General features: G+C 38.9%; 6 protein-coding genes across 9 annotated transcripts; 2 read left to right on the top strand and 4 right to left on the bottom strand.

The window, feature by feature from the left end:
* Positions 1-19,514: 19,514 nt before the first annotated feature.
* Positions 19,515-25,125, top strand: LOC127429075 (protein phosphatase 1 regulatory subunit 14B-like). Of its 2 annotated transcripts, XM_051677859.1 has the most exons (5): positions 19,515-19,702; positions 19,850-20,046; positions 22,197-22,280; positions 22,629-22,661; positions 24,091-25,125. In XM_051677859.1, the coding sequence occupies exons 2-5, from the start codon at positions 19,855-19,857 to the stop codon at positions 24,172-24,174; spliced, it is 393 nt and encodes a 130-aa protein (XP_051533819.1). In that variant the 5' UTR covers positions 19,515-19,702; positions 19,850-19,854; the 3' UTR covers positions 24,175-25,125. The 2 variants fall into 2 exon arrangements, with proteins under 2 accessions (XP_051533819.1, XP_051533818.1); XM_051677858.1 differs by having other exon boundaries at positions 19,516-20,046.
* Positions 24,963-29,336, bottom strand: LOC127429074 (peptidyl-prolyl cis-trans isomerase FKBP2-like). The gene is made up of 6 exons (XM_051677857.1): positions 29,183-29,336; positions 28,430-28,590; positions 27,990-28,102; positions 27,642-27,688; positions 27,446-27,481; positions 24,963-25,403 (listed from the first exon to the last, which is right to left on the bottom strand). Exons 2-6 carry the CDS (start codon positions 28,586-28,588, stop codon positions 25,342-25,344), a joined length of 417 nt encoding a protein of 138 aa, XP_051533817.1. The 5' UTR covers positions 28,589-28,590; positions 29,183-29,336; the 3' UTR covers positions 24,963-25,341.
* Positions 29,337-45,950: 16,614 nt separating this feature from the next.
* LOC127429062 (pyruvate carboxylase, mitochondrial) lies at positions 45,951-231,544 on the bottom strand. The gene is made up of 21 exons (XM_051677822.1): positions 231,204-231,544; positions 220,649-220,790; positions 215,060-215,244; positions 211,357-211,522; positions 210,817-210,962; positions 208,182-208,299; positions 207,649-207,800; positions 197,444-197,562; positions 173,103-173,265; positions 136,926-137,108; positions 96,172-96,316; positions 95,344-95,433; positions 94,209-94,430; positions 92,085-92,241; positions 91,118-91,358; positions 89,074-89,323; positions 73,435-73,679; positions 56,699-56,878; positions 50,594-50,842; positions 50,270-50,410; positions 45,951-48,349 (listed from the first exon to the last, which is right to left on the bottom strand). The coding sequence occupies exons 2-21, from the start codon at positions 220,788-220,790 to the stop codon at positions 48,098-48,100; spliced, it is 3,546 nt and encodes a 1,181-aa protein (XP_051533782.1). The 5' UTR covers positions 231,204-231,544; the 3' UTR covers positions 45,951-48,097.
* Positions 103,870-114,398, top strand: LOC127429064 (leucine-rich repeat and fibronectin type-III domain-containing protein 4-like). 2 transcript variants are annotated; one of them, XM_051677827.1, is made up of 4 exons: positions 103,870-104,261; positions 104,877-105,319; positions 107,354-109,010; positions 112,342-114,398. In XM_051677827.1, exons 3-4 carry the CDS (start codon positions 107,377-107,379, stop codon positions 113,369-113,371), a joined length of 2,664 nt encoding a protein of 887 aa, XP_051533787.1. In that variant the 5' UTR covers positions 103,870-104,261; positions 104,877-105,319; positions 107,354-107,376; the 3' UTR covers positions 113,372-114,398. The 2 variants fall into 2 exon arrangements, with proteins under 2 accessions (XP_051533787.1, XP_051533786.1); XM_051677826.1 differs by lacking the exon at positions 104,877-105,319.
* Positions 231,545-233,443: 1,899 nt separating the features above from the next.
* Positions 233,444-239,787, bottom strand: LOC127429073 (calmodulin-1). The gene is made up of 6 exons (XM_051677856.1): positions 239,624-239,787; positions 236,023-236,053; positions 235,783-235,926; positions 235,579-235,685; positions 235,309-235,444; positions 233,444-235,051 (listed from the first exon to the last, which is right to left on the bottom strand). The coding sequence occupies exons 1-6, from the start codon at positions 239,624-239,626 to the stop codon at positions 235,023-235,025; spliced, it is 450 nt and encodes a 149-aa protein (XP_051533816.1). The 5' UTR covers positions 239,627-239,787; the 3' UTR covers positions 233,444-235,022.
* Positions 239,788-244,930: 5,143 nt separating this feature from the next.
* LOC127429067 (4F2 cell-surface antigen heavy chain-like) lies at positions 244,931-249,897 on the bottom strand. Of its 2 annotated transcripts, none has more exons than XM_051677844.1 (9): positions 249,754-249,897; positions 248,816-249,059; positions 247,752-247,942; positions 247,101-247,274; positions 246,714-246,808; positions 246,440-246,579; positions 245,896-246,205; positions 245,738-245,800; positions 244,931-245,614 (listed from the first exon to the last, which is right to left on the bottom strand). In XM_051677844.1, exons 2-9 carry the CDS (start codon positions 249,028-249,030, stop codon positions 245,267-245,269), a joined length of 1,536 nt encoding a protein of 511 aa, XP_051533804.1. In that variant the 5' UTR covers positions 249,031-249,059; positions 249,754-249,897; the 3' UTR covers positions 244,931-245,266. The 2 variants fall into 2 exon arrangements, with proteins under 2 accessions (XP_051533804.1, XP_051533803.1); XM_051677843.1 differs by having other exon boundaries at positions 249,749-249,820.
* Positions 249,898-278,398: the final 28,501 nt, after the last annotated feature.

The following is a 278,398-nucleotide window of genomic DNA, read 5'->3' as shown; positions in this document are numbered from 1 at the left end:
TGTTCTTACATGCAAATGAAAACGACACACCTCGGTTAATCTACTGTCCATTGTTCCTACACTGACTTTTCTTAAGATTTATATTTAACCCCTTAATTCATGTTCAGGTTAATAAATTATATAATCTATCATGTAACTTCAATGTAAAGTGGAAATGTCAGCATTTTTAGTGCAGCATACCTTTGATAAAAAAACAAAGATCTTGATGCTTTAAAAGTGGTGCACTAATTTCCCAAAGTTTGTGAGGAGTAATCCACATTTAATGAAACAGAATTTTTGCATGATGAGAATTTATATTTGTTGCATTCTCCAGTATGTTTGACAGATGGCTCCTGACTTTGTCCCATCCCCCTGCAGACCGATGAACTGCACAGTAGTACAAAACAGTCATTAGAGGAAAAGAAAAGGAGGAAAACAGAGGAGAGGAAATGCTCTGGAGAGTAGAATATAAATTCTAAGAACAGAACATCATTACAGAAACCCTCATAGGACAAGAACAGAATGACAAAGAAGCTTTTAAAAACAGCCTGTTAATGAGCTACAAACACCTCAGCAAGTATGTTAAAGTAAAAATATGAGATGTAGAACCAATGTAACATGCTCTCATTCATTATTGCTTAGGAACTAGATGAAAGAAACATGTTGATAAGCATCTGTGGAGGCTGGGCCAATGTAGTATCACCGTTTCCTCTAAAACTTGATCACGAGCATAAAAAAAAGGTGTTTAATTTCCTACATGGTGGTCGTTATGATGCCAATTTGTAATAAACTTCAACTGCAAAAAGAGCACAGCAGACTACCTGCCATCAGGAAAATGAATAATGTTTCCCAGTGATCTCTTGTATTATGCAACATAACAGATACAATTTTCAGATTCCTCCATTATATTTCATTCATGTTAACATGTCTCTTCCATTATATGAAAATGGGTATTTGACATGAAATACTTTCAGAAAGTTAACATGTCCTGTTGTGACATGCAATACTCTATCTTAAACTATTTCAAACAGCATTTTGCAAATTCTTTTAGAATTGTTATGTATGCAGATTTGACCTCATTTTGATTCTGAGACTGCATTTAATATTTGTACAGTACTATTGAAAATTAATTTGTCACACAGCAAGGTCATAAAAATGGACAAGAGAAGGCAAAATAGTGTTTAAAATGGTGAAGCTTTTAAACTGCAGCACGGTGGCTCAGTGGGTAGCACTGTAGCCTCACAGCAGATCCTCGGTTTGAGTCCCGGCTCAACCTGGGTCTTTCTATGCAGAGTTTGCATGTTCTCCCTGTGTTTGCGTGGGTTCCCTCCAGGTGCTCTGGTTTCCCCCACAGTCTTCAGTGAATTAAAATTGCCCATTGGTGTGAGTGAGAATGTGAATGTGTTTGTTTGTGTGTGTTCGCCCTGTGATGGACCGGCCACCTGTCCAGGGTGTTCACCTGCCTTCGGCCCGAGACAGCTGGGATGTGCTACAGCGCTACCTGCGATCCTACCTAGGACAAGCGGCTATAGAAGATGGATGATGGATGGATGGAAGCTTTAAACTTAAAACTGTGTGCAGTCACTGGACCAAAAATATACATTTTCCATTTACGCTGATATAACTTTTAACCTAAAAATACTATATACCTATTTGCATTCTCTGCTGTCTGACTTACTCTGGCCTGTCATTTACACTGCAAAATATCCACATATATTCCCTTAGTCTTTTGATGTCAAATGTGTACTTAAAATTATTTTGTGGTGAAATAAATATAGCACAAAAGATTAAGTACTTCCTACACTGAATGAGTTAAAGCGTGAACTTGAAAATATTAAGTTAATTCTACATTCAAATTTGTAAAACTTAATGCTCTAGCTTATAAGTAAATATTATTTATTATTGTTTGCTACTTTTACGGTGTCATCATGTATTAATCCTGAAGTAGAAAACCTTGTCATATTATTAATTGCTAATTTGCGTAAAAATAAGCTTACTTAAAATGGTACTTAAAATAAGTACATTTTACTTAGGTGTTCCCAGCATGCACTGGGCTTGAATAATTAATGAGCTTGCATGGTTTCACTGTTTGCAAGTTTATTTACACTTTTATTGTTTATTTTGCTGTTATGTTTGGTAACTTCTTGTTTTGTGCAGTCTTAAGTTCATTTTCTATTTAAAATTACCTGTTCATGATCAAAAAAAAAAAATTATCTGTTGATTTTCACCATCATGGTATTTTGTGAACCAAGTGTTGAGCTCTGTGTATGCAGCTTTATATCTCATTTTTATCATGGGTAATGCAGGGTGGTGATGTTTCATAGACATACTTAGCATGTATTAAAAAGGAAAATAAAAAATGTGACGTTCTAATAAGATGTTCATTTAAATTTTACTAAGGTTATTTAAGTAACATGTATATCATATTTGTAAGTAAAGGTTACTGTATTTACTCTAATTTTTAAGTTAAATTTACTCTAATCAATATTACATAACAAAATTAAGTAGATTTTAAGATTAAAATTTACTTAGAAAAATGGTATGCAAAAGCTTGCAAAATACAAATTAAATCTTACTAGTCCATTTATTTCAGTATGGATCAGTCAACATTTTGAACAACATTTATTTATTTATTTTTTGTGAGACTTTTGGAAACCAGAAATAGAGAGTGAAAGGCCATGTTCAATAATGCACTGAACTGGAGCACATTTCCATCATAACAATGCCATTGCTCTGCACTAGATCCTGGACCTGCTCTGAACTCAAGCACTTTTTGACTGTCAAATGAGAAGCTTGTTTTCTTTTTACTTTCTCCATCCAGCTTAGATTTACTGTACCTCTTGGAGCATCATGCGTTCTATTTCAAGTCCAACATGGTCACATGAGAAGTTGACATGTTGTTACCGAATATTCAAGTAACCTGATATCAATCCCATTCTGCTGAATTAATGACAAGCACCATATACCATCTGACATTTTTGTATCAGATCCAGCATCCACCCCCTGTGGCACAATAGATAGTGCGTTGTGTCGGCAGTGCTGGAGACTGGGTTATCATCCTGTGTTGAAACCAGGAATTAATCGCTTTTGCATAATCATTGATAACTGCAATTCTGAGGTTCCATTTTCTCTCTAAATCCCTTCCATTATCTCTCTATAAGTATACTTAGGTCAGAAAGCAGGGTGCATGACGCAAATTTCATCATCAGCAGCGTGCACGTGGAATTATTTGCACTAATTAGTGGCTCCACAAGGTGGCAACACTCACATTTGAGCCTTTGCTGTCAAGCAGAAGTGCTAGAAAATGTAATTGGCGTTAAACAACAGGAGGCGAATGTGGATGTGCTTGTCAATAGTGCTTGTGTGAGGAGGTCAGGAGATACCTGCATTTGTACAACTGGAGTCTGAACAATATAAAGATGTGTCTAAACTCTTGAAGATAAATAGTCCAGTATCTTATAGCACTCATAGCGCACATGCGCCAACCACCTGTGTATGCGCGCACGGTCAAATGAAGTATACTTTGAAAAGCTCTCGTTCGACTGTACACAGATGGCAATCATTCGCGTCAAAACTGAATTATACTCTGGGTTTAAGATTACATTTTTACTCCACTTACGATTAGATTTAGGGTTGGCGTTTGGGTTTGTGGGTAGAGTTAATAAAATATGCATTACTCCTTACTGTATTACATAATAATACATAACATAAGCTAAAAACAATGCACTTTTGGGGCACCTCTGTGGATATTTCACCCAGAAACTGGATCTCACATGAGCCCTTTTGTTCAAAAACACTTTCTGCAGAGGTCACGTGACGCCATGCAAGGAGCAGACGTGTGAGCGACGAGCTCTGCACACTTTGCTGAATTTTCGCACATTATAATCTAAATTATAATTGAATTATTTTCATATTATAATCTGGTGAAATTTGATACACCCAGTTACACATTTGCCCTTTGTTGCAAAATATGGCAAAGAAGTCAAAATCCTCAAACTCTGGAGACATTAAAAGACACTTACGTGTTCAGAATGAAAGCCCCAACAGGCCTACAGACCGGGGACTCGATTTGGATGGCGCGGCAGGAGAAGGAATCCAGCGTCAGTTGTCCAACATGTCGGTGATGTTGACGAAGATTCTTGCTGACTTGGAGGATCTCGCTGTAATACGTCGATCGATCACGGTGATGGAAATACAATTCTCCGAGTTAGGTACAAGAGTGACTGATGTTGAAAAACTAATCGATTTTTTGGAATCTTCGGAGAGGGAATTAACCGCTAATCCGCCCGCGACCAAAGTTGATCTGGAACATCTCCTTGAAAAGCTTGAAGATCTTGAGAATAGAAGCCACAGGAATAACGTTCGAATTGTTGGAATTCCTGAGCATGAGGAGGGCAGAGATATGGTGAAATTCCTAGACGAATTTTTCCCGAGTGTGCTCGACATAACAGGCCACAAGCTGGAAATTGAGCGAGCTCACAGAGTGCCGGCTTGGAGATCTGCTGAGGGAGATAGGCACAGATCGATTCTGGCCAGATTTCTGAGATCATCCGATAAAGATCTTGTGTTGCGCCAGGCGAGGAGCAAAGGGAAGCTCTCTTAGAAGAACCATAATATTTTCTTGTTCCCGGACTTTGCGAGTTCGACAAGAGAGAAACGCGAATGATTCAAGGAATGTAAGAAACTCTTACATCAGAAAAAGATCTTGTTTGCTCTAATGTTTCCTGCCAAACTGGGAATAGAAACGAAGGTCGGTCGCAAAGTATTTACATGTCCAAATCAAGCAATGTCTTTTATTGAATCAGTGGATGAGTAAACCATTGGATGTTTCTCATGTGAGTGGGCCTGACTCACTGTACTTACTCTTGAGGAAGCTGGGTGACATTTTGGGTTTTTTGCGTTGGCTCCGCCGAGCGGCAGGAGCTTGTTTTGTGAATAACGCTTTCCTTAAAGAAACTTTTGCATTGAAGTTCCCAGACAGATTGAGAGTAGACACTACAGATGACCGCAAAATATCTACATGCTGCTCACACAAAGGATGTCTTTTATAAAGTTGACGGATTGTGTAAGTCATGGTATATACTTTTATGTGGCCTCCGAGTGAATTGACTCGATCATCCGGAGAACCGGGATGCCGGTTTTGTTTCTTTTTGTATTGGTTCCACCTAGCGGCAGGAGCTTGTTCTATTGAATAACACTCCTTTGGAACAGCTGTGGATTAATCTTATTCCTCCTGCTGGCTGTAGTTTGTTTTGTTGAGTTTTTTTTCACAAGACATTGGAATGATTACGTCATCCGCTGAACTCATAACAGCTGGCTCACTGAACACTCAACCTTTGAGACAGTTCTGTAAATGAATCTACACATTCTTTGTGTTCATTCTTCCTACTGGCTGGGTTTATTTTACAAAGTATTTTCTGTTATGTAATTTTGCCTCACAAATTTGTGAGGCAAAATTGAGCAATCCGATGGTAAATTTGTCGTGGGGGCTTGAGGGCGTTCATGGACCTTTTGAGTTTAGAGGGATTGTCGCCGGTTGGTGCTGTCGTGCGCGGGTTAATGCGCATGTTTTTCTTTTTCTGTTTGTTTTGTTCGGGGGGATGTTCAGGGGTTGATTGTTTCACTAATGGGGAATGTGGTCTGTATAATTTTATTTTTGACACACAATTTATTTTTTCTACTATATCAAAATGTCAAATGTTAATACGAGTGTACTATCTCTCTCCACATGGAATGTAAATGGGTTGGGGCACCCCATAAAAAGAAGGTAGGTTATTTCTTTTCTTAAACGTAAGAAATATGATATAGTGTTTCTTCAAGAAACACATCTCTCCCCGCAGGAAGCTGAAAAATGTGGGAAGATTTGGGGTGGACATGTTTTTTTTTAGTACTGGCTCAAGTAAGAGCAAGGGAGTCATTATATTGATTAATAAACATTTGCAATTCAAATGTCTCAAACAGATTAAAGATAAATTAGGAAGAGTAATTATTGTGTTCGTTGAAATTCAAGGGCAAAGGTTGATTTTGGCTAATATTTACGCACCTAACGCTGATGATCAGGGCTTTTTTATAGATCTTGAATGGATGTTGCAAGCCGCTGGCACCTCTCATGATATAATATTGGGAGGAGACTTTAATCTTTTGATGGACTCAGTCCTTGATCATAGTGAAGCAAAAGTGTGCAAGCCCCCTAGAGCAAAATTGATGCTTCACAGGATGTGTAAAAATCTTGGTCTTATAGATATTTGGAGACTTTTGAACCCATCTGGTAGAGACTATACATTTTTTTCATCAGTCCATAAGATTTATTCTAGAATAGATTTTTTTTTTTTATATCCAGATCCCTCATTTCATCTGTTGTTGATTGCTCAATTGGAAATATCTTAGTCTCAGATCATGCTCTGGTGAGTTTAGAGGTGATGCCACATATAGAGAAAAATAAATCTTATAGTTGGTGCCTTAATGTGTCCCTTTTGCAAAATCCTGATTTCCAACAAATGTTAAAGACTGAAATCAGTGTTTATATGGAGACCAACTGGTCCTCAGTATCCTCTGTGGGCGTGGCTTGGGAGGCACTTAAGGCGGTTCTTAGGGGTCGGATCATACAGTACACCTCATTCATCAAAAAATCCAAAGCACAAGAACTCGTGGAGTTGGAAGGAAATATTAAAAGTGCCGAGGCAGAGCTGAAGCGCCGTATGTCATCTGATGGTCTCAGAGAATTGACCCGATTGAAATATAGATATAATACTATTTTGTCACGGAAAGTGGAGTTTTGGTTATTCAGGGCAAGACAGTCATACTTTGAGTCAGGTGATAAAGCAGGAAAACTTTTGGCTAGATATATAAAGCAGAGAGAGTCTTTTTCTACCATTCCCTCAGTGAAATCTGCTGGGGGTGAAATAATTACCTCGGCTATTGATATTAATAATGCCTTTAAAGAGTTCTATCTTGATCTCTATGGTTCCACGTCTTCATCCACTGATGAAGATATTAGGAACTTTGTGGAACCATTAGATCTCCTAAACTGACGACTGAGCAAAAAAATTCTCTTGATTCTGAGATAACCTTGGAGGAGCTTGTTGAGGTAATTAAAGCCTTGCCTACAGGCAAGGCTCCGGGGCCTGACGGCTTTGCTGCTGAGTTTTTCAAATCTTATGCTACAGAATTGGCTCCACTTTTGTTAGAAGTTTATACCGATTCATTAAAGAATGGAAAGCTTCCACCAACTATGACACAAGCCCGGATCAGTCTGATTCTAAAAAAGGACAAAGAGCCAAGCGAGTGTAAAAGTTACCACCCAATTTCCCAGATCCAGTTAGATGTAAAAATGTTGTCCAAAATTCTGGCTAATCGATTAAGTGAAGTTATGACATCACTTATACATATAGATCAGGTAGGGTTTATTCGTGGCCGTAATTCTTCTGATAATATTAGGCGTCTCATCAATATCATGTGGTCAATAGCGAATGATCAATCTCCGGTCGCTGCCATCTCTCTTGACGCCGAAAAGGCGTTTGATATGGCAGAATGGGATTATCTTTTTAAGATTTTGGAAAGGTATGGGTTTGGGAATACATTTATTGGTTGGATTAAGTTACTTTATAGACACCCTGTAGCAGCGGTGCAAACAAATGGGTTCATTTCAGATTATTTTACTCTGGATAGGGGCACCCAGCAGGGTTGCCCTCTTTCCCCATTATTGTTCTGTCTTGCCCTGGAACCATTAGCAGCCGCGATAAGAAAGGAGGATGATTTTCCAGGGGTGACGGCGGGAGGTGTAGCGCATAAGATTCTGCTTTACGCAGATGATATTTTATTATTCGTCTCCGACCCCACTAGATCTATGCCTTGCCTCTACAGAATTATTAACTCCTTTTCCAAATTTTCAGGATACAAAGTCAGTTGGTCTAAATCCAAAGCTTTGGCTTTGACAGCGTACTGTCCAGTAACAGCCTTCCAGCCGGGTGCCTTCCAGTGGCCCAAACAGGGAATTAAGTATTTGGGAATTTTATTCCCAGCAAATTTGTCTGATTTAGTCAGAGTTAATTTTGATCTCTTAATAAAAAGGTTTTCGAATGATGTGGACAGGTGGGCTTCATTACACTTATCGATGATTGGGAATGTTAATGTTATTAAAATTAATTGCATTCCAGAATTTAACTACCTGCTACAATCTCTCCCTGTAGATATCCCTTTCTCTTATTTCAAGCAATTTGATAGCATAGTGAAGTCCTTCATTTGGAATGGTAAACGTCCCAGGTTAAATTTCAGTAAGTTACATAGGCCGATTGACAAAGGTGGGTTAGGCCTACCCAAGATTTTATTTTATTATTATGCATTCAGTCTTAGACATTTGGTTCATTGGTCGCTTCCACCTGAGAGAGCTCCTCCCTGGTTTTGTCTTGAAAAGGAAGTTCTTGCCCCTATCTCGCCACTGCAAAGCCTTTCGATTAAACTAGCCGGAGAGGTTAAGTCGCACGCCGTTATTTTGCATTTGCACTCGATATGGACAAAAGTGTCCAGAGTGTTTAATTCTGATATTTATTTAAACGTAGCCTCGAGCATATGGCTGAACCCTAAACTATGTATTAATAAATCCCCTTTCTGTTGGTCAGATTGGATTGTGAGGGAGGTTAATACACTTGGTGACCTGTATGAGGGTGGAGTATTGAGATCTTTTGAAAATTTGATTCAACATTTTGGGATTTCCAGATCTAAATTTTATAAGTATTTACAGCTGTGCCATCTGCTCTGCTCTGTTTTTGGGAGTAGCATACACCCCCCTAGAGCGGCAGATACTCTGGAAGTGGTGATTGCTGCTTTTGGGAAGGGTCATGAGGCATCAGTGTATTACTCCTTGTTAATTCAGAGTCTGGGGGACGGAGCTTTAAATTCTCTTAAAAGATTATGAGAGAAAGATTTAAACTTGGTATTGGAGGAGGGAGTGTGGGCAAGGATTCTAAAAAACATAAAGTCTGCATCTAGAGATGCAAGGGTTCGCCTTATGCAATTTAATATTTTACATAGATTTTATTGGACCCCCTCTAGATTGTATAGGCTTGGTCTTAAGGACACACCCATCTGTTGGCGATGCCATACTGAAGATGGAGACACCATCCATGTTTTTTGGGGGTGCCTTAAGATCCAAGAATTTTGGTTGAAGATGCAAAGTTTTGTGTGTGATGTGTTGGGCACTCAGGTCTCGTTCTGCCCCAGACTCTGTATTTTGGGAGATAGGGAGGTCATGGATTTGGTAGATAAGTACATGAAGGACTGGGTTTTGACCAGTGTGATGATTGGTAGGCAGGTTATTTTGAGGAGTTGGAAGTTGGATGGAGCACCCTCGTTCCCGGAGTGGTGCGTGGAGATGGGGAGGGTAGCTGCCTTCGAGGAGGGGTCGACCATTAGGATGGGGGTTAGGGAAACTTACAATAAGAAATAGGGCAATTATTTAGCATTTTTGAGGGAATCTCGAGGTGGGGCAGTAGAGGGAGTAATTTAAATTTTATTTTTTATTTTATTATTTTTTTTAAATTATTATTATTATACTTGATTATTGTATGTTATTTTATGTTGTTGTTTTAGTTTTCTGTGTGTGTGTCTATATTCTGTTGACAACAGGGGTGTTCGTGGGGGGGGGGTCAGGGTGGGTTGAGAGTTTGGTAGGGGGAGGGGATATCAGTGGGGGTTTCATGTTTAAAGTTTTTTGATTCATTATATAGATGTTGTTGTATTTATTTGTGTTAATTTATGAATCAATACAAATTTTAATAACAAAAACACTTTCCACTTCAGCCAGTGGGGGCAGTTGTTTCAATTTCGGTAAGCACAAACCAAGTTCATCTCAAGAACAGTCAAACTACTGTTGCTGAATTCACAGTGAGATCAGTCTGCAACCGTCTTTAAAAATCACATGAAATTGCTTCACAAGCGCAGTTTTCTTTCCTGTGCTGACATATTTCCTATTGAGACAGGAAGTTTGATGAACAGTGATTTGCTACTTGCTAGTTGGTTGCGGGGTATAAGGATGAAGGTATTCTCATTCTAGAGAGCATTTGATTGGACAAAATAGCACGTAGTTCATCAATATTTTTGGCATACTTTCATAGTGAGAAAAACACTGTAAATTGGTTAGTTTGATTTCATAGTTTCTTTAAAAGAATTCTTCAAGTTGTCTTTGGGAGTCAGAGACAGAGTCCATCTTAGCAGTCCACAGCTCTATTTTCAGATCACTGGGGAGATAAATAAAAAAATAAAAAAGACAGCTGCAGTGACAAACATTACAGTGGCAATTTAGTGTCATCAATCACCGCAACCCTGGCGAGAGACAGGGATGAAACTGGGGTCAGCACACATCATGGTTCAGAACTCATCCACAGTTGTTATTGGAAATGGATTCCACTCTGTTCAATTCTAGCCGTCATGTTACATATCTCACAGCCAAATGATGCCTGTTTGACTTACTTGGTCTTTGGCTAGCCCAGCGGCTTTGCTGGCTGTGATGTTTTCAATAATGCAACAGGTAAGTAAAAAAAAATTTTTTATAACTGAGCAACAATGCTATCCTTTCTTGTAACCCTCATGAGACCCCAAGGCCATTTTAATAGCATTAAACATATATTTAAAGTATCAGGTTGACTTTTCTTTTATGAAAACCGAAAATAAACTAAAAATAAAGTTGACAAGCTTCAACCATCCTGTTACTTTACTTATGTTTGGGAACTTTGACACCCCAGATATAATGGTGCAGCCACGTCATATCAAAATTACTGTAATTTTGAGTTTCTGACTTGTAAAAACTGTTCAAGTCTTTGTAGAACTTGTAATTACAAGTTGTAAACTGCAGAATTCTATGAAAGCTCTAACTTGACAATCATGACGTCATGTAAAAAGAGCCAAAATGGCATCAGCCTTTACACAGTCAAAGGTAGTGAAAACATATTTCCTTTTGATATGCCATTTTATTGTGCCATTGTTACCTGGAGCATTGTTATGTTCTTATTTTGCAAGAACATACAGAGTTGAATTACTAAAGTGATAAATAATTTGCTGTCATAAAAAACAAAGCTGTTTTAGTGTTATGAATTTTACCATAGAAACAAATAACTTTGAAGGTCTGAGGAAGTGAACATCTCCCTGTAGAATCTCTGAGTTGCCATCTTGTAACTAATTCCGACACGACGTGTATGCAGCATAAAACACAAATGATAACATTCTCTGATTGGTGTACACACTGTAGAGATAAGCTCCTGCCAGTTTATTGTGATTTCTTTCATTGTATTTATCTGTAATGTGTCTTTGCCAGGATCAAATCGAGCCTAAACAGAAATAGTTACTAGAATGCATACACATATTTCACATTTCTGAAAAGTGCGTTCCTACTCTGTGATGAAACAGAGCGAAACAGCTTCAACAATATCTGCCAACTGGGTTTTGATTAGATCAGAGTGACTTGTTATTAGAATCCGATAGGAAAATAAAAGGTTAGTTTTAAAATTAATATTTTTACACATACAGTTCATCATTGACTCTGGGACCCCAAACATAAAAACAGTAAAGTCTGTCCCAATAGAACAACAGCAATAAAGGCACAGGAGCTGTTAATGGAGAGCTTACAGTTGACATTAATCCTAATGTATTTGGACATATGCCTAAATTAACCATTAGCTGGGTGAGAGACCTTGACATCTAACCATCAGTTTAACAATTTCACTTATTTAGCTAAACCCAGTGTGCTTTGCAGAAAATAGAAAATACCCTTTGATATAATCTAGTTTTCGTATTATTAGTAATTTAGTAATAAAAACACCATATGCCCTATTCAAAGCAGGCAATTATATGTGCAATGCTTTCTTTATGTCTGCCAGGTTGCAAAGTGTCAAAGTTATAGGGACAGAAGTGGTTTGAATTAAAACGATGTAGAAAATAAAACCGTGGTGGGAGGAGAGAAAGAGAAGGGGTGTATGTTTCATGAATCACTTGCTCCAGCAAGTTAGTCATCACGTAGTGTCACTTCAGGGTGAGGATGATTCCCTTGTAGTGCAAACAAACACCAAAGTGTTGCTTAAACGTTCGCCTAGATCACTAATATCAGGATACAGTGAGAAGCGGGGCATCAACACTTTCCCTGCTGTTCATCATGTTGGCTGTTTCATCTCATTGGAAACAATTCGGTCTCTTTGAAAATATATTTATGTCTGTTGGAGTGTTTAAGCATCAGACAATTTTCCACTGTCAGCGCTTCTGATTGTCTTGAACCCCACACTTGAGAGAGACTAGATTAAGATTAAAAGCAGTGTTGGGTAAGTTGCTAAAAAAAAAAAAAAAAGCAATCATCTACAGACAGGAGGTCAGGAATAGAGTGCAACATTGCCCGCCCACTTTTTCAGCCATCTGTGTTCCAGAAGTATTCACCCCCCACCAACCGCCCCTTTTTTTCATAGGCTTTCCATAAAATTCTTCATAAAAGAGTTCTAAACCCTGAACCAAACCAAGTGTTTATAAGTTATTGTTGAAAATCAATTCTTCTATAGAACAAACTTATGGATTTTTACTTCAAGAACCAGACTGTTGCACTCTATTGGCTGCTTAGCATGTCCCTGTTAGCCCTTGCTGGTAGATGCTGTAACTACTTCCTGTGATGACAAAAAACATGTTTCTTCATTGACAGCAATTTAAAAGTAGCCATGTTTTCTTGTGAATTTTTTGTTTTTTTTCCAAGAAAGCTTTCCATCGCAATTATGTCAACATTATAGAGCATCTTTTTCAGTTGGCAGATTTTTTTTGAAGGACTCTTATAAACGTGAAATATACTTATATTTTTCCCTATGTGTTGCCATGAGTGCTTTTGAACAAAGATGTCAGCCTCCAGATCACGTAATTCTGGGGAACCCTGCGCTAGCCAAGCAGATGTCATTAAAATGAGTGGGAATTCTAAGGGATAGCTTTCTTTAGGTACACTGCTCAAAAACATTAAGGGAACACGTTATCATCACAGTATAACACCAAGTCAGTTAAACTTCAGGGATATCAATCTGTCCAGTTAGGAAACCTAAGCAATTGTGAATCAATGTCACCTGTTTTGGTGCAAATGAAAGTGACAACAGGTGCACTGGAGAGGCAAAAGCAAGACAACCCCCAAAAAGGGAATGGTTTTGCAGGTGGTGGCCACAGACAATTGATCTCTCCTTATCCTTTCTGACTGATTCTTCTCTAGTTTTGCATTTTGCTAGTGTCCTTGTCGCTACTGGTAGCATGAGGCGGTACCTGCAGCCCATTCAGGTTGCACAGGTAGTCCAGCTCCTCCAGGATGGCACATCCATATGTGCCGTCGCAAGAAGGTTTGCTGTGTCTCCCAGTACAGTCTCAAGAGCATGGAGGAGATACCAAGAGATGGGCCGTTACACGAGGAGAGCTGGACAGGGCCGTAGAAGGGCATCAACCCAGCAGCAGGACCGGTATTTGCTCCTTTGTGTGAGGAGGAACAGGAGGAGCACTGCCAGAGCCCTACAAAATGACCTCCAGCGGGCCCGACATCCTCTAATGGGACCTGTGCTCACAGCCCAGCACCGTGCAGCTCAGCTGGCATTCACCAGAGAACACCAGAATTGGCAGATCCGCCATTGGCACCCCATTCTCTTCACAGATGAGAACAGGTTCACACTGAGCACATGTGACAGATGTAAAAGAGTCTTGATGAATGAATTCACGCCATGGTGAATGTTATGCTGCATGCGACATCATCCAGCATGACCGGTTTGGCGGTGGGTCAGTGATGGTCTGGGGAGTCATATCCTTGGAGGGTCACAAAGACCTCCATGTGCTAGCCAATGGTACCCTGACTGCTGTTAGGTACCGGGATGAAATCCTCAGACCCATCGTTAGATCTTACGCTGGTGCAGTGGGCCCTGGGTTCCTCCTGGTGCAGGACAATGCCCGGCCTCATGTGGCCAGAGTGTGTAGGCAGTTCCTAGATGACGAAGGCATTGATGCCATTGACTGGCCCTCACGTTCCCCAGACCTGAATCCAATTGAGAACATTTGGGACGTTATGTATTGGTGCATCTGACGCCGCCAAGTAGCGCCACAGACTGTCCAGGAGCTCACTGATGCCCTGATCCAGGTCTGGGAGGAGATCCCCCAGGACACCATCCGCCGTCTCATCAGGAGCATGCCCAGACGTTGTCGGGGGTGCATACAGGCATGTTGGGGCCATACACACTACTGGGTCACATTATGAGTTGCCGTGATGAAATTCACGCAAGTTGGAACAGCCTGCGATTTCAATTGTTTACTTTTATTTTCGGTGTGAGTTTGAATCCAGCCCTCAATCGGTTGGTGATTTTGGTTTCCATTGACTATTGTTACGTCATTTTGTTCTCAACAAATTACACAATGTACCGTAAAGATTTTGATCTTCAATATATTTCGTTCATCGAGCTCTTTTGATGACTAATTACAAAGTACATTTCAATTTAGTTAACTTTTAGGTTACCTTATAAACACCAACTAACACTTCACAAACTAGTTTTTGTTTTTCCACTATTCCAAATTCAAAATATTTGTATTTTCTTCCTCATCCATTGTCGCCAGCAAGCCATAAGCTGTGCCTGAATTTGTGTACTGTAAGAGTATGTACTGTATTTGAAAATGAACATACTTCTCAGCTGTTAATTAACAGCCGACAACTGACTTCTCGTCAGTTCTTTAGTTATGGAGGTGAGTAGTATGAAAGACATACTTCATTCAGAAACTTGCACATTGTCCTGTGGCCCGAATGTATGGCCACAAATATAATTTAATTTGGTTTTGTTAAACAAATACAGTCTTAACCAGGTTTTTTCTACTTTTAATTTAATATTTTAAATTTGATGTCTCCTCAGCTCCTGTGGCCTCACGATGCGCACTTGAAAATCTCTGTAGATACAGTAGTTGGTCATCCAGGTATTTCTCACCAACTGTTTTCTGAATACCAAGAATTAGGCATAATAGGCATATGCGGACACAGGGATACACTAGATACACTCAACACCATAAATGACTCGTCGTTAGAGAGCTGACACAGAAATGTAAACAGACGTACCTGTACGTATGAACCTAAATCAAGTTTTAAATACTTTGTAATCACAATACACCCAACACTGGCTAAAAGGCACATTGTGCTGGAAGATTTCCTACCATGGCCACCTCCCAGCCACTCAGTCTGACTGGCGGTGAAGATAGAGAGTGTATCTACAGAGAGCGAGAAGATTTAAACATTATCCAACACTTGAAGCCAATGAGCCAATGTTAAATGATTATGTAACGTTTCAGGGGGGATTGTATCCTATTGTATCCTATTCATACAGAATAAACACCAGCTCCTTCATCTCTAATACTGATATTAAGCACCATTAAAATCCCAAATGGTTTGGAAATGGCACCAACTACCAGTACTCTGTTCTGCCTTTTGATTGGTGTTGTTGTGACTGTAGAGTGGAGAGGAGAGGGTGCAAGGTGGCCAACAGGACCCAGAGCTCATAATCCAGCGCTGGCATGTGGCACACAGGGGCCACTGAACTAATTACACGCTGCATTAAAAAGAAGGATAACTGCCTCTTTGGCTGGGATTTCATACAGGGACTGTCCTAGACACAGCAAATCAGGAGAAACATAAAAACTGATTAGCATGACACTTTCTTAGAGCACAACAGCTACTACACACTGAATATTAGGTACTGTATGTGTTTGACAAATCACAGCTTCACTGCTATTGTATCTGTCAACACAGAGAAGTGACTCTAATTTGATTCATATGATGATTATGAATGGAAGATGCATGGAAGGTGCAGATTTGATCTTTTCTAAATCTTTTTGTATGCCTTTGTGCAAATCACATTATCATTCGTCATGCACTAGTTAACATGGATTTTTTCAAAAAAAATTCGAATGATCCAAATGCTTAAAATGAAAAACTATTTCTACTCACTCATCACACAATTTTCTTTGCACATCTTCTTGTTTGATTGATTCACATCACCCAAGTCAACCTAATGTCTTATTTGCAAATTTAGAAAACTGAACAGCAACAACTGCAAACAAAAGATCTGCATTACATAATGGTTTCTTCTCACCAGTATGGCTCACTTAACATGCTTAACAGAAATAAAGAAATCACAGTCTGCCCTCTAGTGTTACACTGGAATGTCACTGAAACACAAATTTGAAACATTTAAAAGACCCTATGAAATCAAAATTGCTGTTGTGTGGCTTTAAATCCATGTCTGTTAGGTTTAAGGCCATCTACTGTATATGTTAGTTTACTGCATAGCAGATAGCCACATTTAACATTCACAGTCTTTTGCATCTGTGAAAATGGATTAAAATATGAATGACTTTCTTGCACTGGCAGGTGTACCTAAATTTTTGTGGAGTAAAATACTCTCTAAAATAACAATGTCTCTTCCTCCTAATTACACCTACCCCTGACTAGCAATAATAGTAAATGGCAATTCATAGTTCATAGACTAAAGGCTAATGGCTCTTTAAAAAATAAAAAAAAGGTGGGTAGACGATCTCTTTGTAATGTCCAAGCCATTTCATTGGGTTTTTAAGTCCCTTAATGATGTACATGTTTCTACCTATGCATATACATTAGTTTTCGCCCTTGATGAGTTCACTGTATGAGGTTTATCATTGTGTACACTGAAAAGTATTAACCTGCAATTGCTACCTCAGTTATCTATCTCTACTTGATCTAACCCATAAAAAAATACTTTTGTTCTTGTAACTTTTATTATTAAAGGTTATTTACATTGTAATAACCTGATAATAATAAATAAGAGAAACCAGGAGCATATGAGGAAAGTCTTAATGTCTGCTCATTGTTTATTACAGTGGTTGCCTACAACAGTGAGCCTGGATTCATTTAAATGGAAACACTTTGTCTAGCCATGCATGACAATGACAGTAATAAATTAGCCATTAATTAAAGCTGCACTATGTAAGATTTTTTAGTTACAAATGAACAAATTGCCATTATTGATTGAGTACACAAACAATCAGTGTTCAAAACAATGTCCTTACCCCGATTCACTATGAATCCTAATCCTATAAAGCCTTTAAAACAAAGCCTACAAAATGATTTATATTTTGAGATGTCGGGTTCGATTTAGTGCGAAATCGCTGGCTTATGACATTCATCCTTGCATCATTATGTCATGTCCACACACACAGGAAAGAAGTGCCGGCTGTCATGTTCTGGCTGGAGAAATTAACTACGTTGTTTAACTCAGTTCAGTCACACTCGTACAGTTCAGGACAGCGTCATCTGTTATCCGTTTGGCGAAGTTGTTTACCTGCTATAATGCTTGGATATGTTTTCTGGTAGGGTTATTGAAGCTTGTATTGCTTGTCATGCTTTTCTGAATTGAACATTACTCGTGTGTCAGCCGATCACGATGTATCAACATTGTCCGGTGAAGTTACTGTGACATGTTGAATATGTATGACTTCTGAAACGGACTTCTTGTAATTGTTATCTTGCATTTTTAAGCATATTATTTTTACATTTAATAAAGTATATTTTATCCCCATCATTATTGAATCACTGTGTTATTGTGAGCATTGCATAGACATGCTATTGTAGTAACTGAGGCTGGACAATATGGTATACAAATAATAAAGTCTTCTATTGAACTCTAATCAGCCAAGGAGTTTAACCTCTTAAAATGAAAATTGTAGTACAATTCAAACATTAATAGTAGATAAAACACTTGAATAATCATATTAACATCTACTGGTGGTGGCTGGGGAGAGTCCCCTGTTCTCTATTTAAAAGTGTTTTGAGTGTAGTGTCAGAAAAGCGATTTAAGTGTAAAATTAATTCAAATATGTAAATAAGAGTGTTGTTTATTTTATAAAAGCAAGTGAAATTTCCGTTTCAAATGTTTAATCGTATAACATAATATCAACATGAAAACAGCACGTTATGACTCCGGCTCCAGTCATGATCACACACATTCGATGTCCAGGTAGGCTCAAATTGGGAGATTAATCCGCCAGAAGAGCAGTGCCAGAACACGGCTGACGTAATGTATTCTTCCGCAACTTTAAGTTTCAACCACAGATGTCGCTTGAGAGCACAAAGTTACGTAGTGCTCGAGGATCTGCGGAAAATTTTAACAAAAAATGTCTCTGTCCTACGATTTTTTTATTTATTTTTTTCTGTCTAAAAACTTTTTTCTCTCAAATGTTTTTTTTTTTTTTTTTTGCCTCTTTAAGAGAAAAAAAACATTTTTGAGGAAATAATAATAATAAAAAAAACATGTTTTTTTTAGACTTTTTTTATTTTATTTTATTTTTTTTTTGGTGAAAAAATTATTTTGAGAAATAAAAATTTCCTTGAAATATTATAAAATAAGAGAAAAATATTTGTAGGACATAGGCTCATTTATATTTTATATTTTAAGAAGGGGCCCAGATAGCAAACACATCTCTGGGATATTTTAGATATTTTTAGATACATCTGGAAAGCATCACAATCTTATTAACATCTGCTAAACATCTTAAACAAATTAGATTTACAAACATTCTAAATCATAAATGTCTCAGAGACATCTGCTTAATATCTTACTGACATCCCAGATATACTTACTGACATGCTTTATTTAGACGTGTTGCAGATGAGCAAATAACGTAAAAAAAAATATGTGTTCCAGATGTAAACACACACATCAAGTAGACTTCTGGGTGTTGTACGTGTGCTATCAGGGGGGTGCTTGCAAGGGGCCATCATATTTAAGAGTCCTTGGCAACAAAAAGTTTAAAAACCCCTTGGTTACATCAAAACCATTTAAGGGTTAGATCAGCTAAAAATAGCCCTAGGAAAATAATATTGTGTTACCACTTTTTACAGTGTAGACTCACTGTAAAGAATGTTTGTCAGGTAACCTAAAAATGTGCTTCATGCATCTAAATTAACTAGCTTTATCCAATACAAAAATGTTATTTAACCTGGCTAAATTTAGGCTACCTGACAAATTAGGTTACACCAATGAAAATATTTCAGGTAAAAGATCAGGTAAAAATAGCTCCTTAAGGTAGCAACTGCAGGTTATTTTTTTACAATGTAGCTTGTCGACATAGGGAGCATATCTAGTAGGCCAATTCAAATAATGCTAGAGCACAAGGGATGGCAAATCATTTGAGTTAAAGAGCCAATTAGGGATTAAATTAGCCAACATAATGTTGGATTTTACAAGGAAATGAGGAGACAGTCAGAGGGTCATTTGGCACAAGTGCAATACACACTGTGTGAGCCGGTATGGAGAAACACCAGGCAAAGGATATTTAATTTTGATGGAATAGTCCACACATAGAGAAAAGAGGGGTGCATGACTGATGGGGGGCATAAAATGCCAGTATAATATCTATTCTGAAAATGATAGTATTTATGCCTGATATGAGTAAGCATAATGTTAAGAGCTGATATTATCTGTTGGTCAGTGCATTTCAGCCTGTATAAAGATCAAAGGGAGGCATTGGCATGGTGGCATTTGAGCGCGGACACTTGGAGGCGCCCACAAGCTGTCCTGTGGTAATTGATGGACCGATCTGAAGAAGATGGACTTTTGATAAAGCCACTTCCCATACACTGATTAGTCTGATGAGGTTGTTTGTTTTCTAACTTACTTTTATGTCTGATCCCAACCTACGGTTACGGACTCCTTGCAATTTGAAGGTCTGTTACATTTAAGAAAGGGGGCCGGCACTTTTTGCTAAACATGCAATGGATGTGCACATGGCGGAACATTAGTAGACCAGCTCTGTCTTTGAATTGATGCTCTAATTAATTAAGACATTAAACCCACCTCAGCTTTTTTAACAGGGACAATGGCAGCGGTAACGAGTCCGGAAACGACACCTCAACCCCGGGTCTATTTTCAAACACCGCCCGGTACCGAAGAAGAAGTGCCACAGAAGCAAGGGCGCGTGACTGTCAAATATGACAGAAAAGAATTAAGGAGGCGGCTGAATTTGGAAGAGTGGATAGTTAGCCAGTTAATGAATCTATACGACTGCGAGGTAGGACAAATAACACTGTCATTGCTTTGGTCGAATGAAATCATTTGTCGCGAGGAATGACAGGTCTTTCTTTTCCATGCTCGAGCACCGGTATTCCTCTTTTGTCATGTCCTTATTGTGCCATAGTTGCTATGCCATAATAAACTGATGGTTATTCAGAGCAGCATGGCATTATTATTAGTATTATTATTATTATTAGCTATTTCTGACATGCTTTTATTATTTTAAATCGATGTTATAATTTATTGTTATGCATTCACACATGGAAGGGCGTGGCATGATAGAAGTACAGACAAAGCCTTAAAACAAAGGTGAACCTGTGCAGGTGGTAAGAGTGAAATAGCTTTAACCGCCTAATGTGTCCTTCATGCATGATGCATCCCTTCATATTTCAAAAGTAAGTGAGCTTGTGTCATAAGTTAGTCACACAAATCTAGGCTATGGGAGGATGTTGCATGAACAAAGAAATGTCACCCCAATTCCAAAATATGTCTGCAGAATGTACATAAACCAGAATAGCACTCAGTAGGATTTACAGTATGTACATGTGTATTGCACATATATAGGTGACATTGGTAGAGGATTTTTTATTTTATTATTTGGTCTCCTTTTCAGCCCTCTGGGATTGACGGAATTACCCCTCTAGCCATTGTGATGTCATCTGTTCAGACATGCAAAGCATGCTTCACTTGAAACTTGATTTAACCTCCAGGGCTAATATATCTGACCTAGATTATGTGTAGTGTAAGAATAGGAAGCTGTTTAAATTAGAGTTTTTCCCCCGAATGCTCTTTTCAGCCCAGCGGGTAGGCCTCATCCTGAGCTAAAATCTGTCTTTGAGAATCCTCACCATTTTGTCTGATTGAGGTACTAAAGAGCAGACGAATCCATTTGAATTCAATGGATGCTTACGGACTTCAGTACATTTCCCATTGACAGATGGTTTCGGATCATCAGAAAGAGTCCAACATGCATAACGGTGGTATTCTAATAACACTCTGTAAGGGAGAGTAAAGACAATACAGCCACCCTTATAATAGAACTGTGAAATTCATCCGAATCCCACAGGTTAAATTATATTAATGCGATCTGACAGGAGAACTTGCCCATTATATTGCTGCAGTCTCACAGTACACTTAAATCACAATAGCCCAAGGCAAAAACTGAAATATTCTCTGCCTAAGTGGATAACAGTGTACAGTCACAAACAACATAACCCAATTTAATTGACTTTCTATTTTTGCCCATTGGCTCAAATCACATTTTGTCACATGATTTTGTCTGTGGCTTTCAAAAGTTTTCCCTCTGAAGAATATTGTAGAGCCATTGATGGCTGTTTTACAATCAAGTGTATATTTTCTAATAAAGCTCTGTTCCTCTGTTCTTCACTTATGTTTTTAAAGTACAGTTATAGAGTGTTATGCTCGTCCCAGTCCCATTGTCTCAAGATACAATGCTGCATTGGTTTGTAAAACTGATCACCTTGTTTCCTGTGTGATTGATTAATAGACAGCATTTACCCACCCCAGGGTAAAGGCAAATCAAAGTGTCTTTATACTTGATTTATCAGTCCAGAGGAGCACCTTTGGTCATTTGTAGTGTTCTAAAGCGACTCAAATACGGGTCAGTGTCAACAGTTTCATAACAGACCTGCTTTCCCAAAGACTGCGATAGCACACATTGGAGGAAAAAGAAAAAACTTGTACAGCAAACTTCCGTCTTCCGCAGCACACATATGGGATGGATGGACAGACTTGCCTTGCCTCAGAGGGCCTCTGTGTCCCCTCTATTAATCTAAGAAGTAATCAGACAGCTTGTTTGGATAGAGAGAAAAGACACAGTGTTCTTTGCGAGCTGAGAGGAAGTGAATGGAAATTGTTATTGTCACAGACATACACATAGACACAGTCCATCCTGTTGTGTAGAGAGGATGTCATGGACAAAGACCAGATATTTCTGGGACATGCAAATAGTAGTTATGTGGTCAAACTAAGTCCCTATGGCTGCATGATCTTTTCTTAGATAAGAAGAGATGTTTGCCTGTTGTTCTAGTTTATGATCTTACCTTTGTTCTGTGGCTTGTAGATGATTCACATTTTTGCTCATTTTTCACAGGAGCCCCCATTAATGTGTCTCTCTGTATTTTACAGGAGGATGAAGTTCCTGAGCTGGAAATAGATGTGGATGAGCTGTTGGATCTTTCCAGCGATGTCGAGAGAGCCATTCGAGTGAAGGTTTAATAAAACATCTAATACGTCTGCTTGATCTTGTTTGCTTCATTACTCCCCTAAGAAGGATTTCTCTCCACTAGACTTGCTTTCTAGTATCCCTCTGACATTTCAGATGCAGGTGGTTTTACATGAATTCTTCCAGTACAGTAGTGAGCTCTTTTTGAAAGCTGAAATTTCAGGAGATGATTTGTTTTTTTTAGAAAATGGAGGGTTTTCAGTCCATTTCTCCAGCCTATTTCAGCCTTTTACATCAGATTTCTGACTTAATTGGTGCATGTAGTTAGGAGAGAGAAAAAGCAGTCAATTAGTGTGACAAACTCTGAATTAATTCTTTCCATTTTTGTTTCTCAGATGCTGCTGGTTGACTGTTACAAACCTAATGATGTAAGTCCCTTTTGAATATTAATAGCAGTAGCAATGAGCTTCATTGCAGTGTTATTTTTATTTGAGCCATTGATTCACTCAGTGTTACATTATGCTTCATTTAAAGGTGCACATTCTGTCCTCATTAAAAAAAGAATAGTACTTTTGAAAAACATTTTTAGAATCATGTACTTTAACTTACGTATGGAAAGTTATATGCAATATTACAAATTCATGATGACATAATGGCAGTAAATTATTTTATTACACTAAAATCATGGTAACACGTATAAGGGGCTGTTCACACCAAACACATTTTAGCATCCACGTCGCATCTTGCTGTGTTTTTAGCAAGTCGTGCTGTAATGCCGCATTTTTTTAGACACTGTGTCAAGTTAAAAAGAACTTCAACTTTTAAAAACACATCTAAAGACACCAGTATTCTGTTTTATTAGTTGCGCTGCGTCTTTTTTTTAGCATACTAAAGTGTTCAGTCTAAATGCCCCAATATGTTATGCTGCTGTCCGTCTTGCTTTTTTTTATTTTTTTACGTAAGAACACATTCTTCCAGTGTCAGACGTTGTCAATTTAAAAATAATTTTAACCTTTAAAAACGAGGCACCTGTGTTCTGTTATGTTCGTTATGCTGCATCTAGCTTTTTTTTTGCATAAGAACGCGTTCTGTCTGAACAGCCCTTGTGAACGTCTTGTGGCTATACTTTTGAAACAATGTATTTTAATGTTTATGAACTGACCCCATTGTAAGTGCTTCACTTATAATCAACATTATGCCACAAATGCTGTTGATTTGAGTTTATCTTGTATTGAACCCAGAACCCTAAAGCATGCACATCCACGTAAAAAAACCCAAGCGACCGTGAAAGCAAACCATATATAGGCAGATTGTTAAAGGCTGTGCATATTATCTCACTAACTCGCATGAACAGCATAACAAAACTACTGGTAATCAAAACATTCTGAAAATTTTTCAGTTATTGTAATCTAAGGCCTGGCTCACATCGCAAGTGTGGGCAGAGCATATTTTTTTTCCGCCGCCCATGTTAACGGGTAAGAGTATTCAAATTGGAAGCAGCAGCAGTGCATCAGTGTCACTGCAGCTGCAGTGCAGCAAGTGTTTCGGTACAGAGTCTTTTTTTTTTTTTTTTTTTTTTTTCGCTGAAGTGTCAGTGTACTGTTAATGGACAAATTTGATTTGGCACGAAATATAAATGTGATCTGACACAAAAAGTTAGGTGTATCGTTCTCCTGATTAACATGGAGAACAACAGGCTATCACCGACTGAAATTTTTTGCGTGGTGCATAATCCACACCACTAGGTGTCTGTAGAAGATGATACTAATGACACACATTTGCTGTTTTTCATAGCATTTCCATACATACGCCAATAAAACTACTAAGAATAATTCTTGAATTGTTCATAATCTAAAGGATTTTGTGGCGGCACTGCTGGAGAAGGTTCGAGGTATGCAGAAACTCAACACTCCCCAGAAGAAGGGTGAGCTGACGCCATGAGGTCAAACCATCTCGCCCCACCATTAAACAAACCTGTCACTCCAAACTCAGAGGAGAGATGCAGGCATACAGACCCAACCACAATACCACAGTGTCTGTCAAACAGAGATAAATGATAGGAGCCCAGCCAAGCCAATCTCAGCTGCAGGTTGACCAACCCAACTGTTTTCATTTGTTTTAGTACTGTTTCAGCATATATTACGTGTAGAGAGTGTGTGCTAGTGTCCCTTTAGCTTAAACTTCTTGTGGTGATTTAGAGAAACGAATCAAATGTTGTGGAATGGTTGATGTTACAGTTCACTAATACACTTTTCTCTGAGCCACATGGCTTGATGTATTTGTAGTTGAGTAGAAATTTAGAACAAAGCTGAATTTCCCCCACTTTTTTCAGTCTTGCTGCTGTTTTTCATGAGCAAAACTGAAAATGAAGGCGTATGTTTTAGATAGGGTCTCAGATATTAGGATGTGTTGCCAAATTAGGATGGGTGGGGGGATGGGGATGGGGGTTGGACTTGTTTTGTAAGCCATTTTTAATCTTCCATTTTTTAGGAAAACAGGTCTGTGCTTGGTACTATTGCTTTTAAGAATCATTTGACCAAGCAAGTTAACAGAATTAATTAGTTCAATGGAGTGAATTCGTCAGTTTGTTATATAAATTTTTTTACTAATATTTACGAGAAAACAAAAAAATGAAAAGTACACTGAATACTGATGAAGGCTATGAAGATACTAGAAGTGCTTGGGTTATATAGGCCAAGGTCCGTGCAAAATCAAGTTCAAAGCCTGAATCTCTTTTGTAAATAAAAAGTTTATTCAACTTCAAGTGAACAAGAAATGAGTTATGCATCTCTTACTGATCAGAACTTGTTGGAATGATATAAACTGTACTGTGCACTCTCACAACCAAATATGTGTAGTAAGACTCTCAATTAAAGAATGGTGCTACATACATGTCTGAATAGCTGTGTGTTATGTTGTTTGAAAGTGAAACAAAAAATGGAATGAAAACGGAGTGATTGCTGGAATGATTTTTGATGCTTCCGAGCCCCATTTCTTTAACAACTGATTGCAATGCAGATACGGTAGATAACAGTACAGCAGTTTAGAGTGCAGCTACAAGCTTACTGATTTTAAATGTTTAAGATGCACAGGCCCACAAATCTGTCACTATAACTCAGGTCTTCTCTCAATGCTGATCAGCTCTACTTCAAAGATGAGTGTGGCGCCACCTAGTAGAAAAACAGATTACCATGGTGAGACTGTTATATTTGTGTTCTGTCCACTTATTTAGTTACAGATTAAGAGACATCAAAGTTGAGTAAAATGGTACGGATCAAACAAATTAAGACCAGCTTTAATCTTTTATTTATTAAAGAAAAACTTTACACACTTAATTAGTGTGCAAAATATTATTGAGACCATTTTTGAATATTGTAGTACCATGGAAGGCATCAGAGTGTAATACCATGGTTCTTTCATATATACCATGGTACTGAATAATTACCATATTTATATGGGTAGTTGACAAATAAGGTTGTCCAAGATATGTGTCCATGTTGGTTTCATATATTTTTGAAAAACCTTAAAGGGATCTTTCACCCAAAAATGAAAGTTCTCTCATTTACTCATCCTCATGCCATCCCAGATGTGTTTGACTTTCTGTCTTCTGCAGAACACAATTGTTAAAAGAACATCTCAGCTCTGTAGGTCCATACAATGCAAGTGAATGGGTACCAACATTTTAAAGATCCAAAGCACATAAAGGCAGCATAAAAGTAATCTATAAGACTCCAGTGGTGAAATCCATGTCTTCAGAAGCGATATAATAGGTGTGGGTGAGAAACAGATCAATATTTAAGTCCTTTTTTACTATCAATCTCCACTTTCACATTCTTTTGTTTTTGGCGATTCACATTCTTCGTGCATATTGCCACCTACTGGGCAGAGAGGACAATTTATAGTAAAAAAGGACTTAAATATTGATCTGTTTCTCACCCACACCTATCATATCGCTTCCGAAATCATGGATTAAACCACTTAATCATATGGATTACTTTTATGTTTCCTTTATGTGATTTCGGTCACAATTTTGGTCACCATTACTTTAAAAGGACCAAAATTAAAGGACATTAAATGGACCTTCAGACCTGAAATATTCTTCTAAATATCTTTGTGTTCAGCAGAAGAAAGGAAGTCACACATCACACAACTTAATCATTAATTTCACATTTTTAGACACATTTTTCAAGGTAAAAATATCTTTTTACAAATATCAAGAACTTTTTTTAGGGCTGCTCCATTTGACCTTAATAAATGTGGCTTTTCATAATGTCAAAACATCTGACGATTTTTAAAATGTCACAGTAATGAGGGTCTAATGGGATCTTTTCTGTTTTCTGTTTTTTTTTTTTTTTTGTAACATGACAACAGAATGGATACCAAAATATTAGTTACACCACCTGACTTTGATTTGGTGGACATAAGTTTTTAAAAAATATTAATATTTTAAAACAAAATTGTTTTACTGCTTAACTTTTTAAAGAAATAATAATAAAAAAAAAATTATTCCAAACTACTATCATAAAATTTTCAAGAACTTCAGCTTTTAATAAGATTTTACCCCCACTGAATCCAGAAGGTTGCACCACTTGGACATTTTTTTACTTTAAATCCCAGAAAAAATATCAAAATGATGTTTTAACTCAGAAAGTTCAAACATGTTCATCATAGTAGAGGTGCATACAAGAAATTGATTTGTGTGAACTGCATTTTTAATGGGGGTTGTTTTTTTAATAGTAGATCCGGACAAAATAAATAAATCAGCGTTACGTCGTTGAACTATAATAATATTTACATGGTACTCTTTCATGTTACTCTTTCACAGAATACCCTTGTATTAACACAGCACTTTATCTAAAAGCTGAAGTATGTAATTTCTGCCACACCAGCGACCGAATGGAATTGCAAAAATAAACAATGTTTTCAAACAACTTTCTGAATACACCCCATCGGTCATTGGTTGAGTATTGTTGTTGGGGTGGGTCCAAGCAGGTTTCTCAAAACAAACAGGAATTTTTATAGCGCAACAGAGACATTGTTTACAGTTTGAGAATATTAACCTACGAATGCCTTACTTATAGTTGTCTCTGCATATCAAGTTGTGATAGAAGAAAGTATTTAACACTGGAAAAAGTTACATACTTAAGCTTTAAAAACTTTTTTTTGAATGGCATGTTAAAACTAAACCCGAGAGGACCGTGTTGCATCTTACCTGGAATTTTAGGAGGTGCTCCTCTGTCACCATAACCTGTAGTTTATAAGAGCAATGCTACAAGTCAAACACACTGAAGATATGATCTAAACATCATTTGACATTTCCATAGATTTTAAAACTAATAGTATTCATTACATTATAATACAGTACAATCCGAGAATGATTCTTTCCAAAATGTTCATAACATACTCACCAAGCTCAGAGGGAATGACCAGTTTCCTCTTCTCACCCTCACACATTCTAGGAGGCGAGAGAAACAGTATTACGTTATTTATTTTTGGTCTTTTTCCACTTTTCATTTTTATAAACAAATATTTGACAGGAAATCAACTCAGATCCTAACAAATGTGAGTCTATTTGCTAACCACTAGCCCATAGCTCTGACACATTCTAATATAACAGTTCAGCGCCAGCTCTTAAATCTACTCTGCTAAAGCTTACTTATTAGACTACGTAATTCTACGTTCAAATCTTTAAATCCTAATCCTGACTGATATATAAAAAATAATCTCAGATCATCTACAAATGTAATACTGCTCACCCCAGTAAACCCTGATCCCAGCCCTTGATGACCTGTCCAGTGCCAAGAGTGAAGGTGAAGGGCTGATTCCTCGGTATGCTGCTGTCAAATTCTGTCCCGTCCTCCAGTTTACCCTTCAGGGGAAAATACAGAATTAAAGGGATAGTTCATCAAAAAATAAATTCATCATAATCATTTACTCACCCTCATATTGTTCCAAACCTGTGACTTACTTTCTTCCATGGGAAAAAAAAAAGGAGATTCACTTTCAATGCATCTTTTTTTCCCATTCAGTGAAAGTGGATGGTGACTGAGGCTGTCAGTCACCTAACATTCTGCCTATCATCCCCTTTGAGTTCCATTCACAGGTTTGGAACAATATTAGCGTGAGTATATGATGACTGAGTTTTTGGGTGAAATATCCCTTTCAGACATATTTAGACATGGCTAATTTGACTTACAGTGTAGTGCATATTCAACACGTCTCCCTTTCGAGACTTGATAGGACAGTTGTCCACTCTTTTCTTGATTCCTATCTGAAGTTTCTTCTTTTCAGCCCCATGAACAACTGCCATGAGGATGGGCATCAGTGAAACAACTAATACCAAACACAGCCTCATGTCTGTGGAGAGAAGAAACGATACAGCTCAGATAAAACGCTCGTTGCACTTTTGTCAAAAATATTTTAAAAAAGAAGCAACAAAATGGCAAAAAGCTTTAATGCGTTGGTACTAATCACTTCCGCGCATGCGCGCTGTCTCTACACATTAGCACACGATATCATTGAATTGATATATAATTAGCTGTGTTAGCAAAAGCAGGACTCTGACTTAAACTAAGAGTGACCCATTAGAGGTCTTAAATGGACAAAAACAAAACGGCTATCGTTACATGCTTTGTAGCGTGCTGGATTTATTTAAAAGGAAAGTCACAACATGGCTTTCCACGACTACTTTAACATATTTTACTCTTACTGCTGTTTCCAAAACAATAGATGTATCCCTCTATTAAGGGAGACACAAGGATAGTCATTTATAAAATATCTAACAATGTCGTTTGCTTTTGCTATGGTCATAACCGGCTATACGCTACTATGATTCGTGGTATTTTCAGACAGAAATACATTGACTAACAAGATCTGGCGGGGAGCAGAAATTTCTGCTTTAAGTAATTAATTTGCATGTAAATTATTTGAGGTTCCATGTATAAATTACCTGTTTTAAGAATAATATACTCGGCAGCCCTGAATCTCAGAATGAGTATGGCATTAGGAAGTGACGTCAGATAGCCCTGGCTCGCTTCCCACCAACGTATTTTTAGTAAGTCAGTCCACCCGGCGCCATATTTGCAACGCTCCCGTCAGCTTTTTTTCTATATAAACAAGCTGCATACAAGAGCAGCTCCTATCTACTTGAATGGGGAAATACCGAAATCCCCAAAACCGTTGGTCAATATTACAATCAAAGCACATATTTAAAATCATCAGTAAATTATGACAATATCGGTATCATAAATTGTGCTTCTTTTCCTCAGATTACGCTACAAAACGCAATTTTCCCGGTTTGTATATCTAATGCGCATGCGTTTGGTCGAGTTGATTGACAAGTGATGTTTGTATCTAAAAGGTGATTGGCTCTTTTACTTTTAAAGCGGGGCTTCCTTTCTACATCCGTTGACCGTTGGGCGTCTCTGCTAACTAGCCGCTTCCTACCAGCTTTCGAAATGTCAGCAAACCATTTAAAAAGAAGAGGGTGGTTAAGAAAAACATGCTATTTTTTATGGATAGTAGATTTAAATGTATTTGTAAATTAATGTTACAAGGAAAAACCAAAGGCACCAAAATTATACGTAGTTTTGAGGAAATACTTTGGCGACAAAAGGGGACTTTTATTTAGCTAATCTCTGAGAACATCTCAGTTTGCACACATGGGGGCGCTATTTCCTCATGAAAGTCTTCTGTGTCGTTATACTGTATCAAAATGTTAAATACTTTCAAAAACATCTGTTCAGATTCAGAATGTTGTTTTATCGAAATATTTTCACTTTTTTTTTCAAACATGTAAAAACACAGTTTTACAGATTCTACATACATTCTCGTAGTAGACACTTACCCTTCCACTTATTCCATCTGAGTGCTTAGTAAAACAAGTAGCAAAAATCTTTTTCAAAACATTTTCAAACTTCATCCTTTCTGTTCAAACATCATCACTATAATCACTTTATTCTTCCCTGTCAGAAGCTTTCTCATTTCAATTCCATGAGTCACAACTGTGTGACTGTACTGTATGTGACTGCAATAAAAAATGTTTTGGTTGCTGTGGGTGACCAAAGGTGGGCAGAAAGACAGCCTTCATTCTCAGCTGTTCTCCCCAAAATGTTTTCTCTTACCCCCTCAAGTGTCTCCTACTTACCCAATAAACCTGTGGTGCACATGTTACATTTGACCTTAAATGAATAAATTATGACAGGCTTCAGCAGATGCGCAGTAATCATGCTGTGTCTACCAAATGTCACCATCACAGATTGCTGGTTAAAATTAATTGAAGACGACATGTTCCCTTGGCAATGTGTTCATCTTGTACATGAGGATTATGTACACAGTTCTCACTGACTCTTGAGATAAGAGACAAAATATGTCCTACATACAAAAGTCCTCTTTATGTTAAAAATTAAGAAATTCATAAAAATAAAAAAACTTAAAAAGTTAAATCTAAAGGAAATCTGTATATTCAGAGCATTCATTGCTTATATTTTTAAATAATTTCATTAGAATTCTTTTAAATGCATGCTCTATACTTGGAAAACATGTAATTTAACTTCCTCAGCAAGAGGTCACAGTCTCAAACTGCCAAACAAAGTGTTTAAAAATGCAACAAATTCATAAATGTACATTTAAAATGAAAGGCAAAAACCTGTGATATATCAAACAATACATAAATCTTAGATTATATTTTCCATAAAAACTGCCTATCAATGTGGTGTCTTCACTTTGCGTCAACTCCGTCAGATTTTTTAAAAATCCTGAATTAATCAGGCAATGCCATGGTCATCTATAACTTTGAGGACCCCTTTCCTACTTCCTCTTCATGGTGGATGCAACATTTTTTTATGTTTTAAACAAACAATGTTTAAGTCTCTGCAATCACAGCTTTAACATGTCAACACCGTCTTCCCACTATCATAATTTCTGTCAATAGCTGTGGGATAAATCTTGGTATCTGTGTTATGGTTATTGAGGCTGCTTCAACTGAGGAAAAAACAAAATGACTTCACTGTACAACGCATGGTTAAGATGGAAAAATATTTTATTTTGTCAGCTCCGTTAGATGTCAACTCCATCAGGTTTTATGTATGATGGAGTTGACTTGTAAGCTGATGGATTTGACAAGTGCTCACAAAAACTCTTTATATAGTGATATAATATCAAAATATTATTTCTGAATATGGGGAATTATTCTAATGATGTTTCTTGATTACATGTATATTTGGCATGATTTTTTACATTGTATACATAACAGCTTTACATCTACTCTTGGCATGCATTCACGCACACACACACACACACGTTTAATTAGCTGTCTAAATGGGGACATTGCATAGACTTCTATTGTTTTGTGTACAGCTAGTTATAAATACTGTAACCTAACCCTAACAGAAAACTTTCTGCATTTTTTACTAATATATATATATATATAAACACCTTTATTTACAAATGAGGACGTCCCCAAAAGGAGGTTTTGTCAGGTTTAGCTCACTTCTGGGTACAAATTTGTCCCCAAAATATGGTTAAGTAGGCACACACACACACACACACACACACACACACACACACACACAGGGCTGTAAGTGACCTTTTTAATAAGATTTCTGATATTTATTGATTTGGTCTGTACAATAGGCAAGCATGGCTAGAAACAAACTGTCAGTGGAGGAGCAAAGAAGGAGAAATAGGGAGTATCAAAGAAAGAGAAGAGAGAAATTAAACAGAGACCCTGAAAGCAGAAGGGAGATTCTAGAGATGGAAAGACAAAGGTGGAAGAAGAGGTTTCAAGACAAAGTGAGACAAATCGCTGAATTGGATGCTAGAGACCAGAGGTATCAGAGAAGATATTGGAAGGATGCTCAGAAAAGGTCCAGACAGCGCAGGGCAGTGCAGCAGCAAGTAGACAACCCCCCAGATAGTCCACTAGTCCAGAGTATCGAACAGCCAACTACGAGCAGACGTGAGCTTGCAAGTGAGAGGGAGAAGAGAAAAACTAGGCATTCAAGGGAAGTAAAAGCTTTGAAAGATAAAATCAGGAAGTTAAAAAAAGAACGAAATCGACTGAGAAAGCAAAAATGGCGAAGAATTTAATTTGTTGTGTCGTTAATCAGTTAATTGAAAGAAATATTTGTTAGTACTTAATCTGTTGTAACCTCGGTTCTATGTCAACTCCGTCAGATGAAGGTTTTTGTTCATTTTGAAAGAAATAATTTATTTTTTGTTCAATTTATTGTGTTAATATATTAAAACACCAACTGAACTACATGATATGATGTCTTATTTGCTTAAGAACTTTGGTTATTTATGCTTAATATTAAAAAGGAGGGTCGAGAATTAAGGAATTTAGAAATTGTATTTTTCATAATAGTGTGAAAACAGAAAAAAAAAATGTAGAGAATGTATTTTATCACTTAGCTCCTTTACTGAACACCATAATTAGATAATTGAAGACTATACACTCTTGTTGGATGGATCAAATTAAAATAGTATGCTTTTTAGTGTGTCTGACGGAGTTAACAGAAATTAAGTTATGAACTGAATAAATGTAAATTTTCAGAAAAAAAAGCTTTTTCAGAAAAACCTGTTCTCTTACATGATCCGTTAGCAAAGACCTTTGTCTACAAATATATCCATTTGTAATTAATGAAGTAATGAATAAAAAACTAACATCTAAACATGTTTTGTCCCTTATCTCAAGAATCAGTGTTTTATATAGAGGCACTTGTGTGAGTGTTTAGTATTTTAAGAGAGCTGAGAGTTATTACAGGGTTTCTCCTGAGGAAGTGAATGCCAGAGGACAAGCCCTCGTGCTTCCCCAACACAATTTTTGTTTGTTTACCAGAAAAGTTGTGTTATGTCCGCCCTGCTGAAAATAACTGATTGTCTCTTTTTTGCTCTCTCTCTCTCTCCCACCCCCTTTATCTCCCCAATTTGGAATGCCCAATTCCCAATGTGCTCTAAGTCCTTGTGGTGGCGTAGTGATTCGGCTTAATCTGGGTGGCGGAGGATGAATCTCAGTTGCCTCCATGTCTGAGACCATCAATCCGCGCATCTTATCACGTGGCTTGTTGATCGCGTTACCACGGAGACATAGTGCGTGTGGAGGCTTCAGGCCATCCACCGCGGCATCCACGCACAACTCGCCATGCGCCCCACCGAGAGCGAGAACCATATTATAGTGACCACGAGGAGGTTAACCCAACGTGACTCTACCCTCCCTAGCAACCTGGCCAATTTGGTTGCTTAAGAGACCTGGCTGGAGTCACTCAGCACCTGGATTCGAACTCACGAACTCCAGGTGTGGTAGTCAGCGTCAATACAAGCTGAGCTATCTAGGCCCCCCTTAAGCTTGTCTTTTAGTCTGGCCAAGATGGTATTCAGCTGATTTAGTGGTCAGCCAGCTGACCCTCCACCATGACCAGCTAACAAGTGCCCAAAACCCATCTAAAATCAGCAAACCATACCAGCTAAGGCTGGTTTAAGACATTTTTACCATTAGGGCTTCTATTGCAATGCATATTTTTGTGTTTATTCCTTTCTGATATTTGTAGTCGTGTCTCCATTCAGGAGCTTACTGGGCTTCAAAACAAAGAAACCTCAAGAACATAACGGCATTGATATTTTTCTGTAATACATAAAACCCCCGCTCACAGAAATGACCTTTTCAACACAAACAAATCTTTTTGCAAATAACTAATCAAGTACTGGAGTCATGAGTGATGTGTATTTGAATGAAAGGAAAATGTTTGAATGTCCTTCTCCTCCAGTCTTTGTGTCTTTGACAATTTTGTTAAACGATAGGTTTTTACACCAAATTCAAATGTAAACATACAAGTAATGCAAATATACACATCTGAAAAGTCAAGAACCACTTTGGTTGTTGTTTGTGCAGAAATGCTGTAGAATTTATGAGAAAATAGAAGTCAGAATCAATATAGACTTATAGTTTGCAGCGAGAAGGTAGATAAAAGCAACATAATATGGCAAAAGGTCATTTATGGCCGTAAATGTGTTCAGTGAATGATGGCCCTATTTCCTATTTCGTTGTCCCTGAGTTGTATGGTTCAATGATTGGGCACAGGTAACAGGGCTTCTGTAATATGGCTCACATTCCTCTCGCAGTGAACCAATACGGCCCAAAGCAGACAGTGTTTAATCAGGTAGGAATGTACATAATGATAACAGTGTAAAAAAATCACATTGTCAGAGAAAGATTGAATGTAATTGGCTGGTGCAGAAAGCACATTGGCTTCTGTGCCCTTCCTAAAAATATATATATGCTGATGATGTCCTTTCCAAGATCTTTGGAAATAATGTGGCCCAGGAAGACACTGATATGCTTCAGTGTCTCTGATGTATTCCGAGTCATCATCAGTGTTCATTCTAAGCGACTGTGTGTGTACTATATATAATGAATATATAGTTACTTATCAATAAATATACTGTATAATGCTAAAATATATCAAGATACACTCATTGAGCACTTTATTAGGAACACTATGGTCTTTCTGCTGTTGTAGCCCATCCGTCTCAAGGTTTGACATGTTGTGCATTCTGAGTTTTTATTCTGCTCACTACAATTGTACAGAGTGGTTATCTGAGTTACCTTAGCCTTTCTGTCATCTTGAACCAGTCTGGCCATTCTCTGTTGACCTCTCTCATCAACAAGACATTTCAGTCTGCAGAACTGCCGCTCACTGGATGTTTTTTTTGTTTTTGCACCATTCTCTTTACACTCTAGAGACTGTTGTGCGTAAAAATCCCAGGAGATCAGCAGTTACAGAAATACTCAAACCAGCCCGTCTGGCATCAACAATCATGCCATGGTCGAAATCACTGAGATCACATTTTTTTCTCCTTCTGATGGTTAATGTGAACATTAACTGAAGCTCCTGACCCATATCTGCATGATTTTATACATTGCATTGCTGCTGCACAATTGGCTGATTAGATAATCTCATGAAACAGTAGGTGTACAGGTGTACCTAATAAAGTGGCCAGTGAGTGTATATAATAATAATTAAATGTTTTATTATTGTTTTGTCGATTACATTTTGGTGAAAAGCCTAGGCTGTTTAATGGCAGGTTCAACTGTGACAACTTACCCCATATAGTGTGACAACATGCCCCACTTTTGGGCATGTTGTTAGGAAAGTTCAACACGTGATCAATGAACTGTATCTTTTTTTCCTGGAAAATAACGGTGGAAAAGTTCAATAGTTTTTGGTAGCCAAGACAACATGCAAAAAAAAAAAAAAAACACAAAAACAAATAAACAAAATCAAAAAACATTTCTAGAGCAAATAGTTTTCCTAAAAATTGATGTACACATATGAGGACAGCGGAACCAAGTTGTGAAATTTTAAATAATACAAAGCTATAGAAAGTCACATTTTCTTTTAAATCAAATTATTTATTATGTTTCCAGGAGTGTTGGTTATTCATGTTTTTGAGACGTTACAGACATTACTGCTTTCTGTAAAGCTGCTTTGGGAAAATGTGTACTGGGAAAAGCACAAAAAATAACTAATCAAATAAAAATTATTTGACTTTTATGTTACAATGTTTTTTCTACTTTGGCAACAAAATCTTAATGTTCTCTCTTTGCACTGTCAAACAAATAAGAGATAGCCAGTGCTGAAGCATTTTACCAATCAGAATTATCTCTGATTGAAAGTAATGGCCAGCATCATTCAATCGCTGCTAACCATATTAAAATAAAATTATACATTATAAATTCTGAATCTATGTACTGATTACCATTGTTCCATGTCTGCCAAACATGTTGAGTGGTTCAAGCATCATCTGCAGCCTGAAACTGAACTTTTGGGTGGATTTTAGGAGTGAATGCACGTGGCTGCATAGGAAAGCTATAGGATGCTCCCTTGCTCCTGATTTAGTGAATGGCTTAACATCCAGTATGAAATCTTATTTTCATTCTAACTCCATATAAAGCCTCTGAAAGCAACAATTTTCAGCTTTTGGATGAACCCTTTGATTCTCAATGTGAAAATGCACAGCAAATATAGGATTTCTAAGGGAAAAAATGCCCTAAAGTACACATTAGTGTACAATGTGTAGCAGCATGGCGTTTTGCTATAAATCGCTCAAATTTTAAAAATGGCATATTGGATGAAACTAGAGTCTCTAGTCTTTTGATGTAAACACTTAATTAGGTTTCTTAACAGATGTACTTTTGTTGGCGTTTATCCCAAAGACAAACTTCTCTGTGATCGGCACCATGTTGTTTTGTCACATGACTCCATACGTCCAAAGTTTAACCCTTTATTTACAGCACAGAGTGTCCTGAACTGTGATCAGACTGTTTAAATGAATTAAAATTATGCATTGAGTATAGCTAAGCCAAAATACAACGTCCACGCATGTGTAAGCGGGGTCGCACAAGGTTAAGGTACAGTTGAAGTCAGAAGTTTACATACACTTTAGCCAAATACATTTAAACTCAGTTTTTCACAATTCCTGACATTTAATCGTAGAAAACATTCCCTGTCAGGTCAGTTAGGATCACTATTTTAAGAATATGAAATGTCAGAATAATAGTAGAGAGAAATTATATATTTCAGCTTTTATTTCTTTCATCACATTCCCAGTGGGTCAGAAGTTTACATACACTTTGTTAGTATTTGGTAGCATTGCCTTTAAATTGTTTAACTTGGGTCAAACATTTTGGGTAGCCTTCCACAAGCTTCTCACACTAATTTGCTGGAATTTTGGCCCATTCCTCCAGACAGAACTGGTGTAACTGTGTCAGGTTTGTAGGCCTCCTTGCTCGCACATACTTTTTCAGTTCTGCCCACAAATTTTCTATCGGACTGAGGTCAGGGCTTTGTGATTGCCACTTCAATACCTTGACTTTGCTGTCCTTAAGCCATTTTGCTCCAACTTTGGAGGTATGCTTGGGGTCATTGTCCATTTGGAAGACCAATTTGTGACCCAGCTTTAACTTCCTGGCTGATGTCTTGAGATTTGCTTAAATGTATCCACATAATTTTCCTTCCTCATGATGTCATCTATTTTGTGAAGTGCACCAGTCCCTCCTGCAGCAAAGCACCCCCACAACATGATGCTGCCATCCCCTGGCTTCATTTTTGGGATAGTGTTCTTCAGCTTGCAAACCTCATCCTTTTTCCTCCAAACATAACGATGGTCATTATGTCCAAACAGTTCAATTTTTGAGCATTTCTCCAAAAAGTAAGATCTTTGTCCCCATGTGCACTTGCAAACTGTAGTCTGGCTTTTTTATGGTGGTTTTGGAGCAGTGGCTTTTTCCTTGCTGAGCAGCCTTTCAGTTTACATTTACATTTATGCATTTGGCAGACGCTTTTATCCAAAGCGACTTACAGTGCACTTATTACAGGGACAATCCCCCTGGAGCAACCTGGAGTTAAGTGCCTTGCTCAAGGACACAATGGTGGTGGCTGTGAGGATTGAACCGGCAACCTTCTAATTACCAGTTATGTGCTTTAGCACACTACACCACCACCATCTATGGTTTATGTCGATATAGGACTTGTTTTTACTATGGATATAGATACTTGTCTACCTGTTTCCTCCAGCATCTTCACAAGGTTCTTTGCTGTTGTTCTGGGATTGATTTTCACTTTTGGCACCAAACTACGTTCATCTCTAGGAGACAGAATGCGTCTCCTTCCTGAGCGGTATGATGGCTATGTGGTCCCATGGTGTTTATACTTGCGTACTATTGTTTGTACAGATGAACGTGGTACCTTCAGGCATTTGGAAATTGCTCCCAAGGATGAACCAGAGTTGTGGAGGTCCACAATTTTTTTTTCTGAGGTCTTGGCTGATTTCGTTTGATTTTCCCATGATGTCAAGCAAAGAGGCAGTGAGTTTGAAGGCAGGCCTTAAAATACATCCACAGGTACACATCCAATTCAGTACACCTCCAATCAGAAGCTAATTGTCTAAAGGCTTGACATAATTTTCTGGAATTTTCCAGTCTGCTTAAAGGCACAGTTAACTTAGTGTATGTAAACTTCTGACCCACTTGAATTGTGATATAGTCAATTAAAATTGAAACAATCTGTCTGTAAACAATTGTTGGAAAAATTACTGGTGTCATGCACAAAGTAGATGTCCTAAACGGCTTGCCAAAACTATAGTTTGCTAATATAAAATCTGTGAAGTGGTTAAAAAATGAGCTAATGACTTAAAAAATAAAAACCTACCCAGAAAAATATTCACTGTGCAACACAATTAGCCCCTATGTTGCTGCTTAGGTGTCCAAATGTTTCGCCCAATACAAATAGATTTATCATCCTGACATAAAGCTTCTGAAGGCTCTTGAACTAATCTATAACGGCAAACACAAGGAAATGGCGAGCAATCAAACACCCCTTTTTACAGAATCTCTGGCGATAACTCCCACTTGTCTCCTCAATGTCCCGCGTGAGCTAGCATTAACATGCAAGGTGTGACCTTTTCCATTCACAGTCCCGTTATACTCTCATCACGCTGAGTGCTGCTCTTTCATACAAGCAGAATACTCACTAGGAAAATTAAGCAAATGGCAGCATATTCAAGCCACACAAATGAGGCTAATTAGGCATTTGCACTTTCATTCACTGGAGGCAGTTTCTCTCTTCCTCCTGCCTCAACTCTACAGGGTATCAATGCGTCCACAGAATAATCCAACAAGAAGGCAGTCAGCTTATGTCTTGCAGTAGGCCCTACGGCCCACGGATCAAATGAAAACCAGAATAGTGCTAGTCAAGTATATAATGATGGCAAGGCACAGCTACAGATGAAGGCAAGATGTGGACTGGGGTATTAGGTGAGGAAGAGCTATGCTAAGAGTCAAGACCTGCTCTCAAACAGCTTGTTCAACTCCCAGCAGTACAAGAGCTGCCTGCATACCAGTGTGAGGATGGATGAGTAAACACTGCTGCCAGCTGCCCCCGATGATGAGAAGAAACAAACTGAATCTCACTCCAACACACACACACACACACACACACACACACACACACACAAACTCTTCCATAATCACCTTCCTCTCAGCTGTGACACACAGGCACACGCCAGTGACTCAGAGAAAGCACAGATCAGGGACAGACAGATAGACAGTGAGAAAATTTCATGTAGCTGCAAGGCGGTGTCAGATCTTCAGGAGGACAGGTGGAAGCGAAGGATTTATTACAGGCAGGCCATGGAAGGCCAAATAAAAGTATTTTAATTAATTGTAGCTTTTCTTTATAGACTCATTATTTATATACAGTGGTGTGAAAAAGTGTTTGCCCCCTTCCTGATTTCTTATTTTTTTGCATGTTTGTCACACTTAAATGTTTCAGATCATCAAACAAGTTTAAATATTAGTCAAAGATAACACAAGTAAACACAAAATGCAGTTTTTAAATGAAGGTTGTTATTATTAAGGGGAAACAAAATCCAAACCTACATGGCCCTGTGTGAAAAAGTGATTGCCCCCTAAACCTAATAACTGGTTGGGCCACCCTTAGCAGCAACAACTGCAATCAAGCATTTGCGATAACTTGCATTGAGTCTTTTACAGCGCTGTGGAGGAATTTTGGCCCACTCATCTTTGCAGAATTGTTGTAATTCAGCCACATTGGAGGGTTTTCGAGCATGAACTGCCTTTTTAAGGTCATACCACAGCACCTCAATAGGATTCAGGTCAGGACTTTGACTAGGCCACTCCAAAGTCTTCATTTTGTTTTTCTTCAGCCTTTCAGAGGTGGACTTGCTGGTGTGTTTTGGATCATTGTCCTGCTGCAGAACCCAAGTTCGCTTCAGCTTGAGGTCACGAACAGATGGCCGGACATTCTCCTTTAGGATTTTTTGGTAGACAGCAGAATTCATGGTTCCATTTATCACAGCAAGTCTTCCAGGTCCTGAAGCAGCAAAACAGCCCCAGACCATCACACTACCACCACCATATTTTACTGTTGGTATGATGTTCTTTTTCTGAAATGTGGTGTTACTTTTACGCCAGATGTAATGGGACACACGCCTTCCAAAAAGTTCAACTTTTGTCTCGTCAGTCCACAGAGTATTTTCCCAAAAGTCCTGGGGATCATCAAGATGTTTTCTGGCAAAAATGAGACGAGCCTTAATGTTCTTTTTGCTCAGCAGTGGTTTTCGTCTTGGAACTCTGCCATGCAGGCCATTTTTGCCCAGTCTCTTTCTTATGGTGGAGTCATGAACACTGACCTTAACTGAGGCAAGTGAGGCCTGCAGTTCTTTGGATGTTGTTGTGGGGTCTTTTGTGACCTCTTGGATGAGTTGTCGCTGCGTTCTTGGGGTAATTTTGGTCGGCCGGCCACTCCTGGGAAGGTTCACCACTGTTCCATGTTTTCGCCATTTGTGGATAATGGCTCTCACTGTGGTTCTCTGGAGTCCCAAAGCTTTAGAAATGGCTTTATAACCTTTTCCAGACTGATAGATCTCAATTACTTTCTTTTGGATCTCGGCATGATGTCTAGCTTTTGAAGATCTTTTGGTCTACTTCACTTTGTCAGGCAGGTCCTATTTAAGTGATTTCTTGATTGAGAACAGGTGTGGCAGTAATCAGGCCTGGGTGTGGCTAGAGAAATTGAACTCAGGTGTGATAAACCACAGTTATGTTTTAACAGGTGGGGCAAACACTTTTTCACACAGGGCCATGTAGGTTTGAATTTTGTTTTCCCTTAATAATAACAACCTTCATTTAAAACCTGCATTTTGTGTTTACTTGTGTTATCTTTGACTAATATTTAAACTTGTTTGATGATCTGAAACATTTAAGTGTGACAAACATGCAAAAAAAAAAAAAAATCAGGAAGGGGGCAAACACTTTTTCACACCACTGTGTATGTGTATGTGTATATATATATATATATATATATATATATATATAGAAGCATAGATAGACCGATAATCAGATTGAACGATGTGTTTACTGATATTCACACTTTTCCTCTTAAATCTTAATTGTGTAACTTTTTCGATGTGAAATATTTTCTTGTATCCTAGTTTAAAGGGATAGTTCACCCAAAAATGTAAATTCTCTCATCATTTACTCATCCCATCTCAGATGTGTATGACTTTCTTTTTTTCTGCAGAACACAAAGATTTCTTAAAAAATATCTCAGCTCTGTTGGTCCTTACAATGCAAGTGAATGGTGACCAAAACTCTGAAGCTCCAAAAATCACATAAAGGCAGCATAAAAGTAATCCATAAAGTTTAATCGATGTATTCTGAAGCGATCCAGTTGGTTTTGGGTGAGAACAGACTAAAATGTAACACATTTTTCACTGTACATCTTGCCATTGCAGTCTCTGAGCACGATTATGATTTCAAGATCGATTACACTTCCTAATGCATGATGTACTCACAGAGCGCTAGATGGCGCTAGGAAGTGTAATCGAGCTTGAAATCATGATTGCCATGGAGACTGCTAATGTCAAGATGTACAGTGAAAAAGGAGTAACATTTTGTTCCGTTCTCATATGGAGTCATATGGATACTTTTATGTTGCCTTTATGTGATTTTTGGAGCTTCAAAGGTCTGGTCACCATTCACTTGCATTGTATAGAACTACAGAGCTGAAATATTCTTCTAAATATCTTTGTGTTCAGCTGAGGAAGAAAAAGTCATACACATCTGGGATGGTGAGGAAATGATGAGAGAATTTTTCATTTTTGGGTAAACTATCCCTTTAATATGCAGAGACAACTATAAGTAAACCATTCGAAGGTTGATTTCCTTAAAAACTGTAAACACTGTGTCATTATAAAAATATTACTTTGAATGTCCCAACTACAGGACACAACAACATTGACTTAACCAATAGCTTAAGTTTAGAGTGGTTTGTTCGATCTAGTAGTGTAGCACATTTCATTTAATTAAATTACTTTTAATAACTTGGGTTACAGATAAATTACTTTAATTTATATACCTGTTTTGCATTTTGTGACAGCTGAAGGGTGTGCACCCCCTAATAAGTCAGTGAACATGGAGAAAATATAGTTATTATTTTGAATTCACTGAGTGGAAAAACAAGCTTTTCTGTGAAGTGTTATGGAAAGTAACTTAAAAGTATTTAGTAATGTGATTAATTTTCAATGAAGTAATCCATAAAAGTAAATTACCTAATTGTAATTTCAGAATAGAAATTAGTAATTTGTAGTGAATTACTTTTTTTTTTTTTTTTTTTAAATGGCATAACACTACTGTGCTTTCAACAGGAAATGACATTGTCAAAGTAACTCAATATTGAACTTTGTATTTAATCTTTTTTTTTATTTTATTTTTTTTTATGCAATATTAGTCTCATAAAAACTGTTCACCTTCAGAAGTTACTGATGAATGACTTGTTATTGTGCAAAAAGTAGAAATAAAACAAAAATTACGAATCAGCCCAGTATATCCCTTAATCATGAAAATAGTCTGTATTGGTCGTAAAACACAATGTTGGTCGAGCTCTTAAAAAGGAGAAAAGGCCAGAATTACAAGGCGCTCATGAAAATACCAGTCAGTGACACTGGGGTATTACAGAGTGGCAGGGCCAGACTGTGAATATTAATATCTAATTCATCAACATTCCTAAAGCCAGGTGCCAACAAGGGTTTCATACTTTCCTTGAATACACGATAACCCTCTTAAAGAGAATTTAACAGCCAGAAGGATTGTGGAATAATCTGGCAGCCTTCAGAGTGATAAAATACTGGAAAAGAGACAGAAACAAACAGGACTGTAGAAACAGTCAAGTCAAGAGAGTGTGAAGGAACGAGAGAGAGAAAAAAGGATAAAAGCGGGAGACAGCGATGAAAATAGGATTGTGTGATCGACAGGCACAGGCGAGGAACATTGATTTGAACATCTGCTGATAAAACTGTGAAAGTAACAGACTAACTGAGATGACAAGAACTAAACTCTCTGATCTTGAAGAGGAGTACAAATGCTAGTTAATCTAATAACGATGTCATCCGCTGCATTTCTACTAGGACATATGACACATTTACACATCACACCTACAGTGGGGTCACTTTATCCAAGTCTTAATTGTAAAATGCGGCTCTAAAATTAGAAGAGTTTATTTCATATTTCTGAGCCATTCTTCCTCCAATTAAACGCCCCCATTATCACCATGTTTACGAGATGAATCAAACATGGCACTGACCAACACAAAACAACCTTGCAGAGCTTCATCCACAGAGTCTCACTTATCAATCCATCATCCTTACAAATAAACTTACCCCACTTCCTGCCAGAATATAATGAGCATATGGATGCACATAGGAGCTCCATCCATCACTTCTACAATAGCCCACAATCTTATACCCCATTTTGCCAAAAGCACATCAGTGTGGACCCATCAGTCAGCAGTATCGTTGGCAGGCAGACAATTCCTAATCATAAGACTAAAAATCTAATACATTTAATTACTTGCATGATGGATATTATTCTATCACTCCTGTTATGCCGGTGTATATCTTCCAGTCACAAATTCACAGAATTCATTTGCAGTGGTTAAGAGATTTGCAAGCAGAAGATGATCAATAAGCCCCATGTACTGTATGGCAAGCCGAAATGACTTTTAATCATGTGCAGGATATGAATTATAAGTATCAACAATACATTTTCACTATAAAAGGCTACTTCTTGAATGCTAATTTTTTATGCCAAAAATGTAATTTCAACAAGTAAATTTTTTTTTTTATATCTGTAACTGCATTTTCATTTGTAGAATTTCACAGTGAAAGATTCACTCCTTTTAAAGGTATATTCCTGGTTCAATACAAGTTAAGCTCAATCGACAGCATTTGTGGCATAATGTTGATTACCACAAAAATAAATGGACTCGTCCCTCACTTTTTTACATTATTATTATAATTATTTTTTTTTTTTTTAGAAAATCTGGGTTTGTTCCAGAGGCACTTACAATGGAAGTGAATGTGGGCCAATATTTTAACATTAAAATACTATTTTCAAAAGTATAGCCAAAACATAAACAATATGCATGTTAAGATGATGTTAGTGTGATAAAATCACGTACTAACCTTTTCTGTGTAAAGTTATAGCCAATTTTCAGACTTTGTTGCCATGACGATGTAATGTCAACAAACCCTTAAATGATTGTGAAAATGCCGATTTAAACAACTTTACAGCTCAAATTATACACAAGTTGTAAAAGTGCTTTTATAAAATTATAAGCTTCACATTTCTGCCTTTAAACCCTCCAAAAATTGGCCCCATTCACTTCCATTGTAAGGCCACTGTGACTTCCATTTTTGCTTTTTTTAAAGGATGGATGAGTTGAAATTATCTTTTGTAATAATTAACATTATGCCACAAATGCTGTCGATTGAGCTTAACTTGTATTGAACCCAGAATATTCCTTTAAAAACACAATTACAGATATCTATAATTAATTTTATACTAGTTGAAATTCCAATTACACATATCAGCAATGTAATTCTTACTAGTGAAATTTATAATTTTTACATCAACAATAACATTGTTACTAGTGCAAAAATCAACAACTGCATTACATATAGTAAATATGCTAATTTTTATACCTGTTATTTGGTTTTCACTAGTGGCAATGTTAATTTCAGATATCTGGAAATGGAATTCGGATATCAATAAACTGGACAGTAATTAAAGATTTCTTAAAAGGCTTTCTTACTAGTTACAACAGGCCCGGATCTAGAATGGTTACATTATGGGTGCAATAACATATAATAGTGTATAGGGATAACTTTGCACCCCCCCGCAAAATCTGATTACAGATTGCCAAAAAAAAAAAAAAAAAAGCATTTTTTTACTAGTTTTTAATATATTTTTTACTAATTAAAATTTCACTTATTAAATTTCACGTATTTTCGGGGCCTGGGTAGCTCAGTGAGTATTGATGCTGACTACCACCCCTGGAGTCGCGAGTTCGAATCAATGCTGAGTGACTCCAGCCAGGTCTCCTAAGCAACCAAATTGGCCCGTTTGCTAGGGAGGGTAGAGTCACATGGGGTAACCTCCTCGTGGTCGCTATAATGTGGTTCGCTCTCGGTGGGGCGTGTGGCGAGTTGTACATGGATGCCACGGAGAATAGCATGAAGCCTCCACACTCGATATGTCTTCGCAGTAACGCGCTCAAGAAGCCACATGATAAGATGCGCGGATTGATGGTCTCAGATGCGGAGGCACCTGAGATTCGTCCTCCGCCAAAAAAAAAAAAAAAAAAAAAAAAGGATGCATATTTCCTCAAGTCATGTCATTTGAAGAATCAAGAATGAAAGTTTTACTAGTGCAAAATGTAATTACTGATATAAAAATATCACTTTCACTAGTATTCTTGATATTTTTCTGATAAGCATTTTACCTAGTGAAAATAAAATTGTTGATATCTTAAATGTATATTCTGCAAGTCATTAAATGTTGAAAGGGCTTGCAATATCCATGTTTATTTAAAGAATGTGATGTCATTCACATGTGAGATTACATGATCACAGCTATAAATTAGCTCCATTAGAATCTCTGCTCTGAACACATATTGACTCACAACATTTCTAGTTTTTAATTTGTACATCTAATATTCCCCTCCATATTAACTCAAATGCCCTTACTGAATCAGCTTGAGAAAATGATTAATAACAATTGCATCGCCATGTGTTTAGTTGTTGATTTATATGCACAAAAGCCCTAATGCGTGACATCACAAATGACAGAGAGGCAGACAGTCTGTTATGCTCCTTTTATTTATATATATTCATCCCCCACCCCAACATTTTTCTATGATAAAAGAACATGAGGTTATGGTGAATTAGTATTTGCATATGTTATAATTCTCATTATCAAAGCAGATGGAAAGAGATGAACTTCACAGAAAAAACACATTCAAATGGAACGATAACAAATGCTATTAAAAGGCATCATATCCAACATGTCATACAGATTAGTTCCAGTTCTCCTCAAAACATTCCCAATTTCAAATATCTTTATTTAATCTATCAAAGCAGAACTATTTTACCCTGTAAATTTCAACAGTTTGAATTAACATTGTGCCAAAGAAAAAAAAAGCAAAATCTACAGACAAGTACCTGTGCATCAGCTACATACAATGCTCAATGCTATATTAAGACCATGGATGACCCATTTAACAACAACTTTGATAAAACACTGCATTGTTGTATTGGCTGCATTAACAAAACCAGGCTTGAACCACTTCTCGGCTCAAAAACTCAGCCTGGACAAGCCAAAAGGACTGATTGCGCTGTCACAGCTGATATCATTGATGGGTTCTCCAGAGCTTTTCAGACTCCCCCGCTAGTGACCCATACAGATATTGGAAGCATATAAAGTCAAAACAAAACAAACAAAATACTTCCCCTCCCTACAAATCCCTTTGTTTTGTGCCTGTCGTGATTAAGTTTTGGCGCTGTACTTGCTACTCATGTAAACAGGATGTATTTGCTGTCAGGTGTCATCAAACACAGAGGAACAAACTTGAAAATGATGGTGGTGAATATGATATGGACTGTGTTTACTAGATCCATTCACAGGTAATAAGAGGTTGAGAAGCTTTTTCTTAACACCTTTAGCTCCATGTCAGTTTCCAGTTGAAGGGAAAACATCACATTTATGGGCATGTGTTCATGTATAATCATATACATAGATTTACTCTCCCAATGGGGATGTTATAATAAATGATGAGTGAATATCCAAATTTTAGGCTATTGGTCCTTAGTGAAGAATTGGTCTACTCAATGTCGAGAAGTTACCCAATGGACTTCTTTTGTCACAACAACATCTTGTAGATTTCAGGCTGAGTGCTTTCAATTACTTAGGCTGTTGAGTCAAACCTCTCATTATCAATTACAAATGATATCATGTCAAACGAAACATCCCTGCGGTCAGTGATGTGTTAAACAAGGCGAAAAATAGAAAGCTGGAGAATACAGGGATTTGTGCCACTATAGCAGCCAAGAGGCATCTGTTGCTTGGGGGAATGTAACAGGACAATTAATTCAATGTACATTAATGGAGGAATTGAAACGACGAGCATGAGATGAGCCCTGGGAAAATTCCAAGTGAATGTGCCCTGAAGCCGTCATGGAGTTTATAAGTGCTCTTGAATATAGAGTCATCGATCCTCATTGGCGTCTATGGAGCTCACTTCAGCCCGAATCACCTGGGTAACAACTCCACCTTAGCATGAGACGCACTCCAGTCTACGACTCGGGAGACTAAATCAAATTTTTCACCCCAACAAAGTAAACAAGTCCATTGGTCAAAACACTGGGTATATCTGTATGACAATGCAACTTGTCTTAAAAAATACAATTTTGGTCTGTAATTCAATTAAGCTACTCTGCGTTAAGATTCAAAGGAATATCTGTCTGCAATTGGTGTTCTAGTAAAGGAGGCACTGTGCATTAAATCTGATACGTTTTAATTTAAGTTAAACTAAATTGTAGTGCTTTGAGTTTATGTAAACAATTATGACCAAACATACTGAATGCAAGATTTAACATGACTAGGAATACATCTAATTTAGACTCATTCTGTCATTACTTTATTGCTTGTTCTATTTTCAGTGTGACTCTTTCAGTTGTATACTACATTTATTAATACTAATTAAACATTGATACACACTAACAAATAAGCGCATATGACACTAAAGTCAGCAAATTAAAGTGTGAAAACACATTTTCAGAAATAGACTGATTGTCTAAAAATAAGCCAATTCGTAATGTGCGCTTCCATTGAAAAGGTGTCTGTCTCCTTATATAACGGTGTTAGTTATGTGTGTGTGTGTGTGTGTTTAGCCTGTAGGGATTGGCAGCGGTGATGTGTCATTCTTCCCACTTTTGGCCTTCAAGATATCTACTCATTGATCTCCAGAATAAGATCATCTCCTTCCAGGGTGCTGTCGGCAGTCACGTACACCTTGGCTATGGTGCCAGAGAGTGGAGAGTTAACCACCGTTTCCATCTTCATGGCGCTGAGGACACAGAGTGGCTGTCCTTTCTCTACCTGCTGGCCCTTTTTCACCTTAACCTCCACCACTTTACCAGGCATAGGAGCTCCAATTTGCCCACGAACATCCTTCAGGGCTTTAGGGTGAAAATGCATCTCCTAGAAACCCAAGAAAATGAATAGAGTTTAATATAATGATCGGGGATTTAAGTGCTGATCTTTTGAAACATCTGATTTTCGTCCTCAGATTCGTACACAAGACATATCCGAAATTACTCTCAAATCAAATCATTTAATAACTAAAGTCCTTAAACAGCTCTGAAATCCATTGATTGATTAGATTTAAGAGTAAATAATGACTTTAATTTTGGTCTGTTTATCATACAAAGGGATTGTACACCTTCAAAAGACTTGAAGCACAAGTCACATGGACTACTTTTATGACAATTTTGGCTGCATTATTTATTAAAATTAGTCATTATGTACTGTCCTTGTACTGACTTCAGCCAACGGGACATTTGTTAATCGATTTACTTTGTGTTCTTGCGCAGAAGAAAGTAACGGGTTTGGAAAGACATGAAAGTGAGTAAAAGACCCACTAGGCTGTCAGTCAGCACTGTCTGGGGTTGTTGGAACTTTTTAGTAAAGTGTTTAATTTGAACATCTCTGAAAAAAACTATTTTACATATCCTTATTCTTAGAAATATCGACAAAACAACACAAGAATGCAATCAATTCTTCAAAGGAGAAGACGACTTCCTCCACGATTCACACCTAGAAATTTCAATGTATTCATTACCTGAGTGCCAATTGATGCTTTCAGACCAGAGCTAGCCTTTCACATATCTCTGACCACATTTACACGCTCATCACTGATTAACGTATTTATTGCGGATAAGCCTTAATTCCAAAAAACTTTAAAGGCTCCATAGAGTGTACATCTATTCAGTACATCTTACCATTTATTACACTAAATTAATTTCCCTGTTTCAAAATTGTATGAAATATCTCTCATTTATGTCCATCACATTATGTTAAAATATACTTCTCTTAAATATACTGCAAACTTAAATGACTTAGAGAGAGACTTATGGTGGTTTCACCATTTGCATGTTGATTTATGCTTTTTTTGTAAAAAAAAAAAAAAAAGAAAAAGAAAAAAGAAAATGTGTTCTTGCCATTTCACAAATAAGCGCATATGACACCAACGTCCGAAAATTCAAGCTCAAAAATACATACACATGTACAGATTCAGACAGATTCTCAAAAAATAAGCTCAACCGTCCATCCTCTCTTATTCGTAGTTTGTACTTCCATTGAAAGGTGTTTACCTCCATATGTAACTGCTAATTATAGTGCTTGCAATTTCACAACTGCTTGACATCTTGTAGCTCAAGAATAACTTTTAGACATGCACAGATAAAAAAAAACAATATTCAAATTGGAATTGGTAAATGCGGTATAAGGGACCGTTCACAAGAATGTGTTCTTGTTTAAAAAAAAAGCTAGAGTAACGTAAGGGGCCCTTCAGACATAATGCGTTATTGCACTACAAAAGCAAGACACAGCACAACAAAGGTGTCTCAGGAAGTTCTTTTTTACTTGACACAGCATCTGAAAAAAATGCACCGCTCCTGCGCAAGTTGCTGAACAACAGCGAGAAGTGGCGCAAAAGTCAAAAATGTCAAGCACATGTATACATAGCTGTTTATCCCATTTTTTTCCAAGGCGGTGTTAACAGCTACTAATGTAAGAAAATTCAGGTGTCAAGGTGCATTTAAAAAAAAAAGTTGAATTCTTGAAAGAGCATCTTAAAAATGTCACTCACTCACGAGATGCTGAAAAAATGAGATTCGCTGCAATGGTCGAAGACGTCTGTCTATAGTGCATGTTTACATCAAACTTCAAACAGCACAGACAGACATAATAGTTTGTCCCCAGTAAACGCCGCAAAACATTTGGGGAACGTGCAAGTTCTACTTTCTAGGAACTTGTTCAAAATACATTTTAAACCATTAAAAAAAAAATAAAAAATAAAAAATTCACAATGGAGTAAAATTAAGAAAATAAGAAACACACCTTCATGGCCACAGTGTCCTTGACAAGGACAGATCTCAGCTGACCGTTGAGTTCGAAGAACACCTCTCTCTGGCCGGCTTTATTTAGGTCTCCAAGAGCCAGAGCCTTGATGTGGAGTATCTTACCTCTCTCCAACTCCACCTGAGAAAGAGATACAACAGAAAGGGAAGAAAAAAAGTTATGATGGTAAGAATGTGGGCATGATATTGACTATCATGGATGACAGGAAGATTTATGGCAGGCTAACAGCTAATAAAATTTGAAGCAACTTCTGTTTAATAAATCAAATAGCTTTAACTATTCAAAAAAGCAACATTCTCTTACCTCAAATTCTTCAGCAATCTTGGGTCCATCCAGGAAAAGTCTGGTGTTGAGACAGTCCACCGGCCCAAAGGATTTAGTGAAATCTTTGAACTCCTGGAACACTTTAGGGTACATGGCTGCTGACATCACATCCTCTGGGGTGATTTCATCACCGTGTGACTCTCGTAGTTGCTTCTCCAAGGCCTGGAAATCAAGCGAGGGAAGGGAGGCTCCAGGACGTCCCTCCACACGAGGAAGAGACTTCAAAACCTGTGCCACAAATAAGTTATGAGAACTACAGAAAACATTGCAAGGTAACTGAATAGACATTAAATCATATATTCCCTGAAATATTACTGCTACACTGTTCAAGCTGCACTGCACATAAGCAGATGAAATAAAGCATTTGTCCCTGAGCCCCAAACTGAATTTGAGAATATTTATAACTGATAATTAGCTGAAGCAGGATTAATCTCTCCTCATTGGTTCATTTACACAAATTTAAGAAGCTAAACAGCAGAACTGCGATCCTCAATTAACAGAGACTAGCAAAGAATTTAATTTCAGATTAAATGCACAGTGGCCCAAAAAGGTATTTGGAAACTTTTGGACACTCAAGTCACACTTAAATATACACTCACCGGCCACTTTATTAGGAACACCTGTACACCTACTTATTCATGTGATTATCTAATCGGCCACACGTGTGGCAGCAGTGCAATGCATAAAATCATGCAGGTACAGGTCAGGAGCTTCAGTTACTGTTTACATCAACCATCAGAATGGGGGAAAAAAATGAGCAAGCTGGTGCCAGACGGGCTGGTTTGAGTATTTCTGTAACTGCTGATCTCTTAGGATTTTCACACACAACAGCCACTAGAGTTTACTCAGAATGGTGCCAAAACCAAAAAACATCCAGTGAGTGGCAGTTCTGTGGATGGAAATGCCTTGTTGATGAGAGAGGTCAAAGGAGAATGGCCAGATTGGTTTGAGCTGTCAAAGGCTATGGTTGGGTTGCTCCGATCCCAATATTTTGGCTTCGGTGTGATACCAGCCCTGGTACCTCGGTATTGATACGAACTCGATACTCGAACAAATAAATTAAACAAATCTGAGTTTTGATGAAATTACACAGAACATTACTTGTCCTGCATAAAGTCTTATAGATACAAATTATGCTTTACTGTTTTAATTTTTCTGGATTCCATGTTAAATGTTGTAATTAAATGTTATGATCAAATTGTGTTTAATCAAATACATAGTGTACAGCTTTAATCAAATGAAAATATGCTACTTTTCAACAATACACACACACACACACACACACACACACACACACACTTGTGCTCAAAAGTTTGCATACCCTGGCAGAACTAGTGAAATTTTGGGTCTTTTGGGTCTAGTGAGTCTTTTATTTAAGGATAGCGATCATATGAAGCCATTTATTATCACATAGTTGTTTGGCTCCTTTTTAAATCATAATGATAACAGAAATCACCCAAATGGCCCTGATCAAAAGTTTACATACCCTTGAATGTTTGGCTTTGTTACAAACACACAAGGTGACACACACAGGTTTAAATGTCAATTAAAGGTTAATTTAAATTGCAATTAGTGCCTGTGTATAAATAGTCAATGAGTTTGTTAGCTCTCACGTGGATGCACTGAGCAGGCTAGATACTGAGCCATGGGGAGCAGAAAAGAACTGTAAAAGACCTGTGTAACAAGATAATGGAACTTTATAAAGATGGAAAAGGATATAAAAAGATATCCAAAGCCTTAAAAATGCCAGTCAGTACTGTTCAATCACTTATTAAGAAGTGGAAAATCTGAGGATCTCTTGATACCAAGCCAAGGTCAGGTAGACCAAGAAAGATTTCAGCCACAACTGCCAGAAGAATTGTTCAGCATACAAAGAAAAACCCACAGGTAACCTCAGGAGAAATACGGTGTGGTTGTTTCAAGGAGCACAATACGACGATACTTGAACAAAATGAGCTGCATGGTCGAGTTCCCAGAAAGAAGCCTTTACTGTGCCAATGCCACAAAAAAGCCTGGTTACAATATGCCCGACAACACCTTGACATGCCTCACAGCTTCTGGCACACTGTAATTTGGATTGACGAGACCAAAATAGAGCTTTATGGTCATAACCATAAGCGCTATGTTTGGAGAGGGGTCAACAAGGCCTATAGTGAAAAGAATACCATCCCCACTGTGAAGCATGGTGGTGGCTCACTGATGTTTTGGGGGTGTGTGAGCTCTAAAGGCACGGGGAATCTTGTGACAATTGATGGCAAGATGAATGCAGCATGTTATCAGAAAATACTGGCAGACAATTTGTATTCTTCTGCACGAAAGCTGCACATGGGAAGCTCTTGGACTTTCCAGCATGACAATGACCCTAAGCACAAGGCCAAGTTGACCCTCCAGTGGTTACAGCAGAAGAAGGTGAAGGTTCTGGAGTGGCCATCACAGTCTCCTGACCTTAATATCATCGAACCACTCTGGGGAGATCTGAAACGTGCGGTTCATGCAAGACGACCAAAGACTTTGCATGACCTGGAGGCATTTTGCCAAGACGAATGGGCAGCTATACCACCTGCAAGAATTTGGGGCCTCATAGACAACTATTACAAAAGACTGCATGCTGTCATTGATGCTAAAGGGGGCAATACACAGTATTAAGAACTAAGGGTTTGCAGACTTTTGAACAGGGGTCATTTTTTTTCTTTGTTGCCATGTTTTGTTTTATGATTGTGCCATTCTGCTATAACATATAGTTGAATATGAATCCCATAAGAAATAAAAGAAATGTGTTTTGCCTGCTTACTCATGTTTTCTTTAAAAATGGTACATATATTACCAATTCTCCAAGGGTATGCAAACTTTTGAGCACAACTGTGTGTATAATATACATACAAACATACATACATACATCCATACATACACACACACACACTGGTGGCCAAAGATTTGGAATAATGTACAGATTTTGCTGTTTCAGAATAAAATTGTTACTTTAATTCACCAAAGTGGCATTCAGCTTATCACAAAGTATAGTCAGGACATTACTGATGTAAAAAACAGAACCATCACTATTTGAAAAAAGTCATTTTTTATCAAATCAAGACAGGCCCCATTTCCAGCAGCCATCACTCCAACACCTTATCCTTGAATAATCATGCTAAATTGCTAATTTGGTATTAGAAAAATCACTTGCCATTATATAAAACACAGTTGAAAGCTATTTGGTTCATTGAGCAGAATTGCAAAGAAAAAGCCAGAAAAGGTTAGAGTAGGCAAAGAAACAGATATTGGACAACAGATAATTGGAAAAGAATGTTATGGATCTTAACCCCATTGAGCTTTTGTGGGATCAGCTAGACTGTAAGGTGCATGAGAAGTGCCCGACAAGACAGCCACATCTATGGCAAGTGCTACAGGAAGCGTGGGGAGAAATGTCACCTGAGTATCTGGACAAAATGATCTGCCAAGGATCTGCAAAACTGTCACTGCTGTACGTAGAGGATTTTTGGATGAGAACTCTTTGAAGTAGTTTAAAAAGTAGTTGGAATGATGTACAGATTTTGCTCTTATGGAAAGAAAATAGTACTTTTATTCACCAAAGTGGCATTCAACTGATCACAATGTATAGTCAGAACATTAATAATGTGAAAAAGTACTATTACAATTTGAATTTTTTTTCCCCGAACTTCTTATTCTACTTCAAAGAGTTCTCACTGCACTCATTCTTTATAATTGTTTTTTTTTTTTTTTTACACTTTAGAATAATAGTAAAAGTCATCAAAACTATGGAATAACAAATGGAACTATGGGAATTATGTTGTGACTAAACAAAATCCAAAATAAATCAAAACTGTGTTATATTTGAGCATCTTCAAAGTAGTCACCCTTTGCCTAGAATTTGCAGACATGTACTCTTGACATTTTCTTAACCAACTTCTTGAGGTATCACCCTGGGATGCTTTTTAAACAGTACTGAAGGAGTTCCCATCTATGTTGGGCACTTATTGGCTACTTTTCTTTATTATTTGGTCCAAGTCATCAATTTCAAAAACTTTAAAAAAAAAAAAAAAAAATAATTTTATTAAGTTTTAGAATGAAATAAATGAATATGGTGGCACAATTATATTTTTGTCTACAAAACTAATTTCAAACATTTAAGCATACGCCTTCAGATCAAAAGATTTTTAAGATCATGAGAAACATTTCAGTCAAGTGTTTCAAAACTTTTGACCGGTAGTGTGTGTGTGTGTATATATATATATATATATATATATATATATATACATATATATATACACACATATATATATATATATATATATATATATATATATATATATATATATATATATATATATATATATATATATATATATATATATATATATATATATATATATATATATACACACACACATACACACACACACATATATACATACATACATACACATACACACACACACTGTACACTGCAGACCTAAATAAAACACCTTTTATACAAATGCATAATAAAGAACCATATTAATGTTATAAGACAGATGGGGAAAAATAAGGCCAATGCCATGGTACTTGAATGTAATGTTTGTTATCTTAATTATAAGCAAAACAGCTGGCCTACAAATTCTCAAAGAGTCATTCTAAATAGCTTTCATGCACAGAAACACTTTTGTGCAGGCATTGTTCTTGGTGATGTGAGACATATTTGTCAGGGAAACAACTAATCTCGCACAAGAGTGGCTGCTGAGTAATTGGGGAGTTCAAGACAATGGGAACGGCACAGTTTTCCCACACATGTATCTCTGACAAGCACAACGCAGTGTTACTGTACTCCAGAGACTGTAGAACAACCGCAAAAGATAAACTTCACACAGACTGAGATTGAATCTAACATCTTTTTAGTGAGAGGGCTGATTATTCATTTATGTGGAACACTACAAAGATCTTAATAATTTGAATTCGTATCCATGCAATACTGTACAATACAAGCTTCTCTTTTCTCTGGACCAACCCAAGCTGAGCAGAGACCCTACTCATATACCCATCTACACAAGTTCCAGGGCCCAAAACTAACACTCGGCAAACACCAAATGGGAGTTAAAATCTGGTTTTGCAGAGTAAATGCAACATTGTTACACGCCAGTTGGCCGGTGACTGTATGAACTTCAAGATGATAACATTGTTTAAATCGTATTGTAAGAATGATAGTCTAAATGGTATGTAAGTGACACGAATGATAGTCTAAACATGATAAAAGTGATGCGAATGATTCAAATCAAAGACATTTAAACTTCTGTAACACTTTATAAGGGTGCACTTGTTAATATTAGCTAACTAGATTCCTTAACATGAACTAACAATGAACAATGCTTTTGCAGCACTTATTTATCTTGGTTAATTTGAATTTGAATATGTACTAGTAAATGTTTTACATTCAAAGTTGTATATGTTAACATTGTATAAGCATTAAGAACTAATGTGAACAAACAATAAACAATTGTAAATTTATAAATTAACATAAGATAATAAATGCTGCAAAAGGTTTATCGTTAGATCAAAATATCTAATAACTAATTTTAATTAATGGCAACTAACTTATGTTAACAAATAAAATCTTCTCATAAAGTGTTACCCAAACTTCTAAAGAAAACATCATTTTCAACTCCTGCATCTTCTAACTACCTTCACCTCAGTGGAAAATTAAGCATCATGATAGGATGACTTAACTGCTTGTGGCGACACATCTGTGGAATATTCCTTGCCGTACGCAATCAAAATGGAAATATAATACACAATGTGTCTTGTTTTTCCACCAATATACAGGAAAAAAAAAAACTGTGGAATAATCAAACTGTCAAAAATTTGCCAATCAATTTTCTCAACTCACCTGCCATTAGCAGCTGTGTCATGAAGTCTATTTGTACATGTACTGAATCTGTACTTGGACTTCTCTACTTTTCTCTCTTTGAGATCAAACACTGCTTTGAATACATTTAGCCTAGGTGAACAACTACACAGCAGTTATTAATTTGTCTTGGCTGATTAGTTTTCTTCCCGCATCTTGGGAGATGCTCTATGCAGGTTAGGGGGTCGTACCTTTGACCTGAAAGGTTCCGGGAAGCCTCCATGGGGGATGCCGATGTGCCCTTGAAGGAACTCAACCACAGAGAGGGGGAAAGAGAGCTCATCTGCTCTCTCCTCCACCTCTGCCCGACTCAGAGAGTTCTGCACCATGAACTGTGCCAGATCGCCCACAATCTTAGAGGAGGGTGTAACCTGAAGGGAGGGGATGAGAGGAGAGATAAGAGAGAAAGGAAAGACATGCCTGCTTAGAGTTCCATCAATACATCTCAGCTCTTTGTCAGGCTTATACAACCTCAGGCTGCCTGGCCAATATGAACCTGGAAGAAGAGAGGAGATGCAGTACATTGCAAAAATCATTTTTCTTACCTTTAGTATTTTTGTCCTGTTCTCAGTAAAAATATCTGAACATCCAATAAGGTCTGGTGTATTCATGATTGTCTTAAGCCTCTAAGTCATCAACATGATAAATTTGCTGAAAAATATTTTATGCATACACCACATGTCTTTTGCCTCCTGAAGAAATATCCATGCTCTTCTACTTCAAGAAGTAGAAGGTCTTGTCAAATCAATTCCAAAATTGCCGTGTCCATGTTTTAATGGACGTTTTTGGCTGGAAAATCTTTGCTGATTTTGATAATGACAAGATTAACTTTTATATTGTTTCTGATATTCCAAAATGAATATTCATTGAACTGAAACAACTTATGCTCTCTCAATATTTTGCACTTTATTTTATAGAAAAATCATATTATTTGAGGTATCTCTTAAACATCATTGTATTGCATATCCTGATGTATTATGCAAACCCCAATAAAAAACACAGTTCAGTCATAACTCTCAGAATAAATTTAAGGTGTTATAATGACATATGAAGTAAGGTAATAGGGCTGCGCGATATGGAGGAAAAATGCAAAATGCGATAAGTTGTTGGAAAATGTGATATGCGATACAATGCGATATGCAATCCTATGATGACGTCATCAGAGCGCGCAGTACCCCTCCGTCCAAATAAACTGAAGTTTATTGGAACAAAAAAAAGAGCATCTATCGGAGAAATCACAAGAACAGTTGTCTTTCGTTCCAAATTGTATATAAACTGTGTACAATGTTAAGTTTTACTATTAGCTCTGTCGCAGATATTAAAATTCATCTTCAGTTATTATTTGTATTTTTTTGTGAAATGAATCTAAAAGAATCTGTTTTAAAATAATTGATTTTAACACTTTAATTCGTGCTCGTATTAATTTCAAAATTCGTTAATTCAATGTTTTATTCTACTTGACGCAGACATTGGATTTCTGCTTTGGTTTAGCGTGCTAGTTGTCAGTAGGGATGGGCGATAATATCGCCGATATTATGGTACTTTTAGGCTAATATTGCCAATATCGATATCAATAACCTCTATTAAATTGAATTTTTAAGAATTCTTTGGATAAAATTAGTAACTTTATTATTATTGAAATTTTTTATACATTTAAGGGCCTAAACAGAAAATGATTATGCTGCCCATTATAACAAGCCCATTATAATACATGTCATGTCTAGGTTTTTCATTACTTAGTGTGAATAACGTCTCTGTTATGTACATAACCTCGGTTCCCTGAGACGAAGGGAACGAGACATTGTGTAGTAACGCATATGGGAGTGCCGCCTTACACAACCTATTGAAACCTCTCTACAATAATGCCAATATTCTAATATTGGCTATGGTGTTTGAGCCCCACCTGTTTTGGTGTGAAACTGTCCACTATAAAAACAGGTGCACAAACACCATTTCCTCAGAATTTCTGACTAAGAACAAGGAGAGCATTGCTCGTGCCTCAAGAACTCTGAGTCTTATAGTGCAGCTAGCATTCGAAATGTCTCGTTCCCTTCGTCTCAAGGAACCGAGGTTACGTACGTAACCGAGAAGTTCCCTTATGACTCAGTACACTCAACATTGCGTAGTAACGCATATGAGGAACAAAATCGCATCACGCCGCACTACACAACATAACTTCCCAGAGGAAACATGGTGCTGCAGTCTTGTGGGACAGTGACCAACATGAGTATGCCACAGTGAGTGATCCTCGTGTTGGCCAGGAGGGGAGCACTCATAACGAATATATGAACTATAGTCATGTAGTATAAATTAACTCCTTATGAGCCCAGATGGGAAGGGAGTTTAATTATAATGAAAGTGCTTGTGACTTTGTTAATTATAACGGCCTAAATGCAGGCGGTTGTGTAAATGATGGGGAGCCTGTACTTAAAGGGAAGGGCATAAGTATATATATTTAGCCAATGAATAGCAAGTGCTCTAAACAGAGAGGACTTGTGAAGAAAGAGACGTTACGTCTAGGTTGTAAAACCTAGCGAATGTGTTTTGAGAGGACCATTCCTGCTGCAAAACATACTGTATGTCTTGTAAAGACACACCATTCGTCCATGCCCATGAGGAGGCCATGCCTCTAGTTGAGTGTGCTTTAACACCAATTGGGCAAGTCTTACCCTGCGACTCATAAGCCAGGGCAATTGCATCCACAATCAAGAGAGAGCGCCTTTGCTTTGACATGGACATTCCTTTTGTACGTCCTCCATAGCATATAAAGAGCTGATCAGACAGTCTGAACTGGCAAGTACGCTCAACGTATGCATGTAGTGCCCGCAAAGGGCATAACAAATGCAATGATTGTTCCTCATCCGAATTAAATGGAGGAGGGAAGAAGGCCTGAAGGTGAACCACCTGCGCTTGAAGGCCGTGGTTAGAACCTTGGGTGCATAGCCTTTGCTGGGTTTAACAGTGGCTCTTGAAAGACCGGGGCCAAACTCCAGACATGAATTTTATGAGTTTACTCCAAACTCCAGACCCGTTTTACTGAGGCCAGAGCCAGCAGTAATGCGGTCTTAACGGAGAGCATGCGCAAATCAAAAGTCCAAAGACTCGAAGGGGGGCCTTGCGAGAGATTTGAGGACTAAAGTTAAGTCCCATGTCGGGACTGTAGCCTGCTGAGGTGGGTTTAATTGCCTTGCTCCCTTAAGGAACTTTGATTAAATCATGCTTGCCTATAGAGGCACCGGCTTCATGTGCGTGATACGCAGATATAGTTGCTGCATACACTGCGTTGACGGGGTGAACCCTGCGTCTAATCACTCTTAAAGAAATATTACAATTTCATGTATGGGGCAGGTTACTGGGTCCTTGCCATGTAAGAGATACCAATCAGTGGTGACACCATGCAAGGAGCAGACGTGTAAATGAGCTCTGCGCACTTTGCTACTTTTGGGTTATATTTTGGTCATAAACCGGTGAGATTCGATACACCCTGCTACATATCAGTTCTTTGAAGTTAACATGGCAAAGAATTTGAAATCCTCGAGCTCTGGAGATATTAAAAGACACTTACGTGCTCAAGCTGAAACCTCTGCAGACCAGGGACTCAGTTTGGATGGTGCGGCTGGAGAAATCCAGTGGCAATTAGCAAGCATGTCTGTGATGCTGACGAAAGTTGTTGCAGACTTAGAGGATCTTGCTGTAATACGTCGATCAATTACGGTGATGGAAACTAAATTCTCTGAGTTGATTACAAGAATCAGGGATGTCGAGAGATGGATCGATTAGCAGGAGTCATCGGAGAGGGAATTAGCTGCTAATCTGCTAGAGACCAAAATAGATTTGGAATGCATTTTTGAAAAACTGGAGGATTTGGAGAATCGTAGCCGGCGAAATAATGTCTGAATTGTTGGAATTCCTGAGCATGAGGAGGGTTGAGATATGGTGAAATTCCTGGATGAGCTCTTCCTGAGTCTGCTCGACATAACAGGCCATAAGCTGGAAATCGAGCGAGCTCACAGAGTTCTGGCTCGGAGATCGGCTGAGGGAGACATGCCCCGATCAATTCAGGCCAAATTTCTGAGCTCTTCCGATAAAGATCTCGTATTGCACAAGGAGGAGCAAAGGAAAGCTTTCTTGGAAGAATCACAGCATTTTCTTGTTCCCAGACTTTGCGAATTCAACAAGAGAGAAACGTGATTGATTCAAGGAATGCAAGAAACTCTTACATCAACGGAAGATCGCTTTTGCACTGATTTTTCCTGCCAAACTGAGAATAGATGCCGCAAAATATTTACGTGCCCATAGCAAGTGATGTCCTTCATAAAGTCAATGGGGTGAGTAAGCCATTTGGTGTTTCTCATGTGGCCCCTGAGTGGATTGACTTGCTGGGCATACACTCGACTGTCTGTGGAGGCTGGGCGCCTTTGTTTCTTTTTGTGTTGGTTCCACCTAGCGGCTGGAGTTTGTTTTGTGGAATAATACTCCAAGAACCTTTTGCATCGACGAAGGGTCACTTTTACACTGAAGTTCCCGGCCAAATTGAGAATATATACTAAGGATGGCCACAAAATATTTACATGCCCACAACAAGTGATGTCTTTCATAAAATCAATGGACTGAGGAAGTCATGGTATGTTTCTCATGCGGCCCCTGAGTGAACTTGACTCATTGAATATACTCTTGACCGTCCGAGGAATCTGGGCGCCTTTTTTGTTTCTTTTTATGTTAGTTCCGCCTAGCGGCTGGAGTTTGTTTTGTGGAATAACACTCCTTCGGGACAGTTGTGGATGAATCTGCTCATTCTTTGTTTATGCCTCCTATAGGCTGGAGTTTGTTTCGTGGAGTATTTTTTGCAGGACACTGGAATGATTAGGTTATCTCCTGAACTCGAAACAGCTGGCACACTGAACATTCGTTTGACTGTCGTAGGAAACTGAATGGCTTTATTATTATTTTTTTACATTTGTTTTATAGATAATTTTCTGTTATGTAATTCTGTCTCACAAAATTTGTACAGGAACACTGGACTCGAGCAATCTGACGGCAAAGTTGTCGCGAAGACTCTCGTAGGCGTACATGGACCTTTTGAGTTTAGAGGGATGGACGCTGGTTGTTGCTGTCTTGCGTGGGGTTAATGCGCACGTTTTTCTTTTTTCTGTTTGTTTGGTTCGGGGGGAAGTTCAGGGTCTGACTGTGGCACTAATGTTGGAATGTGGTCTTTATAATTTTATTTTTGAAACACAATCTATTTTTTCCTAATATGTCAAAATGTCCAATGTTAATATGAGTGGATTGTCTCTCTTCACGTGGAATGTGAATGGGTTGGGGCACCCCATAAAAAGAAGGAAGGTTATTTCTTTTCTTAAATGTAAGAAATATGATATAGTGTTTCTACAAGAAACACATCTATCCCCACAGAAAGCTGAAAAATTTGGGAAGATATGGGATGGACATGTTTTCTTTAGTGCTGGCTCAAGTAGGAGCAGAGGAGTCATTATACTGATAAGTAAACATCTACAATTCAAATGTCTCAAACATATTAAAGATAAATTATGAAGAGTCATTATTGTTTTAGCTGAAATTCGGGCAAAAATTGATTGACTAATATTTACGCACCTAACGCTGATAATCAGGGCTTTTCTATAGGTCTTGAATGGATGTTGCAAGCTGCTGGCACCCCTCATGATATAATATTGGGAGGAGACTTTAATCTTTTGATGGACTCAGTCCTTGATCATAGTGAAGCAAAATTGTACAAGCCCCCTAGAACAACACTGATGCTTCACAGGATGTGTAAAAATCTTGGTCTTACAGAAATTGAGACTTTTGAACCCATCTGGTAGGGACTATAAATTTTTTTAATCAGTACATAAGATTTATTCTAGAATATAATATATATATATATATTTTATTTATTTATTTATTTATTTATTTATTTATTTATATCTAAGTCCCTCATTTCATCTGTTGTTGATTGCTCAATTGGAAACATTTTAGTCTCAGATCAGGCCCTGGTGAGTTTAAAGGTGCTGCCACATATGGAGAAAAAGAAATCATTTAGTTGGCGCATTAATGTATCCCTTTTGCAAAATCCTGATTTTCAACAAATGTTAAAAGGCTGAAATTAATGTTTATATGGAGACCAACTGGTCCAGTATCCTCTGTTGGCGTGGCTTGGGAGGCGCTTAAGGCGGTTCTTAGGGTTCGAATTATACAGTATGCCTCATTCATCAAAAAATCCAAAGCACGAGAACTCGGGAGTAGGAACGGAATATTAAAAGTGCAGAGGTAGAGCTGAAGTGCCTAATGTCGTCTGATGGCCTCAGAGAATTGACCAGATTAAAATACAGATATAATACTATTTTGTCACGGAAGGTGGAGTTTTGGCTATTCAGGGCAAGTCATACTTTGAGTCAGGGGACAAAGCAGGGAAGCATTTGGCTAGATATATAAAGCGTGTTCCTCTCGGACTTGGCATATGACAGAGTGAATCAGGCATAACGAGGGAAATGCATATTTGCGTTTTGTTGGCCATTTGTGTGCCATTGCTTCCATTCCCAACGGGGCTTGGGACTTCGAGTACCAGAGGGGACAACAGTGGTCATTCTCCACTGAGGCAAATAGATCGATTTCTGCTTTGCCGAATATTTCCCAAATCCTCAAAACAGTTCGAGGATAAAGTCTCCTGAATTCCGCCATTGTGATTTATATATGCCACAACTGTCATGTTGTCTGAGCGAACCAGGACATGACAGTTTGCTATTTCTGACTGAAAAGCCTTTAAGGCTAGAAATACAGCCGATAGCTCTAGGCGCCGTGTGACAACTTGCCCCAGCACAGCACCATGCTGGTAAAATACAGGAGCTGTCCATGGAGCTAAAGCAGGTATACAGCGGCGGGATATAGTGATGCGCATGCGCCTTTGGCGCCAAGCACGTCGTGGCACACGGTGCTTCAGCCAGCACTGAAGAGGTCTCATGTGTAAGAGACCTAATGGAATGACGCCGGATGCCGTTGCCATAAATCCCAATGCTTTGTGAAACAGCTTCAGTGGAAGTGTTCTCCCCAGTTTGAACTGAGACTGACACTGTAGAATGGCCTGTACGCGCTCTCTCATGAGGTGCACCCGCCCGCTTGTGGAGTCGAGGCGGACTCCCAAAAAGGAGATTTTTTGGCTGGGGGAAGAGCGTGCTCTTCACCCAGTTCACATTGAGGCCCAAGCGGTTTAGATGCTGAAGCAGCAAGTCTCTGTGCTGGCATAACAGGGCCTCTGATTGCACCAGTAACAGCCAATCGTCGAGGAAGTTCAAGATGCACGTGCCGTTCAGTTTCAGAGGGGCAAGAACTGCATTGATGCACTTCATGAATGTGCGAGGAGCCAGAGTCTGTCTGAAGGGCAGGACTTTGAATTGATACGCTGTTCCCTCGAACGGAATCTTAAAAACATCCTGTGATGTCGTACAATTTGGATTTGAAAGTACGCATTCCTTCAGATCTATCGATGCAAACCAATCGTGTCCGAAGTCCACCATCTTTCTTTGGAACAAGAAAATAACGGATGTAAAACCCTTTTTGTGCTTGCCAATTTGGCACAATCTCTATAGTGTTTTTCACGATGAAATTGTGTATTTCGGCTCGTAACACTGGCGCAACATTTTGAACAATATTGTTAACAACAATATTCCTTTCCCGGCAAAAAAGTAGTGGGGAGATGGGGAACAAGGTTTTGTGTCTCCAACCGCAGGCTCTGCTTTCCGCTTCAAAGGGTTGTGCCCGTCAGGAGCAGTTTTGCTGCGCATGCTGATACGCAGGTGCCAGTGAGGCAGCAGGTATGGGGCTTTCAGTTGGGCACTGGCTTGAAACACAGCAAGGGTGAACTGGCTGTGATATACTCCGTTTGGGCATAAAGTGTCTCATATCCTGTGACTGCTGCTGAATCGCGACGTAACGCTCAGCAACTTTATTCACAGAACCGCTAAAGAGGCCGGCTGGAGACACTGGAGCATCCAACAGAGTGGCTTTTTCCTTATCACTCATTTCCGTGAGAGTCAGCCATATATGTAGATCCAGAACGACCAGGTTGCCCATGGATTTGCAGACGCTTGTCGACACTGTTCGGAAGGATGTATGGGACTTGATTTCCTGTTACTCGTTGGGCAGAGGTGTGCTACTACCTCCTCCACAGGGGGTAATTGGGCATAACCGTTTTCTTCCCAGTGATCCACATTAAAGAGGATGGCGTCACTGCGTGAGCATGCCGATGATGGGTGCGCACCAGTACTTCTTTCGTTATTAACAGATTTGCGGGATGCTGCCGTCTGACGGCGCCCGGACTGCAGGAACCATTCACTGAGGCGAGACTGCTCAGGTTGCTCTGGGGGAGACCACTCAAGGTGAAGCTGTCTCAATTACTTCTGTCTTTTCATGTAATCTCAGACTGACTTGAAGTTCAGTGGTGAGCACTATGGGGGCCATGCCATCTGTTGCAGGGCTCCCCGTTCTTCTATTTTATTCTAATCTATTTGCAAAAGGAATGTTTGTCTAAAATTTATATTTCCAACTGACACACTAAAACTGAAGATATAAATAACCATCTTAAGACAAATGTTTTTGTGAAACATTTTGTGCCTAAGACTTTTGCACAGTACTGTATGTCTTGTTTTCTAGTTAAAATATCTAGAATGTTATAGAATATTAGCAATATAATGTTATCTGCTCTCTCAATGCCACGTTCCTGTTTTTCATACTGCGGAAAATCTTTTTCATAATCTGTTTGTCTTGTATTCTTTTTTTTTTTTTTTTTTTTTTTAAATAGCTAAACATCCTTAAAACAAGATAAATTTGCTTGGAGCTCAAAATATTAAAAGATATTAAAGATATACTTTATACTGTAAAGCTGGGCTATTCAACTTCATAGACAAGTGGGCCAGATGGAAAAAAATCTCTGGGGCATGCGGGCCAAGCCAGAATATTTTGTTAACGAAAACATTTTATTAGATATTGTGTGATACTAGGCCTATAATTTTTGTTCACTATATAAATAAAATGTCAAGAGAAAAACAATTCCAGCAGGAAATTCTGAAAAAACAAAACTAAACAGTGGTTTAAAATTGGTCCATAACTGAGAAAGTACATCAGATTTATAAAAATAATAATAATTTGAACAATAACAGTACATTTTGTTCTAGATGCAATGATTTAAGCTTTTGACTTTTTAAATCGAATGTTTTCTTGACCAAATTAATGAATAGATCTTTTCTGTTTCTCGGAACTCATGCTTGTCAGTTGTCCATGATTTTAGTTCTTGAATATTCCCATTTCTTCAAAATTATGGATAATGATTTTTTTGTAGCACAACCTCTGAAAGCATCTAAAAACAGAGACTGTAAAAACATTGAGACCTGGCACGACTTCCAACTAGCGCAAGTTAACACAGGAAAACAACTGAAAAACAGCGCAATCAGACACAAAACGAGTTTGATGTGAACAGCCCTTAAGACAACTGACAACATCATGCGGGCCACTGAAAATTTCTAACAGGCTGGACTTGGCCAATGGGCAGCCAGTTGAATAGGCCTGCAGTAAAGACTAAATAAGATGTGTTTTTTTCTGAGCAATCTAACAGAATTTAGTGAGGTTTATGCTTAAACAAGTAAAAAAAAATAATAAAATTAAATTAAAAAAAATAAAAACTATTTTCCAATGGTCTAAGAAAAAACATTTCCTTCCGAATTAAGTTTTGTTCTTACCCCCAGTGGCAAATAAATGTTCTTATTTTTTATTTTTTTTATTCTTGCCTGACATAAGTCAGTTAAACAGATTTACTGAACCTTTTAAGGAAAATATTTTTAAATTCTTATTAATCACACCTTTGTAAAATTATATTTTGTGTTTACATAAAATTTAATTTACTGATAAAAAATGATTCAGTTCAGTCATGAAACTACACGGCGCAAGCTGATGATGTTCTTTGACAATGCAATTTCTGACAAGCAATTGTTTTTTTTGTCTGACATTTAAGTCTTCGCAGTATTTTGCAGGTAAGCCCGTTTCACCGCAGTGCACTACAAGAGTTTTCTCTCTTAAACCCACCTCCTCCCCAGTACCACGGGTCTAGATCTGCTTCACTGAGATTATGTATGTCTACTTGTGCAGCAGCAGCATGTCTAACATGTCTAACTGCTGGAATTTTTTTCTCTTTATGTTTTATTTATATAGTGAACAAAAATGATAAGCCTACTACCACACAATATCTGATAAAATCTTTTCTTAAACAAAATATTCTGGCTTGGCCCGCATGCCCCAGAGATTTTTTTTCCATCTGGCCCACTTGTCTATGAAGTTGAATAGCCCAGCTTTACAGTATATCTTTAATATATTTTAATATATTGTGCTCCTCAAGCAAATGTATCTTATTTTAAGGATGTTTAGCTATTTAAAAAATTAAAATAAAAAATACAATAAGACAAACACAGATTATGATAAAGATTTTCTGCAGTATGGAAAACAGGAACGTGGCATTGAGAGAGCAGATAACATTCACAATAATCACCATCAAAAGGACAAAAGAAGAATGGCAGAAAAAGAGAAAGCTAGGCACTAATGAAATCTAGTGTTAACATGTTGCCTGTTAGTGCACCGCTCAGTCTCTGATACTGACAATATTAACGGAGAGGGGACTCTGAGGTATTGGCACAGAAAGCCGGCTATCTTCGATCATTTAATTAAGCCCAGGGAAATGAAAAGCAGCAAGCTGAGACCAAACGTTCACAGACGCCTTTGATTGGGGGAGATCAGACGGAGCCTCTGTGAAAAACAACAGATAAGCTTTGCTTAAAGCTCTCTGTTGATCTGTCTCTGGGCCATACGAAAGACAGGGACAGGATCATTTCTTCTCACCCTCCTTCTGCCCCCTTTTTTTACCAAGTTATTTTTATTCAATTTCATCTGGAGATTGAGACAGTTGCATTGGAGTGAGAGGGAAGAGGAGGAGGCAGAGAGAAAGAGAGAGGAGAGAGCAATTCTATCTGTGATTCAGAGAGCAGCTCTTGGGTCCACGCTGCTCATGATCTTGCTAGCGTGAGTGGATTTTGAGAGTTAGGGCGAGACCCTTCTGAGCGCAGTGGGTGATAATTAAGCTCTATTTATCCAGGAAGAGTGCAGCATATGAACAATTTAAACTGAACCGTTCATGATCATGTGACATGAACAGCAGTTTAAATTTAATTGATTGAAAAAAATAAAATTAATAGACAGCACCCAATCACACATGAATCTAAAGCTTAATGTTTGAGATATTTTGCTAATCACAAATTTCATGATTGGCTTCCAGCTTGGAATGCAATGAAGAAATTTATAATGAACTGGAATAGCAAGAATTCTAGAAATGAAACAAACTACATTTGAAAATATAAATGGAAGAACAAAGTACTGTATGAAATTGTCTTTGACAAAGTAAACAAAGCTCAACTAAATATTGGTGCACTTAGTGGTCCCAAAATGTATTTGGACATTTATATCACATATAAACGCATGAAAACATTTGCATAAAAGTCTTATCAGGCTTATACTGTAGCAAGATTATTTGCAAATGAGTTACCACATTAATTAAAAGTTAACAAGGCTAGCTTCGCTGCTTACCAGTTAACATTCACTGCAAACATTCGAGCATAACATTATCTAATTGCTGCATGCAGGAGAAACATGACCTGAGGTGCGTTCAATAGCAGTGGGGCTTGCGTTGCATTTCCAAAATATAACAGATCACGGTCAAAAACTCAGCGGCCCTGAACATAGCGCTTTCAGCTGTTAATGATTAATTTTGGGCTGGTGGTGTTTGTTTGTGGCAAAGGAAAATTAGGGGGGGGGAAAATTATTTTCCAGGACATTTGACATTTTCTTTAATTTTACAGGTTTCCCAGGACATGTGGGAACCCTGGATTAAGTGCGATTTACTGTATGTTTACAAATATTTTGGGGAGGGTTGTATGTCCACCTATAGTTGAAGTCAGAAGTTTACATACACCTTAGCCAAATACATTTAAACTCAGTTTTTCACAATTCCTGACATTTAATCGTACAAAACATTCCCTATCTTAGGTCAATTAGGATCACTATTTTAAGAATGTGAAATGTCAGAATAATAGTAGAAAGAATTATTTATTTCAGCTTTTATTTCTTTCATCACATTCCCAGTGGGTCAGAAGTTTGCATACACCAGTCCCTTCTGCAGCAAAGCACCCCCACAACATGATGCTGCCACCCCGTGCTTCACGGTTGGGATGGTGTTCTTCGGCTTGCAAGCCTCACCCTATTTCCTCCAAACATAACAATGGTCATTATGGCCAAACAGTTAAATTTTTGTTTCATCAGACCAGAGGACATTTCTCCAAAAAGTAAGATCTTTATCCCCATGTGCACTTGCAAACTGAAGTCTGGATTTTTTTATGGCGGTTTTGGAGCAGTGGCATCTTCCTTGCTGAGCAGCCTTTCAGGTTATGTCGATATAGGACTCGTTTTACTGTGGATATAGATACTTGTCTACCGGTTTCCTCCAGCATCTTCACAAGGTCCTTTGTTGTTATTCTGGGATTGATTTGCACTTTTCGCACCAAACTACATTAATCTATAAAACACAGAATGCGTCTCCTTCTGGAGTGATATGATGGCTGCGTGGTGCAATGGTGTTTATACTTGCGTACTATTGTTTGTACAGATGAACGTGGTACCTTCAGGCATTTGGAAATTGCTCCCAAGGATGAACCAGACTTGTGGAGGTCCACAATTTGTTTTCTGAGGTCTTGGCTGATTTCTTTTGATTTCCCCATGATGTCAAGCAAAGAGGCACTGACTTTGAAGGTAGGCCTTAAAATACATCCACAGGTACACCTCCAATTGACTCCAATTAGCCAATTAGACTATCAGAAGCTAATTGGCTAATTGCCTAAAGGCTTGAGATCATTTTCTGTAATTTTCCAAGCTGCTTAAAGGCACAGTTAACTTAGTGTATGTAAACTTCTGACCCACTGGAATTGTGAAAGTCCATTAAAAGTGAAACAATCTGTCTGTAAAAAATTGTTGGAAAAATTACTCATGTCATGCACAAGGTAGATGTCCTAAACGACTTGCCAAAACTATAGTTTGCTAATGTGAAATCGGTGGAGTGGTTAAAAAATTTGTTTTAATGACTTCAACCAAAGTGTATAGAAACTTCTGACTTCAACTGTACCTAATATCTAGTTGAATATTTGTGGTTGCAAATCACAATAGAAAAAGTCTCATTCTGATAACATTTTCCATAGCAGTTAATGTTCCAAAGTATTTTTTATTTTCTGATAAACACCTTTTACATTTTTATTTATTTTCCAAATAGAGCAGCACTTTATTGTCTGCTTATACCAAGCTCTCATAAATATAATGGAGATGATCTGAGATACTAAAGCTTCAGTGGATTTTATGATATTAATTACATCTTAATGGATGTGAATTGATCGAATTCTCAGAGGACTTTTTAAAATCTATTATTTAAAATCCTGTAACCATGAGGGATTGAAAGAGAGAAACTGAGAAAATGAGATCGCTACTGGGATTACCTTTTTTGTTGCAGCTCTCATCATAAGTAACATCGCTTCAAAATTGCCAAGATGCGTGTCGCCATATTTCCGTTGTAAACCTTAATAACTTTTTTTTTTATCCCCACTGAGATGCAGGAGTGCGCCGACATGACGGCTCCGTTTTTCTCTCACGAGTATGTTTGGGCCTTAAATGTGTGCGTTACGCATATAATGGGTGTCCACGAGTGTGTGTGTGTGTGTGTGTGTGTGTGCGCGTGTGAGGGGGGCACGAGGGTGTTTCCCACAGTTATTTCAGATAATATTGAAACGTTGTATTGATCAAGTGTATCTAGCTTTGATATACAGCTCAAGCCTTCGTTGCAAATTCGAAAACTTCACGTTAGAACTAGCAACAGAGAATGCACTGCTTTTCGGCATAGGAGTAAAAAGGTTGTGTGTATGTGCGAGCGTGTGTGAGAGTGCATGCATATGTATGTGTGAGATATTTTAGACATTTTGATGTTCTTAACCGATTTACTTTAACCAATGATTGTGTTTTAGTTTGTTATTTTGTTGTGGTAGCCTGTAGGGCTCTTTTAAATAATTGAAATAATTTGGCGAAGTGATATGGAACCGTTATGCGGTCAAGACCTGGAATTACTTTATAGCTGTGTGTTTCCTTGAAAAATAATTGCACACCTTAGAATGCCTGTAAACCAATCAGAATCAAGCATTCAACAGACCCATGGTATAATAAACTATATTTTTGTGGCAGATGAGTAAAGCATTGAATAGACATTTCAAAAAGTGGCTTTAGAAATCAATGTATTGTTTGTTTTATTTCTATATCATTGAACATGAGCTTTTAACTGCATGGTCTACAGTCCACAGCTATTTATTTTGCAATAGAGTGCGTCAGTCTGGTGGACTAGGGGCCATTCAAGCATCTGTTTGCATTATTTTTTAATAGAGGTTACAGTGGTTTTTACAGTGCTTTTCTGCATTAATTGGTCATAAAATGTGATCTCATCTTCAAAGCCAAAAGTATAGACAAACACAAAGTGCTTAAGCTAACAACACACAAACAATTATAATCTTTCATGTCTTTTTTGAACACATCCCATTAACCATTTCACATTGGAAAAAGTAACTGAACCCTTTTTTCATTTAATAACTGGACAATCCTCCTTTGTTAGCAATAACCTCAACCATGTGTTTCTGGTAGATGCGGATTAGACCTGCACAACGTTCAGAAGGAATTTTGACCAGTCTTCCTTACAGAACTGCTTCAGCTCTTAGGATGTCTGATGTGAACGGCCCTCTTGAGGTCATTCCACAACATCTCTATTGGGTTAAGGTCTAGGCTCTGACTGGGCCACTACAAAAGGTGGATTTTCTTTTTTTGAAGCCATTCTGTAGTGTATTTACTTCTATCTTTAGGGTCATTGTCCTGCTGCATCACCCAACTTCTACAAAGCTTCAGCTGCCGCACAGCCACCCTGACATTATCCTGTAGGATATCTTGATGAACTTGGGAATTAATTTTTCCCTCGATTATGGCAAGCGGTCCAGGCCCCGAAGCAGCCCCAAATCACGATGCTCCCTCCACTGTACTTCACTGCTGGTATGATGTTTTCATGTTGGTATGCGGTGCCCTTTTTACGCCATACATAGTGCTGTGTGTTCTTCCCAAACAATTCAATCATAGTTTCATCAGTCCACAAAACATTTTCCCAGTAGCGTTGTGGAGTGTCAAAGTGATCTTTGGCAAACTTTATGCACGCAGCAACGTTTTTGTTGGAAAGAAGCGGCTTCCTTCATGATGTCCTGCCATGGACACCATTCCTGTTTAATGTTTTCCGTATAGTAGATTTATTAAGAGATGTTAACCAGTTACAGTGATTCCTTCAAGTCTTTAGCTGTCACTCTAGGGTTCTTTTTTTACCTCATTGAGCATTCTGTGGTGTGCCCTTTGAGTCATCTTGGCTGGATGGCCACTTCTACAGAGAATAGCCACAGTGTGGACAGTTGAATATCTAAGCTCTTCAACATAACTTTGTAACCCTTTCCAACTTTATGCAAAGCAACAATTCTTGATCGCAGGTCTTTTGAGATCTCTTTTTTGCCAGCATTGTCCACGCCAGCGGATGCTTCTTGTGAATGGCAAACTTAAAATATTTGAGGGCTTTTTATAAGTCAAAGTCAAGTCAAATCATTTTTATTTGTATAGCGCCTTTCACAACACACATCGTTTCAAAGCAGCTTTACAGAAAATCATGCATTAACAGAAAATGAAACTGTAATATCTATAAGGTCTTAGAGTCATCATCGCGTAGTTTGATAAAATACGATTGTGAATTGTGTTTAAAAATAAGTAATTCAATAATAATTGTATTTAGAAACCCAGTGAGCAAGCCGAAGGCGACTGTGGCAAGGAACACAAAACTCCATAAGATGTTGGTTAATGGAGAAAAATAACCTTGGGAGAAACCAGGCTCAACCAGCCTCTGGCTAACATAATGAATATAATGCCAATATTACTTAGTTATGTATAGTGCAATTCGTGGTTTAAAATGTCTGTTTACTAATGTCTTTGAAGTTCATCCTGGATTTACTGCAGGAGTTCACATAGATGCATTGTCCTTTGTTAGTTGGCTGATGAAGGCTTTTTTTGGCAATTAATTGATGGTCTATGTATTTCATTATAAGAGTGTAGTCCATCATTAGACCAAGGTGACGCAGGCAGAGATCAGTGAGGTGCATCGCAGTTCAACCTGCCAGTAATTTCGGTGAGGTCTATCTTAAGTCCAAGGTTCAGGCAATGGCATATGTAGCTCTAACCCACACCTCCAATCTTGTTTCAATAATTGGATGGCAAGTTTGCCAACACCTGACTAATTTGCTTTTTTGACGTCATTAGCCTAGGGGCTTACATACTTTTTCCAGCCTACACTGTGAATGTTGGAATGTATTCAATATACAAGAACAATACAATAATTTGTGTGTTATTAGTTAAAACAGATTTTGTTTGTTCATAATTGTTACTTAGATGACGATCAAAACAGATTTTTAGACAAATTTATAAAAAATTAAATCAGGTAATTCCAAAGGGTTCACATACTTTTTCTTGCCACTGTATGCGTCAGACGAATATATTACCACGTTAAACTGTTTTTTCAATGTCTTGCAAATTAAAAAAAAATATATTATTAATTGTAATAAATTAACACTTTAAACTGATAGCAAAAATAATTACCCAATCTATATAAATCACAGCTCAACTCAAAGTGCATCACAAAATAACTAAATGAAAATAAGGTTGAAATATAATAAAAAATAAAAAACATTGAATGCCCCAAAATAAAGGGGTAATTGCTCACTTTGATGAGGTCACCAAGCAGCTTGTTGGCTTCTGCGTAGGCTTTCTTCACCTCCTTAAACTTATTTCCCAGCCCCATACTGTGAGCTTGGAAGTGAAGGTTGGTGTACTGGCCTCCCGGGATCTCGTTCTCATAAACATCCGCATTCCCAGACTTCATGGTGGCTGTGCAGTCAAACGGTGCATAAAGGCCTCGGGTCACCTCCCAATACTCACTGTAGTCAAAAACCTTCTCAAGAGAGATGCCTGAGAAATACATGCGAGTATAAAACAGAAAAGACAGAGATAGAGGTCATTAGTCAAAAAAAGCATTCTGAGAAAAAGTAGCACAACAAATTACTGATCTGACATTAATATTTAATCAAAAATAATGAAACTCCTCGTCTCTTTAACAGACTGTGCCAGTTAATCAGGCATTCTTCCGGAGCTTTTAATCAGTCCCCGAAAGATCAGCTCATGGGGGCCTGTATGTGGCATAAGCAGGGAATTGGTGGTGGAGCATAGATTGCTTCCTGCCACTCACAGCTTCATCATTTACCAGCAGCAGTCAGTCAATTAATCAATCAATGAGGCGCGCCACTTCCAACAGAATTTACATGCTCATTTGGCTCCCTCGTCCTCACTAATTGCCCATCGCTGTGATCACAATAGCTTTCTTGTACAAAAGATAATGCACGCATACACACACTATAAGATGTGTATGTGCCCGCCCATTATACCAAAGACCCACCACAGGAATCACAACAGCACCCTAATAAAACTCACTTGCACACATTTTTCTTCTCATGCTCACTGCCACCCTGACTACAGGCTATTAGGCACTATTGATGTTATGGTGTAAAAGCAGTCCAACTCGCCCCATGTCCAGCAATCTAACAGTCAGTCAGCCCATGCATTGATCTCTGGCAACATGGCCTTTATTATGATATACTGGCTTGAACAGAGCAAGAAAGAGACACTATGGGAGGTGAAGGGACCTGGACAGGGGAAGGAGAGATCAATTAAGAAGAACCCGGAAGGTGATAAAACGCTTATTGTTGCTAGTTTGCGGTCACACTCATTTTCCATTAAATAAACACAAATATCACTTGTATTTTGCAGTTTACTGCAGTGTTATTAGCTCCACCAGTGAGTGTATGTGTGCTGAGGGAGACAGGGATTGATATATACCTTGATATATTTATATATATTTAGACCGTATATAGACAGATATACAGTAGATATAGATAGGGGAGATTGGGGCAAGTTGTCACACTGAAAAATTGTCACAAGGGCTCATGCATCCTCCAAATTCCCGTGAAAGAAGGTCGCATTTGAAGGCTGCATTCCGAGTGTCCTACTCGCTTTTCTGAAAAGAGACGGCCTCGATGACGTATGCGGCCGACAAATGCGACCTCCAGAGGACGCATCCTTCCAAACGAGACACAGCCTTAGTCATCTATCACAATGGGTAAGACCAAAGAATAAAGATATGTGTGCTGAGGGAGACAGGGATTGATATACACCTTGATATATTTATATATATTTAGACTCGTATATAGACAGATATATGGTAGATATAGATAGGGGAGATTGGGGCTAGTTGTCACACTGAAAAATTGTCACAAGGGCTTTATCTCAGTAACCATATGATTAAGAGTCAAAAGACCAATTGCGCGCAAATGTGTTTTCTCTAGCAGAGGTTTATGTTGGTTTTAAACACCTATTTCAAAATACTCTTAAAATAGAAAATATTTTGTGAATTCTACACTTCAAAGTTAATTTTCACTTTCGTCATATTTTTGTTATACAGTGGTGGCCAAAAATATTGGCACCCTTGGTAAATATGAAAAATATGAAAAGAAGGCTGTGAAAAATATGTCTTTGTTTATCCTTTTGATCTTTCATTCAAAATATTCACAAAAATATATCCTATAATGGATATCAAACAATTCCAAACACAACACAAGTACTAATACTTATGTCAAATATATGTGTGGCACAATTATTGGCACCCCTAGAAATTCTTACGAGTAAAATATATCTGAAGTATATTCCCATTCATATTTTACATTTTTTAGTACACCTGGGTGACTAGGAACATGAAATTGTTCAGCCATGACTTCCTTTGGATGGCTGCATGCTAGGTAGGTCGCGTCCTTTGAAGGCTGCAGTATACCGAGTGTCCTCCTTTAAACAAGCCTCGTTTAAACGAGACGGCCTTCATTGGACAAACGGAAACAGAACGTAACATGGTTGCTATGACAGCACGCCACTCTTTAACAAGTGCGAGCGCTTTGAGTGAGAAGGGAACAAAGTCCCTCTGGAAGGGAATGTATGAGGTACATTTTAGGAGTTATAATAATGTAAAGAGAAAAGAAAATAGATTTTACAGGTGTACTTTTAGTCTAATGCTTTATTTTAATTATATATTAATAAAATTATACATATTATATACTCTGCACCCATCTACTGAGGTACTTCAACTTGAATTAAAATTCCTTGCATTTGAACATCATATTTATGGGCAAATTGGCGTAATTCTTTTTTAGACATTTCTGTTGAAGCAAAGAATTGTGGGTTATGAGTGCCCACGAAGGATACACCTCATGTATCCTCCAAATTTCCGTGAAAGAAGGTCGCATTCGAAGGCTGCATTCCGAGTGTCCTACTCGCTTTTCTGAGAAGAGACAGCCTCGATGACGTATGCGGCAGACAAATGCGACCTCCAGAGGACGCATCCTTCCAAATGAGACACAGCCTTAGTCATCCATCACAATGGGTAAGACCAAAGAATAAAGATATGATGTGCGGCAAAATATTGTCGAGCTTCACGAAATGGAAAATGGCTATAAGAAAATAGCTAAAGCAGTGAGAATACCAATTTCCATCATCCGGGCAATAATTAAGAAGTTCCAATCAACTGGAGATGTTAAGAATCGACCTGGAAGAGGGCGCATGCCTATATTGTCTCCAAGTACGGTGAGGAGGATGGTTTGATTGGCCAAAAATTCTTCAAGGATCACAGCTGGAGAACTGCAAAAATTTGTTGGGTCTTGGGGTCAGAAAGTCTCCAAAACTACAATCAGACATCACCAACATCACAACAAGTTGTTTGGGAGGGTTTCAAGAAAAAAAGCCTCTGCTCTCATCCAACAACAAATTCAAGCATCTTCAGTTTGCCAGACACTACTGGAACTTCAAATGGGACTGGGTTCTATGGTCAGATAAAACAAAAATAGAGCTTTGGCAGCAAACACCAGAGATGGGTTTGGTGCACAGAGAGGTAGCCATATGGAAAAGTACCTCATGGCCACGGTTAAATATGGTGGTGGATCTTTAATGTTGTCGGGCTGTTTTTGAGCCAAAGGTCCTGGACAACTTGTTTGGATACATTTCATCACGGACTCCATCAAAACCAACAGATAAAAAATAATTAAAAAAATAAAAACGTGACTGCCTCTGCCAGAAAGCTTAAAATGGGCTCTGGTTGGAGCTTCCAGCAAAACAATGATCCAAAACACACATCAAAATCAACACAAAAATGGTTCACTGACCACAAAATCAAGGTTCTGCCATGGCCATCCCAGTCCCCTGACCTGAACCCCATAGAAAACCTGTGGGGTGAACTGATGAGGAAAGTCCACCATGTGGACCTTGGAATTTGAAGGATCTGGAAAGATTCTATATGGAGGAATTGTCTCAGATCCCTTGCCATGTGTTCTCCAACCTCATTATGCATTATAGGAGAATACTCAGAGCTGTTATCTTGGCAAAGGGAGGTTGCAAAGTATTGAATAAAAGGGTGCCAATAATTATGCCACACATAATGTATATTTGACAAAAATATTAGTTTTTTGATAAAACTTGTGTTGTGTTTGCAATTATTTGATATCCATTAGAGGATATATTTTTGTGAATATTTTAAATGAAAGATCAAAATGATAAACAAAGACATTTTTCACAGCCTTCTTTGCTCATATTTACCAAGGGTGCCAATATTTCTGGCGACCACTGTAGTTCTTGGGTAAACACGTGAACAATCAAACCACACTGACATGTATTACGGCAAGGGCCAACTAAATTCTGAAGAGAGATTTTTACAGAAAGGTTTAAATGTGTTCTTAGGACACAAGGTCATTACATGCCTTTTTTATTATTGTAATATGTTCCTCGAAGTGCACATATTATATTTTCACACAAAAAGTCATACATTTATAAAACAAAACATGATCATTTTCCACCCTCTCTCTTTTGATACTGCTTCTCTTTTAAGACTTGAGAGTAAACGCCCACTGCTTTCATTGGCTCTCTGCTCTTGACTGACCTGCTCTCTACTTGCCATCTCACTGCTCACCACTAGTGGGCAGGCTATGGAAATGATTAAGGGTAAAAGTAGGCATTGATGAGTTGTTGTGAAGGTGGTCAGATGCAAATGTCTACCACAGTGTGATATCACAATGTGGAGGAAGTAGAGAATGAGTTGGTTTCAGCAAATGCTCTTTTCACAGTGAGCAGGAAGTTTTGAGTTCTGAAACTTACAGTATGTTTTTATAGCACAATGACCTCTTATATGTCAAAAGATCAAGGAAAATTTGATTCTTCAAGTTATGACTACTTGAAAGAGAGGACTAGATTTTGTTTTGGTGGTGCTGGTGAAGGGGTAACCGGGGAATGTGTCAAAAAGGGTCAATGTGTGTTCAACTGTTTCTTTTGTACTGGGCAAAAACAGTAGGTCAAGGCTTTAATGTAAGTGGCTATGCAGGAATTAACTTTAAAAAATAAACCTGCCCTGAGAAATATTCACTTGAGTAAAAAAGATTTTTATATTATATATTTGGCAGGGCAAAAATGCAATCAAATGCCAATGAAAGATATTCTTATAGACCCTTTTCACAGAATATGATGACAAATTTCTGCTTTATTTAGCAGCATAAATCTAGCAAACATTTCTATATTTTCAATTATTATTTAGTGTATATTTATAACAAAATACTTTGTTAAATTATGCTCAAATTAGTTTAAAAATACTAGTTACCACAGCTGTGATGGGTTTTCTAAAACAGTTGCATAGAGAGTTACAGTAAATTTGGCATCTTTTCTCTTCTGACTGTTGTAATCCAGCGCTCTCTATTTTTTTCCTCTTGAAGAAAGTCATGGTAACGTACTAATGGATTTTTTTTTTTTGCTGTTGGAGCAAACAGGTAAGTAAAAATAGTATTTGCTGTGGTTTCCCATTCACCACAGCCTTCTTTGCTCATATTTACCAAGGGTGCCAATATTTCTGGCGACCACTGTAGTGGTCGCTATAGACATTTACCCTGCAATATAGTGTACTTCCGCATTCCAAACCCAGAATTGAGGGTCAATTAAGGCTTGTTCTTAATTCTTAGTTAAACATTGAGTTAAGTAAAAACAAAGCTATATGAAAGTATGCTGCACCTTTTCTATTTTTCCTTTGCTTTATATTGAAAAATTAAAGTGTTATTGGCTTGCTTAGACTGAAAGTAAATACAAAAGACTGAATAACTATAGAGCATGTGTCGGGCCTGTCTCTTCCTCATCGCATCAAACACACATCAGCACCTTGTTTTTAAATGCTGTAAACAGGTGATTAATACTGAATGCTGCAGATGGTGGCAAAACTGTATGTGGAGAGACAGAGAATACAATAACATTTCCATAAGAAACCTAATAGCCTTCAAACAAATCAATTTCCTAGCAACTTCTCCAAGAACGGAAACCAAAGAAACGGGGGAATAAACAAACTGAATCAACAAAGTAGCGAACACCTCCTCATCATGTGAGCATTCTGATGCGATTCGCACTGCCAAAGTCATCCACCCACGCCATGTGGAGCTCGAGGCAAGGGGGGTTGCAGCTATACATAAAGTGTGGACTTTCTCAGAAAAAACATCCAAGGCTTTCTGGAAAGTAAGTTACCCCTGCTCAAGTCTCTGCATTTTATTAGTTTGTTGGCTTAATTTGCATGCATGGGGTATAAAACGGTGTTGTTGGCTTACATAGCCTGTACAGTGGCCACAAAAAATATTTAGACATTTAAGTCATTTAAATGTATGAAAATGTCTAAATTTCTCTGCATTATATTACTTAATTTTAAGAAAGAAATATAGCATACACACTCACAAAAAGTTTGTTAAAGCAATACATTTTTTGTTAAAAACTAGGACAAAAAGTATTTGGACACATGGTTGTGGAACATGCCCATAGGCAATGTGATGAACTACACCTGTGGTAACTCTGCTAGGACACCTGTGTGAACTTTAAAAGTGTCATGCATTGCATTTATATATATCTATATATATATAAAAAATTTTCACTGAGGTCCACTTATAATGTTAGTAAGATTTTTCATCAAAAAGTCATAATTTAGAAATAATTGTCCATTTTCTATCCTGTTTTTGGCCCTCTGATTAAAAAGCTAACTTTTTGGGTCGTGTCTCCTTTAAGACTTCAATGTAAACACCCACTGTTATGATTGGTCACATCTTTGCATATGAAATAAGTGTCAATTCCCCAGCCTTTACACATGTGGAATTGTTTTGAAAAGTTCGGATGGTTAAATATGGCAACCGGAGGAATTCAGCCATACATGTTTGAGCTAGAGTCTGATCCCGAATCTGAAGAAAATGAACCCCCTCCACAAACACCACGGATATTGCAGTCTGTGACAGCGTGGCAAGTAATCACTCTAATTTATATTTATTCCTTGTCTATTTGTGTAATAGGTATTACTTTTTATTCTCATTTAAACACTCATATAAGTGTTTATCTTGTTACATAGTTGGGGCATTTTCCAACGGTGAAACATTTCCATGTTTAACAAATGCTTTGTAACGCATGACAGGGCCAACTAAAGTTTAAATACTTGGTGCTAGCACATTTATAACTGTCAAAGGAAATACTTACAGTGCAACATGTAAACGTATACAGGATAAAACTTACCGGTGTCTGTCGCACTGTCGTTCTTCATATATTCATATTCATCGTTCATCATATATTCAGTGTAGTGACAAACTTTCATACATTATTCATTACAATGAATCAATACTCTTTAGGTGCATCTGTGGCAATCTGAAAGCAATTCAAGTAAAACAATGACAACATGCTACAGGCAATTATTATTGAAAGCTGGATGTGACAAGATACACGAAGCACGCATTAACAATAATACAAATGTTTGACTGAAATCACTAGGATCAAATCAAAAGAAAACTAAACATAAATCCAGTGAATAGTTTCTCATGAATAGTTCTAATATTAAGCTTGGAAATTTTGGTGAAAACATTCAAATACTCAGTACATATCTAACAGTCTGTAGCATATGAAGCAATACAATTAACATGGATCCTCACACTTGTCTGTTGAGACATTACTGTCAGGTGCAATATAGCTGGCACTGCATCAACTTTTAATTTAAGTCTCTCTGCAAGGCCTGTGTCGAACTTGGTCTTGTTTGAAAAAGAATCCACAGTAAAATGAAATGAAAAACAAACACTGTCTTACTGACGCAATCCGGGACTTCATTAAAAATAAACGTCAGCCACTCTTTTCTAATGTTAGGATCATTAGGAATCAAATGCAAAGATTCTATTTTTCCACAACCTGGCACTGCACAACATTTTGTAAACTTTGCAGGCATCTCGAACCTCTTATTGCTCCAATAATCCCTGTGTTTATCCCTGCCGTGCCGACACTCATCTCATCACTGCTCTAACCGCGAACCTGTGGGCAGCCCAAATAGGCGATGCTGAAGAAGTAGGCATTGATCTGTTTATGCAGAGGCAGACTTGTGCTGATGTATTCATCTCTATTATGTAATACAGACGAGGAAGTAGAAAACGAGTCGTTTTGGAATATTGGTTTCTATAAAGCATTTTTTTGGACTAACGAATAAGTTTTGAGTTCTGAAACGTACAGTATGTTTTTATAGTACTATGACCTCTTACATGTCAAAAGATCAAGGAAAACATGACCCCTTTAAGATAACTGATTTCATACATTCACTGAAGTTCACCTTGGGAGCAGCTGGTTAAAAGTCATTGCAAAAATGGTTCAGAAAGTTAGTTTTGAGAAAAGGTCTAGAATCATTTGTTTGCAGATGCCACTTAGTTTTTGTATACTTTGTATCTAATGCAATGACATTTCCAGACATTTGTAAGTGTGACTTAAGAGTCTAAAAGTGTGGGGTAGTCACGTGATGCCATGCGAGGAGCGGACGTGGCAGCAGCGAGCACTGCACACTTTGCTAATTGTATTACTATGTGTGTCATAAATCGGTGAGATTCGATACACCCTGATTCTTAACTGTTCTAGGAAGACAATATGTAAAAAAAAAAATTATAATATATAATTTCAAAATCCTTGGGCTCTGGAGATATTAAAAGACACTTACGTGCTTGGGCTGATTCTCCGGAGCAACAGACCGAAAGCCCCAGACTCAGTTCGGGATGGTGAACTGAAAGAAATGAATTGATGTGTCAGCAATGATGACGAAAGTCGTTGCAGATTTGGAGTATCTTGCTGTAATACGTCGATCGATTACTTCCATGGAGATGAAATTCACGGAGTTGGTTACAAGACTGTCGTACGTCGAGAGACGGATCGATTATCTGGAGTCATTGGAGGGAATTAGCTGCTAATCCACTAGCGACCAAGGTGGATATGGAACGTGTTTGGGAAAAACTGGAGGATTTGGAGAATTGTAATCGACGAAACACAGTCCGAATTGTTGGAATTCCTGAGCATGAGGAAGGCCGGGTGAAGCTCCTAGATGAGCTCTTCATGAGTCTGCTAGACATAACAGGCCATAAGCTGGAAATAGAGCGAGCTCACAGAGTCCCGGCTCGGAGATCCGCTGAGGGAGACAGGCCCCGATCAATTCTGGCCAAATTTCTGAGATCATCCGATAAAGATCTTGTGTTGCACGAGGTGAGGAGTAAAGGAAAGCTTTCTTGGAAGAACCACAACATTTTCTGGGTCCCAGACTTTGTGAATTAGACAAGAGAGAAACGTGATCGATTCAAGGAATGCAAGAAACTCTTACATCAGTGGAAGATCGCTTTTGCACTGATGTTTCTGGCCAAACTGAGAATAGATACCAAGGATGGCCGCAAAGTATTTACATGTCCACAGCAAGCGATGTCCTTCATAAAAACATTGGAGTAAGCCATTTGGTGTTTCTCATGTGGTCCCCAAGTGAACTTGACTCGCTGAATATACTCTTGACTGTCTGAGGAAGCTGGGCACCATTTTGTTTCTATTTGTGTTGGTTCCGCCTAGCGGCTGGAGTTAGTTTTGTGTAGTAACACTCCAAGAAACTCTTGCATCGACGGAAGATCGCTTTTGCACTGATGTTTCCGGCCAAATTGAGAATAGACACTAAGGATGGCCGTAAAATATTTATATGCCCACAGCAAACATTGTCTTTCATAGAGACAATGGGGTGAGTAAACCATTTGGTGTTTCTCATGTGGCCCCCGAGTGAACTTGACTCGCTGAATATACTCTTGACTGTCTGAGGAAGCTGGGTGCCATTTTGTTTCTTTTTGTGTTGGTTCTGCCTAGCGGCTGGAGTTTGTTTTGTGGAATAACACTCCTTCTGGACAGTTATGGATTAATCTGAATGTTCCTTGTGTTTATGCCTCCTATTGGCTGGAGTTTGTTTTGTGTAGTATTTTTTGCAGGACATTGGAAGGATCAAGTCATCTGCTGCACTCACGAACAGCCGGCTCACTGAATGTTCGTTTGACTGTCCGAGGAAACTGAACAGATTTTTTTTTTTGGTTACACTAGCAGCTGGAGCTTGTTTTGTGGAGGAACACACCTTTGATACAGTTTTGGGAAAGAATCTACACGTGTTTATTTTGCCTATTGGCTGGAGTTTGTTTTATAGATTATTTTCTGTTATGTAATTCTGTCTCACAAAATTTGTATAGAAGCACTGGACTTGAGCAATCCGACGGCAAAGTTGTTGCGGGGGCTCTCGTAGGCGTACACGGACCTTTTGAGTTTAGAAGGATGGACGCCGGTTGGCAATGTCATGCGTGGGGTTAATGTGCACATTTTTCTTTTTTCTGTTTGTTTGGTTCGGTGGGAAGTTCAGGGTTTGATTGTTGCACTAATGGGGAATGTGGTCTTTATAATTTTGCTTTTTGACACACAATCTATTATTTATATCATGTCAAAATGTCAAATGTTTATATGAGTGGATTATCTTTCTCCACGTGGAATGTGAATGGGTTGGAACACCCCATAAAAAGGAAGGTTATTTATTTTCTTAAACATAAGAAATATGATAGTGTTTCTTCAAGAAATGCATCTTTCCCCATAGGAAGCTGAAAAAATTGGGAAGATATGGGGTGGGCATGTTTTCTTTAGTGTTGGCTCAAGTAAGTGCAGGGGAGTCATTACACTGATAAATATACATCTACAATTCAAATATCTCAAACAGGTTATAGATAAATTAGGAAGAGTCATTATTGTTTTAGCAGAAATTCAGGGGCAAAGGTTGATTTTGGCTAATATTTACACACCTAACGCTGATGATCAGGGCTTTTTTATAGATCTTGAAGGGATATTGTAAGCTGCTGGCACCCCTCATGATATAATATTGGGAGAAGACTTTAATCTTTTGATGGACTTGATCATAGTGAAGCAAAAGTGTGCAAGCCCCCTAGAGCAACACTGACGCTTCACAAGATGTGTAAAAATCTAGGTCTTAAAGATATTTGGAGACTTTTGAAGCCATCTGGTAGGGACTATACTGTAAATTTTTTCATCAGTCCATAAGATTTATTCAAGAATAGATTTTTTTTTTTTTTTTATATCCAAGTACCTCATTTCATCTGTTGTTAATTATTCAATTGGAAACATCTTAGTCTCAGATCACACCCTGGTGAGATTAGAGGTGTTGCCACATATGGAGAAAAAGAAATCATATAGTTGGCACTTTAATGTATCCCTTTTACAAAATCCTGATTTCCAACAAATGTTAAAGGCTGAAATCAATGTTTATATGGAGACCAACTGGGTCCTCAGTATCCTCTGTGGGCGTGGCTTGGGAGGCACTTAAGGCAGTTCTTAGGGGTTGGATCATACAGTATGCTTCATTCATCAAAAAATCCAAAGGGAATATTAAAAGTGCCGAGGCAGAGCTGAAGCGCCGAATGTCGTCTGATGGCCTCAGAGAATTGACCCAATTGAAATACAGATATAATATTATTTTGTTGCGGAAGGTGGAGTTTTGGCTATTCAGAGCAAGACAGTCATACTTTGAGTCGGCGGACAAAGCAGGGAAGCTTTTGGCTAGATATATAAAGCAGAGAGAGTCTTTTTCTATCATTCCCTCAGTGAAATCTGCTGGTGGTAAAATATTTACCTCAGCCATTGATATTAATAATGCTTTTAAAGAATTCTATCTTGATCTTTAGAGTTCCACGTCTTCATCTACTGATGAGGATATTAGAAATTTTGTGGAACCATTAGAACTCTCTAAACTGACAACGGAGCAAAAACATTCTCTCGATTCTGAGATAACCTAGGAGGAGCTTAGCAAGGTAATTAAGGCCTTGCCTACAGGCAAGGCTCTGGGGCCAGATGGCTTTGCCGCCGAGTTTTTTAGATCTTATGCTACAGTGCTGGCTCCACTTTTGTTAGAAGTTTATATGGAATCATTAAAGAATGGAAAGCTTCCGCCAACCATGACACAAGCCCGGATCAGTCTGATTCTTAAAAAAGACAAAGATCCAAGCGAGTGTAAGAGTTACCATCCAATTTCCCTGATCCAGCCAGACGTTAAAATATTGTCAACTATTTTGTCTAACCGATTAATTTATGACATCTCTTATACATATAGATCAGGTGGGGTTTATTCGGGGCCGCAGCTCTTCTGTCAACATTAGGCGTCTCATTAATATTATGTGGTCAGTGGCGAATGATCAGACTCCAGTCGCTGCCATCTCACTTGATTATTGAATGGGATTATCTTTAAGATTTTTGAAATATACGGTTTTGGGAATACTTTTATTGGATGGATTGTTACTTTATAGACATCCGGTAGCGGCGGTACAAACACATGGATTAATTTCAGATTATTTTATTCTGGATAGGGGCACCCAGCAGGGTTGCCCTCTTTCCCCATTATTGTTCTGTCTTGCCCTGGAACCATTAGCAGCCGCGATAAGAAGGGAAGATGATTTTCCAGAGTTGGTGGCGGTAGGTGTGGCGTTTAAGCTTATGCTTTACATAGATGATATTTTATTATTCATCTCTGACCTCACTAGATCTATGCCTTGCCTAAACAGAATTATTAACTCCTTTTCTAAGTTCTCAGGATACAGAGTCAATTGGTCTAAATCCAAAGCTTTGGCTCTGACAGTATACTGCCCAGTAACGGCTTTCCAGCTGGGCGCCTTCCAGTGGCCCAAACAGGGCATTAAGTATTTGGGCATTTTATTCCCAGCAAATTTGTAAGTTAATTTTGATCCCTTAATAAAAAGGTTTTCAAGCGAGGTGGGTAAGTGGGCTTCATTACATTTATCTATGATTGGGAAGGTTAAGGTTATTAAAATTAATTGTATTCCAAACATTTAACTACCTGTTACAATCTCTCCCTGTAGATGTCCCCCTCTCTTATTTCAAGCAATTTGATAGCATAGCGAAGTCCTTCATTTGGAATGGTAAGCGTCCCAGAATACATTTCAATAAGTTACATAGGCCGACTGACAAAGGTGGGCTAGGCCTACCCAAGATTTTGTTATCATGCGTTCGGTCTCAGACATTTGGTCGCTTCCACCTGAGAGAGCCCCTCCCTGGTTTTGTATTGAACAGGAAGTTCTTGCCCCATTTTGCCACTGCAAAGCCCTTCTATCAAACTAAGCGGAGAAGTTACACCCAGTTATCTTGCATTTGCACTCGGTATGGACAAAAGTGTCCAGTGTTTAATTCGGACATTTATTTAAATGTTGCCTCGAGCATATGGCTTAACCCTAAATTATGTATTAATAAGTCCCCTTTCTGCTGGTGAGGCTGGATTGTGAGGGGGGAGGGGGTTTAATGTTAAATGTGACTGATTCATAATATACATGTTTGTGGTTTTTTCTTTGTGTTAAGTTTATGAATCAATAAAAATGTTAAATGAAAAAAAAAGAAAGTCTAAAAGTGTACTTTTTTTTTAGACCACTGTATGTTATAAATAACAGTGTGTCTGAGAGGTACTGTAATGTGGTAGATCTTCATGAACTGGCAATATAGCAGTAGATGACGCAGTGACCCATGACTGGATGCAGTGACCACACTGCAAACATGTGTCTCTGGCCACACAAGCACCCACACACACTTGTGAGTAGGAACCATGCCACAGGACTCATCAGCCCAGGTTAAGCACCAGCATCCAAAGTAATGTCACAATTAGAGAAAGGTCAAGAGATCAGCCACCAACATCCAAATGATGTCTGTCCACTCTGACCCCTCTCTCAACACTTCATTCTGCCCAATGTCATTTTCTCTCCATTCTCCTCCTTACAACCCTGTCTGTGACTTGTCCAAGCTGTATTATCATTTTTCCATTTCTTTCATTACCACTCCTGCCCTGCTCGGTTTGCTTTTCTTTAGCTGACTTTCCATGACCTCATTCACCCCTGGATTATGAAGAAGTGGAAATAAGATGAAGGAAACGAAAGTGTGGGAGCATGCTGCAGTTAAACAAACAGTTACTAGTGTGTATGAATATTAAATACAGTTAAGAGCATTTTAGGCAGCAGTGAGTGCTGAAGAGTGGGGGGTAATTGTTCTTATCCACAAAGACATTAAAATAGCTTTACATGGTGGAATAGTTATACATTTACAATGTGTTATCTTTACGCATAACCTGGAATATGAGTGATGGGGCTGTATCATAGAACAAAGCGAGGTGGAAATAAATCAAGGGACTATTTCATTTGCACAGAAAACAACAGAAGACAAAACAAGCAATTAATCACTCTTAGACTGCTTGTGTGTACATTGCATTACATTTCATTAAAATCTTCTGCCATTAATCAGCTCTGTTGGATGTCCTGCTCAATTAAATGAGACACCGTTTGATTGACAGCCCTTGCAGGGGCATCATGCACCTATTTATTTTGAAAGGGCACCTGATGGCAGTCCTGGCACACTTTATGCCCTAGGTGAGAAAATGACCAAAGGAAGAAAAAAAAAAAGACTAAGAACTCAGCTATTCATGAATACGTGTAGGACATGATAGTCTGCTGGTATAGTTGTAATTCAGTGTGCAAGGGGATCCGGGTTCAAATCCTGACTTAACTTTTATTCCTTAACAAAAAATCTAAATTCTGGCATCATATACTTAACCCTCATGTTGTTCCTGACCCGTATGACTTACTCTCAGTCACCATTCATTTTCACTGTATATTTTTTTTCCATACAATGAAAGTGAATGGTGACTAAGGCTGCTATTCTGCCTAACATCTCCTTTAGTGTTCCATAAAATAAGTCAGGTGTTGACAAACCTGGTATCCAATTAATGAAACAAGCATTGGTGGTGTGGGTTAGAGCTACTTTGACTTATATAAAGCACTCAAATATTTTGAGCTTGCTATTCACAAGAAGCATCTGCTGATGTGAACCATACCTCGCAAAAAAAGAGATTTCAGAAGACCTACGATCAAGAATTGTTGCTTTGCATAAAGCTGGAAATGGTTGCAAAGTTATCTTGAAGACCTTAGATATTGATCTGTCCACAGTTAGACAAATTGTCTATAAATGGAGGCGATTGAGTGCTGTGGGAAGGAAGAAAGCCGCTGCTATACAACAAAAACATAGCTGCGCATTAAGTTTGCCAAAGACCACCTTGACACTCCATAACGCTGCTGGGAAAATGTTTTGTGAACTGATGAAACTAAGGTTGAATTGTTTGGGAAGAACACACAGCAATACGTATGGTGTAAAAAGGGCACCGCATACCAACATGAAAACATCATCCAACAATGAAGAACGGTGAAGGGAGCATCAAGGTTTGGGGCTGCTTTGGTGTTTTGGGGCCTGGATCGCTTGCCAAAGGAAAAAGAAATTCCCAAGTTTATCAAGATATCGTCAGTGTGGCTGTGCACTAATTCCAAAGGGTTCACATGCTTTTTCTTGCCTCTGTTAAGTTAAGCTCAATCGACAGCATTTGTTTCATAATGTTGATAACCACAAAAATTTATTTTGGCTTTTTCCACCTTTTCTTTGAAAAATGCAAAAATCTGGGTTACAGAGAAGCACACTCTGTAAACACTAAAACCCTAAAATTAATGATTTAAACAACTTTACAGCTCAAATAATACAAGCGTTTTAACAGAAGAATTAATGTAAGCATTTTTATAAAATTTTAAAAAAGCTTCACATTTCTGTCTTTAAACCTTCCAAAAATTGTCCCCTTTCACTTCCATTGTAAGTACTTCACTGTAAACTCGATTTTTGCAACAACAAAAAAAATCTAAATAATTATGCAACAAATGCTTGATTGAGCTTAAATTGTATTTAACCCAGAATATTCATTTAATTATTAAAGAAACAAAATATTATTGTGTAAGTTGCATTGAAAATCCACTAGGTAAAATAATCTGTAGGGACACGTGCTCTGTGCTTGAGCCCTCACCAGTATTAAGTTTGGTGCCTTTGGCACATGCCACAATGGCACCCATGCTGGGTTGGGACGTCATTCCCGCCATGGAGTCAACTGCCACATCCACAATGTCAGCTCCGGCCTCTGCGCACGCCAGCATGGCGGCCACTCCGGCCCCTGCGGTGTCATGAGTGTGCACATGGATCGGCATGTCAGGGAAGCGGTCTCTCAACGCACTGACCAGCAAACGGCCGGAGTCAGGCTTCAGCAGACCCGCCATGTCCTGCAGAGCAGAGAGACATAGGAAAAAAAGAGAGAGTGCATTAGTAACAAACAGAGCCTCACAGAGATAGCGATGCAGTGGTGTTTTACAGTTGAAGTCAGAGGTTTACATACACTTAGGTTGAAGTCATTAAAACTAATTTTTTAACCACTCCAAAGATTTCATATTAGCAAACTATAGTTTTGGCATTTAGGACATCTACTTTGTGCAGGACAAGAGTAATTTTTCCAACAATTGTTTACAGATAGATTGTTTCACTTTTAATTGACTATCACAATTCCAGTGGGTCAGAAGTTTACATACACTAAGTTAACTGTGCCTTTAAGCAGCTTGGAAAATTCCAGAAAATGATCTCAAGCCTTTAGACAATTAGCTTCTGATAGGAGGTGTACTGAATTGGATGTGTACCTGTGGATGTATTTTAAGGCCTACCTTCAAACTCACTGCCTCTTTGCTTGACATCATGGGAAAATCAAACGAAATCAGCCAAAATCTCAGAAAAAAAGTCTGGTTCATCCTTGGGAGCAATTTCCAAACACCTGAAAGTACCACATTCATCTGTACAAACAATAGTACGCAAGCATAAACACCATGGGTCCACGCAGCCATCATACCGCTCAGGAAAGAGACGCATTCTGTTTCCTAGAGATGAACGTAGTTTGGTGAGAAAAGTGCAAATCAATACCAGAACAACAGCAAAGGACCGTGTGAAGATGCTGGAGGAAACAGGTAAGCAAGTATCTATATCCACAGTAAAACGAGTCCTATATTGACATAACCAGGAAGGCTGCTCAGCAAGGAAGAAGCCAATGCTCCAAAACCGCCATAAAAAAGCCAGACTACAGTTCGCTAGTGCACATGAGGACAAAGATCTTACTTTTTGGAGAAATGTCCTCTGGTCTGATGTAACAAAATTTAACTGTTTGGCCACAATGACCATCATTATGTTTGGAGGAAAAAGGGTGAAGCTTGCAAGCCGAAGAACACCATCCAAACCGTGAAGCATGGGGGTGGCAGCATCATGTTGTGGGGGTGCTTTGCTGCAGGAGGGACTGGTGCATGTCACAAAATAGATGGCATCATGAGGAAGGAAAATTATGTGGATATATTGAAGCAACATCTCAAGACATCAGCCAGGAAGTTAAAGCTCGTCACAAATGGGTCTTCCAAATGGACAATGACCCCAAGCATACCTCCAAAGTTGTGGCAAAATGGCTTAAGGACAACAAAATCAAGGTATTGGAGTGGCCATCACAAAGCCCTGACCTCAATCCAATGTGAAAATGTGTGGGCAGAACTGAAAAAGTGTGTGCGAGCAAGGAGGCCTACAAAACTGACTCAGTTACACCAGTTCTGTCTGGAGAAATGTGCCAAAATTCCAGCAACTTATTGTGAGAAGCTTGTGGAAGGCTACCCAAAATGTTTGACCCAAGTTAAACAATTTAAAGGCAATGCTACCAAATACCAAAAATGTTTGTAAACTTCTGACCCACTGGGAATGTGACGAAAGAAATAAAAGCTGAAATAAATAATTTTCTCTACTATTATTCTGAAATTTCACATTCTTAAAATAGTGATCCTAACTGACCTAACACAGGGAATGTTTTCTACGATTAAATGTCAGGAATAGCTTTCACACTAGAGCTTTTGGTACACACCATTTGACATCAAATTTGATGTGAAAGCGGTTTTTCAAATTCGGGTGCACACCAGCAGACTAAGTGTGAATGCAGCCAAACAGACAGACAAATGGCTAAAACAACCAAAATAAATAAAATAAACAAATATCAACACCTTGATACAAAGAATGTGTGTTCCAGCCTTAACCAGCTCATCTGCTAGTTTAAGATAATAGTCTAAGGAGTATTTTTGTCTTGTGGGGTCAGAGACGTCTCCAGTGTATGAGATGGCCGCTTCCACCACTCCACCGGCTGCTCCTGCCGCCTCCATCCCCAAGAGCATGTTAGGAACGTAGTTCAATGAGTCAAAAACACGGAAGATGTCCATACCGTTTTCTTTAGCCACCTCACAGAACCTAACAAACAGAGGAAATGATGATATGGTACTGAGTAACAGTAAGTAGAGAGCTTTGTGTTTACTTTGAGGAGTTAGATGATGTTAGCTTTGGACTTTTACTTTATTTTAGCAAAAATTTCAAGGCCCATTAAAATTATTTGCCTAAAGTTTATGCTAAGATTTTTGATGGTGATGGAAATGTTCATATTGGTGGCAGCCATTATACAGAAGGTCTGAAAAATGAGTTTTGCCTCAGCAAAGCCATTAAATGAACAGAAATGCTCCCCAGCTTCACATTCATGAATGAATTAAAAGCCATCTGAATGGTGCTTGGGGCCAGAGATTGTGGCAGCGACAAAACCAAAGGGAATAATAAAGATAATGAAGAATATACCCAGGCAAAAGACTTTGGGTGGGGAATCAAGAAACCCATTTATCCAAAATAATGGATAAATGAATAATTTTCATGATGGTTGGATTTCCATGATTGTTTTGCATTCTTCCGCTGATGCGGACACAATTCCGTACTAAAATACTCTGACTGTATGCATACTTGAGGTGTTACACTTAAATCAGCAAAATTACTGACTGGTTGTTCATCTGACAACTTGTAGTTAAAAGTGCTTCCTCAAAGTACTGAAACTGGAACCAGAATCATTAAATAACTTATGGTTCCCATCCCTAAACAGACCATAACATTCACTCTGACTGTGAACAGGTTTGAGTGAGACAGCACATGACTGACTTGTAGACTGCATTGTCAGGGTAGTTGGTGTATCCAACAGCGTTGGCACCTCTCAGAAGCATCTGGAAAGGTATGTTTGGCATCAGAGCCCTCAACTCCTGCAGCCTCTTCCAAGGGCACTCACATAGGAAACGCATTGCCACATCAAATGTAGCGCCTGTTGAAGAGAGGAAAAAGTCATGATGAGAGATGACAAAAAAAATCAATCAGAATATCCAGAGGAAATTCCAATGAAGCATGCAGGGCACTTTCCTATTAGAATCATAATTCCATAATTTGATTCCAAAAAACTCAACACACAAGCAAGACCGTTGCTGTAAATTCAATGCAACATATCATTGAAATTTCATTTAATGTGGAATTATGAGATAATCTTTTGGATTCTTTTGCTATGGAAGGCAGCTGCAAGGTTTTAATGGGAATTTCACCACTCAATATATTGGAAGTTGACGTGACATGTTTTCACTATGCCTTTATTAAAAAGATAGTAGCAATTTTTGAAATTATGTGTTTTATTTGATTAATGAACTTTCTCCATTTCTCAATTTCATCATGCAGTGTTAAGCAGAATATGGAATAAGCTTTATTGTAGTGTTTTATTAGTTTGCCCCCAGTGTTGAATAGCAAATAAGAATCAATAAATTAATAATGATTAAAAAAAAAAAAAAAAAAAAAGCATCTGACATTATATCATATGGATCTACTGTCTTAAAATATAGCAGCTAATTTAACATTGCCTCTAAACCTACTGATATTAAGACTTTCAAATTTCCAGCACACCTACTGAATTCAATTTTGGGACCCAAGTCCAAGACAAGTCTGTTAGAGAGGTCTTCTACACCGAGATAACAACCTCTGTGTTTTTAACATTGGAGAGAGCGTAATGGTCAACTAGCATGTTACAGATACTATCTGTATTTGCGGATAGCATACAAATGAATGGGGAGAGACGTAAACTGTTTGCAATTTTATTGTAGTAAATTCAGCACATAGTTCACTACAAAAGGACTGTTTAGTGTAAAACATGTTGAAGATTAGCAGACAGGCAGTTAATTAATTAAGTGATGAGCCGGTTCCTCAAAAAAGCAGTTTATTCAGCACACTGAAGCGTCTCCTCTATAGACATAGATTCTAAAAAATAAATTTAAAAAAAGTCCTTGTCTCCTCGCCAGTGTAATGCCCATAGAATGTCTATGTGACCGCTGCTTTATATATTTTTTTTTTTTGCTAAGCTTGTAGGCTCACCTTGGTAGAAAGGCTCTGTCTGTAAGATGCTGTTTTTGCTTCTCAAACGGTGCTATTTTATTCTTCTTTTGTTGATTCCAACAGTTGTTTCCATTAGTGTTTTGAATTTATGTAGATATTACAAATTACATAAAGGAATTTGAAGGTCAAATGCTAATTAGCTTTAAAACTATTAAATGGCTGCACAGTTTAAAATGTCTTGTGTTGTGAAATGCTACACTCAGTAAACTCACTAAAACCACTTCAAGCAGCATTTTTCAAATTGTATAACAATTATTGTTAATTAAATTTTAATGACGTCATATTAATTGAGTGATTACACAGAACATTTGTTCTTTTAAAAATTCATTTGTCAGTTCAGTTTTCTTCTCACCAAAACCGTATGCCTTCAGAAGACTTGGATTATGATGCATGAGATGCATGGACTTCTTTAACGATACTTTTGATAGCTTTTTTAAGCTGTGAAGTGAGTCAACTGCCACTGTATTGAATAGACGGACCAGGATATTTATTAAAATTTTCCTTTTTGTGTTCCACATAAAAAAAAAAAGAAAATCATACAAGTTTAGATAGACATGAGTGTGAGTAAATTATGACAGAATGTACTTTTTTATGGTGAACTATTCCTTTACAAGAAATGGTGACTAGTTACAGTATCTAGAAACATACACTTCCCTTATACAGTACAAATAAAAGTTCAATGTCCAATTGTCAACTATCCATTTTAAGTTGAGGGAATGAGAGAAAATGTTAGTCAAACAGGAGAATAGTAGTCTGGGTCTAGCTGCAAGAATGCAAGTGAAAGGCAATAAGGAGGGAGGGAAGGAGAGAGAGAGAGAAAAAGGGAAAGCAAACAGTAGTATTGAACTAGTACCACACCTCCCCAGTTTTCCACGCTGAAGAGATTGCTGAAGCTGTGAGCCACAAACGGCGCAATGCGCTTGAGGTCGTGAGTGCGTACGCGCGTGGCCAAGAGGGACTGGTGGGCATCTCTGAATGTGGTGTCCATAAGCAGCAGACCCTGGTGGGCACGCACCGCCTTTGCAAAACCATCTGGACCCTCTCTAAGTAACACATCTCTGAAACCCACTGGTGGCTCACCTGCAGAGTGCACAAACAAACAAACAAACAAACACACACACACAATTAATAATATAGACATTATCACAAAAAATAAAAAATAAATAAATAAATAATTATCTTCCCTATTATTCAGATACAGACAAAAACCCAACACACATCTTAATAGACACATTACTCAGATGGAATAGAGTGGTTTTTCAGTGCTAGGCAATTGATTTTTCTGCTCTTCGCACATGTGCTCTTAAACGAATCAAAGCAGGGTGAAGGTAAAGAGTGAAGGCAAACAGTGGTGGAGGTAAAGGGGGCTGTGTGATTACTTTATAAACACACACCTTAATATTGTCTTCCTCTCTATATTCATAAAATAGTCAGGGGTAACCTTGTGAAAGGCTGAAGGGGAGAAAGGATGAATGTGTGTGAAATAAGCATATCTCATGCCTTCTTTCTAGGTGGGTAGAAATCTTACCTACATCATTCTGCAGTGCATAGTGTTGGGAAAGCTACTTTGTAGTTGTATCTTCCCAAGCTACTACAAAACCCAAGCAACTTGCTATTGAACAATGTTCACCAAATTTGAACCCCACACAAAATGTATGTAGAGAAATGTCTTCAAGCCTGCAAGTCAAAAGCTGAGTGCACAAACAGTAATGCAGCATTTTGTGATGCTTCACTGCTCAACAATGGAAAAATAAACTTGTTACTGTAAAAGCTACTCTGTTTTGAAAACAGTTTAGCTACTGCCACACTAAGGAAAAATGTAATGAATTTAGAAGTCTCTACTTTTAGTTAGTTACACCTCAACAGTAGCAGTGAATCAATGAAATCTCACAGCAACCAAGTGTAACGGAAGCTTATACTGAGCTGGTAAGTGTGAGAAACTGACAGTGTGTCAATGTTTGAGATAAGGTAAATGAGTGTGTATGTGGCTTACCGAGAGGAACTGGTGGGATGACCGGATCGATGGAGGAAGGCTTAGCCTTGACAGGTATCGGAGTAGTTGGGCCGTTCACCATAACATGCCCTGAATGAAGAGCACACACACCATCACACACAAATAGTCAAGAGAGCTTTGGATCCACCTCTGCTGAGTGGATGGGTCAAATAGGCTGGATTCTGTGCATCCCACATCATTTTAAAGGGTTTTGGCTTTTGGCATAACCTGATCTGTAAACGTGGTATAAGACTACTGATAAAAATCACTGACAGTGAAAAGTGAAGATCTTAAAGATATGTACTCAAATCATAAGTGGCACTGGCTACATCTGAACAAAATTACAAACAGAGCATAGTTGCTCACCGTTAATCAAATCTGATGTTTCTAAAACTAACTGCACAAATATATGTAAATGTGAACTATTATTATATACAGTACAGCCCCAAAAATATTTGGACATTTTAGGCACACACAAATGTATGAATGCTATTGGATTACATAAAAAAAAAATAATAATAAAAAAAAATGCCATTCATTTTAAAGACCATTAGCACAAAAACACTGTAAGCAAAGGATTTTACAGTAAGTAGTTTGTAAGGTGTGTGTGTGTGTGTGTATATATATATTATATATATATAGTTAGAACTTAGTGGAACATTCCAATAGTAAATGTGATGAATTAGACATGTGGTATGTCTTCTTGGACAGCTGACTGAATTTTGGTGAAACATAATTGCAAAAAATGACTTAGAAAACTGAAGTTAGTTGTGTGAAAATGGTTTACAAAGAACCATGTATCGAATTATTCATTCAATAAAGTGTTACCCAGGTAGTGAAGCAGTTTCTGGGCTCTGTTCTGCACCGGTTTGAGATTGAAGAGATCTGGATTCTCGTCAATGAACTGAGTGTCTACTGTCCCATTCAGGAACTGATTATTACTCAAAACATTCTGGAGGAAGGGGATGTTTGTCTATGGAGAGAAAAGAGAAGAAACAAAAGACATGCATTTCTAACTATTTTTTAGAAATGAATGGGTTAAGAGGTTGATAATCTCAGCCTCAGGCAGCACGTCCACGGACCATCCACAGTCCAATTACTGACAGTTTGGTGCATATTGTACACAGAACCAGACAACAGTTTCTCAATATAGTAAGCTTTAATCTGATTGGGTGTCATCCAATTATGAAATAATTCATTTTATTTTACAATTCTACAACTGTATTCTAATTTTAATAAAAATAAATTTGTAAACTAGTAATTTGTAGTGGATAAATTTGAGTAACTTAACCAACACTGGTCTCTATACATTTTCCACTATGTTTCTGTACAATTGTTTGCTGAGACTTCTGCGGCATTATTTACATGATTTTTTTTTCCACAAGAATTATTGTAATATAAAAGTATCTCAAACAAACCCATCCCTAAACAGTAAGTAAAATCAAAACAAACTGTGCAAAACTGCTTTACATGTCAGTAGGGATATTGATATATCGATTATTAATCAGCATGTTATCTTATTGATAACATTGTTGAGGCATCAATATCTTAACATCATCTGACATTTAAATTAGAAGCCTAACTTATGTGCTTTCAATTCACTGCAAGTTGCATTCCATTCAATGTAGTCTAATGTAATAGCTTTGGGAGACAATAAGGGGGTGATATAACATTTACTGAAGCCAGTCACGGCATGGACAAAGCACTAATCACACACATTACGAGCTGAAGGCAGTCCAAAGTAACAAAGGTTTTTGTATTTCAAGAATTTAAAAAAGTGACCGATTAATGTGGTGGCAGGGGCGTGGTCGAGCGTTTGTCCGGAGAGAGAGAAAATGGTAAGGGTGCACACACCTGAGTGCTATAATGTCTAACACCTGTTTCTGATTGCCGTAAGCAATGGGGAGAGCGATATGAGAAACCATGGAGACAATGAGAGAGGGTCACGCTTCAAGTGAAAGTTGAAAAACTATTTTTGAGTGTTGTCTCAAATTCATCACCTACCTTTTGAGTTGAAGTCCCACGTTTCCTGTTTCCTCCTTTCCCCCACAACAAACTCCTTTACAATTAGTTTGCAGGTTAGTCTATGAAACTGGTGTAACTTTGCAAACTGAACGATTAGAAATGGTGACACTTATTTTAAAATTTCTCTGTTTGTAGCCTTGAATAGGTCTTTCATTCAAGCTGTCAGACCACAAAAATACATACTTATAACTGAAAATACATTGTGTAGGCTCTATGAAAGACACTTCAACACAATATATCATCCAGTAATGATTAGAGTAAATAATCGATTTCCTTTTGATAATCGTTTGGGTCAAATTTTATGGAAAACTACGCGAGCTGAGCTCCATGGCACTGCAGAATTAATACCTGCGTCTGGAGACGGCGAGCCCACGGTGTGCGTGTACATACCTTCATAGAAAATAATTTTTTTGAATTTTAGATTGGCCATGTCGTCTGCCTGACACGTCCGGCGCGCAACCCACTTCAATTAACCCTGCCATTCACACTTTGCCAAAGTTGTATTGAGACTACTGTGCAACGAGCAGCCCATTATATATCGTTAATTATCGTGAAAATCTTCAGATTATCAATACGTGAGAACGGCAGCAGTCCCAAACCTACATGTCAGTCGAACTGCTCTCCCTGTCAAAGTAGGCACTTCTTGGCCAAAATAAGCTGCAATATGGACAAGTGCTTTTGTAGTGTAGTCAAAGTTCTGGCTAGGTGATAAGAGATTTAAATGGCCAGCTCTTCAAAGAAGAAGACCAATCCAAGATTGTGCTCACACACACTGAGCAAGGTGCTAATGGTCGTAGACAGGGCAGATGGGGCCATTCGGTAGGCAGTTCTACAATCAATACCATTATCTGAACACTCGATATGCCTTTCCATCACTATCAAACACAGCCTGTGAATGTGTGCGAATTTGGTTCGGGTCACTGAAGAAGCTCTTCTAACAGATACAGCACTAAGAAATTACTCCATATTCGGAGTTGACACGCACTATATTTAAAGCCCTCCATGCTTGGTATAGTCTGCTTCATGTGACCTTCCAGCCCTCTAAGCCGAAACTAACCAATGGCTAAACATGAAGGAATTTCCAGAATCCATTAGCGTGACTGTCGATAGTGGACTCCGATAACTGCCGGAGGAGATAAGATAATATGGGAGATGTACTGGAGTGAGCTGGTGTCAATAGAGATGAAAGCAAGAGTATGAAATGGGGAGAAGGTTCGTTGTGAGAGGAGTGAGTTGGGGCACATGGGGTGGGGGGTGGGTCGAAGCAGATGTGAGAGACTAACAGAATAAGTGTTAATTGATGCCTTTAGTTTTAGCACTTGGCTTTTGCACCCCTGCCACCTACATTCTTACACATCACACACTGATTCTCGATGGAGGATTTAGCAGATGCCTTAAGCAAAGAATGAGAAAGAGAAGGAGAGATTGAGAATGAGGAAGAGAAGAAACTGAAAGAGACAGTCCATCTCTTCTTCCTAGAATTGAGGGTTGGAAAGACTTTTAATCTGCCAGCACTCTGACCCAGATTCATCTGACTGCAGGACCAAGATGCAGAATTCTTCCTTATTCCAAAACCTCTCCTTCTCTGCATCCATCTTCCCATAAACAAACTCATAACACATTATACACAACTGGTGAGGTGCATGGACACATACTCATTCTTTATAATTACTATAACATTTTTAAATAATAATACATTTATCAAAACCATGAAGAAACACAGAAGTATAGGAATAATATTAACCTTAATGTTCACAAATTAATACTATTTTATATTTTAGCTTCTTCAAAGTAGTAACCCTTTGCCTAGATTACAGTTCTGCACACTCTTGGCATTCTCTCAACTTCATGAGGTACCTGGGATGCTTTTTAACCAGTATTAAAAAGAGTTTCTAATGTATGTATGCTTTGAAAGCCTGTTTTTGTAACTGTTTCCCAGAGAGTTAGTGCTACACCATGAGTTATGGTCTCAACCAGAGCGACGTTTCCACAGCGGCTGAATTGGTGGTAGCATTGATATTACTTTGCTTGTGAAGATTGCACTTGAGCCTGAAGTCTCTTTATGTCTGCTTGGGACATTTTTTCATCCTCTTTAAAAGTCCCCAGTTTTTTTGTCATCTAAATAATGCAGCTTCTAGCAATTAAAGTTCAGTTTCAGATGGTTAAAGGGAGAATTTCACTTACTGACCCCCATGTTGTTAAAAACATGTATGGTTTTCTTTCTTCCATGGAACACAAAAGATGATATTAAGCAGTGTGTAGTCTCAGTCACCATTCACTTCCACGGCATATTTATTAAATATGATGAAAGTACATGGTGACTAAAGCTGTCATTCTGCCTAATATATGCTTTTGTTTGTCCACGATAGAAAAAAGTAATGGGTTTGGAACAACATGAGGGTGTGTAACTGCTGACAGAATTTAAATTTTGGGGTGAACTATGTCTTTAATTAAAATAATTTTCCTGCTTAATACTACATGAATCTTAAACAATTTTCTATCATTTTGAATCAGGCCACTGAACTCTGTCCCCCTTTGGGGTCCAAAGGGGACTGCATTCTACCAGTGGACTGAATCTACATGAGACCAGAAAAAGTTATTTGCCCACAAGCTTTTCACAATTGCTGGATCAAGTTGAGGAGCAGTAAGAAAGAGAGAGAGAGAATGAGTTTGAGAGTTTAACATTTAAGCACAGATAGCCTGCAGAAATCTCAAGACTATGTGGATTTTTTTACACTAAGAAATAAGCACCGGCCATATTGAAAAGAGCAGAGTTAAAATGAGCAGCTACAATACCAACCATCCAGGCATGGGACCTGTAAAGAGAGACAGATGGAGGTACAGATGGTGATGTTACAACGTTGCCTCACAGATTTAAACAGTTTGACTTGCTCAAAGTTTGGTGCTTTAATGACATATCTACGAGTTCCTACTCTACAGATTAGCTGTCCATGGTGCTGAAATATCGAAACTCCTGTCCTTCTTCACAGAAATGAACTGAAGCTTGGATTCAGCAGTTGCTTTACTTTCTTTATGCAGGTGCAACTTACACATATGAATAATTAATTGTTGTCATATGTAACTTAGATGTATTATCGATCATTTGTCATTGTCTGAAAAATGATTTAACTGAACAGAGACTGATTCTGGCTCACTGGCCAAATCTAGCTCTCAAGAGTGTGATACGTCAGACGCGGTGAGATGTAGCAGACTGAGCCTATCGTTTACATGCTCCAAAAGCATGAAGCTGGGCTAGAAGTGGGCCGCTGGCGTGCTTGCGTGCTGTCCGCTTAGCTGTGCTTGCATGTAGTCAGGCCTCTATATATAGCCCTGCATAGAGACTGTGAGTGACTCACACACACCTAAAATCACTGAGCCCAGAAAAACAACGAAGATTATGGGAATCAGAGGGAGAAAATTAGTCATGGATAAAGAGTGTAACTTGGCCTGAACATATTTGGCTGTTTCACTGCCTTTCTGGTTCAACTTTTGCAGGTTGTGTAAAGCTGTATTACAAAAACAGGTAGTTTGACTCTAAATTCTAATTCGACAAGCAGTGTTTAAAGTCATTGTAAAATGACTTTACTCCACACCCGTGAGTGCACATTCTATATTAATGTGCCAAGCAACCACAAACTGTACTGTATGGGACGGGATTGGGATCTCTGTAGCTTTTACAAAAGATGACTGTGTCTGCTGTCTGGATGTGGTGCTGGGGAAAATCATGTGCTCTGGATCCATGCATCACAAAACTCAATGAAATAAATAAGATTTAAATATGTGTTATTATATCTATGTATATATTAGGGATATGCAAGGCTAAACGGTACTGATGCTGCTAGTAGACACTGGAATTACTAGTCGGTCAATATTTTTCCCAATTTAACTGTTCAATTTTACACATTTACGTTTGGCTTTATATTTTTACAAACGCTGTGCTTAAATTACTGTCATGTTAATGTTTAAATATAATTAATAATATTATTTAAAAAAGAGAATATCTGGAGCAGAGTTTACAAAGTTTTAGTTCACCACAGGCCGCGCGTGCTTCTTCCCTCTCTCATTCGCGGTGCACGCAGAATAGATAGCTATCCTATATAAGTATTTATATACAAGTGTATATACACTCACTGAGCACTTTTTAGGTGTACAAGAACACCTTTACAACTACTATATATACACTGATCAGCCACAACATTAAAACCACTGACAGGTGAAGTGAATAACATTTATTATCTTGTTACAATGGCACCTGTCAAGGGGTGGGATATGGGCAAGCGTAAGGATCTGAACGACTTTGACAAGGGCCAAATTGTGATGGCTAGCTGACTGGGTCAGAGCATCTCCAAAACGGCAAGTCTTGTGGGGTGTTCCAGGTATGCAGTGATTAGTACCTACCAAAAGTCGTCCAAGGAAGGATAACCGGTGAACCAGCGACAGGGTCATGGGCGCCCAAGGGTCATTGATACACATGGGGAGTGAAGGCTAGCCCGTCTGGTCCAATCCCACAGAACAGCTACTATGCTGACCCGTCCACCACTGAAAGCACCTACTATGGGCACGTGAGCGTCAGAAATGGACCAAGGAGCAATGGAAGAAGGTGGCCTGGTCTGATGAATCATGTTTTCTTTAAGATCATGTGGATGGCCGGGTGCATGTGCATCGTTTACCTGGGGAAGAGATGGCAGCAGGATGCACCATGGGAAGAAGGCAGGCCGGCGGAGGCAGTGTGATGCTCTGGTCAATGTTCTGCTGGGAAACCTTGTGTCCTGGCATTCATGTGGATGTTACTTCGACACGTACCACCTACCTAAAGATTGTTGCAGACCATGTACATCCCTTCATGGCAATGGTATTCCCTGATGGCAGTGGCCTCTTTCAGCAGGATAATGTGCCCTGCCACACTGCAAAAATTGTTCAGAAATGGTTTGAGGAACATGACAGAGTTCAAGGTGTTGACGTGGCCTCCAAAGTCCCCAGATTTCAACCCAATTGAGCTTCCCATGAGTATGGGATGTGCTGGACCAAAAAGTCTGATCCATGGAGCCCCCACCTCACAACTTACAGGACTTAAAGGATCTGTTGCTAACGTCTTGGTGTCAGATACCACGACACCTTCAGAGGTCTTGTGGGGTCCATGCCTCGACGGGACAGAGCTGTTTTGGTGGCACAAGGGGGATGATATTAGGCAGGTAGTTTTAATGTTGTGGCTGATCGGTGTAAAATCATGCAGATACGGGTCATGAGCTTCAGTTAATGTTCACATCAACCATCAGAATGGGGAAAAATGTGATGATTTCGACCGTGGCATGATTGTTGGTGCCAGAAGGGCTGGTTTGAGTGTTTCTGTAACTGCTGATCTCCTGAGCTTTTCTCACACAATAGTCTATAGTAGATTCCTCAGAATGTTGCCAAAAACAGAAAAACATCCAGTAACCGGAAGTTCTGCGGACAGAAACACCTTATTGATGAGAGAGGTCAATGGAGAATGGCCAGAATGGTTCGAGCTGACAGAAAGGCTACGGTAACTCAGATAACCACTCTGTACAATTGTAGTGAGCAGAATAGCATCTCAGAATGCACATGTTGAACCTTGAGGTTGATGTGCTACAACAGCAGAAGACCACGTCGGTCACTTTATTAGGACCATAGTGTTCCTAATAAAAAGCTCAGTGAGTGTATATGTAAAGAGATTTAATTAAGGAAAGAATTATATCCGACGCTGCTATTAAGTCAATAGTCTCATATGAGTTCGGAACAACATGAGGATGAGTAAATGATGCCTGAATTTTCATTTTTGGGTCAACTTACACTTTCTCTCTTTAAATATCATAAAATAAATGAGAAGCATCGTTTATAAAAAAAAAAAAAAAAAAAAAAAAAAGAAACGCGCAATCAGACATTCCTATACGGGTTTGATTTCTCAAGAGGTCTCCCAAGATAGCCGAAAAACAGTAGGTAAGTTGCTTTTTACCAAGGTTGTGTTGGAAAAACATGTGCCATGTTCAGTTCGGAAGGTTTTACAATTACAAAGCAAATCTGTAAAACATGATTTTTCATAATGTCCCATCCGAATAGGGCTTTAGCCTCATACTCTGATTATATTGAGGTGAAGGGTGATTACATTGGTCTACTTTAAAGGGTAAGCCATAAAGTTCTCTAGATTAGCTACTCTTAGTATCTGTTTTCAATGGGGCATAACAATTTGGCATTTACAGAGCGTGAAAATCTACTCTGTTCTGCTGATAATGACTTTGGACTTTGCAGTGTTTGTGGCAAAAACTCAAGATAAAGCTTTGGACAATTCCAGTCTATATCCAACTGCCCAACCAATGCACTTCTCTTGTTTTTCCCATTGCATTTAGTCTCTCCCCTCATACCGAGAGCCAAGATGCTTCAGGCTCTACCACCCCCCTCCCCCCTCCCATTCGCTTTCTCTTGCTTTCTCTCTTCCCTCCCTCACGCTTACGCTACCCTTGCTTTAGCAGACACATTGCAGTCGCACACACCTTGCACTCACAAACATCGACTTGCTCCATGCATCAAAAGCAAACAAATCACAGACTCCTGCAGCTGAAGAATATGAAGCTGGAAGGAAACAGCAAAAACAAGGCATTGATTGACCAGGCAATAAGAGACAACAGCTGTGGCTCATGCACACGGTTATTTGAAGGTTCTTTGTGGCTGTAGGTGATGATTTCCTACTTTGAGGGCAAGGTTTCATGGGACCGTTTGCATGAGTAAAACAAAAGCGAGGCAGTGGTGAGAGATAAGGATGCTATCCAAAAGCTTTCTTTGAGGAACCTGAGAGAAGAGAGGATGTAGAAGGAATGGGACTCATGGATAAGACTGCAGATCTCTCAGATGGACATGGAATTTGAAAATAAAACAAGGTTGGTAGATTTTTGATCACTCTTTTTTTTTTTTTTTTAGGAAAGGCTAATGCTGAACAGGTAAGGGGATACAGATGTAAGGATAGGAGCAAAAGAGAGATAACTCAAAACTAGAAATACTAAAACAGTTGAGGTTGGATTAATCAGAGAAAACAACAGGGATTGAAAGAGATGAAGGAAATCATGCAGTGAATATGATCTTATCAGAAATACACCATAAGTCCATATAGACTAGAGAGTCCACACACACATACATATGTTAGTCTCAGACAGAACCCACAGGGTCTGCTTGAAAGCAGGTCTAATTGGATTATTTGCTTTAATGCACCAGTTTACAGGAAGAATCAATTAATTTGGGTTCCTCAATAGCATAAGACGCAGACATCAGCAAGCACACCGGAATGATACTCAGCATTGTTTGCATTCCAGTTTTAATAAAACAATTAAAGTTGCGGCATTGTATGTTGCGAGGCAAATGGAGATGTTATGCAAGAGAACAAAAAGAGACTGAATATATGATAACAAAAAAAGAATAGAGATCCATTATCAGCATTTACTCTTGGAAGCATTTTATTTATTTAACATTTAAATGGGATTTTTGTTTATTTTTGGCAGTTTGCTCTGAGATGGATTGGAACACACTTTCTACTTAAGTCCCCTTTTGAAGATAAGATGATTTGAATAATAAAGCTTTCACCAGAAAATGCTCTGTGGTGAAATGGACTTTTGTTATTGACTACTGAAGGAGAATCCTGTCGTACAAATGTTTCAGACCCCAGGATATAAAGACAAGACAGCTAATGACAATCAAGAAAAAAATTATCCAGACGTACCATATTCTGTGTAACACTGAGGATTATGGACATGAGGCAGAGTGACTCACAGCGAAGCAAAGAACACCAAAGCAGTAATAATGTGACTGTCTAAAATTCATCCATTTGACCACTGATCACAGTGTCATGATTTTTTGTCATTTACAAAGAGAGTTTCACTCTGGATTCTCATCACAAGACATGAGGGGTCTAGCTGGGCAGTTTAACTTTAAAAGAACGGAACAGGTCAGAAACCTTTTAAATCTTGATTTAACAGACACAACAGGTATGAAAAATTGCAGTATGTGTACATATACAATAAAAAAATGTTTTTCTGTTTCTCCTTTCCTCCCTTTTGCTCCATACTTAAAACTAACCTATACTGGCAGGCGGAAAGCAATGGGGTTTGCCAACTGTTTGCACAATATTAACAGTGTGTAATTCCAAATGCAGCACACAATGAACCCAAATTCCACAGGGAATTCAGTCTTTATGTGCACTATTGAAGAAAATTTGCACACATACAGCTCTGAGTCAATTGCACTTGCTTATTTATAGGATACATTTCTATTCCTCATGCTGCCCCATCTCATCTCTTCATCTCTCCCTTTCCCCCTGCCTGCATTAACCCTCTCATATGAAAAAACTGTGATTTGTGAGTGTGTCATTTGAGTCTTTATGTAAGGATGAAACGAGCAGGCCAATACCACATGAGGAAACAAACAGAAGTGTGCAACATTGCAGCATAATGCACATTTGTTGATGCCAACTGACAGGATAATTAAACCCAGTCAAGAATTGGCAAATATTCAGGGACTTTTGTGCCTTAGATTCCACAGTGCTTCAGTCACACTTATAAAAGCAATCAAACTTCATTTATTTACACACTCACTGCAGTCCTGTCTGTTGCTCTTCTCCCTCCCAACTGTCCTTGATTTGGTTGGTTGGTTGAAAAGACACACACACAGATTTATGTATCAGGTTAATGGAGCAATCAGACCCCCGTAGAAGAACTGGGAGCAGCAAACAGAAGGACATAAGACTTGGGTAAATAGATACACTTTGTCTGCACACACAACCACAACAACAGCCACCTAATCTCACATCTGCGATACAGAAGACAGCCAAGGCATTCATCACTTAGAATGTGACTGATCATCTGGGGGTTTGTCCCTGGCAGCCACATCGCGTCTCTCTTTCTCTCTCTCTCGCTTACAATCCTAGGGAAAAAAGTTTAAGATTCTTACTGCACTTGCTGGGTACAAGATAAATGCCTTGAAATCTAAACAACTGTCTAAGGATTCCTGGTAGATCATTAATCTGAAGCATTGGACATCAGTAACTTGGCTCTCGATTAGCTCCTCTGTGAACTGATACATTGTTAGATGAAGCAAGCTTATACTGGATGAGTAAGTAGGCAAAACACCTCCCAAGTCTCTGTGGTAATTAATGGATAACTGCATTTGTGCTGAGGATCTATGAATGGTGGAGCAGTACGATGATTTAGGGAGGCAGAAAGTGGAGACAGAAAGTGCTCCACTTCTTATAGTCTTTAAAACTGACATGTGTAATTTTGATTGATGTTAAAGTTCTTTCTCATATCCCAGTTTAATATGCAGAATCATCAATAAGTAATTCTTTTGTAGGCTGATTTCATCTAAAAGTGTAAAACTGTGGCTTTGTGGCACTATCAGAATATTTTGTTTGAGCGATCTGTCCATGCTGACACAGAAACTTTGGCTCTGCCAATGGTGGGTTTGGGGGAGACTATGGCTACTTTTCCACCACTGAGCAGAACGGTTTTGAGCATGTTGAGTAACGTTCCAGGAGCATTTCCACTTGAGTATGGTTAGGTACTGTACAATTACAAACTGTTCCCAGGCTAGGTTCCACTCAACCATGGCTGGTGGAACACCTTTCGTGACGTGGTGACTCACAATTGGTAACTTGCTCGGTCAGTCCATTCTAACTCTGATTATGCCACACTTCAGTAGAAAAAGAAATGAACAATGCCGATAAGCCTAGAATGGCAAGATTCAGCAACGGTAACCATTCAGCCCGACTGTGGAATAGTGGCTTATCTGTTTGTACAACCAATACAAGAGGAGTTTTATGGAATCAGTTTGAAAACAGTGATTATTTTTACAGTTCCATTTGGTGAAGCTAGTAGCACAGAAATTACACACCTTAGCTTTTACATACAACTAGTTATTAGTTTGCAAGTTTGTAACTGGATAACTAATAGAAATTAAGGCGCTAATGTTTGTTTTCTCTGAACAGGTCTGTGGACAACCTGGATTACCATGCTACGCAAAGTCCCAGGGAGTCCATCTAGAAGAAAAAATCTGTTGCAAGAACAGGACAACTTGAAATGGAACCAGTCAGGGAGATATTCTTCATTATCTATCCCTGTCAGCACAATAAGTGTCCACCCGTGTCCAATGCCACAATCAACAATCCTCTGGCTTGGCCTCATTGGCTCTGTACTGCTAAGTGTACCAGATGTGTCAGCAGGGGAGACATGGGGAATGGTGTCCATATGCCCCATCCACTGCGTGTGTCGGAACCTATCGGAGTCTCTGAGCACACTCTGTGTGAATAAAGGTCTTCTTTTTGTGCCACCGAACATTGATCGCCGCACTGTGGAGCTCCGTCTTGCAGACAACTATATCCTGGAAGTGGGAGGTCCGGACTTCGCAAATATGACAGGATTGGTTGACCTGACGCTGTCACGTAACACCATCCATGCTCTAAAGCCGCTGGCCTTTTCTGATCTGGAGAGTCTGCGTTCCCTTCACCTCGACACCAACCGTCTCACTGTGGTGGGACCTCAGGATCTGACAGGTCTTGTTAACCTTCAGCATCTCATCATCAACAATAACCAGCTTACTAATGTTTCTGGAGATGCATTCGATGACTTCCTGCTGACTCTGGAGGATCTGGACCTTTCTTATAACAACCTGCGCAGGGTTCCCTGGGAAGCCATACAGAACATGGCTAGCCTGCACACCTTAAACCTGGACCACAACCTAATAGACCAGATTGATGAGGGTTCTTTCAGTGAGCTCTACAAACTCTCCAGACTGGATATGACCTCAAACAGACTACAGACTCTACCCCCTGATCCACTGTTCTCCAGATCACAGATTGGGGTTGTCAGTCCAACACCGTACAATTCTATCATCAGCTTAAACTTTGGCGGGAATCCTCTGCACTGCAACTGTGAGCTGTTGTGGTTGCGACGACTGATTCGTGAAGACGACATGGAGACATGTGCTACACCTGCTTATTTGGCGGGGCGCTACTTTTGGTCCATCCCAGAAGAAGAGTTTACCTGTGAGCCTCCACTGATCACCCGTAATACCAACAAACTGTGGGTGCTAGAGGGACAAAGAGCCACGCTTAAATGTAGAGCCATTGGTGACCCTGAGCCAGTCATTCATTGGGTGTCACCAGATGACCGCATAGTGGCCAACTCCAGTCGCATTCGCTCGTACTACAATGGCACACTGGATTTTCTAGTCACCCGTGCTAGAGATGATGGGACCTACACATGCATTGCCATCAATGCAGCAGGGGAATCCACAGCTCTGGTGGACTTAAAGATCATCCCTCTGCCCCATCGGGGAAATGGCACGATATCCCTAATCAACAATAGAGACCCAGGCTCCTCTGATATTAGCAGTGGGCGTGGTGGGGTTGAAGGTGGAGGGACTGGCGTGGTGACCGTAAGGAATGTTACTGGAGGCAAGGAAGAGGCTGGAGATAGGGGAGGGGGAAGCAGTAATGGAGGAATCGAAAACTTGGTCGGAGTTCTGGGTGTAACATCTAATTCAGCCCAGATTCAATGGAAAATGGGTCGCTCTTCAACACCATACCTGGTGTGGATGTATCAGATCCAGTACAACAGCACAGCAGACGATGCACTCGTTTACAGGTAAGGATATTTAGTTTCTTGATCACAACAGCAAGCCTTTTTATTGTATTGTGGAAGCACAATGTTTTTGACAAAATATGAAAAAGATGTATTGGTTTTCAGTCATTCAGTGGGAGTGAATGCATGTAAACATCCTTGGTTGCTCATGTCCATGGATTATAGGTCTTAGATATTGATAAAAGGATAAGGCCAAAGGAAACAGACACAGCCCCAAAATGGGAGGGAGGATTCAAGCTGAGCCATGAGGTTAAACAGATATAGGTGGCTATTTATAGCCAAGGAGGGTAAAGAAAGCAGAGCAGTGGAGTGAGAGGACCTGCTGACTCTGGGGAAAATGAGAATGGACCCTTTAAAAGAGCAAAACCTACATGTTTGAGGATGGTGTCACAGTGCATCAGGAAGAGTGAAATGGATATAAATGGAGGGAGAACTAGTGCACACCACAGAGACGGAGTTATCTTAAATAAATTGCACATCCTCATATCAGATGTCTCTCTCTGCCATAGTTGCTCCCACCATCCCTGTGGTTTTGGGGCAACTCATATATTAAAGTCTAGAGAGAGCACACCATTTGAATGCAGCTGTTTAATGTGTACAAACAAAACACGGGGCCTCTGTTTAAAGATAGTGTATTCAAATTGCCAGAAATATGTCTGTGGTTGCTAATATTACTTTGAAAACGTGATGCTTCTGCTCATGATGCCAGTGAAATATGGGGAAACTATCAAATGTCCATCTAGCACGTGATCAAAAATTTTTAAAAATAAAAAAATAAAAAACAGTACAGACAAATGCAAAAACATGTTCTGTTTGAACGGACCCTAATTATTGAAAAATGTGAATATATTCCCTAGTCTCAAAAACAAAGTGGCTTTGCCAGGCTGAATTCAAATATCCTACATGAGACATGGTGTAAATAAAAAAGAAATCTCTCCATGCCATACTCCATTTTAACATCTGATTCGTTCATTTCACTCTCTCCTCTCATTGCCTTTTTTCTTGCCCTTCTCAACCTTCCAGGAGCTCAGAGTCTCCACCATACACACACGCAACATATCCAATCACCGCACGTGTATACAAGAATCCATTCTGACATGCTAAGGACATATCTTCAGAGGCTTAACAAAGGAAGAAGCATTGATGGGAATCAATAATACATGATGAAAGTGAGAGGCCATGTTTGTGTGACATGGAGAGAAATATATATAGACAATGGTGGATGGGATGTGCAGAGAGGGGTATGAGGGCAGCAGAGGAAGCAACAGTTCCTGAGTGATGGCAGGCAGAGAAGTGGATGAGTGGGAGGCCAGGCATCATAATAATGGACCTATTACTACAGCTATTCGCATCAACATGCAGGATTCTCCAAGTGTAAACACAGTAAGCCACTCTGGAAAAGAACATACATTAACGCACAATGACTTCCAACCCTTACTGAATCGCTTAACAGGTCTCATGAATAGATAGACTTGTTCACTGATATTCTTCCATTTACTTTTGGTAGGGAATTGTATAAAAAAGCCCTACCATATATCTGGTTTGAACATTAACTTTATCTGGAATTCAGTGGAATGTTTATAAGCTGAAGTGTGTGATTTCTGCGTGACCAGCAACCCCAAACGGAATTGCAAAAATAATCACTGGCTGCGTTTGAAATCGCATACTGTCAATAATTGTGCGCATTCACACAGGGCAGCCCATATATGCTCATATAAGTGCTGGTACGGTGTCCTACTCACAGCCAAGTGTGTCTCTGTGTGTGTGTGCGTGCGTGTCTTTGGAGTGCAGGGTTTTAGAAAGAGGGGGTGTGGATTTTTCAACAGCTAAATCTGGTGGAATTGTTTACAGGACCTATTAAGCTGGGATGAGAGAAAGAATTTGCAAAAATTACACACATCAGCTTTAGTTTATGTATATGAAAAAAAAAAAAAAAAAAAAAACAATAAGCATCACAATTCATATTTTGTGAAAATGTGTCCTGAACTAAAATGGCATGTTCTCCATCTACGGCCTCCTTAAAGGATTAAGTTCACCCAAAAATGAAAATTGTTATTATTTGCTCACCCTCCTGTTGTTAAAAACCATGAAACGCACCCAAAACCTTGAATAATTTTCTTTCTTCCATGGAAAACAAAAGGAGATGTTAGGCAGAAAGACAGTCTCAGTCACCATTCACTTTGATTGAAAGGGTTTTGTTCACCTTCATGGTATGGGTTCATGTTTATGGAACAACAAATGTTAGAAAATGATGAAAACATTCCCATTTTTGAGTCAACTATCCCAACTACTAACAACAGATCATTAAGACAAGTTTACTGTGAAGCTTGTACTTTACAATCATCCATAAAAGATAGGAAACGTAATATGCAGATAAGCATGCAAATGTCTCATTGATATGCAGTGCCACACTGAGCTCAAAAATACTGCTTGCATGTGAACAGTCTTTGATTCCTTTCAGTGCAGAGCTTATTCAATAACACTACAGTTCCTTTTACCAAGGCTGATAATCAAGGGAAGATACTGTGTTTTAAATAAATAAATAAATAACGATGAATCTGACAAAAGATTCTTGAATCTAAAAGAGGCGGCAGCAAAGAACTTATTGAAACCAGAGCAAATTAGAAAATGTTCAAGGTCCTTCGCAAGTAACCGGCAATTAACTCTAAATGTGAAATGAATTTAGAGTCTTGAGTCATGTGTAGCCATCCACAACATTTTCATTAAGGGCATATATACCAAGCAGCCAAAGCAAATCCTGAGGACACAGTCAATGAAGTCCATTAAAGAGGACGGTATAGACCCTGTTTCCGGGAGAGATGGCAGATTTTGCCCTGTAAAGATTAGTGTATTCCTTTAGACTAAAAGTCTGAGCTTTAATGTAAAAATGCATCATCTAATAAAACTGTAGTTTCTCTTAATCTACTCATTTTCTGAAACCCCTTCGTTCAGGGTGTTAGATTGAGGGCTACAAAACAGAGCTTAACTTTAAGTTCACCTAGTTATACCTTAAAGGGATTGTTCACCCAAAATTAAAATTATGTCTTCATTTACTCAACCTCATGTTGTTGCGAACCCACATGCCTTTTTGTCCATGGAACGCAAAGGGAAATGTTAGGCAGTTCTTTAACCTTAATCATGATTCACTTTCATCTTTTTTTCCCATACATATTCTGCCTCATTTGTGTTCCATGGAAAAATATGTCATATGAAGAATATAACTTCACACGAGTTTGAATTCGGATTTGTATCTCTTTAAAATGTATTTGATCTGTATACTCTTTACCTTGTATTTCTTTTCAATGTTCTCTCTTCTTTTTCTATTTGGTGTTAGGATTCTGCCTCCATCTATTAACAGTTTCCTGCTGAAAAACTTGGTGTCCGGAGCAGACTACAGCCTGTGCGTCTTGGCCATATTTGATGATGGCATCTCCACCTTGGTGACAACAAAGGTGTTGGGCTGCATCCAGTTCAGCACTAAAGAGGATTATCCAGAATGCCGTTCTCTGCATGCTCACTTCCTGGGTGGCACACTGACAGTGATGGTGGGTGGCATGGTCGTGGTAACCCTTCTGGTTTTCACCGTAGCCATGATGGTGCGGCATCGTGTCTGTGGAGAGTGTCAGGACGATGCCAACAGAGCGGGCAAGTTTTTGCCAGCCAACGGGGTGGATGTTTATGCTCAGACAAATGGAAACAACAGTATGATGATGGTGGCATTGCCAAATGGCGTCTTGGCCCAAAGAACAAAATCAACACAGGAAAAATCCAAACACAAGACTAAACAGAGCCCAGAGCCACACCGTGGCCAGAGCACAGACACATGTGGTAGGGGAGAAGGGGTGGTGCGGGAAAAATGTTTAACTCCACTCACACCAGAGAGTGAGAGACTGACAATCTACTACTCCCCAAGTAACACACTGCCTCTCCCTACAAAAAAGGCTGTGAAGCAAACAGGCAGGCTCAAGTTGCGGAGAAAGTCTCTGGAGAAAGACAGACAAGTCTTGGCCTCCTTCCCATTGACACAAGATGGAGAGGAAGGAAGGGAGGGAAGGTCGGACTTGAGGCAGGCACTGAAAACCAAGCGTAGCTGCTCTTTCGATGTGGGTGAAATCACCACCACCACATGCTACAGCTACGCCAAACGGCTGAGTGTTATCTGGACCCGTCGTAGCCAGTCGCTACATGGCTTGCTGGTCCACTGTTCTGCCACAACCAGCACATCCAGCACAGGAAGTGAGCAGTACGGCAATGCTCTGACGCAGAACTATCTCCATGCTTTGGTTTCCAACTCCAACTCTGCTTCTAACTCAAGCAGTAGCATGGTTGTCAATCCCAGGGACCTGGAGGAAAGTGTGGTGTAGAGATACGAGTGAAAGAAAGACCTTGTTGTGTAATAAATGCAGTGAGGTGGCACAGATTAACACGCCACATTCAGGCGGTTTAAAAGACCAACACAAACAAACTATAAAAACGAGACTAAAGAATTATCAGGGGAGTGCCAAGTTGATGAGGAGTAGTGCTCCAGACACAAAGGAAATGGCAATATCAAAATGACGAGAAGAGAAACGAGGATAGGTTTGCTTTTTATTGACGAGCCAAAGGCATAGGGGATTAAAACCTAAAGGCGTCTGTTTCAACGAGATTAATTAACCAATTAATAAATTATTGAATAAATCAGATGCTACTTTGTACCGAAGCAACACCTTTTGAATGCTAATGAGGAGTTGAAACAAAGGGGTAAATATCACAAAAACAAATTTGAAACCCAAAGAGGGAGCACATTATCTGTTGAAATAAACCACTGCAAAGCAGCACACATGTCTGAGCTCTATGATAAGGGAAAGTACACCATGTAAAGTTTCTTTTCACTCTTTATTTTTGGTGGTAATATTTTTCAATGATAAGTGAAAAGATGGGGGAGGGAGGCTCACTGAAAATTTCTGAACACTTTTGCTACAAGCATTTAAAATGGGGGAACAATTTGTTAAAATGTCATTCAACAGTGGTCTGAATAGTCATAACTGTTCTTGTCTGATCAGCCCTTTTCCAGAATCATAAAAAGAATAAAAGCTATTCTGTAAAAATGATATTCTTTATTGTGGAATGAAGCTCTAATTGAGATCAATCTGATATGCTAGCTTCAAGGTTAATTGCTTAAAGAGGCTGGTATTAAAAGCCACATGGCACACATAATGCTTTCTATCCCCAAAACAAAAGCTTAGCAGTCAACTGGCATCACAGCACCTAATAACTTGATTAAAATGTCAGATAGTATAATAAGCTTAATGTATCTAATGTGCTAATTAATACATCTCCATTAGAGCAATATTCTAGCACCGGTCACTTAACTAGAGATTTAATGTTGATAATAAACAGCAAAAACAAGAGCTGTTAATCTGGAGTCATCAGTAAAAACTTTAAAATTGATCTTATGTCATTTTCAGTCATTTTTCTCCTTTTGATGTGTGCATGATGTGTAAAATATAGTCATGGGAGGAATCAAGCCCTCTGCAGACCACTTTATATAACAGCTGACAGAGGAGAGGGAGATCAAAGGCAAGAGGTAGGTGTGGAGGTGTAGACCAGAAAAAGTGGACAGTGGCGAAGATAGGTTTACTGCCTAAGACGATAGGTAACATGCTTGCCTAGACTGTGTGTCACACAGAGTACTTTATAGGGATGGACATCTGAATAATTTTGTAGTCAAGTAATCTAACCCACACACACAAAAAAAGTAATCGATTACTTGTAAATTAAAATGTTAGTAAAAAACATATCAAGTATGACATGTAAAATTTATATTTTATTTTAGGCAGAGGCTATATGCACATAGCACTTTATTTGCACTAAGTGTAAATAGCATCTGCAACATAGCTTGACTATTTGCACTCCAATATTCTGGTGGAAACACAGAAATTAAAGACAAACTGCGCCCCTAGTGTCACCACAGTGGTGTGGGGTGTAACGACGGTGTGGATTTGCTTTATCGTGTGGACGACCCGGCTTCGATTCCGCTTTTTGTCTCAATTGTTTCCCATCCTGTTTCCTGTCTTCACTGGTGTTTATATACCAACCATGTTTAATTTTGTGGTTACTATGATTTTGCTACAAAATAACATGGTGATACGATGGTTACTGTAATAAATCCAAGTGTCCTATTTGTAAGGTAAGGTTATAGTTAGGTGTAGGGGTTGGTGTAAATAAACATAATAAACATGCTGCAATGATGCCCCTATACTGCATGTTCGTATTTAATTAGGGGTGCAAATAGTATCTGCCACTATTTGCACTTACTGTACAGAAGATGCTTTTTGTTTCTATTTACACCTAGTGCAAAAAGTCACTGATTATTTTATTCACAAACATTAACAAGAACGGTTTTCAAAATAAGCTAATTTCAACATACTATACTTTTATTTTGGGGAAAAAAAAAAATCAAAAGAACTATATGCATTAATAATAATAAAGAAAAGATTTAAAAATAACAGTAAAAACATTTGCACTCACACGGAGCTTAAATACAAACCAAAGCGGACAGCATTAGGGTAATGCTCATATATATAATCTGAGTCTACATAAAAAGGCAATCAGATTTTTATAATTTCATGTCATTATTCTGAAAAACAAGTGGTGAAAGTTTGCTTTTTATAAAATGCGCTCTGCCCGTGTTCGGAGATTGAATGCACACACACACATACCGGTCTGAAAGCTTCTGAAATATTTGTACCACTTCACATTTTCTTTTCACCATAAAAACAGATCCTTGTCCATTGGTATGCATGACTCCAACAAGAAACTAATACCAATAGAGTAGAATTCAATAAGAAGCAAAATATTACAAGTATTGCCACACTTGGCTTTGCTTGAAAACACATTAAGATGGCATCATGTCTCCTCTCATGCAACAACTTGACGACACACATCCACAGCACCCCCAAAGGAAAGGACTCAATTGTAACTGCGAGATTTAGTGAGAGATCCAGACAGAAAGTACAGGATAATTCAGAGTTGCCAGCGGTAGGCAAATACACAAAGGAAAGTCAGCTTGATATTCAAGTATTATTTTAAGTCTATTAAAAATATTATGTTTTTTACCTTTTTTAAACAGTGTTTTTAATAGCAGGTGCAGAATGATTTCTCAATTAGTTGATTACTCATGCGCATCCCTAGTTCTTTATTACAATGAATATCACTGTATCATAAAGGACCCTGAAGAGCAGGATATAATTGGATAAGACATTATGGAGATGGATAGAGATAATATATGCATACATATGCATTATACATGCATAGCAACTTATGGAATTGACACTATCTGCCTTAAATAAATACATAAACGCTGTTCCGAAACCCAGCAAGCTTCCTCAATCACTGACTACTGTCTACACATGGAGTTACAGTTGAAGTCAGAAGTTTACATACACCTTAGCCAAATACATTTAAACTCAGCTTTTCCATAATTCCTGACATTTAATTGTACAAAACATTCCCTGTCTTAGGTCAGTTAGGATCACTATTTTAAGAATGTAAAATTTCAGGGGGCCTGGGTAGCTCAGGGGTAAAGACGCTGGCTACCACCCCTGGAGTTTGCTAGTTTGCTATTTTTGTTTCATCAGACCAGAGGATATTTCTCCAAAAAGATCTTTGTCCCCATGTGCACCTGCAAACAGTAGTCTCGCTTTTTTATGGTGGTTTTGGAGCAGTGGCTTCTTCCTTGCTGAGCAGCCTTTCAGGTAATGTCGATACAGAACTCATTTTACTGTGGATATAGATACTTGTCTACCTCTTTCCTCCAGCATCTTCACAAGGCCTTTGCTGTTGTTCTGGGATTGATTTTCACTTTTCACACCAAACTACATTCATCTCTAGGAGACAGAATGCATCACATTCCTGAGCGGTATGATGGCTGCGTGGTCCCATGGTGTTTATACTTGCGTACTATTTTTTGTACAGATGAACGTGGTACCTTCAGGCATTTGTAAATTGCTCCCAAGGATGAACCAGACTTGTGGAGGTCCACAGTTTCTTTTCTGAGGTCTTGGCTGATTTCTTTCGACTTTCCCATGATGTCAAGCAAAGTGGCACACCTTAAAATACATCCACAGGTACACCTCCAGTTGACTCCAATTAGCCTAATTGGCTAATTGCTTAAAGGCTTGACATCATTTTCTAGACTTTTCCAAGCTTCTTAAAGGCACAGTTAACTAAGTGTATGTAAACTTCTGACCCATTGGAATTGTGGTATAGTGAAACAATCTGTCTGTAAACAATTGTTGGAAACATTACTTGTGTCATGCAAAAAGTAGATGTTCTAAATGACTTGCCAAAACTATAGATTGCTAATTTGAAATCTGTGGAGTGGTTAAAAAAAAAAAAAGTTTTAATGACTTCAACCTAAGTGTATGTAAACTTCTGACTTCAACTGTACCTTCTAAGACATCTTTCTAATTGAAATTAAAAGTGATACGTGACTGATTTAAAGCAATTCACATGCAACACAAATAGCAAAGTGCACGAGAGACTAGTCTGATGATACAGTTCATTCTAATTAGTTAGCATGTTGCAAAGCTAATTACTGATACTTTAATAAGAACAAAAAAAGTACATAGTACACAAATACTAGGTGAAAGTCAGTTTTTAATTAGATTGTGTGTTATATATATACACACACACACACACACACACACACACACACTTTGCAGTATTTAATAAAATACAAGTATATTTATAATCAACATTTCTCTGAAATATGCTTTTCCATCCTGAAAGTCCCAAAAAAGTAATGACACCACAATGACATACAAGTACAATCAACACTATAAATACTGTCTGTCTGTCTGTATATCTGTCTATTTATCTATCATATAAATACTATATAAAATTACTATTATAGGTTATAAATTTATGGTATATTAGGAGATGACAGTGGCGATAACTTCACCTTGGACACAAGCGTAAGCGTGCAGTGTAAACAAAGATGCAAATGAATTCCTTGCAATCAGCGGTCTCCTCAAAAAACGCTGTTTGCGAGCAGCAGCAAGCCGCCTTCCCCTGGACATCTGATGAGTTACGCCATGAAGCGCACATATACGCAGTTGTCGTTCACTCTGCTGTGCATAATGGCACCAAAATAAAAAAATTAAAAAAAAGTATGATGAGTCGCGTTGTGTTCTCAATGCGTGTTTGTGATGACGCAAATGGACCAGGGTTCGATAGAATCAAGTGAGTGTGAAACCAGACCAACGCTGCGGGGGACACCGGGAACAACTGCTCTCAGAATCGGAGCACAGCAAACGTGCCCAGTTTGAAAGCCCCCTAAAGCTCCCCAAGAGTACACTGGCGGCCAAAAGTTTGGAATAATGTACAGATTTTGCTCTTATGGAAAGAAATGAGTACTTTAATTAGTACAGTGGCATTCAACTGATCACAATGTATAGTCAGGACATTAATAATGTGAAAATTACTATTACAATTTGAAAAAAATGTTCAGAACTTCTTAAACTATATCAAAGAGTTCTCATCAAAAATATACACGTGCAGCAATGACAGTTTTGCAGATCCTTGACATTGTAGCTGTCAGTTTGTCCAGGTACTCAGGTGACAATTCACCCCATGCTTCCTGTAGCACTTGCCACAGATGTGGTCTCGTCGGGCACTTCTCACGCACCTTACGGTCTAGCTGATCCCACAAAAGCTCAATGGGATTAAGATCCATAACACTCTTTTCCAATTATCTGTTGTTCAATGTCTGTGTTTCTTTGCCCACTCTAACCTTTTCTTTTTGTTTTTCTGTTTCAAAAGTGGCTTTTTCTTTGCATTTCTTCCCATAAAGCCTTCACTCCTGAGTCTTCTCTTTACTCTTGTACATGAAACTGGTGTTGAGCAGGCAGAATTCAATGAAGCTGTCAACTGAGGACATGTGAGGCATCTATTTCTCAAACTAGAGACTGATGTACTTATCCTCTTGTTTAGTTGTATATCTGGCCTTCCACATCTCTTTCTGTCTTTGTTAGAGCCAGTTGTCCTTTGTCTCTGAGGACTGTAGTGTACACCTTTGTATGAAATCTTCTGTTTTTGGGCAATTTTGGAGTTTCCAGAGAAAGCGGTTTCTTTTTTGCCATTTTTGACCTAATACTGACCTTAAGACATGCCAGTCTAATGCATACTGTGGCAATTCAAAAACAAACACAATGTTAAGCTTCATTTAACGAGCCAAATAGCTTTCAACTGTGTTTGATATAATGGCAAGTGATTTTCTAGTACCAGATTAGCAATTTAGCATGATTCCTCAAGGATAAGGTGTTTGAGTGATGGCTGCTGGATATGGGGCCTGTCTAGATTTGATAAAAAAAAATTACTTTCAAATAGTGATGGTGCTGTTTTTTACATCAGTAATGTCCTGACTATACTTTGTGATCAGTTGAATACCACTTTGGTGAATTAAAGTACCATTTTCTTTCCGAAATAGCAAAATCTGTACATTATTCCAAACTTTTGGCCACCAGTGTACATAAATGTCTTTACACAATCTGTGAACAGCATGCAACTCCAACTGCAGGAGACACAGTGTGGGCAGCCAGGGAATGAGGAGGTGGTGGAGATGAAGCAACTGTACCCTCCGATTGCTAAAGGTGACACTCTGGCCTCCTTTACCTAATTAAAACCTACTGATTGGCACATAGGTGGTTAGCAGATCATGCATGCAGGAGTGTGGGGATGGGGGTGTGATCGTGTTTGTCTGCGGGAGAGGGAGAGCGGTAAGGCTCGTCACCTGGGCTGTCATTATCATTAACACTTGCCTCTTGTTATAGTGATGGCGGAAGGAGACCTGAAAAAGCCAACAGACGCATCAGTCGACAAAAAGAGAAAGCAGAGAGAGAGTCGGCTGTGTGTGTGTAACCACGAATATTGATGTGAACTCTCATTTGAATTGCCCGTGTGTTTATTTGGCCACAAAGAGCCTTTTTTGTTTATGTTGTGTCTGACACTAAAGGAGTAATAAAAAAATACTCATGTTGACCGGTCTGTGTGAGTGGTGGGGAAGCCAGGCTCTGCCAGGATCAGTGTCCAGTGATGGAGAAGGGGACGCTGATCCGGATTCCCGACGCTCCGCAGGTCAGCCCCGATAGGGCAGGGATGTATCGGATACCGGTGAGTTTAAAAGGGGAAACATATCAAGCTTTTGCACCCAAACCTCTATCCACCAACACTTGGTGCAAGGCAGGGCATTGGGTACGAATAAACGGGTGAGTGTGCGGTGTGTGCACGGGGATAATCACAGGTTATTGAGTTACCGAGATACTATTTAGGTGAAAGAAGCATAGAGGCCGTGGTTAATTCCCGCCTCAACTATCCACTGATTTTGGGAACTAATTGGCCTGATTTTAGTAATTTATTAAGGGAAATATGTGTGGATGGGTCTCGGTGTGTGACGTATGATGTTATGGCTGGAGAGGCTGTCTATGTCTGCTCCGCGACACAAGAGAGGGAATTCCTATCCTCAGGGGATTCCCTGAAGGGGATTTCCCTCTCATGGTCAACAGCTCCGGCCTGAAGGCTCACTCACATACCCATATTTTTCAATTATTAAAGATTGGTTGTATCGAATGATGCAGGACACTCAAACAAAAAGAAAATACAACCCAATTATTAGTACCGAAGAGCCGTCAAGAAACCCTCTTCCAGGCGGCTCACCATAATCCAATGGCTGGCAATTTAGGTCACAAGAAAACCCTTAACCGAATAATGGCCCGTTTTTTTGGCCGGCATTCATGGGGACGTTCGCAAGTGGTGTGCAGCGTGCCGTGAATGTCAGTTGGTGAATCCACTGGCCACCCCAAAAGTGCCATTGTGCCCTCTACTGCTAATCAAGGTCCCCTTCGAAAGAATTGGCATGGACCTTGTCGGGCCATTAGAACGGACCGTACGTGGGCATCGCTTTGTATTAGTTCTGGTGGACTATTCACCGCGATATCAAGAAGCAGTGCCCCTACGCAACATCTCAGCAAATAGTGTTGTGGAGGCACTCTTCAGAATCATCTCCTGAGTGGGGATTCCAATATAAATCCTCACTGATCAAGGCACTACATTAATGTCATGAGCACTACGCAAACTGTACGAATTGTTAGGCATTAAAGCAATTCGCACCAGTGTTTACCAACATGGGCTGGTGGAACAATTTAATAAAACCTTAAATATTATTTGTAAGTTTGTACATGAGGATGCTAGAAATTGGGATAAGTGGCTCGAACCCATTATTTGCAGTGCAAGACGTCCCACAAGCCTCCATAGGGTTTTCCCCATTCGAGCTGCTGTATGGCTGTCGTGATTAACGTGATGTGGGAAGCTTGGGATGAGGGACCTTCAAACAGTAAAAATGAAATTCAGTACATTCTTGATCTTAGAGCAAAACACCACACTTTGGGTCAATTAACACAGAAGAATTTGTTCCAAGCTCAGGAACGTCAAAGCCGACTGTATGACAGAGGCAATCGTCTACGGGAATTCGCATGGGAGATAAAGTGCTTGTATTACTGCCCACATCAAGCTCTAAATTACTCGCCAAGTGGCAAGGGCTCTTTGAGGTCACATGGCGAGTCGGAGATCTCGATTATGAGGTTAGGTGAACGGACAGGGGAGGGGCATGTCAAATGTACCACCTCAACCTCCTAAAAGCATGGAGGGAGGAGGTCCCTGTGGCCTTGGCGACAGTAGTCCCAGAGAGGGCGGAGCTCGGGCCGGAGGGGACTCTCAAACCAAATTTATTCACCCCGGTCCAGTGTGGAGACCACCTCTCGCCACTGCAGCTCACAGATGTGGCCAAGTTGCAAGTGGAATTCATGGATGTGTGCTTGCCTCTCCCCAGTCGCACGAACCTCAGAACACCATATCGAGACCACCCCGGTGGTGGTGGTTCGTAGCCACCCCTATCACCTTCCTGAACACAAGAAAAGGGTTGTTCAGGAAGAATTGGAGGCAATTGGGCTTAATAGAAGAGTTGCACAGCGACTGGGCCAGCCCGGTGGCTCTGGTACCTAAGAGCAACAGAACGGTCCAGTTCTGTGTAGACTATCGCAAAGTGAATGCGGTGTCCAAATTTGATGCGTACTCGATGCCTCAGATTGACGAGTTGCTCAATCGGTTGGGCATGGCTACATTTTATTAGACACTGGACTTAAAGGGTTATTGGCAGATCCCTTTAACTCCAATCTCCAGAGAAAAAAAAAACCTGCTTTTTCCACACTGTTTGGCTTACACCAATTTGTGACTTTTCTGTTCAGTTTGTTCAGGGCCCCTGCCACGTTTCAGCATCTCATGGACAAAATTCTTAGACCACATATAGCATATGCCGCCATGTATTTAAATTATATTATTATTTATAGTAATGACTGGCAGCGGCACATGCAACATCTGAGAGCTGTCCTGAGGTCGCTGCAACAGGCAGTTAGACTCGAGTCTGTAACTGAACATGTGCCATTGGAACCCATGATAAGAAAACCGTGTCCACGTTCGCTAACAAAAATCCATGTACCATAAGTCCAATTAGAATATCAGTTCACGAAAAGATGTGTCATGATAGAATTCTATTTATGGTGCTAATGGTGACTATGTTATTTTAATTAATTTTGTAAGATTTTCCATGCTTTTGAAAAATGAATTTTTGGAGATACATGCCTTTCATCAAACAGACAAAATGTAAGCAAGCAATTTGGAGGCTGATTTCCCGAAAAAGTGTAAACACTGTGGTTTTGTGGCACCATCAAAACACTGTTCTGTTTATTTGAGCATCCTGACCAGCCCGACGTTTGGGGTGGGACAATCCTTTTGCCAAATGGATGGCAGATGGGTGTATTTTTCAGGAAACTTGTTCAGAAATTTATTTTTTGCAATAGAGTGCAACAGTGTGCATATTTTTTTTTTTTTTTAGCTGTCTTGGTTCCAGATGCATTTTTCCCATTCATTTTTTTCCACAGGGATTTCATAAAATCATTCATATGAGAGTTCCTAAGCCATCAACCACCCAACCAGCTCTTAGATGAATCACACCATTACAAACCTTGATTTCAAGCAACAACAAAACGTAGTATTTGAAAATCGGCAGAAAAGACAAAAGGTATATTACCCTGTCCTTATAGTTTTTAATAAAGGAATAAACTACAATTCCATGCATCACTGCATATGACATAATATAATAAAAAATGATTGAAAAATATAAAATAATTTTGTTGTGGATTATAGATATAGAATCAATCAATATTTTAAAATTAAATGGCAAAATATTCATATATACACTGTATATAAATATACTGTAGAAGCAGAAGTTTGTTTCATTCGCAGTGTGTCATGAAAGTGGGCGGTTTGCTGCAATTATCTTTTTGGTGGATTTTCCTCCTCGGAGTCATAGATTGTGTAGTTCTTTACCAAGAATTGGTCAAAAACAGACAAAAGATACAATCTGGATCATAAAAGTGTATGGTAATACCTTCAATTAAGAAACAGCCTTCTCACTTGTATTTTTCTCATTTTTGCGTTCTCTCCCCTACTGTCTGAGCTCCTTTCTTAGAATCCCAACACCAAGTAGAAAGGACAGAAAGAACATTGTAAAGTTTGGATTTTGACTTCCTCACATCTCTCTGTGCCTGTAGGTCATGATGTTCCCACTTTGCTTTCAATTTAAGCAGGACGGGAAGATGCAAGAAGAGGAGAGGGAAGAGACACAGCTTTTAGAAGAGCACCACCTCCGTGACTTTTAAACCACCCCTTCTCTTATCCCCGCTGCCAACAAAGAATTACCCAGTAACCTTAGCCTGCTCTCTCCATCTCTTCTGCCTCTCCTCCAACTCTTATCAAGGCCCACCCTCCATCCTAATGGGACACAACAAGTATGTGGGAGTCTGACAGGAGCTTTTCTGTTGGGGATTCAAGCTGTCAACCCCATCTTCCCCTCCCCAGTGCCCCCAGGGTCCATTCACTCTCACTAGTAGTAGCTCTCTCTTCATCAGTAGTGAGATTTCTCATTCATAACAGGCCTCAGCTGCCAGTGCCGCTAACCAGGACTTTGAAAAGGCATTAAGAAATACCTTTTAAGGTTGTGAGGTGCTGTTTTCTATTCATGCCGCTCCTCTGTTACTCAAGCTTTGATTCTGTTCTCCTGTGAGCACCTTCTTTATTTTTCATGGAGAAGTGAGAGAATGAACACTGCGCAGATTTTAAGATCCAAAGGGATATATAAGCTCATGTAGTCACACATTTGTTTCATCTAATGTGCTATAATCTGCAATAACATGTCACTGATTCTTGAAGTATGGGACAAAACAGGCCACAAAACTAAAAAAATAAAATTTTATACATCAAGGAATGATTTTGGATTAATTTGTTCAACATGTTCAGAGGTATTCACCTATGTTTAGGAGCAATCTTCTGCTTCTCTTACAAAATGCACATTATTGGCCTTTCTTAACACTCACCATGAGAAACCACCATCAGATTAAAAAAATAATGGTGTCAAATACTTATAACTAGATAGGTAAAGTTTGTCAAGTCAAACCTTGATGTTGGCTTGACAAAGCCTTGTCTGAAAGTTTAAGAGTTTTAAAAGTTTGATGGTTATACAGACATTACAGTACGACAAACAGACAAACTAGTTGGCTAGCAAGTCAGATAAACTATCAGGTATATGAACGATAGAGAGACAGATAGAAAGAGAGAGAGCACAATTTAAAACCATGTTTGTGTTAGTTTACAGTTGTTGGGATTTTTCCCCTTTTTCCCCCAATTTGGAATGCCCAATTCCCAATGCGCTTTTAAGTCCTCGTGGTTGCGTTGTGATTCGCCTCAATCCGGGTGGCGGAGGACAAATCCCAGCTGCCTCCGCATCTGAGACAGTCAACCCGTGTATCTTATCACGTGGCTTGTTGAGCGCGTTGCCACGGAGACATAGCGCGTGTGGAGGCTTCACGCCATCCACCGCAGCATCCACGCTCAACTCACCACGTGCCCCACCAAGAACGAACCACATTATAGCGACCACGAGGAGGTTACCCCATGAGACTCTACTCTCCCTAGCAACCGGACCAGTTTGGTTGCTTAGGAGACCTGGCTGGAGTTACTTAGCACGCCCTGGGATTCGACCTAGCGAACTCCAGGGATGGTAGCCAGCGTCTTTCACCACTGAGCTACCCAGGCCCCCTACATTTGAATTTTTAACAGTTTGAGTTTGAATTGATGAGCATTCCGTTGGCCCATCTGAAGATTCCGTCAATTTAAGTCTATGATATTTTTTTTGAAGATTTGATTGCCCGCTGTGCGAAAAATGCCAGTCTGATCAGTTAAAAAAAACACTACTAGTACACTATTCCAGAACAGTCTGAAGGTCTGTGCCCAGTGTGGTGAATGTAACTTTAAAGCTCTAGGAGTCTTGGTTAAGAGATTTTGGCAAATACCTAAACAAAGTCAGTATGTTGGCTTTGTTAAAGGGTTTCTGATGGTGCTAGCTACTAACAGGACCTATTTAAAATGAGGGATAATATCTAAAAATTCCAAACAATTTCTTTACTGTTTGTATGACGCAGTTGACTTATGGTTGGGACACAGTTAATATAAGCACAATGAATAAAACGATGAAAGACCATAAAACTAACCAGCACCTGTGCGCCGTTATGGAGTTCATAGCTGGTGAAATATGGAAAGAGAACCTTCAGAATTAAGACTGACTTTGATTTTGCCACATTTTTTATACATTTTTATAAGTATCTGATAGTGCTGTCAAAAACACAAGACACCCCTGTGAAACCTTATAAAAAGGTATTTTTCTAAGATTAACCTTTTCCTTCTGTCAGGAAATAGTAATCTTTAAAAGATACATATTTTGTTTTTGTTAAATATATATTATAAACTATATGAAATATTAAATTATGGTCAGAGGACAGGTGGTTGTGTGGGAGGAGGAATTGATAATGTAATTTCATAATTCTGATAAAGAGAAAATCAAATGGAATGGTACATTTATGTTAAGGACATTCCAGTGATCATGTCTGATCAGTTCCAAAGTGTAAATGTTACTATTTTAAAAAGTAACAGGTAAAATGCGGGACATGTTTTGTCCCATGTCTCAAGAATCAGTGATGCAAGTATAGAAAGGGGCCTCATATGTACAAAATAAGCAAAACAAGAGAGTTAGAACTTTTTCTCACCATTGACCTTCGTGGCGGAGCAATGGTGATACTGCTTGTAGCACCCTTGTTTTCATAGTCATTTGTAGAAGATAAATTAATATGGTCAGAACATGTGCACTTTTGAGGGAAAGTATCAGAACTTCCAAGTTCCAGAGCATTCCAAAAATAGTTTATTAAGGATTATGAGCAACAGCACCTTGATAAAAGTGACAGCATCCTTGTGGGAGAATCTCGCTGGAGGCAAACTGCGGGTTGTGATGAGAACACCTCTAGGCCGTTGGGAGAACTTGTTCAGCAATAATGATGAGAGAAGCCAACAGAGGCAATATTTACCACATCGACTGTGATTTACCAGAGAACTACAATGCCTCAATCAACTAAAGGCTGAAACTGACAAACAAATGGCAATGGGCTGTACAAGTCCACTGGTGACAATAAATGCTGCACAAAGTGATTGCCAAACAATTTTCTTCATCCCAGTAAAGGTAGATATTGATTCTGCGACACCATGCTGACAGACAAGGATCACGTGGAGCCGTAGGTAGATCAGTTCCACTCTTCTGAGAATTGTAGGAGGTTTGCTGCATTAAATTGCCACAGTAATAACACAGAGTATTATTAAAAAGCAGTACTTCTGCATTGTTAAGAGGACCAGAGTTTGGGCTATACAAATCATCATTCTTCATTAGTTGGAGGATAGAATGGATTGTACATTTTCTTTCTGTTCTATATGACTTAGTCAAAAGTTGAAATCATTGCATCTATAACAAAGTTCAGTTACCTTGTCATTGTTGAGTAAAATATTGTAAGGCATGGCATTTTTTTTATGTAACATATGATAAGTTGGATTTATGTTTTTGGCTTTTTCTTTTTATTCTGCTCTCGCAATGCAAAAAAGACAACAGACACTTCGTCCTGTGATCTGGTCACCTGATTAAAAATATCTCATTAATTATTCCACTTGGAATCTCTTGTTTTTCTCCACAAAATCCTTACGTCTTATTGCTGGCCTATTTTTGTAGGAGCACTTTAAAAACTTTTTCTCCACTTTTCTTCAATTCTAATCCCTATTAGCATCCTTTACTGTGGGTAATGTTTCTAAAGTAGACCAGATTCATCACTTGTATCTGTCAAAATGACAGAAAGCAATTTAAATTATCTTTCAATGCTTTTAAAATTCAGTAAATTACAGAATTTTTAGGTTTTACATTTCTTTAGGTTGGCACTAAAGAAGTACCGCTTTACCGTGCAAAAGGACAAAACACACTTCAGACTCATGGCCGTGACTCTCCGGGGGGAATAGGATGGTGTATTTGAGATTGCATTGCTTGATTCAATTTAACATATTTACTAGCGAGATAGCTTTTCTCCTGTTTTTTTTTTCTTGTTCTCTCTAGGGTTCTTAGTCTTAGTCAGCTTCCATCACTCTTTGTCTGATGCCTTCCTGCAGAGACTCCTCCAGTCTCACTTGTACGTCTCTCACTCTCCACATCTTCCACTCGTATTCAATACGGCCTCCAGGCTCCTGACATGGCTCAACATCCTGACACTGATGAACATGTCTTGATATCATATGAAAGCAGCCCTCAAAGAGTAAAGGCAGTGCAAACAGAAAAGAAAAGACAGAAGGCAAAAGCAGAGATGGAAAAGCACTGGAGGATGACATTGGGAGAACTAAATGTTCAGTGAACATGACTATTTATTTTTAGAGCCATGTACAACATGGCCTGCACAGCAGAAGTATTTCAAAAGCAGCAGGACAGTGCTAGAAAACAAAATTAAACGTTCCAATCTTTTAATTCATCATAAAGCACTGCTGAGTAGGGACGCAGCCTTGGCACCAATTTATTTTTCTCTTCATATCCCTTTCTTCAAGGCAAGCATTTTCCTGTGGTTTCTAATTGAGGTTACTTGTAAAAGAAATAGTCTGTTCTTTCAAACATCGGTCTTGAACACTATTTTCACCTACTGAAGCATTCAATAATGGCCAACGTAATGCAATTCTTTAAATGAAAGTGCTACACAGGGTGTTACAAAGAAGGTTGTCAGAGCATGAATGTGTGTTCTTGTGCACTGGCATGAGTCTTTTGTAAATGAAACTTCTGCCACTATTTACACATCGTTGCAAACCTAAATGCCAGAATTTTTTATGTGGAACACAAAACAGCAGTTAATAGTAAAGTACCAAAAAATGACAAAAAGCACCATTAAAAGTACCTTAAACGTAATCCATTTGACTCAAGCTCTACACTCCAAGTGTTCTGAAGCCATATGATAGCTTTGTGTGAGTAAAATTTTAAGTCATTATTCGCTGCATAGGTAGTCTGGACTATTTTTATGGTGTTTTTTTGTCCTTTGTGGAGCTCGACAGATGTGGTCACTATAAATTGCCATTGCATGGAAAAGTTGTGTAAATATTCTTCAAAATTTTCCTTTTGAGTGAATAATGACAGAATTTTTATTTTTGGATGAACTATTCCTTTAATAGACCACAAATCTTACTTAACTGTACTAGTCATACATTAATTAATCATATATATCCCCCACAAAGGGCTTGAAATCATTTAAATCACATACAGAAGAATAACAACCTACAGTATACCAATTATTGACCAAAATACAGGTTAGCTTTCCATCCCCACGACTGGCCTGGCAAGGATAAAAAAAAAAAAAAAAAAAAAAAAGACTAAAAGGTAAAGATAATTTAGAAGAGTTATGTTTCAGCACAAACTGAAACAGCAGACTTTGTGGACTGAAAAAAAAGAAAGTGAAGTTGGATTGAGAAGAAAGTATTTTAAAATTCTAATTTCCTCAAACAACCTTATCCACAACAGTCAGCTGACATTTCAATCTTCTACTCCACTTAAATTCTTTAACCTTGCACTCACCGCTAGAGAAAATCCTTGAGAACAATTTGTTCTGTATGTTTGAGTTGCAACTGTTCACTACAGTTCACACAATATACAATACTGTTTACCTATAAATTTACACTTACTGGAGTACACAGTGAGTGGTAGCTATAAGTGGATGCTTGTGTGTGTGTGTGTGTCATTATGTGGAGATGTAATTTTTTACACACTGTACTAGTACATACTTTAGTGTAAGTATATATACAGTGCGTTGATCTTGGACTTTTGTACATTCTAATTTGAAGCTGGGGGACAGCAGAGGAAAACACATACATGCAAACACAGGCCATGATCCGTTATACTGTTAAACTACTCTAGACATCTTCCATGCATTTAATACCCAATAATAATTGGGTTGGGCCTAACCAGGCACAATGTAAAAGAGCAACAAGTGAAAGAAATCGCTTCCATGAAAATCTGATTTTTGTCCTAACCAGCCACGCGTGTGAGAAGACATTTTGTTGGTCACTTAGTTTTTTTAAATTTCTGTTATGACATGTCCTGAGCATGTGCACAACCCACTGCGCCACAGCTCTGACCAACCTCTGGTCCTTTGTTTAATCTATTTGCTCCAAAATACCGCTTCATTTAGTGATGTATTAAAGCTGAAGTGTTATTTTTGCGCCAATAGTGTCCCCAAAGTTGCGAAAATAATTACAGTTTTCAAACAGGTTTCAAGAACACCCTCCCTGTCCATCAATGATCAAGCTAATATTGCTGTCAGGCTGGTCGGGATGCTCAAACAAACAGAGCAATGTTTTGATAATGCCACAGAGCCACAGTGTTACACTTTTCGGAGGAAACCAACCTAAAAATGTCTCATAGTTGTCTCTTCATATTAAGTTTTGGAAGTGCACTGTAGTAAGTGTAATAAAAGTTGCATCAGCTAAACAACAAATTGGTAATTAGTAGCTGTCTTCCCATACTTCTGATGTCCAATACATTTACTGCTCCTGATTCAGACCTTTAAAATGTGCCAACAATAAACCTCAAGGGAGTCCGAGAGATGCTGGTTTCCCCATTCTACCTCAGCTAATGGTGGACGGCATAACTGTTCAAATAATGGAGCATGGTTAATTAAATCTTGTGGTGGTTCTATATAAATTGGCTATTTGAAGATGCGTAATAAAAACAAGGGAACTCTCAAGCCCCAAAGGAGAACAGCAGCCTCCCTCCTGCTGAGAGCAGCAACATGAGTGTGAGTGAGAGAGCGAGCAAGCCATAGATGGAGATTTTACATACATAATACATACACACACACATACACACATACACTATGTTGCCAAAAGTATTCGCTCATCTGCCTTTAGACGCATATGAACTTAAGTGACATCCCATTCTTAATCCATAGGGTTTAATATGACGTCGGCCCACCCTTTGCAGCTATAACAGCTTCAACTCTTCTGGGAAGGCTCTCCACAAGGTTTAGGAGTGTGTTTATGGGAATTTTTGACCATTCTTCCAGAAGCGCATTTGTGAGGTCAGACACTGATGTTGGACGAGAAGGCCTGGCTCGCAGTCTTCGCTCCAATTCATCCCAAAGGTGCTCTATCGGGTTGAGGTCAGGACTCTGTGCAGGCCAGTCAAGTTCTTCCACACCAAACTCGCACATCCATGTCTTTATGGACCTTGCTTTGTGCACTGGTGCGCAGTGATGTTGGAACAGGAAGGGGCCATCCCCAAACTGTTCCCACAAAGTTGGGAGCATGGAATTGTCCAAAATCTCTTGGTATGCTGAAGCATTCAGAGTTCCTTTCACTGGAACTAAGGGGCCAAGCCCAGCTCCTGAAAAACAACCCCACACCATAATCCCCCCTCCACCAAACTTCACAGTTGGCACAATGCAGTCATACAAGTACCGTTCTCCTGGCAACCGCCAAACCCAGACTCGTTCATCAGATTGCCAGATGGAGAAGCGCGATTCGTCACTCCAGAGAACGCGTCTCCACTGCTCTAGAGTCCAGTGGCGGCGTGCTTTACACCACTGCATCCGACGCTTTGTATTGCACTTGGTGATGTATGGCTTGGATGCAGCTGCTCAGCCATGGAAACCCATTCCATGAAGCTCTCTACGCACTGTTCTTGAGCTAATCTGAAGGCCACATGAACTTTGGAGGTCTGTAGCGACTGACTCTGCAGAAAGTTGCCGACCTCTGCGCACTATGCGCCTCAGCATCCGCTGACCCCGCTCTGTCATTTTACGTGGCCTACCACTTCATGGCTGAGTTGCTGTCATTCCCAATTGCTTCCACTTTGTTATAATACCACTGACAGTTGACTGTGGAATATTTAGTAGCGAGGAAATTTCACGACTGGACTTGTTGCACAAGTGGCATCCTATCACAGTACCACGCTGGAATTCACTGAGCTCCTGAGAGCGGCCCATTCTTTCACAAATGTTTGTAGAAGCAGTCTGCATGCCTAGGAGCTTCATTTTATACACCTGTGGCCATGGAAGTGATTGGAACACCTGAATTCAATTATTTGGATGGGTGAGTGAATACTTTTGGCAATATAGTGTATATATACACACACCTGTATGTATGTATACATACACATATATATATATACATATACATATACATACACACACACAGTTGAAATCGAAATTATTCAACCCCCCCCAAGACAGTAAGGATTTACAAAGGTAAGCTTTTCTGATGACCCAGAATTTTTATATCAGTTGAGTGACACAAAGTCATAGTGTGAATATATAATCTAATATTTCTAAATAGCAGGATATTTTAAAAATACAGCTATGTCATAATTATCAACCCCTATTGCATGTAGCTGTTTCTTAAATATGTAAGGCTACACAAGTAATTGTTTTAAAACAAAATTAAGTCATCAATCTTCAATGGTACTTAAGTTTTAAAATTTAAGTTTAGCATTGTAAGCAAAAATGTATTTCTATGCAATTAAAAATAAGCTGTCTCAAAAGCTAATAGAGGAGATTATTTCATTACACAAGAAAGATCATGGCTAAAAGTACATTTCCAAGGCACTTCAATTTCCAACAGACAAAGTTGGCAGCACCATTCATTCATTTTTTAAATATGGTACAACAGCAACCTTCTTGGGGTGTGGAAGAAAGCAAAACTTCTTGAATATTCAAGAAGTAATAGGAAAGAAGTAGGAAAGACCTGTGGAGTCCTGGAAGAAGGTTTTATAGACGTATGACACTAAACTGAAAATGAGTTTTAGACCCATGAGTCAGCAGTACGTCTGGAGTAAGATGACAAGGTGATGACAAGAACGACACCATCCCCACGGTCAAGCATGGAGGTGGGTCAGTCCTGTTATGGGGGTGTTTTGCGGCTGCAGGAAACGGCTATCCTGACAATGCGACTGACACCATGGATTCTTTCAGGTATCAGGCCATTTTGGCATGAAAAATGTGATGCCTTCAGTGTGTAAATTGAAGCTCGGTGATCACTGGACTTTCCAGCAAGACAATAACACCAAGGATACATCCAAGTTGTCCAAAGTCTGGTTCAGGGATAGGTCGTGGAATGTCCTTAAATGGCCCTTTCAGTCCATCATTAAAATCCCACTGCAAACCTTTGTTGGGATTTCAAGGATGCAGTGGAAGCACAGAAACCAAAGAATGTCAATGAGCTGGAAGCTCATGTGTAAACATTCTAATAGAGAGGTGTCCGAAGCCTGAGAACACTTACCTGAAACATTTATTTGCTGTTATTAAGGATAAAGGATGCTCCACAAATGATTGACTTTGGGGTTGAATATTTTTGACATGACATTTGTGGAGAGAATTAGTTATTTTTTATTTTAAAATTTGGGTAAACTGAACCCTTTGTTCTCAAAATCACTCAAATGTGTATTAAAAACTTTGACTGTTTACTGAGGTTTTAGTTGATGTGTTTTAATTCACATCACCAGAATGTATTGCTGGTCAGGGGGGTTGAATAATTTTGATTGCAACTGTATCAAGTGTAAGAGATCGAAACAGTGCAAAAAAAACACACTGTGTTAATGCGGTGAAGACGAGAGAGAGGGAGATTAATCAAATGTGGATGGAAGAGGGAGCCTGTAAATTAAGGCAGCAAGAGAGGTTGAACTCTGCACATGTCCTGAAGTGTTCTTCATCAGTCTTCATTATAACAAGGCATGCCGCAACAATGCGCAATCCATTATGCCTAGCAGCTTGACATGATTCTGAGAATTTAGCAGGCCAGGTTTTCCAGTTACACAAGGGAATGAGGTCTACAGGGTAAACAAGGATTTACCCGTTCGAAGAGTGTGACTTCGACCAGAGAGAGAGAAGAGTGGAGAGTGAGGAGAGGAGAGGCAAAAAGAGAAAAATGGGGTGGAATGACAGTTTATGGAAGGCAATTTTCCAAGATGGTCCAATCACAAAGTTACTCTAGCTGTAGGGAATTTAGATCGAAAAAACCAGAGTGAATGGACAGCAGAATATTCCCAGAAGGGACAAATAATGTTGAAAGGTGTTTAAAGTCTTGTTGGAGCAATTTTCAAAATTTGTGCACAAGTCAAAGATCGGAGATTAGATGTTTGAGATGTATGTTAGAGGGAGAAAGAAAGAGTATTAAATGCTTCTCACAAATCCAACAACAAATTACAACTGTTAAAGAGATAATTCACCAAAAATGAAAATGTTCTTATCATTTATTCACCCTCATGCCATCTCAGATGTGTATTACTTTCTTTTGCTGAACACAAAGATTTTTAGAAGAATATTTCAGCTCTGTAGGTCCATAAAATGCAAGTGAATGGTGACAAGAACTTTAAAGCTCCAAAAAGCACAAAAAGGAAGCATAAAATTAATCCATAAGACTCCAGTAGAGCAGGGAGGAGAAATTATAGTAAAAAGGATTTAAAACTGATATGTTTCTCACCCACACCTATCATATCTTCTGAAGACATAGGTTTAACCACAAGTCATATGGATTACTTTTATGCTGCTTTTATGTACTTTTTGAACTTCAAAAGTTCTGGTCACCATTCAATTGCATTGAATGGACTTATGGAGCTGGGATATTCTCTTAAAAATTTAATTTGTGTTCAGCAGAAAAAAGGAAGTCATACACATCTGGAATGGCATGAGGGTGAGTAATGAGAGAATTTTCACTTTTGGGTGAACAATTCCTTTAAAGGGATATGGTGACTGAGACTGAACATTCTGCCTAACATATCCTTTTGTGTTCCACAGAAAAAAAGAAAGCCATATGGGTTTGGAGGAACAAGTAAATAACAGAATTTTCATTTCTGGGTGACCTAATTGTACATTATATATTTTATAATCTTGTTGCCATTGGTGACAGATGGAGAAACTTTGTGTCAATACACTGTTTTATCAGATTCATCTGCTGAGGAGATTTGTGTCTAATCATCAACTTGTTGATATGACAACGTGTAGTTAAAGATACACCTTTATCACCGAGTTTCGTTGCAAAACAATTGAACTGTAATAATAATATAATAATAGCATTGGTTATAGTTCAGGCTAGTTAAGCAAAATTACTGTAGAAAGGACTAAAAGGGAGAATTTGTTTGAGAGTAAAATGATTAGGTGTTGGAAGCATAATCTTCTGCATCTGTTTCACTTGCTACCTGTTCTTCTAACAAAGTAGAAACAATAGAGTCTGGTGCATCTCCATGTAAACCTTTAATACAATAGTTCCTCAAAATTAATTCACAAAACTGAACTTGAGCATGGTTGACGGTGCTTCTAAACAACCATATATATCAAGCGATTCTATAATTTTGGCAACTAAATGCTTCATTTTAGGAGCCAGTGTCTCCCTAATGATTTATTGGAGCCCTGAGACTACTGACTCTTCAAAGCTCAGTTGTACCAGGAAACATCTGTTCTCCTTCCCACCACTTATAAAACTGGCAAAAACCAGGATAGATTCTCTTAACAGTGCCACCTAAAATTAATTTCTAAAGATACTTACAGGAAAGTTCCTTCCTTAATGGTTTATGTAAGCACAATCATTTTATTCAAGCTAATTAAGTGTAAACACTCCCTGACAGCTTCTCTCATCTGCGGCCCTCCCTTCATCCTAAAGCGGCATATCAGAAAGCAGTGAGGTCTGCACCCTTTTTGCCAAGAGTGCCATTAGTGCATTCACTCAAACTCAGATCACATTGTGCTAATAAATACCACATTGTGTGTGTTTATTACTGTCTAAGGGCTAATGTGACTTATCCAGTGCATTCAGATTTATCTGTGGGAGATTAAAAAAATTTTTTTTTAAAAAACTTGACATCTTCAAAATGGCATGTTTTTAGCTCCAGCGCACTCGAGATCTGATCACAGGCTCAGACGGCAGCCAGCATGACGTGTGACAAGACCGTGAAGTGGCTGGTGTTCAGATATGTTTCAAAGAATAGCAAATTTAACAGGTGGAAAGGAATCTATAGGTTCCGTCACAGAAATAAACCACACTTCTCATCTGATCACTTTGTCTCAGTCTGTTATTTCATGTTTGCAGTGTTCCAGTCTCTCGTGTTTTCTGAAGAAGCCACTTTAAGCATTTTGCACTATGATATTCCTTGACTAAAGCATTTGCTCAATCCATTTGATCAGTATACAAGAATAATGACACGCATAATCTCAGTTCAGTTCCACAGCAGAGCCCCTTCAAAGGTGCAACTGAAGTGATTTTCAAAGGTTTCGGGTGATCACAGTTTTGCTGCTTTGGATCGTTTATGCAGGCACTGCATTCAATCTCGGCCTCAAATCATAAGACCGCGGACCGCTCACAAACAGTTTGCTGACCGTCTGATGCATAATCGCACACAAAACTGAAAAGCACTTAATCTGGCAAGCTCTAATCTGATTGGCTGACCTTATGCATCTTCTGTGATTAAAACACACAAGTCTTTTTATTAAGTTGAATTTACAAGATACCAGGTTGATACATCAAGGGCTTTTGAGGATGAAATAATGGATTGCCAAAAGTTGCCAGGTTAGTGGCTTTAATTCGTTGAAGACATTCAGAGTTCTGTTTAAAGCAATTTGGTAGCAAGTTAACTAGATCAGGAGTTTTCAAAAAAAAAACGTATGCCAGGGATCCATAAATATGATGATGCCCTTGCAAGGGACCCCTTGTGGGAGAAAACTGTAAGTGTGATATTATAGCCAACATGTAAGTCGCTTTGGATGAAAGCGTCTGCCAAATGCATAAAATGTAAATGTTGTTTGTAAAAATAATTGATTGACTTTGTACTAAAACCAAAATGAATTATTAGAATATTATCTTAATTTTTTTATTTTTTACTTTGTATTATTTGATATTGCTCTTTTTTTGTTTTTACCCAGTATTAACAGTACTGTTAGATGTATAAAACAGAAACATTTTCAATTTGAAATGAATTTGTACAGGCTAACGCTTTTCACAATAAATATCATTCCAAAAGCAGCAATATAGAGAAAAATCCAAGTGAGCAAGCTAAAGACAACAAGATACAACACACAAACTATTCTATACTAATGTCAAGTTCTCTGAACATTTAAGCACCTCCTTGTCGCCCCCAGTTTGAAAACCCCTGAACTTGAAATCCACAAGCAGAACTGTACATTCCCATTTCTGAGTCATGTTTGTGAAATAGTCTGCACTACCTACTTTTAGACTGGTAGAAAGTCACATTTTCTGCTATTTTTAAAATATTTTCTGTTTGTAGACTTCTTATGATCTATTTCAGATAAATCAGAACATAAATGGCATGTTAAAAAAAAAAAAACTATGGTTGGTCGCTTTACATGGTCTCTTCCTGTCAAAGTAGACTGCAATGTGGACCCAATCGTTTGCAGTTTAGTTAAAAAACACGAGACTAAGTCTTACCTTAACTCCACGGACGCGGAACTCGGCTAATGCTCGGCTCATTTTGGCAGAGGCAGCTGGCAGGTCCTTTCCACTGGCGATGACTTTAACCAGGAGTGAGTCGTAATGAGGGGAGATGATAGCACCCTGGAAGGCAGAGGCACTGTCCAGCCTTATGCCCATGCCTTCTCCACTGCGGAATACCTGTCCAAGAGGAAAAAGAATGATGGTTAGAATACACATTAGACTTATCTCAGCTGATGTGTCTGATGGACTAAACTTCAATTAAGAAAATTACAGAGATTTCTGAAAGTCTGCATTTAAAATGGCACAAAAAAAGCAGCCTTATTTTCAATTTAGGAAAAAGAAAAGAGGGAGGCCACACATCGCCACCCTGAGATTCGTCTGCAGGTAAGCCAAAAAAATATGTAGTGTTATCCATAATTGACAGAGAGAGGAAGATTGTAGTTCGACTACACAAAAACACACACACAAAAATATGGGTTTCGACCATTGTAATGCTTTGTTCTGACTGCATTATCCACATACAGCTACATAAGTAATATTTAATACACAGTGTTGGGTGTAATCCAATTACAAAGTAAATAGCTACTGTAATCTAATTACTTTAGTAAAAAAGTTGTAAAATGCATTACATTTTAAATTTTTGTAATCAGATTACAGTAACAAACTTTAATTACTTTAAAGTACATTATAGGGTTATGCTTATTTCTAATATATTATTTATATTAAATACATGAATTATGGCCCCTTAACGAGTCCATTGTGAAGGAGAAATGCGAGGTGCTGAGTTTGACTTGTAACAACGAACAAGAAATAAACATTATTTTAACAATATTTTGAATTTGTTGAGCGGAAAAGTGTTTTAGAAAGTAACAAAAAAGTAATTAGTAATGGAATTACTTTTTCAATAGAGTAACTGGTCAAATAATCTGATTACAATTTCAGAGAAATAATTTATCATTTGTAGTTGATTACTTTAAGTAATTTACCCAACACTGCTAATACAGAGGTTGTGCAAAACAATCATAATCTGTCACTTTGACGGACTGAACAGAATACTCTCTTCCGTAAATCCTGCTTTCCATTTTGGGAGGGTAAGTGCGATCGGATTTCAATTCAATCTCACTGGAGATGCATTGGAATTCCAGGTGTAAATGCAATATTGCTAAAGTATATCCAAACACTATTTTTAAATAAAGCTTGTTAAATTTTAGGAGTAAAGGAGGAAAAACATAGCTCAGAGACCCACACTCTTCTCTGAAAAAATTATTAAAATAGCATAAATATTTACTGAGCAATCACACAACATGGGCAGCAGATGTGTTAAAACTTTGTGCATGAGTGCCAGTTAAATTCTGAGCATTGTAGTAAATGAATGTGTCAATTGCCTGTTGAACCTTTGAGCATGATTGCAGAATCTCAGAACATGTCATTTGGATTGAATGGTGTAAATGCAACATTTAAAGGTGTCTGAGCGATTTAACAAAACAGCTCTTCAGGGTGAGGCGCAGGAGGCAGCACTCAGTCACTACCTACACAGGAGTTTTTTTTTTAAACCGAACAGATCTCATTTAGCTGCCCTTGAACTCCGCAAACATTCATCCTGCAAAAATAGAGTAACTATCGACACAAGTACCTGTGCCAGCAATAAGAACAAATTGAGGGGAAAAAAAACACAAAAAAAAAAAACACTGACACACACAAACGCACACAAAAACCAAACGGCAGCAGTCATTTACTGTTGCATTTGTGCTCCGTCTCAGCCTTTGGCATCCACATCACAATCATCAGCACAGTAACATTGATATGCACACCAGAGACACAGACATCAATGGAGGTATTGTAAGGGTTGGGTGTTGTACAGAGGAATGTAATGGCCATAGAGGCCTTGGCTTCATTACAGTTGTGCTCTGGGTACTAGCTAAGATTGCTTAACATCGATCGCGCTACCACTTACAACGTAAAACATGCTAATGAACAACAAATTCACCAGAGATTATACAAGCATCACCATGGCAATCCAAAAGAGTAATTTCATAATGCTAAATTGAGCGAAAATTTGATTTTATGCTGTTAACTGCTTCTGCCACCCAGAGAGACAAGCATCAGAGAGATAAGGCATGATTTCACTGTCATTTACAGCCTAAATGTTGTTGATAGAAAGCAAGCAAATATTTTTTTTATTACTGAGATTTGCTGTAAAGGAATACAGTAGTTCGCCACAAAATTAAAATTCTGTCATTATTTACTCACTCATGTCGCTCCAAGCCTGTATTACTTTCTTACGTGGATCTTAAGAATTTAAGAATATCCTGACCACTTTTGTTCATATAATGAAAGTCAATGAAGACTTAAAGCACCATAAAAGTACCATAAAAATGTTTCAAACAACTTTGGGCCATAGTAAAATTTTTCTGAAGTCATACGCTTTGTCTGAGAAACCAGATCAGTCAGATTCAAATGCCTTGTGTGAACTGGATCAACCAATTCAAAGATATCGTACTAAAGCCCAAAGTATGATTCAGTCAGACGTGAGTGACTTAAATTTCATCCTGTCTTCAAACAAAGCAATCATATGGCTTCAGAAGACTTTTATGGTGCTTTTAACTTGTCATTTTGAAGACTGACATCGCCAGTCATCATTAACTTACATTAGGCCCTTTCACACTGCAGGGACTAAAACTGTTTTAAGTACTGTTATTGAACTGGTACGTTTTGTCGTATTCACACAAGGCACTATAGCTGTTTAGAGGGACTTTAGGTGGACTCTTTAGCTCCTACTCTGGAGTAGGATCTACTACCCCAGAAAAGGGACTGTTTGAGGTACTGCAGCCTATGATTGGTCAAACACGTATGATGCACAAAGCAATGAGAAAAGCAATGCCGCCATGAGTAAACAAACTTGTACCTGCTAACCTGCTATTTAGAGGACTGCGCTAATTTTCCAATTCCCTTAACAGAAATAACATAAAACCAACAAAGTATCCAAAGAGTATCACCTGTTTCACATGTGTGCGCGATGGGTGAACAGAACTCCTGCGTGATTTCAATGGGAGACGTTTATCGCATCTGTACTGTTTGTTCTGTGTGACTACATAGAAACTAGTGATTTCTTCAATGTTTTTTTTTTTTTATGGGATGACAGACATAAATATGATGTTTATCAAAAGTGGGTAAATGAAATCTATTATAAACGCATCCCTCGTGTAATCTTATTTACAAGAGGAAAGTGCTGCATGCCTGTTACTGTGTGTTTAACTTGCATCAAAATACAACTTTTATCAGTTAATGAGCGATTAGTTCAGTATAGTATTGTATATTTAGTCATAAAAGTCTTTATTGTAAAAAAGATTGTGTTGATAAATAGGTTTATAGTGCTTTTTTAATATGTTTTCCATTTCAGAGTTCAGCGTGCACCGCTCCTCCCAATGTTAATTAGTCATCCAGGGCCAATGAAATCCTAGGCTTCAGTCACCATCAGTGAGGGTCTGGAGGAACCGCTCCTCCCAATGCATTGACCCAGTGTTTACACCCTTCGCCTCTGGGCACCACCCTCCCAGGCTTCACTCACCTGCTCCCAACTGCATATTTCGTCAAACCACATTCATCTGCACTTCCAGGGGGCTCAGGTATGCCATTCAAGCTGAGGGGAGCCATCCTCCCTGGCTTCACTCACCATCAGTGAGACCCTGGAGCACACCTGCTCCAAATGCATTGACTTAGTCATTTTTTCACTGCTGTTCATTCATCCAGGCCCTTTGGGCACTGCTTCAAGCCGAGGGGCGCCACCCTCCTCGAGACGTATTCCAGACGAAACTGGTCAAGTCTAAATGCATCTGGCTGTTCAAGTCACATATGTAAACTTTACCCTACCCAAACAGCTCTACGTCATCATAGGAAAAATGCGAAACATAACAGCTGTCACCGAATATTTGCTAGGGCTTGCGTCGTGCAGCAAATATTAACAAAAAAGAGACGAATGCATGTTGTAGGAGAGACAGAACTGTTTTCCTTATTTATTTGATCCAGGTCGATGATGAAACTGAAACTAAAGCGCAGATGACGCACGAGACGCGTCTTATCTACAAGAAGCCCCTTGGGGAAAAACATATAGCACACCCATACACAGACATGCGTGCGCTGGGAAAATTCACTTGGAATCAATTAATAAAGCACAATTAACTGCCCGGAATTAGCATAATCACGGAAGTGAGCTCTGTTTTATTTGCATATAGCACAGGATCGGATAGATATCCATTTGCCGGAGACACATTGATTTGGCCAAGTGTAAATAGCCCTAGATGACGTCAATGCGGGAGTTACTTTGAGCGCTAACGCAAAAGGGAAAAAGTCTTACTGGGTGTACCGTTTCTCTAGAGTTCTCATCTTGAAATTTACTAATGGTAAAGTACCGGGACTGTATGTGAGGGCTGTAAAGGGGCTATTATATGGAAAAGGGGCCAGGATATTCTTCAAAAATGCACATTTTGTATTCCACTGAAGAAATAAATTCATACAGGTTTGGAACAACATGAAGGTCAGAAAATAAAGAATTACCTTTTTGGGTGAGCCATTCCTCTAACAAACTATCGCTAATTTCAAATGCACACAAAAAAATGGCAGAAACCATATCGAAACCAAAATATCATCACATCATTATCTGGCGAGTTCCGTGCTGATCTGTCCAGCTGGGCTTAGACATGTTAAAGATAAATGTGACAGGACAGCCTCAGCAGCAATCCAAAGCTGTGCGCTTGGCTTTTCATCATCAGATGGATGCTTTAGGACAGGATTTCTGCTGAAGCGCCACTGATCTGGGTCACAGCAAGACTTCTGGAGGAAGTGAGTCTCACAAAGAAATCAGAAAAGGAAGGAAAGCAAGCCAGAGCTCTGCAATAGGAGCAAGGCTGAAATAAATGTTAAAATTGATGATGGTCTTCCACATCCAAGGTTTTGAGGGTCATTTTAGATCTTTAAAAGGAATAGTGTAATTTATGTCATTCCAAGCCCATAAGACTTTCTTTCTTCTGCAGTAGACAAAAGGAAATAACGAACTGTAATAAATGCCCCGTTGAATTCAATTACGTTCTGTTCATCATACAAGTGATTGTTTGCCTTTCACAACACTTATGACAAACAAGTCGCATGGACCACTTTTATGACACTTTTGGGTGCTTTATTAAATGATAAAGTGAGTCACTATGTACTACCATTGTATTAAATTTAGCCAACGGGATATTCATTAAATTATTTCCTTTTATGTTTTGCATAAAAAAGAAAGTCATACTGGTTTAGAACAAAATGAGGGTGAGTAAATTATAACAGAATTAAATTTTGGTGAACTATTCTTTTAAATACAATTACAGACCTGTACCTGCCATGCCGAGAGGCGAGAGAAACACAGAGAGAGAAAATAGAGTTTTATTAGAGTTGCTTCCTAAAATTTGCAGGCAAGAAAAAGAAAGTACTTGAGAGCTGAATAGAGAGAATTTCAGCAGAGGTGAAGGGAAGCAAGAGACAGAGATGGTAATAGATGGAAAGAGATCCCACAGTTTCTGAGCTCCTAGCAACCCTGCATGCTCTAACAGGCAGAAAACCATCACAGCAACCCAGGGGAGAGATGAGCTAGAAACGATCACATGATTGTTTTATCTCAGAGGGGATGTGAAATGTGATGCGTGGAAGATCGTGTCTGTGAGCATGCAAACTTAATCGTATACAGTCCTCTTAAAAATAGGCCTGATTTGAAAGGTTGTCTTTTCTAAGAGAATGTGTTATAAGTAGTTTGGATCTCAAAAGTTAGATGCATTCTGGCTAGTGTTCAATACTTAAAGTACAGCAGTAATTCTTAACTGGGGGGTACACATACCTCAGGGGTTACTTAAGAATGTTTCAGGGGGTATTCGGAAAGATTGTTGCTTTGTTAAAGCAATAAAACAGAAATTACAACCAAATAAAAATAATTAGAAAATATAAACAGTTATCAAAAGATTAAAGCTACACTTCAGAATTCTGGGCTGTCTATCGACATCTGTGGTTGAAAAATGCATGTTTTTTGTGGAGGAACATTTTTGTTTTGTTTTTATGTCAGTTATGCTTCTGCACTGCTCTTCTGTGTGGATGAATCTGATGGTTTAAGGCAGGGGTTTTCAAACTGGCATCCAGGGACCCCAAAGGGGGGCACAAGGGGGTGCTTTGGGGTCCGCGGAAATTTAAGATTTTGTTTTTTACAATATGTATTTTTAAGGCAGTCAAAGTTAACATTAAGATATTAAAAATCTCAACTTTAAATGCAACAAAAATAACACATTTACTGAATTTAAATTATTATAACGGTTTCACTCTGCTTTTTGAAAGACTAAATCAATAGATTTATTATTTTATTCTATTGACAGACATAATTTTAAAAAGTAAAAAAATTAAAAACCAAATCAGCATTTAACTTTATGAAAATCTGTTTGGGTTTTAATACAATGACAATATAAAAGGCGAAGGCCAATTATATTATTTGGAAAAATTTAGGAAACAACATGTCTTTGTACTGGAATGCTTACTATTTTTCTCAAACGGTATGTTTTTTTTGTTTTGTTTTTTATATACATTAAAATATATAGCTGCCTTTATTTCTAAAAAAGGGGGTCCCTCCCAAGGGGATAGTCATATTTGGGGGTCTTTGGAATGAAAAACCTTGAAAAACCCTGGTTTAAGGTACACCCATGTTTGCCTGTGATTACCATATCAGAGCAGATCAGACATGTGTCCAACAAGACAAATATCTGAAAAAATATGTTGTCAGAGCAAGAAAGTAGCATATCTGCATAGCATATTACGGACATGAGGGAAATAAAACCAAACCAGACAGCTATAAATAAATAATTATTGTAGGCTTACCGAAGAAGTGAATGCTAATTTACTGTATGTACTGGCTCAATAATGGTATTTTGTTCAACTAGAAATCTTCCATAGTGTAGGTTTAAAATAATTCAATCAAGATAAATCTCATGATTATTTACAGTTAACGTGTTAATGCATACTGCACACTGTAGTAAATTCTAAGTGGCATATGGTGGAGAATGTGAGGTGATACACACCTAGAGAACATAACCTGGAGAATGGGCATTGGTTGGCTTGTGAGACAGAAATCTATCAGTAAATGTGTAAATGTAAATGTGTACTGTGCGAGCATCTCAGATGTGCTTTTGTGTGCGAGTGTGCAGTGACATTTCCACATTACAGTGAGTAATGCCACAGGCTCCTGCTCATCATTGAGCAGGTGTGCGTGTTTGTGTGCTTGGCCGTGTGTATATTACTCCATCTGGAGAATGAACCAATCAGAGGTGTGAAATTTCGTGATCTGGGAGGGCCGGTGCATCATGGGACATGTGCATACATGCATATAAATAAACAGGGCAAAATATGTGCAGCGAGCAATGTGCGTTACTGCCGCCCTCGAATCGTTACACCAATTGGGCAAAGCTCAAAATGGGCCCACCTGCCAATCTGGTCTTTTCCTGCCCGCCCCTTCTTTCTCTCATGTTTACACAGCATCCCTTCTCTCTTAAGTAGGTCACATCACCTCCCCTGATTTCCCAGCAGCCTTGGATATGTTTACCCTGAGTCTGTATTAGCATCTCCACTCTGCTGTGCCTAACTCGCACATGTCTGTCCTGGGGTCTGCCCAGCATCCCAGTGCAAGACAAACACTAATTGTGGCCAAGCTGCCTGGTAGAACTTTGTCTATTTGTACTATTTCACTAGAGCTAACAATCTGAATCAGCAAATCACCCATTAAAGCATTTGACTACTCAGCATGGATTCAAAATGCACACCAATCTTTCCTTAGATACCAAGCTTTAAAATGTGTGCCTGATGAATATGTACATTTCAGTGGCTAACTACTATACAGTGGCACGAAAAAGTAATTGAACACTTAAAAGGAATGTTTCAGGTTCAATACATTATTAAGCTCAATCAGCAGCATTTGTAGCATAATGTTGATTACCACAAAAAATGACTTTAAAAAAATTTTTTATTTTTTTTTTTAAGTGAATGGGGGCAGTCCTGAAACACTAAAATACACACCATTTCAAAAGTATAGCTACAAAAATGTAACCATTATACGTGTTCACACTAATACGTGTTTTAGTGCGATAAAGTTGCTTACTAACTCTATCTGTAAAGTTATATCCAATACTGGGTTAGCAAAGTTGAATTCAGAAAAGGTTAGTATGCAATTTTATCTCACTAAAATCATGTTAACATGTATATTGTTTACATCTTGTGGCTATACATTTGAAACTGTGTGTATTTTAGCATTTATAGACTGGCCCTATTCATTTCCATTGTAAGTTCCTTACTGCATGATTTTTTTTTTTTTTTTCAATATTTTGCCAGAAATGCTGTTAATTAAGCTTAACTTGTATCGAACCCGAAACATTCCTTTAAGCCACACTTAATGCACGAATACCTTTGAATTGTAAAACAAAATATCCAACCAATTGTCATTTATTTTAAATATAGCACAAGCACACTCAAACCAAACATTTCACAAAACCACATTTGTGTTTTAAATTCTAAAACTACAGATATATTTTTCAAGATAAAGAGACTTTCTGGTTGTCAAACGTATGATCGTATGACCATAGATATTGCGATGAACTACATCTGTGGTTACTCTGCTAGAACATCATGTATCCACTAAAAATCACCTTGAGACCAGTTAGTTAATGGCTAAGAAAGATCTGGGAAAATGCACCCTTTGTTTGCAGAAGCCACTTAGTTTTGATATTTTGAAACTAATGCAAAAAAAAAAAAAAGTGTACATTAAGTGTGACAAAGAGATAGTTCACCCAAAAACCTCATCATTTATTCACCCTCATGCCATCCCAGATGTGTATGACTTTTTCTTCTTCAGAACACAAATGAAGATTTTAAGAAAAATATCTCAGCTCTGTAGGTCCATTGAATGCAAGCGAATGGTGAACAGAAGCTCCAAAAATCAAATAAAGGAGCATAAATGTAATCCATGTGACTTCAGTGGTTTAATATATCTTCAGAAGCAATATAATAGGTGTGGGTGATAAACAGATCAATATTTAAGTCCTTTTTTTTACTATAAATCTCCACTTTCATATTCCGAAAGTGAAAGTGGAGATTTATAGTAAAAAAGGATTGAAATATTGATCTGTTTCTTACCCAGAGTGATTGCATCGCTTCAGAAGACATATTAAAGCACTGGAGTCGCATGGATTAGTTTCAAGCTGCCTTTGTGATTTTTGGAGCTTCTGGGTACCATTCACTTGCATTGTATGGACCTACAGAGCTGAGATATTTTTTTTAAAATCTTTGTGTTCAACAGAAAAACGTCATACACATCTGGGATGGCATGAGGGTGGGTAAATGATGAGAGAATTTCATTTTTGGGTGAACTACCCCTTTAAGTGTCCAAAATTGTCCAAATACTTACTGAGGTCACTATTTGCACTATGTACCATAAATAATTTAAGAAAAATGCACGATAAACAGATACTGTGGAAATTTATGATAAACTGTTTTTGTAACAGTATACTTGTGTGTTTGGTAGAAAATAAAATCTTTACCGACTTTCCACTACAACTACGACCACAACCCAAATTACCAATTCACTTATAGCAAGCAATTGACTTTCCAGCATGCCATTTCCCATAGAGCCCCTGCAGCCAATTTCATAACACAGTAAACCCAGATTAAACAGATACAAAATTCGGTTTGACATTCTGCTGCAACCACTGTTCTGTCTGTCTCGCTAGCCAGTTTCCCCCAAATGGGGGCCAAGTAGAAACACATCAACACTTTGACGAGTCCAAAAGGAGCATGTGCGAGCTTCATCGTGCTGAAAAATACATCACATGGTCTTGTCAGCCTCATCAATAAGCGCTCCTGGGCTCTCTGAAAGGAGGAAGCACAGAGTATTGAGGGGTTCATGACCTCCAGGGCCTCCAAGGTATGACTAAAGAGTACTTGCTCAAAGCAGCCTCACACAGTGCAGGATACGGCTGCCCTGCTCTTTCACTTAAGCCAGAGGATTAGCTGGATTTGATGTCCTAAAGAACAAGTGAAAAATTGATGTGATTTCTGCTATTGTGTGTGAGCTTGTGGATCACCCACACAGAGTCGAAGGTGGAGAACATACAGAGGGAGTTTAGTTACATTAACGGAAAATATAAAACTTTCTGGTGCTTTGTGGCATTTGTTTAATTGTATCGCAGAGTATTTGTGCGGTGCGGCGTGGGGTGCGCATTTGCATGCCTTTGTGTGGAGCGGGGAGCAGGTTTTATGAAAGTTGGAGCATCTGTGTTTTCTCTTTCAAGATTGCTCTGATACCCCTACATCATGAGCGTAACATATGTTAAAGGAACGGTTCACTTAAAAATAAAACTTCTGTCATAATTTTATCACCCCAATGTCATTTCAAATCCATATGACTTTCTCTCTTATGTGGAACAAAAAGCCACTGTGAATTAGCTTCTAATGAAAGCGTAACAGATGTCAAAGACGACTAGGAACTTGATGCATAAGTCGCTTGGACTACTTTTAATTATATTTTTAGGTGCTTTTTAAGGTTTAAATGTATGTCACTATAAACTGTCACTGTACTGAATAGAGTGACAATTATATTCACTAAAATGCTTTCTTTGTGTTCCACATAAGAAAACAAGTCATATAGATTTGGAACGACATGAGGGTGAGTAAATTATAACAGAATTTTCATTTTGGCTGAACTATTCCTCTCAAGTTATCTACACAAAGTACTAATCAAAATGTAAGCTATGTAGTAAAATTCAAACAAGTTTTCTCTGAAAACAAAAACAAAAATCTGGAGGAAACTGAAAAGCCAGAATGGAGTTGGAATGGAGTGATGAAAGAATTCTTTGATCAGGAAAAAGGAAACCTCTGCTCCACTCCACTCACATTTATGACCTTTTCAGCTGTGAATGGGCTTTTTATTTGTGTGTTTAGTTTGACTGTGTCACAGACACACACATACAAATGTCTGCCATTTCCATCTACAAAATTGGCCCCTGGTTCTCCCAAGCTTTCACAGACTGAACAAATCACAGTGACATGGCAACAACCCCAACCAGCTGTGACTGCCACAGAGCAATTAGAGCATCAGGGAAAGACATCATCCCCCTCTCTCTCTCCCTTCTCTGCCATCATCTCTCCATCATACCAGTCTACAACACAGTTCACAACGTGGACACATCCTCAGAGTAGAGCGAAAGGAGTGCTAGCAGCTTCTTAGCAGTGTCGTAATTATACATTTACAGACGCCATGAATTAAAGATGCAACAAAGCACCCTGTGGATACAGGACCTGCAAATCCACATGCACATACACTCAGACGTAGTCATGGACAGAGTCGCTAAGATTACGCTTACGTACACGCGTTCACACCTCCACGCAGTCTCGCACACTGCACTGACATGTTCTGAGAGAAAAAAAAAAAGTCAAAACAACAATCAGATGGGACAGCCCAAATGAAAACACCATCTTAAACCTGACTAAGGTGGTTTTAAAAGGCTAAAGCATGTCTTTAAGATAGTTTAAACTGGTTTAACTGTTCTCCAAACCTGGACAAACTGATGGTAAAATGGTCTACCTGGTCTTCCAGTCTGGCCAAGCTGGAGTTAAGGTGGTTTAGCTAATCTGCCAGTCTGGCTAAGCTGGCATTAAACTGGTTTAGTTGGTCTCCCAGTCCAGCCAAGCTGGTGTTAAGATTGTTTAGTTGATCTGCCAATCTGGTGTTAAGCCGGTTTAGCTGGTCTGCCAATCCAGCCAAACTGGAGTTAAAATGGTTTAGTCGGTCTTACAGCTAAACCAAGCTGGTGTTAAGATGGTTTAGCTGATCTCCCAACCTAGCCAAGCTGGTGTTAAGCTGGTTTCGTCTGTTTTACAGCTAAGCTAAGCTGGTGTTAAGCTTGTTTAGTCTGTTTTACAGCTAAGTCAACTGGTGTTGAGATGGTTTTGCTGGTCTCCTAACCTAGCCAAACTTGTGTTAAACTGGTTTAGCTAGTCTCCCAGTCTGGCAAAACTGGTGTTAAAATTGTTTAGTTGGTCTCCCAGCCTAGCCAAATTGGTGTTAAGCTGGTCTATCTGGTCTCTCGGTCTGGCTAAACTGGTGTTAAACTGGTTTACTTTGTCTCCCAGGCTGGCCAAGTTAGCATTAAGCTGGTTTAGCTGGTTTCCCAGCATATACAACTTGGTTTTTGGCTGGTCTAGCTAGTCTTCCAGTCTGTCCAAGCTGGTTTAGTTGGTCTCCCAGTCTAGCCAAGCTGGTATTAAACTGGTTTTGTCGGTCTCCCAACATAGCCAAACTGGTGTTAAGATGGTCTGCCAGTCCAGCCAAACCGGTGTTAATCTGGTTAGTTGGTCTCCCAGCCAAGACAAGCTGGTGTTAAGCTGGTCAGCCAGCTGATTTCCATTCTGACTGACTGATAATAATAATAAAAAGGTTTTTGCATGTTGCTAGGGTGTTCTGGATGGTTGCTAAGACATTTCTAGGTGGTTGCCCAGTGGTTTATGTCCTTAATTCAATGTAAATCTAAGACATTCTTTTATACCATTTTATCGTCCACTCTGCGAAAATTGTAAGTCAGATCATTCGAAACTTAATAGCATATCTCAACAGATCGCATGATATCCATAGCACAAATGGTAAGGAAAAAGTTAGATGCCAAAGTTGAATAATTTGTTCAAAGCTTGAACCTTAAATATGGGCAAGAGCAAAAGTGATGCCTGCCTTAGCAAGCACCACTAATTAGCCTAATTAAAAACAAGTAGAACACAAACAAACAGAGGGCAGAAGGGGTGTGCAGGAGGGAGGGGAGAGAAGAAAGATCAAGACAAAGTTAAAGAAAGCAGAGAAAGAGAAATTATCAATCTCAGGAGTCACAAGAAGAAATCGGGGCACTAAGAACTTGACACTAATGCCGACCACACAGCAAACAACATTAAATGAATAGTTCTCCCAAAAATGAACATTCTGCCATAATTTACTCGCACTCATGTTGTCTTAAATCCATACGTTTTCTTTCTTTCAAAGAACACAAAAGGAGATGTTAGGCAGAATGTAAGTCTCAATCACCATTCACCTTCATTGTATGGAAAAAAAAGATGTAATCAAAATGTGTATGTAGACCAAGGCTGTCAGTCTGCCTAACCTCTCATTAGTGATCCACGGAAGAAAACAAATAAGTAATTTGGGTTTGGAACAACATGATGGTGAGCAAATGATATAATTTAAATTTTTGGGTGAACTCTCTCTTTTAAGCAGTGAGAGAGTTTGAGGTTGAAAGCAAAAATACAGTGTGTTAAGCAAGACCAAATGAGAGATTGTCAGTAACCAGAGGTTGAAGACCCTGAACCCATGAATTACAACAGCAGGAGAGGGCTGAACTTCATATATATTCATATATAAATTCTGTGTTTCTGATTTGTGTAGGAGTCTTCAATCCTGCATATTACCCACAGGCATCACCCATAAAAACAGTCCTTTACACCCAGACTGAACTAGAATACACCAGAGAATGAGGGACAGGAATATATTTCAGCAATGAAGATGATGAAAAATTGCAAATACTGAAACAAGGATATGCAGAGAACTAGTCACAAAAAAACAAATAACAGATGTTAAAATAAACAGAGGAGAAAAGCAAAAGCATTGAATATAGATTGCATGAAAAAAAAAAAGGCCAGCTTGAGAAAGGAGAGGGAAGAAAGCCAGACAGAGAGGGTAAAACAAAATTGAAAATTAGAGAGCACAAACACCAACAGCCATGGCAAGAGGAGGGAGAAATGAGCAATAGAAAAACAAGGAGAGGAAGGGGGTAGGGGTGGTGGGTTAACTAGATAGGAGCTGCGGGAAAAGAAGAAATAAGGGGGAAGAAAAAGTAAAGAAAATAAAAGAAGAAAACTTGGATTGTGCCAGAAAGAAATATTTCATTACCTTCTCAAATAGACTGTGATTTCGGACAATATTTTATTAGGAATAAAGTGCCAATCATAGTTAAAGTCCAACATTGGCTATTGGGCTTTCTGTCAGGAAAAGAGGGGAGGGGAGGCAGAAAGGATTTTCAGTTCAACACAATTCACTAAATGGAAAACCTTCAATTTCATTTCAGGGGCAGACTGAAATATACTGTTTCAGCAAGGTGATGGCACGCCGGAACCACCAAAATGGAGGTCTCCAGAAACGCATTACCAGAGGACACAAAATATCCGCTGTATGACAGGCTGCCTAGCCAAGGTAATCTCCAGGAGAGGTTCAAGAATATAACAGGGAAAAATATGAAGATGTACAGAGAATTTTAAGCAGTTTTACAGGAGAAGATAGACTAGACTCACTTGTCCCTGTCTAAAAATACATTTCCCTGTTATAAAATGCCTCTTCACAACATCTCTAACTAATGTGAGAGACTGAATTTAACATCAATAGACAGAGCAGAAGTCTAAAAGAGGGGAAACACAATGTAATTTATGAAGTAAAGGGACTGAAGATCTAAAACTTCACAAGAACCGCAGGCTTCCACTGGATGCATACAATTTGTCTCTGAATACATCAGATGAATTACATTGACTCCTCATTATTTTCTCTCATGATCAAAGCAATTACTTTTCTCAAAATTAATAATGTGTGCTTGGTGGACTGATAAATGTAATAGAATACATTTCTCATTCTACATACAGCATGTCAAAACCACCAAAGAGGCATTGAAGTTCTCTTGCTAACCTTATAAAGGGATAGTTCACCCAAAAATTTAAATTCTGAAATCCATTACTCATCTTGATGGGAGTTGACAGTGACTCACTTTAAAGCTTAAAAAGGACCAAGTGTCATAAGTGGTCTATGCGACTCATGCGTCATATTCCAAGTCTTCTTAAGGCATGCAATGGCTCTACTTTGCCCAATCACATGTGCATGTGAGCACTGTTTTTGCAAGGTTTAAGTGCAAGCCACTGTGAACAAGCTTCTCTCGTGCGCTCATGAACATTTGAAGGTAGGCTATTGTATGCCTTCAGAAGTCTTGGAATATGAAGCAAAGTCGCATGGAAAACTTTTGACACTTTTGGGTCCTTTTTAAGCTTTACAGCTCAAAGTCACTATCCACTGCCATTGTATTGAAATCAGCAAACAGGATATTCTTCCCCCAAAGAAAGATGGTCATAAGGGTTTGGGACAACATGAGGGTTTTTTTGGGTAAACTGTTCCTTTAAGGGCAAGAAAACCAGCTACAATAATGACTGCTTGATATATGTCTTTGATAGTCAAATAAGTGCTAAAATAACCTCATCAATTAGCTCTAAAGAGATAAACACAGGAGCACAGCATGTCTAGGTCATGTATCCCTTAATCCCAGCAACACCTGATGTCCCCAAATCATCATTCTGTCAAGGCATGAACAAAGAGGAATGAGGCTCAGTGGCACTGAGACACTTTCATCTTATTTAACTGCAATATAAATATTGCAGCCAACACACACAAACATGCATAAACTGTTATAAATTGACAAAGTTCAAAAACATAATTGAGAGATTTTTCTATCCCCACCCTTAAAAAAAACACAACGAGGACCAAAACTGATAAGTATTAAAGTCAATGTGGAGACTACCACACCTGGAATCGCGAATTCGAATCCAGGGTATGCAGAGTGACTCCAGCCAGGTCTCCTAAGCAACCAAATTGGCCCAGTTGCTCGGGAGGGTAGAGTCACATGGGGTAATCTCCTTGTGGTCGCAATTAGTGGTTCTCGCTCTCAATGTGGCGTGTGGTAAGTTGTGCGTGGATTGCGGAGAGTAGCATGAGCCCTCACATGCTGCGAGTCTCCACGTGATAAAATGCGCGGATTGACGGTCTTAGAAGCGGAGGCAACTGAGACTTGTCCACCACCACCCGGATTGAGGCAAGTAACCGTGCCAACATGAGGACCTACTAAGTAGTGGGAATTGGGCATTCCAAATTGGGAGAAAATGGAATAATAATAAAAAAAAATAAATAGTCCATGTGGAGGGGAACAGTCCTCCACAGTTTACTGCAAACTCTGGTATGGAATGTCCACCTTTTACAGTCATACCAATTCTTTAAAGATAAAATCAAGTCCCACGTTACGTATACACATTTAAAATGTAGTCTTTCTCTTCTAGCAAAACAGACCAAAAATATAGATGACCCATCTTGCAGTCAGTGGCGTATACACATTTTTGTCCAATCAAAGGCTCTCTAGAATGAGAATGGCCCTCCCCTAATATCACCTGCCACCGACTAGCAATAGCCAAGTAGTAATCAAATCATGATATATGGTTGTGACAAACTAAAGCTCATCGGCTATTTGAAAAAGTGGATTAGCTCTTTGTTATGCCCCGTTTTAATCTCCCATTTCAAAAGGAAATATGTCAACAAAGAAAATAAATCTTTGTAGGAGGCCAAATGCAGTTTTCAAAACAGCAACCACATTTTATAATAATTGAAACTACAAGAAATCTTAATATAAGCCATTAGTACCCTATGGAGAATTAACTGCTTCTTATTGGTATGGACAAGAGAAGAACTGCAACACATAAAAACATACAGGTAGTGTACTGGAGGTCAAACTCGTATAATTAACAAACCTCACAGGCTTCCATACCCAGATAAGTGCTGCAGGGTAACCAGCACAGGAATGTGCAAACGTGAACCTTTTCTATTAGAAATATCTATCTGTGTGTGTATGCGAGGCATATCAGAGGGCTGTTTATCTGCCTGAGGTATTGAATTTCGTTTTGTGCTAGATTTAGTTGTTACACTTAGTGGTTGTGTTATCACAGAGCAGGAAGGGTTTTTGTGCCCCATGAGCTATTAACTGCTGACAAGAGCAAAACACCCTAAAGAAAAGAGCAGCTCTTCACTTACAGCAAACAACTGGTGGTGTCAGTCTCAATGGCCAGGATATAGGCTGTCAGGACATAGCCCTACGTCTCCCATGGTCATACAGGGCTGTCTAGAGGCTGTTTGGGAACTCTCTGGGATGAGATGAATTACATTTGTTGGGAGGATGTGGCAAAGTCTCTACTCGACTTGTCTCCTAGGGATTGGGCTGTTCAGTTTACTTGGGGTAGATACAGTAGATGTACTTATCGAACACAGCTCATTTACAGATTGATAAGATTTGCAAACCTTGTCGCATTTTCTGAATATGTTGATGAATGGCTTTAACACCACAGTTTGATCTTTACGCTAGTCAAAATAATTAATAAAAGATGGATTTAGTTAAACAGCACACACACACACAAAGCATTTTGCTGAACTTAATTTTTGCTGAATAAAGGGATTTAATAATTAGTCCAACATCTTTTATTGGCAATAATCACAAATTCAAATCACAGGCTTTCTGTAGCTGCTAATCAGACCTTTGGAGTGGTAAGACCAAAACCTCTATAACAAAACCATTTGATGTATAACTTTGGGACGTCCTGTCCTTGTCTGCCTTCTTTAAATAAAACCACAGGAAATCTATTAAACTCAGCTATTTAACCTTGGCCATTATTAAATAAAAAAATGGACCATAGATGCTGATATATCCATGAGGGTTGGATCACTGTGATGACTCAAAATCTTTTCAGTTAAATAAGACAGAATATAAAGCAGTCTATTTATAAAAATCGGCCCTTTCACAACTAGGAATTTTTTAACAACAGTGAGGCATAAAGGCCCTCAGGCAGCAAAGGCAGCTTCATATCATTACACCCCCTCAGATGTTCAGTTGGTGAGGTCTTGGTGTTGGTATTTGGTGTTTTGTTTGTCACACAGGTCCACTGCAGTAGTGTTGCTAAACCGCAGAAGAATGCCAGTGGTGTTCTGAAATCCTTTTGGAACGCTATCCATTCTTAAGAGCTTTAAGTCTTTCTTAAAGGTGAAGCGTGTAATTATTTTCGATGTTAAAATACGTACTTCAATCCTAGCTTAAAGTACAGACACGACTATAAGTAAACCATTCACAGGTTTATTTCCCAGAGTGTAAAGGTCTCTGGGGTTTTCAAACCCGTCCTCCAGCAAAGTAACATTGGCTCAACCAATGGCATAAATATGGGGTGGGACTATCGGTTTATCCGACCAATAGAATACAGTGGGGTCCTCAGGAAACCTGCTTGAAAACAGTAATTATTTTTGAAGTTCCATTCAGTGAAGATATGTGCAAAAATTACACACTTCACCTTTAAAGCTTTCTTAAAGGAACTCTATAATCTCTGTTGACCAGTAATGCACTGAACACAATTATGATGTGAAGAGTCTGTAGCCAAATTGATGTGTTTCATTAACATGGCAGGGTAGATCAAACCCATTCACAAATTGATCAGTATCCCATGATCCTCTTTCCAAAAACTCCTGGAGGTTTACAAATTTTTTCAACCAATCACCTTGATCAATTTATCAGTAGTGATACAGTACTGTAAACATCGTGCATCTTGCTTGTTACGCAAGTCTTTATTATGGCTTTCACAATCAAATACAATTTCAGAAACCATTCATGCAGAAATCCAGATCACTCCAAAGGATGCACAAATGGTTTCTATCATTCTCAACAGAAGCAGCCTGTGGCATGCTGAATGTGCCTAGCATATTTCACAAACATCAGGGAGTGACGAACAGCATGTCTTCAAATGTGCCAACACTCCACTCCAAGCGCTGTCATTCTTAGAGAAGTTCTCTCCAATAATGTTTGTAAATGGCCTGCACCACCACTGCCATTTCCAGAATACCAATGCAACCGCCGCAGTAACACCCCGTCCCCAGGCGTCTCTGTGTGCACGTGTCTGAAAATGACAGCATGGCAATGTGACTCTTGATGGAGCTGCATCGTTTTGAATTATATGGCGTTGGAGGAGAGATTACATATCTGAATACAACAGCACATAAAAAAACACCTACAGAGCTGTGCAAAGGGAATGTTGCATCAGTGGGCCTCATTCACTAACCGAGCATACTCACATACTTGTGCATGAAACCACCATGCAAATGTTTTCACGCAAAAATTACGATTCGTCAATAAATTAGCACTTAAAATTATCAAATTTCAAATCAAATGAAACCACACATACACAAAAATGACAGACTCCTGAAGCATTAAAAGCATGCAATGTGGGGGGTCTGGGTAGCTCAGCAAGTAAAGACAATGACTACCACACCTGGAGTCTGAATCCAAGGGGTGCTGAGTGACTCCAGTCAGGCTTCCTAAGCAACCAGTTGGCCCGGTTGCTAGGGTGGGTAGAGTCACGTTGGGTTAACCTCTTCGTGGTCGCTATAATGTGGTTCTCGCTCTTGGTGGGGCGCGTGGTGTGTGTGCGTGGATGTCGTGGAGGATAGCGTGAAGCCTCCAAACGTGCTAGGTCTCCGCGGTAATGCACTCAACAAGCCACGTGATAAGATGCGCGGATTGATGGTCTCAGACGCAGAGGCAACTGAGATTCGTCCTCCGCCACCTAGATTGTTGAGTCACTACGCCACCACGAGGACTTAGAGTGCATTGGGAATTGGGCATTCCAAATTGGGGAGAAACTCCCCCCCCCAAAAAAACCATGCAATGTGTTAAGCCAAAAAGTTTATATATTAATTTATATCTAAGTGACCATACAAAAAAATCTTAGAGCAACAAACAAGTTGTATGTTATAGCTCAACCTGGGATAGGTTCCACATAAAAATTAAGCTGATCATGTGTAGTCTAGGCTTCTCTAAAAACGTGTTTAATGTGCTTAAGCTGGTTTTGAGAATGACACATCACTTTACTCGAAGATCTTGCCACATGTGTTCTCTGGTGAGAACGCAATTTTAAGGCTACGTTTGCAGAGTGACAAATTGCTGTAGAAGTTGTGCGCAAAAGTCTTATATGGAGATCATTTGGGTAAATTACTAACCGTTTTATACAAATTACTAAATGCGGGGTGTAATCTGACTGTGCATGTAATTAGTTACTGTAAATGTAATTACTTTTCAAATCAATAAGTAGTGTAACGTAATACATTTTAAATTCTAGAAATCTGACTTTCATTTAAGGTAATTACTTGGGTTACACATTGCTGAAATATAATAAATTTAAAATATCAATTCATATACTCATATGCACGTCTGTTTTTGTTTGTGACAGCTGAAGTGTGTACACAACATTGGACCACAACATTGAAACTTTCATAAATATATGAGTAAATTTGGAGTAATTTGCATGAAAATTCACTAACACTTTGAGTTGTTAGTAAAACATGCATATGTTAGTGAATTCCATTAACAATTATTATAATCTACACCCACGAAAACATCACATAAGGAAGTCACCAGACTCGCTAGTAAAGGCTTTTAACATCTACGCGGAACAGTAATGAAATCGATTTTATGAATGATGTGTATTCACATCATAAAATTTTGATTTAGCAAGCACAATAGCGTCTCAAAGAAATTGAGGACTTTGTCATTGCATGTTTTTGCTGTCATATGACGCTCTTTTGTGAATCAAATAGTTCAAGTCAATAAAAATGGTTTGACGTGTAAAAAAATGTCAGTTCATGCCAGGAGGAGAATGTTCACCACCATTAACCTTCTCTGGATCATTTCACAGTGCAAAGCCATACTTTGCATAATTTGTGAAACTTCTCGGGTGACCTTCGTGATGGTAAATGTGATATAGGCTACCTGCAACTGGAAGAATCTTCAGAGAAATAAATAGAATGCCTGGAGATCACTGATTTGCAAGCTATATCACAATGTGCAGGATTTTTATACATTTAAGCAGTAAAGAAACATTTCTAAATAAGTAGAGGCTATGGTTTAAAAAGAAATTTTTTTTTTTTTAGATAATGTTATTTTTTTAAAAGGTTAATTTCACTTATTTAATTATTAGTTCATTTTTTAATTACTTATTTAATTTCACTTCTATCAAATTGTAGTCATGACAGTTTACCTGAAAGAACGACACGATCAGATGCATTACGCATGATTTACACGTGGTCGGGAGTAGGTGAAAATTTTGAAAGTACCCACTAACGTTTGAAAATACGAAAACTTTCATGAATCCGATAATTTACGTCAGAATGGCTTTACGAACAATTTCATTCTGCTCATGTTTCATGAATGAGGCCCATTGAATGAGGGGATATACACATTTTGAATTCGTTGAGCAGAAAAATAAAAACGTTTCCGTGAATTGTTTCAGAAAGTAATTAAAAAGTAAAGTAATTAGTAATGTGATTACTTTTTCAATTGATTAATCAAAGTAATCTGGTGTGGCAGCGGGGGCATGGTCGACCATCCGTCGAGAGAGAGAGTGGTAAGGGTGCATACACCTGTCTCTAATTGTAGTGAGATTAGGGAGAGACTGGATCGAGAACTTCACTGTGAAGCTGATAAGTTATTGTGAATCTGTAAACCAGAGAAGTGGTCAATTAAAAATTCCCTACCTGTGTTTGAAGAATCCAGTTCCCGGTGTCCTTCCTTGTTACAATGGTGCCGAAACCTGCATGATTTGAAGACTGCACACCTCGTGGTGTCCTTCCCACTGACCGACATCATCAAGTCCCTCGCTGACCTACAACACACCCACCAACAGGCTCTGCTTGAACTCTGCCAAGATCAGGAATGCCGCTTCCCTGAGGTCCTTAGAGTTCAGGCAGAGGACCGGCAGGTCATTCAGAGCCTCCTCACCCAGGAAAAAGCCCTGGCAGCGACACCGGACAACAGCAGCCCCTTGCCCCCGCTGTTGAAGATGGGGGCGGAAGACGGCCCTGAAGCCTTCCTTAACATGTTTGAGCATACCGTTGAAATCTGGGGCTGATCCCTCTGCTGTCCGGGGAAGCCCAGCTTGCAGCACAACAACTGCCGGTGGCTAATCTCCTCGATACAGTCAACTGTTCTGCTCAATGATGTTGGAAGGTGCCAGTCACCCATTTGCCTTTTCTCAGCGGCTCCGTGATACCTGCCAGAAATGGCTGCGGGCAGGGGACCACGACGTCGAGGGAGTGGTCGACCAAATGGTGCTGGAACAGCTGATCCGCCGGCTTCTAGAAGGGACGGCAGAGTTGGTCCAATGCTATCACCCGGCGTCGCTGGAGGAAGTGGTCCAGCTGGCGGAGGACCATATGGCGGCATGCCCAAACGTGGAGGAGCCCTCTCTCCCTCTCTCCCCTCCCCGTTTTCTCCCATCTCTTTCCACTCCCCTATCCCCTCTCACTCTGTCCTCTCTCCAGGCCCTGTTCCTTCACCCCAGGGGCATGCAAACCCGCCGCCGAAGCCAGCTCCACGCTTGCGCCGGTTTAACCCTTTCCCGGCAAATTCAGGGTCTACCCGCTCTCCCCCTCAGGCAGATGTACCAACCCCCATGAGTGCAAGTGTAGTGCCTGGGCCGGCCGGCTGGCTGGCATTGCGGGGATCCGGAACACTTCCGGGATCAGTGACCTGTGATGGAGCTGGGAACTGTAGTCCGGATCCCCGACGCACCACAGGCTGCCCCGACTGGGCTGGAGGATACAGGATACCGGTAAGAATCAAGGGGAGTACACACCAAGCCTTTGTGGACACGAGTTGTAACCAGACCACTATTCACCAATGCTTGGTTCAACACAAGGCTTTGGGCATAACTAAAAGTGTGAGGGTGATGTGTACATGGGGATATTCACAACTACCCTGTGGTGACCCTCGTTATTAAATTTCGGGGAAAAAAAGCATAGAGTGGAGGCCGTTGTTAGTTCCCACCTCACCATCCGCTGATTTTGGGGACTAACTGGCCTGATTTCAGAAATGTGTTAAAGAGAATATGTGCGGATGGGTCCTGCACAAAAGCAATGAGATGTGAAATGTGCGATGCTCTGGCAGGGCAGGCGGAGCCGAGCCGTCTTCGTCAGCTCCACGTCAGGATGACGTGAGGTGGGGAGAGGCTGCAGCCCCTCCCATCCTCGGGGGATTTCTCTTTGGAGCAGGCGCATGATGAAACCCTCAAGCATACGATTTGTAAGTTCATGCATGAGGATGCTAGAAATTGGGACAAATGGCTTGATCCACTGTTATTTGCAGTACGAGAGGTCCCGCAAGCCTACACAGGGTTTTCCCCATTCTAACTGCTACATGGGCGGCTCCCGCACAACGTGCTTTGTCATACGTGAAGCTTGGGAGGAGGGACCTTCAAACAGTAAGAATGAAATTAAATATGTTCTTGATCTTAGAGCAAAACTCCACACCTTGGGGCAACTAACACAGGAGAATTTGCTCCAAGCTCAAGAATAACAGAGCCGACTGTATAACAGGGGAACTCGGCTAAGGGAATTTGCACCGGGGAGATAAGGTACTCTTATTACTCCCCACATCGAGCTCCAAAATACTCGCCAAGTGGCAAGGACACTTTGAGGTCACACGACGAGTGGGGGGGGGGATCTCGATTATGAGGTAAAGCCAACCGATAGATGGGGCATATGTCAAATTTATCACCTTAACCTCCTAAAATTGTGGAGGGAGGCGGCCCCTGTGATGTTGGCTATGGTAGTTCCGGAGAGGGCGGAGCTTAGGTCACTTGCAGAGACCACCTCTCACCGTACCAACTCACAGAGGTTGGCAAACTACAACAAGAATTCACAGATGTGTTTTCCCCTCTACCGGGTCGTACAAACCTCATCCAACACCACAGAGCCGGGCGGTGGTACGTATCCGTCCCTACCGATTGCCTGAGCACAAGAAGAAAATTGTCCAGGAAGAATAGGATGCAATGCTCGATATGGGGGTAACAGAGGAATCCCACAGAGATAGGAACTAGAACAACTGGGCTGGACCAAAGAGCAACGGGTCTATACGGTTCTGTGTGAATTATAGAAAAGTCAACGCGGTGTCTAAATTTGACACGTACCCAATGCCTCGCATTGATGAGTTGCTCGATCGGTTGGGCACTGCTCGATTTTATTTGACATTGGATTTGACAAAGGGTTATTGGCAGATCCCCTTGACACCAATTCCCGTGAAAAAACAGCCTTCTCCACACCGTTTGGATTACACCAATTTGTGACGCTTCCGTTCGGTTTGTTTGGGGCTCCGGCTACGTTTCAGCATCTCATGGACAAAATCCTTAGACCACATTCGACTTACGCCGCTGCTTATTTAGATGACATCATCATTTACAGTAATGATTGGCAGCGGCATATGCAGCATCTGAGGGTGGTTCTGAGATCACTGTGACGAGCGGGACTCAGACCAAACCCCAAGAAGTGCGCGATTGGATAGGTGGAGGTACGGTATCTGGGGTTCCTCTTGGGCCACGGGCAGGTGCATCCCCAAATTGAGGCCCAAGACCAAAAAGGGGGTGAGACAGTTCCTGGGGCTGGCTGGCTATTATATGAGATTTGTACCCAATTATTCGATGTCACCAGCCCACTGACTGATCTCACTAAAAAGAGAGCTCCAGACCCGGTCCAGTGGACGAAGCAGTGTCAACAGGCATTTACGCAAGTGAAAGCCGCACTTTGTGGGGGGCCGCTTTTACATTCACCCAATTTCTCTCTCCCTTTTGTCTTACAGACGGATGCTTCAGACAGAGGGCTGGGGGCCGTACTCTTGCAGATGGTGGAGGAGCTGTACATTAGTCGCAAGCTCTCGCTGAGGGAGACTAAGTACAGCACCGATGAAAAGGAGTGTCTTGCCATCAAATGGGCAGTACTTACTCTCCGGTACTACCTGGGGCGGGCCTTCACTCTCTGCTCAGATCACACCCCACTCCAATGGCTCCACCGCATGAAGGATACCAACATGCGGATCACCCAGTGTATCTGGCACTCCAGCCCTTTAAATTGAAGGTGGTCCACAGACCAGGAGCACAGATGGCTGTCGCTGACTTCCTGTCCAGAAATGGGGGGGGAGTGGTAGGCAGTCCAGATGTCTCCCCGGCCAGAGTCAGGAGGTGGGGATATGTGGCAGCGGGGGCATGATTGAGCGGTAAAGGTGCATACACCTGAGCCAAATTATGACTAACACCTGTCTCTAATTGTAGTGAGATTAGGGAGAGACTGGGTCGAGAACTTCACTGTGAAGCTGATGAGTTATTGTGAAGCTGTAAACCAGAGAAGTGGCCAATTAAAGGTTCCCTACCTGTGCTTGAAGAATCCAGTTCCCGGTGTCCTTCCTTGTTACATCTGGTTACAGTTTTAGAGAAGTAATAAGTCATTTGTAGTGGACTACATTTTTGAGTAACTCAACCAACACTGACAGGGACACACTCCATTTAGAATAGTCTGGATTAATCAACATTAGAAAAAATGTGTGTGCGTACACCTGTTGTGAATCCAGCGATAATTTTGTGCTAGAATTTTTTCTGTGCACATAAATATGGAACTTGTGCATATTTATAAGTGAATGAGACCCAGTACCATTTCAGATTAGTACCTTGGTTGGAGGATGATGAGGAAATGCACAGTCATCATTTACAAACTACAAAAAGAGTAGCATGTCACATAAACGAGAGGAGACAAGTGTCGCACCAGCCATCTGGAGAAGAAAACAATATTTTCTCTTCCCTCTCTAATAAAGGAGGATGCGAGATGGCTCTTTTGCAGGGGGTGTGTGTGTGTGTATTATTGGCAGGCAGAATGAAAGATGAAAGGCTTGTGGTCATGGGGATCTGCTTCAGAGATGCCCATGGAGTGAGTTGATGTCACACAGACTGACATGTGCTTTACACCAACCTAGGTGGCATGAAAATCTCTCCCAGATTTATTTCAACATGGCATTCAAGCCTCCATTTGTTTTCTTTAATTGGAACCCTCTAAGAACAGAGACTGCAGCGCTCTTTGTGGCTTTTCACAAGAAGGTCATGTTTTATTCTTGGCAACAGACCAATCAACATGAGCCAGAATAATAAAATTTTGACCTAAGGTCAGTTTGAAGCTATTAAAGGGATAGTTCACAAAAAATGAAAATTGACATTCACACACCCTCACGTCTTTCGAAACCCATTTGACTGGAACACAAAATTAGTTATTTATAACAGATTGTTCAAGCTGCTCTTTTCAATACAATGTAAGTGAATGGTGACCATAGCTGTCAAACAAGGCAAGATTTTCAGTCAATATCAAACAAGACTATTGTATATCGTCTGAAGACTTGGAATGTAATGCATGAGTCGTATGAACTACTTTTATAATGCTTTTTTTTTTTTATTTCGACTGTATGGAAAAGAGCAGCTTGGTCATTATGCGTAATCTCTCCTTTACTGTTCCTCAAAAGAATGTCATGCGGGCTTGAAATAACCCAAAGGTGCAAATAAACAAATACAGAATTTTCATTTTTGGGAGTAACTAAGTACATAAATGACTAAACAGCATTTGAAGGTTAGCTAAAAGAGATGCAGCAGCAAAAAGCCAAAGGGGACATGAATGGCCAAACTTCCTCTGCACATTTAAATTCCATTTATCAGATGAGAGAGCAAATGGAGGAGCAGCGCTGTTCTTCATTTTGAAATATGGACTTCCATTTTTACCACAGCAGTATTTACAACAAGCACATTCAACAACATAATTATGTTTATTATCATGATAATGCAAATCACTCGATCCTCCTTATCAGCATTATGTTCTCTCAGTGGGCCAGCAAGAGCCGATATGTTAATGAACCAACACTAGCTCTCTCTCTCTCACACACACACACTCACAACATGAGGGTAAAACAAGAACTGCCAACCTCTAAAGCTGCTAGTAATTTTTACACAGCCGCTTCTCAATAAACTCAGCATTCTGAGCCCATTCCGTATAATAGTTTACATCTTAAACTACACATAAATCAAAGATTTGAGCCTCATATATGAGGTATTAGGGAAGATGACACTATAATTGCCCACATAACAGAGTGTGCATCTCTGATGCGCCGTGTTACACTAAATGCTAATACCTTCTCCTCACTCTCCCTCTCATTTGATTACAGATTGCACACAACAGAAAACATGTCACAGAAACAAAAGCATAAAAGCTTTCAGTCCATTTAATGTAAGTGAATGATTCGACGACTGACAAAGCAAGATTTTCAAAGCGAAGTAATTGTATGAACTACAAGTCGTATGAACTACTATCATGATGCTTTGTTTGAAGTGGTTTTATTCTTTTTGGAGCTTGACAGCCCCTGGTCACTACCCATTTTCATTGTATGGAAGAACAGCTTGGACATTCTGCTAAATGTCTTCTTTGGTGTTACACAAAAGAAAGTCACAGGTTCAGAACAACATGGGAATGAGTAAAAATTACAGATTTTGAATTTTTGGGTGAACTATCCCTCTAAGAACAGCAGAAACAGACAGCATCTGACAATGTAAATGACTAGCCAGCATTAGCTATGCTAAATGCTTCTCCCTTCACTCTCTCTCATTTGATTACAGATCGCACCCTTCAGACAACAGCCAAATTTTTTCAATGCCACAGAAACAAAAGCACAGAAGAGCTCTCAGTGTCTGTTCCATGCACACTCTCATCCCTGCACTTCACTTTACCTATTATGCACTAATTCTTCCTGCAGAACAAGAACCCAAGCGACCCACGTGCCACCCGCCCCTTCTTGCCTCAGAAGCACGACATCAGACATCTCAGAAAGCAGGGAGAAACTTCCAAGCAGACAGAGGAACTGATAGAACATCTAGTTTCATTAGCTGGTCCAAGCTGGGAGACCATACCAGCTCAAGCTGGTCAAGCTCGTTAATTTCCTATTAAAATGTCACCTATTCTAGGCCTGATGAAAAGTTCATGGACCTATTTATTTGTTACACCCAGTAGTGTAGTCTAGGGCATACGCCATATGCCCACCTATTTTTGTAAGGATTTTGCGTATACAAAAATTCACAGTATGCCTACCTCTTCAGACACTACTACACCACTGGTTACACCCCCCCCCCTTAATACAGTATGTTCATTACTACATCTCACTGCATTGGCACTCAGCAACTCTAATGTATTAATAACATTAATGCGGGGAAAGATGATGGTATCACAGTTAGAGAAAAGAGTTCAGCAGAAAAAATGCTGGTAGCCGCGAAAGCATGGGACTGTATTTTAATGAATGGCAAGAAAAGAGTAAGATGTTGGGCTCAATAACAGACTAACGAGTAACGGGTAAAGTAAAGTAACGCAATATTTTTTATTTTAGACCATAATATCGGAGTTATTTTAAAATAAGTAACACGTTGCTTATCTTGTACACCTCTCCCTGTATTGTGATAAATCAGGAGTAAAAGTGTGCAAACTTCGAGGAGGGGCATGATGGGCATTGTAGTTCTAGAGAGTGGGAGGCTTACTAGAGATGTTCACTGAAGTTGTAGTATGTGTGCACATAATGGACATTGTAGTGTGCGCATGATGGGTACTGTAATTCTAGAGCAGAGGTGCTCAAACCAGGGCCCGCAGGCCAAAGTTGGCCCGTGATGACCTTTGATTTGGCCCGCCTTGCCATAGATGATGAGAGGGAAAAAAAAAAAAAAAAAAAAATTATTATATATATATATATATGCCAAAAGTATTCGCTCATCTGCCTTTAGACGCATATGAACTTAAGTGACATCCCATTCTTAATCCATAGGGTTTAATATGACGTCAGCCCACCCTTTGCAGCTATAACAGCTTCAACTCTTCTGGGAAGGCTTTCCACAAGGTTTAGGAGTGTGTTTATGGGAATTTTTGACCATTCTTCCAGAAGCGCATTTGTGAGGTCAGACACTGATGTTGGACGAGAAGGCCTGGCTCGCAGTCTTCGCTCCAATTCATCCCAAAGGTGCTCTATCGGGTTGAGGTCAGGACTCTGTGCAGGCCAGTCAAGTTCTTCCACACCAAACTCACTCATCCATGTCTTTATGGACCTTGCTTTGTGCACTGGTGCGCAGTCATGTTGGAACAGGAAGGGGCCATCCCCAAACTGTTCCCACAAAGTTGGGAGCATGGAATTGTCCAAAATCTCTTGGTATGCTGAAGCATTCAGAGTTCCTTTCACTGGAACTAAGGGGCCAAGCCCAGCTCCTGAAAAACAACCCCACACCATAATCCCCCCTCCACCAAACTTCACAGTTGGCACAATGCGGTCAGACAAGTACCGTTCTCCTGGCACCCGCCAAACCTAGACTCGGCCATCAGATTGCCAGATGGAGAAGCGTGATTCGTCACTCCAGAGAACGCGTCTCCACTGCTCTAGAGTCCAGTGGCGCCGTGCTTTACACCACTGCATCCGACGCTTTGCATTGCACTTGGTGATGTATGGCTTGGATGCAGCTGCTCGGCCATGGAAACCCATTCCATGAAGCTCTCTACGCACTGTTCTTGAGCTAATCTGAAGGCCACATGAATTTTGGAGGTCTGTAGCGATTGACTCTGCAGAAAGTTGGCGACCTCTGCGCACTATGCGCCTCAGCATCCACTGACCCCGATCTGTCATTTTACGTGGCCTACCACTTTGTGGATGAGTTGCTGTCATTCCCAATCGCTTCCACTTTGTTATAATACCACTGACAGCTGACTGTGGAATATTTAGTAGCGAGGAAATTTCATGACTGGACTTGTTGCACAGGTGGCATCCTATCACAGTACCACGCTGGAATTCACTGAGCTCCTGAGAGCGGCCCATTCTTTCACAAATGTTTGTAGAAGCAGTCTGCATGCCTAGGTGCTTCATTTTATACACCTGTGGCCATGGAAGTGATTGGAACACCTGAATTCAATTATTTGGATGGGTGAGCGAATACTTTTGGCAATATAGTGTGTGTGTATATATATATATATATATATATATATATATATATATATATACACACATACATACATACATACATACATACACACACACACACACACATACATACATACACACACAAACACACACAGAGCGCTGATGCAGCTCTTTAATCTTTTTGTTTTAACATTGTTTTATTTTTGTATTACCAAAACTATAGTTTATTTGAAAAATAGATAGTATAAGTGATTTAATGTTTAAAAATGTATTTGCATACTTCAGTGACCTTTAAATACGTGCTGTCTGAAAGTTCGCACCATTGGCCATCCCAGGTGCCACCCCAAAATCTTCACTATAATTGGCCAGCTGCAAAGTCAGATGTGGGCATTCAATACCACCAGACAGAACCTAGTTGGTTTAAAATGGGAACTGAAGCAGTGTCAAGAAATGACAGTTAATTAGGTGGACTCATGGAACAGTGCATACAGTCATCCGAAATGAAATATGGCTTGAAAGCGCACTATACGTTGTGCAGCATTTCATATCCACGTGAACGTGACCACTGAAGCACACCCGTGAAGCGGGCTTGATCCAGTCAGGTGAGGGAGCATTTCAATATCAACAAAAGTTCCATTGTCTCCAAATACAGCACAACATTACGACAAAAACAGTAATGCAGTAAACTAATTCTTCATATTTCATCATCTTATTCTGACTAAAACCCATTTTGGCGTGTGTATAACATCTGTGTGCATCATACTGTAATTCGTTTGTCAAACGTGAGGATCTCGTTTACTTGCAACTATCTGCCTAAAAACAAATAGCTGCAAGTTTTTTAATAACCATAAGATACACTGCCATATTTCAGCAGGTTCTTAATCATAATCATATTTTGGAGTCAATGAAATTAATAGGCCTCTCAATTTTTTAATTTGCAGAAATGTGCTTCTTACTTTTTATTTCCTTTCATAATGTAATGCATTCAGTCTTAATCCATCGCCTCTTAAGAAAAGCAAAAGTACAATTCAAGTTTTTGATATCACAATGGGAAAAGTAGGCTAAATGCATTAACTACGCAAAACCATTTTACAGCATTGTTTAATTAAAAAATCCTATTACATTTGGCAGTCCCAATAAATGGTAATACTGAGTGAAATCCAGGACAATGTGTAGCCTAGGTCTATGATATGAAATATCTTTAATATCTTCTTTGTCACAAAACAAAACAATATCCTACTTGATAGTATTACGTCATGCCATTGTATCTTCATCTCTCCAAAACTGCACAGAACTACTGTGCGTTTAATGTGAGATGTGCTGTTCTTAAAGAGACCATAACCATGTTTTAAGAGACGATTGCATTTAGTCGTTAGGCAGACATTTTATCCAAAGTGACTCACAAATGAGAAGACACAACATACATAAATTATATTGAAATCAATTATGTGCATTGTGCAAGTATAGGACACTAGAGTATGAGCCATGCTTAGCAGCGATGGGCAGAGCACAACAAGTCTTCTTTTAGCCCACCCTGAGATTTAGGTTTTAAAAATGGCAAAATATTGCTGGTAAAGGAATATAAATCTGAACGCTTCAGTGGAATCCAGTTATACTCATCATTTGCAGCGGTGGATTTTTTTGTGCACTGGAGCTTAAATGAGCAGCCATCATAAACTTTGGCATTGTCATGACAATCATAGCAAGAATTAAGAAATATTTTTTCATAAGGCAACATTTTGTCAAAAATGTAACATTTGGTTGGGGCCTGGGTAGTTCAGCGAGTATTGACGCTGACTATCACCACTGGAATCGCGAGTTCGAATCCAGGGTGTGCTGAGTGACTCCAGCCAGGCCCCCTAAGCAACCAAATTGGCCCAGTTGCTAGGGAGGGTAGAGTCACATGGGGTAACCTCCTCGTGGTCGCAATTAGTGGTTCTCGCTCTCAATGGGGTGCGTGGTAAGTTGATAAGTTGCCACATGATAAGATACGCGGATTGATGGTCTCAGAAGCAGAGGCAACTGGGACTTGTCCTCCGCCACCCAGATTGAGGTGAGTAACCGTGCCACCATTCCAAAATTTGGGAGAAAATACTTTTTTTTTTTTTTTTTTTACATATAAGTGATACTTTGATTCTCGCGACTGATTCATGTAGGCTGCATTTAAGTGTGTAAACACACATTTTTGTGGTATAATATAGCACAGGCATAAGCCGGAGAAGTCTACCCGTGGCCACGGCATGATTATACAGATACATACAATGTGGAATGCTCGCTGACTGTTTGTGCATCCGAATTGCTTTGTTTTAAAGCTGCCCGTAACTACTTCTCTAGGATCAGTTTGCATCCGAACTGCTGTGTTAAAGCATTTGACATTCAACATTCGGTTGAGTGAAACGCGATTGATTCATTTGTAAATACATGCTGCATAAAATTAAAAATAAAAATCAGTAAACGCGTTTAGGCAGAGGGATAAGACTAGTCTTCCACTGGCCATGATACACAGGGTGAAGTACTCGCTCAATTCACTGACTTATGCAGCCGAACTTTTCTGTGTTAGAGCTCCCTGTAACTGGGAGAATGGGATGAGAAAAGCTGCCTCTGGATCAGCAGCTGCAAGCAACGTTCTACATCGATTGTGTATGCAGAGAAAATGTCTTAATTTCTTAAAATATTCGACATTTTTGTTCTATAATAAACAAGTAATTTGATTCGTGAAACAAAGTTTTAAAAATTTTTTGTTAGCATTAAAAACGATTCCATTCAAGTTGCATCAACATGCACATTTACAGTTGTATGCAATCAACCAGTGGCGTCTGTATGGATCAGCACAAAACAAGCGTGCACTGAGATGACTTAAGTGGAAAATTATTCATTTATTCATCAGACTTATTCCTTGAACATGTTAGACTGGCATTCCCCAGTGAATTTTATTCGGACTTCTGAAGAACATCTCAAGTTGACCCTGGCATTGTTGATTGCACAGCACATGATGTCATATATGATGCAGGTTCAAGTGTTGGACTTTGCTGCTTTAGGTAAGACAGTGGTTATTCTTCATTATTCATGTTGCTGCCATGTCGATGGGAAAACAAATCATGCATATTCCAGTTATTGAGTCTTTATTATAAATATGATGTGAAGACCTACTGATTGTAGGCTTTCTAAATATCTGTTTGTTTAGTATGTTGTTTTGACATGAGTATTGTACAGTAGCTTGCATGACCTGTAATGTCTCTTCATATCTCTTGTATTTGTATTGAATGCACAGCAGAAAAGAGTGGCGGTGAGAAAAAAGTAACTCAAAAGTAACTTAACACTATACTTTCCATAAAAAAAGTAACTTTTTAATTAATGATGTAATAACTTTACAACTGTTTGATAGTGAGCTAACATGTAGTGTTAGATAAATACAGGCAAAACAACCTGCATATTAAGTGCACACATGAATTAACCTCTAGTGATGGTTCAGTTCTAAGATTGATTATGTTAGTAATTTAGGTGTACCAACAATCATAAATCAAAGAATTATATCTTACAATTATTGTGAGGTGAAATGAGGATCTACTCTGACAGTGTCACTCAGTCACGTCTGTAAGTTCCTTCAGAACACAGAACACCTTTAGAAATTTCTGACATTAAAAAAATCTAATTTGGATTATTTATGAAAACTGGGGCAACAAAATTGTCAATGTTGTGTTGTGTCACAGCAATCATTTGAAATCATAACCAGTCATTATAAAAACAAAAACACCTGTTGCACTTTATTCTGTTTTGAATACTATTATGATGCTAGTGATACTTTGTTATACAGCATGCATAGATCATTAGATAATCCACACTAAGCACAATATGCACACAGAACATAATGTGCTATCTGGCTAAAAACACATTAGCTTTCCTGGATCAGATGACTTCATTGGAAATGAAGTATGTTGTCCAGCATCATGGAATGCTAAAGCAATTGTATTAGGATTCAGATCACTACAACCAGAGGTTAAAGTCATCCAAATATGGGCAAAAAGGATTGTTCAATCCAATTCCTCATGGCCACAAGGAGATGGTGCAAAGTACATGACACAGAATCAGTGATGGCTCAAATGACACAGAATGGAACTGAATGAGATCTCGTTACTCATGCCTGCATGCTTTGGAGAGACAAAGCATACCTTTAATCACTGATGTATTTGCATGAGTAATTAGTTTTTATGTACAATTATTATGTTACATTTGTTTGGACAGGCTTTTGGACACTATAATATCAAATAAGAAAAAAAGTACATTTTTTGCTGAAGTTTTTGGTGATTTTTCAGCAGCTTCTTTGGCTGGGAGTCTCAGAACTTATCATAATCTTTATCATTAAAAAAAAAAAAAAAAAAAAAAAAAAAGATATTTCTTTAAAATGATACCAAACACTTCACCCTCCTTGGGTTTTTTTTTTGGTTTTTTTGGTTGAGTTATAAGCCTTTCTTTTTGGTATGTCACTAAACAAGAAAATCTTTGAAAACACCCTTAGAGCTTAAAGGGCTGAACACTAACAGATACAAAGTCCCAGGCTGCTAGGCTGAGGAAACTATCCGCAATATCACTAAGTTGGCCAAAGTTCTCCGAAACCCTCCACCTCCTGTTCTCTCCCTTCATCTCTCCATCTGCATGGCTCCTTACCCCTCTTAAGTGGAAACATCACAGGACGTGCACGTCAGCCTTTGAAGCTAGGTGCAAAACCATTTCATAGGTAACGGAAGAACATCTTTATCAGTGAGATCCAGCTGTCTAGTTTGATACAGCCAAGACCCTGTGGCTATGTGTAAGAACAAAGATTTCGCCCAGGCAGTATGAATCTTCGGATGGATCTGGACAGTTATACTCCAGTATCACTGTGTCTAGCCAATGAGCTGGCAGAGTGTGGGAATAACCGGCTGATTATAGTGTGCGGTTTGTAGGCTAGTCGACTCCTCAGGCCATATATATATATATTTTATATACACACATATACATACATACACACACACACACACACACACACACACACACACACACACACATACACGATCTGTTAGCTCACGATCAGAGACCCTAGTTAACCTTGCAGCTCAAACCTACATAACCACACAATCTCCTCACATACACATACAGTCTGTGTGTGTCGAGCCTGTAAGGTGTTTGGACAGATGTAAGGCTTGCAAGTCAACAGTGACTGGGCAGAGAAAGCTGATATTAATATTTTTCAATTATTCATCCACAAACAAATTATTTCCATCCAGCCTCAAAGGAAATGCTTGCTCCCTTCAGCAGCTCCTCATACAATTTCACACCTCTCCGATATCACCATACACAGGTAAACACTTCATTAAAAACATAGCCACAAGCTGTTGATGTGTGTTTACTAGGACTACGCAATATATCTAACATTGATGATTGTGGGGATGGTGGCGTGGTCGTGTGTCTGTTTGCGGGAGAGGGGAAGTGGTGTGGCTCGTCAAGCTGGTTGGCATAATTTCTAAAAGCTGTTTCATATTACAGTGATGGCAGAGAGAGCCTTTTAAAGCAGCCAAACACGCCAGAGAAGACAGAGAGAGAACGAGTGTGCAGCGTTGGCTTGTGTATTTATTGAGTGTTTTAATCTATTGAGTATTGTGACGAAGTTTGTTTATATTGAGAGTGAATTATTGAACGTGAAAGCATTAAAAAAAAAAGTATGTACGCTGTACATAAAGGCAAAGGGAATAAAAGCCTGGCCTGAAGCGTCTCACTGCTCCCCGTCTCCTCCTTTCCACACCTGAACACTGACGTTGCGTCACAATGATGTATTTGTAATAATTTTAATGGCAATATAAAAATCAAGCAACATGAGTATTGTGATGATATTAATACGCTTTTTATTTGGCCATTAAGTTTCCACCATTGCATCATTGGAGTATTTCCATGATCCTTCCTTGTCTAGTTTGTAAGTTTGATTCATTTTCTTGAATCAGTTCAAACTGTCCATTTCAATGAACTGATTCAAAACTCTGAAGGTAAATACTGCGGTTTACAACTATACATTGTTATATTGATGCATATAAATGGAATTCATTAAAATATAATTCTTCCTAGTGTTCATTTAGTGAAAAAAAGTGTGAAAAACATGCCTATTATTTTTAACTAGATTTTTCCAGTTTTAGTTTTTCCAGTTTACATTAAGCTACTTGAATATAACAATGGCTGTTTGGCTAAAACCAAATATTGCCAAATGGCTAAATAAATATTGAAATGTATTTTTATCAATGCTTTTAGTTATAATCACTAAGTCCTAGTAGACACTTCAGAAAAACAGCCTCAGTGTGTCAATGTGTGTGTGTTTGAGTACCGTGTGTTTTCAGCCTATGTGTGTGGTCACAGGCTATAAAGGTTGCAGAGGGGAGTGGGGAGGCACCAGCTGGGGATTTAAACAAAGATGTTGACCCACCTCGAGTCTTCCTGTGTCAGGCTGGAAGCCACGTGCTGGGTCCTCAGTGGTCACACGGCACTGGATGGCGTAGCCATTGATCCGTATCTTGTCCTGTCTCAGGCCCAGCTCGGGCAGACTACGACCTTCACACACTCGCAGCTGAGCGTGTACCAGATCCACACTGGACAAGAAAGAGAGAGAGACATCAGTTATACAATATGTGCTAAACACCAAAATCATGCATATGTCACCAAGATCATCACAATGACAAGGAAACGCTCACACATTAAAGGAATGTTCCGTGTTCAATACAAGTTAAGCTAAATCAAGTGAATGGGGACAATAAAAGTGAACGTGGCCAATTTAGCTTATAATTTTATAAAAGCACTTGCATTAATTCTTCTGTTAAAACTTGTGTATTATTTGAGCTTGAACCAATGCAGTGAGGATTCCTATATAAAAATACGAAATTCTATTGAACACAATAGATATACATGTGCTCCATCTAGCACATAAAGATTACAAAGGATTCCATGTTTTAATTTAGATTTCTACAGAATTTTCTGGTAAATGCCTCTTTACCACAATGTGACCAGTTTAAAAATTAGGAATATTAAATGTAAACAAAATAACACATAAAAAATAAAAATAAAAATGTAAATAATGTATGTAGTCCTCAAGACCCAATAGTAAATAAATAATTTTGCTGACATTCCAAATACTATCTGGATAACAGAATGAAAAAACCTCGTCTATACATTTCTCTGTATTGAAACACTTTTCGGCTGCCTTTTCAAATTACCAAATTTTTGTGAAGAAAATACTTATTCTGCTATGATGCATTAGCAAGAAAATTTAAAAAAATGGATACCTAGATATTTGTCATCTTATTACCGCAACGTAAATGTTTTTATAATTGTTTCGGTAATGAGAAACAATTCTGTTTCTCAGTATTTCAATTTAAAATGGTCTTTTTAGTTCTAATATGAATGTAATATTATTAATGCATTTTATTTGTATTTAGGTTGAAAGATAGAGGGAGCTTCTGCTGAAGTTAGACTATATTGAGATAAGCATATTTGCCAAAACAATGTTTTTATATTTTTATTACCTTTTCCATTTGTTATTTCATGGATATTTTTGTGCCTCAATTGTTTTACTTTCTATATTTTGCTGAAAAGCCTATCAAAAAGGCTATATATATGTGTGACAACTTGCCCCATAGTGTGACACTGCCCAGCTACTGGGGCAAGTTGTCATAAAACTGTATCTGTTTTACTGGGCAATAATGGTAAAAATGTTCAATAGCTTTTTTTTGTACCCAAGACTTTAAGGTATGTTGTAATGTAGAAGTTAAAAATAACCCCCTACCTTGAGAAATGTTAACTGGAGTAATAAAGTGTGACAACTAGCCCCTGTCTCCTCTATAACAAAACAATTCCATTCAAATAAATAAAAATAAGCCTAGTTATGATGTCTGTCTTGCCCTATTTTAGTCAGGGCTAAAAGTTAATATTTAACATACCTTTTAAATAAATGCACTTTATCTGTTGAAGTACTACATAACTGTCACCAAAAAAATTAAACTAATGCATGTCATGCTAAATGTTTTCAAAATTGAAAAATCATGAATTGAAGATTCATGTATAAAAACAAAAAAGGAAGATTATTTGTCCATCAATGATGTTCTCTTTTTGGAATGAAGCAGAAAACATTTTGCTTTGAATTTTAAAATGGCTAACAGTTAAATGTTCTCTTGTTAGTCGGAATATCTGATTTTTACAGAATTTTGTTACATTTCATAGGATCCAAATATGTAAGAAAATGTTGCCGAGTCATTCGCTTCTCTACTATTAGCAAAACACACAAAGTTTCAATATTAAAATGTTTTTATAAATGTAAAAGTGTTCTTAAATTGTTGTTAAAAATGTATGTGTTAAGTTTTATTTGTAACATCAGTTGTGTTTTAAAAAAATATTACACAGCTAAAGCTAGTCTCGGACCCCTCAACCACCCCCCATCAATTCGAAGAATGATGTCTTTGACAGACATCTTACATGTAAACAGATGTTGCTTATATGCTGCATATTCACTTAACTTCATGAAAAATAAATGGAACATAAAATATCACATACCATTACTTAGAGGAGGCAGTTATCTTTAAAATGAATCCACACACAATGTAATCGGATGCATATATAATTAGATAATCCACACTAAACACAATGTGCACACAGAACATAATGTGCTATTTAGCTAAAAACACATTAGCCTTCCTGGATCAGATGACTTCATTGGAAATGATGGAGTATGTTGTCCAGCATCATGGAATGCTAAACCAATCGGATTATGATTCAGATTGCTGCAGCCAGAGGTGAAAGTCATCCAAATATGGGCAAAGAGGATTGTTCAATCCAATAATACATGGCCACAAGGAGATGGTGCAAAGTACATGACACAGAATCAGTGATGGCTCAAATGACACAGAATGGAACTGAATGAGATCTCATTACTCATGCCTGCATGCTTTGGAGAATGAGCATACCTTTAATCATTGATGTATTTTCACGAGTAATTAGTTCTTATGTACAATTATGTTATATTTGTTTGGAGAGGCTTTGACGCCAATATCAAATAAGAAAAGTAAATTTTTGGCTGAAGTTTTTTGTGATTTTTCAGCAGTATCTTTGGCTAAGAGTTTATCACAATCTTTATCTTAAAAAAATAAAATAAATAAAATTAAGATTTCTTTAAAATGATACCATACAATTAACCCTCCTTGTTATTGTTTATTTTTATTATTTTTTTTTTTTTGGTCGAGTTATAAGCCTTTCATTTTGGGTATGTCACTAAAACAGGAAATCTTTGAAAACACCCTCTGAGATACAAAGACCCAGGCTGCTAATCTGAGAAACCTATCCACAATATCACTAAGATTGCCAAAGTTCTCCGAAACCCTCCACCTCATGTTCTCTCCCTTCATCTCTCCATCTGCATGGCTCCTTATCTCTCTTAAGTGGAAACATTCTTCAAACATCACAGGATGTCCATGTATTTAAAAAAAAAAAAAAAACATTACACAGCTGAAGCTTGTGTGCTAATACCCTTGACTTAAGTGTATTACAATTTTAAAGGCTAGCCAAGTGATCTACAGTAGGTTGAGTAACACGCGAGACAAAATGGTTTCATATTTATATTAATAGCCATTTCTGTGCATAATGATTTAGGTGCTTGAGAGTGGGCAAAATAATCGTATTTTTTTTTTTTTTTTATTTTTTTTATGGCAACTAACTGTACATTTTTAATTCTAATTACCGCAACTTGTATTGTTTTGCGTTTCGGAAATGAAAAACCTTTTAAATTTACACAGCCCAGAAACTTTTAACTATTAAAATAGCAATTCTAATAATTTATCCTTATACTAGCCATTACAAAAACCTTTAAAAACTGTTTGGGTTCATCTGAAATACACACACACACACACACACACACACACACACAAAAAAAAAAAAATTGTGTAAAATTGGTAGGATTGTTTCGGTGATGAGATATATGACTTATAAATTTTGACATGTAAAGTTCAAAATCAATTTTCGCCAAAATCATACGATTTCTGTCTGAATAAATTTAATTATTGTTTGTCCAACTGAAATCAGACTTTTAAAGCACATGTAAATTTACTGAATGCATCGCACACTTGAATGTTTTTTATTGTTTAATATAGTATTATACAATATATTACACTATATAGTATTTATAGCATAGTTATATAGTATTAGCTATTAACAGAATAAACCCTGCCAAAGTCCATATGCATCCACAAAGATCATAGCCAAGACTGAAAGGAAATGCTGACACAGTGTTGCTCTGAGTGCATGCCATTAGACTAGATGTTTTTAAAGATCTGTTATCACAATAGATTCACTCAAACACACACACACACACACACACACACACACCTCACACCATTTTCACTTGCTTGAAATTCCAGCAGGAGCACAAGACAACGTTCGCACCAGTGATGTGAGATGAATGTGAAGCCTGCTTGCTCCAATAACTTCTATTATACAAGCTTGACAACTACCAATCCGCTTGACAACATTGCTCTGCTTGACAAGGAGCAGGTGGAAAGATAGAAGGAAATGGGTGAAAAATAGTGACTCACTCAGGGTGAAAAATAGTGACTCACTCAGGGACATACAAACAGTTAGCACAGGAAATGGCTATAAGAAAGGAGCTACTACAATCTAGAATATCAGTTTCATGGCTAAAGGCTATTGCCATTCCACTTTGGCCTCAATAGCTTCACAATTAAATCACTCGCCCAGCTCAATTGAATGAGCCACACTTTTTCTGGAGTGATTGGCTACATTTGGCTGAATCTGCCATCTTATTGGATAAGTGCTTTCCCCAGTGTAAAGTTGGATTTATTAAGTGCCATATAAATCACACTGATATATTTACTCACCCTGGATTCACTGAACCCCTTCATGTTCCACAATGGCTCATCCTCATATATCAGTATATCAGGTACATTTAAGAGGTGCAAAGAGAAGGTGACTATAATTGGGAAAAGGATGCAAAATTTTTTTTACTGGTGATTTGAAACCTATTAGCATTATAAACCGACAGCCTTTTGTTTGGAATTAATGTTAGCAAGGAAGAGAAATGCTACAAGGTACTTATTTCTTATCACGCTTGTTTCAAGATATCAGTAGAGATGGCAAGAATGTGAGGGTATAAAAACATTCAAATAGCTTCAAGGCTAAAAGTCTCTAACTTCAAGATTCGTGCTCTTTCTGATGAATGAATAATAAAATTAAAGTGCTTGCGTGTATGTGGGCGAGAAAGATTTTGAATGCACCCAATGGGTCAGGAAACAGATTTTTAACCAATAAAAGGAGGAGGCATACAGTATTTGCTTTCAAGCTCTGCTATCAATAATTTAGACTACAAAGTGTCTGTATTTTTTATCTCCAGCAAGGAGGCATTTTGAAAATGTAGGATCTCTCAAAGGCAGACATACATAAATGCACAACCACACACTCCATCCTTTTGATAATACTATGGTAATAAACTTATATAAACATAATGGCAAATTCAATATGTTTGCACAGCCCAAAAAATTGATCTGGCTAGGCCCCATTAATTTTTTAACACTGGCACAAACAGGCTCTGAATATTGCATGCATATGTCTTCATGACATTGCTGCCTAATGATCACATCTCTCACACAAACACTGGTCATAATAGCTGGGAGCAGAAATAATTGTGTCCAAATGAAACATCAAAATCAGCTTAATGGATTATCCCTATTTTTTCCTTATTGTAAATTCTCCATCAGATCATTGTGCAAAAGTTACTTTTATCGGTTCTGTATGGTGGTAGTCTAATGGTTTGGGGTCTGAGCTGCAAACTAGGGGTCATGTACCCCTTATAAAGACACTTAACCCTGATATTGTTCCAGAGAAACTGCCCCTGCCCCCTCAGTGTAATGAGAGGGCAAGTCATTTGGATAAATACTATCAGCAAACATGGCATTAATTGTGCATTTAAAAATGCATGACACCGGTTAACACAAACAAGTACAAGCCTAAAAGTAAGCGGAGTATCAAAAACTTTTCTTAGTAACAGTACACTGCAAAAAACAAAACAAAATAAATGGTAACACTTTACAATAAGGTTCCATTTGTTAACATTAGTTAACATGAAATAATGAACAATACTTTCACAGCATTTATTAATGTTTGTTGATGTTAATTACATGTTAATTACATATAGTAATATATTTTTAAAAGCTGTATATGTTAACATTAATTAATGCACTTTGAACTAACAATGAACAATTATATTTTTATTAACAGCATTAAAGATTAATAAATGCTGTTAAGAAACATTGTTTATTGTTAGTTCATGACACCGAATTAATTAACTAATATTAATGAATGGAACCTTATTGTAAAGTGTTCCCAAATAAATACATCACTTACTTGATCAGTTGTCTTGTTCTCCAGTAAAATGTCTAAGAATCCTTAAAACAAGATAAATTAATTTGAAGAAAAATTGTATAGTATGAGACCACTTGTTTTTCAGAGAATATATCTTAAAATACGTAAACGCACATATATGTATATACACACTGGCGGCCAAAAGTTTGGAATAATGTACAGATTTTGCTCTTATGGAAAGAAATGGGTACTTTTATTCACCAAAGTGGCATTCAACTGATCACAATGTATATTCAGGACATTAATAACATGAAAAATGACTATTACAATTTGAAAACTACTTAAACTACTTCAAAGAGTTCTCATAAAAAAAATCTTCCACATGCAGCATTGAAAGCTTTGCAGATCCTTGGCATTCTAGCTGTCAGTTTCTCCAGATACTCAGGTGACAATTCACCCCACGCTTCCTGTAGCACTTGCCATAGATGTGGCTGTCTTGTCAGGCACTTCTCACGCACCTTACAGTCTAGCTGATCCCACAAAAGCTCAATGGGTTTAAGATCCACAACACTCTTTTCCAATTATCTGTTGTCCAATATCCATTTCTTTGCCAACTCTAAACTTTTAATTTTGCGGTTTCAAAAGTGTTTTTTTCATTGCAATTCTTCCTATAAGGCCTGCACCCCGAGTCATCTCTTTACTGTTGTACATGAAACCGGTGTTGAGCGGGTAGAATTCAATGAAGCTGTCAGCTGAGGACATTTGAGGTGTCTATTTCTCAAACTAGAGACTCTGATGTACTTATCCTCTTGTTTAATTGTACATCTGGGCCTTCCACATCTCTTTCTGTCCTTGTTAGAGCCAGCTGTCCTTTGTCTTTGAAGACTGTAGTGTACACCTTTGTATGAAATCTTCAGTTTTTTGGCAATTTCAAGCATTGTATAGCCTTCATTCCTCAAACTGACTGATGAGTTTCTAGAGAAAGCTGTTTCTTTTTTGCCATTTTTGCCTTAAGACATGCCAGTCTATTGCATACTCTGGCAACACTAAATCAAACACAAAGACAATGTTAAGCTTCATTTAACGAACCAAATAGCTTTCAACTGTGCTTGATATAATGGTAAGTGATTTTCTAGTACCAAATGAGCAATTTAACATGATTACTCAAGGATAAGGTGTTGGAGTGATGGCTGCTGGAAATGGGGCCTGTCTAGATTTGATCAAAAATGACTTTTTTCAAATAGTGATGGTTCTGTTTTTTACATCAGTAATGTCCTGACTATACTTTGTGATCAGTTGAATGCCACTTTGGTGACTTAAAGAACCAATTTCCTTCCAAAACAGCAAAATCTGTACATTATTCAAAATTTTTGGCTGCCAGTGAATATTTTTACCCCACTAGCAAATTGTTCTCTCTTTTTTTTTTTTTTTTTTTTTTAAGATCTCAAAAAATTAGAATATGGCGACATGCCAATCAGCTAATCAACTCAAAACACCTGCAAAGGTTTCCTGAGCCTTCAAAATGGTCTCTCAGTTTGGTTCACTAGGCTACACAATCATGGGGAAGACTGCTGATCTGACAGTTGTCCAGAAGACAATCATTGACACCATTCACAAGGAGGGTAAGCCACAAACATTCATTGCCAAAGAAGCTGGCTGTTCACAGAGTGCTGTATCCAAGCATGTTAACAGAAAGTTGAGTGGAAGGAAAAAGTGTGGAAGAAAAAGATGCACAACCAACTGAGAGAACCGCAGCCTTATGAGGATTGTCAAGCAAAATCGATTCAAGAATTTGGGTGAACTTCACAAGGAATGGACTGAGGCTGGGGTCAAGGCATCAAGAGCCACCACACACAGACATGTCAAGGAATTTGGCTACAGTTGTCGTATTCCTCTTGTTAAGCCACTCCTGAACCACAGACAACGTCAGAGGCGTCTTACTTGGGCTAAGGAGAAGAACTGGACTGTTGCCCAGTGGTCCAAAGTCCTCTTTTCAGATGAGAGCAAGTTTTGTATTTCATTTGGAAACCAAGGTCCTAGAGTCTGGAGGAAGGGTGGAGAAGCTCATAGCCCAAGTTGCTTGAAGTCCAGTGTTAAGTTTCCACAGTCTGTGATGATATGAGGTGCAATGTCATCTGCTGGTGTTGGTCCATTGTGTTTTTTGAAAACCAAAGTCACTGCACCCGTTTACCAAGAAATTTTGGAGCACTTCATGCTTCCTTCTGCTGACCAGCTTTTTAAAGATGCTGATTTCATTTTCCAGCAGGATTTGGCACCTGCCCACACTGCCAAAAGCACCAAAAGTTGGTTAAATGACCATAGTGTTGGTGTGCTTGACTGGCCAGCAAACTCACCAGACCTGAACCCCATAGAGAATCTATGGGGTATTGTCAATAGGAAAATGAGAAACAAGAGACCAAAAAATGCAGATGAGCTGAAGGCCACTGTCAAAGAAACCTGGGCTTCCATACCACCTCAGCAGTGCCACAAACTGATCACCTCCATGCCACGCCGAATTGAGGCAGTAATTAAAGCAAAAAGGAGCCCCTACCAAGTACTGAGTACATATACAGTAAATGAACATACTTTCCAGAAGGCCAACAATTCACTAAAAATGTTTTTTTTATTATTTATCTTATATGTATCAATGACATATCTAACCGTTTTTCCAGGAGCAGAAGAAGAGTGGTTGCAGCAATAGCCATTGTATTATACAGCACTTGGATGTTTTACAATAAGCATTACATGATTTACTCAAGTAGGACATGTTCCTGTATCAACATCTTGCTGGTCCTGGAACAACACTGCGATCAAAATCAGATTTAAAAGGATAATTTCCTCTGATTTCAGATGTAGTTTAGGGTTTTTGGTAGGGTTGATGCTAGTGCCAGGGGTGGGTGATATATTGAATATTCACAATATATTTTGTACTGTATATACAGTTGTTGTAGAAGAATATCCGATTTGAACGTCAGTAACAAACATGATAGGGTTGACATGTTTAAGGTGAGTAACAGTTCCAGTAGCATTTCCGCCTAAACACGGTTCAGTACAGTTATATTACAAAAAGTTTTCGGCCTGGATTTCTCATCAGTTAGCGAATCATACTAAGGATAGATACTCATGCTGGTGGAACGTCTTAACTGATGTGGCTCAAGATGACTCAAGATTGGTCACTTGCCTTGTCAGTCCATTCCAATCCTGATTTTGCAGCACCACAGTGGAGAAAAACAAAACAAAAAAATACATTACTGTGTCAACAAACCCAGATTGGTTGAGAATGGCTTGAGTCAGCAACAAGAACTGTTCAGCCCGATGGTGAAAAAGCAGCATTAAATTTATTTGAATCAGTTCAAACTTAGTTTCAGTTAATTAAAAACTTTGATTTAATGATTAATTTGCACCACTTAAAACTTTCCATGTTCGTGCATTACAATGTTTAGTGGGGGAAAACCATTTAGGTGAATACGGCTGTTTATTATTATGTAACGCTACATTGGTGCATATAAATAAAAAAATTAGTTTATCATTTAGTGAAACAGTGTAAAAACATGCCTTCATTTTAAATTAGCCCTTTACTGTATTTGTCTTTGATTAAAATAGATTAAAAGTCTAAATATAACTTTTAACTTTTCAATCTACTTGACAAAAATGACATGGCTGGAAGTGGTGGGCCCACTGACTGAGGGAAAAAAAAAAAAAAAAAAAAAAACCACCCTTTTAAACCATTTCAGAGCAAATCCATAAATATAGAGGTATTAAATAAGTTTGAGGCTGAGAAAATGTAAAATAAAAAATATATATATATTTATTATTTGATAGGCACGTTGCTCCAGAACTGACAAAGGTTCCAGAATTGTGTCCTCCTTGGGCAAAATATGTTGGGCTGATGAATACATATTCAAGCCTTTTAAAAAGGTAAATTCCACATATGCAGGCAAAACACAAAAGCATTACAATACACTACATTATATACACACACACACTACCCCCAAACTGCCATGTCTATCTTTTTAATATCCAGACGGTATACAAGTTCAGCAGCCTACAGTCAGACAGATGAGAGAGAGAGAGACAGACACATAAACAGACAGACAATGAAGACTGGGAGCAACAGACAGAAAACAAGAGAGTAGAGAGGAAAAGGAGGACAGCAGATGAGAAAAAACTACAGAGAATGATGGGAGCTGCACAGTGAGGGGGTGGGGGAGTCGCGTTAATATATTCAATCTGATTCTCTGTTCCATTTTAATTGCCAAAGCCAGCAGCAGCATATGCAGAAATAATGTGGGAGTGCAGCAATCCCAGTCAGTCATTCAACACAGACTGAGCCCTTGAGTGACATTGTCGTTGTGTAATGTGATGCGTGATGTGTGTGTGTTCGTATATTCAATCTCCCACAATGTTTAATACCTCACAATGCATCTGAATTACTTGACCAGTTTTCAAATTCGAAGGGATAGTTTAATCAAATTGAAAATCTTATAATTTACTCACAAATGGCATAAAGTTGGGGATCCCACAAGAGCCTAGACATAATTCGAACACTGCTTATGACAAGACACGATGTCATTTCTGAAACAAAGCCAAGTGAACTTGAACATCTGAGGAATGCCCAATGTTTATCCTCACCATCTTTTCTCTGGTCATAAGTGTGTGCAGGTGTCAGATCCAACCAGCATGTTTAAACAGCGTCATTACACACTGCTGTTTACACAGCACTTGATCCGATCTGCCACTGGTTAGAACAATTAGAGAACAAATTAGAACAGGTAGAGGGTTTGGACAATACAACAACAAATCAACAAATAAATCACGCTGACAGTAAATACAATTTAGGTCACGGTTTTCCCACAGATGGTTTGGAACCTTCGAGGGGCTTGTGAGATTGATAGTAAAGCCAAAGCTGAATTAAATTATTTAAAAATGCAAATTATTATTATTAATTATGTTGGCTTGATGAAGCCAACTAACTGTTATTCTACAAACTTTGAAAAAACCCTAAACCAAGACCTGAATGTCTGGCTAAAACTCCTAGAAATTTCAAGCTATAACTCCAGCCTCTGCCTCGGCACTTCTCCACCAGTTCCTGGTACTTTGTGCATTTCCGCTCATTTGCTTCTTCAATTTGCTCTTCCCAGGGCACTGTGAATTCCAGCATGATCAGTTGTTTCATGGCCTGAGAGGTGATGATTATGTCTGGCCAGAGTGATGTGATTGTGATGTGTTGAGGGAACTTCAACTGTTTGCCCAGGTTGGCATTCAGCAGCCAGTCAGAGGCCGTGTAGAAGAGGCCCAACCTCCTCTTGTTTTTACTCGTGAAAGGAGTTTCTCTCCAGCTTTCATAAATAGATGTACTTTTCGGGGGCATGGTGGTGCTTGCTGGTCCTAATGGCTGAGGCTATGCTCACGGCAACTGCCTTGAGCACCAGGTCATGGCGCCAATGACAACGGCCTTCCCCCATGGCCTTTAAGCAACTGCTGAAGAGATGTTCCAATGATCCTCTCCCTGAGCACAGAGGGCAGGAGGGTGTCTCAATCTTGCCCCAGATGTGAAGGTTTGCCAGGCTTGGCAGCATGTCATACAGTGCTTGGACAAGAAACATGACATGATAAAAGTCTGCTTGTATGATGTTTGACCAGGCAACCCTGTGCTGTGGTATGCCATCTCACCTCATCCATGCTCCCTGCTGCTTGAGACCCACTGTCCTAAAAACTCATTCCTCTTCCACACCTGCTCAAATTTCCTGCTGGATTAAATTATGTCTGTCTTTGCCCTGAACCTTGCCAACCTGGGACATTAAGAAATATCCCAAGCCTGCTCTGCCAGATGCCACGTTGCCCTCCAGTGCCTTTTGCCTTAGTTGAGACCAAGCAAGCTGAAGAATATTATTGGTCCCACACAGTGCTGCACTACTAAGGCTGCAGGGAAGACCCAACCATCTGCAGAGAAAGCCACTGATCTTCCTTTCCAGCAACTCAACTGTTGACAAAGGAACCACGTACACCAGCAGTGGCCACAGAGCTCGAGGCAGGATGGTATGTTGGTAGATCCAAGCTTTGAACCTACCAGGCAGGCCCGACTTATCAAACGTAAAGAGCCAGTCTTCAAGCTCTTTGTTGGACTTTTGAATGGCAGCAGAGTCTTTCAGTGTAGAGTCAAAGAGCTTCCCTAGGCTCTTGACTGGTTTCTGTGTGATGGAAGGGATGGTAGTTCCAGAGAGTTGAAAATGGAATTTATCAAACACCTTCCCCCCTCTTCAACACCATGGACCTTGACTCAGTGGGTTTAAAGCTCATCCTTGCCCAGGTGATGAGCCTCTTGAGGCTTTGAAGGATCCACCTACTTCCCAGGACAGCTGTTGTTGTGATGGTGAAGTCGTCCATTTATGCTCTTACCGGGGGCTGTCACACGCCAGACTTGGTTAAGGGGCCCCTGCACTCCACCTCAGCTGACTTAGCAACCATATTCATGGCAAAGGCAAAAACAACAGAGATAGGAAAGGAATAATAACAGGCTGCACTAAGCATGTGCCAGTCCGATGTTTCTGACCCCGACTTAACCATCAACCTGAATTTGTTTAAATCTAGGATCAAGTCCTTGATCTTGCTGGGAACGTGGTGGTGGTGTAGTGCCAACTCAACTATCCTATGTGGTATGGACCCATAGGCATTTGCCAGGTCCAGCCATACATGTAGTTATTTGAGGAGAAACTCAGTCAACCTTTTGGGAAACAATGCTGACAAACACTTGTAATGCTTGTAAATGACGTAGGGTACACCACTGGGGTCTGGAGCAGAGGCTGAGAGCATGTTGTCTTCATAAATCTCCTCAACCTCCTTCAGGTCGAAATCTGTTGTTGGCGGGGCTGGGCTGAAGAGATCTTATACTCATAGTCGATAAGTAATTTTCGTGGGTCCATAACCTTTGGTCCGTCCTATTGGAGATCTCCTCCTCCTCCCCTCTTGGGATCTCCTGGGGGTATTTTTCCATTGGGCCTGTCCTTAGATTGCTGGGTTTCTTTCTCACGAAAGACACAGTCTGGGTTGCCAACCCATCCTGTCCCGGTTGCGGTCTCTCTGTGCTGCCAAATGTCTCTCCAGAAGTCACCAAACTGTACAAAGATGCATTATAAGGTGTGATCGGCTGGAGCAGTTCACCGTTTGTTGCTGTATCACTCACACAACAAGATTATGTGGAGATCATATCAAACATGCTTGAAAATATCAAGTCTGTGACAGCGCAACTGGCTCAGATCATGTCTCAGAACTGCTCAAACTGCTTTGTTGTAAAATGCGGTTGTCACTCCCGTAAAGTACTCAACTGTGTGTGTACAGAACAGGATTAAGCACTCAAGTTAACTGACAACCATAATGAACACTTACACTTTCATAAAACAGGATTCCCATGCCTTTTTACCGATGAATCTCCATGACTTTTCCAATTCAAAGTTACTGGATTTAAAATATAATTTCATTTAATATCATTCATAATCATTTTAAGAGATTACATTCACAAAACTGTTTCTAGCCAAATAAATATTTTAGAGCCAAGGTGTAACTACAACAATGGATATTGATAAAAAAAAATTATTTTCCAGGCCTGGAAATCCATTTTTAAATTCACTGATATTTCCAGGATTTCCATGCCTGTGGGAACCCTGTGTAAATTCAATTAAAATTACTTAATTTTTAAGTTTTGTTACTTCATTTAAATTAATTTTAGTCATTTATTGAAATAACAGCTGTAAACAATAATGGTGCTCAGAATCTATGCATGTTGTCTTGAACTTAGTGGCATAGCAACTAGTGGCATGGATACAGCATCATCAATGCAAATGTCTTCAGTTTCCAATTCCATTGTAGACATTCACTATTCAGTCAGCAATGATTTAATTAAAAAGGAATATTCCAGGTTCAATACAAATTAAGCCAAATCGAGAGCATGTGTGGCATAATGTTGATTACTACAAAAATTAATTGACTCGTCCGTCCTTTTCATAAAAAAAAAAAAAGTTACAGTGAGGCACAATGGAAATGAATGGGGGCCAATTTTTGGAGGGTTTAAAAAAGGAAAAAATGTGAAGCTTAATTTGATAAAAGCACTTACATTAATTCTTCTATTAAAACTCACGTATTATTTTAGCTGCATAGTTGTTTAAATCATAATTGAGTGCAAACAGACTTTAAAGACAGACCTACCGTGAGCAACGAGGTTATTCATCGATGGTATATGCTTCTGTTGAAGCCATCCGTCCGTGTTCTCAAACTTCAACGTTTAAAAATCACGTTTGATAGTGGAATTCATGGTAAACAACTACATTACCCATGGTACATCACAGAAATATCCACCAATCAAGAGAACCGCAGGCAACGAAAACTGCAAAACGTGGCTCGGAGCAACTGTGTGCTCCCATGACGCACTGTAAATGACGTGATCGAGTCTTATATATTTGTACATATCAGGATATTTTGCAATAAACGTAAAATATATTGTTTCTTTACTTATAAACAAGAACCTAAAATAAATAGTTTTATATATTTCCATAGTTTTATATTCAATGACATAATTTGCAATGCTTTATCGGATTGTAGTTTGTGCCTTCATGAAAGACGATAAGTACAAAGCCTTGTACCTTTGTCTATGTCTGATTTTCTAATATTTTTTGCCTCACAAAGTTTGTGATGTTGCGATTCACCTCGGAGCTGGTTGGTTTGGTTCATGGCTCAACTCTTTTATGAAGGATTTTATTAAAAGTCTAATGGAAGAAATGAATGGGGAAAACACTTCTGGAACCCATACAGCTGAAAAAGTTGTGCTCTATTTTTACAGTCATTTTAGGGTTTGTTGACATTATAACGTCATGGCAACAAAGTTGTAAAACTGGCTCTAACTTTACACAGAAAAGGTTAGCAAGCAAATTTATCACACTAAAATCATGTTAACACACTGTGGCAGGGCGGAGGGCGGGGTCGGGTCGTGATTCCGCACACCCGGACCCTAATTAGGCTGCTGAAGCCCGAGAGGGATAAAGGCAACCGGAGACAGCAGCGTGACAGAGAGTGAGTTACAGGCAGCTGCCTGACACCTGTGTGTGTTTGTCTTTTGGTTTAGTTTCTTATCAAACTATTATTTATATTATCAAGCCGGTTCTCGCCTCCTCCTTTCCCTCTATTCCCTTTATACACACACACACACACACACACACACACACACACACACACACTTTATGTCTTGTGCCAACTTTTGAAATAGTGCGTATTTTAACGTTTATAGATTGGTCCCATTCACTTCCATTGTAGTGCCAATATAAAGTTTTGTGGGAATCAATATTATGCCACTAATGCTGTCGATTTAGCTTAAATTGTATTGAACCTGGAATATTTCTTTAGAGAGTGAAAGTGTCCAATATGAGGGCAGTTATCGAGATTAAGCAAGCAGTATTCTGCTGGTCATCTGATAACATGATGGGGACCATCTTCATGTAGTTTAAAACAGCTTTTATAAATGTAACTATTATGACTGAAGTCTTCATCTCATGTGAGTGGTCATGATTTTATACATTTCAAAATTAGATAATTTCATAAAGAGTACAACTTTTTAATTAGGGAAATTTTCCCGAATGCACCTTTAAACTTAAAATATATGGGAATACTTCAAGTACATATTTTAGCTCACAGGGGTTTGGCTAACAACAAGGTTGGGAATTCCAGCTATAGAGCCAGAGGTCATTACACAAACCCACAAAGTAATCTAATCCCCCCTAGAGAAGGGAATGGGATGGTGTGGGTAGCCAACATTCAACGTTCAGTTTAAATATCTTCACGATCACTTTCTTTCCTCCTACGCTTTTAACCTCATATTCATATTTGACCTTTAATTACCAAGTCTCTTCTTTCTGGCTAACTTTTACCTAAAAACTTTTGGCATCTCATGTGGCCCGTAATGATCTACACCATTAGATGTCAGTCCATTAAAAGATAAAATCAATACGCTTGCAGAAAACGCTCTACAAAAATGCACTAATGCCTCAGTCAGTCCCGTTAGGTGAGAAAGGTTCTTCCACCTCATTCATTTTGCTTTCTTTCTCTGCGTCTTTCTTTCAATCTCTCTGACACCTCCATCACTTCCTTCCTCCCAGCCCCCTAATGCCCTTGGTCCATTTTTGCCTGGAAGAAATTGGACAATACAAATGAGCAGCTGCAATTTAGTAACAACCCAGAGTAATTAGAATCCCATTACAAGGGTCATCCAAAGACACCCGCCACTAAAACACACTCTCTCACACACACAGCAAACAAACATGAATACAGAATGAGTGCGAAAAGTCACTGTATTAACTCCACATCTGTGAGGCGGGGAAGGAGGAAGTGAGTGAGAAACCAAGACACCAAATCAACACTTTGCCATCTGTGTTCCATGCATTTTTTTTCTCCGCTGCACACATGGGAGAGTCGTAGTCCCACACATCCAGACTTTAAGTTATTTAACCATAAAAACAGTTCTTGTGTGAACACACAAACCACCGTGAACAAGCCTCTCTAGTAGTGGTTCATGAATCGAAACAGACATCAAGATTATCACTGAAAAATGACTTAAATTTTGGGTTGTTTCTCACCAAAGCCTACTATATGCTTTTAGAAGACTTGGAATCATTTTGAACGCAATTTTTTCCGATGTACTATGTATGATGTACAATGGAAAAACATGTGCACCCCAACTCCTGGAAAAAGCATAAAGCCACCCGATCTGAACGTAGCTTGCGGTATAGACAAAGATCTTGCCATTTTTGTGTGCAATATGCATCAGACAGCCCATAAACAATGAGGGAAAAACTGAGAAAGTATAAACTATATTTCACCACCTAAACTGACAGGGTCACTGTGGTCAGTTGTCTTATTACTGCCTCAAGACTTTCTGACCTGATGGTATGAAAGAATGATGGAGGAGATATCAAATTATGAAAACATGATGGGTAATTATGGGCAGCTGGCATATTTTATTACCTCGTCAGTGGCATGCAGCGACAGAGGGTAACTGATCTTAATTACTGCACCCAACTGAAGGTCATATCACAGACACAGAGGATGAGACTGAGGCAGATTAGAAAGACCAGCTGCATACAAATACACAGCTGAACATGACTGTCTCACGGCATCAGGATAAACTACACACACACCAGTGATTAAAGAGCGAGTAATTGGCGGGAAGGGTCGTGAAAAACAAGGCAGTCGTTACTGCAGGCTGAAATGACTCGTCTCAGAAGAGAACACATTTCTTCTGCCGCTTCTTCTGCTGGTAGTGTTGGTTTTAAGGCCTTATCACACCACACTAAAGAAAGATAAAACTCATTTGACAATATAAATTCCACTCGCTTTAAAGCTGAAATATTTAATTTCTGTGGCACAAGCGTCGCCAAATGGAACTGCAAAATACAGGGATGCAAACTCAGAGATAAAAAACATGAGAAAATCATAGCAGGTGTTCCAGATGCGTATTTTCAGTTGATTTGTTTGTATTTGAAGCTTTACTTAAAGCTTTAAGTTTAAAGTAACCCTTTCAAGTGATTTTAAAAAGAAATTTTTTAATTTGACCAAATAATTTGAGCAAATTAGTTTCAGAAAAGGTGACTTTAGCTAAAAGGCGAGTAGTTTGCATCCCTGAAAATAATAACGATTTTCAAACAAATTTCAGAAAAATCCCACCGTCTTCCATTGGTCGAACAAATAGATAGTCCCGCCCCAAACACACACCACAGTTCAAGCCAATTTTGAGGTGTCAGGCTGGACGGGTTACTCAATGAAGGTTTTAATAGTGCCACACTCTTTTAAGGTGAAACCAACCTACAAATGTCTTATAGTTGTCTCTGCTTAATAAGCTGTGACGTTAAATAAAAAAAATAAAAAAATAAAAATTGCACACATCAGCTTTAAATCAAAATACAAGCCATAAGATAATACAAATTTCCCTTTTAAATGCTCTAGCAGGTGTAATGCTAGCAAAAATAGTTACAATAAAAAAAAATTAATAAATAAAAAATATTTTATATATATATATATATACATATACAGGTGCATCTCAATAAATTAGAATGTCGTGGAAAAGTTCATTTATTTCAGTAATTCAACTCAAATTGTGAAACTCGTGTATTAAATAAATTCAATGCACACAGACTGAAGTAGTTTAAGTCTTCGGTTCTTTTAATTGTGATGATTTTGGCTCACATTTAACAAAAACCCACCAATTTGTACGATAGCGATCATATGAAGCCATTTATTATCACATAGTTTTTTGGCTCCTTTTTAAATCATAATGATAACAGAAATCACCCAAATGGCCCTGATCAAAAGTTTACATACCCTTGAATGTTTGGCCTCGTTACAGACACACAAGGTGACACACACAGGTTTAAATGGCAATTACAGGTTACTTTCCCACACCTGTGGCTTTTGAAATTGCAATTAGTGTCTGTGTATAAATAGTTAATGAGTTTGTTAGCTCTCACATGGATACACTGAGTAGGCTAGATACTGAGCCATGGGGAGCAGAAAAGAACTGTCAAAAGACCTGTGTAACAAGGTAATGGAACACTATAAAGATGGAAAAGGATATAAAAAGATATCCAAAGCCTTGAAAATGCCCATCAGTACTGTTCAATCACTTATTAAGAAGTGGAAAATTCGGGGATCTCTTGATACAAAGCCAAGGTCAGGTAGACCAAGAAAGATTTCAGCCACAACTGCCAGAAAAATTGTTCGGGATACAAAGAAAAACCCACAGGTAACCTCAGAAGAAATACAGGCTGCTCTGGAAAAAGACAGTGTGGTTGTTTCAAGCATTTGTTTTTCTTGCATGATCAGTCATATTTTCAAAATCAATGCCACAATTTCACAATTTCTGCCAGGGTATGCAAACTTTTGAGCACAACTGTATATATTTATTTATTTATTTTTTTTATCAGAAATTGCTTTTGCACTACTTGTTTGTTACCATTTTGGCTTTTAAATGTTACTTGTACACATAGCAATCATGTTAACTGACAGGTGTCTATCTGGAATACTTATTCCTGACACACAAGACAAAAAGGCAAAAACAAAAACTCAAAAACAATTTAAAAAACAAAAATAATAATAATTCCGTCATTCTGATTAATTTAAATTCCCAGTGCAAATAAGTGCATTGGAAGGCAAAGTTTCAATCGATTTTTTTTATTCTTTTTCCCCCATCAGTTATTTTATTTAACAGCCCAAAAGAAATGTGAAGCTTGTACACACAATTTATTTCAATCAAATCCCATTTAACCCCACCCCCTTCTCATATCCCCCTACCTCAGTTGGGTATATAATACAAATATACATAAAGTACGAAAATAATGATAATAATATCTAAATAAAATACGTACTTATACCAGATTACAAACATACAGTATTGTGCAAAAGTCTTAGGAACATAAGATGATTCACAAAAATATTTGTCTTAAGGTGGTTATTTATATCTTCAGCTTTATTGTATCAATAGGAAATATACATTTTAGACTCCCAAACATTCGTTTTGCAAATAGAATAAAAGAACAGGGAGCCCTGTAACAGATGGCATGGCCGCCACAGAGCCCACCACTGAACATCGAGTCAGTCTGGGATTACATGAAGAGACAAAAGCAATTGAGACAGCCTAAACAGACAGAAGAACTGTGGCGAATTCTCCAAGAAGCTTGAAACATCCTATCTGCCAGCAAGAAAACCTGTGTCCAGGTGTACTTTGGAGAAATGGTGCTGTTTTGAAGGCAAAGTAGGTCACACCAAATATTGATTTAGCTTTTACTATGTTTACTGGACTTATACAGTTGAAGTCAGAAGTTTATATACACTTAGGTTGAAGTCATTAAAACTCATTTTTTAAACCACTCCACAGATTTCATATTGGCAAACAATAGTTTTGGCAAGTTGACAAGTAATTTTTCCAACAACTGTTTAGACAGACTGTTTCACTTCTAACTGACTAGATCACAATTCCAGTGGGTCAGAAGTTTACATACACTAAGTTAATTGTGCCTTTAAGCAGCTTGGAAAATTCCAGAAAATGATGTCAAGCCTTTAGGCAATTAGCTTCTAATAGGCTAATTGGAGTCAATTGGAGGTGTACCTGTGGATGTATATTAGGGCCTACCTTCAAACTCCATGCCTCTTTGCTTGACATCATGGGAAAATCAAAAGAAATTAGCCAAGATCTCAGAAAAACTAAAATTGTGGACCTCCACAAGTCTGGTTCAACCTTGGGAGCAATTTCCAAGCGCCTGAAGGTGCCACGTTCATCTGTACAAACAATAGCACCCAAGTATAAACACCATGGGACCACGCAGCATTATATCACTCAGGAAGGAGACGCATTCTGTTTCCAAGAGATGAACGTAGTTTGGTGCGAAAAGTGCAAATAAATCCCAGAACAACAGCAAAGGACCTTGAAAAGGTGCTGAAGGAAACAGGTAGACAAGTATCTATACCCACATTAAAACGTGTCCTATATCGACAGCCAAAACCACCATAAAAAAGCCAGACTACAGTTTGCAAGTGCACATGGGGACAAATATCTTACTTTTTGGAGAAATGTCCTCTGGTTTGATGACCATTGTTATTGATTTTGTACAGCACTTTGGCCAACTGTCGTTGTTTTTAAATGTGCTATATAAATAAAAGTGACTGACTGACCATGGTTATGTTTTAAGGAAAAAGGGTGAGGCTTGCAAGCCGAAGAACACCATCCCAGCTGTGAAGCATGGGGGTGGCAGCATCATGTTGTGAGGTGCTTTGCAGCAGGAGGGACTAGTGCACTTCACAAAATAGATGGCATCATGAGGAAGGACAATTATGTGGATATATTGAAGCAACATCTCAAGACATCAGCCAGGAAGTTAAAGCTCGGTCGCAAATGGGTCTTCCAAATGGACAATGACCCCAAGCATACCTCCAAAGTTGTGGCAGAATGGCTCAAGGACAACAAAGTCAAGGTATTGGAGTGAACATCACAAAGCCCTGACCTCAATCTGACAGAAAATTGGTGGGCAGAACTGAAAAAGTGTGCGCGAGCAAGGAGGCCTACAAACGTGACTCAGTTTCACCAGTTCTATCTGGAGAAATGGGCCAAAATTCCAGCAACTTATTGTGAGAAGCTTGTGGAAGGCTACCCAAAACGTTTGACCCAATTTAAACAATATAAAGGCAATGCTACTGTAAGGGGGAGGCCACCCAATGGTCCAAGGATGGTATTCAATGGCGTGGCTGAAGGTCTCCTGCGCGTTCCGTCTTATCGTGCGCGACATTAAATAATACTTTATTTGATTTGAGTTCCATGTTTTATTAATCTTATCATTAATCATTTTCTTTATTTCATCTGACTCCAATTATGAAAAACCTCGATGTATCTATGCTCTGAATTTAAGTTTTGTATCTTATTATTTTTGGTAATTCTCTCTTCTAGACTGCATTTGTTATTTCAATGTTATTTGCGTCCTGTGCCAGCCGGACACAGGTCCTTTAACTACAAATTCATCAGTTTCAGATATTAGTAAGTTTTAGACCAAGTCCTTATAGGTTCTCGGCTTTATCCGTTTAGTCTGATTTGGCAAGTTCATATTGATTCTCGACTCACCGTTTAGCCCCAGTCAATTAAGTTCTGTTTTACAGATTCTTGGTCCTACTCTCAGTATTCCCGTTTAATTCTACTTGGCTAAGTTCTATTATAGATTCTCGGTTCGCCGTTTAGCCTTTTAGTACATACTTAACTAATGGGTTACTTCTGAAGTAGCTTAATTAAGCCAACTCTGACCATAGATTTGTAGTTAATGAGAAATATACTAGAAAACAGTCCTTCAGAATGAATCATAATTTACCAGGTAATAGTAATACATTCAAACAATCCAATTAAACTGATAAATCAAAACTCAAAGCTATCAGAGAACCAAACATAATAATAATAATAAGTTGCATTCCATTTGAACATTTAACAAACATAAGAAATTCAAACTGCAATTACCTGGTAATGAAAAACTACACACAATGTTTACTGTGTGGGTCATCTGGTAAAGAAAACTACACAGAGCAATTGTGTGGGAGATCTGAATACAGACTCCCTGATTCTTTTGTCATCTCTCCTTAAATACCAAAATGATTCTATTGTTATTTCAGATGTGTGTGTTTGATGTTATCCAGGATTTGGTTTACAATTTAGGGGTTTGAAGGTAGACCTCTGCAACTTGTGATTGAGTGTTTGATTGAGGTTTACAAAGAATGCATCTAATCTGCATACAGCATCTGGTCTGGGAGAGACCTGGGAGGGGTCATGCCCCTGAAAGAATACAGTATTTTACTAAGTTCTTAAATCTTACTTGTGATTTGACTTTGCTGAAAGGGAATGAGACCGTTTTACCAGTTGCACTGAGACCTCTTGAATGATACCAAACATGTATGATCAGAAAACCTTTTATATTACAGAACAGGATAAGACATGACTTAGTTTTTGGTGTCCTTAAAGTGACCCGAGGTGAGAGAGAGAGCAGATGTGAGTGTGATTTGCATTTTATGATCCCCAATCAGTGGGGTGTGTTTTCTCAGGTGGAGATGCTCCTCTGTGTGAGAGTTTTATGATGTTGGTACTCGCAGAGTTCTTTGACTTTTGCCGGAAGTGATGCAGACAATTTTGTGCCAGTCTTACACTACCAAATACTAACAAAGTGTATGTAAACTTCTGACCCACTGGGAATGTGATGAAAGAAATAAAAGCTGGGGGATAAAAAATAATAAAAAAATAATTCTCTCTACTATTATGCTGACATTTCACATTCTTAAAGTAGTGATCCTAACTGACCTAAAACAAGGAATGTTTTCTACGATTAAATGTCAGGAATTGTGAAACACCAAGTTTAAATGTATTTGGCTAAGGTGTATGTAAACTTGTAAACTGTACATATACTGTATAAATATCTATATTATGAAAATAATTAGAATGATACAAATTCAGAATTGGACACAATGTGAAAATATATAGTGTGATCAGATTTGAGGTTAATGGTCAAGTTTCAAAATTGAGTGTGAAGACCTGATCCTAGACCAGTGTTAAAGGCAGCATGTGATAGGAGCAGGTGGGGTGTGTAGTGACTCTGTACGAGCAACAGAAGGTGGCTGCAGATGAAGGTCCTGGCATACAAGCCCCACTGCTGGTTGAAGGGCTGGAAATCAACTTTATTACAGTCAGATGCGATTCCAAGTCCTCTCTCTCACAGCTAGATTACCACGTGATGCCAATTACAAGCTGACAGCTTCAATTTCATGTGACACGATGGACATTTATAATGAATGGAGCCCTGATACGTCGGTGCAACAAGCTCACTAGATCCACAAAGGTCAGAATCACATGAATACCACCAAGTTTGCATGTGCACACACTTTAAATTCAAACATTTTAATTAAATCCATTAAAATATCCATAATCTATTTTTTCCCCCTTTTAGCATAATAGAAGTGTCCTATGTAAAGACATTCAGACAGTATGTTAAAGGAAAGCAAAAATAGAAAATTGTCATTTTCTCACCCTAATTTCGCTCCAAACCTGTATAACTTTTTTTTTCCGTGGAACACAAAAGTAGATTTTAAACAGAATGGTTCCATTCATTTTCATTGCATATTTTTTCCAAACAGTGAAAGTGAAGACTGAGGCCGTCATGTTCCACATAAGAAAGAAAGTCATACAGGTTTGGAACAACATGCGGGTGGGTAAATAAATGTAAATATGTTGCCATGTAAACCTGTGGGAAGAGCATTTTTAGACGCCCACCACTGTTGCCATGTAAAACAGTCTAGGGAGGAAAAATGACCTTTTTCCTACTCTATATTCCAATCTCCTTGCCTTCGTGCAGTTTTGCCTCTGGGTTGAGGATAACAACAAATCACTGCTCGCCAAATCACTTCCCTCTCAAAAGCCCCCTTCTATCAGAGCTCTTTTTTAAAAGATACGAATCTGCTGAGAATCTTTCAGGTTTCAAAGGGTCTACGATGATAATGTCTTGCACTTATTATAATGTTGTTTTTTTTTTTGCCACAATGACATTTTAACAATGGGAAAAAACACATTTTGTGTTAATTAGTGTTATGGGGCTGGCTGAACATCGCCCCTCAGTTATGCAAGTTTAACTGTATTTGGCCACACAAAATGTCTTCATAAATGTCAGAGAATATTTAGCTGAGTCATTATTTAGCAAAAAAAAAAAAAAAAAAAAAAAAAGGTCAATCTTCCCAGAATCTAAATGTCAGGCTATCAGTTGGTCATAAAAAAGGAATTGTTTGTAAAAATTCATTTGTGAGACCAACAAATTTCAAACAGAAAGAGAGAGAGAGAGAGAGAGAGAGAGAGAGACTCACTCTGTGATCTCCTCTGTTACAGTGTGCTCCACCTGCAGACGGGAGTTGACCTCAATGAAGTAATGTTTACCATGTTTATCCACCAGGAACTCAACAGTGCCAGCGTTCTCATAACCCACCTGAGGGAAGAGATTAAATGCATTGAGCCATGAGCACTACATACTGTTTAGAGCTTCACAGGCACAACATAATGTCCCAATCAAAGAGTCAGAAATATACCTATAGAGCACTTTATAATTTTTGTTACAGTATGATACCCTAGCAGGAGCATTTTCTCGGAGGCAGAATAAAAAAAAAAAATAAAAAAAAAAAAAAAGATTTATAAAAGAAAAATGATAGAACAGAAATACACAAAACAAGTAGTATGAAAAATAATACTGTGACTGTCCCACAGCGACACCAGTGGATTAAATTTCATAGGGAGGCAATAAGAAATTATATTTTGCATAAAGAAAATAAAGCCTTTAGGATGTTACATCATTTTCATGACAGTGAAGTAAATTTTTCCAGCAGATTCCGTTTCTGTAATGTGAGAGAGAAAAATAAATAAATAAATATAAAATAAAAAAAAAAAAATAAAAAAAAAACACACACCACACTAAATTCTCATTCCTGTAATACTGTAATGAAAATCATCCTGTCCGGACACTTTTAGATTTTTTTTTAAATCAGCACAAATTAAGTACAAAAAAATACTACCATGATGTATTCTTATTCATATAAAATTAATGAGATCTCACAAAGACAGTATAAGAAGCTGTTAGATTCTTTGTTATTTTGTTTCACTTGTTTTTAGGATAACAATGTTGACTAAAACCCGTTTCCCAGACATTTAACATTTTTATTGTAGTAACAATAACTGTAGTATCACTGCATTGTGGAGGAAACTATGGTTAAAGCTGAAGTGTGTAAAATGTTAAAATATTTTCTCCTATCCCAGCTTGCATTTGCGTATGCAGAGACTATAACCAAGTAAGGTAGGTTGAATTCCCCAAAAACTGTGGCTCTTTAATACCATCAAAACACTGCTCTGTTTGTTTGAACATCCCAACCAGCACGACACAGTAACATTGACTCAACCAGTGGTGTGAGTCTGGGGTGGGACTATCCAATTTTCTGACCAAAGGTAGATTGGGGGTGTGTTCAGAAAACCTGTTTAAAACCAGTCATCAATATTTAAAACTCTATTTGGTGACACTATTGGCACAGAAATTACACACTTCCGCTTTATCTGTGGTACCTGTGTATGAGGGGAGGGCGGTTTTGAAAGAAAGGCAGCAAGACAGCAGGTTGTCTGTTACTAGGCCACGTCTTGAGACACGTGTACATGCACACACGTGCACGCCCATAACCAACACATCTAGCCCAACAGGGGGCTTCCATAATCCTGTCGCCAAATTTCACAGAAGTGTGATCCAATTCATTCTTAGCCCTTTCTAATCTTGCCAAATTTCCCAACATAACATTCAGATACACACCCACTCACGCACACACACTCGAACACAGTGTTTGAGAGTAAAGCATCCTTGAAAACAGGACTAGAGATTATCCATTATTCTCAGCACTTTCTCACACACGCACTGAAATACAGTGAGCGGATTAAAACTTAGACAAAATGATCGCAAATAAAGAGATGAAAATAAGACAGAACGCAGAGCGCCCACAGGAACGGACAGTACGATTACAGACAGGTAATTAAATGGTAAGTTGAGAGGAGGAAGTGAAGGAGAGAGAGGACAGATGGCATTCCACCGAGATGACTAAAGAGGGTGAGAGAGGAGGAGGGAGAGAAATGAGTAATTATGAGTTTCACAGCTTGATACAATTTCTAATTACTTCACAGCATCCATAGCATAAACAGGATGTGCCGATGAGGTCTGAGAAGGTCAGAGAATGAGGTCTTTGGGCTCCGTTAATTTAAGTTAATATATTATGACAGAAAAAGAGGGAAACAGAGAGAGGGAGCTTGAAAGGGGGCCATAACCAAAGACTTGAAAAGGGACATGTATTCGACAAAATTCAGATTTGTGATTGATCAATATGAGTTTTTCAATGACCTTTTTTAAAGGAACAGTTCACCCAAAAATGGAAATTGTCGTCATTTACTCATTTACCCACCCCCATGTTGTTCCAATCCCGTGTTAATTTCTTTCTTCATTGAAACACATAAAGAGACAGAATGTCCAAGCTTCTGCTTTCCATACAAGAAAAGAGGGTGATGATTTCTCTGCTTAAAAAAAAAAAACTTTAAAAAAAAAAAACCAGCCAAAACCAGCCTAAGGTGGTTTGCTGGTCTTTGCTGGTTTGAGCTGATCTAGCTAGCCTCCCAGCTTGACCAAGCTGGCGATTAACAATTTCTGAATAGAACACAAGTGCAAATGAGATCTGAGAGCGCCAGCAAAGGAAAAGATTATCAGTGAATGACGTTATTTTTGGTCATTTCCTCCTATCCAGAGCTATCATACGGCTTTGGTTAGATGATAGGCACATATTCTCCCCTATCACCTTCCTTTATAGCTGGTATTGGGGGCAGAGCTTGGAACCATCAGAAAAGTTAATGCGGGCTGGCTTTTGAAGGACGGTTCTGGCTGGATCTCTCAATTGGACCTGATGTTTGTCTGATTTTTTATATTTATTTTTTATTGGGATTTACTTAAATTTCTTTTGATAAATGGATTCCAAGAAACTACTAAAACCTGAACTAAGAAAAGTCTGCCTACTAAGGTTTGTGTTGGCAATGTTTCAGGGTGACGGCATCTTCTACAAGGTACTGCTACCCATGCCAGCCTATTGCTTTTCTCTTTTATTTCTTGTTTGCACATCACTTTCACCTCTAGAAGCACACAGTTTGTTAGGGATGCTGGTAGGTAGATAGATAACCACAAGAAAATAAGCCACATGGACTACTTCAAACTTTTATAGTGCTTTTTGAAGACTGGGAGCATAAATCCCCCTCCAGTTTCATTGTATGGAAAAGAGTGGCTTGTACATTCTGCCTAATATTTCCTTTGGTGTTTCCCAGAAAACATTTGAAAAAAAAATTACAGGTGCAGAATGACATGGGCGTGAGTAAATTGTTGACAAAACTCATTTGTGGGTCAATTAAATTTCCATACAAACCTCCACCCACCCACCCACCCCTCTCTTGAATGTTTGGTTGCATCCTTGCTTTAAAGAGTCAGAGAAAGACAGCAGTAGACTACAAAAGATTCTGCCATACAGAGAAGACAGAAGAACTCCTTGTGCAGTCACTAAAGTAAACAATGTCATGTAAATATTCTTGTCTTTTTCTGATGATTAGCAGTGAAGACTATTTATGTTCACAATCAACTGTAGCAGCTTAAATTGCCTCACACACAGGGGGGTTATAACAGTGAGCATTGAATGTAGGTCTAAAATCAGGCTGTGATCCCCAACCTGTCCTTCAGGCACTCGGCAAAGAAGCTGTCTCCATGGCAACAGCTGCCATAAAACAAAAAAGAAAAAGACATTAAAACATGGGAGAAATTTCTGTCATGTTAATGCCAATCAGAAATTCGTTGCTCCTTTACAACATGGTTACCTGTTTAAAGGAACACACCAGATATAAAAAAAAAAAAAAAAAGATGCAATTAAAGTAAATGGTGACGGAGTCTAACATTCTGCCTGACATCTCCTTTTGTGTTCCACAGAAGAAAAAGTCATGCCGGTTTGGAACAACTTGAGGGGGAACATATTATGACAGATAAATTCTGCGGAAAGTAACAATTTCAACTCATCCCCAAATTAAAAAAATAAAAAATAAAAAATTTACAGCAAGGCACTTACAATGGAAGTAAACAGGGTCATGAGCTTTGAGGAAATGTGAAGCTTGTATTTTTGTACAAGCACTTATATGAACGACAGATTATAAAAGCTTCCTGTCATGGGGTCAGCAATAAGAACTGGAGTCTGTCTGGCAAACATCACTTTGAGCCAAAAGCACTGAGATTCACAGAGGACGGATTGAAAGATATGGAGAAAAGGAGCATAAAATGACGATGGCTTCGAAGGTCATGCATGAGATCTCATATTTCTTTAGCATGTAGTTCATATTATTAATGGCTACTGCTGGAAACAGTGTTGAACGTCTGCTAAAGGTCAGTTGGAGTCCAATCAAATCGTGCCTTTCCACAAACACGAAGAACGGGCAACATTATTGCACATGACATTTCCATTTTAGTGACATACAGCCCTAATGATTAAACATGACGACGACAGACCATTTTGTCTTCCACAGTTGCTTGAAACTCCTGCCATGCTTAAAAAATTGAGTTAAACAATTATAAGAGCCAGGGAGAAATTTCTTTGACATTAAAAGATGAAGCCAAGAAAGAGAGAACAGAGGGATACATCCCGCTGCTCTTAAGAGGACAAGGCCTGTGAAAAGCTGCACTACTCAGCAATAGGAAATGAGATTGAGGAGAGCTTCAAATGTCTGAGGGAACATGTCAAAAGCTCAAATGAGGTTTTAATGCTTGCGCTCTGAAATCTGCAAGTGTGGACATCTTCATTTCCCTCGTACAAATGATAGAACAGATGGAGGAAAGATTTCAGCTCTCTCCATCTCTCTCTCTTTATCCCTCTCTTGCTCTCCTTCAAGTTCCCTTGCTTCCTGCACACACATTCTAATGTTTCCTTTGGTTTTGCAGCGAGGGGCACCAACCCCAAAAGCCATCCCTGAAATTAGGCCTAACTACTTGTTAAACAAGAATACTACTATACTTCTTTGTTCCAAAGACTTGAGGTTCCTTTGGAGGCAGCATTTTAAGACATCGTATGCACATTCTAGTTGCAAAAGCAGTTCCAAAAAGGTAGGTAACTTAATTATGCTGCCTTTTCAGATACCTCGTTTCAGCCAAATTTTAAGGTGGCATCGTGTGTATCCTTTATGGAGAAGGCAATTCCAGAATGCATTAAGACATGCTCAGTGAAAAAAATAAATCCAAGATGGTGGCAAAGTGGAAAATTTTAACATCTGAGGGTGTTTTTAAAGATTTCCTGTTTCAGTGGCATACCCAAAATTGAAAGCTTATAAATCAACAACAACAAAAGTGTTTGGTATCATTGTAAAAAAACTTTTTTAAATAATAATAATAATAATAATAATAATAATGATATAGATTGATAAATTCTGAGACTCTCAGCCTAAGTACAGTAACTGCTGAAAAAAAAGAAAAAAAAACTTATTTTTCTGATTTGACATTATATATCTCTGGGTGTAAATTAGGTGGCTCCAAAAAACTGTTTTTGTTTTGTCAACTGTAACAGAGAAAAATTTTGTTGATATGACAAAGCAAAAGCTATAGCATTACAAAAAAAGCGTTACTGACGAATCTCAGTTGCCTCCGTGTCTGAGACAGTCAATCCGTGCATCTTATCAGGTGGCTTGTTGAGTGCATTACTGCGGAGATCTAACGCGTGTGGAGGCTTCACGCTATTCTCCGCAGCATCCACACACAACTCACCTCTCGCCTCACCAAGAGCGAACCACATTATAGCGACCATGAGGAGGTAATCTAACGTGACTCTACCCACCCTAGCAACCGGGCCAATTGGTTGCTTAGGAAGCCTGACTGGAGTCACTCAGCATGCCCTGAATTCAAACTCACGACTCCAGGTGTGGTAGTCAGTGTCTTTACTTGCTGAGCTACCCAGGCCCCCACAGATTAGCATTTTTAACATTGCTTTCCAAAAGTACGCATTACACAGTAAGGGTTCTCAGACATAATAGCCTGCGGTTCAGTCAGAAAGAGAGTAATCCAAGCCGATTCGGTGAGGAAGTGAGTTGTCGGACTGATTCAATCCATGATTCAAACCAATAACTCCTGTGTTTGAATTAGTTTGATTCGCCAATCAGTTTGACCGATTCATTAAAAAAAAAAAAAAAATACAAAATGGATTGATTTTTTTGCATGTTGCCCTGCATGTATGTTGTTGCATGGGGTTAGCAAAAACACACAATTGAAAGATTGCTAAATTATTTTCAATATATTTTTTCAAATTTTCTTTTGTCACATTCATTTCACAAACTCGCAGCTAAATATATATATATTTGCAGTCACACTAAACTGCTTCACACACAGAATACTTAATTTGTCTTTTGCTCTCTCTTTCAAACACACACACACACACACACACACACACACACACACACACACACACACAAATGCATTCATATTTTCCAGAATGCTAATCAACTAACAGCAGAGTGACCAGTAGGTTTGAATGAATGGTGACAATAAACTTTATTTTTTTCTGTGTGTATGTTGGTCAAATCCAATAATGGAAGTCAAAGGAACTGAACAGAGATAACACAGTGAATGAACCTTTTCAATGTGCCAGCACTATACAGAGCTGATTCCAGCATCTCTAAATATCTTTATGCATGTTTATTCAGAAGCTCTTATTTATTATTGTTTATTGAAAAATGGCTGTATTTAAAAAAAGAAAAAAGAAAAATCTTCAAGTGCGACTGCAAGAACTATCGTGTAAATTGTGTAATAAATGTCATGTTTATGGTTCATTGGACTGACACAAACTCTGCAAGGCAGACATGTAATGGCACACATAGAGGGAGGTGGTTAATGGATGTGTATGCACAAGCCACACACACACACACACACACACACAAAAGGTGACAGAAGTTCTCAAATCAAAAAAGTGTTGCTGGTTTACCCTACTAAGAGTAGCTTGCTACTTCCATACTCATTTCATAGTGAAGTTGCACCAGAATAGCTACATGTCCTCTCTCTACTTTCAATATGCACTCACTGAGCACTTTATTAGCAACACCCGTACCCCTACTTCATGCGATTATCTAATCAGCCAATCGAGTGGCAGCAGTGCAATGCATAAAATCATGCAGGTCAGGATCTTCAGTTAATGTTCACATCAACCATCAGAATGGGGAAAAAATGTGATCTCAGTGGTTTAGAACTTAAACCAGACAACTGGTTTGAGAATTTCTGTAACTGCTGATCTTCTGGGATTTCACACAACAGTCTCTAGAGTTTACTAAGAATGGTGCCAAAACCAAAAAACATCTAGGGTAGAGGCAGTTCTGTGGACTGAAATGTCTTGTTGATGAGAGAGGTCAACGGAGAATGACCAGACTGGTTCAAGCTGACAAAGGCTACGGTAACTCAGATAACCACTCTGTACAATTGTAGTGAGCAGAATAGCATCTCAGAATGCACAACATGTCGAACCTTGAGACGGAGGGCTACAACAGCAGAAGACCATGTCGAGACCTTTATTAGGACCATAGTCCTAAAGTGCTCAGTGAGTGGATACAAAACAAATGGCATAAAAGCCATACGAGTAACAATTCTTCTATATTATTCCTGAGAAGCCAGTGCAGCCTTCTTCCAGTCTGTGAGCAATTAATCTTTTGCCTTAATGACAGGCTTCAATAAGCTCTTTTCAGAATTTTTGATGACTCTTATTCATCTACAGTGGAGGATATACATGCTGTCTAGAGGTCAGACCATCAGCACAGCCGCACATCAATCGTCAGTCAATAAAGCTCTCTCTTTATGTAGAACACCCTGTCAAATCAAAAATGGTCCAGAACTTCACATGTTATTAGGCTGAAACAGCATAGTCATTAATACTAAAGGTGAAGAACAGAGAAGAGGGTGTTTCACACAGGAAGAATTTTCAAAAAAAGATTTAAAAATTCTATCAGATTTATAGTAATTGGGGGGAAAAGCAGTTACAGTCTGAAACATTCCATCAATAACTAGATTCCATGATAATTAGTGCTTGCATGGCAGTAAACCCCTAACCATGAGTTTTAAAACTTCTCCAAATAATTCAGCCCTAACCACAGCCCAAACCACATAACATACTGTACAGACTCCATTCATTCATAGTTTGTTGTATAGATATTTTCAACCTTGTGGTATAATTTTTTTTTTAACTTGATACTTTTTAAAGAAGAGTAGAGTTTGAAAATTTCCCATTGACTTACATTGTATAAATATTCAGCATTTAAAATTTACATAAATAGATGTCATTGTAATATCTGCATATCAGTGTTTGATGCTACAGTAATGAAGTTTTTAATAAATTATATTTAAATTCAAATATATACGGTTTTATTTTTTTTTAATATAATTTATATATTTATAAACCAATATATATTTTGCATTTTTTTTTTTTTTACATCTATTTGTATACTGAAATGTGACTGCTCTTCTTTCTTGTATTGCATAATGCACTTTTTCTTGCAAAGCCTGAAGAAAACAAAGTGCGATGAGTGTGACAACCATAAAGCTCTGATGCAGCATTTCATGTACACAAAACTAAAGCCTAAAATCTAAACTTGCTTAACTACAAATTTTCTTTTACTGTCTTGCAAACACTGGTATTTCTTTCAGAAAATTCAAATGTGGTTAAAATATACTACAACTAACAGAGCATTTATGTTAATAATGGCTTTTCATAGGTGAATAAATAAATCAAAATATAAAATGGCAACAGAAATGAGGCACTGAAGAAAGGATATGCCATTTATACAAAATAAGTACAATGATGCATAGTGTTAAAAGGCACAATTAAGCATGAAGGGAAGATGTTCATATACAAAGTGCAGTGTTCACTCCATTAGGGACCAAATAATTAAGGAAGGTATAAATCCAAATTAAACTGCAATTATCTAACATCTGTTTACATCCCATGGTATTCCGTGCTAGTGCGTTATTGTTATATCCAAACAGGACTAAACGAAATTCAGCAAATCTCTGAGAGGTGTCATCAGAACCATTGCTGTAAATCACATACATATGTGTGTTCTCAGGGGCATTTTATAAAAGACACAACACAGGGAGTCTTTCGAGAAATCACTCTTTTGATTTCGAGTTAACTGTCAGTTTGAGATATGTGGTTGTGTACATTTCTTGCTAACATCAGACATTGATCAACTGGTGCTTACATGTGATCAAAAAGCAAACTACAGTGTAAACAGTGAACAGATATTGTTTGCAGGTGTTAACCTGGTGTCTAAAATCTCTGCCAAAGAAAAAACACCACTTTTGTCGGCAGATAAAAATCTTATCTTCTACAGATAAAATATCAAACCTGCCCAAATGCTAGTGCAGACAGTCCATGTTCGCTCAGATTGGCATGCACAGATAAAAATGTGCCAAAAGAAAAATAGGATCAATAAAATAATCTAAAAATACAAAGAAATTATTAGGGTGGATTTGGAGGGGGTTGATTAAGTGAAGTAGTGGATCATGATAGACGTATACAGGCACTTTGTTTTTTATGCAGATGTTGCAGTATTTCTGTAACAGCTTGTCTGTTGCAGCAATCACAGACCATTTTTTCAGTCATGAAAAGGGAAACTTATGGCTGCTAAAAGTGCTGGCCAAGTCAATGGCACAGCAGTGCTACCTGCTGTCTAATTTTGTATACTACATTCTGAGGTTCTACTGCAGACTTTGAGATTCAAAATTACAGATGCATCTTTTGGTTTACTAAAATTGCTTGGCACATGCTGGCTCAAACTCTTAGCCCTCTCTTGCCATTTTATCACTCAGAATCTAGACAGTATCTCAGGCAACCTTACAAATGCAAAAGTTAACTTGCAAATCAAGATGCTCTATATGCCTTGAATAGGTCTCTCTTTTTCACATATAGGTGACCCCTATTTGGACACTTAATGTAAGAATGTCATTGCATTAATTAAATAACAAAATATCAAACCAATTGGCATTCATTTTAAATAAAGTGCACTTTTAAGAAAACATAATTCTTAGGAATCCTTATGCAATACAAAAAAATGTTCAAAAGAGAAGAAAATATGTCAAACTTAAAACATGTCCACAGTAACGTGATGAACTACACCTCACCGCACTCTGCTAGAACACCTATGTGAACCTTAGGACCAGTTAGTTAAATGTAATTGCAAATATGGCTATAAAAAGCCACTTGATTTGATATTTTCCTAATACGAAGACAGTCATTCATTTTTAAGCAGCTTAAATGTCCAAATACTTTTGGGAGCCACTGTAGACACAGAAACTCCAAATGCCCCTTTAAACTCAGTACATGGGCAACAGTGTATTCATAAATTTTTTCATTGTATGATCTATTTTAAAAAGTGATGTCTTTGTTGTATTTGCATAAGGCTTGAAAGAAAGCCAGCGCAACCATCTGTCAGATGTGTTCATTTGTACCTGTCGGGCAAGGTTAACAGAGTCAGCAGTCAGTCTGTCTCTAAGATGTTGGTCGAGTTGTGAGGCCGGGGCGATCTCCACCACCTTCTGGTGTCTCCTCTGTATGGAGCAGTCCCTCTCGTACAGGTGAATGACATTGCCGTATTTATCGCCTACAAACAGTGGATCAATCAGCTCAGCATTATACAGAAGTACCATCTGGCACTGTAAACAATCAAATCTGCTTGTATTTCTCCAAAATATCATCAACAATTACATAACTGATCAATAAACACTATGCATATTAGCAGGCAACAGAGCACTGCACCATTCTGTTCCCTGTCGGGAACAGTGTGCTCTATGCAAATATACAAATATGCTTTAATTAGCTGCCAGCCAATGTATTCACTTCCAGCAGAAATGTAATTTGCTTTTGGAGGTTTTGGAGTGCTTTTCAGTGATAAAGTTAGTGTTAGACTGATCATTACTTGGCCTGGAAACAGATGTAATAGAGTTATTTACAGTTCTTGAACACAAACCAAGTATGGGCTTACCCAAGATCTGCACCTCGATATGTCTGGGTTTTTCAATGAACTTCTCCACAAACAGAGCTCCATTGCCAAAGGCAGCTAGGGCCTCGGAGTATGCTCGCTGATAGTTCTCTTCCAGTTCCTTAGTGCACATATAAACACGGGCTCATTGAAATAAATAATCAGTACACCAAATCATACAGTACCAGAAGGGACCCAATTTCAAGTCAATTTAGAAAGTTAACCACTTTCCCAATGCCATTTTTCCTTTGTATATTTGCAGCAAACATATACAGTCTCACTATGAAACACCAACTGTTACAAAACCAGTGGGACACAGTGATTTTGTGTTCCTTATATTTTCATTTTGGTGGCTGTGTTGGTTGTCTGAAATTGTGACAATGAAGGAGAAAAGTTTAATTTTCCTAACTCAACATCTGGTTGTGAATTTTCCAATGAGGTAAAAGTCAATAGAAGATGTGTGACAGTTACTGCGCTTTTCTTTATTAGATAGTTTGTATCTCTTTGATTTGCTCACATCAGCTAGACTATAATTTTACATTGCAATTTAAACTATGTATTATACTGCAATTTCTACATGTAATTGATTTAGTGCTTGGTGAGTGCTAATTTTGGACCCCGAGTACCAGTATCTGCACAACAAATTCAAAGTCCAATTACCTCACATAAAATGCTAGACAAGGGTTCATTCAGGTCTGAAAAAACATAATTATTACACAGATTTAAATATACCTATACAGATATTAAAGGGATAGTTTAGCCTCATGCCATCCCAGGTGTGTATGACTTACTTTCTCTCACAAAGAAGATTTTTAGAAGAGTATTTCTTCTGTGCCTTTGAGCAGCTTGGAAAATTACAGAAAATTATGTCAAGCCTTTAGGCAATTAGCTTCTGATAGGGGGTGTACTGAATTGGAGGTGTGCCTGTGGATGTATTTTAAGGCCTACCTTCAAACTCAGTGCCTTTTTGCTTGACATCATGGGAAAATCAAAAAAATCAGCCAAGACCTCAGAAAAAAATACGTGTGGACCTCCACAAGTCTGGTTAATCCTTGGGAGCAATTTCCAAATGCCTGAAGGTACCACGTTCATCTGTACAAACAATAGTACGCAAGTATAAACACCATGGGACCACGTAGCCATCATACCGCTCAGGAAAGAGACGCATTCTGTCTCCTAGAGAGAAAGTTCAAATCAATCCCAGAACAACAGCAAAGGACCTTGTGAAGATGCTGGAGGAAACAGGTAAACAAGTATCTATATCCACAGTAAAACGAGTCCTATATTGACATAACCTGAAAGGCTGCTCAGCAAGGAAGAAGCCACTGTTCCAAAACCACTACAAAAAAGCCAGACTACAGTTTGCAAGTGCACATGGGGACAAAGATCTTACTTTCTGGAGAAACTTCCTCTGGTCTGATGAAACAAAAATTGAACTTTTTGGTCATAATGTCCATCGTTATGTTTGGAGGAAAAAGGGTGAGGCCTGCAAGCCGAAGAACACTATCCCAACCGTGAAGCATGGGGGTTGCAGCATCATGTTGTGGGGGTGCTTTTCTAAGGAGGGACTGGTGCACTTCACAAAATAGATGGCATCATGAGGAAGGAAAATTATGTGGATATATTGAAGCAACATCAAGACATCAGCCAGGATGTTAAAGCTCGGTCACAAATGGGTCTTCCAAATGGACAATGACCACAAGCATACCCCCAAATTTGTGGCAAAATGGCTTAAGGACAACAAAGTCAAAGTATTGCAGCAGCCATCACAAAGCCCTGACCTCAATCTGATATAACATTTGTGGGCAGAACTGAAAAAGCATGTGCAAGCAAGGAGGCCTACAAACCTTACTCAGTTACACCAGTTCTGTCTGGAGGAATGGGCCAAAATTCTAGCAACGTATTGTGAGAAGCTTGTGGAAGGCTACCCAAAACATTTGACCCAAGTTAAACAATTTAAAGGCAATGCTACCAAATACTAACAAAGTGTATGGAAACTTCTGACCCACTGGGAATGTGATGAAAGAAATAAAAACTGAAATAAATCACTCTCTATTATTCTGATATTTCACATTCTTAAAATAAAGTAGTGATCCTAACTGACCTAAGACAGGGAATTCTTTCTATAATTAAATGTCAGGAATTGTCAGGAGTTTAAATGTAATTTTGCTAAGGTGTATGTAAACTTCTGACTTCAACTGCATATCTTTTAAAGTGATATAATCACTTTCGGTGAGAAACAAATCAATATTTCAATGCTTTTTTCTATAAATCTCCACATTCAGAATGTGAAATATTGTGAAAGTGAAAGTGGAGATTTATAGAAAAAAGCAAAGACTTAAATACTGATCTGTTTCTCACCCACACCTATAATATAGTTTCTGAAGATGTGGATTTAACCACTTAAGTCATATGGATTATATTTATGCTGCCTTTGTGATTTTTGGAGCTTGAAAGGTCTGGTCACCATTAACTTGCATTGTATGGACCTACATAACTGAAATCTGTGTTCAGCAGAAGACAAAGTCATACAAACACCCGGGATGGCATGAGGGTGAGTAAATGATGAGAATTTTCATTTACTTTAAATACACTAAACGTTCTCCTTTGTATAATTTTACTCTCAGGCACCACTTACCTCATACTCCTTAACCACCCGCATTCCACGGCCTCCTCCCCCATATGCCGCCTTGAATATGATTGGGAAACCATAGGTGTTGGAGAACTCTTGAGCTTGCTGCAAAGACGAGATGGGAGCATCTGTTCCAGGTACAACTGGAACACCTACATGACCAAAGACAAAAAAATAAAAATAATAAACTACCAAACAGTACCATGATAGCACCATGGCTATCTTTAAAGTACCATAGAGTACCATATAAATAATGTGATACATGAATATGGAAATCATTCGGTGCCATGATATCTAGCAAAGTATTATGGTATTACCATCTGATACCATTGCTGTACTAAAGATAAAATGGTACCAGCTACAAAAAGCTAGCATTAAAATTGAATACCCAACATTGTTCATGTATTTATATGCACATTCTTCATATTGTGCTCACTTAACATTTTAGCCATCTTTACCATGTAAAGCCAAGTTTGGAATTTGTGGATATAATCTATTGAGAACAGGGTATGTTCCCCAAAGAAAACAAGATTATGGATGCTTCACCTGCACTCGTGGCAATGGCACGGGCCTCAACTTTGTCCCCCATCTTGCGCACCACCTCCGGGGTGGGGCCAATAAAACGTACCCCGGCATCAACACAAGCCTGGGCAAAATCTGCTCTTTCTGAAAGGAAGCCATAGCCTGGGTGGATGGCATCCACGTTATTCTCCTGCCAGGTACAGATTGTGAAACATTACCAACTGCACAGCTATTATTTTGTCACGATTAATCCCTGCAATCCCTTCAAATGTTTTGATAGTCACATTTTCAATTGTTAGCACACATTGATAAAAAAAAAAATTTAAGAAAAAAAAAAGACTGATTAATTGAATGACCAGACAAAAAGAAAAGCAGAAGATAAAACAGATGATTCACATACTGAATGTGTAGAATGGGTCAAAAAACAGCCAATACTAGGATACAATCTTTGGGGGAATTTTGACTTTTAGGTTGCAATAGGTTCTCTTGTCACCTGAGGGCACTGGTCCCTTAGTCGTTTCGCCATCCACCCTCCCCTTAGTCCCAGCCATGATTGTACCACAGTATCAGATTTGCAGTTAAAATTCTGAAAAGCAGTAGCTTTCCTCCAAGCATACAGCCCAAATTCCCCTACAGAACAAAATGTTTTGTATTTTTTTATTTTATTTTTTATCTGCATCAAATGTTAGCAGATTAAGTTCTCTAACACAAGTCATGACAAGATGTAAGGAATGTTTCACAAATCGCTTTACACAACATTGGGTCATTTAAGACACAAATTAGCCCTCTTGTTAAATTGAAAAGCTGTTGAAGCAATTAAATTTATTGACTGACTGATTGCCCATTGATGATTATCTGTGGTATTTAATCAGGAAATGTGTTGTGGGCTTCAACAGTTGCCTGTTGAGGAATTATATGGCTAAACTCTTCTTGGCAGTAGTCTCTGAACCATTCGTCACATGGCATAATTATGTGCAATTACTGCACTTAGCAGGAATGTTTGCAGTCGATCTGTCCAATGACTATGGCTGTGTGTGTATTTTATAGGTCATGTGATTCTAATCTGCTGCTTATTGTATCACCTCACAAACACTTTTAACAAAAGCCTCAGGTATTAAGAGCATGTGATTACATGTCTTTCAACTCATGTACAGCAAACACTAACATTAAAATTAAGATACAGTATGTCACTTCACCTATTTCAATATGCAGAACATTATAGAACACTTTATCACCCGAGACAACCTCAGCCCTGTGTTTCTCTTCCTTTCAAGCAGTTTTGTGTCAGCTATCTCTACTCCATTACGTCCTCACAATGGTTCATTACCACATGTTTGCTAAAGTTATTACTGAACTACTTGCAGATAGTGGCGGACATGTATAGTTCAGTGGCAATTGCTTTAAGGCAGTGCGGAAAGCACAACTTCCCCTAAAAAATAAATATAGCAATGACAAGTTTAATATACAAGCAAATAGTCTATATAAATTACATTTGACCTTTTGTGCATTTCAATATTTTAGCAAATAAGTGTCAAATATCACATCACTATCATGCTGTATGTTCAAGTAACAAACTAATTTTTTTTCTGCATGAATATATCCTTATAGAACTAATTGGACGCACTGCCCATAGAGCTCCATAGGGAGTGCTTGGCAGATACCTGTACCATCAGATTCCAGGAGAGAAAAGATCGATACAACATACAACATTCTGAGTCCTACCCGGACACCTATATTTGCAATCTGTCATAACATTTATTTCAGCTTTTATAGTTGCATATTTTGCCTTTAAAAAAAAAAAAAAAACAGCTTTGAGCTTAATTAATTATTTTGGTTAAGAAATTTCATTGAGTAGTAGTTTGGACAACGTTTGGGAGCAACATTGCAAACACCAAAATCAACAGACCTTATTTACAGTAGCGTCATCTTTAATTTTTAATGAGAATGACAACGAGGTTGTGAGGGATAGACTTACCATCTCTTCAATAGCACGCATGTTATAAAGGTGTAAAAAGCTACTAGATCACATCTGATTTTCCACAACTCTGGAGTTTTTGCTACTGAATGTTCATGAAGGTAAGTTTTTTTTCAATGTTTTGTCTGTACAATGTAGAACAATCCAAAAACACTTTAATTTGCAGTACAACCCATTGAAGAGATTGTACATCTCTCTCTCACAGCCTCATTGTCATTCCTGTCAAAAATCAAAGATGCTGCTGCTGTAAGGTCTATAGTCTGTGCTTCCCCACATTTAAAAAGCGCCATCCACAACTGGTATAGTTGTCAAAGTTTGCTATAGAGGTGAACCTCTTTTGTCGCCCCTGGTTTGCCATTTTGGCAGATATTTATACTTGCCAAAGTATCTTTGCCATTATTGTCAAATTCTTTGCTGTTGCCACAGGTTTACAATAGTACCTTGTGACGAGGAGGGCGGCGTGGCTGGGCCATGATGGAGCACGGCCGGTGCTGAATCAGCTGATCAGCGGGAGAGCGAGACAAGGGGCGGCCGGAGACGCCGGTTCGAGAAACGCACGTGCCCGCGTTGCATATTTGTCTGTTTGTCTTATGTCGTTTTAAGTTGAGTTTTACATTAAACCATACGTTTATAGTTCAGCCGGTTCCTGCCGCCTCTTTGCCCATCCTTTACCTGTTACATTGGTGCCGAAACCCGGGAGGGAGGAGGGATGCGCTATCGCGGAGTCCTCACCACTGCCAGGGGAGAAGCCACAGCCTTCTACCTGGGGACGGAGGGGGTCGCTGCCGGCTGCCAAAAGAGGCGGAGGAACCGTGGCTGTCTGCAGAGAAGGCGAGGAGCGATTCCATCTGCCAGAGGCTGAAGGACTCACTGCCGTCCGACGGGGGAGGGTGCTGCCATCTGCCAGAGTAAGGAGCGGTTGAGGACCGGGTGACAGCGCATCCGAGAGCCGGTGAGCAAATTCTTCTCTCTCTCTCTCTCTGTGTGTGTGTCTCCGCTCGCCCTTTCACTCTCCCCACGCCTCCCCTCGTCTCTCCCCCCAGGTTCACAGGAGGCAGGGTGGACCACTGGCTGACAGATAGGGCAGCGTCTCCCCCCCCAGAGATGGGGAGGGGGGGGATTTAGTCAGACTGGTGGTACCCCGGCCTGAATCGGGCGGGGGAGGAGGGCGTGGCTGTGAGTTTTACATTAAACCTTACATTTACTGTTCAGCCGGTTCCCGCCGCCTCCTTGCCCGTACTTTACCTGTTACATACCTTTTGCCCAGTAGAAGCACATTTTTCATTTTTGCCGAAGGTTCTATAACGTTATATTTGCGACATATTAACTACAAGTTTGTCGCTATTTTTGACACAATTCTACCGCATATTAACAACAAGTTTGTCAAATAATACTAACTACAAGTTTGTCACTATGTTTGCCATAATTGTACCAAATATGAACTGCAAGTTTAAACGCAAATATATTTTGCAAGGATTCTACAGACACCCAGAAATGAAGACACTAGTACGGGCATATTTGAAGCACACAGGTTATCTGTTTGCATTTCTTACAGATGTTGTCAAGCAACAAAACTGGAGGCCAGTACCTGTAAGTTTAAAATCTAACAGCAGCCCCTTAATCATAGACAAAGTCTGTTTGTTAAGTTCTACCTCCACAGCTTTTGAGTAAAAGTATGCTTTAGTTTGCCAAACCAGCATTTACAGAACATCTTACTCAACCCATTCAGATGCTAGGAAATAGACCTCTGACCTTGGCCACTTTGATGATGTCTGGTATGTGCAGGTAGGCTGCTACAGGTGGCAGCCCCTTTCCTATGAGGTAAGCTTCATCTGCCTTTTGTCTGTGCATCTGGCCCGTGTCCTGCTCAGAGTAGACAGCCACTGTGCGAATTCCCAGCTCTGTGCATGCCCGAAACACCCGAATGGCAATCTCTCCTGCAAAGAGCATTCATGCATTACTGTTGAACTCATTCATGGTTTACACAACCACATCCTATTTTAAAGAACCCAGCATTTACTCGCTAATCATCACAGTGCCTAAATACAAGGGATGTCCAGATACCAATACTGGTATCAGAATCGGGTCCAATATGCGCTCATGTACTGGTCCACTCAAAAATGCTCCGATACCAATAACCGATATCATTTGGCACACCCATCTTACATAGACATTCAGCACACAAACTAAAATCACGTTATGTCCTAGTAAGATTATTTTACCACAAAAGTTGCAAATTATATAAATATATCGTTTGCATGAGCGGTGCGCTTTAAATGTAAACACTTGTGAATGTGTGGAGACCGTGTGGTGCCAATGGCGGCTGCACGTACCTTTTAAAACTACACTTTATGGGGTTATACGTGTGCCACAATTCTGTGCACACAAAATTATATTGAGCATGCAAGATTTATTTTGAGCACACAAAAATTCTGCGCGTGCAAGATGAAATTTTGAACACACAAAAAAGTATTTTGCAAACGCGTGAACTCAGTTTTGTAAAACAATGTATATTCTTGCAAAGATGAATTCACTTTGAGCAAACAAAATCAATTTTGCACTTGAATAAAGTTTATTTGAATGTGAATTTGCACAGAATTCTGAAACATATGCAACTGTTTTTTGCGTGTGCAAGATCTCGCTTGCTCTCTGCTCCTACCCAATCTGCGTGTGCATATAGCTTTGACTGCTTGTTTGCTCAACAAGGTCACTGCATTATAATGTGCCAGAATTTCAGCCAATCAGAGATGAGGTGGTGTTAATTATCTGGCTAGCTCTCATAGGATGGTTCTCTTGGCTAGTATTTGGTTATCTAGGTTACCAAGTTACACTTCCGTAGCTACTAGTTTGGCCACGTTAGCTACCACTTTCATCTGAAAGTGTATTAATTTAATCTCTCCCATGTGTAAAACTCTTTAAGACTAACATAATAGTGTAGTTTTGGGGAACTTAATTTGACTTCTTTTTATCCCACAGGATATTCTGAGAGAGCAGTTTATTAAAATAAATGAGACCAGATTACAGTCTACAATGGCTCAGCAACCACTGCACCTTGTTTTTGTTTTAATAAATGTTATTTTGTCCACCTTCTTTAGTGTGTCCTCTCCTATTTTTTCGACAGTCTTGTATATTAGAAATAATATATTAAAAATACTGCCTAAATTAACATTCCATTCTTGATAAATTAGAAAAGCTGTTTATGTTTGCATTTCAAAGCTGTGGGGAATCTGTGGGGTTCAGTATGCTGTTTTTATGAGGTTTATGCATTCTATCACAACTCTTCTGGCAAAATTGATTAAGGAGAAGAAATGGAAGAAAAGGAAAAGAGGCTAATTATGTCTCCTGTCATAGTTTGGGGTAAATTAAATGTACAGTATATTGAACCTCAACTGTTTGAGACTGCATTTCTTAGCATTGCATGTTCCCAGGCTATTATATTTTGAAAAACTTACATTACAGTAAGTTTAGCCTTACAGTATTCCTGGTATGTCTATAATCCATGGGGTAAACATCTTTTGTAATGATAACTGCATACAGTATATAAAGTGAGTACTGAACTTGGAGAATTGTGCATGTTGGCTCTTCTCGTTTGCACGGAGATGTTTATGGTTGCTGTAGCTACCTCAACTGTCCAAATGCAGAGCAATTGTAAGCAGTTACTAATAGCCAGTTCTGATGTAGGAGGCGAGACTTGTCGGAATACGGTTGGAAAAGCAAGCGAGCAGTCTAAAGTTCCGAGCGCACACAGAGGGCATACGAGGAGAGTGACGAGTGAGATCTTGCGCACACAAAAAAAATATTAAATCTTTGCAATATACATTACTAAACTGAACTCAAGCGCGTATCATCTTGTGCGTGCAAAACATCTTTGTGCACTCAAAATATCATCTTGCACATGCAAAATTACTTTTTTGCACTCAAAATATCATTTTGCATGTTCCAAATCAGAGCATGTGAGCAGAGCGAGCGCCTTTTTGAAGATTCCACTCCGCTCACTCAGGCCGCTCAGTTCCACTCGCTCAACCCAGAATGCGCTTCGTGATATGCTGGTTTGGGAATCTGCTAAATAAGCAATAGGCCTGAGGTTATGGAGCTCTAACATTGTTTTAGTGAAGTTGCAAACCTTATAACCTCAATAAATGCAAAGTATTAAATCAAAGCTAAGAACGAAAGGGAGTGTGGAGAGACCATGAGAATTAGCAAATATTCCTTTTGGAATCGCAAGCGTCACATTGCCAGAGAGCACGAGGATGTGCTACGCAAACATGGTAGTGCAGCAAAAGGCGAGTTGTAGGCTACACTACTATTCAATAATAAATTAATAGATAAGTAATGTATCTTGTAGTTTTGCCATCATGTCAGTGCAGCTGCCAGCTAGATGCAAGCCCAGTTCTGCAGGGTTGCGAACGTTAGAGCACCCTCAATTGAATATGTAAGCTTAATAATACTGTATATTATAAACATGTATGATCTTGCAGATCAGTGTGTCCTAATTTGCAGGTGGAGCATTCTGCTTTCATGTCTCTATTGTGCAATTGAGCATTTGATGAGTAAAGATTTCCGCTCTCGCATAGAGAATTTCAAAGCGGAATTCTCTCACTTAATCGACCAGCTTTCGATTTCTGCTTCGGGATAAAGTGGCTCATAACTGCTGGTCAGTTTCCCAAAGCCAAATCCACACCTTAACGAGCAGTGAAACGTAAAAAAATGATTCTAGATTAGTGGTTGCAGATAACATCTTCGACATCCCTTGCTGCATTCATGCGCAAAGAAAAAAAAAAAAAGCTATAAATGATTGTACATTAGAAAAAAAAAACTTTTTAAATGAAGGCAGTGTAAAGTGTGATTCACTTTATAATGCTTTAAAAACATCAAGGAAAAACAAAGGGGGCACATGCTATTGCATATGATTCGTACATATAAAATTGTAGGGAATATTAATAAAGCAACAACACTGAAAAAGAGAAAAACATTCACTGCTATTTTCTGGATAACTTAATAAACCCTTTAAAACTGAACACAAAATTAGGATGAGAAATTGCTAATTTTAATTTACAGACCCAAAGTCTGTTAGCATTAAATCAGAAACCTGTTAATGTATCAAATCTAGAGTATAATCATTCTGTGGAGACAACTGAAAAAACAATTATGAATTTCACTTTTTCCTGGTACCAGTCCATGTTTTCATTATTGACATAAACGACTCGAACAAACATTAAAGTTGAAAAGATTATGGTTTTCTGGGTCGGTTGTATCACTCGGGTCCAGTTTAAACTGAAAAGCGCAAATATGCACGTATGCGAGTTTCCGTGCCAACGCACATATGTTTTATCACTTGTAGAGGTGTGTTTGATGACTTGTTTAAAGTAAATAAAGGAAATTTAGAACTTAAATTAAGGCATTATTTGACGATGTTCAATGACACTGTATGTGCTAACAGAGAAATATTTGACTGATTACAAATGATAAGGAAGGTCTGGTTGACCCAATTATCTAACAGCAGTTGTAAACCAGTCCAAAATAAACAGCGAGATTTTATATACAAAAACGCAACAATCACATAATTTCAGATGTGTATGTTACTAATCATTTGATAATTTAATAAATGTCGGCCTATAGTCTATATTTCACCCAGAGGGGCACCTCAGCCCATGTGGGCAAAGGGGCAGTTGCTTGGGCCACTGTAGCTACCCCATGTGCATGTTTGGAACCAAGTATACTACAGAGAAATGTAATGTCAGAGCGGGATTTGAGCGAATGCTTTTTTATCAGCGTGAGCGGTACTTGAGCAGAGAATCGCTTGGGCCGTGAGCGGCTGAGTTATTGAGCGGAGTGTCACACCGCTCCGCTCACATGCTCTGCTCCAAATACAATTGTGCACGCAGAATTTTGGCACATATATAACTCCACTCCACTTAGACTCATACTGGGAATACACCGTCATGAGCATCGAGCACTCTGTTTGTAGCAGATAACAGTGAACAGAGCGCAACCTCACTTTGTAGCACGAGGCATATACAGAGTACATATTTATTTAAATAGCAGCCTTTTATGGTTTAATAATCACTGAGTAGAGGGGCCTGGGTAGCTCAGCGAGTACTGACACTGACAACCACCCCTGGAGTTAGCAGTTCGAATCCAGGGCGTAATGAGGTCTCCTAAGCAACCAAAATGACCCGGTTGCTAGGGAGGGTAGAGTCACATGGGGTAACCTCCTCGTGGTCGTGATTAGTGGTTCTCGATCTCAGTGGGGCGTGTGGCAAGTTGTGCGTGGATCATGGAGAATAGCATGAGCCTCCCGTGCTGCAAGTCTCCGTGGTGTCATGCAAAACGAGCCACGTGATAAGATAAGCGGATTGATAGTCTCAGAAGCGGAGGCAACTGAGTAGTTGGAATTGGGCATTTTAAATTGGGAGAAAAAGGGGTTTAATATATTAAAAAATAATAAATTAAAAATAATCACTTCAGTCGTTAGCAACCTGCTTTTCCGGAGTGGGAATCTGGCGTCTTATGTGAAAGCTCAGTGGTCAAACACTTCAAAATAAAAGCTCCGCCAAAATAAAAGGTCAATTTAAATAAAGTATGACAGAAATTGTATATTCACTGTTATACTACTAATTATAATAAATCAATAGTAATCGTATTAGATTTAAGCAATCTTAAATCTGTGATGCTCTGTTATGCAGCAATTCATTTGACAAAAATACAATATCATGTTGAAAATTAATTGTTACTTTTATTTGATTAAAGTAATAATGAATTTATTCATTTAAACACCATTTTGATGATAAAATTTAAATAAACTGTTGATATGCAGTTCAGAAAAAAAAAAAACAACAGGTATCGGTACTCGTACTCGGTCTCAAAAATACCTATGTTTTGTGGCTTTTAGTCCATGTGTTTTAGTATAGAGATAACATCAAAGCTAATGGACTCAAATGTTGACAAAATTAACCAGGCAGATATGCAGTACATATTTTTTGGTGCACGTTTTTCTCTTCTGGGAAAACAGACTAAAAATATTGATGACTCATCTTGCACTACACCATGTCCCTCCCCAAATACCACCTGCAACCAACTAGCATACAGCAAATTATGGTTCTTGGCTGTGATGTAACAAACCTTTTGGCTACTTAACAAAATATATCCCACCCAAACTTCCTGTTGTTTCAATAGGAAATGTCAATACAGGATAGAAAACTGCATTCATTTAGTAATTTTATTAAATATAAAACAGTAACTACACTGGCAGCCAGCAACTGACAAGGAGTGTTTAACTGCAGATACACCTGCATTCACATCAGTGACCAAGACCAACAAGAGAGATGGAGCATGACTTACCTCTGTTGGCTACCATGACTTTTTTGATGGGCTTGTACTCCACTGTCTGTGGTGCAGTGTAGGCAGAGCGGGTCACACACCACGCCCTCCTGATGGCCAACAGACCAATGGCAGTACGCTTTCCACCCACCTGAAGCAGCATCTAGAAAGAGTAAGATCAAAATAGAATTGTTACACAAAGGCTGATGTTCATTCAGGTCATAGTGTTATCTACTGATTGCTACTGGCATTTCTAAAGAGAATTATTTTTTTTTATCTCAGTTTAAATGTGCAGAGACAACTGCAAGTAAGCTATTTGAAGGTTGATTTCCTAGATGTGTAAACATTGTGGCTTTGTAGTGCTTTCAAAACATTGCTCTTTGCTTTAGTGGTGGGACATCTCCCTCACTGTCTCAACCAATGGTTTGAGTCTGGGGTGGGACTATCGGTTTATTCCACCAATGGAAGACGGGGAGTCTTGCGAAACCTATTTGAAAACAATCATATCTGCAATTCCGTTTGGTGCCACTAGTGGCACAATTCACATTTATTTCCTTGGCAGGCTTTCATTAATATGCTGAGCTACTGCCTCTTTGGCGATTTAAAAAAAAAAAAAACCCTCTCTCTCACTCACTCAACCTACTAATTGAGGTCAGTGATGAGAATTCATGAGAAAACACAGACCAATCCTTATTTACCACAAACACACATAATGAGAGTTGTGAAATGTGGCAAACAATTAAACCATCAACATGCATTAGTACAAACAAGATCGAGAAGATATTTGACCCTTTTTCAAAACAGCCAGTCTTAAATACAAATAAAATTGTAACTCAAGCATGTCCACAAACAAGGTTAAGTGCTCACAGGGCCAAAAAGAACAGAACACAATATCACATTGTGATCAGATTGCAAAGGCACATATGGAGCACCTGAATAAACATCAGAAACTTCGTGGGAGAACTGGGAAGGATCAGAGCGGGGAAACAGAACATTAAAATGCTACAACTCACATACTGAGCATTTAGGAGACCATGGGTGAAAAAAAATATATATATTTTTTCACTTTTTTTTTTTTTTTTTAATCTAAAGAGAGCGTGACTAGTTAGAACATGAGTCGCACAACCACGCATTTATCCAAAGTGACATACAAATGAGAAAAAAAAAAAAATACAAGAAATATATCATAAAGGAAAGACTCGTATAAAGAGAGCGTTTATTTATAGATTTATTATTATGGATCAAGTGCTCGTAGAGGAAGTATGTCTTCAGCTGTTTGAAGGTTATGATGATTACAACAGATCAGTTGAAGTTTGGAAACTCTTTCCATCCAGTGGTATTTTTGTTAACAAAAACTAAAACATTTATTTTAAAACTTTAATGAAAACTTTAGACCTGCCTTTATTAAAAGACAACGCCACTAGTGATAACACTAAAAGGCCCTGAAACTAATAGAGTACTCGTTCTGCACCAGCTCATTGAATACTAAAAACACTTGATTACAGCAAATTGTTACTTTTTTTTTTTTTTTTTTTTTTTTGCACATTTGCCTGCTGTGAGCAACTCTGAATTATACTGTACTTTATCTCTGAATCTCTCACAAATCTCACAGTTACAACTGAGCCTTCTGGGGGGTGCTATGGATGCATCATCGAGGTGTTGAATGAGAGGAAATACCATGGCTTCGGAGCTTTCAAGTAAAGCTATGTGTGGCAATAATTGTAATTTTTTTGAATTTGACTATTGGTATCAGAATCAGCTTTATTGCCAAGTATGCTTACACATACAAGGAATCTGTCTTGGTGACAGGAGCTTCCAGTGTACAACAATACAAAAACATTACAAAAACAGCAGCAAGACATAGATAATCATAAAAAATAATCACACACACACACACGGGTAGTGCAAATCTAATACAATCTGTTATGTACAGTGCAAATACAAACCTGTTATGTACAGTGCAAATGTTTTTGTTTTTTTCCAGAGGAATGAAATGGCAGAAGAGGTTGGATGTGTTGGATAAATATAAAAAATACTAAACTGTGTATTGCACATAGTTATTGCTCAATGGGGCAATTTAACTGTTCATGAGATGGATAGCCTGAGGGAAAAAAACTGTTCCTGTGCCTGACGGTTCTGGTGCTCAGAGCTCTGAAGCGTCGGCCAGAAGGCAACAGTTCAAAAAGGTAGTGGGCAGGGTGAGTGGGGTCCAGAGTGATTTTTCCAGCCTTTTTCCTCACTCTGGAAGTTTACAGTTCTTGAAGGGGGCAGGGGGCAACCAATAATCCTCTCAGCAGTCCAAACTGTCCTTTGTAGTCTTCTGATATCCGATTTTATAGCTTAACCAAACCAGACAGTTATAGAAGTGCAGAGGACAGACTCAATGACTGTTCAGTAGAACTGTATCAGCAGCGCCTGTGGCAGGTTGAACTTCCTCAACTGGCGAATTAAGTATAACCTCTGCTGGGCCTTTTTCACAGTGGAGTCAATGTGGGTCTCCCACTTCAGGTCCTGTGAGATGGTAGTGCCCAGGAACCTGAATGACTCCACTGCTACTACAGTGCTGTTTAGAATGGTGAGGGAGGACAGTGTTGGGGTGTTTCTCCTAAAGTCCACATTGATCTCCACCGTTTTGAGCGTGTTCAGCTCAAGGTTGTTTTGACTGCACCAGACAGCCAGCTGTTCAACCTCCCCTCTGTATGCAGACTCATCGTCATCTCGGATAAGGCCGATGACAGGGGGTCTAGAAAGGGTCCAGTTATGTTCTTCAGGTGGGCCAACACCAGTCTCTCAAATGATTTCATGACCACAGACGTCAGGGCGACAGGTCTGTAGTCATTAAGTCCTGTGATTTTTGGTTTCTTTGGGACTGGAATAATGATTGAGCGTTTGAAGCAGCATGGACTCCACACTGCTCCAGTGATCTATTGAAAATCTGTGTGAAGATGGGGGCCAGCTGGTTAGCACAGGATCCAAGACATGCAGGTGAGATGCAATCTGGGCCTGAAGCCTTCCTCGTCTTTTGTTTCCAAAAGACGCGGCTCACATCACCTTCACAGATCTTAAGTGCAGGTTGAGTAGCAGAAGGGGGTTGCAGGAGGTGTTGGTGTTTGTGTGAAGTGATGGTCAGAGTTGGTGTGGAGTGTGAGATTGTGCCTTTCAAATCTGCAGTAGAACACATTCAAGTCGTCAGCCAGTTGTTGGTTCCTTACAGAGTTGGGGGTAGGAGTCCTGTAATTTGTGAGTTGTTTCATGCCACTCCACACGGATGCAGAGTCGTTAGCTGAAAACTTGTTTTTCAGCTTCTCAGAGTATTAAATTTTAGCCACTCTGATTTCCCTGTTCAGTGTGTTCCTGGCCTGATTGTACAAGATTATATCCCCACCCCTGTAAGCATCCTCTTTGGCCTGACGAAGTTGCCTGAGCACTGCTGTAAACCACGGTTTGTCGTTGTTAAACTGTTAAATAAGTCCTAGTAGGAATGCACATATCCTCACAGAAACTGATATATGATGTAACAGTATCTGTGAGCTCGTCCAGGTCTGTGGCTGCAGCTTCAAAAATACTCCAATCCGTGCAAAGCATGCTTGTAGTTCCCGCTCTGCTTCATTGGTCCATCTCTTTACAGTCCTTACTACTGGCTTGGCTGATTTTAATTTCTGCCTGTAGGTTGCAAGATGATGAACCAGAGAGTCCCAAAACTCCCAAAGCTGCTCTAGGGACAGAGCGATATGCATCCTTTATTGTTGTGTAGCAATGATCCAGTATGTTCCTGTCTCTGGTGAGGCATGTAATGTGCTGTTTGTATTTGGGCAGTTCACGTGTGAGATTTGCTTTGTTAAAATCCCCAGGAATAATGGTATATGGTTCTTGTTGGAACAGACGAGGATCTGCTTTTATTGTGCAAATGCAAAGCGGTACAAGAAACTCGGAAGCTTATCAGACCAATGTGTGTGAAATATCTGAACACTGACAGAGCACATTTTATAAAGAGTCAAATTTCACCACTTGTTTTTCTAAATTTTGAAAAACATGTAAAATTATAAAACTGTGATAGACTTTGCAGAATTTGTTCACTACTCTAATGCCATCAATAGTTAATTTGTTTCTATGTATGCTCCAGGTGAGTGCAAATGTTTTTTACTTTTACACATTTTTTGTTTGTTGTAATTAATGCATATTGTTTTTTTTTAATTGATAACATGTTTTAACCATTAATATTATTTTTTTACACTCAATTCTTTCCAATCACCCCTCAGACTGTGTATACATGATAATGCTGTTAGTTAACTTGTCCTGTAGGTGAATTGCAATAGTTTGTGAAAGTGCCTCGAATGTTTTCTTTCTCATTGAGCAAATCAACAACACACTCGTCATCACTGCTAAAACTTGAGGACAGATGCATTTTATTTTTTCAATCGGCTTGCTAGAGAACTCGCTTGATTGTCATTCGTATTGTGATTCCATGGTTGTTTACTTGTCACGTTCTTCTCATCCATGATGAGTGAATGGCAGACCAGCTGAAAGGTGCAAAACTCATTGCATAAGAGAATATTGCAAAAATAGGCACTCAAAGGTCTGGCTACTTTAAAGGCAAGGTATTTGCAAAACATATTGTGCCTCAGATGTAAGGGCAAAAAATGTAAACAAAAACACTACATTCACACAAAAACTAAACTGAAAACTCCATGATGAAATGAACACAAAATGCCTTAAAAGCTAAAGCTGTATGGGAATACATTTAAGGTGACCCATTTCATGCCAGCTATTTGGTTTCCCAATCTGACAGGCCCTGTCTGTTCCTTACACTTTGTTTTCTCCTGAATAAGGAGCAACCCCCTGCCAAAAAAAAAAAAAAAAAACACAACAATACGGTGACTGTGCCCTGACTGAGAGTGAGAATCTGAGCCTGATACATGAGCTTGACAAAAGAGGCACATTTGTGTGAGGTTTTAGGAGAGAGAATCTGGTTATGTGTAATCAGGCATATAAAACAGTAAGGGGTGAGTCTGTGATTTGGTAGAAAAATTGTCATGTTTCTGACTGTAAACTAATGGTTTAGTAAACCATTTACAAAAAAACCTATACAGGAGTATGATCGCACAGCAAGTGGCCTTGATCTATAAAAGAGGACTAAACTATACTGAAAAGAAAACCTGAGCAGATCTTTTTAAAAACTCACTCACAGCCCCATTTTGTGTTGCCATGTGCTGTGAGGACAACACAGGGCAATTTATTTGCATTTACATTAGCAAACAAACATAGGAACAAATTCAGATTGTTGCCTCTGGTCTTGGTCTTGCTCATTAGAGTGAGACAAAAGGGGGGACCAATCCAATATTTACACATGCAATCCCCCTATAAAAAACCTTCTTCTTGGAATATTCCAATGCCAAAATGCATAAAAACTGTCAGAGCAGATAATAACCCACAAAAATGAAAGGACAACAGGTATAGAAATAATCCCATTCAAACATATATAGTTTAAGCAGCCAGCAAAGCAAAGGAGTCAATAAAAATACAGGCTGAAAAGGCAGCCTGCAATATTCTGCAACTTTTAACACCTCACTAGTTGCCATCATGTAACCAATGACTTGGATAGATCCCATAGTCCAAGAGTCATTGGGTTTCTTGGGATGTTCATAAGTGTCATTGTCAGACACCTGCTGCTTTTCATAAAGAAAGTTCAGTGTTACATAACTGTAAATATGACTAAGCACAACTAAGAAGAGTTTACAACTTCTGGAACCACGACAATACAGCCATAATCAAAGCTGAAAATAAAAAGCAGATATTACTGTCCCTGGCTGCTGTATCACATTTTTTGATAAATATGCTATATTTTTATCATATTTATCAACATGCATGAATGCATGTTCAGGCAGCCCAAGCAACTCTGATATGAAAAAGAAAATGTTCATTTAAAAAAATGGAATAGACTTGATATTTTTACTAGGGATGCACCAATATATCGGCTGCCGATATTTATCGGCCAAGTATTGGCCAAATTAAAACCATCTGCAAATCGGTTTTAAGCATGAAAATACTGATATGAAAAACCGATGGTTGATTTGTAATGAATCACACTTTGCAAAAATTCTGAATACAAAATGTACAATCCAGAAATAATGATAGCCACAAAATATTAAAGGGTTGGCACTCCTAAGAACATGTAATATTTAATTTATACTCTCTCGTTCTTACATTAGAGGAAAACCCATCGTTACAGACATGACAATTGTGAAAGCAGCACTTACCTATACATGGTGAAACTATCCAAAACGCTTAGAAACCAGTAAATTTTGACTTCTGAGACATTGGTATGGTATCTGTTAATGCTTCATGATTGATTGTGTTGATATTGAAATCGTAATATGGTTATGCGTTATTACAAAAGCTTGAAAGGCAGCATTTAAAAACAGACTGCAATCAATGATTCAGTCAACATTGTGTAAGCAAGCGGTAACCTCTTTTGTACTTTTTACAGTTTTAAAACTTAGCAAAACAGGGATCTGATATCAAAATAAGGTAAAAGCAAAATATCAGTAAATAGATTTTTGTTCAAATCGGTATCGGACAAAGATTCATATCATTGCATCCCTAATTTTTACCTTTATGTGGCCATATTTAACCCCATGCTCCAGGGAATGTTGGGGCACAAACACAAAATGCTTTGTGATTAAAGTATCATGTTCAACAAATATGACAGAAAAAGCACCTTATGATAAATAGATAAAATCCAGAAGTTACACTGATGCTTAGGCTTAAACATTGCATGTTGTGTCTTGATTGAACAGATAACAATTAAAGGCAAAACTAAAATAGGGCCTTCTTTATAGCAGGCATGTTTGGACACTGCTGAGAAAGAATCATGACTGACAAGTATGACAGAACTGGAATTTCTAAGGCAATTACTGAGGTATCTGGAGATACAAATCCCACTGTATTTGTATTGAGATAAATTAATAATCCAAGCAAAACTGTAGGCCATTTTGGGATGCATTAAAACACATTTAAAGGTGCTATCACTTTTATTGTCACACAACCATATACACAAGTGCAATAGTGTGTGAAATGTTCGGAACTGCACCCAAGAATTTCACACACTATTGCACTTGTGTATATGGTTGTGTGACAATAAAAGTGATTTGATTTGATATATGTAAGATTGACAACAAGCGTTTGAAATGGGTACTGCAGTCCAAATTCAAAATATTGGAGAGTTGTCTGCCCCGCCCCAGACTCGAAGCTCATGCGGGTTGCCAGAATGTTGGCATGCAAATTAGCCAACTCAGCATCCATTTTAAAGGATTTCTGGGCTTTAAGCTGTCTCCATCTTCCAAAGGCATCTCCAATATTTATCCTAGTTTTACTACGCCTCTGGTCATGGTGGTTTTTAGACGGATGGCGAGGCTTTTTAGGTCAGGTGGAATCTGTTATCTCTGAACCAGTTAGTTTGCTGGCTTCCATGGCTGCAGTACGCAGTGTTGTTTGCCCGCAAACTTGTTCAAATCTGGCAACCCGGCAGTGTCGAAATACTATTGGTGAGTGGGCAGTATCACACAGGCAAAAACATAAACTGAAATCCCTGCCCGGAATGGAAACATCAAAGTAGAATATACTGGCTGTAGCATTGTTATCGGAGAAGACAATATTTCAATTTAGCATGTTTCCTAATTCTCTAATGACATATTATGGTCATTTTATGACTTAGTACAGTAAAAATATTACTTACAGCACCTTTAAACTTTTTTTAAAGTGTTAAATGAATATTCCAGTTTCAATTCAAGCCAAGCTCAATCATCAGCATTTGTGGCATACATTTTTTTTAACCACTCCACAAACTGTAGTTTTGGCTTTTAGGACATCTACTTTGTGCATTACACAAGTCATTTTTCCAACAATTGTTTACAGACAGATTGTTTCACTTTTAATTGCCTATATCACAATTCCAGTGGGTCAGAAGTTTACATACACTAAGTTAACTGTGCCTTTAAGCAGCTTGGAAAATTCCAGAAAATTATCAAGCCTTTAGGCAATTAGCTTCTGATAGGCTAATTGGAGTCAATTAGAGGTGTACCCGTGGATGTATTTTAAGGCCTACCTTCAAACTCAGTGCTTCTTTGCTTGACATCATAGGAAAATCAAAAGAAATCAGCCAAGACCTCAGAAAAAAAAAATTGTGGAACTCCACAAGTCTGGTTCATCCTTGGGAGCAATTTCCAAACACCTGAAAGTACCACGTTCATCTGTACAAACAATAGTACGCAAGTATAAATGCCATGGGACCACGCAGCTCATACCGCTCAGGAAAAAGACGCATTCGGTCTCCAAGAGACGAACGTAGTTTGGTGCCAAAAGTGAAAATCAATCCCAGAACAACAGCAAAGGACCTTGTGAAGATGCTGGAGGAAACAGGTAGACAAGTATCTATATCCACAGTAAAACATGTCCTATATCGACATAATCTGAAAAGGCTGCTTGGCAAGGAAGAAGCCACTGCTCCAAAACCACCATAAAAAAGCCAGACAACAGTTTGCAAGTGCACATGGGGACGAAGTTCTTAATTTCCTCTGGTCTAATGAAGTAAAAATTGAACTGTTTGGCCATAATGACCATTGTTATGTTTGGAGGAAAAAGGGTGAGGCCTGCAAGCCAAAGAACACTATCCCAACCGTGAAACATGGGGGTGGAAGCATGTTGTGGGGATGCTTTACTGCAGGAGGGACTAGTGCACTTCACAAAATAGATGGCATCATAAGGAAGGAAAATTATGTGGATATTTTGAAGCAACAAGACATCAGCCAGCAAGTTAATGCTTGGTTGCAAATGGGTCTTCCAAATGGACAATGACCCCAAGCATACCTCCAAAGTTGTGGCAAAATGGCTTAAGGACAACAAAGTCAAGGTATTGGAGTGGCCATCACAAAGCCCTGACCTCAATCCGATAGAAAAATTTGTGAGCAGAACTGAAAAAGCATGTGCGAGCAAGGAGGCCTACAAACCTGACTCAGTTACACCAGTTCTGTCTGGAGGAATGGGCCAAAATTCCAGCAACTTATTGTGAGAAGCTTGTTGAAGGCTACCCAAAATGTTTGACCCAAGTTAAACAATTTAAAGGCAATGCTAACAAATACTAACAAAAAGTGTATGTAAACTTCTGACTTCAACTGTAACTCTACATAGAAAGGGTTAATAAGCCATTTTATCACATTAAAATCATTTTTACACCCATATTGTTTATGTCTTGTGGCTATACTTTTTCAAAAAATATTTTAACATCAAAACATTGGTCCCCATTCACTTCCATTGTAATTGCCTCACTGGAATCCAGATTTTTGCTTTTTTTTTTTTTAAGAAAAGGAGGGGTACGTCAAAATACATTTACAGCCACAAATGCTGTTGACTGAGTTTAAGTTGTTTTGAACCTGGAATATTCCTTTAAATGAAAAAATAAATTTTGCCATAATTTAATTCTGCCATTGTTCATTCGCCCTCAAGTTTCACACCAATATGGATTCCTTTCATCCACAGAATAACACAAAATAGTGTTTAGGCAGAATGTTAGGGACTGACCGCATCTGTCAACTTTTAATCTGATTGGGGAGGGGGGGGGGTGCAATGAAAGTAAATGGTGACTGAGGCTAACATTATGACTAACATCTCATTTTGTAATCCATGGAAGGAAGAAAGTCATACAGGTTTGGAATGACAGGAGAGTGAGTAAATGACAGAATTTTCATTTTTGGGTGAACTATCCCTTTAAACCAGTTATGTGTGCAATCACAATGCAAACTCACAAATGAAAACCACAACTATTTTAAATATGCGACCTTAAGCCATGTTAACTGTAAACAGTGTTTTCATGAATGCTAAATATCTTGCATAACAACAAGCCTAAAAAAATGACCCAAATTGTCCAAAACATTGCTCTCAATACCTAGTGAGCTGCCAACCTAAACAGCATTTTTGAGCATCATGGGGGCGTTTCAGGTCGGCACAACTCAGCTGTCTCAGTCATGAGACACTTGTGGTCACTGACAGAAAGATTGACAGTGCCAGTGCCAGTGCCAACTTGAAATTGAACATGAACCTGCAGCGCACTGAATGCCCAGTTTCTGATCGACAGCTGCTGTGTTACCTTTAAATTGTACGTGCTACAATTGAAGGTTTAAGTAGTGTTTGGTGATGTGGCAGCGAATAGTTTATAGGTCAAACAAGTGAGCTAAATCCATCAGCTTGTCCAGTTAGATTCATTCATTTGGCACATGGGTTAGCAAACAGAGAAAAGCATGAGAGTGCAATGTCCTCTGGTCACATGCTGCGCGACTTTAAATACACAGACTTTCCTGAACATGTAACATCAGTATTTACCACTGTCCGTTCATTGAAAAAATAAAAAATGCACTTATAATCAAGTTAAGACTTCATGCAGCTCCAATGCAGCTAGTGTTTACTAGCACAGCAACTTATTGCTACATCAGATATGATGCTCATTATGACAGCCGTCTTGGCGTCTCAAAAACACATACTCATCTTAAAAAGTGTATTTAAAAAAGCGAGAATACGGTCTTACCTTCTTATTCTGGTCTCACAACAGATATGGTCTGGCGTCCAATCCTGTACCTCTAAAAAACGTTCGACGTTAAGTGCGTAACGTTCTATGAATGTCAAAAGTACGTCGCGAGCGTAGATACGTAGTGAAGTAATAAGACGCACCTGACTCGTATTCGCCTATTTACATTTACAGATAGTGCGTTTTATCTCTGCCGATAAGTCCAGATCTCTCGAGGACGTGAACTCGTTAAACCGTGAGCCAAAGTGCTTCCAGCGTGTACCCGCAGAGGAATTTAAATTATTGAAAAAAATCTGAGCTGACTTGCCCTACCCTAAATTACTTCTCTCTTAAGTATTTGCTCCGTAACAAATTTCATGAATCAATAATCCACCCATCTATCTATGTACTGCCAACCTATTGGTTTATGTAATGAGACTGACATCCACCCCTACGCTTCACTTTCATTGATCCGATTGGTTGTCGCTGAAATTGGTGGAGCACTATTGGTTCTCCCTCATGTCAATCAAAAAACACCTCTGTACAGGCTCGGCTACTGGACGGTTTGGAAAGCCAAGTAGTATGTAGGCGGGACAAAACTACACAACGAACAGGATTACTCCGTATTTAGACGACTTCATCGCCCTCGCTAAATTGATTTCTAATTTTACACATCTCACATGAAAATGTCTATAAATTACTATTTTTTTTTTCTTTCAAATATGTGCGAACTTGTGGGTTCATTTCAAGTTAAGCTCATTTGAAAGCATTTGTGGCATAATGTTGATTACCACAAACATTTATTGCGACTCGTCCCTCCTTTTCTTAAAAAACAAACAAAAAACTTTTACTTACAATGGATGTGAATAGGGCCAATTTTTGGAGGGTTTAAAGGCAAAAATGTGAAGCTTATAATTTTATAAAAGCACTTACACTTACATGCACTTCCTCTGTTAAGACTTGTGTATTATTTAAACTGTACATTTTCTGGGTTTACAGCGTTACGTTGTCATGGCAACAAAGTTGCTGTAAAAAAAGAGGATATGGATAATTTTCTGTCCGTTCCGGAGCGGAACTTAAATAAATTGCCCTTGAAGGTCTCTGCCTTGTTCTGTCTTTTCTGAGCGCTGAAGTAAATCAATTATTATTAATTTACACATTTAATTCCGTTATTCATTTTAATCTGACTCCAATTTTAAGTTGACCTCTAATTTATATTTAAGCTCTAATTAATTTCTGATCATTCTTTTAATTTAACATTTTTAGGTTATTGATTACTCTAAATCCTCTTCTATTCATTGTCCGTTTGATCTTTGGAGACTTAAGACAGCCGTTATTAAATTACGTAAACCTCCCGAAAATGGATAGCCAGTTCCGTTCTTAGTCAGCGGTTGTAGGGTTAAATAATATCATCTGGTTTGGCTTTTCTCATAACCAGACGCTATTGCCGCTTAGTCACGTACATACAACTTGCAAAGACGGGCGGTGAGCAGTAACAGAGTCTTTAAATGGCTTTCTTCTACCCGGTTGTCCTGAGTGGTTTCTCCTATATTAAAGCTCCAGTATGGTCTACCCTAGTCTATTGAAATTCAAATCCTACCCGGCTGTCCTAGGTGGTTTGCAATTTATCACACTGTGGTGATATTCAGGTGTAGATTTCAGCTTTTGTGAGAGCAGAGTTCTTTGACTTTTACCGGAAATGGCGCCTTTTGGTTGTAGACATTATGGTGCCAGCCTTACAGTAGTAACTTTAAACAGAAAAGGTTAGTAAGCAATTTCATTAAACTTAAATCATGTTAACATGCATATTGTTTGTCTTGTGTATATACTTTTGAAATAGTATTTTAATGTTTACGGATTGGTCCCATTCACTTCCACTGTAAATTCCTCACTGTAACCCAGATGTTTGCTTTTATTTTATTTTTTAAGAAAAAGAGGGGAAAGTCAAAATTATTTTTGTGGAACTTAACATTACACCACAAATGCTGTCGATTGAGCTTAATTTGTATTGAACTCTGAATATTCATTGAACAGGCAGGTCAACAGATATGCTTTGAACATGGTGGCTCTTGATTTTACAGAATATGTAAAAATAAGGGCTAACGTTGCCTAGAAATAAAATAACAATGAACACAAAATGATGCAATATATTATGCACAGTACAATACACTTTGCTGCCCCTCTCAAACTATTTTTTTAATAAGAAACCCATGCAGGTTTACAGTTAGGCAACAGCGTTATGAACAGAAAGCACAAAGTAATTTAGAAACAGAGGTCCAAGACGTTTATTTAGCAAGAAAACCAACAGATTTCTGCAATGGAATGCATACCCTTTCATTTTTTTTCCTATATAACCTTATGGGCAACAGAAAGGAGAGGGGAAAAAAGAATCAGACAGTAAACTCAGATCTCAGAAAAAAAACAAAAAAACATACGGTAATAAAAACACAACAGTAGAATAAATTAAGAACTGGGGCAGAAGATACAATATTACCACCATGTATGTGATTCTACCATTAAGTGCTGTTTGTTTAACCTTGGCCTATGAATTTACAAAAAAAATCATGTCAAAGCATCCATTTTTGCAGGTTTCAAGGCAGACACATTCTAACTAGACAAGCATTGCGCACCACCCCAACAGCCAATTGCCACTGTGCATGGACCGCAACTGTAGGATCATGTTAGAGGAGAATTTGCCTTTTTTTTATGAGAAATTAGTCTAAAGGATCATAAAATGCAGGTGCTTTGATGTATACAACTATATCAAACAGCCTGCAGGAAGAATCAGCACAGCTTAATTTTCTTTAGACTGCAATGGTCCACAGATGTGGTAGGACACCAAGTGCAGCATAAAAATGTAAGACCATATTTTATGGTGAAAATTATTCTACATCTTCAGTATAAGCTCCGCACTGACAGAACTCAAACCAAACATTAAACCTCTCTACACCAGTCTTGAACAAATAGGTGTTGTTTGCTTTGGGCTTGTAACATTAGTGAGGAGAATGTAAAATGAAAAAAATATCAAAGCCTTTTTCACCACTTTATCTCTAATACAAAAGGGACAAACAAGTAAACCAATAACTGAAATAATTGGTCCCAAATTAACCATATCTGGATTATTCAACGCAGGTTTGTCTAATTTACTTAATTTTCCTCTTGCATATTAGTTATGCAGTCCATAAAGAACAAGCCCTATACAAAACGTAAACTGTACTGCGTGGCTCCATTTAAATCCCACTAAAAGCACTCGCTCAGACACACAGATCTACACTTACAACACATTCACGCTATGACATGGAAGTTTGAGCCATTGTGTTATATAAAGCCCCTGATTTTCCATGAATGGTTATTCACCATACAGTTCTAAGACCACTGAGCAGAGGTCGCATGAGAAACATGCAGTTAAAGGAGAACTAGCAAGTTAGAAAAAAGGCAAGCTGGAAAATTAAAAAAAATTAAAAAATAAACAGAAACATGCCAAACATAATTAAAGCATGCATTGCTCTTGTCCATATAGTATGTCACACAATCTTTAAAATATTGATACATGTGTTACACTGTTGTTATCACCATCATATCTGCAAGATTTAAACTTTGTTGTGCATGTAAATATTTTCTTTCAACAAAAACCAGATAACGAATGGAAAAATGCGGGGGAGATGTAGTCAATAAGGTTTAACAAAAACAAGCAAAGCAGAGGGTTGATCAAACTAAGGGAAAGTGGAGGAGAGTGAAACTAAATGCAGAGTAAGAGATTGGTTGTGAATGCTTGTTGAAGGTTGACAGTGAGATTGCTGCCCACTGTTTGGTCTGTTGTGCTCCTTTTGGTTTCCAGTTTTACTTTGCCGTCATCATCTGGACAAACTCTGTGAAAAAAAAAACAACAACAATAAATTATGAGTTAACCGTGCATTTCTTTACAAACTGAATGTAAATATTCTGCATGGTACAAAATGCAAATGCCCCATGATAAACCTGTTTACTTTTTAACTTAAAACAACTAATAAAAACCTCCAGAACCATATGCTTAGTGTCCAATAAGACAGCATGCACAGCTAAATGTATATTTAAAAAATTAAGACCTCTATACTTTAGTGTCCATGATATTAACTTTTGAAAATACCTTCATAGTTGACCTGACCATCACCGTCAATATCTGCCTCTCGGATCATCTCATCCACCTCCTCGTCTGTGAGCTTCTCCCCCAGATTTGTCATGACATGACGCAGCTCTGCTGCACTAATATAACCGTTTCCATCCTGTAACACATTAGTCACTGGGTAAGGAAAATGTTCTTTTCCACTGCAAAAATGCCATTTTGGGGAAAGATAAATACTCAATTAAGTGGCATTCACAAGTGAGTGTTTGCTTACAAAGAAAACCCCATTTCTACCTTGTCAAAAACTCTGAACGCTTCTCTGATCTCCTCCTCGCTATCTGTGTCCTTCATTTTCCTGGCCATCATAGTAAGGAATTCTGGGAAATCAATCGTTCCATTACCTGAGGGGGAAAAAATAACATATATAAAAAGAGAGATTCAGCAACAAAGATGTGGCATTCTTGCATGTGTAATATGTTTGTAGAAGGAATTCATTACCATCAGCATCAACTTCATTTATCATATCTTGCAACTCTGCCTCTGTAGGGTTCTGGCCCAAAGACCGCATGACGGTACCCAACTCTTTAGTAGTGATGGTGCCATCACCGTCCTTGTCAAACAGTGAGAACGCCTCCTTGAATTCTTAAAAAAAAATTATTTCAAAAATTGCACATGGGAAGGGATCATCAATTATTCAAAATGCTGGTTTAAAGAGATGTAAAAGCTCTTCTTACATACCAGCAATCTGTTCCTCTGTTAGCTGGTCAGCCTATAGGTGGAGGGGAAGGGAACACAAAAAGACAGATTTATTTCCAAATTTTTTATGGCTGTTTGAATCTTTACCTCGTTTATTGCAAATTAAAATGAATGGGACGTTTAAAGGGGTCATGACATGAGGAATACAATTTCCCTTGATCTTTTGATACGCAAGAGTTAATTGTACTATAAAAACACACTAAGTTTCAAAACTCAAAACTTCCTCAAAACAAAACAAATGTTTTTTTTTAAAGCAAGCTGCAAAAACGGCTCGTTTGGATTTCTCCCTACTTGTGACGTCAGACAGATGAATACATCAGCACCTGACTGCCTCAACAGCAAGACATCGCCTACTTTTACGTCATCACACCCTTGTCCCGTCCACTGGTGCTCAGCCAGAAAGGTGAAGAGGAGAGATCAGACGGGAGAACCGTGTCTCATCCAGAGTAAACAGACGATGGAAGATGTGTAATGTTGCACCTGTGAAGACCTGCTTCTCTACTTTAAGCATCGCAACATCAGGAGATTGTGACTGAAATTTAACAAAGTTCCTGATCGCATCAGTGCACAATGATGCATGTGTGCATCATGTTTCACCGTGGATTGTACTGTGTGTATTATAGCACATTTCAGTGCGTATTATATGGTTTCGGTTTATATCGGCTTTGATTGCTTGTGAACAAGTCACAATCTGATTCAAGCTTTGCAAAGGAACTGTTATTGAAAAATGTGGCAGTTAAAAACCAGACCACAAAACTGTAAGTAACCAATTCCTTTCATTAATGCTTCATCTGGCATGACTGTTTGAATTTGATAGTTTATGTGCTTAAGTGAACAGTTTTATGCAATCGGATGAAATGTCTTGGGTGTGCATTGTGTGTAAACCCTGAAATTTAGTTTTTTATTGCTGTGGAGCTGGTTCAGTCTCTTCCGATTGGGTTTCAAATATACAGGTGCATCTCAATAAATTAGAATGTCGTGGAAAAGTTCATTTATTTCAGTAATTCAACTCAAATTGTGAAACTCGTGTATTAAATAAATTCAATGCACACAGACTGAAGTAGTTTAAGTCTTTGGTTCTTTTAATTGTGATGATTTTGGCTCACATTTAACAAAAACCCACCAATTCACTATCTCAAAAAATTAGAATACATCATAAGACCAATTAAAAAAAACATTTTTAGTGAATTGTTGGCCTTCTGGAAAGTATGTTCATTTACTGTATATGTACTCAATACTTGGTAGGGGCTCCTTTTGCTTTAATTACTGCCTCAATTCGGCGTGGCATGGAGGTGTTCAGTTTGTGGCACTGCTGAGGTGGTATGGAAGCCCAGGTTTCTTTGACAGTGGCCTTCAGCTCATCTGCATTTTTTGGTCTCTTGTTTCTCATTTTCCTCTTGACAATACCCCATAGATTCTCTATGGGGTTCAGGTCTGGTGAGTTTGCTGGCCAGTCAAGCACACCAACACCATGGTCATTTAACCAACTTTTGGTGCTTTTGGCAGTGTGGGCAGGTGCCAAATCCTGCTGGAAAATGAAATCAGCATCTTTAAAAAGCTGGTCAGCAGAAGGAAGCATGAAGTGCTCCAACATTTCTTGGTAAACGGGTGCAGTGACTTTGGTTTTCAAAAAACACAATGGACCAACACCAGCAGATGACATTGCACCCCAAATCATCACAGACTGTGGAAACTTAACACTGGACTTCAAGCAGCTTGGGCTATGAGCTTCTCCACCCTTCCTCCAGACTCTAGGACCTTGGTTTCCAAATGAAATACAAAACTTGCTCTCATCTGAAAAGAGGACTTTGGACCACTGGGCAACAGTCCAGTTCTTCTTCTCCTTAGCCCAGGTAAGACACCTCTGACGTTGTCTGTGGTTCAGGAGTGGCTTAACAAGAGGAATACGACAACTGTAGCCAAATTCCTTGACACGTCTGTGTGTGGTGGCTCTTGATGCCTTGACCCCAGCCTCAGTCCATTCCATGTGAAGTTCACCCAAATTCTTGAATCGATTTTGCTTGACAACCTCATAAGGCTGCGGTTCTCTTGGTTGGTTGTGCATCTTTTTCTTCCACACTTTTTCCTTCCACTCAACTTTCTGTTAACATGCTTGGATACAGCACTCTGTGAACAGCCAGCTTCTTTGGCAATGAATGTTTGTGGCTTATCCTCCTTGTGAAGGGTGTCAATGATTGTCTTCTGGACAACTGTCAGATCAGCAGTCTTCCCCATGATTGTGTAGCCTAGTGAACCAAACTGAGAGACCATTTTGAAGGGTCAGGAAACCTTTGCAGGTGTTTTGAGTTGATTAGCTGATTGGCATGTCACCATATTATAATTTTTTGAGATAGTGAATTGGTGGGTTTTTGTTAAATGTGAGCCAAAATCATCACAATTAAAAGAACCAAAGACTTAAACTACTTCAGTCTGTGTGCATTGAATTTATTTAATACACGAGTTTCACAATTTGAGTTGAATTACTGAAATAAATGAACTTTTCCACGACATTCTAATTTATTGAGATGCACCTGTATATGTCTGTATTCGAGGGGCTGCATGATGTTAGCCAATAATAACAGTGGGCAATAACTGTTCCATTTAAATATCAAACAGTCTTGCCAGATGAAACATTAATGAATTACATTGAAGTTTAAAGGAGACACCGAGGCCAAAACCGAGTTTTTCAGACAGAGGGCTAGAAACAGGATGGAAAATTATCATATATTACTAAATTTTGGCTGTTTGTGAAAAATAAATAAATAATAAAAAAAAAAAAAAACCTTACAAACATTACAATTGGAAATCAGGGAAAATAATAAATTCCTATAAAATAAAAATAAAAAACTACTAAAATGTAGTATGTCATGTGGCCTTTAACACTTGATAGGTTGTGTTTTGCAACTTTGATGATGTCATTGACGGCTACAACGCCCAACTAAGGACTCTCTATGGATTAACAAACCAGTCATAGCATGACTACACGGTTTTATATTTTACTTTGGCCAGTTAATCAAGGCATGACCTCGTCTGTATCTGTATATATACATATAGATATATAGTGTACCTATACTGTGTTTATAATAAGAGGCCAATTAAATGGGCAAAAGTGCGTATGCCACACGCAGTTTGTGACCACACTGATCACATATTTTAGAAACGGTCTGTTGGAGGGTTTTGGTTCTCTCTGTATTCTCTAATGTAAATGAGGTTGATATGTACGCCTTTCATCGATGGTTATCAAGCCGCTGATGCCGACATGAGGCTAGCCAGCAACAAGGAATCAGTAAGGGATGAGCTAACGCAGCGCATTTTACGCCACAAAACCTCACGCAGATCAGCAATCTGCTAAACGTCACACGTTTAAGCTGTTGATTGTGCATTACGCAGGGAGAAAATTGAGTGTAGCCCGTTTAAATAACGTTAGCCCGGGAGTTCGCGCGCCCTTTCAATAGACTGACGGTTAGCTCGCGAGGGGCTAAGCTAACACTAGCCCATTCACACCTATCGAAGTGACGCTCAGCCATTTTTTTGACCGCGTAACACTTCGCCTATAAGGATGAAGGATTAAAGGCTTACTTACCATTATATTTGAGTGTGAATTACGTTAATCTTTACGTAGACGAAATATATTGGAAACCCAAACGTTTGCTCTCCACCCGTGCGATTGCCAAGCACCTCTTCCACTATTTGCTGCTGTGCGCCCAAATTTCAAGATCACTACGCCTCGGTGCTTCGGTCCGAAATGGGACGTCGCACTGCTTGACAACAAAGCCGTTACTATGGTCTCCCTACGCCATGTAGCCAAAACGAAACAACTCGAAACCGCTTAGTGAAACGGACCTGTTTTCGTTCATAAATCGGTATATAATAATATGCTATTTGTCGATTTTAGAATAACAATTTTTAAAACGCGATAACATACAACAGTGGTTTTCCAATTTGAAAGGATGGTCCGGAGAGTGTATATATAGAAGTCTGATAACACTCGTCAGCTGACCTTGGAAATGTAATTTGATTGGTTTTCAGCCACCTGCAATGCGTCAGGGAGCAAGTATAGGTCTCTGCAGAACAGTAATGGGTGTTTTCAAATCTGTGGGCGTTTTCAAACCGGGACGGGCGTTTCTAAACTATCCAATGAAAGTAGGGAATCTCAGTATAGAAATCAGTGGGCGTTTCGAAACCAGGATGAGTGTTTCTAAACTAACCACTGAAAGTAGGGACTCTCAATGTAGAAATCAGTGGCCGTTTCCAAGTACGATGGGTGTTTCTAAACTAACCATTGAAAGTAGGGAATCTCAATGTAGAAATCAATGGCCGTTTCCAAGCACGATGGGCGTTTTTAAACTAACCATTAAAAGTAGGGAATCTCAGTGTAGAAATCAGTGGGCGTTTCCAAGTACGATGGGTGTTTCTAAACTAACCAGTGAAAATAGGGAATCTCAATGTAGAAATCAGTGGGCGTTTCCAAGCACTATGGGCATTTCTAAACTATCCAATGAAAGTAGGGAATCTCAGTATAGAAATCAGTGGGCGTTTCGAAACCAGGATGAGTGTTTCTAAACTAACCACTGAAAGTGGGGAATCTCAATGTAGAAATCAGTGGGTGTTTCCAAGCACGATGGGCGTTTCTGAACTAACCATTGAAAGTAGGGAATCTCAGTGTAGAAATCAGTGGGCGTTTCCAAGCACGTTGGGCGTTTCTAAACTAACTATTAAAAGTAGGGAATCTCAGTGTAGAAATCAGTGGGCGTTTCCAAGTACGATGGGCGTTTCTAAACGAACCATTCAAAGTAGGGAATCTCAGTGTAGAAATCAGTGGGCGTTTCCAAGTACGATGGGTGTTTCTAAACTAACCATTGAAAGTAGGGAATCTCATTGTAGAAATCAATGGCCGTTTCCAAGCACGATGGGCGTTGCTAAACTAACCAGTGAAAGTAGGGAATCTCAGTGTAGAAATCAATGGGCGTTTCCAAGCACGATGGGCGTTTCTAAACTAACCAGTGAAAGTAGGGAATCTCAGTGTAGAAATCAGTGGGCGTTTCCAAGTACGATGGGTGTTTCTAAACTAACCATTCAAAGTAGGGAATCTCAGTGTAGAAATCAATGGGCGTTTCCAAGCACGATGGGCATTTCTAAACTAACCAGTGAAAGTAGGGAATCTCAGTGTAGAAATCAGTGGGCGTTTCCAAGCACGATGGGTGTTTCTAAACTAACCATTGAAAGTAGGGAATCTCAGTGTAGAAATCAGTGGGCGTTTCCAAGCACGGTGGGCGTTTCTAAACTAACCATTCAAAGTAGGGAATCTCAGTGTAGAAATCAGTGGGCGTTTCCAAGTACGATGGGCGTTTCTAAACTAACCAGTGAAAGTAGGGAATCTCAGTGTAGAAATCAATGGGCGTTTCCAAGCACGATGGGCGTTTCTAAACTAACCATTCAAAGTAGGGAATCTCAGTGTAGAAATCAATGGGCGTTTCCAAGCACGATGGGCGTTTCTAAACTAACCAGTGAAAGTAGGGAATCTCAGTGTAGAAATCAATGGGCGTTTCCAAGCACGATGGGCGTTTCTAAACTAACCATTCAAAGTAGGGAATCTCAGTGTAGAAATCAGTGGGCGTTTCCAAGTACGATGGGTGTTTCTAAACTAACCATTCAAAGTAGGGAATCTCAGTGTAGAAATCAATGGGCGTTTCCAAGCACGATGGGCGTTTCTAAACTAATCATTCAAAGTAGGGAATCTCAGTGTAGAAATCAGTGGGCGTTTCCAAGTACGATGGGTGTTTCTAAACTAACCATTCAAAGTAGGGAATCTCAGTGTAGAAATCAATGGGCGTTTCCAAGCACGATGGGCGTTTCTAAACTAACCAGTGAAAGTAGGGAATCTCAGTGTAGAAATCAATGGGCGTTTCCAAGCACGATGGGCGTTTCTAAACTAACCAGTGAAAGTAGGGAATCTCAATGTAGAAATCAATGGCCGTTTCCAAGCACGATGGGCGTTTCTAAACTAACCAGTGAAAGTAGGAAATGTCAATGTAGAAATCAATGGCCGTTTCCAAGCACGATGGGCGTTTCTAAACTAACCAGTGAAAGTAGGAAATCTCAATGTAGAAATCAATGGCCGTTTCCAAGCACGATGGGCGTTTCTAAACTAACCAATGAAAGTAGGGAATCTCAGTGTAGAAATCAATGGGCGTTTCCAAGCACGATGGGCGTTTCTAAACTAACCAGTGAAAGTAGGGAATCTCAGTGTAGAAATCAGTGGGTGTTTCCAAGCACAATGGCCGTTTCTAAACTATCCAATGAAAGTAGGGAATCTCTGTATAGAAATCAGGGGGCATTTCGAAACCAGGATGGGTGTTTCTAAACTAACCAATGAAAGTAGGGAATCTCAATATAGAAATCAATGGCCGTTTCCAAGCACGATGGGCGTTTCTAAACTAACCAATGAAAGTAGGGAATCTCAGTGTAGAAATCAGTGGGCGTTTCCAAGCACGATGGGCGTTTCTAAACTAACCAATGAAAGTAGGGAATCTCAATAGTTTGAAAACGCCCACTGATTGGGAAAAGCCCATTTTTGTTCTGAGGAGAGAAGTTCTTAAAGAGACAGAAGCAGTGAATTGACAAGTGAAGATAGTGCTAAAGATGCCATAAACACTGGCATAATGTCAAAGCAGATTCATCTTGAGAGCCATGTGTCTGTTACTATAACACAGTTTTAAGTCTTTAAATTTTATATATTCGGTAACACTTAACAGTAAGATTCCATTTGTTAACATTAGTTAACAACATTAGTTAAAATGAATTAACAATCACTGGGTTTCCATCCAAATATTTTTATGCGCATTTTGAAATTGCGCATAAGAAATCCTGAATGGAAACGTTTGAGATGCGAATAAACTTTCTAAATTCGCTTAAAATTTAATGCGCTAGGAGGAGGTGGATTTTCTAGAGTTTCGCATTAGTTAAAATGCGCATTAAGGTGATGGAAATGGTTTATTCGCAAAACGATGATGTGTTTTGACCATTCGTGCATGTGTTATGAGTGTGGGATAGCTTGATGTGACTAGCCCACCGAAAGGTCCGACCTTAGCACACAATTCTTTGAACATAGCGTTTGTCATTCGGAAGTCTTTAACCCACAGCTGGTCAATAAAGTGGGTCCTCATAATCTGCCAGAACAGTTTTGAGAGCGGGCGCTCCTGCGGAGACTGGCGGTGTGTGGGCATTGCAGCTATTTCAGCCCACATTATATCAGATATTCCACTTATTCTACGGTGTCTCATGGATGCATTTAATAAAATGAGATACTTGCTCCAATCTTGCAAATAAAACAGTCCCCAAAGCAGGGAGATGTCATTCAGCTGCTCCATCATGACGCAGCGACTCCCTCATGATAATGCGCATTACGTAGTGGATGGAAACGCGCAACAATTCCTTTTTCTTAAGTTGAATTTTTAGAAATGCACTTAAAAAAGCGAAACATTTTGGATGGAAAAACATGGAAACCCAATGAACACTACTTTTACAGCATTTTTAATCTTGGTTAATGTTAGTTTTGATATATAGGCTACTAATACACTTAGTTAATGCACTATGAACTAACAGTGGACAATTGTATTTATATTAACTAACATTAACTAAGATTAATAAATGCTGAAAAGTATATTGTTCATTATTTGTTCATGATACCTAATTCATTAACTAATGTTAATGAATGGAACCTAACTGTAAAGTGTTACCATATATTATTTGGCCGAATAAATGCATAAATGAACAAAGTCATGTTTTTAAACTCAAAAACACCCTGTGATCAGAAGCCACTATGGTACTTAACCTAAAAGTGGAGGTACTTGGTCAGGTTTATGGTCCCGAAAGAGTAATTGACCTAGAAAAGTTTTGAAGTTATAAAAAGGTAGAGGACATAGGCAGGGGGAAACTTTATTCATTAATAACAATATTTATCAAAATCTGAAGTATGTTGAATAAATGTAATTTTCATGCATCTTCAAAATTAAACGGTTCAAACAAGATAGTGCACCCAAATTTTTATTTATCATTTACTCACCCTCTTGCCATCCCAGATGGCACCAACATCAGAAATTATATAAATGTGGGTGAGAAAAGATAAATATTTAAGTCCAAATACCATAAATTCTCCTCTCTGCCCAGTAGGTGGCGAAATGCACGAAGAATGCAAATCACCAAAAACAAAAGAAGAAAGTGAAGATTTATAGTAAAACTTAAATATTGATCTGTTTCTCACCCAACTATCATACCGCTCATGAAGATGTGGATTTAACCACTGCAGTCTTATGGATTACTTTAAGCTACCTTTATGTCCTTTTGGAGCTTCAGAATTGTGGTGCCCATTTACTTGCATTGTATGGACCTACAGAGCTGAAATATTCTGCTAATAATCTTAATTTGTGTTCAGCAGAAGAAAGTGATACACATCTGTGATAGCATGAAGGTGAGTAAAAGATGATAATTTTTGTTTTGCGGTGAACTATCCCTTTAAGATAGTTGAAGGGCTTTTTTTTCCTTGTTCATTTATGCTTGTGATGAGAAAAATGCTAGGTTTGCTCTCTAGGACCTCCGTTGAGACAATTTCCACAACATTCTCTCAGTAGGGGTTCATAAATCTTTAATGTGTTAAAATAGCCAGATGAGACTGAGCTCTTCATATGCATAATGAATTGTTCTAAAGAACCCATCAGTAGAGACACCTGATATCACACTATGCTGGAGACAGTGAGAGCTGCTCCATTTTAGTGCAGCGGATTTTAATAACTGAACCACGTCTCCGTTACATCTCATTATGTTGGCAACACTTATGAAAATACAAGAGGGAATCCCACCTGAGTGAACACAATGACAAGACAAACAATGATAAACTGCTCCACTTAGTTTATTGTCCACAGCTTTCATTTTCATGGATCTTTTTTCAGAACACAAAAGAAACACGAATTTGAACAGTTTTTTGTTCAGTAGGAGAAGTTACATAAAGAATTTCTTAAAACTAAAGTAAAATAGGTCAAATGTTATTTAAAATAAAACTAAAAAAATCCTATGGAATGTATTGCAAATAACAGCAAAAAAAAAAAAAACACTATCATACTGTTTAGCTCAATTTAGTAGGCAAAAACTAGTGTAACAGAGTGCCCCATCAAAAAATGTATCCATTTTAAATAGATACTCACACTAACGTAAAGTTTACAACTCATCTTTAGGATGTGTAAGGAAATTTCAGCATTACACCCTGTTCTGGCTCCAGCTTAAGTGCTGCCAGGTGTAGTAGATCACCAGAAGCCATCTTCGAAGTAGTACTGAACACTACTGTAGCTTGCTCAGGAAGCTCAGCGTGCTTCAGATGAAGAGTGATCGTGTCATTCGAGTGCCAGTTGAGTGCAATAAGGTAGCGTTCATTTTGGTCCCACCTACGCACATAGGCCAAGGCAGTAGTTGAGTTGAACAAAGGCAAGTATTCTCCATGTTGCAGAGAGCGCTCCTTCATTCTTTTTTCACTCACGGCCTTGAAAAATGCACGGAAAGAGCCCATTTTCTCTAGCTCTCTCTGTAACACACACACAACATAACAGACAATGAAAATATGACCCGGACAGCTGCTTTGTTACAGGGGCAAACATTAAAAAGCTTGATTACGGAGATTCAGCACTGTGCGCAGAATGTTCCTTACCTTTGAAGTCTCGTTTATATCTTGCGACGAGAGGTTCCACACCATCGCCGGGTATTTGGTGGACTAAATGGAAGACACAAGATTTTAGGATCTGCCCTTTTGGAAACACCTGGTTCAGCCTGCCAACTCTTGATAAAAAAACATTTACATTTTCTTACCTTATCTTGCAGTCCAATCTCATCCCCATAATTAAACACTGGTGTTCCAGGCAGGGTGAGCAGCAATAGTTGCCACAACTTGACATGGACAAGCCCCACTAGTGAGGATAGGTGTCCAGTGATGCGTCCACCTATGTTCCAAGCCAGCTGAGACTGATTGTGAGTGGAATACAAGCGATCAACAGTGTGGGCAATTTCCAGAGCAGATTTGGACCTTAGGGCACCAGAGAGGAGTAGGTCCACACCAGTGCTGTTCAAAACCGCAGCTATGTCATCAGGAGAGGACTGATCTGTAATGCCAATTAAGACCCTAGAGGGAAAACAATTACATAACATCCAATTATTTATATCAAGACACATAAGGGTCACATTTAAGAATAAAAGTTATTCAATTTGAGAGCTTCTTGGTTGGCAACACAACATATTTCAGTCCATGAAAGATGTTACCAACCACCACAAGGTGGCTACTTCGCCTCACAAGAAGATCAGTGTATGCATCCATTCATTTAGTATTCATGAAAATTGAAGAATATCATGTGCTCACTTTTTCGTTTCTCCCTCAGTCTGATTGTGGATAATGACTTCAACATCCCTCCAAAGAGATGGCACTTCAGTGGAAACCTTTTCAACACCGTAGAAGAGAAATCCATCTACACCTTCCTTCAGCCAGTGGATCAGAGAAGACTTAAAAAAAAAAAGACAATGATTACAGTTATTATTTTGTAAATTAAAGTATACAAATCGTTTTAAAGTGACAAACTATTTGGGCCAAGAAATTATCCCCATCTGTAAGCTTTTGCTGACGGTTAAGCTCATACCTTGAGTTGCACCACAGTAGTGTTGACAGCTTCATTGGTAAACCAGGGCTCTGATCCTTTGTAGTTGGGGGTCAGGTCCAAAACCACATAGATACCTAAAAGCAAACATAAAAAAAAAAAAAAAAAAAACACTCATTGAATTGATTTAAGCACAGAAATGAGCAGGATCATGACACATAGCAGCTTTCCACCGAGATCCTACAGTACATTATGACAAAATAGTATGGCTGCCACCTTGATTAAAATGTGATTGAAATAATTAAACTGATAAGGTTTTACATGGAAGATCAGTACAAAACTATTATCTTAGGAAGTCCTTTGAGTTTAGAATAATCAAGACACATTAGATAGAGAATACATATTTTTATAGTGCAAACTATAGCTCACCTCTCTTGTGTGCAGCCTGAATGACATTTTTAAACTCCTCCAGAGTACCAGTCTCAGAAGAAATGTCATTTAACCTCAGATCTCTATGCTCATCAGCAGTGGACACATGGACAGGGCCTATGACCAGACCCTTTATTTTCAACTCATCCATCTTCTCTATCTTATTTGCCAGACCTAAGCAGAACAAGTCAGAGTCAGTTAAATACACAACTTCGCAATGAAAAGCAAAAAATAGAACAAATATTCATGTTAATATTATCTGGACATTAATATTATTTGGACAAACCTCAAGCTGTACATTAAATAGATTTTAATATTTTTTGTTGTAACAAAGTTGTAACCCCCTTTACCCATAAATTTAGATGTTAAGTTCCCTTAATGTTGCCCAGAGAATGACACATGAGCTCGACAAACACAGGATGGTAAATGCGGATGAGGGAGGAAACCAGATTTTGTAGATTCAGCAACACCGGGACTAAGCAATGTGTGAAGCTGTTTTGAATGTGTTCAGAGTCTGACCCATAAAAAGATACATGTGCCATCTAGTTCAAACCTGCACATAATATAATCTGTGAACTGACCCATCCCATCCTTCTCACAAGATCTATTTTGGTTGCTAAAATGCTTGCCAAAGAATTTCTCCGTCTTTACCTTGAAGGCCTGGAGACTTTGTGAACGAGTTAACGTCTCCTATCAGGTACAGAGGTCCATAGTTCCACCAGTTCATTTCAGGGATGGGCTTGCAGCGAGGAGCTTGAACAATGATGGCAATGGCACCAGCCAGCATGCCAATCCAACCGAGCCAGAAAAGAATCAGAAGTGCCCAACGTACTTTAACCCACCTATTCAAGGAATGAAGCATGTAAGTTATTGGAGTACCAAATTGCAGAGTTCTGTCTCTGTATTACCAAAAAAAATAATTATATATATATATATATATATATATATATATATATATATATATATAGTATAGTATATGATATAGATAGATAGATAGATAGATAGATAGAGTCTCATAGTAATTTAAATGCATAGTTCACACAAAAAGGAAAATTCTCTCATCAGTTACTCATCCTCATGCCATCCCAGATGTGTATGACTTGCTTTCTTCTGCAAACACAAATGAAGATTTTTAGAAGAATATCTCCACTTTGTTAGTTTTTACAATGCAAGTGAATGGTGACCAGAACTTTGAAGCTCCACAAAACACATAAAGGCAGCATTAAATTTATCCACACGACTTCGGTGGTCTAATCCATGTCTTCATAAGTGATATAGTAAGTGTGGGTGAGAAACAGATCAACAATTAAGTCCTTTTTTACCATACATCTCCACTTTCACTTTCAAAATGTAAAAATGTGAAAGTTTAAGTGGAGATTTATAATATATATATATATATATATAAAAAAAGGGACATAAATATTGATCTGTTTCTCACACACACTTACTATATCACTTCTAAAGATATGGATTAAACCACTTGAGTCTTATGGATTACTTTTATGCTGCCTTTGTGATTTTTGGAGCTTCAAAGTTCTGGTCACCATTCACTTGCATTGTACAGACCTACAGAGCTGAAATATTCTTCTAAAAATCTTCATTTGTATTCAGCAGAAGAAAGAAAGTCATACACATCTGGGATGGCATGAGGGTGAGTAAATGATGAGAGAATTTTTGGGGGAACTAACTCTTTAATAGTGGGTGTATTTTCATACCCTGGTGTTCCTGCAACTTTCAAGAGCTCTTCTTTGGATAGTCCTGTGAACTTTATCTCCTCTTCTGGAATCTTCACTTTCACGATTCCATTCTTCTCAGTCACAGGTGAGATGCCATCGTTATTTCCAGACTCTCTCACTGTCATGGGTTGCTTCTCTAGTTCCACCTCATTGAGCTCCACATCGTTCAGGTCTACTTTAGAAGCGTTGCTCATTTCGTCTGTTTATGATGTTCTCCTTCCACCTGGAAAACAAATAAAGTAGTGTTCGGTACATTATTGTCGTCACGGAACACGAGACTCTTCGCGGAAGCAGATGTGACGTCAGTCGCAAAGCATGTGTCCAGGCAAGAAACGCTGAAAATTGCATCATCTAAAATAGCGCTGACATGGCAGCTAAAGAAGTTGTACTGAAGCTCAACTGACACAAATATACCAAATGCATTTTGGCTTTCTAAAAAGATTTAGGATCTTATAGAAAACCAACAGTTAATCCAGATTAAACCCAGTGCTCTATAAACATTAACCATGTGCCTGGGATGCCAGATCCACTGGGCTATCCCCATCGCATCCAATCAAACGTATTATTTAGGCTCACATCAGTGATACATTAAAACGTCAAATATTAATCAAACAATCAATTTGTTTAAAAATGCTACAACTGTCAAAAGCACCTCAGTGGATGTAGATGGTAACTCGACAATGAGCAAACCGGATCGGTCCAGTTCTGTCAGTTAACTGGATCATTCTACCTCACTTAACACCGGCTAACGAATTAGAATATTTCAAACAATGTTTACTCTCAATGTAAAATTAATTAAAATGTTTCTAAATTGGAAGAAACCTGTGACAATAAGAAAGTATCCTTTGTGATACTCGCAAATGTCAAGGACAAATGTAAACACTATGTACAATTATTTTAAATGAGACCAACCTTACCAACTGAATTGGAATAATGAGGGAATCTTTGTTTAGAATATTTCGAAAAAATAAAAAATGTAGTACTTCGTTCCTAGGTATAGCTCGTGTGACTCGTGTCTTAATTTCTTTAGTGATGCTTTTTATATGGCGCGAGAAGCTTTGAGTCGCGTACCTAATTAGCTCCGCCCACATTTAAGGGGGTACAACACAAAATATGCACTTCTTTATTCGGTCAAACTGTACTGCAACAGACCACGGAGTATGGCAAGCGCAATTAGCTTTCAGTACACCCAGCGTTACTCGTAATTGCATTTTTAAATTAGAGAGATCTACAATTCAGTTCTTACTAGTAATAAGTCCAGTTAGAGAGCTCTACAATTGCATTGTTACTAGTAAGAAGTACAATTAGCGAGCTCTCTAATTCAATTGTAGAGCTCTGCAAATGCATTCTTACTAGTAACAATTGAATTAGAGAGCTCTCTAACTGTACTTCTTACTAGTAACAATGCAATTGTAGAGCTTTCTAACTGGACTTATTACTAGTAAGAACTGAACTGTCGAGCTCTCTAATTCAGTTGTTGCTAGTAAGAATTTGAATTACAGAGCTCAACATTTGTATTCTTACTAGTAAAAACTCATATTCATTAGATGCAAAAATTTACACCCAGTTCCCTTACCAAATCCAGCCAGAGGTAGGCTACATTTCAAATTAAAAGTCCTGTGCGTTGTGGTTAAATTTTAGCCTGAAATATATGTACAGTAACAACAAGCTTATTTAGCAAACATATGAAATGCGTTCACATATTGTCAGAATTACTGTAACGAGTAGAAAACTCTGATATTCTTTGATATTGAAGGTTAATGTTTAATCACTATAAATGCACTATATAATTCAATTCACCTTCATGACTCACCTTGCACCTTCTTGATTGGAAAACTTGTATGGTAATTTTATTACATGTGGTCTTCCAAAGAGTGTGCTTTTAAATTAAATATGGTTTATGAGTCAGATATACTGTATTTCAAGACACAGTTCAATAGTAATATATAAGTTATCAGTGCAGATTCTCCTCCACAAAGCTCCAAATAATTATAAATTACAAAATGTTCGCTTAAATCAATTAAAGGCAACATGTCTTGATTATATAATCTTGGTAATTTAATTTTTATTTGTGTTATTTTATTTAAAATTTTCCACATTATTTCCACCAGCCATAAAGCTCCACCATCAGGGCTACTAGGCTATCTGACAAGACAGGAGTGGAAACGGGTGTTGCGTCATTCTCCAGTTGAGAAATGGAAGCGTTATCGGTAATGAATGCAGTCAGAAGAAAAGTTTTATCAGTCAAACGTAATTTTCTTCAAGGCATGATTTGAGGGTGCTTGACTCATTGCTTATCAATGTACAAAGAATAAGCCAAGATGATCCTGATAAATTCAGGGAACTTTTTGATAGTTAATGCCTGCTGCTCTCCCTCTTCACTCTGTACCTCTTCCATTTTGATAATGCGTGCCAGAATTTCCTGCCTGCCAATTTATACAAGCTAGATCATACTGTATGAATATGTATGAGGCGTGATTACCATAATGACATGGCGCTGAATAGAGAGCTCTACAATACTATTCTTACTAGTAAGTATCGCTATTGTTGAGCTCTCCAATTCAATTGTTACTACTAAGAATTTAATTGTAGAGCTCTGTAATTCAAATTCTTACTCGTAACAATTGTATTAGGGAGCTCTCTAATTCAGTTGTAGAGCTCTGCAATTGCATTCTTACTAGTAAGAATTTGAATTAGAGAGCTCTCTAATTGAATTGTTACTAGTAGCAATTGAATTGTAGAGCTCTCTAATTCAGTTGTTACTAGTAAGTATTTGAATTACTGAGCTCTACAATTAAATTCTTACTAGTAATAATTAGGATTAGAGAGCTCTGTAATTGAATTTTTACTAGTTTGAATCCAATTGCAGAGCTCTCTAATTCAATTACAGAGTGCTGTAATTTAAAATATCTTTCATGTGATTTGTTTACTAGTAAGCATTCGATTAGAGAGCTCTGTAATTGGAATTCTTACTAATAACTATTGAATTGTAGAGCTCTCTAACTGAAATTCTTACTAGTAACAATTCAACTGTAGAGCTCTCTAATTTATTTCTTACTAGTAAAAATGCAATTACGATGAGTAACACTGGGATCATTAAAAGATAATTTGGCTTTCCATACACGGAGCAAATATGATTGGAGTGCAGCTTAGACAACAAACCTGGATCAGTTAATTTTTACACCTTTGTCAGTTAAACTAGATAGTTGTATTATGCCTGTGGCCTAGAAAAAACAAACAGATGAATTCAACCATTTCATCTTGAGCTTGTTCATTCAATTCTGAAACCAGACGATTCAGTTTTGTGGCATTTGAGAGAGTCCACCTTAAAAGAGTCTAATTCTTCCTCCTCCTTGTTTTCCTGACTGTGCTAGACCTCCATAATAAACAAGTTTGGGGGTTGAGGGTATTGAGTTCCTTTCCTAGTAGTAAGAACTTGATAAACAGCATAACACACATAATAAGAACAGGTAAACTGATAATACAGATCTCAATGTACAGTTTGATTAGTTCCTTGATGCACTTATATCCTCAAAATCGACAGTTTACCCAAATATATAACGCTATAAACATTTATAAATATATGTGTTTTTATTATAAATATATAATAAAAGAATGAATGACATCCAATGAATGAAAAATATGTTTAAAATATTCAGTTCAGGCTATTATAGTGGTATATGTGACAAAGAGATTTGTTTAAATTTGACCTAATTATATATTCTGGCCTCAGAAGTAACTGGTATGTGGCTAAGCCTTGTTAGATGCAGGTCCATGACTCTTTGTAATGGACTATGGAAGGCTCTGGAATAATACTGTATAAGAACAACTTAATCAGTTTTTTTATGAAAATGCAACTGAAATAAATGAGCATGATTCCTAAATGTGTAAAAGCCCCTCAAGGTTTTAAACTTTTAACATTTGCTTTTTATTTTTATTTACAATAGTGGCATATTGTGCTTAATATTTGCTTGTCTCCTGCAATCTAAGGTTCAATATTATAATAAATGAATGAAATGAAGCTCCAGCTCCAATAGTGATATATAATGGCAATTGAATGCAGTCCAGAACAGTACTTATTTCAGAAAAAAAAGAATTGTCAGTTAAGAGTACTTTACTTGCACGTGGTATTGTGCATGAGGTGAACGACTGCTAAAAAAACATCTCAGGGAAACTGAAATATGATATAACAGCAGGGTCATAACCACCATATACATTAGGGAGACACGTGCAACTGCTTTGTCTAAAAATGCATCACAAGCACATTTTTTGTTTTTGCATTTTGTTTGCTTTAACATATCATATATTTACAAACATAAAGTTTCAATGTGTAATTGTCTAAAATAACTTTCAAATAAACAGTGAGGTATTTTGGTGCTCCACAAACGTCTTTAGCACTTCGTTTCAAATGCAGACACATAAGTGAATGTAACTTCTAGATCATAACACTCAGAATGAAGCTCCTCCCTCAATCTCATATATCTTGTAAACACACTGGAGCACATTGTGTCCCTTCATGCACGTGGTTCTAACCAGTGCTTGCGGACTTACAAGCAGGGACAAGAAGTTTAGCTCCTTTTTTCTCGATAAACTTTATCTGTTTATCATGAGAGAATACATCATCTCATCATTCATAGTATGTGCTAATGAAATCAGAGAAGATGTGAGGAAAACTTGTGAACAGTAAGAGCATAAGTCTAAACCTAAGCCTAATTTGTGCTCTCTTCTTGATCATCTGTAAAAAAAAGAAAAAAGTAAAAAAGGTGAGTGAGTCACGTGGCGCTGTATGAGGAGCGGACGTGTGAACAGCAAGCTCTGCGCACTTTGCTAGTTTTCTTACTATTTGTGTCATAAACCAGAGAGATTCGACACACCCTGATTCTTAACTGTTCTAGGAAGACAATATGTCAAAGAATTCAAAATCCTCAGGCTCTGGAGACATTAAAAGACACTTACGTGCTCAACCTGATTCCCCGCAGCAGCAGGCCTGAAGCTCTGGATTCTATTTAGACGGTGAACTGAAAGAAATCCCGAGTGAACTGATGAACGTGTCGGCAATGCTGACGAAGGTTGTTGCAGACTTGGAGGATTTGGCTGTAATACATCGATCGATTACTTCCATGGAGACAAAATTCTTTGAGTTGGTTACAAGACTGTCGGACGTTGAAAAACGGATCAATTATCTGGAGTCATCGGAAAGGGAATTAGCTACTAATCCGCTAGAAACCAAGACAGACTAGCAACACGTTTGGGAAAAACTAGAGGATTTGGAGAATTGTAATCGACGAAACAACGTCCGAATTGTTGGAATTCCTGAGCAAACAGAGGAAGGCAGAAATATGGTGAAATTCCTAGACAAGCTCTTCCCGAGTCTGCTGGACATAACAGGCCATAAGCTGGAAATCGAGCGAGCTCACAGAGTCCCGGCTCGGAGATCTCCTGAGGGAGACCCGATCAATTCTGGCCAAATTTCTGAGATCATCTGATAAAGATCTTGTGTTATGCGAGGCGAGGAGCAAAGGAAAGCTTTCTTGGAAGAACCACAGCATTTTCTTGTTCCCAGATTTTGCGAATTCGATAAGAGAGAAACGTGAACGATTCAGGGAATGCAAGAAACTCTTACATCAATGGAAGGTTGCTTTTGCTCTGATGTTTCTGGCCAAACTGAGAATAGATACTAAGGATGGACGTAGAGAATTTACATGCCCACAGCACTGTCCTTCATAAAAACATTGGAGTGAGTAAGTTATTTGGTGATTTTCATGTTGCCGCCTAGTGGACAGACTCATTGAACAGACACTTGACTGTTCGAGGAAGCTGGGCATCTTCTTTGTTTCTTTTTGTGCTGGTTCCGCCTAGCGGATGGAGTTTGTATTGTATAATATCATTTCTTCGAGACAGCTTGTGGATGAATTTTGGGTGCTTATGCCTCTTGTTGGCTGGAGTTGGTTTTGTTGAATATTTCTTGCAGAACATTGGAGTGAGTTTGACTGCCCAAAGAACTGAACTTTTTTTTTTTGTGCTGGTTCCGCTAGTGGCTGGAGATTGTTTTGTGGAGGAACACACCTTCGAGACAATTAAGTGGAGGAATCTACAGGTTTTTTTTGTTTGTTTGTTTGTTTATTCTGCTTATGGGCTGGAGTTTGTTTTTTAGATTATCTTCTGTTGTGTAATTCTGTCTTACACATTTTTGTATAGAAACACCTGACTTGAGCAATCCGACGGCAAAGTTGTCGCGGGGGCTCTCATAGGCGTACATGGACTGTTTGAGTTTAGAGGGATGGACGCCAGTTGGTGCTGTCGTGCGCAAATTTTTCTTTTTTGTGGTTTTTTTTTGTGGGGTTTGTTCTGGGGGATGTTCAGGGTTTGATTGTTGCACTAATGTTGGAATGTGGTCTTTATAATTTTAGTTTTGACACACAATCTATTTTTTCTAATATGTAAAAATGTCAAATGTTAATATGAGTAGATTGTCTCTCTCCACATGGAATGTGAATGGGTTGGGGCACCCCATAAAAGAAGGAAGGTTATTTCTTCAGGAAGGTGGACATGTTTTCTTTAGTGCTGGCTCAAGTAAGAGCAGAGGAGTCATTACACTGATAAGTAAACATCTATTATTAGTTTGTTTTTTATCTGCATGTGTACTCGGGCTTTGGCCACAGGGATGGGTTTTTTTGGGGGTTGGGGTGGGGGTGGAGATCGGGAGGGGGTAAGGGAAACAATGGGGTTTAATGGTTGACTCTGTATATGAATGTTTTGCTTGTCATGTTGAGAAGCAACCAATAAAAATGTTAATCTGAAAAAAAAAAAAAAAAAAGGTGGAGTGAACAAAGTCAATCAACATTACACAAACCTTTGAGCCAACAGAGGAGTGGAATTTAAAATCATGCTAGGAGTACACCTTAAAACCAAAATTTCTGTCATCATTTTCTTTCTTTCATCATGTTGTTTCAAACTTGTATGACTTTCTTTCTTCCATGGAACACAAAAGAAGATGCTATGACAACCTCGGCCAACATTCACTAAAATTGTATGGACAAAAGATGCAATTAAAGTGCTCACTGTGGAAAAAGAATTGTTGAGCAAACTTAAAAATTCAACGCAACATGATGCAGTAAGATTTTTGAGTTCTCTCAACAACTGTCTTAATAATTGTCCTCAGTGACATTGATTTGTTTAGTCAATGTGATTTTGTTATTTCACTTTTACACTTGAGAGAACTACTCATTTCTTGTTCAGCCAACTATCAATTCACAATACGAGAACTATAATTTTGTCACCATTTCAATTACTTTTATATGCAGTTAACTGCAATGTTTGCCTCTAAAGAGAGGGGTAGGTCTAGGCAAGACAGTAGACAAACAATAGACCTCAACCCTTAAAGGTGCACTCAGTGACTTTGTCTTTGTGTCATATTGGACACTGACACCTAGCGGCTTGGATGCAGCATCATTTAAAATAAACAGTTTTCTGTTACAGATGACATTGTAAAAATGTTGTATTCATAGTCAGCCAGGATTACTTTAATCAATGAGTGAAAGTGTCAAATAACAGGACGGTTACTGAGATTAAGTGAGTAGTATTTGGCTGGTCATGTGATTCTAACATTGCCGCCCCCATGTGCGGACCCTCTCCATGTAGAATAAAACAGCTTTTATAACATTACTGATATGACTGGAGTCTTTATTTTAATGTGAGTGGTCATGATTTTCTACATATATTGCAAAATTACAATTCATGTCTTTAGGAGTTTTTTAATGAGGAACATATTACTGAGTGCAAATTTAACACATAAACCTCAGTAATGATGACAATCAACAAACCTCATTAGTTAAAAGATGAGCTCTTAACATCACCACACAACCATTGACTAACAGTGACAACAAAAACAGCATAAATAAAGTCAGCAAATAGCAAAAAATAAGCCTATACACTGCAAAAAATCATTTTTAATTAGTATTTTTGTCTTGTTTTCCAGTAAAAATATATAAATATTATTAAAACAAAATATATTTAATTGACAAGCAAAATGGCATAAGATATTAACTCTTTTTTTAATCATTTTCTTTTTTTTTTATTAAAGAAATCTGCCAAAATATAGTAAATTTTATGCTTAAAACAAGAAAAAAAAATGTGCTAATAAGATAAGAAAAATAAACTTATTTTCCCTTTTAAATAATTTAATTTTTCTTACCCCATTGGCAAAATTTTCTTGTTTTAAGCTCACTAAACCTCACTAAATGTAGTTAGATTTCTTTGAAAGCAATAATCAGATACGGTCAGATTGTCCCCCCCAATAACTAATATCCTTGTTGCTGTTCTGCTGCAGTCCATTATGCATCGCTGTCTAGTTGTCATTAAGTTGTTGCAGGAATAACATAAAGGCTTAAAAAAGTTTAATTTAAATTTAAGAAGTAGTCTAACACTGCTCGTCAATGTCATTTGAGATAGTCAATCAAATCGATGAAGGTGGGACTCAAGTTTAAGACACTAAGCATGAACCTCATGGATTATTCCAAGGACGCATCAGCAAGCAGTTCAGATTAAGAGTGTTAGTGTCTTGTAAGATGAAAGTATCTAACTAAACATGCAAAATTTTACCGTTTTATGATTAAAATATTGTACCAACCGAAAGTAAACTATTCACCATTTGTCGAAATTCGCCGTTTTCAATTGAAAATATGTCATGTACAGTAGGTGATTCGTTTGTCATTCATAATTGTGAATGTGAAAACATCAACAGAGTCGTTTTCAGCATGCCATGCTTAAGATAAAGCGTGAATGTGTGTATATTGTAAAGGAATTTAATTAACGTAGTAATCTGGCAGGTTTTTATATGAGCTTTTTGTAAAATTCACTTGACATTGTCTAAGAAAATGATCAATAAAACACAAAGTAGAGCGTTATCACCATCAGATTAGAACTGTGATTTTTTAGGTTGTGACAAGGACAGACCAATGCCATATTTGTAGTGCAAATATTATTAGGTAATCATTAACAATCAATTTAAGATTTTCTAAATAATTTCTTTATGTCTTTAATTCTGAATTTTGCACAGCATCTCTTTAAGAGTCTACTTTTAAAAGATACCATTTTATTGTGAGTCTGTCTTGTCAGGTCTGTGCTCCAAATATTTGCCACCAGTTAAAGGAATAGTTCACCTAAAAACTGAAAATGTACTTTTACTCACTCATTTACTCACCCTTATGTTGTTCAAAATGCACATGCTGTTACTTTTTCTTTTAAGCAGCTCTATTCCATAGAATAGTTTATAGTGAGTAGGAGCTGTCAAGCGTCAAATGTAAAGGACAAATACTATAAATCACTATTAAAGGTTCAGTATAAAGACATCATAACAGTAGTCCAAATGACTTGTGCACTATATTCCAAGCTTTCTGGGGCCATAGAAAAGCTTAGTGTTGTATGAACCACTTTCATGTTATTTTAATGATGATTTTTCCCCTCCTTGTACCTTGACAGCAGTGGTAAAAATGAAGTGTTTTTGTATGTAAAAGAGCATCATTAGGATTCTTGAAGAAAAGATTGATTTAAGATTGTATGGGGGGCGGGGGGATGTATACAACTTGAGAACAGTTAATAATTTTGTGTATTTTCTTATTGCTAGCCAGCTAATGTCAGGTCATTTTACAGATACAGTGATGAAAAGAAATTCAAATTATATGGCGACTTGACGTGGTTACGTGGCAGGACATGGAAACATGGTGAAACAAGGTGTGGGGCATGGCCTGGTGAGACAGACTCGAGAGGCGGAGCCATGGAGAACTGGATACCTGGAGAGTAGCCGAAGACTCGAAGGGCCAGGGTGGACCCGGAGGCAGGGAGGACCAAGGTGGCACCGGAGGCTCGGAGCAGCAAGGTGGAGCTGGGGTATCGGAAGTCTGAGGCAGAGCCGGTGGGGCTGAGAACCAAGGTGGAGCCGTAGGGATGGAGGTCCCCGGTGGAGCTGAAGGATCGGAGAGACGAGGCGTAGCCAGAGGATCGGAGAGCCAAGGCGGAGCCAGGTGACCGACAGACCAAGGAGGAGCTGGAGGGACTAGGGACCCTGGTATAGCCGAAAGGCTGAAGGACCGCAGTGGAGCCGAGGGAACACAGAGCCGAGGTGATGTCGAGGGATTTATAGGCCAAGGCGGCGTCCAGGGCTCAGAGGGTCTAGGCGAAGTCGGAGGTTCGAAAGTTCTCCGTGTCTGGGATTTCTCAGAGGGTGATGATCGAGCTGGTGGCTTGGGGGGAACTGGCTGATCAGGAGAACTCAGGGTGGGCACAAGGGCGGGAACCAATTCCAAATTGAATAGCCCAGAGAGCGATGGCTCTGGAACGGACAAGGCTCGCAACGTTGGTTCATTGGCCGTGGCAGGCGTTGGAATTTGCTCGTTGACCAGTGGTGAGCCTGAGACATTGCATGGTGCAGACTGAAGCTTGGCTGTGACATGGCATGGAGCAGGCTCAGGATCCAGGGCAGAAGGTGGCGCATGGGCTCAGCGCCCATGACGTGGGACCCTGGCTTGGCGGCCATGATGTGGAACCCTGGCTTGGTAGCCACCTTCCCCACAGTGAATGATGAACCACATTAGTAGGGCAAGGTCGATATACTGAGCCAGGCTGTGGGTACTCTGACCGCCTGGCATCAGGGAAGAGATTAGCTCATTCGGTCCAAAGCGAAAACAGTCCTTGAGGGCAGTCTCATCAAAATCGACCCTGCTGGACAGAGTACAAAAGTCCTCAACATATTCCTCAATGGAAACGTTTTCTTGGCATAGGCGAAGTAACTGAACCGCTTGATTCATCTTGATTGGTCGAGTATTCTGTAACAATGACTGGCAGTAACAATGACAGGCAGACAAAGACAAGACGATGTGAAGAACCCAAGTGCAGTTTAATACAAACGTGAAAGCCAAACAACAGTAAATCCAAACGTGAACAAAACATAAACATGAACTTGATACATTATGTTACATTAACAATACTTGACAATGGACAAATGGCAAACATGAAGGTTAAATTCTAGGACTAGGGAGAACATATGACAATGAAAACCAATAAAAACAATATAACGAGACTGCTAACAACACAATGAAACACTGAACCAATGGGGACTAGACACAAGAACATGGGAAACACATGACAAGATCACATGACAAGGAAACAGGAACAAACATGGCATGGAACAAATTTATCAAAGTAAAAGACATGAACAAAAAGACATACAACCCTGACAGATACAGCACAAAAAAAGAAAGAAAAGATGACTGAAAATGGCATATTGCTAGCAATGCAGACACAGTGTTTGTCTTGTACTGTATGGACTTAAAAAAACATATCTTTTAAAACCAAAAATATCTAATTTTGGTCGCATCAAAAAAAAACTTGAACACATTAAAGAAAATTATAATTTTATCACCTTTACTATTTTAAAGGACCGAGTACATTATATTTGTGATTTCAACACCTGCGACCCCCCCACCCCCAAAATGGTTTGGTCCCCCCCAATTTCAAGACATGGTTACGGCCTTGGTTTCTATGACTCAAAACCCCCTATATATAAATAAAATGCTATTTCATTTTTTACAGTGTGAGATAGTGAGTAAATGTTTAATTTGGGGGTGAACTATCACAGTTTAAATCAACAAAATCAAATTCAAGTGACTGATTTTGTGGTGCAGTCAGAGCTCTACTCACTAACAGGCTAACCTTCTCCATCTGGCAGGAAACTTTAAACTGTGTGAGTATGACTCAGCATGCTGATGCCCCCCATTTCTTTGCAGGTTAGTATTCACATCCCAAATCCCTGGATTGAAGCCTGGGAGGACAAGCAAAAGCTTGATGACCTTATTTGACCATGGTTCTGCAGAATAGTGTCAGACTCGTCCTGTATGGAAAACTCCTTAGAACATAATTGTAGTAAACATATTCCAACATATATTCTAGGACATAATTTGTGAACAAGAATATTTATAATATTTTTTTGTTTTGAATTGTTCCAGCATTCACATTCTTTTTGAAAGAACAATGAAAATGTGGGCACACTAACTGGATGTCAAAGCTAAGTGATGTACTGTTGTGTACTGTAATTTCCCCTGGGCACCTCAGCTTACTCAGGCTTATAGGCTTTTGTAGAGCCGAGGAGGGCGGGGCCGGGCTGGAATGAGACACACCCGGTCCCCAATCAGCCTGATGGGGCGCGCGAGGGATAAAGGCGGCCGGGGACGACAGTTCGAGAGAGAGAGAATGACAGACAGCTGTACTGTGTGTTTATAGTTGTGTGTTTTGTTTAAGTTGTTTATTAAATTATTATTTATATTATTAAGCCGGTTCTCGCCTCCTCCTTTCCACTGAACCCCCTTACACTGGTGCCGAAACCCGGGAAGGAGGAGGGATTCCCGTCGCAGAGTCCTCGACACTGCCGTCCACCCAGGGGAGCGCCGCTGCCGTCTGACGGGGTACGGAGTAGCCCGACCACCCGGACGCGGGGAACGGCCGCTGTCCGCGAGGCGAGTGGGGACGGGACTCCCCGACCGCCTGGAGCGAGGGGTCGCAAGGAGGGGTCGAAAGAAGACCGCCGTCCGTGGGGGGAGGAGGGAAGCGACTCCCCGACCGCCTGGAGTGGTAGGGCCGCTGCCAGGGGCAGAGGAGTGTCCCCACAGGACGCCGGGAACGTGGAGGGGCGTTCTGTCCGCTGGGGGTCGGAGGTCTGACTCCGGTCCGCCCGGGGAGGGGCGGCTGCAGTCCGCCTGAGAGGGTGGAGTAGTGATCGAGGACCACGCGACGGCACATCAGAGAACCGGTGAGTTTCTTTTTCTCTCTCTCCTCTCTCTCTCTCTGTCGCTCCGCGTTGGCCTTTCCCTCGCCATTTTGTTTTGTTGTTTTTCCCCTCCTGTCTCCTCCCAGGTCGAGGAAGGCGGGGATGACCCGCCAGCAGTCGGGGCGTAAGGCACGCCCCCCACGGAGAGGAAGGGTGGGGGATGTACGTCATGCCGGGGACTCCCCGGCCTGAGGCAACGCCGGGAGGAGTGTAGAGCCGAGGAGGGCGGGGCTGGGCTGGAATGAGACACACCCGGTCCCCAATCAGCCTGATGGGGCGCGTGAGGGATAAAGGCGGCCGGGGACGACAGTTCGAGAGAGAGAGTATGACAGACAGCTGTACTGTGTGTTTATAGTTGTGTGTTTTGTTTAAGTTGTTTATTAAATTATTATTTATGTTATTAAGCCGGTTCTCGCCTCTTCCTTTCCACTGAACCCCCTTACAGCTTTCTAACACACTGAGAAAAGCATAAGGTTTGTCATTTTTGCTAAAAAAAAATAAAAAAAATAAATAAAAACAAAGACTTAAGTGTTCCTTTAGAATCGTTACTCTTTATACGTAACTTTTTTTATATATATCGCCACATAATGGAAATGGTGGAATTTGTTTCCATGACGTTAATGATGAAAGTCTCAAATTGTATCCTTTTGTACTTTGTCAGGTTTCAAAAGATGTTAACAATAAAGATTAATATTAAGAAATTAAGAGAAATCTGCTTGACTGAAATACTGACACTTCATTTTTCATACTCTGAATATATTTCCCTTTTGTAACGATGCAGTCTCCATGCAAACCTCTGTTCATATGTACCTGCATAACCTTCGATGATGCCTTTATTTCCAAAGGCGATGTTTCAAAAGCCATACTTAATGCGAGATCTGCATGTCTGTTTACTATGCACTGCTAAAAAAGTGAGAATGCTCTCTGACAAGAACGGAGAGTAAAATGCATTTATTATTTTGCCAAGGTGAAATAAGATGCAGTTTTGGTGCAAAGAAAGTTGAAGCAGCAATTTCCCGACATCTTTCTTCTCTCTGCTGATTGTGTGCAGTTTGTGGAGGACTGTCCTGTCAGCACCTGATTTAATTCATTCTGCATGTGCAACAGTGTTTGATAAAATGAGGACAAAATGCGATAAATGGTAAAACTACACTGGCGGCGAAATTGGTACTTTTATTCACAAAAGTGGCATTCAGCTGATCACAATGTATAGTCTGGACATTAATAATGTGAAAAATTACTATTACAATTCGAAAAAAATAAAAATAAATTCAGAACTTCTTAAACTACTTCAAAGAGTTCTCATCAAAAAATCCTCCACATGCAGCATTGACAGCTTTGCAGATCCTTGGCATTTTAGCTGTCAGTGTGTCCAGATACTCAGGCGACATTTCACCCCACACTTCTTGTAGCTCTTGCCATAGATGTGGCTGTCTTGTTGGGCACTTCTCATGCACCTTTACAGTCTAGCTGATCTCACAAAATCTCAATAGTGTTAAGATCTATAACACTCTTTTCCAATTATCTGTTGTCCAATGTCTGTGTTTCTTTGCCCACTCTAACCTTTTCTTTTTGATTTTCTGTTTCAAAAGTGGCTTTTTCTTTGCAATTCTTCCCATAAGACCTGCACCCCTGAGTCTTATCTTTACTGTTGTACATGAAACTGGTGTTGAGTGGGTAGAATTCAATGAAGCTGTCAGCTGAGGACATGTGAGACATCTATTTCTCAAACTAGAGACTCTGATGTACTTATCCTCTTGTTTAGTTGTGCATCTGGGCTTTCCACATCTCATTCTGTCCTTGTTAGAGCCCATTGTCCTTTGTCTTTGAAGACTGTAGTGTACACCTTTGTATGACATTTTCCATTTTTTGGCAATTTCAAGCATTGTATAGCCCTTGTTTCTCAAAATAATAATTGACTGACATGTTTCTAGAGAAAGCTGTTTCTTTTTTTCTTTTTTTTTTTGCCATTTTTGACCTAATAATGACCTTAAGACATGCCAGTCTATTGCATACTGTGGCAACTCAAAAACAAACACAAAGACAATGTTAAGCTTCATTTAACAAACCTAATAGCTTTCAGCTGTGTTTTATATAATGGAAAGTGATTTTCTAGTACAAAATTAGCAATTTAGCATGATTACTCAAGGATAAGGTATTGGAGTGATGGCTGCTGGAAATGGGGCCTGTCTAGATTTGATCAAAAATTACTTTTTTCAAATAGCGATGGTGCTGTTTTTTGTAATGTCCTGACTATACTTTGTGATAATTTGAATGCCACTTTGCTGAATTAAAGTACCAATTTCCTTCCGAAACAGCAAAATCTGTACATTATTCCAAACCTTTGGCCGCCAGTGTACATGCACTCAAAACCAATGAGTTTATGAAAATCATAATTAATTATAACAATATGTCAATATTTATTGCCAGCCTGTAATATGAAGCAGCATAATGTAGTATTTCTGTATAGCTAAAATAGCTGGAAGTGGCTTATACCGAAAGTAGTCCACATTTAAGGTTGATAATGGTGGTGCCCTAGCTTTGGTGAAATGTAAGTTGTGGCAAAGTCTTTCTAGCAAGTCAGTCCACTGCCGGCCATCTTTGGAATGTTCTCGGGAGGCTATATCCAGTCATGCCAGTGCAGCTCCTATCTACTTGAATGGAGAAAGACCAAAATCTCAAGATTATGATCAAAGGATATATTTTAAATCAGCAATAAAATCTGACAATACTGATATCATAAACTGTGATTCTTTACCTCATATTACACTAAAAAAAACTAAATTTTCCCGGCTTGTATAGCTAATGCGCATGCGCGACGAGAGGCGCTGGAACATGCTTTTACATCATTGAAAGTTGGTGTACAGATGTAACAACGTTAAAGAAGATGTACTGTCCTAATTTGGAAGCGCTCTTTATTAACTGTAAGCCTTTCTACTCGCCGCGGGAGTTTTCCTTGTTTATTCTGGTGAGTATGTATATCGCGCCAAACGTGTATTTGAATGCCGAGCTGCAACAGCTGGCTGATCAAATCACAGACACGGAACAACAATACCCGGACTCAGTTATTATTATTCTTGGGGATTTTAACAAAGCAAACCTCACACGTGAACTGCCCAAATACAAACAGCACATTACATGCCCAACCAAAGACAGAAATATACTGGATCACTGTTACACAATGTAAAAAGGGATAATTTTCTATCCGTTCCGGACTGAAACTTTAATAAATTGCCCTTTGAAGGTCTCTGCGTTGTTCTGTCTTTTCTGAGTGCTGAAGTAAAGCAATTATTGTTAATTCACATTTTTGATTCCGTTATTCATTTTATCTGACTCCAATTTTATATTAATCTGACTCCAATTTAAGTTGACCTCTAATTTAGATTACAGCTCTATTTAACTTCTGATCATTCTTTTAATTTGATCTTTTTAAGTTATTGATTACTCTGAATCGTCCTAACTTTCATTATCCTTTCATTCCGGTCCAGACTGTCGCTTAGAGTCATATGCCGGCCGATTAATTGCATAGATCTCACGGACACAAAATAGCCAGCATGTTCATAGTCGGCGGTTGCAGGGTTTACTAATATCATCTGGTTCGGCCGCCTACTGCTTGCTCATAACCAGATGATAGTTTAATTTAGTCACGTTTCATACAACTTGCTAAGACGGTGATAAGCAGTGACTGGTAGTCTTACATGGTTTTCTCCTATTCATAAGCTCCAATAATGATCATTATCCTGGACATAAGTTTGCAGTAACAAAAGGCGTCCCTCGAATCTACCGGTGATAAATGTTTTCGGATGAATACAGAATAAATCAAAAAGTAACAATTTATTTGCCAGGTAGGATTTAAAACATAAGTTACGAAATCAATCAAAGCCAATTTCACACATGATCAGAATAAATAAATATTTCTTAAAATAAAACACAAGTCAAAGAAACATACCTGACAAAACTACATGCAGCGGTACATCATGGGAGATCTGCTTACAGATTCCAAGAGCTCCTCTGCCATCCTTCCTTAAGTACCAAACGATTCTATTGTTATTTCAGATGTGTATGTTTGATGTTATTTAGGATTTGGTTTACAATTTAGGGAGTTGTAAGTGGACCTTTGAAACTTGATTGAGTAGGTCGTTTAATGTTTACAAAGAATGCACCTAATCTGCATACAACACCTGGTCTCTGTGAGAAATCTGCGAGGGGTCGTACCCCTGATAGAATACAGTATTTTACTAAGTTCTGAAATCTTACTTGTGATTTGACTTTGCTGAAAGGGAATGAGACTGTTTTACCAGTTGCACTGAGACCTCTTGAATGATACCAAACATGTATGATCAGAAAACCTTTTACATTACAGTACAGGATAAGTCATAACTTAGTTTTTGGTGTCCTTAAAGTGACCTGAGGTGAGAGAGAGGGCAGATGTGAGATTTGCATTTTATGGTCCTTAAAAAGTAGGGAGTGTTGTCTTAGGTGGTGATGCTCATCTGTGTGAGAGTTTTATGACATTGGTTGTCACAAAGCCTTATGGGTGTAGACATTCCAGTGCCAGCCTTACAACAACAATAAAGGATGCATATCGCTCTGTTCCTAGAGCAGCTATGGGACTATCTGATCACTGTCTGGTTCATCTTCTTCCAACCTACAGACAGAAATTAAAATCTGCTAAGCCTGTAGTAAGGAAGATGATGTAAAGAGATGGACCAATGAAGCAGAGCTGGAACTACAAGCCTGCTTTGACTGCACTGATTGGAGTGTTTTTGAAGCTGCAGACACCAATCTGGACGAGCTCACAGATACTGTAACATCATATATCAGTTTCTCTGAGGATATGTGCATTCCTGCTAGGACTTATTTAACATTTAACAATGGCAAACCATGGTTTACAGCAGAACGCAGGCAGCTTCGTCAGTCCAAAGAGGATGCTTACAGAGTTGGGGATAAAGTCTTGTACAATCAGGCCAGGAACACACTGAATAAGGGAATCAGAGTGGTTAAAATAAGATACTCTGAGAAGCTGAAAAACAAGTTTTGGAGTGGCATAAAACAACTTACAAATTACAGGACTCCTACCCCCAACCCTGTGGTGGACCAACAACTGGCTGACGACCTGAATGTGTTCTACTGTAGATTTGAAAGGCCCAATCTCACACCCCACACCCACTCTGACCTTCACTTCACACCAACACTTCTTGCAACCCCCCTCCTACCCCCTCCTGCTACTCAACCTGCACTTAAGATCTGTGAAGATGATGTTTGCCGTGTCTTTCGAAAAAAAAAAGGAAAGATAAGGAAAGCACAGGGCCCAGATGGCATTTCACCTGCATGTCTTAGATCCTGTGCTAACCAGCTGGCCCCCATCTTCACACAGATCTTCAATAGATCACTGGAGAAGTATGAAGTCCCATGCTGCTTCAAACATTCCACTATCATCCCCATCCCAAAGAAACCAAAAATCACAGGACTTAATGACTACATACCTGTTTCCCTGACATCTGTGCTCATGAAGTCATTTGAGAGACTGGTGTTGGCCCACCTGAAGGACATCACTGGACCCTTTCTAGATCCCCTTCAATTTGCTTATCAAGCAAACAGGTCTGTGGATGATGCAGTCAACATGGGATTGCATCATATCCTGCAACATCTGGACAGACCAGGGACATATGCAAGGATCTTTTTTGTGGACTTCAGTTCGGCTTTCAACACCATCATCCCAGCTATTCTCCGGACTAAATTACACCAACTCTCTGTTCCCACATCTATCTGTCAGTGGATTAGCAGCTTTCTGACAGACAGGCAGCAGCTTGTGAGACAGGGGAAATTCACTTCCAGCACCTGTACAATCAGCACTGGTGCCCCCAGGGATGTGTGCTCTCCCCACTACTCTTCTCCCTCTACACCAGTGACTGTATCGCCAAGGACCCCTCTGTCAAGCTCCTGAAGTTTGCAGACTACACCACTGTCATCGGCCTCATCCGAGATGACGATGAGTCTTCATACAGAAGGGAGGTTAAACGCCTGGCTGTCTGGTGCAGTCAAAACAACCTTGAGCTGATCATGCTCAAAATGGTGGAGATGATTGTGGACTTTAGGAGGAACCCCCCAACACTGTCCCCCCTCACCATTCTAAACAGCACTGTGGCAGCAGTGGAGTCATTCAGGTTCCTGGGCACTACCATCTCACAGGACCTGAAGTGGGAGACCCACATTGACTCCATTGCGAAAAGGCCCAGCAGAGGTTGTACTTCCTTCACCAGTTGAGGAAGTTCAACCTGCCACAGGTGCTGCTGATACAGTTCTACTGAACAGTCATTGAGTCTGTCCTCTGCACTTCTATAACTGTCTGGTTTGGTTAAGCTACGAAATCGGGTATCAGAAGACTACAAAGGACAGTTTGGACTGCTGAGAGGATTACTGGTTGCCCCCTGCCACCCCTTCAAGAACTATACACTTCCAGAGTGAGGAAAAAGGCTGGAAAAATCACTCTGGACTTCACTCACCCTGCCTACTACCTTTTTGAACTGTTACCTTCTGGCTGGCACTGAGCACCAGAACCATCAGGCACAGGAACAGTTTTTTTCCTCAGGCTATCCATCTCATGAACAGTTAAAACTGCCCCTTTGAGCAATAATTAATGTGCAATACACAGCTTAATCTTTTTATATTATCCAACACATCCTACCTCTTCTGCCATTACATTCCCTTGCACTGTATATAACCGATTTGTATTTTAGATTTGCACTACGTATGTGAATGTATGTGTATGTATATATATTCATATATATGTATATATGTGTATATATATATATATATATATATATATATATATATATATATATATATATATATATATATATATATAAGATGGCGAATCTAGCTCCTGTCACCAAGACAAATTCCTTGTATGTGTATGCACACTTGGCAATAAAGCTCATTCTGATTCTGATTCTGATTTACAGGTAATGTCTGTATCTAAAAGGTGATTGGCTCTTTTAACTGTAAGGCGGGACTTCCTTTCTACATCGGTTGACATTGGGAGCTCAGAGCTTCTTGGTTGAGAGTTCCAATTTCTTCATTTTAATAGAAGTGGCCCATCTCTGCTAAATAATCTCTGACCTCCATCTACTTGAATGGGGAAAGACCAAAATCTCCTAAACGGTTGGTCAAGATTACAATCAAATAAGATGTTTCAAATCAGCAGGAAAATATAACAACAATGGTCATGAATTGAGCTCAATTACGCTTATTTAGCTAATGCACATGCACTTTCTCATGTTGATTGACAGGTAATGTCTGTATCTAAAAGGAGGTTGGCTCTTTTACCTGTAAACCACTTCTTTTCTATATCGGTTGACCTTTCCAATTTCTCCCATTAATTTTAATTGAAGTGGCCTGTATTTCCTTTAGGCTATTTGGTTTAAAAAGGGGGGCAATTTCTAAACTCTTAATCCTAGTAGAATAATTATTTTGCCCAAATTAAAGGTCACATACAGAACTCTAATTCCCAAGGTTATCCTTTAATTTTTAATCAAAATGATTTGTGATGATCATATAATGGTGTTTACTGCTATTAAACAATTTATACAGACATTCATTCATTCTATGTAGCACCTAAATTATTTTGAAAGGACCATGATAGTTAGAATTGGCTTAGATATATAAATATATCACTGCCCCAAGTGTTCATGTGAGAAATATGTGCTTTTAAAGACTTGGTCAGTATTTAAATTTTGCAAATGAACCGTGACATACAGTATTGGTATAGGCCCTACTGACTTTTTAACTGGATAGTTAAAGCAAAAATACATTCATCAGATGCTTTATGATTTTATTTATTAATTTATGTATTACTAACATCTGGAAGGTCGTAATTAAATCCATCAACATCTACATTTCTAACTTTGAGTAGTCATTTACCCATACATGTTGCCACAATCTTACCATTCTTATTTTGCTATTATTATCTATAATAATGATAATAACAAACAGATAATATTATCCTTTGCCCCTTTATCCAACTCAGTGTGAGCACAACAATAATCTCAAACAGCAATAGAAGGTAATGTAAATGTTTGTTGTGTATTTTTGTTTTTGTTTTTAACTAATTTATCACCTATGTTATTAGAGTTTATTCTCTCGAATCAAAGGACTGTAGCAGGAATGGACTGTGTTTCAAACAATCGATCATTTTCTGCATTAGATACGTTTTTTTTTTCTTCAATTTTCTGCATCATAAGAGTTCAAATGTGCAGCAAAATGTAATTTTGATAAAGACAAATGTATTGAAATTGCCTCTATGTCTTACTTTTTATTCTTATTTTTATCTTCCTGCTCTTAAGTGATTTTATAATGGACTTTTATGTATCTTTTATTTTCTTTATAATTTCCCTGTAAAGTACTTTAAATAACCACTGTGTATGAAATGTGCTATGTAGATAAACTTGCTATGCCTGGCCTTGCCCTAAGTATATGATAACTAATAAAGGGAAGTGTTATTCAAATAATTGCATGGATTTTACCAAGCAGAAATACTGTTTATTTTTTTTATTTTTTTTTTTTAAGTTCAAAACAGATACAAAGACCAATTGCAATTTCTGTGATGCTCCAAATTAATATACACTTCATTTCCTCTAGTACTGTCCATTTACAAAATTATTTTGGAAAGACTTTTGTAACTTATGTTATATATATTATATTTCTAAAAACTGTTATTATTACATATTGAATTATCTTAATTTTAGGGTCTTTCTCAGCAAATATTGATAGATGCGATTAATAACCCATATACCTCAGGTCTTTAGTGATCCAAGACCTCATTCCACCCTCTGTATCTCAAACATTTGTATTTGTATTTTTTTTTTATTATTATTATTTCACATTTTTTAATGGTTTAAGTACCAAAAGTGTATAGGGTCATTAGAGACCCTACACTCTAAAGAATGCTGGGTTATTTTTTCAACCCAAACACTGGGTTGGGCGTGTTAGGTCATTTTATTGGGTTATATTCTCCCAGTCTGTTGGGTAGTTTTTGTGTAACCCAGCCGCTGGGTTAGTGGCTGGGTCATTTTCACTGACACCCCTCCCTCCCCCACCCTGGGAGTAGACCCAGATTGCAGTCTGGACGATAGGGCGGGGCGACACGTTGGGGCGAAGCGACATGTGTCGCCCCGCCCCTAAATACCGAATAGCTCCGACACAAGGGGCAGTTAAACTTAAAATAGTGGAACGATTTAGTAGGAGAGTGAACATATATTTAGTAGGTGAGAGAAACTGATCGGTGTAAAGTTAATTTATATATATATATAAAATAATAACGCGATGTTCGAGAATCAAATGCGGCTTAATAGTTTACGCATAGCTCAGTGTCATTCACAGCAAATGTGAAGCACCATACTGTCTTATCAGACAAAACGTAAGCAGCAGGAGGCATATTGTAAGATTGTTTTCAGTACATTGGCAGCTATATTAAATTAATAAAACTCGCTCACAAGGGTACAAGGAGAGAGACCAATAGCCTACGTATTTTTTCTTTCTCCAGCAGCAGCAAGAGGCATATTAGTAGATGTCCACTACATGGCAAGCCACATAAAATGATAAAGTTCACATTACCTGCATTGCAGAATATTGAAGTGCTAATAAAATGTTATGGCAAACTCATCCCATGTGTCCCTCATTTACCTTTTAATAAAATATGTATATGGGCCAGTATGTTGGAAAATTCCTTCAAGTACTTGGAACCAGAGAATCTTGCCCAAATTTGAGAGATTACTGTCCGCACACTGAACAATTGGCTATCCAGACTAGTCAAGTCTTTCAAAAATTATCCATCTTTATTGTATACAAAATTCTATAGTGAGAAAAAGTGCACAGTGCAGTGCTCACAGAAAGCATGTGCTGAAACGTTTGCTCAGGGCACAACCCTTTGAAGGGGAAAGCAGAGCCCGCAGTTCCCTCTGGGTCTGCTCCAAAAAAGGCTCGATTGGTGACACAGAACACTGTTCCCCATCTCCCCACTACTGTTTGTCAGGAAAGGAATGTTGTTGTTCACAGTGTTATTCAAAATGTTGTTTTTATGTCTTGCACTCGAATAAATGCAATAAAAAATACAGCATTCGTTACAAATACATGAGATGCTCACACATTCTCAATAAAGAGCCCTTTCTCTCTTCAATGCACACACATTATGCGCAACCGTTGACCTATGGAGAGTGTCGCATCATATCATACGGTGAGCAAACAAAATTGCCCTCTGTCCCATTATGCGGACGCGTGGCAAGCCCTAACGTGTATTTCAGATTGGGTGCAAAAAACGATCGGACATGGTTATTCGATCCAATTTGCACACCGGCCACACCATTTCAATGGCGTTCTGTCTTCCACGGCTTCGGCCGATCCTGGATCTGAGACATTTAAATCGCGCACTCACAAAGTACCCATTCAAAAATGATTACTCAGAAACGGATCTTATCGCATGTACACCCACACGATTGGTTTGCGTCGATAGATCTGAAGGATGCATACTTTCATATCCAAATTGTACGACATCACATGATTTTTTTGAGATTCGCGTTTGAGGGAACAGCATATCAGTTCAAAGTCCTGCCTTTCGGACTGTTTCTGGCTCTTCGCGCATTCACAAAGTGTATCGATGCGGTTCTCTCCCCTCTGAGACTGAGCGGGGTGCGCATCTTGAACTACCTCAATTATTGGCTGATACTGCCGCAATCAGAGGCTCTGTTATGCCAGCACAGAGACTTACTGCTTCAGCATCTAAACAGCTTGGGCCTCAATGTAAACTGAGCGAAGAGCACGCTCTCCACCAGCCAACAAATCTCCTTTTTGGGAATCTGCCTAGACTCCACGAGCGGGCGCGAGCACCTCACCAGGCCATTCTACAGTGTCTGTCTCAGTTCAAACTGGGGAGAACACTTCCACACTGAAGCTGTTTCAGAAAGCATTGGGATTTATGGCGCAGCATCCTCTTCAGTGCTGGCTCAAGTGCAGTGTGCCACAACATGCTTGGCGCCAAGGGTGCATGCGCATCACTATATCCCACCGCTGTATAGCTGCTTTAGCACCTTGGACAGCTACTGCTTTTTACCAGCGAGGTGTCGTGCTGGGGCAGATTGTCAGGCGGAAAGTGGTGACTACGGATGTTTCCAACACAGGTTGGGGGGCGGTGTGCGATGGACGCCCGACTTTCGGCACCTGGAAAGGTGTGAAGAAAGTGTGGGACATCAACCGCCTAGAGCTATCAGCTGTATTCCTAGCCTTAAAGGCTTTTCAGTAAGAAATAGTGAACTGTCTGACTACCCTCTGAGTTCGAATCCAGGGCGTGCTGAGTGACTCCAGCCAGGTCTCCTAAGCAACCAAATTGGCCCAGTTGCTAGGGAGGGTAGAGTCACATGGGGTAACCTCCTCGTGGGCGTGACAATGTGGTTCGCTCTCAGTGGGGCTCTCACATCCACGGACGCATCACCGTTCACAGACTCACACTGCGCTGCTACCTGATTCCGCCTTTAAAAAGAACATCGAACGTATTTCTTCAAGAGCGAATAGATGCAGGACTCACCCCATCAACGCTTAAAGTGTATGTGGCAACTATATCTGTGTATCATGCACATGAAGCCGGCGCCTCTATAGGCACGCATGATTTTGTAACAAGTCAGAGGCAGACACCGTGTGAAGATCCATGTGCAGAGTTTAATGCAATCGTAGTTAAACAGGCAGAGGTCAAAACCAGGTGAGCAATCCAAACAAAGTAACAAATCAAAGTCGGTAAACAAAGGGGTAATCCAAGGAACAGGCAATAATCAAACACAGGCAGGCAGTAGATAAAGATAACGCTCGGAAATGCAAGACAACGGGTGAATTGGCAAGACTTTGCAATGAAGTGATGATAGAGCTGGGATTATATACACAGAGAGTTTGATGAATGAATGGCAATCATGTGTGAGTCAATGGCGGGAAGAAGGGGGTTCTGGGAAATGTAGTCTGGTTATGGGTTAATACTCAGGGGAAGGAGATCTTGTGTTAACAGATTGGATAGGTGTGACAGTTTTAATCATAAAGTTCCTTAAAGGAGCATGATGATTAAACCCACCTCGGCCAGCTACAGTCCCAACTTTGGACTTAACATCAGTCCTAAAAGCTCTTGCAGGGCCCCCCTTCGAGCCTTTGGACTCTGTTGATTTGTGCATGCTCTCTGTTAAGACAGCACGGCTGCTGGCTCTGGCCTCATTAAAACAAGTCGGTGACCTGCATGCACTATCAATCGACAATTCATGTTTGGAGTTTGGCCCTAGTCTTTCAAAAGCCACTGTCAAACCCAGAAAAGGCTATGTGCCTAAGGTCCTAACCATGCCCTTCAGGCCTTCTTCCCTCCTCCATTAAATTTGGATGAGGAACAATCATTGCATTTGTTATGCCCTGTGCGGGCACTATATGCATTCATTGAGCGTACACTCCAGTTTGGTTTGTCTGATCAGCTCTTTGTATGCTATGCAGGACGCACAAAAGGAATTTCCATCTCCAAGCAAAGACTTTCTCACTGGATTGTCGATGCAATTGCCCTGGCTTATGCGTTGCAGGGTAAGACTTGCCCAAATGGTGTTAAAGCACACTCAACTAAAGGCACGGCCTCCTCATGGGCATGGACTAATGGTGTGTCCTTACAAGACATATGTTTTGCAGCAGGATGGTCCTCTCAAAACACATTTGCAAGGTTTTACAACCTAGACGTAACATCTCTCTCTTCACAAGTCCTCTCTGTTTAGAGCGCCTGCTATTCATTGACCAAATATATATACTTATGCTCTTCCCTTTAAGGACGAGCTCTCCATCTTTTACACAACTGCCTGCATTAGACCTTTGTAATTTACCGTAAGTCACAAGCACTTATAAATAAACTCCCTTCCCGACTGGGTTCGTGAAGGAGTTAATTCATACTATATGACTATAGTTCATATATTCATTCTGAGTGATCCCCTCCTGGCCCAACATGAGGGTCACTCACTGTGGCATATTCTTGGCGTTCGCCGTCCCATGAGACTGCGGTGTCATGTTTCCTTTCTGGGAGGTTATGTCGTGTAGTGCGGCGTGATGGGATTCTGTTCCCCATATGTGTTGATAAACGCAATGTCAAGTGTACTGAGTCGTAAGGGAACATCTCGGCTATGTACGTAACCTCGGTTCCCTGAGACGAAGGGAACGAGACATTGCCAACGCTAGCCGCACTACAAGACTCAAAGTTCTTGAGGTACAGCGATGCGCTCCTTGTTCTCAGTCAGAAATGCTGTTTGTGCACCTGCTTTTATAGCAGACAGCTTTACGCGAAAACGGGCGGGGCTCAAACCAGTAGCGCCTCCAGCTGTACGGCCGTACGCACTGTGCGTACCATGAGTGCTCCAACTGACCTGAGAAATATTTACTCTCAGAATATTTCACCAATCATGAAATGTGTCCCGTATTTCTGTTGCCTAAAAGAACTAGCGATGACCAATTTGAATGAATAATTATTTTGAGTAGGTTCTTTTCAGTGAACGGCTTTTTGCAGCCAAACTGGCTTGCAAAATTGTTTGAATCAATTTGTGATTTAGTACAATTCGTTCGGAGCGCTCGCCCACTGAATCATTAGGAGCGGTTTCTCACACAGTAAAACAGTATCGGGATATTTACGAACACAGAACAAACAGTGCTGAATACAGTGTAAATTTACCTACAATCATCTGAAACAAAAAGCTGTCTTTTTGAGAGGTAACTGAGAAACTTCAGCTAGTGCTGTGCCATGTGAACAAGGGGCTGTTCAAACAGAACGTGTTTTTGCGTCCGCTCATGCTGTTTTTCAACCGTTTTCCATGTAAACATTCGCTAGATGGATGTTTTTTGACAGCGTCACGTTTAACTGTGTTTTTAGCATCTCTCATGGGAGCGCTGCATTTTAAGATGCCGTGAAAATGAAAATAGTTGCTGGCTCCAACTGCAAATAGCACTTGCATTGTAACCAGTTATTTTAGAAGTAAATATTTCTAATCTTGTAAACATCTTATATAATGTTGTGCAATAAAATGTTGTCACCACGTGGTTTGAGAGGTGTTTCTAACATTAGTTTTATTTAGATCCCAAACTTTATATCTTACTCTCCCACCAATGATCACGTGGTTGATGCCGCTTTCTAAACTGAGAAAGGCCAGTCCATGTAACCAAGGAAACCTCACACTATTGCCTGAACAGAATGAAGATTTATTGTATTAATATATTATTTTATAAGAATAACAAGTAAGTCCCAATGCCCAGTTGCATAAAACACTGTGGCAGGGTGGAGGGCGGGGCCGGGTCGTGATTCCGCGCACACCCTAATTAGGCTGGTGAACCCCGAGAGGGATAAAGGCGACCAGAGACGGCAGTGCGACAGAGAGAGAGTTACGGGCAGCTGCCCGACACCTGTGTGTGTGTACTAGTGTAACACAGTTCAATGGAAAGGAGGAGGCGAGAACCAGCTTGATGATATATATAATATTTAAATGAGAAACTGAACCAAAAGAGACACACACACAGGTGTTGGGTAGCTGGCTGTAATTCTCTCTCTCTTTCGCACTACCATCTCCGGTCACCTTTATCCCTCTCTGGATTCATCAGCCTAATTAGGGGCCGGGTGTGCGGAATCATGACCCGGCCCTGCCCTCCGCCCTGCCACAAACACCTTTCCCTTAAGTATAACATTTAAATGTGGAATTTAAATGTGTACATAAATTCTCAAATATATGAACTCATTGTATTTGTTCGTATATGGCCATATACCAAATTTAAATATCAGACAATGTAATAATGGCAACAGGCCTAATTATTGAATCCTCATTTGTGTTTTTAGGACATTTCTGGTACTGCGTCTGAGCACTTTGCCACTCGACCTAAAATTTGGAACAGAACTCACTTTGATTTTCATGTATTTTTACATTTCAGTTGATATTTTTATAATATTTTATTTATACAGTTTGTAAGGTGTTTTTTTGTTTTTGTTTTTTTTAATTACATTTCATAAGTCTTAAAATAATAAATCATAAATAATATTTGGCAGCATGGCATACAATTAAATGGCAGTAGAGCAGTTAGAAGTTACATGTAGTTAAAAGTAAAAATTTAACTAATTGTATAACTAAATGTTAAACTGTTAATAATATTAGTAATACACCTTAATAGCATAATACTGTAATACCGTGGTATTTTTTGTGACTGTTATCATATCGAGAAAATCTCAAATATTGGCATTATTGTAGAGAGGTTTCAACTAGGTTGTGTAAGAAGGCACTCCCTATATGCGTTAATAAAGGCAATTTCTCATTCCCTTTGTCTCAGGGAACCGAGGTTGCGTACATAACCGAGACGTTTTCTAGTAATAGACACTAGAATTAAAAGTAACATTTAAAGGTATGGTACACCCAAAAATTAAAATGCTCTCATCATTTACTCACTATCATGTCATCCCAGATGTGTACAACTTACTTTCTTCTGCAGAACACAAATGAAGATTTTTAGAGGAATATTTCAGCTCTGTAGGTCCATACAGTGCAAGTGAATGGTTACCAAAACTTTGAAGCTCCAAACAGCACATAAATGAAGCATTACGTTAATCCATATGGTTCCAGTGGTTAATTGACTGTGAAAGTGAGAAACGCATCAAAATGTAAGTCTTTTTTTTTTCTCCCCCTTTTTTCTCCCCGATTTGGAATACCCAATTCCCAATGCGCTCTAAGTTCTCGTGGTGGCATAGTGACTCCCCTCAATCCAGGTGGCAGAGGATGAATCTCAGTTGCCTCCGCGTCTGAGACCGTCAATCCACGCTTCTTATCACGTGGCTTGTTGAGCACGTTACCGTGGAGACGAAGTGTGTATGTAGAGGCTTCACGCCATCCACCATGGCATCCACACACAACTCACCAAGTGCCCCACTGAGAGCGAGCCACATTATAGTGACCACGAGGAGTTTACCCCATGTGACAGTACCCTCCATAGCAACCGAGCCAATTTGGTTGCTTAGGAGACCTGGCTGGAGTCACTCGGCACGCCCTGGGATTCGAACTCATGAACTCCAGGTGTGGTAGTCAGCATTTTTACTCGCTAAGCTACCTTTCTTCTTCTTTTTATACTCTAAATCTTAACTTTCACATCTAAAGTTCTGGCCACTATTCACTTGCATAGAATGGACTAAACAGAGCTGAAATATTCTGAACTAAAACAAATATTTTTAGAAACAGAAGAAAGGCATACACATCTGGGATGAGGATGAGTAAATGAGAGGTTTACATAATTGGGTGAACAATCCTTTTAATAATACAATGGGTGTTTAATGTTTTTAATGCCTAGTGTATTTAACATTATTTTTAAATGTTACTTTATTGTTCTACATGCTGTTTATGAAAATGTCTGTAAAATTGTTTAAATCCAAAAATTAAAGGAGCTACCATGTTTACACATTTGCTTATGGTGTGGTTTATTTTACAATATTTAAGGATAAAACAATTTGAAAATATTAACCCACTTATGAGATCAAATTAATCCAGCATTTCTGTACAAATAAACCAGCATTTGGGTGGAACAAATAACCCATTTGCTGGGTTAAAATGAACAACTTAACTTGCTGGGTTAGTTTAGTCCAACGTGTGTTTTGTCCCATATTTAAACATCAGCTGGGCTAAAAACAACCCAGTTTGGGTGATTTTTAACCCATCATTTTTTAG

This window comes from Myxocyprinus asiaticus, chromosome 38 (assembly GCF_019703515.2).
Source record: "Myxocyprinus asiaticus isolate MX2 ecotype Aquarium Trade chromosome 38, UBuf_Myxa_2, whole genome shotgun sequence".
Taxonomy (NCBI): domain Eukaryota; kingdom Metazoa; phylum Chordata; class Actinopteri; order Cypriniformes; family Catostomidae; genus Myxocyprinus; species Myxocyprinus asiaticus.
Note: the sequence above shows the minus strand (reverse complement) of the source record. Positions and strands in the feature narration are given on the sequence as shown.

Bases quoted from the DNA above. Each gene is read 5' to 3' on its own strand.
- LOC127429062 (XM_051677822.1), bottom strand. From the start codon at position 220,790: ATGCTGCTTCAGGTGGGTGGAAAGCGTACTGCCATTGGTCTGTTGGCC. The intron at 173,266-197,443 runs GTGAGTCTCTCT...TTTCTTGTCCAG, and splicing joins GTAACAGAGGAGATCACAGA to TGTGGATCTGGTACACGCTC. The intron at 137,109-173,102 runs GTGGGTCAACAT...CCTCTTGGACAG, and splicing joins CTGACACAGGAAGACTCGAG to GTATTCCGCAGTGGAGAAGG.
- LOC127429075 (XM_051677859.1), top strand. From the start codon at position 19,855: ATGGCAGCGGTAACGAGTCCGGAAACGACACCTCAACCCCGGGTCTAT. The intron at 22,281-22,628 runs GTTTAATAAAAC...TTTGTTTCTCAG, and splicing joins AGAGAGCCATTCGAGTGAAG to ATGCTGCTGGTTGACTGTTA. The intron at 22,662-24,090 runs GTAAGTCCCTTT...CATAATCTAAAG, and splicing joins ACTGTTACAAACCTAATGAT to GATTTTGTGGCGGCACTGCT.
- LOC127429067 (XM_051677844.1), bottom strand. From the start codon at position 249,030: ATGAGCAACGCTTCTAAAGTAGACCTGAACGATGTGGAGCTCAATGAG. The intron at 247,275-247,751 runs GTAAAGACGGAG...TGTTCTGCTTAG, and splicing joins AAAGTCTCCAGGCCTTCAAG to GTCTGGCAAATAAGATAGAG. The intron at 245,801-245,895 runs GTAAGAAAATGT...TCTTCCATTTAG, and splicing joins AGATTGGACTGCAAGATAAG to TCCACCAAATACCCGGCGAT.
- LOC127429074 (XM_051677857.1), bottom strand. From the start codon at position 28,588: ATGAGGCTGTGTTTGGTATTAGTTGTTTCACTGATGCCCATCCTCATG. The intron at 28,103-28,429 runs GTAAGTCAAATT...TTTCCCCTGAAG, and splicing joins TGTTGAATATGCACTACACT to GGTAAACTGGAGGACGGGAC. The intron at 27,689-27,989 runs GTGAGCAGTATT...CTCGCCTCCTAG, and splicing joins TGGGATCAGGGTTTACTGGG to AATGTGTGAGGGTGAGAAGA.
- LOC127429073 (XM_051677856.1), bottom strand. The intron at 235,927-236,022 runs GTATGTAAGAAG...TTTTTTTTTAAG, and splicing joins AACAGAGGAACAGATTGCTG to AATTCAAGGAGGCGTTCTCA. The intron at 235,445-235,578 runs GTAGAAATGGGG...AATGTGTTACAG, and splicing joins CGTTCAGAGTTTTTGACAAG to GATGGAAACGGTTATATTAG.
- LOC127429064 (XM_051677826.1), top strand. From the start codon at position 107,377: ATGCTACGCAAAGTCCCAGGGAGTCCATCTAGAAGAAAAAATCTGTTG. The intron at 109,011-112,341 runs GTAAGGATATTT...ATTTGGTGTTAG, and splicing joins GACGATGCACTCGTTTACAG to GATTCTGCCTCCATCTATTA.